General features: G+C 38.5%; 1 protein-coding gene across 1 annotated transcript; it reads right to left on the bottom strand.

Annotated features, from left to right (window-relative positions):
* Positions 1–52,554: 52,554 nt before the first annotated feature.
* On the bottom strand, positions 52,555–199,797 carry P3H2 (prolyl 3-hydroxylase 2). The gene is made up of 15 exons (XM_087439861.1): positions 199,209–199,797; positions 86,228–86,380; positions 84,823–85,012; positions 79,938–80,069; positions 78,153–78,295; positions 77,613–77,702; positions 75,948–75,988; positions 74,351–74,445; positions 67,996–68,123; positions 66,550–66,645; positions 65,839–65,989; positions 64,852–64,969; positions 62,524–62,599; positions 58,320–58,460; positions 52,555–53,583 (listed from the first exon to the last, which is right to left on the bottom strand). Exons 1-15 carry the CDS (start codon positions 199,659–199,661, stop codon positions 53,491–53,493), a joined length of 2,100 nt encoding a protein of 699 aa, XP_087295987.1. The 5' UTR covers positions 199,662–199,797; the 3' UTR covers positions 52,555–53,490.
* Between the last annotated feature and the right edge of the window lie 17,043 nt (positions 199,798–216,840).

The raw sequence follows: 216,840 nt of genomic DNA, 5'->3' as shown, positions 1-216,840 counted from the left end.
AATTGAGAGGAAAGTATAGAGATTTCCTATATACCCTCTGCCACCATCCATGCATAGCCTCCCTCATTATCAACATCCGCCACCAGAGTGGTGCATTTATTACAATTGAGGAACCTGCATTGACACATCATTATCACGCAAAGTCCATGGTTTATATTAGGGTTCACTTTGGTGTTGTACATTCTATAGGTTCAGACAAATATAAAATGACATGTATCCACAATTATAGTATCACACAGAATAATTTCACTGCCCTAAGAATCCTCTGTGCTCTGCCTATTCATCCCTCTCTCACAAAAACTCTTAGCAACCGCTTTTAGTGTCTGACAATCCTTTTACTGTCTTCATAGTTTTGCCTTTTCCAGAATGTCATATAGCTAGAATCATCCAGTATGTATGATTTTCAGATGGACTTCTCAGATGGACTTCTTTCACGTAGTAATATGCATTTAAGGTTCTTCCGTATCTTTCATGGCTTAATAGAGCTCATTTCTTTTTAGCACTGAATAATATTCCATTGTCTGGATGTATCAGTTTATCCATTCACCTACTGAAGGACATCTTAAGTTGCTTCCAAGTTTTGGCAATTATAAAGTTGCCAAAGTTTTGCGTGTGTGCAAGTTTTTGTGTGGACATAAGTTTTCAACTCCTTTAGGTAAATACCAGGGAGTGCAATTGCTGGATTGTATGGTAAGAATATCTTTAGTTTTATGAGAAACTGCCAAACTGTCTTCCAAAGTGGCTGTACCGTCTTGCATTCCCATCAGTAGTGAATGACAGTTTCTGTTGCTCCACATCCTCGCCAGCCTTTGATGTTGTCAGGGTTCTAGATTTTGGCCATTCTAACAGGTGTGTAGTGATATCTCGTTTTGATTGGCATTTCCCTGGTGACATACGTGGACCATATTTTTCATTTTTATTTTTCATCTGTATATCTTTTTTAGTGAGATGTCGTTCAGGTCTTTGGCCCATTTTTTAGTCAGCTTGTTTGTTCTCTTACTGTTGAGTTTTAAGAGTTCTAAAACTACTTTTTAAAAAAAGAATAGAACTTATTTCTGGCAATTATCATAGGGTCTGTTAGGCACTTTTATAAATCTAAGATGCAGTATGGAAAATTAGTGATTTTGTTTTTCCATATCCTGAAACGTTTTCTCTTTTTACCATTCTAGGAATTACTCGATCCTTATTTATCAATGAATTCCAATGAGCCAAAAAACTAAAGACTAAAATTTTAAAAAAGGAAGAATGACATAATTGTCCAAAACTGTGCCAATGTGGTAGTCACTAGCTAGCTACATGTGACTACTGAGCATTTGAAATGTGGCTATTCAAAATTGAGATGTACTATAAGTGCAAAATACACATTAGATTTCAGAGACTTCAAATAAAAATAAAGAATGTAAAATAGCTTGATAATTTTTATGTTGATTACATATCAAAAAATAATATTACAGATTAAATAAAATCTATCATTAAAATTAATTATACCTGTTTTTTTTTTTTATATTTTATGTGCCTACTAGAAAATTTAAAATTATGTAAGTGGCTTGCATTTTGGTTCTGTTGGAGAACTGGCCTAGAAAGATGATGCAATAAGAAGCCTAGAAGGGTGATGAAATGAATTTACTAGAGTATAATTACCCAGGTTTCTTACAGTGTTGCCCAAAAGTATTGCATCATTTTTCAAGAAGATGTAGAAATAACATGAGAGACATTTATCTTTGTAGTCTGCTTTTAGTTTTTCATAAGCATTCAGAATTTTTCATTTTCTCCCCATAATGGCAAAGAGATTAAAATTCACAGAGGAAGATGCTTCAAAATTATTAAATCAGAAAATGAATTAAAAGAGACAGTGCCACTTGGGACTCTAATGATGATGGTGAAATGGATTGTCTAAGTTAAATCTCATCCTGAATCTTCATGGGATGATATTCTAGATAAATTTTCTCAAACAAAATACTCAATGGTTGAGTGATACAGTTTTAAGGATGAAAAAGATATAGGGTACTCTTATATAGTTATTCAACAAGTAGAATTTTGCCATGCAAATTTTTGCGACAAGAACCTGGCCTTCCTATTTTTCTAAAAGGACGTGTGACAGTATTCTTTAGCTCTAACGACTTTTGGGCACCAAAACTTACCGAGTATGCTTCACAAGTGGACAAATGCTGAAGGTAGGTGTGTATCAAAGGTAACTGGAAGAAAATAGATGATGTAGACATTTAACTCATTGAATTGATCATTCTAATTGGTCTTTATAAATGTCAAAATAAAAATACTTTTCAATTTTGGAGCAAAGAACACAGTCATCCTCTCTTCAACAAAATCATGGGCCATCAAACGTTCCAAAATTTTTTTCAAGTATTGCATTTTGATGATACAAATGCAAGATGACAAATCAGAAGTAATGATAAGCTAGGAAGTACCAAAGATGTATTTGAGATCAGTATTTATAAGATGGTTATGTCATGCAACCAAGGTTGCATGGTAGTTCATGAGCAGTTAATTGCATTCAGAGGATATTTCCCATTTTGTGTCTATGAACCTCTCAAATCATGAAAATAAAGAAAAAAATATAGGTTTACTATACTTAAATTCTTATTAAAATTTCTGATGATGTTTTTCACTATCTCTTTATTCTTCTGTATTTCATTCAGGAAATTACTAAAATTTTTAGGGGCTGGCCCGGTGGTGTAGCGGTTAAATGTGCGTGCTCTGTTGCAGTGGCCCAGGGTTCGATTCCCAGGCACGCATGACACACCGCTTGTCAAGCCATGCTGTAGCGGCCTCCCATGTAAAGTGGAGGAAGATGGGCACAGATATTAGCCCAAGGCCAGTCTTCCTCAGCAAAAAGAGGAGGATTGGCAACAGATGTTAGTTCAGGGCTAATCTTCCTCACACACACAAAAAAAAAATTACTAAAATTTTTAAAGAATGATTAATTAGACCTAGAGATAATGGGTAATGACTTTTTTCCTGTTACATTGTTGGTTATTAGAATAACTTACCTAATATGAATAGTTACAAAACACCAAATACTTAATGTCGATTAAACGTGCTTGAATTATCTAAAATTTGCATAGGACATCTGAGATCCAGGGACCATATTTCTGCTTTTGGTTGCAGAGTCTGGATTATCTAGGAAAGTAACCCACAGATTCTAGTTGGTATACAACACACTCCTGATTGCAAAATAAAAATATAGAATAAAGGGCTGTGCATGAGTGGCAGGTACACATTTGGAGCCTTCCTGACCCAGGGAAGATACCCTTAATCTTGAGTCAAGGCACCCACAGACTGCCAGGAGGTGATGTTCATTCTCCTTTCAGCCAATCTTTCTTTTTCATATTCTACAGTTCTCTTACTAGGTAAGCTAAAACATAGGACACTTCCGGCTTTGAATATAGATTTCCCAGCATCCTCTTTATACTCATAAAAGCCTTAGTGTCCATTATTATTTTTCTGAACTTGATTGACACTGTTTTTCTTTCAGACTCATTCCAAAAATGGTTATGCAGAGGAAATACAAAAAGGTAGAGTGGAAACAACATCAGACTGAAAGAAGTCTGGCGACTGGGGCCAGATGCTTAACCCACTGTGCCTCAGTTTCAGCATCTGTGAAATGAGAGATTTGAGCACCTAAATAGTCAGTATTTCAGTAATATCCTTTAGGAGAGAGCTGAAGGATGGCATAAAACAACTCTGCCAATATAGATATGAGGTATAGTTTCAAGACAAATTACAGTCTCAAAGCTGTAATCTCCGTTAAATGCAGACCTAAAAGCATCTAGACACTTGCCCCTTCTCAAGAGAAACTTTTCATAGAGTGTGAAACATATATATATTTTTTTCAGATGAGTATTATCAATTTAAAGTGGTGTTTTAGAGCCAATGTTGGGTGTGTGCTTGGAATTTATGAGATTTGTAACTCCTCACACTAATCCTGAATCTACGTGCCAAGTGGGTGGCAAGTACTGGCAGGTGAATTTCTCTTTTGTGATTCTGATCGGAATTCTAGGCCTAGGACCTGGGAGGTACAGCATTTTGTAATTCAAACAAAAGTTAGATACAGAGGGACAAGAAATTTCTAGCAAAGAGAGCTTGGCATAGGGAACAGTGGATAGTAAATTAAGAATTTTATGGCACTTGAACTCATCCGACATTTGCTCTATAATTTTGGGAATACCACAATTTTATCTGGAAAGGAAATTATGATGATTTTAAATAATGGTTTTATATTCCTAAACTCTAGGTACTACCTTCTGTAAGTTGATCATTCAGTCCTACTATTTTTTAGCTAAGTTTGCATCAGCTGTACCCATTTTTTTCTTCAACTTACCAATACCTTCCTACTATTACTCTGCTCCATTAATGAGTAAAAGTTAAAGAAAGCACTTGAAAGCACTCATAATACTTTGGGTACAGAAAAGCTGGAATTTTAAATGAGAGTGATGGAAAAAAGAACACAAAGATCAACTCATTGTCAGATTCTGGGCTGTGAAATGAATGCAGAAAATTCTGCTGTCTCATTCCACAGGGCCTCCTGCCAAATGCATTTTGGATATGTTCAGGATGTTTGTTCTCAAGAATTCTGAAATTATTGTGGCATCGAGGTACTAGCATGTTTGGTATATTAGAACAAATCCTGGTATTCGTAAGTATCCAACAGAGAGGTTGTAAAAGAATGTTCTAGAAAATTCACAAATGTGAATCTCATCTAGGCAGGAGAAGCCCTAGGAAATATATTTCTAACACCTGGTGTTCAAAATGATTCTCAGGCCACTGGGAAGTGTGTGTGTGTGTGTATTTCTTTTTTCTTTTACTGTTTTTAGAATAGGGCCATCTCAATGTTCTTTTCCTTTTCCTTTTGCTTTTTCAGAGACCCTAAGGTGTTTCATCCTAAGTGATTTGCTTGTAAGTAGCACAAACTCTCAGCAAAACGTGAAAGTTTTTTTGGAAAATTCCCATTTTCTTGACTTTCCCTCCCTTCTTCTCTGCCCAAGACATGCACATTGTATTCCATCCTCCATTCAAACTTGACGTTCCTTGCCAAGTGGTAATTCCCTCTATGGTGGAAAGGGCACCAGAATTGTTTGTACTTTGCCAGGAGTTTCAAGCCATTCCTTTGAGGTAGTTACCTGCCACCTCATTCTTATTGACGGTCACACTCAGGCCCATGATACCTTCAAGACTCACATGCAGGGTGGAAAGTCATGTCTAAGTGTAGCCTCACCAAGTCATCATATTGTCCCATGGCTGGCTAGTATTCAATCCAGATTTGGAAATCAATAGGAGTTCTGTCTTCTTAGATACTGCCCTTCTTCTTCCCTCATATAATATCCTATTCATGAGAACGTAGCTTGGCTCCCTCTCCCCTCCGTCTTTCATCTCTTTAGCCTCATTACTTCTTGTCCTAGGGTACAATACCACAGTCTTTACTCATCTTCACAGCCTCTGTAACACTTCGACCTCCCTTGGTGAGGGTGGCAAGAGTGGTGAATGTCTGCCTCTCTCCCACGATTGTAATGCATTCTTTCCATCCCCGAGGAGAAGAACATCCCTGTCTCTTGGCTGAAAGATTATTTTCTTATGAAGCCCACTCCAAGTATTTCCATAGTACTCTTGTGTAAAACAAGGCTTTCCTCCTCATGTTGAATGGGTCAGTGCATTCATGGTGAGGAAACCAAAGGTGGTAAACTTTGGTAAGTTGTGAGCATCTGACGGGGCAGGCTGAGCTCAGCAAAGGTCTACACAAAGGTGGCACATGGACTTTGGTGCTATGAGGCTACCTGCTGTGCTTCCTGTCCAAAAGGTCGCTCAGCTTCCCTTGATACTCTCTGGTCTGTGCAAAGCACTATGGGAAATTCAGAGTTGAGAAAGACACAGCACTATGATCTCAGAAGTGCAGACCAAAAGGCAGTTAGGACTCATCTAGTCTAAGCTCCTTATTTTATGAAGTAGGAAACTGAGGTCCAGGCAGGAAATAGGACCGTTCAGCATCTCGCAGCAAGGTTCCATCCAACTAGCCAATAGCAAGGAAGAACCAGTTGGTCCAGATCTTCCTTTCCCACTTTTAGTGCAACACAACCCAACCTGTACTTAGCAGAGGTCTCTTTTCCATGCCACAGCAAGACCCTTGTTGTTGTTCTTGTTCTTGTTACTCTCTTCCTCAATGGGAATTGGCAATGAATACATTGAGTGCTGCTTACAAATAGATCTTTCTCTCCCTCTCTATTTGCTTTACTGTTTTTGCACCCCTATGTTGTTGTTTAGCCACAAACACCCCTGGCCTCAAGCATGCTATGGCATTCACCCAACAGGGTATTGGAACCAGTTATGGCTTTTGTGTTCTTGGTGCTATGCAAATCACCTCCTGCTGCCTCTGCCACTTGGTTTGATATTTTTGGCTTTATTATTTTGTTTTTGAATGCAAAAAAGGATGTTCATTGTGGTGCCTGGATTAACAACATCTCTGCCTACACAAATTTTTTTTTTAAGGAAAAAAAATAAATATATGTAGCCAATTCCATTGCCTATCAAAAATTCCTTTGGAAAACCTAGGGGTTCCTTGACATAAGAAAGACAATATTCTTGCTTTCAGCCTACCACCCCTTAGAGGCAGAGGGGCAAGTGTCTTTCCCAGCTCGACAATCTCCTGAAGCCAGAGAATGCCTGAGCCTAATGATTTTGTATCACATCCTGCATACTATAGGGAAGTGAGTGTTGTTGCATTTCAAGTGTGTATAGGAAATATTTATTCACTAAAAGGATGAATGGTAGCTTAGATTCTGCAATCTGACCCCTATATTCCCATCTCAACTTCACCACTCACCAGCTGATGACCTTGGAAAAGTTACTTAACTTTTCTTTGCCTAGTTTGCCTCACATGTAAAATAGGAATAGCTGTGGTGCCTCATAACTTTGTTGGGAAAACTAGATGAGTTAATACCTGCCAAGCATTTTTTAAAAGCCGAAAGCATAGTTAACGTCTCTAAGTGTCAATTTTATTTTATTTTATTTTTTTAAAGAGAAAATTTCTATATCTCTGTCATAGATGAATCCTGGGAACCCACTAGGTTAAAGCTCATAGTCTGAGTTTCAAAGTCTCGCAGAAGAACTTTCTCTGAGAAAGACCCTTCCACACTTTGGAAGAGAGACATTAGGCTTTCTCCATTTCGTGTTCAGAGGCAGCAGGGAATCTAAATCTGGGATAATGAGGAGATAATAGGGATAGAAACGAGAGGACTTGTACCACAAGGAGTGGGAGCGACACAAACTGGCGAGTCCAGAACCTGGGTTCTAATCCTCCCTCTGTTATGAACTCATATGAATCCTTGGACAAGACATAGAGGTCTCGAACTTTCCCCATCTCTAAGAGGAAAGAGAAGAGGGTAGAAGAGCTGCGAGTTTTCTTCTAGTGCTAGTATTCTAGAAACGTATAGTTCTGCATGAGGTGGCCCACCATTTGAGGAAGACAACAAGGACTTGGCTACATACTGACATAGCTAAAATTAAGATACCATAGGAATCAATACCATTTAGAGAAAAGCTGTGGGAGGTGCTGATGGGAATTACTAGTATAAAAGCAAAGACTTGTGCAACAGCTATAGGCGTTTTCCATGACAATATCCCTTCATACCATGCCTTTTCCAGTTGGGACATTCTCTTCTAATCTCTCAGGAATAGAAGAAACAATGTCAACACAAGGGAAAAGACATAGCAATTTTCTAGATTATTCATACAAAAAAAAAATACTACCAAGAAAAACAAAGCTAAAGAGAATCTGGTAAAAGGTCTTATGATTTAGATTGATTGCATAAATAAATATTAACTATTTATATTCTTCATATATACTGATTCACAGTTTTTAAGAAGTTTTATATAAATTATCTCTTTTGACTTCTACAACCCTGTGAAATAGGCACAGCAAATATTATCGACTATAATTTACAGGTGAGAAAGCTGAGCCCCTGGGAGGTTACATGCATGCTCAAGTTCACAAAGCTTGTTAGTGGTAAAATCAGGAGTCACACCCAGTCTTTCCATTCTGGTTCAGAGCTCTTTTTCATAGTACTACTATCTCCAAATCAACAAGTAATTTTTCAGTGGGTCATACCCCTTGGGCTGAACACATACACATCCAAAAAGCAGAAGCTTGTGGTCTTGTGCTAGGCAGTTCCAGAATTTGTCAGCCCCAGATTACATCCAATGCACCCAGGCCCCTTATTGAAGGGATAACCCTTCAATGGTTGGCCATTGCCAACGGGATGAAGCCCATCTGCAGCCTACGCTGATTTACTCTTTTTTTTTTTTGCTGAGGAAGATCCGCCCTGAGCTAACATCCACTGCTGATCTTCTTCTTTTTGTATGTGAGCTGCCACCACAGCATGGCCACTGACAGACAGTTAGTGTAGATCTGTGCCCGGGAACTTGAACCCAAGCCGCTGAAGTGGAGTGCGCCAAACTTAACCACTAGGCCACCAGGGCTGGCCCTGATTTATTCTTTAAGTCCAACCAATTCAGAGCACTCAACACTCCCTGCTAGAATGTAATCTTCACTAGGCAAGGTTCTTTGTGTATGCGGTTCACCGATGAATCCCAATGTAGTAGTCACTCACTCACTATTTGTAGAATGAACAAACAATCCTTGAATTTTCATGCTTCTGTGCATTTGCTATGCTGTCGTCTCCAACAGAATGCCTTGACCCCACCTTCACCTATATCAATCTACATCTGTCAGGGCTACCCGTCTTTCAAGAATTAACTCAAATGACACCTCCACAACAAAATTTCCTTGATTGTCCACCATGGGAATGACTCTATTGCACTTAGTAGTATTCCTGTTTCTATGATACAGTATAGATGACTTCTACCACTCAGTTCAATTTTTTTTTATTTTGGTTTTGTTTCTGAATGCTAACGAGCATTTTAATTGTTGTGTTGTAAAACATAAACAATACTTCCGTTACTCTCTAGGGGAAAAAAAGAAAAAATGAAAAAGAAAACAAAGCATATATCTGTTTTATACATATGTATATACTTATAATGTATATATATACATATCCTTCAGCTACCTCCAATTATACTGCCTATCTGTCAAAAATGCCCTTTAAAAAACTCATGTACTCCTTGACACAAGAAAGATCATTCTTGCTTCAGAACCCTAAACATTAATTTTTAGCACAGGCACCCATTCTGATTAGTCAATGTGTACATTCTGAGTGGTCTATGCCCATTCTGTATGGGTTGTTAAATAGTTTGAATATAGCCTCCGCTTCTATGGCTGTCACCACAATTCGCTTTGTCTTTTTTGTTTGGTGGTCATATATCTCTTGAAAGTTCCTCCTGCACAGTGGCCATTTAATATTCAGTTTTCTATCCCAACTCCTAAATAAACTGCTTAAGACATACTAAGTGTTTAACAAACATTGATGGATTATTTTTTTAAGTTATAACAAATACTGTGTAAACAGGAAGAATGGGTAATATGTTTTTCTTTCTCTGAATGGCTTTCAGTGTAAGGAAGTAAAACGTGAAGAGATACTAGACAGCGTATTCAAAATTTACCTACACACACATAAATCATTTTTTCCCTGAAGGTTTCCTTTTCAATCACATTATATGTGGCATCAGCTGTGGTTCAGCTCCTGTCTACTATAGAAGGGAAAGAGCTATGACAGTGGAGTATCTCCCAATTCCTAGCTGGGAAATAGCCCATCGGATTAGAGATCTGACCTACTCTTTCCATCTTCATCTGGATTTTCTCCAGGAGTCTGAAGCTCCACTAACATCTACTCCAGCTTCTCCCTGATTGGCCATTGGCTTGCCAGAGACATGCTTCCTATTGAGGAAAAAAGATTTAGTGTCAACAGAACATCTTAATCTCTATGACATGATTTGAAGATAGTGGAAGATACAGACGCATAAACAAATATCTGTAAGGCCTTTCAGAGTGAGATAGTGGTATGAACTACTTGGGAAAGCCTAGAGGAAGAAGAGGTGCTTTTGATTAGAGAGATCTGAGGCAATGTCAGAGAAGAAGCAGCATTTGGACTATCTCATGTGATGAACAACACAAGCAAAGCCGTAACAGCAGGACAACACGGGGAGCCAGTGAATAGGTGGCTTCATTAAACTAGGACATGAATGGGAACCTACAGTGTCACTTTAGTATATGACTAAAGGCCAGGAAAGAGAGGCCACTACATCTAATTTAGGGTTTTTTGACTTTGAAAGGACTACAGAATTTTAGAAAAAGTCTGTTTTCCTAATGCTCTACAACTCAGTTAAGCATTTAAAAATTGCTAGTGGGGCTAGCCACTCCTCAGAACATTCAGACAATTGCTCAGTTATTCTTGGAGTAACTTGCAAGTTTTACATTTTCCAAGATATGGAGGGAGGAACAGGAAAGCTTTAAAGCTTTGGGGCGAATGCCTATGGGGAGTTGCCCAGTCTTCTGAGCTGAGGCTAGCTAATACAGGAACAATTTGATGTCCTGGATCCTACTGAGAGAATGACAAAATCATAGAATACTAGCAAAAATGAGCCCATAAGGACCACTCATCCTAAAGATGGGCACACTTTGGTTCAGTAATTTGAGTCTGTCACCTAAGGTCACGCTGCTGGTTAGTGATTGATCTCAGGTGATTTCCCAGGTCTCTTCTTCATGTCTATTGTAATACTGTTTCCATTACTCCATGGTAATAACATTCCTCAATGCTTCTCTGACTTTCTTGTGCAAAGCAAACTCCAGTTTGGCTCGAGGCAAGCAATAGTACACTAGCAAGATCCTGAGTGTGAAAATTACTCCCTAGGATATTAGGTGAGGCCTGCAACCTGCCTTCACTGCTCAGGTCTTATGCCGGTAAAGAGGCAAATCTGTTCTTCCCTACACCTCCCTAGTGTTTGGGAACCACACCTAGACCTCAGAGGAGAGGGCCCGTCCCCATCATCCTCTGATGCAGTTAGCTTACGCCACTGCACCCATATACTGCTGTTCCTAGAAGATTTCTATTGCAGAGACAGAGATGACACAAGGGAAGGTGACTTCTGTGGGTCCAGTTGGAGAGATAGTCCCCTCAAAGCTAGAAAAGGCTTGCATTCTTTAAAGGTCTTAACTATCCATGCTGCTCCAATACAGCCAAAGGATGGCCTTGAAAGGAGACCAGAATGCTTTATTGAAGCAAAGGTAATTCCACTGAAAGCTTCTTCAATTAAAGCAAGCTCTAGGGGCCAAAAAATAGACAAACGCATTAAACCTTAGTGACTCAGTTCCTCCATCCTCCCTGCCCTTGTCTACCAGCCAGGAATGCATGGAGGAAATGAGTTAGGTCAAATTTATGCTTGAGCTCTGTGAAGCAAAGAACTAGAGTCTATACACACCCAAGGTGATTTTGCTACAAAATGCTATTCATTTACAGTAAGTCTTCCCTAGCACTTGGCTCCAGTTAGTAAGAATCTCACATTTACTAGTCCGGGAAGAATATGAATGAAGAGAAATTCATGGATGCCTATCAAAAGGCAGCTGAGGTGTGGCCATAGCTCTCATTTGCACTAACAGGGAACTGAAGCAAGGCAAAGATTAAGCAGAGTGATGGGGTGGGAGATGGAGGTCATTATTAGATATGATGGTCAAGGAATACCTCTTGGGGAAGATCAATGGAGCAGAGACCTGAATGAGTGTAAGGGGTGAGCCATGGACAGATCTGAGGAGTAGTGTTCTGGGAAGAGGTTATAGCAAGAGCAAAGGCTCTGGACAGGAATCTACTCGGCATGTTAAAGATTTAACAGGAAGCATCCAGTGTGGCTACAGTGGAGTGAAGCAGGCTAAGAATAATAGGAGATAAAGCCAGAGAGAGTGGCACCAACCAGACCAGATCACGTAGAGCCAAGTAACCCACGGTAAGGAGTGTGAATTTTATTTAATCTGGAAATCAGTAGGGAGTTTTGAGCAGATAGTGACAAATCTGAGATACACTTTAAAAGACTGCTCTTTTCTCCATATGTCCCCATAGGGCACAGGAGTATCTATGCAAATCACTTTCTAGGAACAGCTCTGAATCTCACTCAATGAGCAAACTAAACTCTAATAGTGAACATGGGGTTACTCACTCATTCACGTCGCTATATTGTCTTTCAGACAATAATAGTAATGGTCTCTAACATTTGCAAAGCAAGTCTACATAAGTAATCTATAATATAAAGATAAGGCTGCAGATGCACCATGTGCATATTTAGTTTCCCCTATTTTGTGGTTTTCAGTTTGTATCTTTAGTTTTTCCGCCTGTTTGGAGTACAGTCTCTCCTATCAAAGTAACTGCTTTAGGATGATCTTATGTAACAAGCCTGCCTGGTTTGCTAGAAGCAAAATTACCCTGTGGGGAACCAATTTTTTGTGTGCGTGCATGAGGAAGATCAGCCCTGAGTTAACATCCGTGCTAATCCTCCTCTTTTTGCTGAGGAAGACCAGCTCTGAGCTAACATCTATTGCCAATCCTCCTCCTTTTTTTTTTTTCCCCCAAAGCCCCAGTAGATAGTTGCATGTCATAGTTGCACATCCTTCTAGTTGCTGTATGTGGGACACGGCCTCAGCATGGCTGGAGAAGCGGTGCGTCGGTGCACGCCCGGGATCCGAACCCGGGCTGCCAGTAGCGGAGCACGTGCACTCAACCGCTAAGCCACAGGCCGGCCCCCCAATTTTTTTTTTAATGTGTTCAATTTCACAGACAGTTCCTCCGTTCACATACCTCTGATGGCTCCTCACTGACTACAGATTGAAGTTCAACATTTTAGCCGAGTGTTCCACACCTCTTCCTCCCTGGAGCAGGCAGACCTCTCCAATGCACCTTAACTAACTATGTTCTAACACAAGGGGATCACCTGCCCTCATACAATTAGTTTTCACTGTCTCTGAAACACACCATGGCAATTTTAGTGCCACACCATTGTTTATTTCTTTTATTTGCCTAAGTGTTACGCTTCTTTCAAGGCCAAGTTCAAGTCCCATCCCTATCGTGGGACTTTTCTTGACAACTAAACCTTCACTGATTATTCCCTCATCTGAACTACTTCTGCACTTGTTACACTTACCATATGATCCCCTGGATTATTACAGATCTATTAAAGAACACATTGATCTCTATAGGCCATCTGTGAACATCTGGAAGGTCAGGATCATATCTCACATGTCTTTGTATTCCAGGCACTCTGCGTATATCACCTGACTTTCTCATCAGACTCATCAACGTTCAATCATGCTGAGTTCACACCTCTGTCCACCCCCAGCACACCTACTCCTTTTTTTTCCTTTTGTAGCAGGTATGAATTTCAGCCCACAAACTTAAAAACTTGCATGTGAAATTTATCTTCCCTTATTTTTATTAAACTTTAACAATTTCTATTTCAATCTCCCTTTTTGCCAATATGGAAACAAGTCAATTCAGGCTTTTCCTTCTTTTGCCTGATGTTTAGTCTAAGTTCTGTTGGGGCTTAGGTCTATTCAGTCATCTGTCCACTCAGATATCTGCTAAGGATTCCATGATCACATCTGGTCCTTAGTCAACAACCCATGAGTGTCATTTCTGAGACATTTCTTTCTTCCATACCAAAGGCCATCCCAGACCTGCAGCTCTCTCCACGCTGCAGCGGCATTGTAACCTCTGAAACTGTTTAGGGCTCCACCTACCTAGATCCACACACAACTATGTCCATATTAATGTCTTGCTACTTTCCCAGGGCTCCGTTCTTAGAGCAGGAAGCATGGCTCTTCTCTCCAGTGTCCATCAATGCCTATATTCTCACCTCTTCTACATCACAGTTCTTCCTCTCTCAGTGAGGAAAACTTCCATGGCCTGGAGGAAGCCAATTCCCATCTTCTTTCAAATATTTTGTCTCTGCCCAAATTCTCTAAGTTACCCTTAGAGATTATAACCAAAATTCAGGAAAATATTAGCAAATAATTTTCTAAGCCTATCCTGAAACTTCTCTATCCTAAGGCAATAAGACTAGAACAACTATTGTTTTGATTAGGCAGGAGTATGGACATACAGATAAATTAACAGCAAAAAAGTAACAATCATGGGTTTAAAATGTTATTCTATCACAATTGTTTTAGTAAGCAGCATAAACTTTTACTTCTCGTTTACCTAATATAACAACTTTGGAGTCAATTTAGACTTCTTACCTATGTCCATTGGTCTTGTTGTGCATAAAACCAATACCAATGATAACTCCTTGGTCTAAAATTAAGCCCAATAGTAACATGAAGCCCTAGAAGATTCTGCTTGAGAAAAGTAGAATGAATAAGCTAATCCAAGAATTCAAAGTAGATAGGGATAAATTATAAGTGAAGAGGAGATAATGTATGCTAAATTTCAGATGAAGAAGAAATCAGTTCCACCTTATGGTCTCTTATCTTCCCTAAGGCTCATCCAACTGCCTACATATTCTAGATATTTAGTAAGCATTTGTTTTCGATGATGGTAATGATCATGGTGTCCATTTGCAGATCAAGTTGTAATTTTCTTTTTTTTCCTTAAAACAGGAATCTGGTGTTCTTTATAATACAGAGCATATTATCTTTGCAAAAGCTCAGTGCATGTTGTCATGCAGGTTGAGCACTAAACATAGGCACAGTATCTTAAGTTGTGACCTTTACCATAGACATCATATACTTGTTTATTTGTGACAACAGCTGTGGAGAGCTGAATAAAAGTGTTTTGTTCTTTTTTTTTTTTTTTTTAGGAAGATTGGCCCTGGGCTAACATCTATTGCCAATCTTCCTCATTTTTCCTTTTTTTTCTTCCCAGTAGATAGTTGTATGTCATAGTCGTACGTCTTTCTAGTTGCTCTATGTGGGATGCTGCCTCAGCATGGCCTGATGAGCGGTGCGTAGGTCCACGCCCAGGATCCGAACCGGCGAACCCCAGGCCACCGAAGTGGAGGACGCAAGCTTAACCACTATGCCACTGGGCTGGCCCCAAAAAGTGTTTTGTTCTGATAAAACCAGCATTATAATGACAAGTTTCCAACAGATAGAAGTAAAGGGTCTCGAGAAAATGGCAGCATTTTAGAATTTACAAAGTTGCCATATGGGCTAGCGGCCATTCTTAGTCCTCAGTATCAAAGAGCTGTCTAATTTGGCCCTCAAAGTTTTGCTTTTAAGAAATACCTGAGCTCTTGATTTCATTTATCCCAGTAGGCTATGGTAATACACTAAGGACCATCATTTAGTTGCACAGAAAAAAGGCAGACATCAGGGAACCCTAGGCCTCTTCTTTCCTTCCACAATCATATCTTAATGTACACAAAACACGGTATTAGGTACCTACGTGGGAGGAGCTGAAGTAATGTTATAGAAGTACACCAGACCTAGTTCTCACTCTCAGAAAGTTCACAATCAATTTTATGTAATAACGCAAAAACAAATAGAGTGCAATGCGATGAGAGGTATAACTATTACAAAGTGCTGAGGAAGTGCCAAGAAAGAAATGAATAACTCTGCCTTGGGGGATAGGAGAAAGCTTCAGTGAGGAAGTCGTATGTGACCTGAATATTGAGGAATGAGTGGGGACTTTCCAGGCAAAGAAGGGAGGGAATACTTCCCAGAAAAAGGAAACAGCACACGCTTGTTTCAGGGAAGTGAATGATTCTGCCACAAAGTATTAACTGAGGCTGGACCTTGGGGTGCGTGGGGCGTGGAGAAGAATGCTGAAAGGCAAATCTGGTGAGGCTGGTTGAAGTCTGGTAAGATCATGGAAACCCTGTCTGCCAGGACTTCAGATTTTAGCAGAGAAATGCAACCCTATAAAGGAGAAACTTCAGAAGCTGTTGGGGAAGAGTGAGGCACTCTCAGAGCTGAGTTTTAGGAACGTCTCCTTGGCAGCCCTGTGGAGATGGACTGGAGGAATGCAAAGGTCTTGTGACATTGCTACTCCAGGTAAGAGGACAAATCTAACTTCAGGAACCTCTGGCCTTGCAGGACATGATAGAAAAGCCCTAATCGTCTTGAGAACAAGAATCTAACTCTAAGACTCCTGCTCTGTTCATGGCACCAAGCAGCTCATAGCACCAATTCCCTGTGAGCCATCCACTCTGAGGCCCACAAAAAGCAGAGGTATTTATTTACATTCCCTTTATTACTGGCTCTCATAGAGTCATGCTTCTTTTTTCAGGGCATTTTTCTCATATTTGGAATTATGCTTTCATATGTGTGATTATTTAACAACTGTCTGATGGTCCTCACTAGACTCGAATCTCTGAAAGATCAGGAATTGTGCCTGTATTTTGTTCATCACTATCTCTGGAGGCTAGCAGAGTGCCTGGATTATAGTAGAAGCTCAATAGATGTTTGTTGAAGGAATGTTGGCTGAAATATTGAGAAACAGTTGAAGTGGTGGCCTTCTGCTTGGGAAAATGCTTGGTTTTTCTTGTTTTTCAGAATGGGAAACAAAATATTCAATCTGTGATTTAATTACTGTTTAATTGATTTATTTTTTTGCCTTTTATGTCCAAATTTTCTCTCCAACACTGCACATGAACACTAGCTCTGTACATTAAATTCTAGATCTGAAGTTCACTTGAAATGGGAAGCAAAGTTGACCAAATTATTTTATTCTCTGGTTTTTAAATTCCCAAAATAGCACCAACTGCTCAGTCTGGTTTTAATTATTAGTATTCCCTTTTCTTTCTTGTTTTTTTCTTTTATTTTCTTCTATAACTAAAGAGGACTTTTTTAACCTAAGGCAAACAATTTTTCAATCATGACTTTGAATTTGATGAGGTTCTGTTAAGAAACTTCATGCATGTCCTACTTTTAACAGGCATACACATAAAGAGACAGTCAAAGCACTTCATTAAAGGCAGGCAGAAAGATTAAGGCAAAAGATTACACAACAAAACCACCCACATTCAATTTTGCAAGTCTAACAGTCAGCCTGAATCATCACCCTAGAGCAGCCGGCATTCCGTTCCAACTCGTGGCTTCAGCTCACCATTCAAGACCCAAGAAAGTAAAATATTAGTGTTGGTGACCAAAAAGGCAGGTGTGTTTCTCTTTCCTTGGTTACTCTCAGCCCTAGAGGCAGCAATTATTTCTTGTTTTTTTACCAAGTAAATAGTATCTTGGGAGGTAATTAAAGGACGGGCACAAATCTTAAGATCACCAAAGAATAACCCTTGTTCCTATTTCTAGCAACAGAATCACTGGCTTAAGAATCTCAAAAACTAGTTTTTAAATCAGTTACCCATTCCTGGCTTACTCCCACAACGACATCCTCCACATTATTCATCCCATCCTTCTCCAAACTCTTCTCTCAAATACCCTATTTTTCTCCTCTTATGCCTTTATTCATGTTGTTTCTTAGCCTGAAGTAATGGCCCTCTCCTGGTAATCATACTTATTCTTCAAGTGTCCACTCAAATGCCACCCTCATGTTCTCCCTCATCATTTTAGGCAAACTGTATTATTTTTTTGTCTATATTTCTATAGCACGTGGTTTACACATCGCTACATAGTTTTTCCACTCTGTTCTACTCCAGTCCTTTGTTTGTCTGCTGTTCTCCTGTCATTAGATTGCAAACCCCTCTTAGTCAGGATTTGTAGAATTCATACCCATAGGCCTACTGAGAGCCTAATTTGGTGCCCCAAACAGTGTAGGCAACTGATAATAAGTGATGAGTGAATTAATTCTAAGAAGTATTTGAGAATCTTTACAGTAATAGATATAGGTGCAATAAGACAATTAAATTATAAATAAAAGAAATATATATTATAGGAATAAGAAATAAATATACGAAGCAAGGTCAATATAGTTATTGCATTTGAGCATTAAAAATAACATTAACTTCCTAGCAGCCAATGATAAAAAGAAAATTGATGGATTACATAACTCACATAACTTGGTTAGGAGTAAGGATAAACCGGAAATAGATCAGTCCTCACAAAGATTGAAACTAAACCTCAAATTATCACAATCCCTTATAAAATTGAGATGATTCTTATAGACTTGAGATAATCTGTAAGCTAAACAAAAATAAAATCCCTCCAAAAGAAAAAATACATACAGAGATGCAATAATTCTTATATACAATGTCAAATATTCAATCACAAAATACTAGTTAGGCCAGGAATAACATACAATGATGAAGAGTAAAAAAAAAACACCTATAAATTGCCCAATAGGTGAAACACATACAGAAAAAAAGAAAAGTACTTCCAAAACTGGCAAAAGAAATTAAACCACAGCTTCAAAAATCTTTATGTATCTTAGTCGGGATAAACACAAACAAAACCACTTTTAGATACATCAGGGGAAAATTACTTAAAAAACAAAAGCAGAAAGAAAAATTTTAAAACATCCAGTAAAACAGACACATTTTTTTTCAAAGAAGCAAAAGACTGATAGGATAGCTCTTCAAAGGAAATGATGAGAGCCACAAGACAAGAAAACAACATTGTTCAAGTATTGCAAAATAAAACTTATAATCTAAAATTATATACCAGGTAAAAATATCTTTCGAAAATAAACATAGAGCCAGCCCTGATGGCCTAGTGGTTGAAGTTTGGTGCTCTCACCACTTCGGCGCCCAGGGTTCGTTTCCCAGTCACGGAACCACACCACCCGTCTGTCAGTAGCCATGCTGTGGTGGCGGCTCACATAGAAGAACCAGAAGCACTTACAAATAAGATATACAATCACGCACTGGGGCTTTCAGAAGGAAAAAAAAAAGAGGAAGATTGGCAACAGATGTTGGCTTAGGGCGAATCTCTCCTTTCCAAAACATAAAATAAAGTAAAATAACATAAAATAAAGAAAATTTCAAATAAATAGTGAGGGAACTCATTGGCAGCAGACACACACTAAAAGATATACTAAAGGGTGTCCTTTGGGCAAAAAGAAAATGATCCTAAACGGAAATCCAAGAAGGAAATTATCCCAGACAGAAATGTAAATAGGAAAAAAAATCACTGGAAAGTTTAAATATGTAGATAAGTAGAAATGAATACTGATAGTATAAAATAATAATGGTAATATAACATTGAGTTTAAAATATATGTATCATTAAAATGCTCGACAATAATACCAAAAGAGGCTGAACGAGGAAAATGGAATTTGTGCCCTCAATTCCTTGCATTTTCTGAGAAATGAAAAAAATACTTACAGAAGGCACTAAAAATTCAAGGTCTCATTTGTTATCCCTAGGGTAAGCATTAAAAAAAGAGAAAAATACTTTATAACTAATAAGCTAATAGATGGAAAAATAGAATGATAATTTAAAAAAATGATTAATCAAAAGAAGGTAACAAAAGAGAGAAAAAAGAACAGGTGGGGAAAACAAAAAAAAAATAGCAAGATGGTAGATTTAAACTTAAAATATCAGTGATAAATTATCTGTAAACAGACTACATATTTCAGATTTGATAAAAATAAAAATGCACATTCAATTTGTGAGTCACACCTTAAACATAAATATGTAGAGAGGTTAAAAATAAAAGAATGAAAAAGATATACCATGCAAATAGTAACAAAAATTTACCTAGTGTTACTCTATTAATATCAGACAAAGCAGACTTTAAGGCAAAAAGCATTATTAGAAATAATAAGAAATAAAAATGGTAACAATTATAAATATCTCTACCTAATAACACAGTCTCATTACATAGAAAGTAAAATGTGACACAACTACAGTCAGGTGAGAGATTTAAAACTTTCTCTCAATAATTGATAGAATAAGCAGAAAAGGTTGGGAGAAATAGAGAAAATTTGAACTATGTAGTTAACAAACTTGGTCTGAGCGTTTAAAGTATTAAAATAACACAGAATGTGTTCACTAGAAAAATATACTACATAGTATACTTACAAAAATAATGTAAAAATCTCAAATGTTTGCATATTAACCAATATACTTCTAAAATAACTCATGAGCCAGTGAATAAATTACAATGTAAATCATAAAATATTTTGAATGGTATACAATAAACATGGCATAGTAAAACTTGTGGTATGCAGCTAAAACTGACATAAAAGAAAAACTTTTGGTTTTACAGGCGTGTACCGAAAAAGAAGAAAGGCTGTATATCGTGATTTAACTTTTCATCTTAAGACATTAGGAAAATAACATTAAAGTAAACACAGACACAAAAAAGAAAGAAAATGAGTAGAAATTAATGAGTAAAAGCCTGAAGTACAACAGAGAATGTTAGGAAGCCGAGAGTTGTTTTCTGAAAAAAATAACGAATGGATAAGCCTTTTAGCAAGATTGATTAAGAAAACAGAAAAGTACAAATTATCCGTATTAGGAAGAAAAAGGGGGCATCATTATTGATATAGATATTAGAAAGATAATAAGAGAATGTTAAGAGCAGTTTTGGACTAGTAAATTTCTAAATTAAATAAAATGAACAAAATCATGAGAATCATAATTTACTGAAACAGATGCAAAAGGAAGAGAAAATTTAAATAGTCCAACATTTGATTTTGAAAAATGAGTTTATAATTTTAAATCATCTCACAAAAATGTTTCCAGGCACAGATGACTTCAAAAGTAAATTTTTCCAAACATTTGTAGAAGGAGGAGCATCACAGAAGGAATAAATGAGGATAAAATAAAATCATTTCTTTTTCTTTTTCTTAATTAATCTAAAAGATAACTTTCTTTAGCATAATAATAATAATAACAACAACACGGGTAATTACAGCATACGGATAAGTGAAATGGATGACAACAATGTCATCAGGAATAGGAGGGAGGAATTGAGACTCCTCTGTTATAAGGGACCTGCACTACATGTTCAGTGATATAGTGTCATTTAGAAGATGAACTTGGACTAACTTGAAATGAATGTTGCAAACACTAGTGCAACCATTAAATAATTTAAAATAAGTATAATCGAGTTGCTGAGAGAGGAGATAAATCAATCATATAAAATAATTAATTAAAAGAAGTCAGAAAAAGAGGGAAAAAAGAAACAAAGAATACATGCAACAAATAGGAAACAGTCCAAAACAGGGTAGATTTCAATCCACCTGTATCGATAATCACATTAAATGTGAATGATCTAAATACACCGAGGAAGATAGAATGTCAGAATGAATAAAAACAAAGGCGACACGACTACAGGTTGTCTACAAGAAACCTATTTTAAATATAGACTCAGATAGGTTGAAAGTAAAGATATACTGTGCTAACTCTAATCAAAAGGAAGCTAGAGTAGCTATATTAATTTCAGACAAAGCAGTCTTCAGAACAAGGAAGAACAGAGCTGGGGGACTAGGATCAATGGAACAGAATAGAGAGGCCAGAAACAGACCCATACAAATATAGTTCACTGACAAAGGTACAAAGCCAATTCAGCAGCAAAAGAATAGCTTTTGGACTAATGGTGCTGGATGTCCACATGCAAAAAGAAAGAAAGAAAAATTAACCCAGACAGATTTTACATCTTTCACAAAAATTAAGTAAAAATTGATTGTAGACCAAATAGAATGCAAAACTATAAAACTTCTGGAAAAAAATAGGAGAAAATCCATGTGATGAGGTTTTAGATACAACACCCAATGCATAACCCATGAAATTTTAAAAAATTGATCAATTGGGCTTTATTAAAATTAAAAACATTTCTGTTGAAGATGATGAGAGAATGAAAATAGAAACCACAGACTTGAATGAAATATTTGCAAAACACATAACTGATAAAGGACTTGTTTCCAAAATGTACTAAAATCTCTTAAAAATTAACAATAAGGGGGCCAGCCCTGTGACGTAGCGGTTAAGCGTGTGCACTCCACTGCTGGCGGCCAGGTTCGGATCCCAGGCTTGCATCGATGCACCACCTGTCAGGCCATGCTGTGGCGGTGTCCCATATAAAAAAGTAAAGGAAACTGTATTGTGGTTACCAGGGGCAATGGGGGTAGGGGGTGGGCACAAGGGGTGAAGCAAGACATATATATGGTGATTTTTATAAAATAGGAGGGAAGACTTGCAAGACTTGCCTACTCCTTTTTTGAAGTCAGCATTACACTGATACCAAAACCAGACTAAAACATAAAAAAAAAAAGAATCTGAATGACCAATATTCTTCAGGAACACATATGCAAAAATTCTTATCAAAATATTAGCAACTTGAGCCAAACAATACATAAAAATGATAATACACCATACCAAATGGGATTTTTCCCAGGAATGCAAGATTGGTTGAAGATTAGACAGTTAATCAATGAAATTTATAATACAAACAGAATAAATAAGAAAAGATTATCATTTGAATAGATGCAGAGCTAGCATCTGACAAAATCCAACACCTATTCATGATAAAAACTCTCCTCAAATTAGGAATAGAAGGCAATTTCTTTAGCTTGATGAAGGACCTCCAATGGAAATAGAAGGTAATTTTATGCTTAATGGTAAAAGAGAAACTGACAAAACTGCACTGATTGTAAAAGAAGGTTTGAAGAAAACTAATTTTTTTTATTCCTGCTTATGAATTGACAACAATTAACTGCTGTTGCAGGTAAGGTCAAATGAGCACTTTATTCACTTCGATGGGAATACAAATTAGAGTAATCTTTCAGGAAATCAGCTGGGCAACATGTTCAAGGAGCTTTAAAATGATTATACCCTTTGACTTAGAATATTCATTTCTTGGAATCGACTAGAGAATCTTATCGAAGATGTGGGTAAATATTTATGTATTAGGAAGTTCACTGAATAATTTGTTTTTATTTGTAGAACCATGTAGTGAACTTGACCTTGAAAACTATAGTTAAGATTCCTTAATTTTCCTTTTAAAGTACACAATTTACCTCTAAAACTAGGAACTCAATCGGTCCCTCCTCCTCCCACAAAGAGAAAGGAAAAGCGTTCAACTATTCTGTTACTTCTCTTTAAACTAACAAAGAAAGGAGTTCCTTATGGGTGGCAAGACTGATATAGGGAGGCTCACAGCTCATAGGCAGATGAATAGAAAAAGGAAAAAAAAAAAGCTATGCTCCTCAAAGAGTATCATGGAGAACAATCTTCTGTGAAACTGCCCCATCTTGGAGTAGCTTGATCAAAGTTTTTATCCACTCAATTCAGTAGAGCATTGATGTGACAAGTGCTAACCAGAAGCTAACCTCTAGATTTTACCAGTTGGACTTTCTCTGTTAAGATTAGGGTTCTTTCTCTCCACACGTTCTTGGGATCATTCCACCTCTCTTTAGATTCTAGGCACTATCTCGACTTAATTGCTTACATTTTTAACTATTGCTTAGATTGTTTACAGAGATGCACAGTCTATTAACTAAAAATAACTCTATAATTTTATAATACCAAGAAACATATTATATTATATGTTTTACAGCATTGCTTATTGCCTAATATGAGTTATAGGCTCAATGGACCCGGAGAAGATCCGCTGAAGAGTGAAGATTTTTGCTGAGATCTCACCCTATAATAATAGCATCAACAAATGCTAGCAATCAAAATAGCTATTAAGGAGAGATCGGTCAAACAAATTATGATATGACTATATAATGGAATATTTTTCACCCAACAGTTATGTTTATGAGCAAAGACTGTGAGAAAATTTCACCATTATGTATAGTAGGTGCTCAAAAATATTTGTTGAATTAATTTTTATTTCAATATTGGCATAACACTCATGTACATATGTACATACTTATGTACATATACGTACAACTTATAGCCTGCTTCTTTCCTATTGATCACTGTGAGCATGTCTATAAACATTCTTTGAAAACATGACTTTTAAGTGACTACATAATATTTCACTGTATGTTAGTAAAAAAATCAGGACTAACTACAATAAAATATATCATGCTGGTCCCAGGATAAAATGTAGATAGTATTTTCCCCAGATTTATTCCATTGCACCATTTTTTTTTTTCCTCCCCAGAGCCCCAGTGCATGGTTGTATATCTTAGTTGTAAGTCACTGCAGTTCTTCTATGTGAGCTGCCGCCACAGCATGGCTACTGACAGATGGCTGGTATGGTTCCGTGACCCAGAAACAAACCCAGGCTGCTGAAGCAGTCATTGCACCATATCGATAAATATCATCAAAGGAATTTTCTCTTAAGATTTACACATCTTTCTCTACAGAAGAAAAAAAAAAAGGAGCCCACTGGGATGCAAGTCTCTAATTCTCCAAGGCTACCAAAGAAGACTCCACTGGGTCTCCCATGAAATTATTACATTTTTATAGAATTAATTAGTACAATGTTCTTTAATACTGAGTATATTATTTGAAACTTACAATAACCTTATTACATTAGCATGGCAGCCATTAATCCCATTTTAGAAATGCAAATGCTGAGATCAGAGAAGTAAAGTAACTTACCCTAAGTGACATGGATAATTAGTGAGGGAAACACAGCTCAACTCCTCTGACAATAAATTCAATCAATACTCTTTCCAATACATCTGTGGTCTCCCATGGTATTGTTTTGTAATAAATGAAAAACATCAATAATGGTTTTGCATTAGAAGAATAGGGTGTTTCTTGGCTATACATAACCTATACCTGTATATCAATATAAAAACTTATTTTGGTTTTGCTGCAGTTCTGGTTTTTACCAAGTTTGTCTGTCTGACTCTCAGACATATTGAAATTCTAGGAGGAATATGTTTAATGCCTCAACTACCAGATTTTGGGGAGGGTTCTACATTCTCACTTTGCAACAGAATTGGTAGAATGGGCTTCATAGGTTGCTAAATCTTATTCTAAATCCCAGTGCAAGGAATCACTAGAGTGACAGTGGGACAGTGGGCAGCACTGTTTGAAAACTGCACTGAACAGTGGTTATCTAGCTTCAGTGGACATAAGAGTCACCTTAGAGAGCTTTAAAATGCAGATTACCAAGTATCACCTCTGACTGACAATATCAGATCCTCTTGGGTTTGGGTTTAGAATCTGCATTTTATCAAGATCTCCAGGTGGATTTAATGCAAATACTCATTAGAAACAATTCTTTGCAGCCCTGTAGATTTTTTTTTTAATGTAGGATGTTTGACAAAAGAGTAAAAAGTCTTCAGAGTCCAAGTATTCCTCCACAAAGATTAACTTCACATAATCATATCCTTTTAAACATGAAGGCTTCTGCCTAACTGTTGTCCATTATTCAGCCCAAGGAGAATATTGGCTATTAAATAGAAGAAGGTATCAACTTAGAATCAGGATATTGGCTGCTGACTAGCTGTGCGACCTTGATACCTTCAATAAAATGGAGAGAATAATCTACCCTGACTAGTGCATACAATGGATATGGCAACAAAATCGGATAATAGAAGTGAGAAAGCATTGAAAACTAATTTCCACAGTAAAAGGGTATTTATTAGATTAATTATCAAACTCTGCTCCATATTAGAACCTGGGGATCTTTCAAAACTTCGAATTCCTAGGTATTAGTAATTTTTTAAAACTCCCCAGGAGGTTTTCAAGTGCAGCCAAATTCAAGAACAGTGGATTAGCTCAATCCTTGCATTTTTACCTTCTTGAATGGTTCAGTCTCATTAGAAATTACCAAGAATTGATAAATCACTACTGTGAAATTGATTCTTTGGATTCTCCAGGATCAACTCCACTCTTATCATAAATCAGTAATGTTTATGATGGGCATGAGCAGAGCTGCCAAACAGGCCATTTTCTTATTGTCCTTCAACATAGCTTTAGTACTAACTGGGCTTGGATTAAGGAAATTGGCAAGCAAATCAGGGAAGTCTCAGAAAATCATCTGCCATGCTGTACACTGCCACAGGGGAAAAGATCAAACCTTCATTTCTGGGAATGCTTAGTCACAAACCACCTGTCATCAGCCTTACCAACTGCTTAGTTCCATTTCCCTTCAGGTGAGACTGAGTCACTTTTCTAGAATGATGACAGCAATGGAAGATGGTGGAAAGAAGAGCTATGTTACCAACTAGGGGATAAAGATAGTTTATCTCACTTAATTTATTCAGCGTACATGCCTGTGGGTACAATTAGTTCAGAAAACCATTAAATTATTCAATCACCAGTCTAGATAAGGTCTTTTACCTCATCAAAGATTCATTTAGGTTTAAAGGAGGCAATGGTTTATTTCTGATAGACATCAACACATAATCCCCAATGCTGGCTTGAAATTAAGAAAAAGCACCATGTGACTGAGGGAGAATGTTGAACCCAAATGACCTGGCAAGAGAATTTATTTATCACACTCAGCCTTCTGATAGTTTCAAAGACATTTGGACCTGCATCATTGTTCCAAGTTCCTTCATATTTACCTGCATCAGAGCACCAGTCTTACAATTCACTCCCTTCACTATTTTGGCAACTTGAAATCATCTCCAACCCCACTCTACCACTACCCCCACCATTAATTCCCATCACAGTGTCACAAAATGGCAGCTTTCTTTTCCACATTCTCTTAAAATTCAGTTCCATACCGGGAATGTGAAGAGCTGTATTTGAGTGTAGCTTTAATTCAGCTACGTAACTGTTAGTAGTTTACATACTGCTTCTGACTGTCATTTTCCTTATCTGTAAAATGGAGGTAGTAATTCTGATTCAATAAGGTGTTGAGAGTTTTCAATGTCATGTTGAAGTGAAGACGACACTTTCTAAACTATAATACTGTTACAAATGAGATTATTATTATAATTATTCAGAGAGCTAGGTTACCCAAGAAGTTTTTCTCTTCATTCAGAATATTATTCTGTCATCCTGTCTCCTAAAAAGGTCCCAGGGTGTCAGGATCTGAAACAGAATGCCTCCTTGTATTTGGAACTCTATGGCCCCCTTTTGTGCAAGGTTAAGTGAATGTGTTGTAGTTTAATAGCTTTAGATAATGTCAGAAGACCTGTGGTTTATTCTCATCATCGCTATTAGTAATTTGAGTTTCCTGGATTCCTATTTTCTCACCTGTGAAAATGGGGATTAAAAGATCTATCTCAAAAGCTTGATTGATTTACTTGGGGAAATGTATGCGAAAGTGCTCATAAATAATTTTTAAAAACTATGCAAACATCAGACTATGATGAGGGGTAACGGTTCCTAAACATTACGATGCTGGTTAAGGATCAGACAAATCTCTGGGATAATCATCTTAACTATCTGGATATAGGTGATTACAATATTGGAGTTTTAGGATCCACCTGTGGGATGGTATAGAGTCAAAGTCAAGGGCTTTTGAATCATTCCAAGCCCACCTTCACACAGATTCATATTGCACATCTTTTACTGCACCAAGGGTCTAGGTTTCTACTTTTTCCCTTGCTTCCAAGACACACTCATCATTCTCCATCTTCCAGTTAATTTCTTCTTCCCTGACATTCTTTTTGTTCTCTAAAAGTGATTTTTAACACAAAGCTTTTTCTTTAACCTTTTTACCCTTTTTTTCTCCTTCCATACTTTTTTATTAGAGAAGCTCATCCAATTTCATAGTTTTGACTAACATGCATTTATTAGGAGTATAATATCAGCCAATCCTTGTGCTTTACACAGGTAACTTCTAAATCTATATCTTTAGAACTTTAATTTCTCTTCATTTCCACTTCCACAATTTCAATTCCCTGGTAGACATCTCCTAGAATTCCCATCAGAACTAAAATAATAATAATAATAATAATAATAATAATAATATAAAACCACTCGCATGGTGCCTAAACCCAAATCTTCGTCTCCTACACAAACATTTTTCACCTGCTCTTCTGTTACTGCGGCTACAATTTTCCTGTCTGTAAATACATCTTTAATTTAAGTAGTTGTCGAAATTTGACAATGTCTCCTCCATGATTTTTCTCACATATATTTTCTCCTCTGCATTCTTCCTAACAAAAACTAAATTTATACCTTCACTGCCTCCTAGATTATTGTGTAGGCACATGGTCAGATCTCTGTGCCTCCAGAATCTTTCTATCTTATTCAACCTAATCAGATGCTATGAGACCACTGATCTTAAAGTTCATCTCTAATCAATTTGTTTCCTCAGTTCCCTATTGCATTCTCTTCTTGCCCATCTCCAAGCTCCTACTACCATCTTCTGCGCACCTTGAATTCTTCTCCCTAACTCTGACAAATAAATTTTTCCCTTTTGCTTGGATAAGATTCCATTTAACTCTTGCCTTCTCCAGAATGCCTTCCAGATTCCTCTTACCTGGAAGTAACCTTAGTATTTTTAAGCTCTCAAGGATTAACCAATTTTAAGCTTTCGTGACTATATTTTGAGCTCTCTGGAAGGAGAATCATGCCTGATGCATCTCTGATTCCCTTACATATTTTAATTGTCCACAAAATTTTAGTTGAATGACATTTAATTCAATGGAAATTACAATGGTGGATCATCTCATCTGTAGAATTAAGACCATCTATCTCTAAGCAACTTCTCCTATAACAAAATTCCCAGCACACAGAGATGTTTTCAACATATTTTATGCTTCCTATTGCCCTTTATCTATCTCCACTGTCTACATATCTCAGAAGACATATCTTATGACCTACTGTTGTTTCATGGATTCCATAATATAAGGTGATGGTATTGATAATTTACTCTAATACCTGCATAAGACAATCATTCCAGTCAGAAAAATGCAACCCCTTACTTAGCAAAATAACCCAGATAATTATTTTTTTGGTGATTGGGGATGAATTTTATTTTATACATGATGATTTCCAAGAAATTTTAATTTATAATAACTTTTCATTTTCTCTTACATTTCTTATTGCATTTGTCATAGTAAAATTACTTCTCCCTTTTGTTAGCTCCCTTTAAAAAATTAATAGACTTTATTTTGGGGGTAGTTTTAGATTTATGAAAAAATTGAGTGGAAAATACGGAGAGTCCTTGTGTACCCCCTTATTTCCCACCCCTGGGTTTCCTCTATTATTAACACCTTGCATTACCATGGCACATTTGTTACACTTGATGAGTCAATACTGCATTAGTATTAAGTAAATAGTTACTTTAGAGTTCAGGCTTTGTGTTGTATATTCTTTGGGATTTTACAGTGTATAATAGCATGTATCCACCACTACAGTATCATACAGAATAGTTTCACTGCCTTTGAAAGCCTCTGTGCTCCATCTATTCATTTCTTCCTCTTCCCCAAAGCCCTGCCAACCACTGATCTTTTTACCGACTCCACAGTTCTGTTTTTTCCAGAATGTCGTAGAGCTAGATTCATACCATGTGTATCCTTTTCAGATTAGCTTCTTTCACTTGGCAAATGCATTTAAGATTCTTCTATGTCTTTTCATGGCTTGATAGTTCATTTCTTTTTAGTGCTAATAATATTCCGCTGTATAGATGTACCACAGTTTATTTATCCATTCACCTACTTTTTGGCAATTATGAATAAAAACATTTGCATGCAGGTGTTTGTGTGGACATATGTTTTCAATTTATTTGAATAAATACTAAGGAGAGTGACCGTTGGGTTATATGGAAAGAGTATATTTAGTTTTGTAAGAAACTGCCAAACTGTCTTCCAAAGCGGCTGTACTGTTTATTCCCAATAATAAATGACATCTCCTGTTGTTCCACATCCTCCGCAGCATTTAGTGTCATCAGTATTTTGCATTTTAGAGATTCAAATAGATGAGTAGTGGTATCTCATTATTGTTTCAATTTATAATTCCCTAAAGACATATGATGTCTAGCATCTTTTCACATGGTTATATGCCATCTGTAGATCTTCTTTGGTGAGGTGACTGTTTATATTTTGCCCATTTTTTAATTGAGTTGTTTGTTTCCCTATTGTTGAGTTTTTAAGAGTTCTTTGTGTATTTTGGATACCAGAGATTTATTAGGTATATCTTATGCAAATATTTTCTCCAAGTCTGTGGCTTGTCATTTTATTCTCTGGACAGTGTCTTTTACACAGCAGTTTTCAATTTTAGTGAAGTCCAATTTATCAGTTTTTTTCCTTCATGGATGTGCTTTTGGTATTGTACCTAAAAAATCATCGCCAAACCCAAGGTAACCTAGATTTTTTCCTATGTTATCTTTCAGGAGTTTTATAGTTTGCATTTTACATTTACATCTGTGATCCCTGGGGAATTAATTTTCATGAAAGATATAAGGTTTCTGTCTAGATTCATTTTTTTTTTAAGGTATATGTGGTTGTACAGTTGCTTCAGCACCATTTGTTGAGAGGACTATTTTTTCACATTGTTTTGCCTTTGCTCCTTTGTTAAAGATTTGTTGACTATATTCGTGTGGGTTCTTTTCTGGCCTTTTTGTTCTGTTCCGCTGATCTACTTGTCTATTCTTTCACTGATACCGCACTATCTTGATTACTGGAGCTTTATAGTGAGTCTTGAAGTTGGGTAGTATCTTCTCCAACTTTCTTCTTCTTCTTCAATAGTGTGTTAACTATTCTAGATCTTTTGCCTTTCCATACAAACTTTAGAATCAGCTTGTCAATATCCACAAATAACTTGCTGGGATTTTAATTGGAATTGCGTTGAATCTGTAAATCAAGTTGGGAAGAACTGATATTTTGACAACATTTAGTCTTTTATCCATGTACATGGAACTACTCTCCATTTCTTTAGATTTTTTATTTCTCTCATCAGAGTTTGGTAGTTTTTCTCATACAGATCGTATATATGTATATAATTCCTATTGTTCATTGCTGTTATATAAGAAAGCAATTGACTTCTATATATTAATCTTATATCCTGCAACCTTGCTGTAATTTCCCATTAGTTCCAGGAAGAGTTTTTTGTTATTGATTCTTTGGCATTCTCTACACAGACAATCATCTTATCTATGAAAAAGGCAGTTTTATTGTTTCCTTCTCAATCTTTATTTACCTTTTATTTCCTTTTCTTTTTTATTTCATTAGCTGCAACTAACAGTATAATGTTGAATAGGAGTGATGAAAGCAGATGTCCTTGTCTTATTTCTGATCTTAGCAGGAAAGCATCTAGTTTCTCACCATTAAGTATGATGTTAATTCCAGGTTTTTTAGATGTACTTTATCAAGTTGAAGAGGTTCTCCTCTATTCCTAGTTTGCTTAGAGTTTTTATCATGAATGAGTGGTGGATTTTGCCAAATGTTTTTTCTGCATTTATTGATATGATCATATATTTTTTTTTCTTTAATCTGTTGATGTGATGGATTACATTGATTAATTTTTTGAATGCTGAACCAGGTTTGCATACCTGGAATAAATCCCACTTTTTCCTGGTATATAATTTTCATTATACATTTTTGGATTTGATTTGCTAATATTTTCTTGAAGATTTTTGTACCTATGTTCAGGATTGTTAACTACATTTTGATTTGTAAATTTGAAAGTGTTGTTCCAACAAAATCATGAAACTATTTCCTATAATTTGCAACTTATTGTGGATATATTTATTCACTAGACTGTGAACAATGTAGGAGCAGTACTGTAATATTTGTTTTTGTATTATCCCAGAATGTAGCATGGCATATACCAATGCGTTAATAAATATTCATTCATTCAATTAATCAACTGAATGATTAATCATATTATAATTAAGTAGGTACATTTGGACCCTACTCTGTGCCTGGAACTGGGCTAATTAATGGGGACACAAAGGTGAATAAACCTGGACTCTGTCTTTATGTACATCACCAGGTATTACATGAGATGCAATAACTTAGAACTGTTATAAATATGATAATTTCTCTAAATTCAGAGCACCAGTAAACATGGGCCAAATAGAAGAATCCTGTGTTTGAAAGATAACTCTCCGTAGTAAAAAGCAAGTCTTCCAGTAGATATTCAGGGTATTCAAATAGCACAAATTGTAAGTGAAATATTTATGTACTATGCAAACAAAAGAGTTAGAAAGTACAGTTTGTGGGGACCCTGGATGTGGGATTTTCCCTTTTTCTTTACTCCTATAATCACTCAGTTTAATTTAATTCTTTCCTCCCCAATCACCTCCTTTCGCCACTAACACTTATCTGAACTCCATAGTAAACAATGAAATGGATATTTACAGTATAAATAAACAGTTAAAACATGTTTGCAGTAATAAAGGTAGGACAAATGTGTGTTCTTGGCTTTTCTATTCAAGGACAACACAGGAATCTGAAGAATAGAAGCAGAAAGAAAGTAATTTAAGAATTATTTAATTAACTTATTATTTATTAATTTAATTGATTGTTAATTTATTTAATTAAGTAACTTAAGTTACTTAAGAGTTAAAAGGAGATTGGATAGGGTTAGCTGTCTATAAAGATATTCCTTCATTCATGATGTCATTTACTAAGAAATGTTACCAAGTTCCCAGCATGTGCTGGATACATCAGAGATGTATGTTAAACACATCAGAGAAGAATAAATCATGGTCTCCATGCCTCGAAGGAACACACAGTCAGTAGGGAAAGATAGGGCGTGCACGTAGATAACTCTAGCACAGTGTCTAGCATAATGGAGGTGCTCTTTCAATAATTATTTATTGAGCATCTAATGCTTGCCAGACCCTGTTCTAGGTGCTTGGGATATAGCACTGAACCAAACAGAGAAAAGTTCCTGCCTCCAAGTTGCTTCTATTCTAACAGGGGAAGAATTTAATGGTACTGAGAGAGAGAGGCTCTAAGTGCCCTAGTGAGAAATACAGATAAAATGTTACTGGTAACACTGGATTGGGGAGAGTCAAGGAAGGTGAGCCATAAATTATAGTCCCATTTTGTTTTGCTTTCTTTTCTCTTTTGGAGATTCAAAAGAAATGCAATTCAAGCAGAAAAGAACAGGTGAGTCACAGTCACCAGTGAGGCAAGCAGTTGTGAGTGTACTGGATCCTCAAGCACTTTCTTGTGGCTGGGTGGGATGGATGTGTGGCTGGGAATACTAAGACATAAAGTTGGAGAGTTAGGTGAGAGTCTAGGGACTTTAAGTCCATAGCTATATAGCTTAGATTTTGCCTTAAAGGCAGAAGGAAGCTAACGAAGATTTTAAAACAGAAGGATGATGTTATCAGAGGGATATTTTCAGAAAGATGGATGTGGTAGTGTCACTAAGGATTAGAAAAAGGAAATGGAAGCAAAGGCATCTTTATGCTAATTTAAAACAGTGAGTAAATGTGGATGTGGACATGTTCTAGTCTAAGAACAGAAGCTGAAGTTTGTCTCATGGACTATGCATCAAAGTTTGTGATCTTGGAGAAGGGAAGGAACCAAGATACTTGAGAAGAATATTCTGGAAAGGCAAGGTCTCTCATTGGTCTGGAAAGGCATTGATCTCTCAATGCCTACCCTGAGATTTATAAAGCTCCTGAGGGGATTCTACTTTCTGTGAGGAATGAAATAACAGTTATTTAGGAGCATGAGTTCAATGTCCCCACCATCGGCTGAGTCATGGGTGGCAATGGGGTCCATGCTCAGAACAGTGTGTTAATATGATGACTCTAACTCTCTGCTCATATCTGCCTCCAGGAAAAGGAAGGGCATCTCGTCTCCCAAGTATCTAGCCCCTTTTTAACCTAGGAGTTGTTCTTGTACCTTATTTCTTATCACTTTAAGCTGAAAAAATAAGAAAGAAGCAGGGGGAATGAGCAGAAGATATCACAGCTTTGCTCACGATTATTATTTTTGCTTGTGGTTATTTAACTTTTGCTCATGATGATTATTCTCAGGAGAGGGAGAGCAATGGGGAATATCAATGGAACGGAGTCAAGGTAGTAACAGGCACATAACTGTCTCCCAAAGATGCCAAACAGGAAAGTTTATACCTCCTTACACACCCAAGGCCAGGGTAAGTTGGGAAATAAGAAAAATAAAAACAAAGCAAAAGATAAAACACGAGGAATAACAACGTTAAAAAAATACACGTACACACAGATGGCTGTTGGGTGGTTCTCAGCCATCCTCATGGAAAACTATATCAGATAACTAAGTTGGCAGATAAAGTGGAAGAATCACTCAGAGCCAGCTTAGGCTGGGCCTCTGACTGCTTCTAGGATGGAGCATCCTGGAGCCTTGAATGAAAGGACATGGGTTTTTCTTTCTTTTTTTGGAGGGTGCCTTAAATTGCTCAACTCCTACCTTTTTTCCTTTTCTCCCTCTCTTGATTCCCTGGATTACTTTGGGAATACCAATCTTCCTGTGGGTTTTAGGTACTGAGGTAAAACTTTCATGACAATTTTAGAGAATGGCATGGCTATGACGAACTATGGAATATTTAGGAAATAAAATTAACTTTCAAAAGCTGGATCATTTACTCTGCCTTCATTGTTCCTATTTGCTTAGTTATGCACATTTGTCCCTCTAACTGTGTGGCAAACCCCTAAGTCATTCTTTAAGACCCAACTCAGATTTAACCCCATGTGAAGCTTTCACTTTCCCTCTCAGCCTAAAGCTACTCCTGACTTTGTAACTCCATGATTTTTTGTAAGTATTTTTATTTATATAAATTATAAGGCATTTAATATTTTATGGTCTGTCTTTCCCTCTAACTAGACCTGAGGGCCAGGGCTATCTGATTCATCTTTGTTCCCACTATAGCAAATAACACAGACCTTGATACACTAGGGGCACACAATATACACTAATAAAATAGACAAAGGAGTAAATAAGTTGGGTGACTTCTTCCCCTCTCTTCCTGACACTATAAGTGTAGCTAAGCACTTTCTCAAGCACTGAAGACCTGCCACTCCCAAGCACTATCTTTGTGGCTGGCCCCGTGGGAATTTGCCTGGCCTTTGCCGTGTAGGCCATCCCACTTTTTGGCTGGAGAGTGATCAGGCCTGGGTGTTGGAAGTCAGCTCCACCACTGAGTCACAGTGCCTCTGGGCGCTGTGGTTCCTCTCCCTGTGATAGGTCTCTCTGCAGCATTCTTGCAAGGTGAGTTTTCTAATTAGCTTTCCCTTATAAGGTGCCAGAGGGCTCAGTTGGTCAGCACTGGGGCCGACAGATGGGAAAACAGTGGCCAAGAGACTTTGCCTAAGGCTATTGGGTGGGCTGAAGCCTTACAATTAACATCTGGTGAGAATGCAATGACTCAGTGCTCTAGTCCCCACCCCAGGTTTCCTCACCCATCAGCTCTCCCCATTCTGCCAGGCCTGAACCTCAAAACCATGAAATAGAGTGATGTGATTCTATTGACTGAGCTACTGGCTACACTCTGCATTGGTGCAGAAACGAACAGGCTTAAGTGAATTTGTCTTTAAATGACTAAAAGAGGACAGACTGCTTCACTGAGTACCCTTTGAATCTAGGGTCTTGTTTGGGACTACTCTCCGGGAAATGAGTGCTGCAAGGCCTAACAATTTACAAAATGGTTGGGAGACTGAATAATAATTGCATAGCAATAACAATCACATGCGTTACACCTTTTGACTATTTAAAAGACTTGTATACAAATTTCACAATTTCGTAAGTCACCACATACAGCCTTATGAAATATGTAATTAAAAAATATTTCTTTGGGATAAAATAAATAAATTATTCTGGGTTAAAAGTTGAAAAATATGGGAAGAAAAACAAAAAAATAAGTTTACTTATAATATTACCATTTAGGAATAACTACTGTTCGTTTTAGATATTTCTACCTTATATTTTTTTTAACGTAGTTCCTCATACCATAGGAAAGGGATAATTATGATCTTCATTTTATGGTTGAGGAACCAAGACTATAAGGTGCCTGGAAGAGTAGTTAGGGAGCAGAAAGCTTCAATAGTCTGGTCATTTACTGTGTGATCTTGGCTATATCTTAAAATTTCTCCTGATCCCTAATTTCCCTCTCAAGAAGGTAAAAGAATTCAGAACCAATGTCAATACTAGCTCAAAACCCTGAGATGAAAGTTGATCTTTAAATTCCTAGTATTAGAGCGAGGAAAAGTTTATGTACATTTAATAGGCAAAGACACCACCTAAATTAACCTTTGGCTTCAGACACACTGCTAGGATTCCTATGAATTAAGACTCTGTCTTATGAGTTAATTATGTACCTGATCCATATCTTTTTTTCATTTAGCTCCAAATTTCAAGGTTTAAGAAGGGAAAGGGATAAGGTAGCTTAAAAGACAGTGAGATGAGAGGATCGCCTGCCATTTTGATCCAGGAAATAGCCAATGAGTGAATCATAGCATCAATCAGCCCTGCACTAGTAGTTAAGTTAGCTGTAGTGTAAAAGGTAGTTTTCTGCCTTCAAATGATCTCACATCTTAGGATTTGAACATACATGTTCTGTGGGCCTCACACCCTCTCATCTGATGCCCACACATCATGACAAGGGAACTCCCCATGAAATAGGCCAAGATTGAAGGAGACGGGAAAATGCCCAGTCTTGGTCAGAGGAATGGCTCCCACCTTCACTGCATACATCTCCAGACTGGGAAAGCTGCTGATGTAGGAAAAGTAAAGGATTCTGGATTTTCATTTTTGCATGTTGGTCTCTGATCTCTTGAGATTTTTTTTTACCATGCCTTTATTTGGGCTGGAAATTGCCTTCTATTTAGGAGGGAACTTTGATTCTGAGGGGCCAGAGGGACCAGGGTAGGATGTGGAAGACAAAGGCCAGAGCTGGCAGCATGGACTTAGTTCTGGGCTCTGGGTTCTGGGCTCTGGGCTCTGGGGTCTGGGTTCAGGGAGAGAGAGGACTTCAGGGAGAGAGAGGACCCTTCTATCTACTACTTGGTGTATAACCAAGTTTAAGGCGAAAAACAAGAGGCTCGCAGGGCCAAAGTTCCATTCAGGAATAAAGACCGGGCGTTAGCTGGAGCAGTCCTCATATTGTATCATATTATGGATTGGCAGCAAAAGGCAGAGAACATTTCAGGTATATAATTTACAAAAATGCCCAAACATTGTTGTTTAAACTCAACTCTGTTGAGTAATGGTGATGACGATGATGGGGGCAATTATAATTACTGCTATTGAGTGTGTTCTCTATGCCACTTGACATACATTATTCTCGCTACAGCCCTAGCCCTGTAAGATAGGTATTATTTATTCCATTGCACAGATGAGGAAGATTATGTTCATACAAAAGGTAAACAGCTCTTCCAAGATCACCCAGCTAGTGAGTAACTGGGCCAGACAGTGCGTTGTCACAGCCTGTGAACTTTCTTTCACTACTTGCTATCCCCAGTTATGTGTGGGAGCCTGGGGTTTGGTCCATTATCACTGCTACAGCCCCTCAGCAGAAAATGGAGGATGCAGAGGCTGGGGTCTCTGGAGACTCCTGCACCGAAGCTGTCACGGCTACCACCGTAAAAATCCCTCAGAGCAGATTCAACTCTTGGTTGGATCTTGGGTGGTAGAGCTAGATGGCATTTTGCAGCAAAGGTTGCAGCCTGAAAGGAAGGATCAGCCCTCATGAATGGCCAGTTATTTCCTAAGGTATCCTCTAAGGGAAGAAAAGCAGAGGGGTGGGGTCTCAGAATGATGTGGAGAAGGGCTGCAGTAGGGCCTGGGGTAGGTGCAGGAGGCCTATAGCTGTTTCCTGGTTCTGTCAGGGCTGATCACAGCTCATTTATCTTCCTTCAGCCCCAAACAAGCATATTTTTTTGTTTGACTTAAAAAAGAGATTTTCTTTAAACAAAAGTGGCACCGGTGTCCTGCCACCTTGTTTAAAAACAGGATGAAGATAAGATGATTTCTCTATCCCTCATGGCCCAGGAAGCCAATGCCTCCCAGGAAAATGGCCCTTTCCCAGCGGCAGCCCAGTGCTCAACTTTTGAAGCTGCCTCTAAACCTGTTTGCTTTTGGAGCTCCAGTAAGATCTGCGCTAACTGCCGCAGGCTGGCCCAGCAAGGCTGCTCATGCTGAGAGCGTGGCTGGCTTCCCAGGTGAAAAACCGCGACAGTTAATTACATCAACCCAATTAGCAGCAGCACCCTCCTTGTGCAAGCAAGGCTCACCCGCACTTTTACCCATGTCTGGAAAAGGGCCCCTGGGCCTTGGTGGGGAAGCTGGCGAATTGAGAGGCTAAATGTTTAGCAGTGACCTCCTCTCAGAACCCTCTTGTCTTGGAGATAAGTGAGGGAATTGGAAAAAGACCAATCTCTTACACCATACTCTGCTAAGCAGCCTGCAGATCATAATGGTTTTCCCATTATTCCATTGGGTAGGAACACAGCCTTCCCTCAGCACCTAGGGAATGATCAGAGTGGAGCTTTATCAGATTTTGCCTTCAGTGATGAGGCTGTGTTTGCCCTGCCTCTCGCAGAGCACTGACTAAGGATAGGACCCTCTCCATGGAAGGCGGGAGGTAGGCAAGGGAATGGGTCAGCTGTTTTCCTTGGCTCTACACTCCTGTTTTCCACCTTAACAGAGAATCAGACATCTGGGTTCAAATGCAAAAACGAATCACCCATTAGCTACTTACCTCGAGCAAATTGCTTAAACTCTTTGAGCTTTGGTTTTTTATTTAATAAAAGTATGATTATACAAACTATTGAGATGGAGAATAAACCAGTGATTGGCAGGGAGCTGGGTTGGGGAGGGAATGACTACAAAGGGTAGCGTGCTGGTGATGGAACAGTTCTGTGTCATGATTGTGGTGCTGGCCACACGGTTCTGTGCGTTTGTCACAACTCATACAACTGTACACTGAAAAGGGTGTGTAAATTTAAAAAATAAATAAATTTCAAAAGTATGATTAAAATAAGTTATCAAAGGTCAGTTATATGGCTAAAGATGATAAAAGGTTTGAAAGTACCTAGCACAATGAATGGCCCATAAACGTCCCAAATATGTATCAGGGTTTGTTTTTTTTTTTGCTTTCTTTCTGAGCCTGTTCTCCTCATCCATAAAAATGGGAATTAAAATATTGCTTCTTATAAGCATAAAAAGTCTTATCTTCTTCATAAGCAGGGTGCAATGATAATGAGTAATGTAATGTAAATACTGATGAATGTAAATGTATGTATGTAATGAATGTAAATACCTTATCAGCAGTCAGGATGTAGCAATTCATTCATTCATTCATTCTTTCATTCATTCACATTTTTGAATGCCTTTGTTGCGGTAGGCCCCGTATTAGGCCCTGCTGGATCTGCATAACAGAGCCAGCCCCTCCCCTAATGTAGCTCATGGCCTAGGGAGCCAGACAGAGATGAAAATATCAGTGTAGGGAAAGTACATGTGTGAAGTTCCAGTGGCTGAAGAAATGCATCTAGAGGGCATCTAATTCAGCCCCTTATCTAAATCTTTCTGAAATGAGACTGGAAGACAAGTCGAAGATGGGCCAAGAAGCAGCAGGGAAAGACGAAGGGTCTGCAGGCTGAGGGAACTATATGTAGAAAGATCTGGAAGTGAGGGAGACCAAGGCACATTCAGGAACAGCGGATCTTTCAGTCTGGTTGGGGTTGGGATGGTTCATTTTGAAGATTCAAGCCTTCAACAGGGAGCTGGACAAATGACTGTTAGGGAGCTTTCTAATCTCATGAGTATATAATTCTATGACCCGCTCCCCCCTTGGCTCCCTCTTTGTAGCCACTTGTAGGCAACCAGGGCCTCAGTCCTTTTCTACCTGTTGGATATCTGGATCAGAACCCAGGGGAAAGTCTCTCCCTTGGAAATGTGACCTTTTGGTTTTCTTGTATTTGCTTTTGCATAATCACCCAGCTTCCCACCCGAGGTTTTCACCACCAGTTGGGGGGTGGCAGGAGTCATGGAAGGTATTCAAATCCTCTAAGGCTGCTAGGTGATGTCAACCCAATTACCGGAGACAGCACTATCTACACGGAGCCGCCCCTCAGCTATCTGCACCTGTGTGGATCTGGGTGGAATTCTTTGATGTGACACTTGGCTGGCAGAAATTCTGCTCCTTCCTGCCTCTTTTTTTCCCCTCCTAAACAGGAAGCAACATCGCAGTAGGACAAAGCCCCAGTTACCTTAAAAGAGTTACAGCAATTACAAGGAAACCCTGCAACTTTGGATATTCTGCTGAATGAAGACTTAAAGGCTAGGACTGATATTCCACTATTATGCACCAGGATGGTTATACCAGTTATTAAATAACACCAGACTATTTATAAATAGCCATTTCCCCCAGCCCAGCTCCTTTACCCCAACCCTTGCTGCCCTAGCTACCTCAATCCCTCCTCTAGAAACCCTGGGACAGCCTCACAATCCAGCAACAGATGGGGTAAAGCCTACCATAGAAGGCCTCCCCTGCACCCTGCCCTAGTGCCTTATGTGTTCCGATTGGTTAGAATCTACTAGTTGTTATATATTGTAAATATCACTTCTCTGGAAGACAGAGGCCCCTGACCAACTGACTTCCCTGAGCAAATCATTTCTTCTTCTTGGGCTTCCATTGGTCAATAGAAATTAAAATTATTATCTTATTAGGTGCGTGGAACTTTTGGACTTGATTTCTCAGGTCTCTTCTACCTTTAACATTCTATGATTCTGTCAACTATGAAGAAATTCAGATTCCTATATCCGAGGTCTGGCTAGTTCCAGTACTCATCCATGGGAAGGAGCTGATAGTCTACATCTGATGTGAGTAGGAACTTCTCAGAATCATAGATCCATAGCACTTTAGAGCTGGGAGCAACTCAGAGTTCACCCAGCAGGGTTTTTAAGACATGTTCCCCACAGTTCTAGGGAGAACACAGAGGCAGATGAGGAGGGACAAGTGGATAGGACTCCGAAGTCCTGACTCCTGCTTCCACCCAAGCAGCCCTGATTTTTCCTGTTTTGTACAGTGGTATCCTTCCTAAGATTTTATTTAAGAAATGTTTCTGTGTCTGGGGAATAGATCCTAAAATCTTTAAATCCTGGCTTGGCAACTTGCTCTCACTAGGGCCTTGATCGGGTCACTTAACCTCTTTGAGCCTCAGTTTCCTTATCTGTAAAATGGAACCAATAGTACTAGCTCACAAGGTTTGAGAGCACAACAAAGCATTTGATACAATGTCTGGCATGAACTAGGGGTTTGATATCTATTATTTGGATCTAAACCCCATCCGCGGTTCCTTCCTTGAGGTGGAATCCAAATACCCAAAGCCACTCTGAAAAGACTGAGGAGGATGGTAAACACACACACAAACACACACACACCAGGAACTGCCAAGAGGACATTTCAACAGCAACAACTGCACTTGCAACACTTGCTATGGCTGTGTTACCAAACAAGGTGACAACAGCAAAATCCTATTCAACCACAACTGCAGAGAGAGATCACCCTGATAGTCACGGCAACACCACGGATTTGGTTACTGCAGAGTAACTCACCAACCTTCCTGGCCTCAAGTATGGATGCACACAGTAGCAATACGCGAGAAGTTGCATGACCGGTCTGGTCCCTCACACTCAGGGTGTGGCAGCTGTAGCACTTGATACATTTCTTTTAAATTCGCTAATCCGGCCCCTTCCACCCTCTCTCCAAGTACCCTCTCCAAGATAGTGGCCAATACGTTTCTCCCACCTGAGCAGCATAGCAATAGACAGAAAGTTGTGTGCATCTTGAGTTACTTCTCTTTTAGGAACTGATGACACTTTTCCAAATGGAACAACTAGAACAGCTTAGAATCTCTCTTCTGTTCAACCCTCTGTTCTCATATGACTAATTTGAGAATCCACCCACTCTGGGGGCCATTAGGCGGGTGTGAGGAAAGATTTCTAAGCAGTGTTCTAATCAGAAAATATATCAGTGCAGAGCTTTATAATCAGATGGGGCTTGGCCCGCCCTTGGTGTCATTTTCTAAGCTGCTAGGGCAATTTATCCCCAGGCTGAATTTGATCCCAGCCTTATAATGCATTGTCTGTGTCAGCTTGGCTCAGTCATCCACCTTCTTTGCACTTCCTCGTATGGAATCCTCATGCTCTTGGAACTTGCACTATGTTTCTCTTTCTCTTGTTAATGTTTTCTTGCTTGGGAGCCCTGTTTAATAACAAATTTGGATTCTGGTAAGTACCTATCACTGACTGGTGGACATTGAGAATACCACTGGTTGTAGCATCTTTACAGACCACTGAGTCTAATGCCTTCATTTTACAGTTGAAGAAAATAAGAACTAGAAGGAGAAAGTAATTTTGTCAAGGTCACCCAAACCCTGAGTGGCTGAGCTAAAACTTGTGATCTCAGTCGACTGCCCTTTCCACTGTTTGTTCACTCCTTCATTTAATCATGTATACATGCAGTCAATAAATATTTCCGAATTTGTATTCTGTGCCATGTACTGTTTTAAACTCTGGAAATATAGCAATACATAAAATCTTTGCTCTAGAAACCATATTCTGAATGAAGGGAGACAGGCAATAAACAAAATTAATTAGGTAAAATGTAAATAGAAAGTTAGATGTGATAAGTGCTGTGAAAAAATAAAGCAGAGAGGGGGTGGGAATGTCAGATGCAGGTGTTCAAGTGTAAAGAGAGGTCATGGAAGACCTCCCTAAGAAGGCAAGCTTTGATTTTGACTTGCTGGACGCAAGGAGTAAGCCACGTGGACACCTGAGGGAAGGATGGTTCAGGTGTAAACAACAGTAAATGCAAAGGCCCTGAGGCAGGAGAATGCTGGGTGTGTTCTAGAAACAGTAAAGAGACCAGTGCCACTGGAGCTGACAAATAAATGGGGAGTATATAAGAGGTATGAGCAGAGAGGTAAATGGCTCAGATCTTGTGGGCCCTTGTAATGATTTAGCCAGTGAGATGAAAACCAGTGAAAGATTTTGAGGAGAGGAGTGCCATGATCTGACTTATGTTTTAAAAGGATGACTGGCTTTTGTGTCGAGAATACTCTGAAAGTGGGCAAGGGTGGGAGCAAGGAGAGAAGTTAGGAGGCTATTGCAATAACTCAGCAGAGACCATGGTTGCTTGGAGCAGGGCGGGGAGAGTGGACCTGGCACAAAGACAGCTACTGTGGATAGCAGGGAAGGTGGAAGTAAACTCAGTAATTAGGAGAGTGAGAAGGGTTTAGTGGATCAGGGAAGGCTTCCTGGGGGAAGAGATAGCCAAGATGAAAATTGATGTAGGGTGACCAACTGTCCAGATTTGCCTGGGACTAGCCTGGTTTTAACACTCCTCAGTCTCCACAGTCCCACGGAAGCCTGGACGGTTGGCCACCTTACTGTGACAGTTTCCTGGTGAAACTGGAGAGGTGGTGGGAGGATGAAGGTGTTCTGGGCAGAGAGAACAGATTGTAAACATCTGAGAGGCAAGAGAGGGCAATGCTGGGGGCGGAGAGTAAAGGGCAGGAGAGTGGCAACTTGTAGGGCAGAGGAGGTAGATGGGGCTCCAACATGCAAAGTCCAGTAAGCCATAAGGATACTGGAATTTGTTCTGATGTCAGTGGAAGGATTTTAAGCAAGGAGTGGTAACACTAATAACTTGGCAGTTTTATCCCTCGCCTCAGTTTCCTTACTTGTAAAAAGTAAGGAAAAGTATAGCTCTTGTAAAAAGAGCTATAAACAACCCCCATCATTTATAAGTTTCAGATGAAAAGCGAAAAGCAAGAGATCAATAAACCAAGTACGGAATAAGTTTGCATCCAAACATTCCAGCTGAGTGTTCAGTCCCTACTTGGAAGTCCTCGTGTCCAATAAGGTGACCTTCCCTATGACACTAATTTATTTTTTTCCTCATTTCCCTATTAGCATTAATGACATCATTGTTTTCCTAGGCGCAAAATCTCAGATTCATCATTTTTATCTTCTTTTCTTGGTGATTCTGTCAGCCACCAGTTCCTTATTTCTTTTTGTTTCAAAATGTCTCTCCTTAGTTCTTTACTCTTATGTCTCACCACTGCCAGCCTGATTCAGGCTGTTCTCACATTGCGCCTTGCAGGGGAGGCTAAGCGGCGTGTGTTTTGGGGGGTGGTGGGGATGGGGAGTGGGATTAGACCTCCCTGGTGCAGGCAATAAGGGGGTGTGTTGTCGGTAGGGAATTTAAAACCAGTCAATTTGAAGTCTGTCTGCTTTGTACTATTTCTACGTGTCAGCAATTAACAGCAATGATAAAATCTCCTCCCCACTGGAGCAGACCATGCCCGCTTAGTTCCACCCCCAGCCTCAAATCCTGCAACGTTTTCTTCATTGTTCTCTCAGAAGATTCCTGTCATTTTTCTTCTGATCCCTCGTATGCCAACTTTGCTATGCAACTGCAGCATATAACCACCCATCTCCAGCTTCTCCAAACCTCAGAATCCTTTCTGAGGTTTACAGGATCAAGCCCCAATACCGCAGTCTAGCTTTGGTCAAGCCCTCAGTAACTTGAAGCCAGACTGACAGCTGAAACTTATCCTATTACTCTGCAATCCCAACCCCTCTTTGCTATGAGAATCTGTGTCACAAGAGCCGTGGTTTCCTGAAGCATTTGCTGGGAGGAAAATTGGTTTGAGATCCCAGCCTACCAGAGACTGCTTGTGTGACCTTGAGCAAGTCACTGTCCCTCTAAGGGTCTCAGTGTTCTCAGTAGCCAAATTAGAATAATAATACCTGTAGAGCTGAAGTCACAGGATTGCAGTCAGGGCCAAATGAGATCACAGTTGTGAAAGTGTCCACCCACCTGAGCCATGGTGATGATTATAAATAAGCAGTCTAGGGAATACTTGTCAGAGTGGTGGTGGTCACGGTTCCCATGTTGTTGTTCATGGCAATGTACGACTCTTGGCTTTTTCTGTCTATTTTACCTTTTATCCCTTTTCATCTTTGCCATTCTATATCCGACTCATCATTAAGGGACCGCTCTAGACTGACTCCCTGAAAAGTTCTTCTTTGCTATTTAAGCCTGCCTTGAACTCTGCTCTCTTTAAAAACCTCCGAAATATACATCCTTTGTGTTTACACAGGTACCATACATATCGTCTTATATCGTGCACTCTTCCTACCTGGACTGTAAATGCCACCTCTTATGTTTGTTCAGCATCTCTTTCAATGCTGAACACACAACTGACGTTCAATCAAGACTTGTCAAAACGAAGGAATGACTGAACGAGTAAATGCACACAGGCATCTCCTTTTTTACCCCTTAAAGCAAAATATGCTGATAGTGCCCCCTGCTGCTGAGCAATGATTCCATGATTTGTACACAGTGGAAAAGCAAGGGAGAGAATGCTTAGTACAAGGAATAGGTAAAAACTGTTGTGTCTCTCAAAGTGCTGGGACAGAAAGGACCAGGAGAAGCCTGGTGAAGGGAAGGCCAGGAAGTCAGAATGGCCAGACGAGACGGCCGCAAGAAAGCTGGGCATCTCTAGTCTGGCGATTGACAAACAGTTTGGAATTAAAATGTCCTTTCAATTTCGTATAACAAATTTCTCTTCCCCCGTGCTCCTGCCCCAGCAATAAGTGTCTTATTTATGGCCAGAGATGATTTTTAAATCTAATTTTCTGAAAATTAACTTTGAGGAGTCCAAGATGCTTCACGAGGGAACGCATTTAAAAAAAGTCATGAGAACTGGAAAAGCATTGCTAGAGAAATCATAGTCCTATTCATTTTCCTTCTTTCTAGCTGTCCTGATATAGTAAAAATAACAATTGGCTTTTTTTTTACATCTGTGCCACTCTTCCTCTATTTTGTATGTGGGTCACTGCTGAGCTGTGTAGGTCCACACCCGGGAACAGAATCTGGGCCACCCAAGTGGAGCGCGCTGAACTTAACCACTAGGCCACGGGGCTGGCCCCAACAATTGCCTTTAATGAGTGCCTAGTATATGTTTGGCATTTTCTTTCTATTGTCTCAATTAAATCTCATGATAACTCATCAGGTAGGTGTTACTAGCGTTTTTACAGACAAAGACATTGAATATGAGAGGATAAGAAATGTGTCCATAATGGGAGAGTAGAAGGCAGCAAGGGGTCCAGGTCTGGGTGGAACAAAGCCCGCCTTCTTCTCTGCCATTCTACCCTGACACCGTGATGGAGCTCTGGTCCAGGAGTCAGGTGGCCTGGGTTAAATCCAGATTCTACCAGTAACCTTTGTAGTAAAGTTGGGTAAATAAATCTCCTCTCTGGGCCTCACTTTTCCCAACTCTAAAATAAGAATTATAGGACCAGATGCTCTCTAAGGCCTCTTCCGATATGGAGTCTGTTATTTGCAGTGGCCTTCATTAGCTGAACTATAAATACTAAGCCTTATTGTGACTATGAGTCTCCTTAACCTTCTACCACGGCTTAATCTTCCCAGTCTAACCAGCTCTGTACAGTTCAGTGTTGACTTCAGATAAACAATGACCAAGATCACTCTATGCTGAGCTTTGAAGGCCATTTAAATAGGTTTCTATTTAATTTGTAAATCATTCTGCATGTAAATGATGCATTTTTTTCCCCCACAGATTTCAAAGCATGATGTATATTCTATAGTGATTCTGAAAGCAGCCTGGTTTGAAGTTTTCAGTACGCCAATTTGTCACATTTGAGATATGTGACAACTAGCCTTTGGTTGGTGAGTGCCTTGACGGGCAATATGTCCCAGGTTGATGGGCACACCTCGCTAGAGCAGGGTCCCCGGGGAACAGCATCTCCATGTGGTGCCGAGCCTTTGAAGTGGCTCAATGGTGCTTCAAAACAAAGTTCATGGTACAGGGAGCAACATCTGATGTACTTTTATTACCTTTAGAGATGAAAAATATTACTCAGAAGCCAAACGTCTGGAAGAAAAATCTGTACCTTGTGCTCAGCCCTGCGGCCTGGAAGTTCAGAGGAGGCCCAGAGTGCTCCCTGTGAGGAAACCAGAGCATGTTTGAACAGAGCTGCAATCAGACCTGGCACACTCAGAGCAGTGGTAGCAACCATCTTGCTGAAGACAGCACAGCAGACTCCTTTTGGATTTCCACTGGGGTGTGGAGGAGGGTTAGATAAGCTCATAGTAATTCCTCCTGCCTCCCAGCTATTCATAAGAAATGGTTAGAACCACAAAATGTCCTTAGAGAGTACCACCACTTATTTTGTACTCTGGAAAGTGACATCTACGGTGACTTTGATTTAAATCAAATGGTCCATTATGTGAATAATGGTCCAGTCTATGGGGATGTTGTGAAACGCTTAGTGACCACAATGCTAAACAATGAAAGAAAATGGAACATTCTCCCAGGAATCTTGACTCTGCCTAGTCAAGGAAGGCCCAATAATGCCTTCATGTTTGTTCTTCACTCGGTACTAAGTAGCTAAAGGTAGAATAAATTGCGAATAAGGACTATTCTCAACCCAATTGTGCTAAAAAATGTTGTTACACCTTTATCTTGGATATTTTGGGGAAAAAAACCCTAAACAGTTTTCATTTAATTACCAATATTAACTTCAAAGAAGTATAATTCTAATTCATATTATTTTGTGAGAAATACATATCTCCAAACTCTGAACTTCAAATACAATAAAAATATTGGTGTCTGTTTTAGTAAACATTGATAAACAGTGAAATATCATGAGAGCCCAGAATATTACTCTGAGACCAGAAGCCTTGAAGTTGGCTTCTAAGCCTCAGGGACTCTACAATGTATTCTAAATCTAAGCAGTATGATTGCCTAAGACCTTCAAAGCATTGCCAAATTTAACAAACTAAAAACAGGTACAGAGAATAAACACAATAAGTGTGATTGGACACATTGCACAATGTTCTGTTCGGCCCTTTGGTTTCAAATGAGGCCCAGGGACCCCGTTAACTCCTGTTGGAGATGGTTTGCTTCTAAGAGTTCCCAAAGCTTCTGAAACCCTGTTCCCTGTTTGATATTGCAAGAAATGTCCTTACCACAGCATAATATAGCTTTCTGATTTTACTAAAAGCTTGACTGATTTTACCAAATGCCTTAGGCTTTTCAGACAATACACCTCAATATCCTCAGGTGGGCTGGAATGTTCTCATTATTCCCATTTCTGAGACGAAAATGTAAGGATTTGAGTGAATAGGCCAGCTCCAGTGCATATGGGATAAACAGTTTCTTGGACTCACAGGCAGAGAGAAATACCCGGGGAGAGCTCCTTGACTTGAGTCTGAATGATGGGGTTCATCTCAGCTTTCTCTGGCACCAACGGCTCCTCTGCTTCTCTGTAAGAAGCATGGTCCTTGATGGCTTCACTCCACCCACTTAAATATACCTCCTTACAAGGGAATAAAATAAAACTTCCTTTTAAACCGGTATTTACTTGGATTTTCACAGCACTCCTTAAAGTGCTTTCCCAGGGCAATCTGCAGTAGAGATCCCATTCTACCCCACCTCTAAAACACCAACTTTAATATGAACTCTCACAACCTTTCTGAAAGCTTCATGTTTTAGAACCCAAGAAATCATCCATTCAAATTCAATACTTTTTCAGTTGAGAACGCTATGGTGAAATGAAAGGTCACTTGGCTCATTTCTGCTTTTTGGTGGCAGAACAGGCATTAAAGACTCAGCTTAACTGCCTCCTTCTCTGTAAAGCCCTCCCCATCCCCAACTGCTCCCTTCTCTGAATTCACATGGCCCTTTTTATACCTGCCTCTATCATAATTCTTCTGTCACTGCACTAAACTCATTTTATATTTTTCACTTGTTTACATCTATTTTTCTACTTTACTTTGAATTCCTTAAAGGAGGGGTTGAAATCTTATTCATTTTTGAATAACTCCCTAAACTCACCACTGAGTAGCCACCCAAAAACTGTCTGAGTTATAAATTCATGAATGACCAGATCTTCACTATACCACCTTCCCCATAACTGTTCATTTTCCCTGTTTACAAAATGAAGACTGCACTGATGTGTCTCTCAGGATAATTGTGTAGTTACGTATGACTGCCAAGTGCTTCAACCATAAAAAAGCTTTATAAATGCCAACCATGATTATAACCCTTTGAAACAATGGGATATATGATTTACAAGTAGAAAAAGATGAGACACAGCATGTAATGCTTCTTGCCTGCTCCCCATTTCTATCCCCACCCACCATCAGATAGTAATTCAGAGGTAAAAACATCAAGTGGGAAGAGGTAAGAGGGTTTAACTAGGGTCTAGATAGGATTTCCAGGGCCTATGCCATCACACTGCCATCAAGAGGGAAGGCACATAAACCTGACAAGAGGGGCCAAGGGCAAGAGTCCCAGATAGATGGATGACCCCCAATTCACCGTTGAAGTGGAGACTCAGGTGAAGAAGGGAGATGGTTGGCCCTTCCAGAGCAGATGACCTAGGAGAAGGACTGTTAAGGTGGAAAGGTTGTGAAACTCTGCTCTATCCTCGACCTCCTCTGTGGTGGCCTACCAAGGAAAGGGAGGGCAAGGCTTATCTTGTTCATCTTTTCTTCCCCCTCCCCCTAGGTGTATCATATAAAGGGGCCAGAAAAAGTGTGTTGTCTATTGAATGAATGGAGCATTCAGATTTTCCTCCCTACCAATGTGTGTCAGGAAGAGAGGGCAGGAACATTTTGTTTGGTTATTTTCCTTGTGGGTCCTTAACAAGAACTTTGAAGGCAGAGGTGATTCGCTAAGCCAACTTTTCACACGGCTGTTGCCATCCATTGTAGAGCAAGCCAGGATCCATGATCAGATTGTTCCAGACTTGACGTCATCTGGCCTCAGAGGTCAGCAGCGGGCACAGAATACATCGTGATGTACTGCGGGGAGGCGGGGAGGCGGAAGCTCTGACAGCATGAGGCTGCAGGTCCAACCCAGCAGTGAGCTCAGAGAGGGGTTGATGCTACTTGTCTCAATGTGTCTGAAGAAATCAACCAGGTCCCAAACAAAACGGGCCCTATGTCTTACGCTGGAAACATCAAATTATCTGTGAGTAGAGGATTTGTGGGTGGGTTGTGGGACTAGGTGGGGAGGTCGCATCACATCACAGGCTTCTTGGCAGGAGGTAGAGAGGGATTGTAACCCTGGGCCCAGTCTAACTTGTGGTTTGTAGTTTTTTCCCAAAAGTCTCCTGTTTCCCCGAAGAGTTCTGGATGTGGGAACAATTAAACTTTTTCCCACTTCTCAGCCATACCATTGTCAGTCACCTCAGAATGTTTAATTCTTTGGCATAAGGAACTGTGAGGGGCCCCCATTACCTCCTCTCTTGATGTCAGTGAGGGAGTGGTTCCCTGTGGCTGTCTTACGTGAAATAATTCAGCATTTGTACTTCAATGAAAATTCATAGGTATATATTATTAAATGGTACTGACTCATTCCATGGCTTCTCCTCAGCTGAAGAAGTGCCAAAAATTGCTATGGACGCAGTAATGATGAAGAATACATTAAAACTAAAATTGCTTTGTCAAATAATTTGCATTCAGTGCTCTGAAGAAAGTACCTCACACATCCAAGAATATCACTCTGTCCTGTGTCGGTGTTTTCTCAAGATTCTACCTCGGAGGGAGAGGAAAATGACATCTGACTAGAACCTTCTTCCCTTTTGTGAGCTTCATGAAAGCAGTGCCTGCACACAGTGTTTGCCCAAAAATGGGGCTGACTTCATTGAATTATGCAACCTATATTCAGTATACCTCAGAAGGGAGAAGGGGAAATATGCCTTCACACATCATTCAGCAGAAAAATAGGAGAAAAGGTTTAGATTTTATAAAAATCTAGCTTTTTTCTTCACATTAATGTATTATTTTATATTTAATATCCCCAGAAGCACGGCCGAGGGAGCAAACGACCCCAGCGCTTCTTACTCCTCTCCTGTTCAAAAGACTCTGCTTCTACCTCAGACATGACACTCTGAGCTCAGTGACCACAGGCTCTCACCTCCCTTCACTGCTCTCCATTTCCTCATCTGCAAATTGGGCATCATAAGCCGTGCCTAGAATACGTCCTGGGGTTCCTAGTGTGTGAACGTGCTCTGTGTTGTAAGCATGCAATGCAATAATACAGGTGAAAATAAAAGCTTTGTAAAACTGCAGGCCTGTTACACAAGGGTGGATAGTCCCCAAGACAAGTGGTATAGATGAGGAGTCCCAGACTTGAAGTCACGAACATTGGGCTTTTTAGCCCGGGCGGCCTCAAGCACACCCAGCACTTTTGAGTGAATTAGAAAAAGGCACCCCTTGTGGACAGACACAGTCGTGCAGGCCCAGAGATGGGCGAGCAAGTACCATCTCTGGCCAGATAGAGAAAGGCCCCTCTTCCTCTAGTGGACGCTCCCCTGTGCCGGGATTCCAGTGCCCATGTACCCCTGGCCAGGCATTCTTGCATAACTGAATTCAGCAGCCCCAGCTCTGCCTGCTCAAATTCTGTAACCGTAGAATCATCTTTCCTGCCTCTGAGCCTCAGTTTCCTCCCAGAAAGACGGAATTGAATTGTGATCAGTCCTTCACAATTCATCCTTCGACTCTAAAACTCTAAACTTCAACTCTGAAAGAGCCTCCTTCAGCTCCAAAAACTACAAAAATTCTAATAGGCTTTCCCCTCCTTCTACAGAAGAGACCATATAGCACACAGACTGCAATTTCTGAGCTCAATTTTTTGAAAGTCATCTGATGACACTCCCTAACTATTTGAATGAAATTATGTAAGGTTTGATGTGGAGCAGATTAAAAAATAAATACTTTAGTGTTATACATGATGTTCCAGGTATAAAACATGGATAACCTGCAAAGCAGGAATAACTACTCTCTGTTGTCAGCAACGGCACAAGATGTGCATCTAACACAACGATATCTATCGAGGCCTTCACTCGCCTTCCGTGGGGCTGAACATCAGAACCAGGGCTGAAGTCCCTGCCTCTCCCCGAGTGCCCACAGCACCCAGGAAGCAGGACCTGCGAGGAGCCGAAGACCAGTTTCCTTGTTGATGCCTGTTGCCAGAAAACAGAAATCAGATCCTCGCCCAGATCACCCTATCAGCAGATCTGAGTGCCAGCAAACGCTTCTCAGTGAGACTGCAAACAAAGAGCAATTGACCTTTTCAAAGCTCAGGAACTTTTAGCCCTAAAGCTAAATTAGGTTCAAAATTTAAAAATCACATGTACACATAATGAACCCATTCACAATTCTCAAAATGTTAGTAGAAGTAAATTTGGTTATATTTGTGAATATTTCTAAAATCAATTTTTGCTTTGTTTTGTATTTACAGCAAGAGGGAAGGCTTTTGGAAACAATGACAACTATGTCATTTTTGGAGAAGGTAAATGAAGCCCAGAAAGGGAAAGAGAGTAGCTCCAGGTCACACAGCAGGGCTGGGATTCTGATCTAGTGCTCTTTCTACTCTCCCATGATGAAAATGCAACCAGAAGCAGATGGCACATAAATCACTATGATTCAATTTTTCAGTCTCAAAGGATGAAAGTTCTTACCACTAAGCAAGATCAAAAAGGGCAGAAAGTAACTATGATTTTTAGAAAATGTTTTAATTTGCTGGTTTTCTTAATGGCTACTACCTCTCCCACTGCCCATCACTACAACCTCTCCCACTGCCCATCACAGAGGCAGGTGAGCCCGCTGGTTAGTGGAGTAGGCTCCCCTAGGCTAGAACCACCCCAGCCTCACCGCAACAATGTCTTTGCAATGTCTTCCTTAGAACTGGCGCCAAGGACCAGATGCTCTCTGGATTAACACCTCTGTTTGCTAACCATCTCTGTTTCGTCAAAAGCAATGCTACCACCTTCTTGGTGGCCCCCGAGCGTCTGCCAGCAAAACTAGTCATGCCCAATATTGCCCCTTGGTGGTCCCCAAAGCTCCTGTGGGACTATAAAACCATTACCTGGAGATAAACCAAACATTTGAGAGAAGAAAAATAAATGCAAGATATTAAAATAAGGCTCCCTTTATTTAAAAAATCAGACACAAGCAGGAATCGGTGTGCTAGACAGCAACAAAGAGGAGAGGCCACCAAAATATATGCAGATGAACACTGGAGTCAATCAGAAATCCATTTTTCTTGAGAAAAAATGCCCCTTCTCACCAGTGGACCCCACTCTCAGGCAATGTGGTAATGGTACCCTGGTTCAGGTGGGATTAAAGACTTCATTCCAAAGTCACTGGGGTGAAGAGCCTTTCTCCTTCAACACCTATACAACATTTTTAAAGACACAACTCATAGGGCAGTCCTTTCTGGAGCACCGTGGAGGGTGAATCAAAGCTTCCAGTGTAAGTTTGTTCTCTGGTGAAAATACCAGAGCCAAAAACTCCACCAAGGCCCTGGAAAGGCTGGGTCCCTCCATCTCATGCACAACTCATCAGAGCAGTTCCTTCTCAGCCTGGGGACCCTCAGGCCAATGATACGTGAGGCAGTTGTGGACCCTGCCAAGGGATCCTCAGATTCAAACTCATGGCTGTCAGCACTGTGAGAGGATGTGCTGAAAGGCACAGAGCCAGAAAGGCCTTCTGAGCCCAAATCACACACTAACTTTAGAACTGGAGCACACGTGAGAACCATAGTTTCGCCAAGAACGGACTTATTCTTTCTGCTTGAGTTTTTGGATCTGGAGCGAATGAATTGTGTGTGTGTGTGTGTGTGTGTGTGTGTGTGTGTGTCATGGGGAGTGGGTGACTGGGCTTTGAGAGATGAACTCATGGAAAACCAAGACAGACAGACCGAGTGAAGGAAAACAAACCTCCTTAGGAAGAGAAGGGAGATCTGGTGACCCCTATTAACCTGTTAATTTATACTATGGCTCTGTACAAAAATAAAAAGGTTCTCATAAGATTAACAATTTAAATAAATATCTCATAGAACATTCTTTCTCATCTTTATAGCTCATCTTTGGGGTTGATATTCAGTTCATGCTTCCCTTGCTGTTCTTGATCCAGGATTGCGATCACTTCATCGGCCTGTATTCGCTCCTGCAAAAAAGACAATTTACACATTTCTGTTACAAGCGTAATAATCAGCCCCAGAGGCAGATGCTTCCCAAATACTTCCAGGCATCCATCTGTACATGGATTGGCGCTAAATCCAGCTAAGGATTGACCTCATCTTCATCCCTACATGGTGCCTTCTCCTGACCTCCCTATATCCGAAGCAAGTACTTTCCAAGATTTCTGTCTTGCAAAGAAGTCTTGTATATTCAACTGCCCACCACCTTTCTTCTTTGTGGTCCCATAGGCATCTCCAACTCAGTTCCCTAATTCAGTGTTCAACCTGAATTCACCATATTCTTCCTGACAGACCTACTCTGTTCCTCTACACAAATTCTCTCTCTTGGTAAAGACCACGGCTGCTCACCCATTTGCCCTAAAAGCCTAACCATGGTTTCTTGCATCTGATAAATCACCTGGTCCTCTCTGTTCTATCTCCTGTTTCTGCCCCGTTATCTTCAGTGCACATTACTGTTGACTTCATTTAGGCCAGGGTTTCTCAACTTTGGCACTACAGACATTTTGCACCAAACAATTCTTTGCTGTGGGGGGGCTGTCCTGTGCATTGTAGGATGTTTCGCAGCATCCCTGGCCTCTACCTACTACTGGTAGCCAGGAGCACCTCCCCTCCAAGTTGTGACAAACAGAAACGTCTGCAGACATTGCCAAATGTGCCCTAGGAGGCAAAATTGCTCTCGCTTAAGAACCACTGGTTTAGGCACATGTGATCTCTTAACTCAATTGCTGCAGCAGCTTCCAAATTGGTTTCTCTGTTTCACACCCCACTCCCACATGCTTCTGAGGGACCCTCTGCACTTAAATCATGATCACATCACTTTCCTGCTCACTTCTCACAACCCTTGTGTGCGTTCCTATTGCGTGAAGTTCCAGGTCCAGTCTTCTTGGTGTGCTTATAAGGAGGTGTCTGAGTTAGACCTTTCTCTCTTCTTCAGCTCACCATGTCTTCTCTCTCTTCACCTTGCACATCTTCCTAAGACCCTTCAAGGTCTCTGAATACAGCACTCTCAGAAGAATTCCCTAGTCCTACTTAAATGTCCCTCTGGATGCTTCCATTATATCCTATGCTTTCTCTTACCCCTCACATCACTCCATCAGCAGCTCCAGTTGGTCTACCTCCCAATGGCATCTCAAGCCTTGCACATTTTTTCACTTTCTGTATTACTACTGTAGTCTACAACACGTTAGCTAAAGCCATCTTCCATATCCTATAACTGCCCAGGACTGGGGGAGATTGGGGGAGGGCACATGGCTTCCCACTACAGTTAGAATAGAATTCATATTTCTTAACCAGCTGTCTAGTCTGACCCCCGCCTCCTCTGTGTCCTCTTTTCAGGCTACTCTCCATCTTGCATACCACGTTCCAGCCACTCTGGCTCTCTCTGTTTCTTGACCACTCCAAGCTGCCTCTGCTCTCTGGGCCTTTGTAACTTGTTCTCAGCCTGGAATACTCTTCCCAAGGCCTCTATCACAGCTGGCTTCTTCTTGTCACTCAGGTGGCAACTCACTTGTCACTTGTCCGGAGAGCTCTCACAGTTTGCCAACCCCACTCCTTTATTCTTGAATCAGTTATCTAGTTCCCTTTTCCACACAGCATTGATCACTCTCTGAAAATCTCCCAGTTATTTATTTTCTTACTTATTTGTTGTCTGTCTTCTTCCACTAGAGGGAAGCTCCATAAAAGCAGGAAATCTTGTCTTTTTTGGTCACTGCTGTATTTCCAGTGACCAGAAAAGCTACTGATATTTGGCAAGGGTTCCATTATATCTGACGAATAAATACACAAGTGGATGAAGGGCTCTCTCTGTCTAAAATGTTTCTCTCTAAGGAAATCCTACTCATCCTTTAAGGCTCACTGACATCTTCTCAACAAAGCCTTTCCTGCTTTGCTCTTTAGATCCTCTAAACACCATGCATTTGCCTCTCATAATTCATACCAAAATTTGCCTTGTGTTTTAATTACTCAGATTCCTGTATTATCTCTCCACTTTGACTCCAAGCTCCTTAAAAATAGGGGTTATGTCTTACCCAGTATATGTATTCCCTACAGGTAGTCCCTAGCACAATGCCTAGCACAGTAAGTTATAAAAATAACTATACATTTTATGACTTGAAAACAAACCCCCTTTCATTCAAGAGCTTGTAATTGAAAATTATGTCGACATAAGGCAACTAAAAGAACCAAATATACTAAATTGCTGTCATGATGTCTAAATATGACATAATGAGTACCACATTATGAATATGGGGAGAACAATTCGCTGCTTAACAAACTGACATACAGATAAACTTTCGGATCTGACTGCCACAAGAGACTGTTGCAAATCGCGTCTCTGTTGAAAAGAAAGAAGTTCAAGAGCTGAAACTCTGTATACAAGGAACCGAAGCTTCTGATATCATGCATCCTTAAGAGTTTACAATGCTAAATATTCCTTGAGAATTGAGTGCCTTTAAAATAATCTATAACAAGGGCAGAAATCTGCCAGCTCTAACGACTTCTTCACAGGCAGGCTTTCTTTGCTGAGGGATTCAACCTGATAAAAGATGCCTAAATCAGGGACTCCCAAACTTTGCTGCACGTTAGAATCACCTGGGGAGCTTTTAAAACTTCTAATACCCAGATCACATCCCGTATCAATTAAACCAGAATTTCTGAGGGTGGGAGCCAGATGTTAGTAGTTTGTAAAGACCCCTAGGTAATTCCAATGCATAGCAAGGTCTGGGAATCACAGTGTAGGATAAATTTTGTGGTACTTGCGAAGAGGCTCTGGTCATTTTCTTCTGTGGCCACTAGATGCCGCTACTGCCTGGAGACTGGAGAAGTTTCCTACAACTTTCCCTTCAGAGGAAGGGGACATTAGCATTGATGTTTCCTGGTTAGAAAGGAGCAAAGAGAACTTACTTTATGTTAGTTTATTTTAGTAGAAAATATCTTGGAAGAGACGGTTGAGATACTGAATAATGAAATAGATTGTTTGCTGAATTGAACACCAAAGAGAGAAAATAGTGAGGCAATTTTTCAACAGCTTGTTGTCTTCATGGTCTGCTCCTTTACCCAGGTTCCTTAGTACAGAAGGAATGCTGTGGGGGAATGGTGACATTTTGGAGGTGAAGAAGCACAAGGAAGGAGAGGAATCACAGGTGAAGGAGATTGCTTAGTGCCCCTTGAAATTTCCAGACCTCCGTGTGCTCTGTTCACATTGTCAGGACCATTCTTCCCTCTTTCTATGCCTGGCTATCATTTCTCCTCTTTTAGGATTGAGCTTGTATATGTCTTCCTTGATTCCCCCTACAAAACACATACTGCTGTCTTTTCACTGTCTATTTCCTCATCCATCTCTCCAAGTTCCTTGTGCTCAAGGACCATTGTACCCCCACGGTCTACGTAGCAGAGTTTTCCAGGCACATAGTAGATCTTCTGTCAACATCTGTTAAATATATGAAAGAATGGCTAAAGAATGTGGCCTAAAAATTGCATGAGTTAGGCTTGATGGCAAAAAGTTTATGAGAAAGAGGAATTAATTTTAAACAGTTTCTGATGAAATTGGATTCAATTTAGGGATCTAAAGAGGAAAATTGGATAGAATGTCATTTTTTAAAGACTAGAATTTCATAGTTTCATCTATACTTGGGGCTGGAAGAGACTTTTAAGTCATCCATTTTAGCCCTTGCTATGAAGGTTCTGTGTCAATTTCAACCGAGGCTTTGATTAGAGCCATCCAGTGACAAGGAACTCACTCAGACAACTCTACTAAACTGCAGTGACGATTTGAAAGTTATTCCTTATGTTGAAACCAAATTTTCCTCCCAGGGGCTTCTACTCATTAGTCTTCATTCCTCCCTCTGCAGCTCCACAGATAGAGACCATAACTTCAGCCCAAAGGCATCCAGAAGGATGAGATCATGGTCTCTTACACAGGCCAAGTGTCCTCAGCTATTTCCAATACAATAATAATAATATTTTAATTTTTTTTTTCTGGTGAGGAAGATTGGCCTTGAGCTAACATCTCTGCCAGTCTTCCTCTATTTGGTATGTGGGATGCTGCCACAACATGGCTTGATGAGCGGTGTAGGTCTGTGCCTGGGATCCAAACCTGCAAACTCCAGGCCACCAAAGCAGAGCGCGTGAACTTAACCCCTATGCCACCAGGCCAGCCCCTTAATATTTAATTTAATAATAACAAATAACAATAAATTGTCAGGTTCTCTCGCCCTTTTCTACATATGTCTCATGAATTATTCAGTGCTCTTTTCAATGACATGTTGAGAAAACAAATCGGTCTTCCTGATGACCACTAGAAAGTGTTTCCTTTCTCCTGATGCTACAGTTTGTTAATAAGCTCAAGACTAATTAAAGATTGCCAAATATCACCGAGGTATCTATTTCAGCAAACATATTCACTTATTAGAATCATCTGATTAAGAATTGCCTCCACAGCCTCTCTTCTTTCTTGCAAACTCGCACTACAAATTCTAGATGTGTAATTGCTAGGTCATGGATCTGATTGGGAAAATTTGTTCTTGCTTAGAAAATAGAGCCAGGGTTGGAAACCAGAGAGAAAGGATTCTGTAACGATTTTTTTTCACGATCTCTAGGGTCCCTGAAAGGTTATGGAACAACTTAAAGGACTTTTCAGAAAAATCAGTTCATAAGCAGGTCTGGGAGGTGTCTAATTGGTATTCTGGATGGGTGAGACACTCACCAATTCTCTATAGAGTGGGTCCAAGGTAAACCACAGAGCCACAGCACACCTCTGGCCCTTGGTGACGGCCTTCACCCCATGCGGGTTCTCTCCTCCAGATGAGAAGCTGATCATACGCCCACACTTTGGTTTTATAGAGGCCTGAGAAAGAAAGTGAAAAATGGACTCTCAATTCCTATATCATGAACATCTCTACAACCCCCCTTCTCCCTCCTTCTATGGGATTATTTGGTTCAAGTTTTTAATCAAAGAATAATGGAATCCTGGGGTTGAAGAAGACATAGATTGTTTCAGTTTCCCCATCTGTAAAACAAAGATAAGGCCAAAATAACATCTAATTCAGAAAATAAAATTATTCAGGGAAAATCACTGGCAGAGTCCATGGCACACTGTAATTCCTCAATACATGCTCTGTTGATAGCTGGCAAATTCCCTGAAGGCCAAGGCTCTCTCTTTTAATGCACTTCTCTAACTTGAGCATTAGCACAGCATCTGGCATAAGGAAGATGTACATTTAATATCTGTGGAATGACAAAAACAAATCAAGGGGACATCTAGAGTGCCGGTGAATTTTTATTATTGATCTAGATAGTGGTTCCATGGGTACACCCTTTCTAATTCCTTAATTATATACTTATGCTTTGTGAACTTTTCACCATACAAAGATTTTAAAAAGTCAAGTCTAATCTCGTATACTTTAATTGCCATTACAATATTCCTGGTCTTCAGCCAATGCTTATGACTTCCAATGATGAGAACACACTCCCCCTTGCGGTGACCCATTCCGTGGCCTCCAGGGCTCTGAGAGGATTGACAGTCCTTCCGAGCTTGTGTATTGCTCAGGTGGAGCTGTCCACTAATGTTTAGGTAGAAGGAAACAACTGCCGGGGGCCCTGAGCCAGGGCAGTAGCTCAAATGAACAGGCTCTCCAAGGTGAGCGACCTTAAGTGACTAAATACTAGGGCCTTGCTTCCATGTTTAAAGAAGTGTCTGATGTAAGTAGAGCTCATTTTTCCTTTCTTGAGAAACACAGATCATTCATATTCATTCCATAGCAGAGCTTAGAAAAGGAAAGTAAAAGCAAAAGAGTGCTTTTTACCGGTCATTCCACTGTTTGATAGGCTGGGCCCGTGCTAACCAACTATTTTCTGAATTCACTAGAGTTGATACATGCCTGTTAGAAGAACCTTTGGTCTCCTTCACCACAAAATGGGATGGCTAAGTTTTTTCATTGCTGGATTCAGGAGGAATATTTGGAAAATTTCCTAAAGTCCTAGCTACCTCACATAGGTACTACCCAGACTGTGTGACCTACCTGTGGAAAGTCAAAGGTAGGTGGAGTCAAAAAGTCTGAGACTCAGGGAGGTGTGTGTGTGTGTGTGTGTGTGTTAAAGGGAAGAGCAGAGTAAAGCAGTCAGTTTCTGGTTACTCTTCTATTCACAATAACTAAGGAGTGATTTGTCTTTGCTAGAGAGTTTCCTTTCTTAAGCAGCTTTACAAAGGGACTTTTCTGCTATAAATCTAGAAATTTCACTAAGTATTGGTCCCCTCAGTATCAATCTGATTTCATTTTTCTGGAAAGGGAATTTGATGTACACTTCCACATGGAAACAGCAAAATAAATGTTCCTTGAAGCACAGGAAGAAGGATAGGAGAGCCTATACACTGCTTCAGGGTCCAGAGTTTCAAGTTTTCTGGGCTGCTCGTTCCCTGCTGCTGGTCAGGACTCACCCAACCACATGTGGTTGTCGTTGCTTCTATGTGGTTACCGAGTCTTGGCAACAACATCTTACAATACTAAAGAAAGGGTGTGAGGACAGTTTAATGTTTTCTCTCTGATGGAATTGGAAGAATTGAAAGTATTTCTACACATGAAGAACTTTGGCATAGTTTAGGAGAAGAAAACAGCAAGTGCCTGAAGCAGTTGGAATTGATTAGCGGTCTGTAGGTTCACAAAGATCTCAGGATTAATCTTATCAAACGGAGAGCATCGCCTGTTACACATCAGATACACAGAAGAACAAACAAGCTCCATTTATGACGTTGCTTTTAAAGGAAAATACGTTCTGAAGTTTAGATAAATGATTGTAAACATACTTTTGGAACACAGCTCCATTATAGTGAATTTAAGTTTTCGAGAAGCAAATGGAACTCATTAAATTTTATCATTTTCAAACTTGTGCAAAGAAACCAAAATCCCTAAATACCCATGTTTCACAAATAAATGCTGCTGTTGAGATAATACATGCATCTTCCAAATATGATAAAATTCTTGTTGCCTTCCATCTAAGTGATGATTAAAAGACAGAGAAGCCTTTGTGCTGTACTTATGTGGAATAAATGTAAATCTTCAGCCACCATTCAGTTAATCATACAATTCCAAGATTTTTCTAAAGTAAAGGACTTAGAAGACTTTTATTCCTTGTATATCCCCAAATTAGGCTATTTCTCTGCTCCGTTTGTCCCCCCCAGAGTCAGAGAAAGGAAAACTGTCCATTTCTCTGTGTTATTGGGACTGGTAGCTAAGAATTTTAATAATCTACAAAATGCTCTAAGAGCTCTACCATATGTATTAATCTGAAGTAGAACTAATTTTGCAAAATATATCTCTCAACTTGAATTAAAACATTGTTCAAGTCAGTTTTTCTTTTACTTTTTGGAGGAGAGGAGTGGTTAGATTCAGTACTTTTTAAAATAGTTACATTTTCCTCTTAAAAGTATAGATCTATTAAAGGAGAATATTATCTGCTTTCACATTTTTAAAAGGCAGAATTCCAGTTAACTTGCAATCAACAAATTAATAAATTACTGATTCATATATAGTATTCCAGGCATCACTTACTTTCAAACACTGAATTTGGCCACTAGATGGAGAAAAAGCAAAGAAGTCTTTTCAACCATCTGTCTGATTTTCTTTCCAATTGTGTGAGATGCAAACATTTTTGAACCTCAGTTTCAGTGTTAGCAGAGCTCAGAAATCAAATGCTTTCTGCACACAGCCTCTTCAAAAAATGAGAATTTTGTATAAGGATTTTAAACTCTAACCCCGATCATCAATCTTGATTTAATTTCCCCGATCATGGAGTATCAAAACACTCCCATGTTAAAGCTTTTTACAAAAATGTGTGAGGCATCATGATCTTTTAAATACATATTATTGTATTAAATTGCACAAATTATTATTTCTTAATTATGACAATGTTTTTGGACAATTTTAACCAGAATCTGCATAGGGTTTCCCTTTAAACCCAGTAATATATAATTTTTGAATATCACCTGCTTATACTCCAATGGTATGTCATGAATTATATATGGATGTTTCACTATTGAGACAATGCTGCAAAATATGAGGGGAAAACCAAAAAACTCAGAAGAAGTTGTGTAAATAGCTTATATAATACAAAATCCTTGAAGTTTATCACGTACATGCCTCAATTATTTGATTTTGTATGGAGGAAAGAGATATCCCATAATCTATTTATAATTTGGCTATCTCCTCAATTGGAGAACCTGCTCTTCTACCCTGGTATATGCTCTTTGCCTTAAAGACCAAAGGATGCTGTCTGTATGGTCTATAAGTGCTAAGTAGGGTGGTTTTCCAAAGGCATTGGTTTGCTTGGGAAGACGGTGGTTGAATTTAACTTTTGATTTTTACCTATAAAGATATATTTAGAAGCTCATCCAAAGCACATGCACACACACTTACACGCATTCACGCATATATACATACATACACACACATACATGCACACAGATTTAATAATTTTGATAACTAGGGGTCTGGAGGCCAATGCTCAATCAAGTACATAGAACACCAGGTTACTTAAGAGCCATTCTGTAGAATCATTTGACTTGTCCAAGGCTTGAGTGATTTAGGAATTGGTGTTATGTTTCCATCAGATTACTTGACAAAGAATCAGAAGACCTAGGCTCTGGTTCCAAGTTTAACTTAACTAGCCATATGATGATAAACAAATCCTTAATATCTCTATTCTTTAGTTTACCAATCTGTAAATTGGACTAGAAGATTTTATTGATATTTCTATTTCTAACATATTATGACCTATAAATTTACTAGGATTCCCTCCACCTCTTTCACTCTTGAGCTCAGAAATATTTGAAATCCAACAGCCTGTGAGTCCTTGGAAAATGGCAAGACTGAGATAAAAATGACAAACAAATTTGCAAGAATAGGTTTACTTACAGTCACAGTCTTGGCATCCATCTCAGTGAATATGAATTCTCCTCCTTCAAAGTCATCATTCATATATAGGAGAGCACTACATGAAGAAAAGGAAAACCATCTGCTTACAACATTACCACAGAATAATGAAGACTGGTGACAAACTGACCAACCTGATTAGCAAATTTCCTTTGAACTAGACATTGAAATAATTGACCCTCTTAACCCTCAAGAGTTAGACCAAATGTAGTTTGGGTCATAGCCCTGAAGTATTTATTTATTCCTCTATTGTTAAAATTTTAATTATATTTAAACCTCACCTCACGTTTCACTTCTTCCCAAGAAACCTAACTAGATTTAATCTAGCCCTTTGAACCTTCCCACACTACTTATAACTCTCTTCTTCCCGTTTATATTAGTAACTCTAAGGTCTGTATTTTTTTTTCCCCATAACTAGCTGGAGAGCTCCAAGGGGTGTAGCCTAACCCTGCAGATAGGGGGAGCTCAATAAATGTTTTTGTATAGAGCACAGTGTAGTAATAATTAACACGTTATTATATATATGGTGACTACAACTCCTGACTCTTCTCTTCACACACAAAAATATCTTTCAATAAGAGAAATCATTTTTTTTTCTCCTTAGTTTCTAGTTTCTTATTCATAATATGCAGACATAGCTAAGTGATGTGATGAGATCCTGATGTGTGTTGAGACGCCATCCCCTTGTGCTCTCAGACGGAGACACACATCCCACAAGGGATATGCCACGTATGCCCGTGAAAGCCACGTAATGAAAAAAAAGCCTATACACTTTACTTTTAAGGTTAAAACAAGCTGGACATTTTGTGGAAAGGATGCAACAAAATGTGCCTGGGTTTTTAAACTAAAAATACAAGATGATAAAGTTGCTTCTTGGTTGTGGCAGCTGCTTTAGGGGATTATTTGAGAATCACTGCTTCATAGAGATGAATACGATGACAAGCAACACAGGCCAGCTTTCTGGTTTCCAAGTCTTTTTTCTCATACATTCTTAAATGCATAACTCTTTATTTTAGTTTCCTTGTGAGCATAAGTTGACAGGAATAGTGATCCCCTACAGGAAAACTCCTGGACATTTCTTTTTTTTATTGAGGTAATATTGATTTATAACACTGTGTAAATTTCAGGTATACATCCTGATGCATTGCCATCCATCACCACATACATGTGCCTCTTTACTGCTTTCACCCTCCCCTCTCCTCTACTTCCCCCCTGGTAACCACCAATCTGTTCTCTGTATCTATGTGTTGTTTATCTTCCACATACGAGTTAAATCATACAGTAATTGTCCTTCTCTGTCTGGCTTATTTCACTTAGCATAATACCCTCAAGGTCCATCCATGTTGTCACAAATAGCAAGATTTCTTCTTTTTATGGCTGAGTAGTATTCCATTGTATACATATAACACATCTTCTTTATCCATTCATCTGTCAATGGGCACTTAGGTTGCTTCCAAGTCTTGGCTATTGTGAATAACGCTGAACGAAAGTAGAATGCTATCTTACACCATACACAAAAATCAACTCAAAATGGATTAAAGACTTGAATGTAAGACTTGAAAGTGTAAAACTCCTAGAAGAAAACATAGGCAGTATGTTTTCTTTGGCATCGGTCTTAGTATTATCTTTTTGAATACCATGTCTTCTCAGGCAATGAAAACAAAAGAAAAGTAAACAAATGGGACTACATCAAACTAAAAAGCTTCTGCAGAGAAAACCATCAACGAAACAAAAAGACAACCTACCAACTGGGAGAAGATATTTGCAAATCATATACTTGATAAAGGGTAAATATCCAAAATATGTCAAGAATTCATATAACTCAACAACAAAAAAAACACAACCCAATTAAAAAATGGGCAGAGGATACGAACAGACATTTTTCCAAAGAAGGTAAACAGATGGCCAACAAGCACGTGAAAAGATGTTCAACACCACTATTATTAGGGAAATGCAACTCTAAACCACAATGAGATAGCATCTCACATCTGTCAGAATGGCTATTATTAAAAAGATAAGAAATAATGTTGGAGGGGATGTGGAGAAAAGGGAACCCTCATATACTGCTTGTGGGAATGTAAACTGATGCAGCCACTATGGAAAACAGCATGGAGATTCCTCAAAAAATTAAAAATAGAACTACCGTATGACTAGCTATTCCACTTCTAGGTACTTATCTAAAGAACATGAAAACTCTGATTCAAAAGATATATGCACCTCTATGTTCATTGCAGCGTTATTCACAATATCCATGGGTTTTCTGATAGCTGTTGGGCAAAACCTTGGTTCTGAAGCAGGTGCTGGCTGTACCTATAGTCCCGGAATGTGTAAGCAGGAGGCTCCTTCCAGCATTCATTGGCCTCTGGATCCAACAGACAGTTGTCAGCATGGATAGGATGACTGAGGTCATTTCTTCTGTCCTGTTGACCTGCCAGAGAAGGGAAGAGGGAAGAATGAGAGATGGAGTGCAGTAACCTCCCACAGCAAAACTGACAGTCTGTCTTCTCCCATTGCTGGTGCCCCTGGACAAAGTGAGGAGACAGATGGCAGAGCAGAATAGATGAAAGAACGCTGGACGAGCAGTCAAGAGACTCTGGTCCTGCTTTGATATGATCTTGATGCAAAACCGCAGGCAAGTCACACCTGCCTCTTCAGCTATAAAAGTCCTCTGATATGAATATACATAGAGAAATCCCATGCATTTCATGGATTACATTTCATGTGGAGCAGTCAAAGGAAGAGGATGAAATGAAATGTAAAAAAAAAAAAAAGATTCGACTCAGCTGAAAGTTCACAAGTGGAAAAGTCTACTTCTGTGACATCTTCCCTCCCCTCCTCTTCAGGAATGTGTAGAAGAGAAGATCTAGAGAAGAAATCATGACAGCAGGGAGTCAGGAGGTTTCTGTTTTCTCAAGAACATTTCTTTCAATAATCCCTTCATCCTTTTGCTTCCACTCAATACTTGTGGACATAACGGGGACTATAATTCCCAGGTTCGTGAATGCTGGAAAAGCGAAACCTAGAGCAGAAAAGTATTTTTCTGCGTAACTTAAGCAAGCAGGAGAAATGAATTTGAAAGGGAAAACAGGCAGAGCAATGGTCTTCTGGAACTTTAGGGGACCAAAAATGAGAAAAGGAGGGAACAGCAAGATAAGAATTAATAAGTGTCTTTTGTTTTTGAAATTTAGAGCTCTTCTAAATCATTAGTCTCAAATGTAATAGAGCTTTGCTTTGCATTGTTTTCTTTCTCATTTCACTGTGGGTAGAAGGCAACAAGTTCAGACTCTGGAATCTCACCAATCAGGGCTGTTCGGCAGACCATGTGTGTATAGGAAAAATACAGGGTTGAATTCAGCATGAAATAGGATTCTACAATCTTTCGAGCCTTCTCGCTGATGTCATAAAACAGACGGGCACTCTTCAGTGGGACTCGGCCTTCATAACCAAACTGAAGAAAAAGAAGAACATTAGATAGCACTGGGTTGATTAGAGGGCTTGAGAAAAACAGACACTGGGTTTCAGTAAGCCAGAACAGAATGGTCATCTCTGCGTTGGCCAGTGGGAATATTACCGCATGCTTGTGGCTTTGAAGGAAAATGAGCCATTGAAATAAGTCCTTCCTAATCACAGAGGGAACATTTGAAGCTAATCGCTCCCTCTTCTCTTCTCTCTTGACACTTCTCTCATTCCTCTCTAACAACATTTCTTGCAGTTACGGAAGAATTACTTGTTCGGGTATGTTTCCACCACCATGAGCTCCTTGAGGACAGGGGGATTGTATATTATTTGTCAGATACAAATTTAGGAAATATAAAGTTTGATAAATTGATGGCTGAATGGAGGAACACAGGAATATTAAAAGCAATGAAAGTACCATTTCATACTTGCACCCTTCAACTGTCCTGATAGGTCTATATTCTAAACTCTTCTGTGTCCTGTATCTGCCAGTCACAGAAGGTCCTGAATTGACACTTAGGAACCCAAACCCCAAAGAAGTTCAGACTTTACTTTGAGTGCTTTCAGGACAGTTGCACCTTCAAACTTTTCATTGGGTGTGTGGGGTGAAGTTTTTCCTCTGTATCCATCACCAACAAGCATGATGCCCTGGAAGCAAAATATAAGAAGATGCTTTATTAATGACAACTATGAATGCATCTAGTCTCCCTTTCTGCCTTGACTGCCAGAGGGCTAAGAACCAAAGGCCACACTTAGAACCTCTGTCCAGTATTTTCGCCACTAGCATCTTTGCTGTAGACATCTTTGCCAAAAGCATTTTCACCGCAAACATTTTTGCTGCATAACTAGTTGGCTGTAAGGGAATTTTGCTGGAAAAGATAAAATAACTGGTTGACAGAATTGGGATTTTTTTTTTTTGTCATTTCATTTCTCCATTAATGAAGTTCTCGCAGTTACTCCCATTTATATATGATATAAATCTTAGCTAGCCCTCATACTGGTCTATATAGTGATGAGTAGACGTGGTAGTAGAGGTCTTAAAATAGTTAGCATTTCTTCCAGTTAGCGACGTTTTATTGATAGCTTCATTGAGCTGACAGCTGAAGATGATTTGCCCCCAAAATTGGTTTCTTATTTTGGAACATGCTATGTGGGAAGAGAAAGAGGACTGAGGGCCTCTTCTTTGAGGGCACAGAGTTGAACCCACATTTCCCACAGAATGATCAAAAGTGCTTAGTTAGGTGTAATACACACACACACACAGACACACACAAATCAGTTATTTGTGCAATATTGCCATGAATCTACATAAGCACATTTTAAATATATTCAAATACTTTGTATTTCGTTATAAAGTCTTTTTAATTTTGTTATTCATTTATTTATGTTTATTATTTCCCTTTTAATTACTGTCCCTCTTATTTTTCACGATTTTTTTTCTTTTACAGCAAAATTGCCTTACGGCCAATTAGTTATGCAGTGAAAACGTTTGCCACGAAAATGCCGACAGCAAAAGTGTGTGCAGTAAATATGCTTGCGGGAAAGCTACCTAGAACCATCAGGCCTTCCCCGTTTTGTTACAGGATCACCGTATCATTAAATTTTCCAATCAAAACAGATATCTTTATTTAACCTTCACCCTACATTTTCATTATAAAATATCACCACTTTTGTAGAAATAGGTAGAGTATAAATGATTAATACATGGGTTAATTACTGATTAAAATAAGTGGATTTTCCCAGAGACTTTATATAGTAGGCAGGGCACATGCTGGATGGCTATTGTCCTAGAAATTAAGCCACTAACTATTCCAGATCCACTAGCTATGTCCACTTCTGGACAAAACTACAAAAGTGCCTCCAAAAGTAATGTCCTTCTCCTAAAGAGAGTGACATTTCAGGCTCGGTTGCCTGGCTCCAAATGAGACCAGGACCAAAGCACTTCCAGCTCGCCCTAGGCCAGCACCGTCAGGCTCCCCTCCGTCTCCGGGTCCTCACACTGGCCACGCTGTGGAGCTCCCGGCACTGTTCTTCTGACAGGACGTTATCCAGGAGAACCCGTTGAGTCCCATTCAGCTGCTCTGAGTTATAGACGAACGTGATGTTCTCATAGAGGAGAGGGCCACCTGAAGGGGCAGAGCACATTGTCTCCTCTGTTATTGCCGTCCCCAAGGAGAGAAGCACAGAGCACCCAACACCTTTCAACGTGCACTTCAGGAGAGTCTTTTTCCTCACGAATTTTTAGGAATGCAAAGACAAATTACACATTTGGTTTCTCATAATGTCATTTGGTTTCTCAATAATGTCATAATAATATATTACATTTGTATAGTATTTGGGGTTTGATAAACTATCTTTTCACTTGAGTCCAGTGATGATCCTGAAAAGCATACTGGGAATCTCATAGGATTCTCCTCTGAGAAGCCTTTCCAGAATTCTCTCAGCAATTAGACCCATCCTTCTCCACAGCCCTTAGTTCCTACCTCTATTACAACATCATGTGCAATGACTTGATTACATGCTTGTGCCCCGGACATGACAAACACACCTCAGTATCACTGGTATGTAGAGCAACGTCTTCACCAGGAAACTCAGGTAGAAAATGCACCATCAGGACAGTCACACCCAAGTCACCCAACTCCTTCCCAGTCTTCTTCTCACCACCTACCTGATTCTAAATGGTCTTGCTTTTGGAATATTTATTTTTCTCTGCTCTCTGGGCAAAATATTTATATTATTTTTTTCACAGGAGGGTTTGTTGTAGGCACCTGCTGTTTCCCTAGAAAGAGCCCACAACTTCATAAAATTAGCCCCATACAGGCTTTTCAGAGGGTGCTGCTCAGGGGCTGTGTTTTGGTGGTGAAATTACAAAATCTAGACCTGACAAGGTCCAGTCCTCACAGAGAGTAGGACTGAAGGACAAGACCTCCGAGGGTGAGGAATCTTCAGATGGAGTAGAGTGCAACCATCTTGAACCAGAAAACAGAATGGAAAAGAAAAACACTGTTTTTCCACTCTTTATAATACTCCTAAGGGACCTGATATGTGTCTGTCAGTAACAACAGCTCCCCCTAGAGGGAGTGGTGGGGAGGGCACAACTCCCCTCATCTCTCGAGTAGATCAAAGGTCACCAACATACTAGTCTAAGACACATAGGTTGCAGAAGGAATAGATAGTTGAAATTGATGTCCACTCAATCTCTTTAAAATGTCAAACTAGGAGAGGAAGATGGGCACGGATGTTAGCCCAGGGCCAGTCTTCCTCAGCAAAAAAAGAGGAGGATTGGCATTGGATGTTAGCTCACGTCTTGTCCTCCTCACAAAAATAAATAAATAAATAAATAAATAAATAAATAAAAAATAAAATAAAATAAAATGTCAAACTAGGGAACAGCACTAACTGTTTATTAGCCCAGTTGAAATAAAAGAGTCACCATAGCCCACAATTAATAGAATATTAAAATGATGAGAGAGTGTTTCTCAATCTTGAGTAATGTATGGTTATGTTAAAGCATAAGATCCTTAAGGAACTCCAGTACTGACAAACTATGATACTGTGATTTTAATTCCATATTTGCAATCACAAAACTATGAGTACAGTATTTTTTAGTTTCCTGCGACTGTAATACCAATCCAATATACAAGATTAAATAAAAGCAAGACCATAAAACCAACTAAATTCAAATTAACAATATTAATGAAATGGTTCATGTTATTTTGTGGAAACTAAAAAGCTGCATTCCACGTGAATATTCTACTCACTGATCTGGCCCAGGTGATTTTGAGCCAGCATTCCTTACAGTGATCTTGGTGTGTAATGACTCAGTCATTCTACCACAACTTTTCTGTGTTGAAACTACTACAAAATCTCAGTGTACCACGATGAATTTTTGCCTTCATCTGGTCCTAATGCATTATTTATAAGTTCATCCTCCCTCATTTCTTGTTAGTCTTCAACCGTTGAAGTATTATTAACTGGTGCCAATGTGTCAGTATAACTGCACCCATACCCACTGAGGTACGAAATCTCATGGCAGTACTTGGCTATAAGGTGGTCATTCAGACGACACACTAGTTGCCCCTAATTTTTTAAAAATTCTCATTAAAATTCATAAATACAGAATTTCTTGGATTCCAGGAATAAACCCACAAGCTCCCAGTTTCACTACCAATCTTTTGGATGAATAAAAAAATATATATATTTTTCTACAATCCAGCATTTCTCAAACTTTGTTCTGCAGAAAAGTTTCTTGATCAAATGTGTTTGGGAAGTACTAGGTTAAGTAAAATTTAAGAGGACTTCTTGGAACTTTTAATATGTGAACAGGCATTATGAATAGCCTAAGTGTTGATACAATATGCAGCAATTCTCACCCTTAATTGAGTACTATACTTTTCTTCTCTTCCTCCCTGCCTCCCTTCCTTCCTTTCTTCCCTCCTTCCTTTGGCAGAGAGACTCTAAGATGGCCTCTAATGATCATTACTTCCTGGTATTCAGAGGCTTGTGTAATTTGCTTCCCTCAAGTGTGAGCAGGGCCTGGAACTTGTTTCTAACCAACAGAATATGGCAAAGGTGATGGGGTGTCATTTCTGTGATTGCATTACATAAGACTGCAACTTCTATCTTCCTAGCAGACTCATTCTATTGCCTTCTCAGCTTGCAATTTGCTGTATTGGACAGGCTCACTTGGCAAGGAATTGTGGGCATCCTCCAGCCAACAACCAAGTAGGAATTGAGGAACACAGTCCAATGAGCCTTTAGAAATTGAATTCTGTCATCTGAGCTTGGAAGAACACAGTGCCTCAGTCAAGCCTTAGAAGAGACCCCAGCCTTCATCAACAACTTGATGGAAGCCTTGCGGCAGACCCTGAAGCAGTGGACTCAGCTAAGCTATCCCGACTCCTGATCTACAGAAACTGTGAGATAGTAAATGTATGTTATTGTAAGCTGCTACATTTGTGCTAATTTTTTTCCACAGCAATAAAAACCAGTAGACTCCCCCACCCATGAAACCTCTTAACATAAAACACACGTAGTTTGGGACAGGTTCCTGTAATCTATATAGTTAATTAAGATTCATACCTAAATTGAGGCAGTCCCTCAAATATTTGGAAGAGCGAACTGCACATTCTACTCCCATTTAGAAATATAAAAACAAACATTCCTTCAACCAGAAAGACAAGATACTTGTAGATTCACTGAAAAGCACTTTCTAATACAAAACTCAAGGGTTTAGTGAACTAGGTTGGTTTGTGCTTTGCCATGTTTTTCTCATTTTCTATATTGAGAGTATATGACTTTAAATATAATTAGTTTATTTTCAAAATATGATTTTAAAAGTTACTAAAACTAAAATATTTGGAAAAAATCTTAAGCCTGTATAAGTATTTGCTATTACTATTATGATTATTATTGAATTAGTAAAGTATGCCTGGTATATTGTGTTAAGTTCTGCCAGAGACATCTTAATAAGCGTATAGCATAATGGAGTATATTTAAAAGGGGCCTACGTGGATATTGACAATTCCCCCAACTATAAGTAACATAAGTAACATGCCATAAGTAACATACAAAGATCAGGTGAAGGAACAGAGTGCAACATGGAGTCCTAAATACCTAAACCCTAATAGGTTCAGAAAGAATTTGTACTAGAAGTTCGCCTTTCATGTAGCTAACACAATCAGCATTAAGCAAAGAGTCTTATACAGAGGTTTCCCACACATACATTTAACAAAAAATAACCAACTACCTACAGTCTAACCAAAAAGGGAAAAAAAAAAAAGGAAAAATAAACCCTGCCATTCAAAAATGCAAGTCTACCAGCCTACAAACGACTAGTAGCACACCAGACAGAGAAAAACCTTAAAATAAAAATAAAAATGTAGTCCAATAAGTTGTGGTTCCTGGGGCCTGATTTGATGGCTTCAGCCAACTTTTAACCACAGCCCAAGGAGATTTAGTCAAACAACTTAATTCTTCTCTCATTCACAAAGTATGTGCCTGGCGCTGACTTTCCTGTTCAATAAAGAGGGATCATCTAGGAAAATACTCCTTTGTGCTCACTGCCTGTGGCTCACGGCAAGAAGAATCATTTTACCATCAATATCACAATGTCATACAAGTCAGGACAGGAGAGTGCTGACTCACAAGCCCTTATATGAGCACAGCCCTTTACAGTTTATAAAAGATTTTTCTCATTTATCCTCTCATAAAAGCTGTTATCGTTCTTTTACAGATGAGGATCATAGGGCCCAAGGAGATCGAGTCTCTAGTTATACATCACTGAAGAGCACATCCGACTAAGATAATTTTGGAAACTAGGCCTCCTGAATCCAAGTTCAAAATTATTTCTACTATACCCTCACTGACTCTGGAATTATTAACAAGCAGGACCTTTGGAAAACTGGTGGTTGAAAGGAGAATGGATAAGGCACTGATGTTTTTAGTAAGTTGACATGCATGTTCCATGGACTGCAGTCATCTTGGGATGGAATTCTTGGTCACTCCCATCTTAGTGCTTGGGAGCCATACAATATGAATACTACTAAATACCGTTAGGTAACTGGAATAGATGACAATCTTTTTGTGAGAGATGAGAAAAGCTGAAATATATTCTACTCTGTGAAGCATGCATCCTTTCTTGCCTCCCTGACATCTGCTTTCATCAAGACTAAGATATGAAAGTATTTTCTGGTTGAGAACTTTGTCTCTGTCTACTACTGTTCTTAATTTAGATCCTATTTAGATCTTTAGTGACTGTACAGAAGGCTTTTCGGTGGGTTCCCACAAAACATCCTAAGATCCATTAGCCCATTCAACTAAGCAAATTCTGCAGAAACGACAGAATTTGGTAACCCAGCTAATCATGATCTTTCTCCATCCTGTGTAGTCTTCTGTTCTATTCTTCCCATTAGCCTTCCTAGTCAGTTGCTAGACATGAGATTCCCTCGTAGGCAGAAAAAAAAAAATGCTTTGAAATTTGGCAACTGTCCTGGAGTTTCCCAAACCTTTACAGCAAAGTGCTGGCTTATTGGCATGTACTTCCTGGGTGATTTCTTGGCTTAAAAAGCAACATGAACTCGGGTTGACCATGAAGCTCTCTTGCACTTATAAAACAGCTTGGACTTTGTGACTACAAACTGAGGGTCTAGATCAGATTAGATGAGCCTATTATCCTGTTTACTGCCTTCAACTGACTTGGAAGCTAAGGAAGGAAAGGGCTGGGAAATGTGAGAGCTATAGAGAGCCAGAAGTTTTCAAATCAGCTAGAGGAATGTGCTGATAAGCTCTCTCGTTGGGGAAAGGAGTCCTGTCCTTCTCAATGCAGGTTTTTGAAAACCTCTTCTTATCTTGCAATTATTTAATCAATAGGGGATACATTCTGGATATCTAATAATTTCTATGTTTCATCATCAGGTGAAGAGAAAATGGGATTTAGATTCACAAGCCTGGGTTCAAATGCCTGTTCAACTTATCATAAGTTGCGAGACTTTGGACAAGTCACTAAATCTCTGCAAGCCTCAGTTTTCTTGCCTGTGAAATGGAGACACTTGTCTCACATGAGATGCTGCTGGTATTAACATGAATTGTGTGTAAATTTGCTTGAAAAATTATAAAACACATAGAAATAATAATAATTGTTAAGGATTACTACTGCTGTTAGTACTACTATTGCTAATAATTTGTTATTATAACAATGTTTGGCTCTATTTAAAAACTTCTTTTGGCAACACTACACGTATGTCTCCACTAATTTTGATCTGACATAAGTAGGCATATAATGTTCTGCTCTCTCCATCTCTGTGCCTTTGTTCCATTTTGTTTTGTCCACTACAATGGCTACCTCCACACCTCTGTCAATTCAACCTAAATTCTACTTATCTCTAAAAGTCCTGATCAGATATAGGTGCCTCAAACATCTTAGGTTAACTAATCTAACATCTCACGTGACCTGTCTCCTCAAGTTCCTCTGATATGCAGTCTATTGCACACTATCTAGCACTCACTCACTTACTATGTGACAGAAGTAAGCCCTGTAACCTCTCCAGGCCTCAAGGACTCAGCTGAGGATGGTGATAACCGTACAGTCCCTGCCTAGCTCCCAGGATTCCTATGGGAAACAGATGAGGGAATGAATTGGAAGCACTTTTGTTGAAAACCAAAGGTAATGGTATACAAGTCTGAGACATTCTTGTTTTTAAGCCTTGCTTTCAGAATTTTATGAACTGTAGTAGCTTAGCCTTATTCTTTATTTTCCAGAGAAAGTGGGTTCTGCTTTGAGCTGGATAAGCCCAGGTCAAGTCCCGTCTTCTCCTTTCCCTCCTTCTATGAGTAAAAGTGCACAGATACTTACCCTCTCTTAGGTCTCGGTCTATCTTGGGTGACGATTTTTTCCCCATTGACAATCCATGAACTTCTGCCCCCTCTACGTTCACTCCTGAAGGGACCCTGCCCATTCAAAAAAGTTGAAATGGCAATTTCTCATTGAATAAAGATGTTCAAAGGCAAAGGACACCTTACCCAGGTAGTCTATGACTCCATACTGTATATTTTTATTGTACACAAGTCCACTTATCTTTCAAGATCAAATTAAATGCAACTCACTGCCTCCATGAAGTTCTTCTCTATTCCCTCAATGAGTATGCTCTATTCCACTCATCTAAATCTTCTTAGCAGACTTTGTTACAGTTAATTGTATCTATAACTTAACCCCCTTGAGATTAGATTTTGAGTCCCAACAGAGCAGGAAAAAACAATCATGTGCATCTTTATAATGCACGGAGTGTTGTATTATAGGTCTTGAATATAGAGTACATCACAGAACAATGGTTGAATTGAAATAAATCATGTCCTAGTGTAGTGGTTCTCAACTATTCCAAGAAGGGAGACACATGTTTGTGTCAAACCTTGCAAGGACAGAAATGATAGCATGACGTCCTTTCAATATACACAGATTGAACAAATCCAAATGTGCATATACACTCTTGGATCTCTTGCCACCCAGAGGTTGAGACCTTGAAGCCTAGCAAAACACCACAATATTTTGAAGAAGAACATCTGGATCTGCCAGTCCCTTGTGGTGAGACTCTAAGAGAGTCCTTTGCCTCCTCAGGGCCTCAGTTTCTGAATTTGAAAAGTGATAGGCTAGACCATGTGATCTCAAACATGTAACTCCAACATTCTATGATTCCTTGAACTGATCATAACATGTAAATTGACTGTGTTTTTTTTTCCTGAGGAAGATACTTCCTGAGCTAACATCTGTTGCCAATCTTCCTCTTTTTGCTTGAGGGAGATTAGCTCTGAGCTAACACCTGTGCCAGTCTTCCTCTATTTTGTATGTGGATGGCACCACAGCATGGCTGACGAGGGGTATAGGTCTGTGCCCGGGATCTGAGCCTGCGAATCCAGGCCGCCGAAGCAGAGCGCGCCAAACTTAACCACTGTGCCACAGGGCTGGCCCCTGTAAATTGACTTTTGACTTCTATCATTTAAAAAAATGAGTTTTCTTCATTTCTGATTGAATTTGTGATACTTAATATTTTAGCCTGTAATAAAGCCTTCTGTGCTTCTTGCTTTCAAATAAATGCAGTAAGGCAATTCAGCATGAACAAGAAAATTACATAGTTTTATTCCATTAATAAATCAAAAACAGTATCCAATTTTCTCTGATTTAGAGTCACAGAATGCTTAGCCCTCAGAGATCACCTGATCCGACCCCTTAATTTGAGGAAAAACATGGGACCCAGAGAGGAAGATAAATTACTCAAGGTCACAGAGAAGTGGTGTGAAGAGCTGGGACCAGGATGCAGAGCTCCTAATTCCTAGTTCAGAACTCTTTTAATTATACCTTTTGCATATTTCATAGATGTAAGTTTCTTATAATAGGTATGACTAAGTATTTCTTCTCATTAAAAATAAACAGTTTGTGTTCTGAATGGAGAACTCACCGATTCTCATCCTGTCGTCCTCCATATCGGATCCAATAATTCTGTTCAAAATTAAAAAAAAAACTCAATAGTTTTCTCACTAAAACATTATTTACAGAAATAAAATAAAATATACACTTAAAGCATTTGAAAGACCTAAAATATTAGAAAACTTGCATATTATATAAAGATACAATATATTTTTTATTTTAAAAAATTTAATAAAAAGAAAGGCTAAGGTTGATGCCATTGTGGCAAAGAGAAAATGATGCACAAATGGATAAATAAAAATAGCGTGGAATTAGCCTGAGTATCTATCCTTTTGTCCAAGAAAGTGATTTAGAATTTGGTGGCAGGAAGATGCTTAAAAGATCATTCAGTCCAACTCCTTTATGTTTTATGAATAAAACAAAAAAGTCTAGCTTGATTAATCATCTGTGCAGGATCATAAAGTGAGTAAGTTGACTTTCTCTGGGGTCTCTTGGGATAACGCAATTTTCAAAAATAATAAGTAGGACCAAATATAAACATATTAGAAATAGCACCTTAAAATTATCCTAATTTCTAAAATGTACTGATAAAAACATAACTAAGATAGAAATGACAAATATGTTACAAATAGGATCTATTACAAATAGTGCTTTTTATAAACATACGATATGTATGTTATATAAAGAACTTATACAGTAACCAACAGATGAACTAACAAAAGTCATGTCCAGATAATTCAGATGAGAGGAAAAACAATAATAATCACATGTGAAAAGTTCATTTTTGCTGGCTGTCAAAGGAATACAAATTAAAATAACAATGATGTACCATTTTGTATATAATATATGAGTAATATTAATGATTTAAAAATGTTATTTCTCATTGTTGAGATGTTTGTGGTAAACTGTACTTTTATGCATTGCTAGGAGCAGTAAACGTGTCAGAAAACTCTCTTAGAAAAGTGATTTCAAGAACTTTAAAACTTCTCATATCCTTTGATGGCAGAGTAATCCCACTCTTAGGAGTTTATTTTAAGGATATAGTTCAAGAGAGAGAAAAATGCTTAATGCATTAAGTATGATAAAAAATCAGAAAATAAATGTTCAGCAGCAGGAGAAGAGTTATTTATTGAGCATCAACTCCACAGATACAGCTAAAAATAATTCCAAAAGCTATAAAAATATAGAAATTGCTTATGATACTTTAAATAAAAATCAGAACAGAAGTCTATCCAAACCATAGTACTCATTCTGCAAAAGGTATGTCTTCATGTGAAGAATGATTAAAAGACAACAGAGACAACTAGAGAAAAGTCACCGTGATGGGTAGTAAAACTGTGATTGATTTTGTTCTTTTTGAAGTCTTTTTAATGTTTGAAATGTTTAAGAGAAAATACAAAATGTTGCATCCAGCATTTAGGAAATAAAACAATCCTGAGGCAAATGTATCATGTATAAAATACTTCTCTTCTAGCCAAACGTATTTGCCCTTGACTTTGGACCTCAGTGATACGGAAATCGATTAAAGCCTTTTAAAGTTCATCACATATATAGAGTAAACATGTTCCCCCTTCCCGGGTTTTTGTTAACCCAAGGCAGGTGATTAGAATCTTCACAAATGGGGCTGGGGAATAAAATAAAAAATAAGAAGTCCATTGAATAGTTCTTTTGAAAAACATTTCCTCTTTCCTCTTACCGGCTCAGTGTATGAAAATCCCAGACCCTCTGCAGCTGATTTTATTAGTTCCGATTCCAGTTTATGACGCTTCACAAACATTGCCAAATCCTACAGAAAAAAAGGAAAGGAAATATATATTTAAATAACAGTTAAGAGATATGACAAATGTTCAAGTGGAAATATTTTTCATTAGGCCATAACAAATGAGCTTAAAAAAATTCAGAGCTGCAAAAAATGTCTCCATCTCACAAGAATTTCACAAGCTAGCCCATATGAGAAAAATATACTTCTGGCATTAATAATTAAAGTTGGAGAACATGAGAACATGATGTAATCCATGCAGAAACAGAAGTATAATGATGTACACCTGAAATTTATACAATGTTATAAACCAATGTTACCACAATAAGCAAACAAAAAATAATAAAGTTGGAAAGAACTGAGTTCTAGAACCTGTACTAAATTGTTATATAACTTTAAGAGACGTGTTGCATGTGTCTCTCTCTCCCCAGAGCACCTAGCAGAATGCAGAGTTTCTTCTCAGAACATTGGTCTCACCTCTCTGGCCTCAATGGATGCTGGGTCAAGGCTGTCATCCAACAGACTCTCATAGTAATCCACATTGACTAGGACATCCTCATCATCCGGATGGAGGAGAAGATAGGCCTTGGCGCACTCCAACGCTTTCACATATTCACCAACTGAAAGACCGAGGAGTTGCAACATTAGAGTCAGCCTAGGTCTGCCTAAAGGATTTTTAAGAGATATTTCAACATGTCTATGAGAGGTCAGCATTAAACATCAATAAGGGGCTGGCCCCGTGGCTTAGCGGTTAAGTGCGCATGCTCCGCTTCTGGTGGCCCGGGTTCGGATCCCTGGCGCGCACCGACGCACCGCTTCTCCGGCCATGCTGAGGCCACGTCCCACATACAGCAACTAGAAGGATGTGCAGCTATGACATACAACTATCTACTGGGGCTTTGGGGGAAAATAAATAAATAAATAAAAATTAAAAAAAAAAAGTCAATAAGAGGGAAGATAAGGTGAGCCGGAGCGGAGTAAGCAGAAATAGCTGCAGATAAAAGGAAGGGCACAATTTCAGGTATTTCAAAGGTACCACCTTTGGTCGGCTATGGTGCTAGGTGTTTTCAATAAATTATCAAAAGTTCCTACTTGAAGATGTTTGTTGATAACATAATATTTAATACAGATAAACAGAACAGAATTTTAGGATTTAATTTCTATTTCTGTACTGTATTTGACAACACGATGTCTAAGACCAATTTTAGCAATCCAAATTCTATTAATTGTTTTTAAACATAAGAAAAGATGCTCAATCTCTCTCTTTCTCAATAAGATAAATGGAAATTAAAACTATACGGAGATATCAGCTTTTACCTAATGGACTGGGGAATAAATTTGATAATATATTTTATTGATGAGCAATAAAAAATGTACTCCTTCTGGAGAAAAATTTGGCAACATGATAAACTACAAATGAATAAGCCACTTGACGCAGCAATTGTACTTCTAGAAATTCACCCTGTAGATATTTATGTACAGGTGTGAAAGGACATATATAAAATGCTATTCATTTGATCATTGATTGCAATAGCAAAAGATTACAAAACAAGACAATGCCCAATCAGTAAGGAGACACATGAAATAAATTATAGTACAAATGACAGGCAGATATAAAGAAAAATTAGTGAGGAAGAGCTCTATGTACTGATACAATTAGGTTGAACTATATAAAATTGCCAAAATTTGACCAATTCTGACATAAGCAAATGGTAATTTCATAGGCCAACCTACTAAAAAAAAATCTGATATGTGTTATTAAGTGAAGAAAACAATATAGAGAATAGTGTAAATAACATGTTATCTTATGTGTATAAGAGGGGGAAATAAGTCAGAGTTTGAGTGTGTGTTGTTTCTATATAAAAATTTGGAAGGATAAATAAGAAACTTGGTTGTGGGGAACGAAATTGGGTTGTGGGGAAGAGGAGGAGAGGGAGGTTTTTGTGATATTTGATCTTTGGACCTGTAGATCTATTACGTTTTAATATTAAGTTGAAAAAAATTAAATTTAAAAATCATATAAAATGTCAGTCTAGTGTAACGTTCAGGACATTATCACAGCATTTGCCCACTTGTAGTTTCATTTCTGCTCTTCTTATCCTGAGCTGAAGAGACGTGAGATGAGACAGAAAATGCATAAATCCCCATTGCTTCCATGGTAAACTGAGGAATACAGAGGATGAAATCACAAACATGCAATGTCTGTAATATCAAGCAACACCCGCCTCCCCTAATGGTCTTCAAGGATAATTCACGCTTTACCTCGATAGTAGGCAAACTGTAGGTAGTCATAATGCAGGGGAAGAAAGTTCTCAATCGGTGAGAGGCGGCCAGGGCGGGTGGCAAGTTCCCTCACGCATTCATGCTGACAAACCAGCACCTGCATGTAGTGATCTGGAAGACAAGAGCTGAGAAGTGGGCCCTTCCAGTCTGCCAAACGTCCAACCTTCAAGTCAGAGCCACGGTTACACAAGGCATTCCTCACCTCACCACAGTCTGAGAGCAATATCATTAATATCCTCACTTCATGACCAGAAAACCTTTTCACAAAGAAACAAAGTGACAAGCCAAGGCCTCCTAATCAGTGATCAGTAGAGTAATGAACAGTAGATGCCAAATCTTCTGGCTCCTGGTGTTTTCTCTGTACTGCACTCTTCCCTTCTGTGTATCCTTTGTTCTATCTTTCCTGAAAGTGACAACTCACCCTGCCCATGACCAGCTGAATAGGCGACTTTCTTATTTAACAACTTTGGGCCCCTCTTTGGATACTTTAGATGGCCGGAAGTGTCCTGGAGTCAGGATCAGAAGTTGAGGTCTGGTTCTGTTAAGGACCAGTGGAGAGAAAGGAACTGCCTGTACATGGGGAGTTCATGCGGAGAAGTAAAGCGAGAATGCTCTTTTTCCTTGTTAACATTTTCAAGCAACTTTTCCTAAAGGAGAAATAAAAACAATATTCCTTTACATCTATTGATCAGGAACCTATTCTACCCAGTTCCAAATTAGTCCATCACCTGGAGATTGTAAATCCTAGTACTGTGGGGACTGGTAAAATAGGAGAAGCATGAAAGTTAAAGAATGTGAATAAGCACTTTGCCTCTTTCTCTTTATTCCCTTTCTCTGCTCCCATTCTTCTCACTTGCAAACAGGCAAGGACCCTGAAGTGTAGGGGCTTTCATAATCTCTTTAGCTCTGGGCTCTATCTCATCCAAGCATGAGCCGAGGAAACACAAGTGGCTAATGTCCCAGAGAAGAAAACACTTCCTACATTTTGCCCCAACTTTGCTTTTTACAATGAAGATGGAGGTAGTCTTTTCCACAAAGAGAAGAGTTCATTTATGCTTGTATAGAGCAGGTTCTCTGAGAATGATGACAAAACCATCTGACTTCATGACTGTCCATTTTAATTTGCCACAACTGCCTCCTTTCAAAAGGTTCTCTGTTAGGCAGAGTTTGGCTCTTATCTCGATGACCTTGAAGAGGGACCCCCAAAACACAACAGGAAGGAAATGTACCTTTTCTCTTGTGTAGGAAAATGTGCCAGTTTTCGCATAAAGTGGCTAACTCGATCCAATATAGTACAGCTAATAGGATCCCTACAGTCCATTGGTTCTTAACTCCACTTGGAGGATGTGAAAGGAAGAATGGGTTCTGCTTATTTGATTGGCATGTTTAGAAATAAATAGCTAGCTGTTTTATTTCCTAAGAAAACAAGAAAGAACTCTCAACTGTTTTCTCCTAGTCAGCTGGCCATTTGCATTCCTCTTTACCTTCTAATGTACACTCCACCTAATTCCAAATGATAAGCAAAAGGAAAGGTGGGAAACACACCCAGTAAGAACCCAAAATCTGAATGAAAGTATTTTTCAAAGCAAGATATAAATAGCAGCAAAATAAGAGTGACAAAATGGTATCATGTAGGACTTTAACAAGCATGGCTGATAATAAATAGCTGCATTCAGAAGCCATTTGTATTTTTCTCCAATTTTTAATGTTCTTCCAACTCTGAAATTCAAATATTCTGGCTTTCTAAACACATTCCATATTTTAAAAGCCAGTTTTACTCCTAATTTAGGACAATATTGAACCAGACAAGAATTTACATACTTAGAGTTATAACATTACTTTTTATTAGCTGTATTCTCTGCCTCATTTCTATATTAAATGTTATTGCACAATTAATATGTTTTAATAAGTTGGAGATCCAAGACACTTGTGTAGGAATACTTTTTAAAATTTCCGTGTCATAATAAATTGGGTATGCTTCAAATTCCCAAGAAGATTTACCATATGTTTGTAATATATAATATTTGGTTGAACTTGAGGGATTATGACTTTTTTAATCACTTTTCTTAACTGGAAGTAGGGATGATGGTGGTGGTGGTTGTGTTAAGTATTAAGAGCCTGAGTTAGGAGACCTCTATTCTTTTCCAGCCACCAACATGCTGTGGTGACCTCAAGCAAATCACTAAATGTTAATCTCTGAGAATCTGTCAGTCAATTTTTCTAAACCAGATTTAGAACATCTGCCAAAGCTGGTAGAGGCAGGTGCAGAGGTAACGTGGGGGTAGAGGCAGGACACATACCCTTAGAAACCCACAGGATAGTAAACTATAATAAAGGAAAAGCCTGCCCATTCCCAAACAAAAGATTAAATGTAAAAAGATACTCAGCAATTGAAATGTGAAACACAGATAAAACTGACATTTAAATAAGCAGTGCTCACAAAAATGCAGGCAAATGGCTCTCGCAGAGGCTCAGCAAAACAAAACCTTTGGGGAAAAAATTTTCAATAGTTCAGATATTTATATTGATTTTAGGTAAACTGAGTTGATTTTGGATAATTGAGTGTGTGGCAAATAGGTCATATCACAAACTGATTTTCAGTCTACCTCCTAGTCTAAATTTTGATAGATATTCCTTAATTGTCCCCCTAAAAGACCTTAATAATTTATGACCTACATTTTTACAAACATGGAGTATTATTAACATTTTTAATCTCTGCAGTGTGATTGATGGATGCATTATCTCCTTCCTGCATTCATTCATCCAACTCATTCGTTTAACAACTATTTACTAAGCACCTACTATTGGCCAGTGACTATACTTAGGGCCTGAGGATTAACTCCGTAACAAGAGAGGGCATTAGCCAAGTGATAGAGGAGAACAACATTTTCATGGTCTGTAAGTGGAAATGAGCATGGCATATCCAAGGAATTAAAAGAAGACTGTTAGGAAGGAATCAAAGAGACAGAAAAAAGAGAGAGGATAAAAACATACATAAGTGCACAACCATGAAAGTCCTTGTTAGAACTGTTGGGTTTTATTCCAAGTGCAATGGAATCCATTGGGGGGTTTTCAGCATGTCTGTGAGCAGATTTTCATTTTTTTAGAAGACTGTTCTGTCTGCCTACGAGTAAAACCTGATCAGGACATGAGGACCAGCAAGGAGGCTATCACAGTGGTTAGTTAAAATATACTGTTGATTTGAACCAGGGTAGTAGCAAAAGGAGTGGAGACAACCAGGAAATCTTAAGTGCTGTTCGGAGGCAGCATCTGTCAAAGTCTGGTAGCAAATCAGAGGAGAATAGGAATTGAAGGAAATGTTGGATTGAAAGATAACTTCTTGGGATTTGGTTTGAGCCACTAGGTGAGTGATGCTTTTCATGGAGACAGAAAACATTGCAAGTTTGCGAGGGCAAATTGACTTCATTGATTTGCATTTCTATGAGTATATGTGAAGTTGAACATTGTTTTTCATATATTTATAACTTGGAACACAATATGCGCTCAACAAATACTTATTAACCACTTATTGAATAAATTACCCTTTGCCCAGTTTTCAATTGTGTAGACCTTAATAGTATGGGCCTACAACCTACAAGGAGTTGTTTAGAGAATTAAAAGAGATATAAATATGTAAAATGCTTTGTATATTGTAATTGCTAAATAAATTTTGCTTATTATTATTACTACCAATAAATAAGAAATAAATTACTACTAATAATAATAATTTACAGGTTCTGTTTAAATATTAAGGATATTAACTGTTTGCCTGTAAATACTTTGCTTTTCCACTTGTCATATGTAAATCAGCTTGATTTAGTGTGTCTTTTGCATTTACAAATCTTATGTAAAGCCTATCTTTTTTTTCATATTTCTTGTCTTTTGTCATGCTAAGAAGAGCTTTTCCTCTCCTACTATTATGTAAAAATTCTCTTGCATTTTCTTCTAACAGTTTTATTTTTCACTCTTATATTATTAAGTAAATAGAATTGATTTTTGTGTATTTTTTCATATGCAGCAGAGAACTCATTTTTGACCATAAATAGTTAATAGCCAATCTCCCCAATTAATGTACAATGCACATTATCTACTATTTCATTTTATTTTTAATTCTTTTTGCTGCGGAAGATTTGCCCTGAGCTCACATCTGTTGCCAATATTCCTCTATTTTGTATGTGAGCCATCACAGCATGGCCACTCATGGATGAGTGGTGTAGGTCCGTTCCTGGGAACCGAACCTGGGCCGCCGAAGCGGAGTGCACCAAACTTAACCACTAGGCAACAGGGGCTGGCACCCATTATCTACTATTTTAAATGCTGCTTTGTAATATATTAAATTCCCATATATAATAAAATGCTCTTGTAAGTAATTAAAGAAGACTATACAAAAGTATTTACTACTACATTTTTTATAATAAAAAATTGCAACTTCTTTAATTTTCATCAGTAAAGAACTGGTCAAATGAAGTATGCTTGCTCCATATAATGGAACATTACACAGCCATTAGATATAATAAGGTGGATATACGCATACTTACATGAGAAGTCCACAATATATAGTTAAGCATAAAATTTAAAAAAATGCTGAAAATCAGTATTTATAGTATTGTCTTATTTTTATAAAAACAAAATAATAATTATAAATAAATAGATAAATGTTTTCATATGCATCTGAAAAAGTTTGGGAGCATACTCACCAAAATTTAAACTAGGTAAATTTGTCTATTTGAGATAGGATGAGATAGAGACATGAGACTCTTTCACTTTTTACAATATATACTTCTATATTCTTGGAATATTTTTACAGATTGCATGTAGTATTTCTATAATCAGGAAATAAATAAAAGGAAAAAATAAACTTTACCTGCAATGGCTTCATAGAGACCAGCTTTATACCCTAAATACTCATACTCTTCAAATCTCTGAGGCCCCTCACACAGGACTCTGCACTCCATATCTTCACTGAAATATTCTCTTAAAGCTTGTTCAAAGTACTTGATAGCTAGCTCAAAATCATCAGCCTCATAATGTTTAACTCCTGCACTGTAACTCTCCTGCAAGGAAACAGAAAAAACATTGTTTTTTCAAAGAGCACTCCAGGGGCGCTTGAATAGCAGGATTTGGCAGGCTCAGGATCATTTAGGTAGGTGAGGTATTAGACTCTTGTGCTGTGGAAGGATAAAGAAGGATTGCTCTGGGAGATCAAGTGTAACTTCCCTGGCTTCAACTAATTGTAGATGAGAAGGGACTTACTGAGCAAGCCAACTGCTGCGGCATCAATTTCATTTTCTTCCTGAGCACACTCAAGACTGTTTTTTCAAACCCCTTTGAATGTAGGTAGGGCCATGCAACAAAGTGCAGGAAGGCTGATGCGGGTGGACGTGACATCCATTGCCAGTCCTGGCCCAATTGGAAAAAAAAAAAAAAAGCCTTCCATCTAAAATCTTCCTTTCTCATCCTTTTCTTAATCATCTTGGAGGCCACACATTGAGAATGGTGACATCTTGGGTTGAAAAAGAAGCCCCTTCAACATATTGTAATTTCAAGTAAGGCTTCATTTAAATGAATAATTACGTAGCTTTTAAAAATCAGAATTTGAAGGAGCCAGCCCAGTGGCGTAATGGTTAAGTTCGGCGTGCTCCACTTCGGCAGCCTGGGTTCGTGGGTTCAGATCCCAGGCATGGACCTACACCATTCACCAGCCATGCTGTGGTGGCGACCCATATATACAATAGTGGAAGACTGGCACAGATGTCAGCTCAGGGCTAATCTTCTTCCAGCAATAAAAGAAGGAAGATTGGCGGTGGATGTTAGCTCAGGGTGAATCTTCCTTAGCAAAAAATAAATAAATAAATAAAAATCAGAATGTGAAAAGTACAGGTACAGTGGAAAAATCAACCACTGGGCTGGGAGCTGGGAAACCACAGTCTGACCGTGAGCAATTCACATTGGCTTCAACTCCTGTGTGTAAAATTAAAGGGTGGGGATAGGCTGAGGCTTAGAAAGGGTTATACATATTTATATCATGTTCTATTTCTCACCATATCATGCTGATTTTCTAACTTAATTTTCATTTTCTCTCAATTTCAATTTTTTCAACCCTGATAATTACAGTATTTTATCTGAGAACTCTGAAAGTATAAAAATGTTATTGTATTGGAAATCAGGAATCAATTTGAGATATCTATTCACAGGAATCTGCTTTGACTCAAATTAAACTTAGCAGCACTTAGCTCCTTATGGTTGGGGCAAGGATTCCCAGAGCTCACCAGGTGTGATCTGGCTTCTCGATCAACCAATTGGAGTGCTTCAACGCTGGCCATGGTTCTGTAATTCTCAATGTTCTGCTGCATTTCCATGTGCTCAGGGTTGGCCATGAAAAATGTATGGGCTGCTTCCATGGCCTTTTCCATCTGGTTAAGCTATGGAGAAAAAAAAGGACCAAATGAAAGCAGTATTTCCAAACTAGGCTCAGTACTAGTCTTACAGGTCTTACAGCTTGAAAGTGGTAGGGCCGGATTCCAGGGCACATTCACTAAACTCAACCTCCATACTAACGGCCGGAAGGTTAATAGACAGTGCTCCTAAAATGCTATGCGGATATTTTGGCTTTGGTGGAAATGGATAAATGTACTTTGTTCCAAGTTTATTCTCTTTCCCCTCTTTTCTAAGCCATCTGTGTTTTCTGGGAAATTGAATCTATATGCTTCTGTTTGTTTTATGATTAATCAAAATAAAACCTGCCAATGCTGTGTCACCTCTAATTCACATTTTCAACATTTTTGTCTTTTATTTTCTCTTCATTTTGTTCCTTTGGCATTTAATCTGGACAATGGGACGATAAATAAACCTATGGTTTTCCAAACGATGTGATTGGATATACCTCCCACTCCACCAAATTTGTTATCAGGTTTTAGAATGTAAAGAAAACAAAGTTAAAAGGAGTAAATTATTCCAATGCATAAGACATGCTATATACAGCACATAAAATGGTCTACCATACTCCTTTGATTGAGGTATTTGATTCCAAACTTACAACTTTGATTTTCATTAATACGAAAGGAAGGATTTTTAATAACCACTACATAGACACCACTCCATTGATGGTGGAGGCACCATCAATCTCCTCCTAAACCACTTAATACACTGCTCTCCATGTAACATGCAACGATGCATTTTTTAACAAAATTGAATTAAATTTATTCAATTTAAGACATTTTTCCCTCTGCTTTAGTCATGGAAATGTCTAATAGACAGATCTATTTGCCCCATATCAGAAAAATGAATATTCATATTAGTAGTCTTTTTCATGGTGAAATCCAAATTATGTTTGATCTATTTTGAAGTATGAAGATATGAAAACTCATTGAACAAGTGAAAAATCATGAGATGGCATATGAGATTCAAGTGAGTCTGCTTTTGACTGTCTGGCCATTCAAGTATTAGTAAGAAATAGAAAGAAGTAGTAGGTTCCCAAGTCCTCAGTCACTGCCATCTCCTGGTATACAAAGAATCTTAGCTCTTACCACAGAAAACATAAACTGCCCTATTTTAGGACCTGACATCCTTAAATTTGTCTAATAATAGTAAAACTTTTCCTTTTTCCCTTTAATTTACATACTCTTAGCTACTGGCCTTCCTTCCATTAAATCTTGCCTGAAATCAGCTTTCCTCGCCTCTTTTATCTTTCTTAATTATGTGCTACCAGAATTATTTTGGCTATCATAATCACTAATTTTGGACCTTGTTTCTTTCTTAATTTAAATTTTCCCAATTTCTCACACACCAACACAGATAAATACAAATTGTACAGACATCTACATAGTGTCAAGTATTTAGGTATAGAGGAAAAAAGAAGAGGTTCTAAATTGGGTGTGTGTCTACACTTATTAGCCAAGTGGACCTGAAAAAAGTCATTTAGACGTGGGTCTCAGTTCTCTTTTAAGAAGAAATGCTCACAAAATCCCCATGCCACCATCTACCACATAGAGTTTTGGAAGGATTTAATTGTGTGATATACATGAATGTGCTTCAGAAATCACTAAAACCCTAAAAAGATAAACAATAGAATACAATTTATAAATGACCTGTCAGTTTCAAGGATGTAAATATGCTCTCATTAATGATGGGTACAGTCTACAACTCCCATGGACACATAATTTATGAGGACATAGTAAGATATGGTTGGAAGGAACTGCCTCCAGTTAAGAGTCAAACTATAAGCTATGAAAAAAACAGATTATCACTGAGATACTCTGGTTCTATAGCACCAGCCATTAAGATTGATGGAACATAAATAAATATTTATGTTTTTCACGTTCCTACCTTCTTGTTTTGCTCAGGTTGTGCCACTGACCTAAAGATCCTTTGTCTGTTGGATTTCTCTTACTGAAATCTAACATATCCTATAAGGCCAAGCTTAAATCCTGCCTTCTCTAAGAGATCCTTTCTCAACCTTATAGCTAGAGTCAAGTACTGCAATATTGCCTGATCTCTCTCCCTCTACTGGCACGTATCACTCTCTGCCATATGCATCCACCTGAGTATATTTGTTTTTCCTAGTAGAGCTCTCTGAGGAGAGGGACCACATGACTTATTTATCTTTTTGTTTTCCACCTACTTTACATAGAGGTGATGTCTATGATATGTCTAAGAAGAGAAAAAAAAAATCAGATAGGTAAATCTTTTACACACAAATCAAAAGGTACATTAAACCTGAGTGTGCTTCATAAGCTATAATATACTAAAAGAATGTAAGTTTAATAACAACATCTCCGAAGTCATCATTCACACTGAGAGCTTCCAATACTGAAATCACCAACGAATGTGGATTCAGTAGCTCTTCAACACTGCCAGCCAATGCTGATAAACTGGTTCCTTTTCTTAAATTGGACCACATTGGTTTTTTGCTTATTTGGTGCTTTCCCCATTTATAACCCAGTATTGAACATAATACTATCTTCACCAATATAAATATAAAGAAGATTCCATGACTTAAGGTTAAACCATACAACTTATTCATGAACTGGCCATGGCTTTTAAATGATTGTGAATCACTTCAGGAAACTAGAATGGGCTGCCATTATCTATAAAACAGGCCATTATTTTAACTGGAAGCTTGATATCTTTGTATTCCATTTTAGAAAGGAGATACACAGATCTGAGGTGGGAGGAAACGTCCAGGTGAACACGTGTGCTACATATAATGCCGGGTTGTTGGATGGAGATTACTAAGAGGCCTTGTAAGAACCAGGTTCCAGCTAAGGAAGGATCTATCCACTACTCCATTGAAACAAACAAAAAGCCAACTGCATTTATAGACTCCCAAGTGGACTTCCTTTAAGACCAAAATAAAACAAACCACAGGAGAGAGTAACTCTAATGTGAAGGTAACTCTATGCATTAGAAAAATAAATTGCAACATAAAGAACAACTGAGGAAAGGGGAATGATTTGACAACAAGATGGTATCAAACTTTTAAGGGAGCCCACTGCTCCACTGAGATATGGGAAATACTGGGAAGAAATGCCTTCAAGAAACACTGGATCATTTCATCTCAGGCTGTGAAGAACTAAGACAAACATTTTCTCCTGCCAGCCCAGAAGCACGACTGTATGTGGCAGTCATGCTGCATGGCAAACAAAATGAACACTGATTAAATCAGCACCCTGCTGACATTCAGAAGTTACTCTGTCCACTGGTGTGGACTCTTCTGACACACAAATGGTTCTCCACAGCTAGTAATAAAGGAGCATTTCAAAAGTATACATTGACTACTTAAAAATCTTCAGTAGCTAACCACTGACCACAAAAGAGATTCCAGAAGCTATGTACCATGACATTCAAGAAACTCCAGGATTTGGCCTGTGCTCTATCTTTCTAGCATAACTTCCTCCTATCTGCCATTATGCAAACTTTTCCCAGAAAAGTTCTAGAAGTTTTAAATTTACAATCTCTTTATTCAAGAAAACACACATAGGCCCAGTAGTCCAGTCACACTCAAATTCTTCATTTCACTCATTCACCTATTCAGCAAATATTTATTTTGCATCAAATTTGTGCCAGACATTGTGATAATCAATGAGAAGACCTACATGGCCAGCCCAAAGACCCTGCTTTCTAGATGCTTACGGTCTCATCGAAGGGGACAAGTCTCAAGTAAACAAATTATTAATGAAAAAAGTTTCAGAATGTGCTAAGTGCTATGAAGAGATATAAGAACAAACAACACTGTGGGAGCTATCTGGGGTTGGAGCGGAAGGAAGACTTATTTGGATAAATTAGTCAAGGAAAGTCTCTCTGCAACGGGATTTTTTTTTTTTCCCCTGCAGGGAAGGATTTACCCTGAGCTAACACCTGTTGCCAATCTTCCTCGTTTTTTTTTCTTCTCCCCAAAGCCCCAGTACACGGTTGTATATACAGTTGTAAATCCTCCTAGTTCTCTATGTAAGCTACTGCCAGAGCATGGCAACTGACAGACAGGTGGTGTGGTTCCAGGACCGGGAAATGAACCCAGGCCACGGGGGTTGAGTGCAATGGGATTTTTGAGCTGAGACCTAAATGTTGAGAAGCCAGTCATGAGCAGAACAGAAGGAAGAGTGTTCCAGGCAAAAGAAAGTCAAGTGAAAGGGTCCTGACGTGGAAACGTCTTGACATGTTTCAGAGTAGAGCAGAGACTAAGGAGAGAGAAGTGAGAAGTTGGAGAAGGACAGATCACTTGTAGGCTATGGTAAGGAGTTTGAATATTATTCTAAATGCAAGAGGAAACCATTAAAGAATTTTAAACAATATCTGATACACATTTTCAAATGATAACTCAGACTGGTATGTGGAGAATGGATCTTTTGTAGCAGGCTGGAGAACACTGCAGTAATCCAGGTCAGAGGTAATGCCTTTACTTTGCAAAATAAAAATAGGACAGCATAGGTCAGTCCCCCTCCCTTTTTTCCCCTCTCCCTACCATTCCTTTCTCTTCCTCTCCATTTTGCCCATCCTTGCTATAGCAACATTTCTCAATTCAGAAGGCGGACACATAGCACAAAGCAAATCAATTCTAAAATTTCCAAACATGTTTCAGGGAAAATATACAAGTTCCCTCTTTTTTGAATCAAGGGAAATATGAAGCTCAAATACTTTGAATATGAAATTTAGAACAGCTTGTAAGACACATGCAAGAAAGAAAAGGGACTAATTCTAAAGCACATTAAACCATGTAAACAACACTGTGTGCTTCTGAAATAGAAGATTTAGGATCACTTTCTATCTTTTGAAGCCTTTTTATACCACCAGAGTAAAACATCAAGCCCAAAATAAGTAACTTCCATTCTTCTATTCAAACTTCAACGTTTTCAATAAACAAGAGAATTCTTTCTCTACTTTCACCACCCTAACTTTGGGAATTAATCCAATATCATGCATTACATTTTAATGAAGTGCTATATTTTTTTTGCCTTGGCTCTTTACTTAAATTTCACAATACAGCAACTTTAGAAAATGTTTAACCCCATCTGAGGTTTCTTACCAACTGATAAGCATGTAAGTACACACTGAAGACATCCTGTTTCTAAGCCACTGCAGAATTTTTAAGTTCTAGTTAGCAGCATAAACACCCTAGCTGGAGAGAAAGGAAGTCACCAGATTACAGCATGTACATCATGCTAAACACTAACAATTCATGGGTTAAAGAGTTTATTCTTCCTTTTATGGAGGAGTAAGATTTTTTTTTTCCCTTAATAATGCTGACACCACACATTTTTGTAGATATTTCAGCACTTGCTAACATCTCTAAATTCACCTCAAATTTTTGCCAACCCAAAGATAATTTGCCTTCACAAAACCAAATAAGTAAATAAATTAATTAATTAATTAAAAAAATTGAAAAACGTAGTAAAAGAATACCCTTAAAATAAGGGTATTTGAGTCTTAAAAAAAGACTCATCAAATTTTGAAACAAAATTTGGAAGCAGTTTGTTTGAACTACTGAATTAAACTAAATCCTATAAATTACATTGTTTCAAATGTAAAGACCAGGCTGTTGAATGAGAATTCAATCTCTATTTTAGGAAATTCCTAAACATTTCCATATAATGGAGTCAGATTTTTAGGAAGTCAAAAAAATAGCCATATGAAAAACAACTTTGCATTCTTGTTTTACAATTTCTGGTGATGTTACCATTCTTTATCTTGTCAATATAACTTGTAAAAAGACCCATGTATTGAATTATTAATTTGATTATAGGAAACAACTGTTTATTTCTCCTGATAAATTTGTAAAATGAATTTTAACAGACATTGAGGACTATATACTATACTATGTTGTTCTTTTTGACTTGACTACTAGGAAGCTCAGAAATAAATTTTATTCTTATTTACAGTAACTGTTTTATGCTGAGTTTCTAGTATACCCAACTGAAGCTGGTAGAGTTCCATTTTTTTCTTTGAGTTTTTATTTTTGTTTCCATTTCAAAAAACTAATTATCCAAATAATTGCTTTAGCAAGGTAACTCAAAGTCCTTTTGGACACAGGAAAGGTACAATTTATTCAAAATATAAACTCCTGTGCTAAGGAAAATTTCTAGTAACTAAATTCTTTCCTACATCTCAATGTAGAAAATTTAGAAAATTTTTGGCTTTAAAGAACACGTTAATTAACGAGGTAGGTGTTCGTGTTAATGTAGAAAATGAATTTATCTTTGCACTTATGGAATGCTAGTCTAAAATGTAGTCATGGTTATAAATAAATATTTATAGCTTTCAAAATGCTATTTGGTAAGGATTCAATGGGAAATGATATTTCCAAAGAGTAACATTTTCTCTGTGGAGTAAGTTGGAAAGGAAGAGTATGTCTTTTTAAAGCACTTTCTTTTGCCAAATTGCTTATGCTCTTTCCTTCAATTACTTATGGTCCTACGCCTGATTAATAGACTCCTGCTCTTTCTAAACACTCTAGTGAGGTTTTAATCTGATGTTTACAACTTAATGTTAAACACGCGTGGTGAACAGCCACTGTCAAATAAGGTTACCCTTATGAGCTCGGTGCAACAACAGATTCTATCAGCTAAGTTTGCAAGAAGGTTTCTTATCTAAATAAAAACCATCTTTCAGGGTAAGGAAAACACAAAAGTGAAGAAGCAGAACTTTTAAACATGCTATTTCAGATTAGGGACTATTTAAAACAAAAAGTCCTTGAAGTTTTTGGGAAAAAAACATAAAACTCAAAGTATTAGCCAAAAAATAAGGATGTGCTCTATTGTAAAAAATCCCTCAAGCCATCTGTGTATTGTCTAACTTCCTAACAAGAGAACAGCCAAGACTTGGATGCTTGCTGGGTAGGGAGGAAAGAGTACTATCCTAGTGACGGAATATGGGTAAGTGGTATCTGCCCCGGATTGAATGAAATTAGTGTGTGAGGCTTATTGGTATGTGACTGTTGTTTTTGGTTCTAAACATTAGGATAGGGTAAGATTGAACAACTGGGCAGGCAGCTTAATCTCTGTGGTATTGTCCAGAAGTCTCCCTTGAAGTGTCAGAGGATGACTAATGGTTACCAAAAAGAAGGTTTGGGCCAAGACCTCTCTGACAGTTGTTTCCTGCTACTGTTTTTGGAAACACAGCTCTAATCCTCTTCAAAAATTTCTTTGGAAGGTAGACGTCATTCATTTCATACTCAAGTTTTGCCAACGTAACATGACTTCTGTAGTAGTCATCACTTTAATGTGTTTAAAAATCTTATTCATGTGTGATTTTGAAAAAGGAATAGATAGAAATCTAATGTCCCTCTCTGTGAGCTCAGAATTGTACTCCTCATCTTTGTGACCCCCATATTGGTGAGCACGATCTTGTTTGTGAAAATGTTAAGAATTTACTCTTGCATGTTGTTGTATAGTTTGCAAAGCACTTTACAATACTACTAACAAAAATAAAAGTAATAAAAATGATCATTTATTGAACGTCTACTTAATTCCTATTGTGAAATTCTTTAAAAAGCTGGAAGATGAACTATTACCTCGCCTCAGGCCCAGAGCAGTAGTGGACGTTATTCACAAGGACACATTATGATACAAGCAATGAGCTATAGCACCAAGTAGAAGCTAGTGCTGGGACAGACTGAATTGCCCTTAATGAACTTCATGGTAGAAAAACAAATTTTGTTATTCTAACTCATGCTTTACTCCTGCCTGGTTTTCATTATGATAAATGGAGATAAATGTTGTCTTTCCCTAGTGACCCATTTAAAAAGTTCTAGCTGGCCATCATTTCCCTGCAGCCAACAGTCAGCTCCCTAATTGCCAACTACCAGAGTAATGTCTCTGCAGCCATCAGCAGCCAGATCACATTTTCCCCCCAAACTGTACAAAGTTGCAATCATTTAAATTCATTTTTCAAACATGATTGCAAAATAGCAATTAACTGTGGACCTGGGCTTTCTGCTTCTAAGATATCCTTTAAAAATCAGCAATAAAATAGCTTCATTTAGACCTGGCACTGATTTTTTCTGCTCTTGAGAATATGAAAAAATTTTTCAAAATTTTTTTGCGTGCCTGCAACATTGTTTTGTGAAATAACAAAGTCACGGGCAAAAAATGTTTGTCATAGATGAGAAAGAGTGCGAGGTCCAAGGACTGAGAATCAAAGTTTGGATTTATTTCCTGTTTCTCTCATAAGCACCCATGTTTCCTAAGTGGACTGCATATGTAGGCAGGGAGGTCAGGGAAAAGAAGTAAGAAATTGGGCCTCATCTTGTTAAAAATTGTAACAGTGTTAGGATAACATTGGAGATAGCCAGGCAAAATTGATAACTGGGGGATGGCTTTAGGGTTTAGTAAGCATAGAGAAAAATGCTGTCATTACAATTTCTAACATCTCCCTTTCATTTTGGTCTCCCTTCCATTTATGTTTATGAAACGAATTTAACATTCCACCAAACCACCCCACTGTAAGAAATATAAGAAAAGCAAACAAGCAAATCAAAAGCTTTTCCACTTGTACCTTTTTGATATAAATATGCTACATTCCTCTGTGAAATACAAACTCTCTTTTGCTCCTATAAGGGTGGGGAGATTTACTTCAAAAAGTATTTCACAACATTCACTTCATCTAGTATAAAGTAATGCACCATGGCTGCAAGCCAAAGAGAGTTTCATTCCCGAGATCCCTCTTCAGGGGACTTCAAGAAGAGACTAAGGTCCGGTCAGGTAGTTAACCCATCAAGCTGACTAATGGATGCTCCTAACCTGACAGGCCACATAGTCTTGTTAAACAGGTGGTTTTGATGATAGAATTCTTTCAGTGTTTCATAAGCTCCTCTGGCATCACACCTGTACTTTTTAAAGTATTCAGCCACAGCAATAACCTTCAGGCTGTATTGTAAACGAAATATCCCTGCCATACACACAGGTTAAACATAAACTCAAACACGTTCTCTGTACCTCAGCCAACAGACTGTACTGGAAAGAAGTTCCAGTCCATCTGAATTTCTGAGGAGGTTAAAGCTTGGAGCAAATCCACTTACTTACCGAACATATCAGGTAGCATCAATTCTTCTGTTACTTTTGTGGCATTTGCATTGGTCTTATGAATACTAACTTCCATTAACCACAGATAAAAAGGGCTAGAAAGGTCCTTTAAATCATATAGTACCACTGCATCATTTGACAGGTGGCGAAAGTATTTGCACAGAAAATTAGTGGCAAGACGATGGTCAGAATCTACATCTTCTATTAAAACATTCACAACAAACATCTAGGATTTTGATCCCTATTATTTCAAAGTAGAGGTGAGTTCGTGCATATCTGGTCCGTGTAACAAGTGTTTGCTGATCACCTCTGCCATACAAAGAACTGTAATAGATATTCTCTGAGGATATAAGATTTTTTGGTCTGAGGACCATTTGCAATATGGTCCTTGACTTTTTGTTAAATACAGCCCAGGAGGGCAAGGAGATATACACAGACTATTAATATCACGAACTAAGGTTCTACAGGATTAGAATGCAGAGTAAATGGGTAATAGGCAGTACAGTGCTGTAGAAATTGAGAGAAATTTGAAATTACAGTAACCTGGAAGGTTCAGGGAAGGCCTCATTGAGAAAATGTGACTGAGGTGGGTCTTGAAAAACAGAAAACATGTGATGTCTCAGATGCAGAACAGGGTGACCATGGAGAAATAGGAATGACTCAGATGTTTTCATAGAATAGTAATTTGGCTGACCTGGCTCATGTGGAAGGTCTAGATTGCAGAGTAGAGGGAAACAAGAATGAACAAGGGCAGGATTATGGGGATCTTTGAACACTAAACTGAGGTGTTTTGATTTTTATTCTTGGAAAAAGAGAAACAGATGTATCTACATGTGCATATATGTGAGTGTAGTCGTGAAAAATTCCCCTGCCCCATTCCAAAAAAGATTTGAAAAATAAAAACTACAAATTTGAGGTAGCTATGGAAAAATTTAAGACTTTATTTTTGGGGAGCAATTTAGCTTCACAAAACTGAGAGGAAACAACAGAGATTTCTCATATATCCCTGCCCCCACACAGGCATAGCCTCCCCCATTATTAACATCCCCCAGCAGAGTGGTACATTTGCTACAAATGAGGAACCTATGTCAACACATCATAATCACCCAAAGTCCATACGGTTCACTTTTGGTGCTGTACGTTCTGTGGTTTGGAGAAATGTATAATAACATGTTTCTATCATTATAGTATCATACAGAGCATTTTTATTGCCCTAAAAATCCTATCTTCTCTGTCTATTCTTCTATCCCCATCTCAACCCCCAGAAATCACTGATCTTTTTACTCTCCATGGTTTTGCCTTTTCCAGAATGCCATATAGCTAGAATGATATATGTAGATCTTTGTATATTTTGGATAACAATTCTTTATCATTTATGTCTTTTACAAATATATTTTCCTAGGCTGTAGTTTGTCTTCTAATTTTCATGACATTGTCTTATGCAGAACATATGTAGCCTTCTAAGATTGGCTTCTTTCACTTAGTAATATGCATTTAAGGTTCCTCCATGTCTTTTCATGGCTTGCCAGCTCATTTCTTCTTGGCACTGAATAATATTCCATTGTCTAGATGTACCACAGTTTATTTATCCATTCACCTCCTGAAGGATGCCTTGGTTGCTTCCAAGTTTGGGAAGCACTTACAAATAAAGCTGCTATAAACATTCGTGTGCAGGTTATTGTGTGAATATAAGTTTTCCACTCCTTTGGCTAAATACCAATGAGCACGATGGCTGGATGGTACAGAAAGAGCAGTTTAGTTTTGTAACAAAATGCCAAACTGTCTTCAGTAGCCTCACCATTTTGTATTCCCATTAGCAATGAGTAAGAGTTCATGTTGCTCCACATCCTCACTAGCATTTAATGTTGTCAGTGTTCTGGATTTTGGCCATTCTAATAGGTGTGCAGTGGTATCTTATTGTTGTTTTAATTTGCATTTCCCTGATGACATATAATGTGGAATACCTTTTCATATGATTATTTGCTACATGTATATCTTCTTTGGTAAGGTGTCTGTTCAGGTTGGCCCATTTTTCAATTGGGTTGTTTGCTTTCTTATTGTTGAGTTTTAAGAGTTCTTTGTATATTTTGGATAACAATTCTTTATCATTTATGTCTTTTGCAAATATATTTTCCTAGGCTGTAGTTTGTCTTCTAATTTTCATGACATTGTCTTTTGCAGAACAGAAATTTTTAATTTTAATGAAGTACAGCTCATCAATTATTTCTTTCATAGATGGTGCCTTTGGTATTGCATCTAAAAAGCTATTGCATGTCCAAGGTCATCTATGCTATCTTCTAGAAGTTTCATAGTTTTACATTTAGGTCTACGATCAATATTGAGTTAATTTTTTTGGAGGGCGTAAGGTCTCTAAGTGGATTCATTTTTTTTTTTTTTTTTTTGGTGAGGAACATTGTCCCTGAGCTAACATCTGTTGCCAAACCTCCTCTTTTTGCTTGAGGAAGATTGTCCCTGAGCTAACAACTGTGCCAATCTTCCTCTATTTTGTATGTGGGATGCCACCACAGCATGGCTTGACAAGCGATGTGTAGGTCCACGCCCGGGATCCAAACTTGCGAACCCCGGGCCACCAAAGCAGAGTGCATGAACTTAACCACTAAGCCATGGGTCTGGCCCTCATGGATTCACTTTTTTGCGCGTGGATGTCCAATTGTTCCAATACCATTTGTTGAAAAGACTATCTTTGCTCCATTGTATTGCCTTTGCTCCTTTGTCAAATATGAGTTCCCTATATTTATGCGGGTCTATTTATGGGCTCTTTACTCTGTTCCATTAATCTATTTGTTTATTCTTTCACCAAAACCACACTGTCTTGAACACTGTACCTTTATAGTAAGTCTTGAGGTTAGGTAGTGTCAGTCCTCCAACATCGTTCTTTTCCACCAATATTGTGTTGGCCATTCTGGGTCTTTTGTCTCTCCATATAAATATTAGAATCAGTTTGTGGACATACATGAAATAAAATGCTGGGATTTTGATTGGGATTGCACTGAATCTAGAGATCAAGTTGGGAAGAACTGACATCTTGTCAATATTGATCTTCTTTTCCTATGAAAATGGATTATCTATTTAGTTCTTTGATTTCATTCTTCAGAGTTTTCTTCACATAGATCTTGTACATATTTTGTTAGATTTATAACAAAATATTTTATTTTGAGGACATGCAAATATAAATGGTATTGTGTTTTTAATTTCCAATTCCACTTATTCATTCCTGATATGTAGAAAAGTGATCAAATTTTGTATATTAACTTTGCATCCTACAACCTTGTGATAATTGCTTCTCTGCTTCAGGGAGTTTTCCGGTTAATTCTTTCAGATTTTCTACATAGACGATCATGTCATTCATGATCAGTTTTTTATTTCTTCCTTGCCAATCTTTGTACCTTTTATTTCCTTTTCTTGCCTTATTGCATTAGTATGAACTTCCAGTATGATGTTAAAAAGGAATGGTGAAAGGGGACATCTTTGCCCTGAACCTGATCTTAGTGGGAAAGCTTCAAGTTTGTCACCAATTAAGTATGTTTGCTGTAGTTTTTGGTACATATTCTTTATCAAGTTGCAGTATTTTATCATGAATAGGTGTTGGATTTTGCCAAATGTTTTTTCTGCATCTATTGATATGATCATGTGATTTTTCTTGTTTGGCCTGTTGATGTGATGGATTATATTAATTGATTTTTGATTGCTGACCCAGCCTTGCATACCTGGGATAAATCCCACTTGGTTATTGTGGATAATTCTTTTTACACATTGTTGGATTCAAGTTACTAATATTTTGTTGAGGATTTTTACAACTATGTTCATGAGAGAGATTGGCCTACAGATTGCTTTTCTTGTAATGTCTTGTCTGCTTATGGTAGTAGAGTAATGATGCCCTTATAGAATGAGTTAGAAAGTAGTCCCTCTGCTTCTATCCTCTAAAAGAGACTAAAGATTTGGCATAATTCTATCTTAAATGTTTGGTAGAATTCACCAGTGAATCTATCTGGGTCTGATGCTTTCTCTTTTGGAAGGTTATTAATTATTTCAATTTCTTTAATAGATATAGGCCTATTCAGATTGTCTATTTCTTCTTGTGTGCATCTTGCATGAGTTTTGGCAAATTGTGTTTTTCAAAGAATTGGTCAATTTCATCTAGCTTATCAAATTTGTGGGCACAGAGATGTTCACAGTATTGCTTTATTATCCTTTTAATGTCCCTGAGATCTGTGGTGATGTCCCTCCTTTCATTTCTGATATTGATAATTTGTGTCCTCTCTGTTTTTTCTTAGTTAGCATGGCTAGAGCTAATTATAGATTTTATTGATCTTTTCAAAAAACAAGCTTTTGGCTTTGTAGATTTTCTCCGTTGATTTCTTGCCTTCAGTTTCATTAATTTCTGCTTTAATTCTTAATATGTCTTTTCTTCTGCTTACTTTGGATTTTATTTGCTCTTTTCCTAATTTCTTAAGGTGGAAGCTTAGATTATTGATTTTAGATCTTTCTTCTTTTCTAATATATGCAATGAATGATATAAATTTCCCTCTAAATACTGCTTTCACTGCATCCCACAAGTTGCGTTTTCATTTTTATTTAGGTTGAAATATTTTTTAATTTGAGATTTCTTCTTTGACTCATGTATTATTTAGAAATGTGTTGTTTAATCTTCACTTATTTTGAGATTTTCCTGTTATCTTTGTGTTATTGATTTCTAGTTTAATCCCATTATGGTCTGAGAGCAGACATTGTATAATTTCCATTTTTTGTAAAGTTTGTTAAGGTGTGTTTTATGGCCTACAATGTGATCTATTGTGGTGACTCTTCCATAGGAACTTGTGAAAAAATGTGTATTCTGCTGTGTTGGATCAAGTAGTCTATAGATGTCCATTATATCTAGTTCATGGATGATGTTATTCAGTTTAACTCTGTCTTCACTGATTTTCTACCTGCTGCATCTGTCCATTTCTGATGGAGGGATGTTGAAGTATCCAACTATGATAGTGGATCCATCTATTTCTCCTTGTAGTTCTATCAATTTCGGGTTCATGAGTTTGATGCTTGGTTGTTAGGCACATACACATTAAGGATTGTTATGTCTTCTTGAACATACATTACCGTTATTTAATGCCCTTCTTTATCCCTGATAATTTTCCTTGCTTTGAAGTTTGCTCTGTCTGAAATTAATATAGCTACTCTTGCTTTCTTTTGATTAGTGTTAGCATGCTATACTTTTCTCTATCCATTTACTTTTAATCTATACGCACATTTATATTTAAAGTGGATTTCTTGTAGACAATATATAGTTGGATCTTCTTTTTTGATTCACTCTGTTGATCTGCCTTTTAATTGGTGCGTTTAGACCACTGAAGCTCAAAATGACTATTTATACAGGTTGATTAATATTTGTTAATGTTTTATATGTGTTGCTCTTGTTCTCTGGTCTTATTTTTGTTTTCCACTCTTTCTGCCTTTTGTGATTTTAATTGAACATTTTATATGATTCCATTGTCTCTTTTCTTAGCATATGTTATATTTCTTTTTTTATGTTTTTAGTGGTTGCCCTAGAGTTTGCAATATTCATTTATAACAAATCCAAGTCCACTTTCAAATAACACTGTATCACTATACAAAGAATGTGAGTATCTTATAATAGCAAAATAATCTAAAATCCTTCCTGACCCATGTATTATTGCTGTCACTCATTTCACTTATATATAAGCATTCATAAGCTATATACACACACACACACACACACACATAAGCATACATAATCGAACACATTGTTGCTATTGCTATTGGGAACAAACTGTTATCTGGTATATCAATTAAGAATATGAAAAAGTTTTTATTTTACCTTCACTTATTCCTTCTTCTATGCTCTTCCTTACTTCATGTAGATCTGAGTTTCTGACCTATATTTTCCTTCTCTCTAAAGAACGTCTTTTAACATTCTTGCAAGTCAGGTCTACTGGCAACAAATTCTCTCAATATTTGGTTTTCTGAAAAACTCTTTATTTCTCCTTCACTTTTGAAAGATAATTTTGCAGGGTACAGAATTTTAGGTTGGTAATTTTTATCTCTCAACACTTTAAATATTTTACTCCATTCTTTTCTTGCCTTCATGACTTCTGAGGAGATGTTGGATATATTCTCTTCTTTGTTCCTTTATAGGCAATGTGGCTTTTCTTTTCTGGATTCTGTCAAGGTTTTTTTCTTTATCTTTGATTTTCTACAGTTTGAAAAATGATATGCTTTGGTGTAGTTTTTTTGGGCATTTTTCCTTCTTGTTGTTCTCTGAGCTTCCTTGATCTGTGGTTTGGTGTCTGTCATTAATCTGAGGAGATTCTCTGTCATTATTGTTTCAAATATTTCTTCTGTTCCTTTCTCTGTTCTCCTTCTGGTGTTCCCATTACATGTACCTTCCATAGTGTCCCACAGTCCTTGGATATTCTTTTCTGTTTTTTTCACTCTTTGTTCTCTTTTCTTTCCACCTTTAGGAGTTTCTATTGAGATATCCTCAAGCTCAGGTATTCTTTCCTCAGCCATTTCCAGTCTACAAATACACCTATAAAGGCATTCTTCATTTCCGTTACAGTGTTTTTCATTTCTAACATTTCTTTTTCATTTTCTTAGGGTTTCTATGTCTCCGCTTACATTGCCCACCTGTTCTTCCATGCTATCTACTTTACCCATTAGAACTCTTAGCATATTAATCACAGTTGTTTTAAATCCCTGGTCTGATAGTTTCAGCATCCTTGCCATGTGTGTTTCAGTGCCATCTCTTCAAATTGTATTTTTTGCCTTTTGTTATGCCTTATAATTTTTTCTTGGTAATCAGATATTATGTACCAATTAAAAGGAACTGCTGTAAATAAGCTTTTAGTAATATGGTGGTGAGGTGTGAGGAGAGCGAAAACATTCTATAGTCCTCTGATTAGGTCCCAGTCTTTTATTGAGCCTATGCCTTTGGACTATGAACTTCACAAGTATTTCTCAGGGTTTTTTTTTTTTTCCTCTCCCCTCTTAAGTAGGAGAGAATGACTAGTGTGGGCTAGAACTGGATATTTTCCTTTTCCCACATGGAAGGCTAGAGCTAACTGGAGTTGGGAATTTCCCTCTCCCCGGTCAGTTAGGCTCTGGTAGTATTCTGACAGGTTAGGCACTGGCTAACTAGTTTCTCCTGAGAGAAAGCCTTGTTAAGAAGAATATAATGCCCTGGCATATTTCAAAATGGTCCCTTTTCCCCTCCCCTGCCAGAAGCATGAGGGGATTTTTCTCTGATATTTACTATGAGAACCTGGCCGCCTTCCTAGAGGTAAATCTCACAAAATTGAGGGGATCTCTATGACTGAGTCCCTCTGAGTTTTTAACTCTCAGAGTTGTACACACTGAGCCTCCAGCTATTTGTCAAATAGAGTTCATGTTTTCCTACCTTGGCACTGGTTCCCACAGTAGTTTCTGCTCATGAGTCTCTGCTCTGTAAGCCACGACTTCCTGTATTCACCTGTCTATCTCTCCAATCTTGAGGGCAGCAGTTTATACTGGGTCCTCACCTCTTTTACAGATCCTAAAAGAGCTGTTAAGTTTTCAGTCTGTTCATCTTTTTACTTGTTTCTAGGATGCAATGATGACATCCAAGCTCTTTACATGCAGACCTGAAAACCAGAAGCCTGGAAGACTTCTCAGCAGGGAGAAGGGTATGAGAATGGAGGCATATTATTAACTTGATGATATCCTCTCTCTTGTGGAAAGATCAGCCTGGTTATTGTAGGATAAACTGGGAGTAGGGGAAGACTGGAGAAGAAGCAAAGTTCTTGGGAAGCATTGTAATCCTTTCTCAGGTGAAGAAGAAGCAAGTTGATTGTCTTAGTCAGCTTGGGTGCCATAATGAAGTACCACTGATTGGGTGGCTTAAACAACAGATTTTTTTTTTTTCCTCACAGTTCTGGAGGCTGGATGTCTGAGATTAGGGTGCCAGCATGGTCAGGTTCTGGTAAGAACTCTTTTCCTGGTTTGCAAATGGCTGCCTTCTCACTGTGTCCTCACATGGCAGAGAGAGAGTGAGCCAGCTGTCTGGTGTCTCTTCTTATCAGGGCACTAACCCCATCATGAGGGCCTCACCCTAATGACCTCATCTAAACTTAACTACCTTTCAAAGACGCCATCTCCAAATACCATCACATCGATAGTTCAAGGTTCAACATATTAATTTAGGCGGGACACAATTCAGTCTATAGCATTAGTCAAAGGAAATGTAAAAGTAAGGACATCCTTCAAATTTCAAAGCTAGTCAATTAGGGATATGATGGAAACAGCAATGAATATCAACATTCTTTAGGTGATTCCAAATTTTGGTTGGGGGTTGGAGAAAATAATCATTTCATTTTGAACTAGGTTGTATTTGAAATTATGGGAAGGCATGCAAAGGAATACATCTTCTCAGTAGTATTGCTAAGATCGAATGATGGGCAAGGTATTCACTAGAGGCACAGTTGGGGTCTTTGATCCAAAGGAATTCAGAGAGAAGAGTTTCCAGAATGAGGGAACAATTATTATGCTCTGAGTCTATTATAAATGACTCAGAGCAACCCAGAAAGACAGGAAAAAAATGTCTTTAGGCTTGTGGTTAGCCCTTATCTTGCTAAGAAGTGTGTTCTCCTGAATGTTCATAAGACATAAAAAAATATTTTCATAGTTAATTAAGTGTAAGATAAACTGCATTAAAAACTAAACATATTATTTAGGGTAAGACTTTTAGAATCTTCAATATGCTACTGTGATAGTTAATTTCCATGAATGAGATATTATATTCTTCATTTTTCAAACTCTTAACCAAAGAACCATCCTTCCTGCTTCAGAGTGGCTCAAAAGCTTAAAAAGCTTTCTGAGACTCTATTTTGTTGGTATACACACACACACACACACACACAAATACACACACACACACATATATATCAACCTGTACTTTGGGTAAACTTCACTAACTTTGATGAAAGAATGGCTTTAATTGTAAAATCATCACTTAAGTGATCCCAGAGTCCCAAAATGCAAAGACTGAAATGGTCCTTAGAGATCATTTGGTGTAAATTTCTCTCCTCTACTGTACTTATATAAATAAGATAACTAATATATAGAGTGAGAAATTGTTCTCAGAGACAACTGGATCCTAATAGAAGTGCTGGACCCCAACCTGGTCTTCTAATTCTAAAGTTAATGATTTTTCTAGTATACCTCATTGTGTCTAAGATTAAGTGGCCAATCCTCCTTATTTAACAGGAAAACGAAGAATGTACCATTTTGAACAAGTGTATATAGTAAAGTTATACCCAAAATATATTCCTCCAAAAGTCAGAGAGAACTACCTTACTCCGTGCCACCAGAATAAGCCAAATTAAAATTGCAAAGTAACTGCTAATGAGTATAGAAGAGAATTATAGGATTGTGTTCAAATGAAGAGACTGGTTTGACTTGAACCACAGCCTAGAAAAATCATATCAAATAGCCTGTAAAATTATACTCAGTGTTTGAAAAAACTCAAGGTTTCTGATTTCGACTTTGCACATACTGTGGGTTTACATTGGCTTCCTTCCCCTTGAAATGTGATATTGTGGCAGAGTTTAGCAGCTGCATGTTTGGTCTGTACTAAGAAAAGATTGCCACTATGAACTTCCACATATGGAGTCCAATGTCCCCACTTTGTCTGCATAGGGCACTATAAGCCTTGTATTTCTAGGGGCTCTGAGGCTCAGTCTACTTTACTTCGATTCAACCTGACCAACATTTAATGAGGGTCCTGCACTGGGTATTGGGTGGGCAGGGACGGTGGGGAGAAAATTAAGATTATTCTTGCTTTTTAGTAATACTCTGGGAGATGGGGTAGAAAATCAGACAAATATCTATAATTCAGAGTTGAGTAAGGTACCATAAGAGAAATTAAAACAAATACTGTAAGGATTCAAAGTAGGAGAAAGCACTTCTGAATGGGTGGATTTGGATCTGGAAATTCTTCATAAAGATCTTATTATGAATATGGCATTTATAATGGACCCTGAAGGATGGATGGGATTTCAGCAGTCAGTAGTACCAGGAAGGGCATTTCACCATGGGTAAGACACTGAGGAAAAGTGTCATCCACGTGTGAGGATTAGTTTGTTGGGAGCAAGTGTTGAGAGTGGGATTTAGAGGAACAGAGAATGCTGAAAAAGCAAGCTGGTGCCAAAGTGGTGTGAGTTGGAAGCCAAGCACATATTGTGTTATATTTGGAGGAGCACATGGACATTTTAGCTCAAGAGAGTGACTTGAATCTTTTGAAACTCATTTCTAGAAACATCCCCATCTTATTGGAGAGGAGTAAGCCTAGGTTACTAGGTTAGACTACTAACATAGGATGGTCTCTAGTGAGACAGGCAGATTAGACCAATCCCAGTGAGCTCCAGGTGCCAGTACACCCTACCACCTCCCATCAGGGCTCTATCTGGCCTTGAACCTAAGCATCCGGGAATCAGGCCACATACTCATACTGCCAAAGTACAGTTAGTTGGGTATGCCAACAAAGAGCTAAATTGCCACATTTCCCATTTCTGGAAGACCTACTTTTTGTTAATCTTTTAATTTTTTTAGCCTTTTATATTTTAAAGACTCCATAGCAAGTCCAGTTTCAAACCAGAGAGAAATCCCAACCAAGTCATTAAGATGAACATAGTCTTCCATCTGGGAGTTGCCACCTCTGCTCTTTCTACCCAGAAGAACATGTGGTCTTATTACAAAATAATAATATAAGCAGCACTCATTGTTTTCATTTGAAAACACTCCCATGAAATACTAGAGGAATTCTCACTTACCTCTACTTGGAGAGGGTAAGGCAGAAAGATTCTGTTACACTTCCATTAATCTTTGCCCCATGGCCCCAAGTGAGCAAAGGAAGTCACTAAGGGAAAGGCTATATGAATTGGCAATTATGAAACTTGTGCTTTCCTGTTCAGGAAGTGAGGATGCTGAGACCTATAAGAATAAAAGGCAGCCTAAATCCTACTCTTCTTACTCTCAGCGCTAATGGAAAAGAAGCTAAGAATAAATGTCTGGATGCAATGTGCATATTTCCAAGAGGAAGAAAGCAGGTATGTATGTGTACACCTAAAACAAACAACAGTCTCCTACCACTTATTTTACAAAGAAATTTAACATAAATTATCTCAAGTCATCATCATACGTAGGCTTGGCAGATATTAATATCCCAATTTCACAATTAAAAAAATGAAGCACAGAGAGGCTAAATAATAATAGTTGCTACTATTATTGAGTGCATAACATGCCAGAGAACTGAAACAAATGTCTTACATATATTTCCATTTGTTATGGGCTGAATTGTATCCCCTAAAATTCATATGCTGAACGCCTAACCCCCAGTACCTCAGAATGTGACTGTATTTGGAGACAGGGCCTTTAAAGAGGTGATTAAGTAAAACAGAGGCCTTTAGAGTAGGCCCTAATCCAACCTGACTGGGACCTTTATAAGAAAAGGAGATTAGGACACAGAAAGGGACACCAGGAGCACTTGTGCACAGAGAAAAGACCTAGTGAGGAACCATTAAGAAGGGGGCCATCTGTAAGCCAAAGAGAGAGGCTTCAGAAGAAACCAACTCTGCCGACACATTGATCTTAAACTTCTAGCCTCTAGAACTGTGAGAAACTAAGTGCCTGTTGTTTAAGCCACCCAGTCTTGGGTATTTTGTTATGGCAGCCCTAGCAAACCAATACACTACATTTTAAAAATGGAAAATAACAGTCAAGTAGGAATCAATAATTTCCATTTACAACTGAGAAAACTAAAAACAGTAACTAATTCAGACTTTAAACCCAAGACTATCTTACACCAGAACTCAGGCAAGTAATCTCTCTGCTATGTTCTCCCATGGCATAAGCTGTTCAATGACAATGCTAGCAACTAAATTAAGACATTCTAACTTTGAATTCAGAGTTATTTCCACAAAAGAGTCAGAAAATTACCTTGGTAGACCCATTTTGACATTAAAACAGGTTAAGTAAAAAAAGAGTTCTAAATGAAAATTAAAATACCTGGTTTCCTTTATAATATCTCAGGATAAGACTAAGAAATTCAAGGCAAATTAATCTTCTCTTCTAGGAATTCTGGAGTGGTACAACTGTTTTTTTCTTTTTTTTAATGGTAGTTAAACCTCTCATTTTGATTTATTCTAAAAAAGAGTTTGATCAAGACTCTCTTCCTCTAAGCATCTCCTTTCATTTATTGTAAGTAAAACCTTTCTCTAATGCAGAAAATTCCCAAAAGGAAGATACTTTCCCGGAATTATTTTAATGAGCTGAAGTTCCTGAAAAATGCTGAAAACCCAAAATGCCAGAGAACAAGACAGAGAAGTCTGCCTGGGAAATGTCATTTTAATTTTCTGAAGCAGTCACTAAGACTCCGTATAAACTCTGGTCTGATCAAATTGAAACTGAAGTTTTTAACAACAGGGATGGACTAAATTACAGCACAATCATACGGTAGAATATTATACACCCACTGAGAATAATGAGACATGCAAAGATGCTCACGATGTAACTGCCCAAGGGTGTGGAGGGGGTGTCTTCTGCTCACCGCAAGACATGCCAATAGTCAAGAGGCGAGGTGGTAGGAAACAAAGGACTTTTTATTATAGCTTGCTAGCAAGAGGGAAGATGGCTGACTAATGTCCGAAAAAAACATCTCACAGAACAAAAGATTACAGGCCAGTTATATACGTGGCTGGTCTCTGGGTGGGGGAGTCAGCTGTTCTCCAGGTGGGGGCATCCATCTGACCTCCAGGTGGGGGCAGACATCCGGTCTTAGTTCCTGATAGTCTTTGGTTTTACTGGCTATGCACCAGAGACTGAAGGAACGCCCTATACTCTGATGTTTTACTTGTCCTTGATGATGGCTATCAGCATAGACTCTCTGTTCAGGGGTTGTCACATTCCTAAGGAACTCAAGAGAACAAAGTTATCAACTTATAGCAGCCAGGAGGGGCCATAAAATCCACAGAGCCTGTCTGGGCTAGTTAATCAGGGGTCATTCAAAGTTACAATAGGGTTTCTTTTCCACAATATGACTTCCCTTATGTCTATCTTGTTTTGAGCCGGTATCAATGATACACTCTTGAAAGAATAAAGTAGACTGTATAGTATGAATCCATTGATACAACATAAATCCATAAGAAAAATTTTATACACAAAATGTTAATAGTAACTGTGTTTGAATGAAGGCAGGGGATTTAATTGAGGACTTAATAATTAATCATTATTTTTTATCTTGTTTTCTCATTTTCAAAAAGAAACATGAGGTAAACATGGGTTTGAAGAAACAGAAATGGAAATAGAATGAGAAAGTAAGCAAAAGTCAAGGTTTGTCATGATTTCCTGAATAAAGAAATATTTCAAGCAAGAGAAGGCCTAGTCTTGGAAGAAGGTCTGTTAATGCCACCAGTAAACTTGATTTATGTACTTTAAATAAGACAAGTAAAATTCTGAAAAGCTGTGTGTGTGTGTAGGTGTATGTGTGTGTGTGCGCGCACTTAAAGGGCATAACATTTAAATGCACAAGGAAAATAACTGTGGGGAACTTTCTTGTGAATTCCTGCTCCCCTTAATCTATTTACCACACTGAAGCCAGAATGATCTTTCTAAAATGCAAATCTGATCTTATCCCTCCTTGATTTAAACTTTCAAAGGCTCCCCACTGGTCTGAGGATAAAGTTCAAATTCCTTAACATGACTCACAAGCTCCTGCCTGCCTGGTTCTGGTTTACCTGCCCACACTCACTTCTCACTCTTCTCTGTTGCTTTCTAAACTATGGTCCTGTTGAATTCTGTCTCAGTTCCATTCACTCTCTCCCCTCTGAGTTTATAGTGTTCCTTTTCTTGGAAAATTCTCTTTCCAAATCTTTGCCTGATTATTTGTTACTCGTCTTTAGTGGTTTGCTTAGATATCATTTTCTCTGCAGTGTCTGCCATGAGCGGCTGAATCCCGCATGCTCGAATAGACTCCCGAAATTCCCCTCATAATGCCTCCCTCAGAGTATTACAGTCATCCATGGACATGTCTGAGTTCTCCATTGGTTCTCTGGGGGCAGGGTTCTGAAGATGTTGTTTACCCGAATACAGAAGATTAAGAGATTTTGCAAGTTAAAAAATTAACTCATTTGTAGAAAAACAAAATAAAACTTTTTCCTTTTAATTTGAAGGTATACTCAGCTTACAAAAAGCTGTGTCTCTATGTGTCTCTGATTGACTGTTTATTCCTGGTGACTAACCCTCCTTGGCACATCTTGGGTTCTCAATAAGAACGTGATGAAAGGCTGTTCATATAGTTGCCCACTCCTCAGTTATTGAGAGCCTTTGATGTGCCACTGTGGGCTGGTCACCCATTACACCTAATAGGCACAGAGGAAACGAGACTGTCTTTCAGTATATATCAGTATCAATATAATAAGAGATTATAGCATTGTGAGGGCTACAGCATAGACCATGGTCAGATAGTGAGTTCAGTGCAAAGAAGAGTGATGTGGAACACACCAAAGGAACACAACTCAAAATGAGTAGCATTTATTGTATCACCAAGTTTTTAAAATTATGGTAGCTGGTTGAAAATTATAGCACTCTCCTGATAGCTGTTTTTCAAAAAGAGTTTGGTGAAACTAGAACTAGTAAGTCATTCTTAAGCATTTAAAAAAAATAAACAAATGATAATGTTGAGGATCTGTTAGCAAACTTTGGCTAACTGTAAGATATTTACTTAAATAGGCATAGACTTCAGCCAGCTACTGGATGATAGACTCATCCATGGAAAGACAAGCAGATCTGTCTTCTTGCCCCGTGGGGTGGGGCAAGGGTGAGACATGTAAGAAGAAAAAATTAGACAAATAAAATCTGTAAATTCCAAAGATAAAACAGATTTTCCTTGTAAATATTTCCCCTTAGGACTTCTGACATCCTTTAGGGAAATGATGATTTTAACAACACTGGCTTTGCATGCTGCTGGGTTTTCAAATATCTTTTCCAAAACCAGAGAGTAAATGGAATGATCCTGGCTGCCAAATGTTGATGGCTTAAAAATCCTCTACGAGAAAAAAAAATTAAGAGTCAATTAAATCATCACCTCATAATTTTTGCATATGAAATATTGCACTGAGACCAAGAATTTGGGGTGGGTAGGATATCAGTAAATCTCTGATTTGATCCCATTTTTTTTTAAATGTGAAAAAAATTGTATTATCTTTTCTTGTTATTTTTCCCCAAAAAAAATACTCCTCTGGGAATTTACTGTTTACTAAGGGAAAAAAAAACTTTCAGTGGCAAAAGCTAGGCAATAAATAGCTGATTTATGAGAAGCATGTATTACTTACAGGTAAAGAATTAGAGAAAGATTCATGAAGAATATAATACTTGTGCTGGTCTTTGAGGAAAAGATGTGATTTGGATATGAGGAGTGGGTGCTCATAAAGGTTTGCTAAACTAAAAGATCGAATGAATGAATGAATGAATTAATACCTATTTCAGGTCTTCATGAAATTGGAGAATTTCTTGTATTTGCTTGTCATTGAAATTACTTTCTCCAATTTTTATCTAAATAATTTTTATTCTTTCTGAGAGAAAAGTAGACAGAGGACCAACAGAAAGCCTATCATTGGGGAGAGAGAAGTAAGATGCTGTAAAGGAAGGGACACTCGAGATCAACCTTGACAGATGGATAGGGTTAGACAGCCAAAGATGGATAGATAAAGGTATTCTAGATGAAGTAACTATAGCTGACAAAAGCAGGGTACCCTAAAAGTACAGGCTATGTACTGAGAAAAGAGTTCCAATTGGCTGCAGCTGAGGCTGATGATTGGAAAGAGTGGGAAATGAGGCTGGAGGAGAGATTTACACTGTGAATGTACTCCAATGAACGCAGACACCAACCCGGAGCCCACAACATCTTCTGTGGCTCAAGTCAAAATGAGAGGCTTGCTGTCTTCTCTGCCATGGCTGGGGGTCTTGTGGCTCCTCCAGTGCCTTGGCCTTAGGGTGGGAGCCTTCTTTATCTATCATTCTGATCTATATCACTCTTCCCAATAGACAGCATCATGCTCTCCAGCTGACTTCTTCAGAGCTGCAGAAATTTCTTTACTAGACTTGTGAGGAAGGAGGTACTTGGGTAATGAGGAAAATGTGAGATCAGGACACGGAGACATGGATTCTAGTTCTGGCTCTGCAGGCAACTTGCTGAGAAATCTTAAGCAAGCGAATCAATATCTCTGAATCTGCTACTTCGTCTGTAAAATGAAGGGATTGGGCCAGATGATCTTTAAGATGACTTCAAGCTTGCTATGTTTACATATTTAGATTATATAAAAGTTCAAGAATGAAAGGCACAAATAGTAGAATCAACTCAATCCATTTTAGAAACCAAATTGTGAAAAATTTAAAGGAGTGCTTCAGTATATAACAAGCCTTATACAGAGACCCTTTTGCCCTCCCTACCTTGCTTCATTCACTGAAGAATAATTCACTCTCATGCCAGGATCTTCCTTCCATGCCAATAAGAGGCTGTGTTCAATAGTGGAAATAGCACTGATCTAGGAATCTGACATGAATTCTCCTTATCTATCCTACTTGTCCTCTTTTGACCAGCCTTGAACTACTCCTCAAGATAAAAAGATCTAGTTAAGAATGGGTCCAGCATTTCCAAAGTTTCCCAAGCTGGCACCGTTAGGATCTGGTTTAGCTCAGCATCATTGCACTCACCCTGGACTCATCCTACAGAGGACAGATTGGGGCCCTCACTACTTCAGTCTTTTGGGTATTCTCAAAATGAGCTAGGATTCATCCAGTACCTTTGGAGAACTGCTTTGGACAAGATCATAATTGCTATATTCTTGCCTGGCCTAAAACTCTGCCCCAAGGATAGGGTTGGAGATAAATGATCCAATGGAAGTTAGCAATTAGAGAAATTTGGATGGAGAAGTCTGTGTGTATGTGTGTGTGGTGGGTGGAGGGAGGCATTTGCATTCTGCTTCTTAACTGAATATTTTCCCTTCGAGTTCAGGCATGATGGTAGGTCTCTATTAAAATGCCCTTGCTCTTTAATCTGCTGTTCTGTCTCTCAATCCTCTATCTTAATCATCAGTCACTAGACCTCTGGCTCATTTATCCTGAAGGGAGAGAAATGTATAACACAGAGCATTGGTGGGATTTCCTATTCTGCTATTCTTAAGCAGAATTGGTATGTGATAAATCTTAATTTGCCTTAATTTAATTGCCTTATGCATATAATGGGAATAATAGTAATGTTTAACTTTTATTTATTTTATTTTTTAATCTAGAATGTTATTTGTAGAAAGAATAAGTTTGTATAACAAATTTAACATAAATTTACTATATTCCCACTTCTTTTTCCATTGAATCTCAGAGATCAAAAAGACCTTAGGAATCACGTGGTCAAAGCTTCAACGCTCTTCTGGTGTCTGAATCCTCTGCAAATCTCTGTCAATGGTCATGTAACTTCTTGAATACTCCCAGGGACAGGAAATTCTCGACCTTCCAAAGCAGCCCATTCCAGCATTGACAGTTTTGGCCATTCCAATGTCCTGTCATGCTGACTAGAGGCTGTCTTAGAATTTCTACCAACTGGTCTTCAATCCACCGGTCACAGCCATTCCAAACACATCTGAGTAGCCCTTTAAATGTGAGTACACTGAATCAATGAGTCCTTTCAGTAGAAAATGTTGCTCCTTTAACAATGTTTTTATCATGGGCTACCAACCGATATCTTAGATCTGAAGCCAGATAGGTGGCAGCACTCTCTCTCATGGAACTTGTCCCATCTTCTCTCTCCATATTCCCTTACATTTGTTTCTTAGCCCCTTTCCAGCGGTCCTGTCAGTCAAGAGTGGTCTCCCCATATCCTAAAGGATTTTGTTCAAGGAAGCAGTGTATCATATGACAATGTCATTTCTTTTTCCTTCATAAATCAGGCAGCTATGACTCGAGCAATGAAATTCTACTTAGTAGTATAAATTTAAGCCACCTCATCTGCTCTCTCAGGGAAGGAAAAAAACAACTATTTTACTGTTGGTTCTCCAGTTACAAAAGTTTGGGACTCACCCCAAAAAATATTTCAAAAAGAGATATTGTTCCCAGAGTCTAAATAGCACACTCATGGGATGCAGAAGATCTGTTGACTCTATGGAGCCAGCAACAGCATGGTAAATGTATCTGACTCCTGCCAATAACCAAAATAAGTCCCAAAGACAGCTTGGGTAGTGGAAATGGATTTAAAAAGAAATTCTCCTCTGGATTTCTCCTTAGCACATTCACCTCCAGCAGTACACAGTTATGTTTTTGCCATTGAGCCACACCCCTAAGCCACAATGCATTATACATGTGGTGTGAGATGTTGAGTGCTGCTGATGCTGTGGGCTTCATTAGTCTTAGAACAGGAGGCAAGCTCTGTTTGTGGTTCACAAGCAAACAAATGAACATTATATCTCTCTACAGTCTATTTCCTGAAAGGTTTCTCTCCTTGACTTGAATGATCTCGTCTTTGTGTTTAAGGCCAAATTACTCAGGACATTGGAATGGTGAAAATTGGCCCCAAGAGGGCAAAAAAGTGCTTTAACGCCAGAGAAAACTTGCTAATGCCAGGGACACATACATTCCCATATATACACACACATATTAACGTCAGTATAACAGATTTGAACAAGTCAGTGAAAATAAACGTGTTTAACTTATCTTTCCCATGAATTGTCAGCTGAGTGAAGATACGGTGAGCAATTCTATAGTTCTTTATATATTCATCCTCTTATTATGAAAGCTTTTACATGCAGCCACTCAAGAATTATATGAAACTTTATAAGGAAGTGTTGTTCTACTCAGCAAAGATAATTTCTAATAAGAGGACATCTACTTTATTTTCTCAGTCATTGTGGTCTGTCTTGCAAAACTAATTATTCACATTTTCTCACCAGTTCAATCTCCCTTGCATACAGATGCACATTTCTGCAAAGTAGTAATAATAGTTGCCATGTATTGTACCACTGTGCTAAGCCCTTTATTTATAAATACATTATCATGTTTAGTCTTCTTAACATCACTATAAGAAGGGTGTTAATAGTTCCATTTTACAGATGAGAAAACCAAGGCTTCGGTAAGTTAACTATTTCAGGTCTTTGTAACTCTATTACTTCATGCTGCTAGTTCATTGTTATACAGGCATAAGGAGGGAATGAACTATAAGCGGTTGTGGCTATAGTTCTGCCTGTATTCCCTGGGATTGTTGCACTTCTCCCTGTAAATTGTTCACTACTTTAGGACAGAGTAATATTTCTATCTTTCCCTCTAATATAGATGTCTGCAAACTCCTTATGTGGTAATGGGCCAAACTATTATGGAAATAGATGTGGAGAGCTTAGTGCTACTGTGACTGATGTAGGAAGAAACTCCTGGATTCTATACCACTCATCCCTATCCAAAACACACATGGGAGACTTGGAAAACAGTTTGACCAAGGCCTCCCTTGAGAAAGCTAAGAGAATTTCCATTCAATTCAATAACTGGGAAGATTCAATACAGTCACTTCTTTGACCTGGCACTGAAGGAAAGTCTTGTTAGACATACAGAGGAGAGGAAAACTCAAGGGTGACTGGACTGGTCCTCTCGGTGTCTGTGAAGACAAACTCCTCTCAGGCACTGGAGATTAATGCTACTGACGTTATTTTAACCACATTTTCCCCTAGAATAAATGCCTATTTTCATGCCAAAATGTAAGGTATTTCTTTCTAATCCAGAAGTACAATATGAGGGCTTCATATTCAGAATACCTGGAGAGGTTAAGCTTAGTTTCCAGAACTGAAAAATGGTCAAAATACTCAATGGTATTGGTTCAGTGACTTACTGGTTTATTCTTATGTGAGACTGTCCCTCTATCCCCACAACCATCTATGTCAGAATGCTCAACGTCGTTTCCAAGATGATTAATTTGGCACTTTTTAACAGTAAGCAGACAGATGACCTGGATCTGTCTTCCATTTGTGGAACTTGAGCCAAGTCCCTGCACCGCCCTCCTAGTTTCAATAGCCTCATTAATGAAATAGCAACAACAATCCCTGTTCGGTCTACATCAAGGAGTTGCTGTGAGAAACAAATGGAAAAATCTACATGACAAGACTTAGAACACAAAAAAATACATACACCCACAAACTTACAATTGATGTTGCCGTAATTATTTCTTTTTAAGTGTGTCTGCTCTCCCTTGTGATGACAAGAACTTGTCATATGTTTCTTGTCATCTTGAGTGTTTAAGGAGAGGCAATCAGTGGAAGTTAATGATAATGATGGGAATGAAATTTAACATGCCTTGCCCAGTGGACACAATTCTGCCAGTAGTCATGATCATTGGCAGGGTCTAGCACAAACCTGAGGACTTTCATTAGAAAGGTTCACAGTTGGTCTACTTCTGTAATAGAGTAGGAAGCTGTCAAATTAGTTCAAAATTTCTTCCATTAGCTGTGCTGGCTGCCACCTACAGAAAGGCTAAGGCATTCAACACCAAGTTTCTGGTGAAAACAAAGGTAGTGATTCAAGAGCCCTGTATCAGATATCTTGACAGCATGGACATGAAGTCAGTACACAAATGTGTCACCTTGATAATGTAAAAGTCAAAGAGATTTAGGAAAAAGCAAAATCAATTAAAATATTCCTTTTGGGGAAGACTGGGAAAACTTTCCTTATAACCAAGTTTGCCTCTTCCTTTCCATCTTAATCCAACCCTTCTTTTCCCCTTTCTTTTTTATTTAAGCAGCTTACTGGATCCCCAAATATAGTATCAGCAGTAACTTCAAAGACGCCACGATGAGTCCTTCAAGGGCTTTCCCTCATAAACATCTTTTTTATGGCTGAACAGGCTTGACCTCATCTTAAGGTCTCATCTTAAAAGTCAGAGCTTTCCCCTTTCATGAAAGCCTCCTATGTCTGATCCGTCCCAGATACGCAGCAAAGTTAAATAGGGTCACAACTAAGTGTGGGTCTCTAGTGTGAAGCCCATCCAGGGGTGGGGTGAATTTTCCTGTGCGTGGTCTGGCTGGGCGGCTGCCACAGACACATGTTGATTATTTTAAGCCTGTTGAAGTGCCTGAAGCCTAACTGGCCTTTCAGAAAAGCTTCCTAAGAAGTCATTTTCCAAGGAGGCGTGGACTCAGTCAAAAAAGTAAAACAAAAGGAAGCAATGTCTATAAAATCCCAGTTAAAAAGCTGGAGTGAAGATTGGCTGGTTATAGGACCGCAAGGAGCTTTTAGGCATACTTTAGTCCAAATCCCTCAATTTTATAAAGGAAGAAACTGAGATCTAGAAAGGGGGGATAATTTTCCCAAAGTCATTTGGGAAACCTCAGTCCCTCAGAAGTAAACCTAAGAAACCATCTTTGCCTTACACTAGGCTAGAGTCTTCCAGATGTTTAGTGCAAATAATACCAAACTACAGACATCTGGAAATCTATGTTTACCCAACACCCAACATAAAATATTTCCAAATAATCAGAAATTTGGATTGAAAAATTAATACCAACAAAAAACATTTGGGTGATTTCAGAGATATCATTTCATTTATGTAAATGTTTTAATTTGGTGGAGAAATAAACACAATCAAGAAGTGCAAAAGTGGTTCTCTTTCTTATGCATCATTGTAGCTCATTAAAATAATTTGCCTTTGTCTATGTTTATTTTTTGGTATTTCTTGAGCCTGGAAAAATGATGTTAAATTGGCCTGTTTCACTTTGTTTTCAAAGTCTTCCTTTTTTGATTTTTTGGTTTTATAACAACTAGATTTTCAACACTGTTATAATGCATAAGTCTAAACAAAACATATTTTTTTCTTTCATAATTTCCTTTTTTAAAAAAGTAACTTTCTCTTCTCTGCAAATATTTTATTTCTAGATAATGTAAACTCTTTCCCATCCAGCTTTTAAAAATAAAGTTCATACTTAAAGCTTAAATTGCACAAATTTGTAATAGTCATACCAACAGATGCCTACTCACCTGACTGTCCATCTGCCCAACCATCCATCTATCCATCCATCCACCCACCCATCCACCGATCCGACTATTCATTGACTTCCTTTTTGTTAGCCTAGTTAATTAAAAATGAGATTCTTGAGAATTCTTACAATGCCTTCCTCATAGTATTGTTATAATAATGAAACTGAAATGAGAAGACCTTTGTAAACGAAACATATTACATAGATGTTAGTTGTTCTATTATCTGGGTCCGCTATTTCAGTTATGAAATGCATGGTCCTTATCAGGAGCTGAACGAATATTTGCTGAGTATATGAAGCTATAAAATGAAAAAGTTGAGGCTAGGAGAGAATCTCTAAATTTTGTTTTAAACATCAGTACTTTCTACTGTTTTAGTTGATTTACAAGCATCAACGCATTTAATCCACATAACAATCTTATAAAGTAGGTAATACTGTCATTCTCATATATATATGAGAATGACATTTCCCTATATATATATATAGGGAAACTGGGACACTGAGAAGTAAAACGAACTTGCCCAAACTAATAGGGTTAGAAATAGCAGAGAACGTAACTGAAACCTGAGCAGTTTGGCTCTGAGGCATGTGCTTTTAAGCTGTGATGCCTAACTAAATCCTTGCCACTTAGCTCTGGAGAGAGAAACCCCCAAACAGATAATACCTTACTATGAAGTAGGGATGAAATAAACTTGTCTTGTGGTATTATGCTTTTGTGTTCCACCCATAAGGGCAAACAGAAAAGGGCGTCCCAAACAGCTAACTCCATCCCTAAGTAAAATACAGTAATCCATCCTTAACCGATGTGAGGGAGAGTGGCTGGGTACCTGAAAAGTCTTAGAATAAAAGAATTCACCCTGAGGAATTATGTCTTTATAATGAAAGATCAGGTTATAGAGAAGGAGGTCATTAGTTAACCTGCAAAAGTGCTTGTAAATATTAGTGATATTTTCACTAAAATAAAATAAGATAGATCTCTAAATAAAGTAGATACAGTTAATATTTAGTGAACCTTAAATGCATAAAGACTACACGTACTACTAATTTCCATTCACCATTCCCTGCTCAGGATTTCACTTTGTTGCTCTCCTCCTGCCTACATCACCCCCCATGCTGGTACATGTGCTCTGCACACAGGAGGTCCTCTGTGCTGGGTCTGAGCATCCACCCTCCTGTTTGCAATCACAGAGTCAGTTCTAAGACCAGGCTTCTGCCACCTTCTCAGCCTATATTGTTCCCTGAGCCGTCTGTACTCTATTCCTTCGTCTTTCATTTGAGGTGGCTTTTCTACTCCTGTCAACAAGTTCCCTCTATTTCCACACATTTCTAGAAGAGTGACTGATAATTCAAACAATTTCCATGATCTGGAACCCCAATTTACATACCATGTCCAATAAGAGACAAGTAATAAATGTTACCCCTACACTTAAAGGGATAATTACCATATTTAGCAAGAGAAAAGCCATCTCACCCAGGACGCCCCAAAGTGAAAACAGTTGATTGGTATCCCCTTTGACTCCTCATCTGACAGCATGCAAAGTCAGGATTTGGAGGTACAGGGAAATTTGTGTTTGAAGAGCTATTCCAGCCAAGCTCTGGAGTGCAGAAATCCTTCAATTCTTCTTTTCAGTTGACACTCTTGAAGGGAGATGTTCTTTGCTAGATGTTTCCACGTTGAGATGCTCTCACAGTGGTGCACTCAGATTAGCAACCACAGCTCAGATCAAAGGTCTTTTTGACCACAGGTGTCTTTGCTTAGTTCTTTGTCGTGCCCTGCATAGAGTCTGGTACTCAGTGAATGCTGCAGGAATTCACTGAAACTCTGTGATTCTTAGAACGGAGACCCTGTGTTCTATTGTGATTTTATTATTATTTTTATTTCTGTTTGGTTTTTCTCTTAATTTCCTTACAAAGTCTATTCTTTAAAAGCCCAAATGTATCTCTGCTGATATAAGAGAAGAAAACGATGATGACCCGGGCTAAGCAAGTCTAGGCAGAGGAGAGTGAGAGAAGCAAGGGAGAAATTTGCAGGAAGCCAAGATGGAGGTAGAAAGCCTGAAATTACCACTAACTCACAAAGTCATTTACAGGCCTTTTTGATTTATTTTAGGCTCTTGCCAGCTCCTAAAGTGCCGGTCTGTGTTTCTTAAGTAAATATTTGATTATCTCTTAAGAGCTAGACTGGGGGTGGTTAATATTTACTGAGGGTCTGTTGTGAATTTTGTATCCTGCTGGCATCTCATGTATATTATCTGATTCAATGGAGCTCTCGATATCCGACTAGGAGCTGGCGATCCCAGCAGCTGAGACCATCCATTAATTCACCACGAAGTCCTTATATCAGAGGCAGACCTCTTATTCAATCTCTTGCTGATAATCACAAGGAAGAAAGTCTTAGGTTATCGGAGAAATCCAGGGATTTCTTAAAACAGCATATCGCTGCCCATACTTATTCTTAAATATCCCCAACTTGACGATTTCTTTTGGTGAGAACTGTATATTCACATGTCAAGTTGTGGTCAGTCTCTCACAACTGATAATCCTCTAGAAATGCCAATAGGCAAAAGGAAATTGGTGACTTTCTTTTTTTTCTTTTTTCAGTAAAGTATCTGATCTGTGCCTTACATTCAACATAATTACTGACTCAAAATCTATACTTAAAATATTAGAGAAATCCGTATCCACAGTGTTATTTAACCCCATTCTAGAAATTCGAGTAATAAAACCAGATATGACCGAAAAAATTATTGAAAAAGAAGAGATAAAATTTATCATTATTTGAGGAAACCAAGAAAATTTGCTGAATTATTAGACTTAAGAGTTCAATTAAGTGGCTGTATAAAATAAATATATTAAAATGCTTAGCTTTCCTATATTCTTTTAATAAACAATTTAAATATATAATGGGAAAAATAACGTCTATAGATTAAATAGACAAAACTTTAAAACAATGATCTTTATATAAGTTATATGTTACACGAAGAAAACTATAAAATTTCACTAAGAGATAGAAAAGATCTAAATAATTAGAAAAACAATGAGATTCTCTAAGAACTTTACCAAATGATTCTGATGTTCACATTGGAAAATGAAAAGGCAAAAAAGATAGCATTTTGAAAATGAAAATAATGAGGGTGAATTTGCTATAATAAAGCCACAGTAATTAAAATAAGTTAGTAGTGAAATAAAAAATTGGACAGAAAATCAGTACAACAAATTAGATAGCCCACGAATAGATCTTAGAATAGAAAGGAACTTAATACAGGAAAAATAAGGCAATACCAATGAATGAGAATAGTACATGAAATCAACAAATGATGTCAGAAAAACTGGTTAATTATTTAGAAAACATCACTTTGATCTTAGCCTGATATCATAAACTACAGATGAATTAAAGAGTTATATGCACTAAAATGTTTTTTCAAATTATATATTAAAAAAAATAGAGTAAAATATATGGGAATATTTCTGATACCCGCATAAGGATGATTTCTTAAGTGACGGAAGACACCATGAGTAAACTATAAATCAATTAAAATACTAATGCTCTAAAATAACCAAAGTATAAAGCAACTAGAATAAAATATATGTGGATTTCTGATTTCTAGAGAATAGACAATTCCTTATGTTTAGAGTGATGGAAGACATTACAATGAAAACGTTTGTCAATGTAAACATACATAAACTAGGAAAAATAAAACCAAAATAAACCCTTATGTACATCAAATGACATAAGCATGTTGCGGGAAATATTTTTAAACAAATGTAATTTATGTTAATATCTTAATATATAAGGTTATAATATATAAGTTAATATGTAAGTTATATAATACATCTGTTATATATAATATATAAGTTAAAATATAATATATTTGTAACTTTTAAGCAAAATCACTAAAACTCTAATAGATGCAATCAGATAATTCACAAAGGAATAAATGCAGATTGGTAACAAACATTTAAAATTTCAGCTAAGATTTGTGACAAACATATTTTAAAAAGTACCACTAGAAATAACTGACCAGTACTCATTAAAAGTGTCAAGGTCACGAAAGACAAGTATTGATTGAGAAACTGGCTGTCACAGACTCAAGGAGACTAAGGGGTCACAACTAAATGCAACGTGGGATCCTGGACTGGATCTTGGGGCAGAAAAATGACAACAGTGGACAAGTTGGTGAAATTGCAATAAGTAGTTTAGTTAATAGTATGGCACCACATGTTAATTTCCTAGTTTCGACCATTGTACCATAGTTATGTAAGTTGATAACACAAGAGAAACTGGGTAGAAGGCATCCTATTTTTGCAAGATTTCTGTCCTATTTTTGCAAGATTTTCATAAGTCTAATATGTTTTCGAAAGTTAAAAAATTATATCACCATGTGACTAAAAGGAAAAAAAAGAAAGCACAATAAAATTGTTGTATATTATCAATAAAAATATGGGCCGGCCCCGTGGCACAAGTGGTTAAGTGTGCGCACTCCTCCGTGGTGGCCCGGGGTTTGACGGTTGGGATTCCGGGTCTGCACAGATGCACCACTTGTCAAGCCATGCGGTGGTAGCGTCCCATATAAAGTGGAGGAAGATTGGCATGGATGTTAGCCCAGGGCCAGTCCTCCTCAGCAAAAAGAGGAGGATTGGCAGATGTTAGCTCAGGGCTGATCTTCCTCACACACACAAAAAATAAAAAATAAATAAAAATAAAAATAAAATAAACTTCAGGGGTCAGCCCCGTGGCGCAAGCAGTTAAGCGCGAGCGCTCTGCTGCATCGGCCCGGGGTTCGCCGGTTCGGATCCCGGGTGCACACCAATGCACCGCCTGGCAAGCCATGCTGTGGCGGCGTCCCATATAAAGTAGAGGAAGATGGGCATGGATGTTAGCCCAGGGCAAGTCTTCCTCAGCAAAAAAAGAGGAGGATTGGCAAATGTTAGCTCAGGGCCGATCTTCCTCACATACAAAAAAATAAATAAATAAACTGCAATGTTTTTCTTGGGAAAAAAAGTAGCTCAATGACATAATCATCAAAGAATTATGAACTATACATGAATGCCTCAAAAACATGAACAAGGATTATCTGTTTTCTCATTTTTGTTTTAAAACAAAGAGCCAATATTATTTTTATAGTCAGGAAAAAAAGTGTTAATACATTTTTTAAGAGGAGGAGGAAGAGGTGCAAAATATTGGGAGAAACATTTTATAATTCTTCAAGGTATAAGGACAAATGCTAATTTTGAAACCCCAAGAAGTACTAATGCAAGCTTATTACTTTTCTAGAACAACATAAAAGTCTTCTATCAACAGTGTGCCAACATCGTGGGTCAAGAAGAGGATCCACTGTTTAATTAACAGAGGAAATTAATTTCATTGACTAGATCAAATATTAAAATGAAACGTTGACAGTTACAAAAAACATAAGAAAATTTTAACAAAATATAGAGGAATATTTCTTTAAAACTCTACTTTTGCAGATAAGAAAGCTCAGAACGTCAGTGGCTATGTGTTGAATCTCAGAGGGAGTTAGTGTGGTCAGACAGGAATTTAAGTATCTTGTGTTAACAGGCTGTTATAATAGATCACTTGCCATTCTTTCCCTTTCCTTTTCTTCTTTTTTTCATGTTTGTGCTTTTTCCTTGCTGTCTTTTCTCAGTTTGTTTAAAAACATTCACTGAGTGCCTATTAAATGCCAGACCTACGTCTACACCTGGGGATACAAGGATGGTTAAGACAAGGTCCTGGTCCTTGAGGAAATCACCAAGCCTTTAACTGACATTAGTTGATGTCCCAGAAACCTACATCCAAAGTGAGGAGAGATGTACTTCTTTCCCACATTCTATTCTGAAGTGGATTTTTAGAAATTGTTATCTCTTCAATTCCAGAAATGCTTATGGTAGAACTCCCTGATCCACGTTCTTCATTCTAAAGGATAAAACAATTCTGTCACGTCACTATAATCCTGTGGTGTGGTGTGAAAATGCTGATCGATCTGCTCAAGCACCTAATTTAATACACGGATTGCCTTAAGATTCTGAGAGATTCTAACTTCTTTATCCTAAAGCAACATGTGAAGATTTCAGTTCTATAATTCCAGTGATTTAGCCTCAAAAAATTCGGAATGTTAAAGTTTTGGTAACAACACAAAAGAGGGAAAAAAAGAAGGAAGGGAGGAAGGGAGGGAGGAAGAAAGGAAGAAGGGAAGGAAAGCAGGTTGGCTCAAACACATGGAAGTAAACGTTGAACCCTGACTCAGAAGCCAGGAGAAAAGAGTAGCATAACATTAACATTTGCCTGGTACATTTTGAGCCTTCCATTTGCAAGATCAGAATTTGAGGCTTCTTATTTCCTCCTAGAAACACCGTCTACAATTAGAGTAATTGTCACTAGATTACAGAGGACACCTAATCACCAAGATAGAATATTAAGTTTTGACTTTCTTTGTAAGTGTGATTTAACTGAGCTAGCAATATTGTGATGTTTGCCTTTTATTAATTAAAACAATCAGAATATAAATATTTATTAAAAAGTAATATTAAAAAATTATAAAGGCATAGAGAGGAATCTATTAAAGTAAACAAATATCTAGTCCAATTGGGTACTTTTTCATACTCCTTGACAGTAAATCATCTAGCTTTTTTTGTTTGTTTTTTTGTTTTTAACCTTTTTGCTATTTATGACTGCAAAGAGAAAATCTTAGATGCTTTCCTTCATTAGTTGCTGTGGTGCTTTTGGTACCTGTCTACCGCTTTACCTGCTCAGCACCCATCCTGTCCTGTTCCGGTATGAACATTTCAGTTTTCATCTGCAAGTCATCCCTCTGTCAGTCCATGCATGCCATTTGGATGTGGTTGATCCTACACACTTGGCTCTAACTCTAAAAGTTCCCGAGGAATAAAGACTATTCTTAGACAGTTACCTAGACTGTTTTCCTGTCTTTTAATCCTCATAGTTGAAGCAATTTACAAAAGACTGCAGAAGCCCATCTAGCCTGAAATCCCATGTTTTTGTTTGTTTTCCCAAGCAGAAGAGAGTAATGTTGATATTCTATCACTCAAGATGAAGAGGTTCTGCCCTTTTCAACAGTTTTGTTTGTTTATAGTCAAACATTCAATAAACAGAAATTTGCATACAATGCTTCCTTTGGCAACAAAGGAAGCTCATATTTTCTGCTTTTGGATATATATTTACTTTCCTAATATAGATCTTCTTACAATTTCAAGCTCATGTTACAAAATACTTTCTAAAGCAATATTTAAACTGAACACAATGTTCTAAAAAGATTTAATGTGGTTCCCTGAGTGGCAACATAAGATTTGGCATGATGTAACGGCATCTAAAAAATTTTGCATAGAGCTCTTTTATAAATAAAATTGTGCAGAGGGCTGATTAAAGAGGTAGTTGATTGCCTATCACATATCAATAATTATTCCTTATAATCTCAATCGAAAGTCATATTTAGTAATGATGGAGACGCTCAAAGAAAGTGACAGCCAGACTTCTATTTTTGGTGGTGGTATTCCTTTAGGCATATTACGTACAGTGTTTAAATGGCATAATCTGAATAATGATTTGCCTCAGAATTTGGACATAAGGTTTCACAATAAACATAGGAATCCAGCAGTTTCTACAAGATTGCACAGTTCCAAATATAAGTAAAAAAAATAGGGAAATAATCACATATTTTCCACGTGATTCCAAGTACTTACATAAAATATTTGAAAACAGAAAGAAGTCCCAAAAGGCTTCATACTGTTTAATTCCAATTACAGATATTCTAGAACTGGCAAAACTTGAGGAACGAAGAAGAGATGGATGGTTGTCAGGGACTGGGGGCAAGGAAGGGGTTGACTCTAAAAGGATAGCATGAGGATATTTTGGGGGTGATGGAACTGCTTTGTATCTTAATTTTGATGGTGGTGGTTACACGACTCTTTGCGTTTGTCAAAAGTAATAGTACTGTACACCAAAAGAGTAAATTTTATGGTATGCAAATTAAAAATAAATAAATACATTTTAAATATTTGAAATTATCTGGCTTGAAATGACTATTTTTATTCTTTCTCCTGTTTTTAATTTGCTTCTTTGGCAATTAGGAATAGTTGTTAAAACAAAGGACTTGGCATCAGAAGACCAGCATTTGGGCCTTGACTCCTACATTATTTGTTGCATGCCTTTAGAAAAACATTTTAGGGCCAGCCCCGTGGCTTAGCGGTTAAGTGCGCGCGCTCCGCTGCTGGTGGCCCGGGTTCGGATCCCGGGCGCGCACTGCCGCACCGCTTCTCCGGCCGTGCTGAGGCCGCATCCCACATACAGAAACTAGAAGGATGTGCAGCTATAACATACAACTATTTACTGGGGCTTTGGGGGGAAAAAAATAAAAAAATAAAATCTTTAAAAAAGAAAAACATTTTAACTTCTCTGGTTCATTATACATAAAACGGATGTGATAATTGAAATCCCGTACCCCATTGTATTTGGTAATTGAGTGAGTTAATCTATAACATCCTATTAAAATAATCAAATTTTATGTGAATATAAAGCTTATTAAAGAGATACAAAAAGTTTTAACTCCTTAAAGATTACTGTCTTAAATCCTTAAAGAACTTTTTCTTTGTTTTGAACACTTGATTCAATTTTTTGGGACAACATCTTTTTCGTTCCCTTTTGACCCACCAGCGATGATCTATATATCAATTCTCTGTTATCCATCAAGGATCTTATGGGTTTCCCTTTTACTTCTGCTATTTGATATTGTTATCATGCCCTTTGCCCTCATTCACACTAAAAGACACCAGGGTGGGAGTATTGCACTACTGATAACTCAAAGTTATTCCCATTTAAACAAAAGGCAAATGGCCAAGAACCATCTGTCAAGCTTGAAGGGATTTGGGGAATTGAAGCAAACCCAGATCTCATGTTGGAACGTCTTACTGAACTTTTTCCCTCAACATGTGCTGCTAATTAGCAGTGAGATTGGAGTGGGGGCATAGAACAAGAGGTACAAACAGGGTAGGTGCCCAACTGTTAAAAGTAGTTTAGTTTAAGTCATACATACTAAACTGCAGTGAAGAGTCCCCGGAAACTATCATTGGATGAGTATTTCCTAATTACTAATTACTTTATTCTATTGCAATCACTGTCTGTACTGTTCTATTTCTACTTGAGAAATAGAACAAGTGGGAAGTCTAATGGGAAGTCATTCTAATGGGAAGTCTTTCTAATGGGAAGTCATTTGGCTTCCCATTTTTCCACATTCAGAACAAAATTTACTTCTAAGTTGCCACCACCACCTCCTTCCTACCTCTGTTGTTCTCTAATATTAAGTGGTAGTTTCTGTCTTTTTCACCACCTAACTCTCCCTTTTCTTCCTAATTCTTTCTCACTTTTTATTTTGTCTCTGATTTCTCATTTGAGAAGTTTGCTCTTAACCAATGATGCATCCTACATACTCTGTGTCCCCAAACAAACAGTAAATAATATATACATACAGACTACATATATATATACATATTTGAATAAATAAAATACTGGTGAAATCCCATCAGAATGAACTCCAAGGGAGTGATCTAATTTATTTTGCACTTTGGAATTGTGTTGAAATTATTATTCCTTAATGACTAATAACATTTAAAGGAGTATATCACTTTATAGTTGACAAGCTGCCCCCTACAGAGAGAATTATTTCATGCTTAATATAGTCTTGTGAAATCATTGTTTTTTATCTCCATTTTAAAACCAGTAACATTGAGTCTCAGAAAGAATATGACTTACGACTGCATGGAAACAAGGCAGGGAATTCAACTCGGAATGTAAAATTACTTCATTTCTGTTCTTTTTATTTCTTCCTCAACCTCACTCACTCAACCTAACTTTGACCTTTCTCAAAAGAAAACAAAATTAGTTCTCGCAAGTTCCCTTTGTAGAGTCTGACACAGGCCAGGGATTCTCTGCTCTGTCCCAGAGCGGTGGTTCCTCTGCCCAACTCTCACTATGATGTTGACCAGGTAAAGGCCCTGGTGTGTTAGATACTTTCATTGATTCATTAAAAACAAAAGCCTCCAAAGGCATGGAAAAATCTATGAACTGAATAATCAATCTTTGAAAAACTAAGTTGACAACATCAGCAAGATAGGAAAGATATATTCACTTGGTAATGGGGTAAAATTTTCAACCAACAAAGAAAAGTATCAGGGATTGGCAGTTGCAGAAGCCCAAACAATTTAAGACAATTTTAATAATCCCTACATTTGCATAATAGATATCTTTAAGGATAATAAAATAGCTTTTATTGTTTATTCTGGCCAGTCACATAGCCAGTCTCATTTGACTCAGGAGGGAAGGGAGTATTCGCCCATTTTAGAGATAAAGATATTGTAATTGAGTAATTTCTCTGAGATCACACAGCTAGAAAGGACTATAATTTATGCCTTTGAACCTCAGTTCTAGGATTTTTCCACCAAAGACAATCTTCCCTAAAAGGAGAAGCAAATTATAAGTCAAAATCTGCGTTAGTGATTCTTAATATTACTGGATTATTACCTTTAGAATCTAGGATTAGCTTTAGATTCCTCCCCAGAAAGATGCTTATATACACAATTTTGCATACAATTTTATGGGCTTCATAGATTCCCGAGCCTCAACAAAAATATGGATTCCAAGGAAAAATCACTGTTCGGGAGAGAGGAAAAAATAATAAGATACTGTGATCTCAGATTTTAGCAGACTTTTTTACTCTCTGTCAATTCAATCTTCCCTCAGTCTCAATCTCCTACACCAATGCACCCTATTTGCATGATACTGCTTTCCTCATCTAGTTATTAATCAGCATGCTTTTTAAGGTTATTTTAAATTACCGATGCACATTAATCATTTGAAATATGAATGCTGATTCTACGGTAAGGCATTTTGATAAAATAAAATCATAAACAATTTAACTATGAATACTGTGTCTAAATTTTTTTTGCATCTCTTTCAGTGTAAAATACTGCAGACACAATATTTGTTAAATGAAATCATAATTAAAAAAAAAAGACAATGGATTATTCCCAGGACAGTGTAAAGTATCAAAATGTGGGTTCAAATAATATTAACTATAAGTTATTACCAACATTTACTTTCATAACAAAGCCATTTTCCACGCTGTGCTAAATTTATACGTCTTCAGTGACCTCAAAGATCTCCAAAATCTAAGAACACGCCTGAGAATAGCTGGTTTGCACTAGTGATGGAAACTCTTGTTTTGGGAAATAAGAAAAATAAAACTGAATCAGAGTTGGTATTGAAGTATATCTAAATCCAAGAGCAAATCTTTGTTGACACCCACTCCGTATTATGAACTTTAAAACTTCATATTTTCCTGCTGCCTCAATGTCCCCACAAAGAGGCACTCGCCAAGGTGGCCAGGTGCACCAGTGGGATAAGACTGCCCCTTGCCACAAGTTCCCCTCCTTGCCCTCCCCGACTATGATCTAGCGACATTCAAATACACCAATGAAATACTCTTGTGCCTTTTGCTTATGTACTCCACCCTGAACTCCCCAATAAAGGCACTTGCCTGTGGGTTCTGTCTCTCTCTCTCTCTCCTTCTCCCTCTCTCTCTCTCTCTGTCTCTTGGTGCTCCAACTGCTTGGTTGAGCTGGCTCCCTTGGCACTCCCACCACATGGCCCTCTCATTGTGTGTGGCGACTCTCTCTCTCTCAGACCTGTGAAATATAACAAACTTTGTTTTCCTGAACCTCTCCTGTGTCTACTCTTGTGGCTGCACCTGACTAACCATCTCATGAAAAAATACAAAACACACTCAAATGGTTTCACAAGATGCTCATCCTCTGCACTAATGATACAGCAAGTCAAGACTCGGCACTAACATGGAATCCATATTAGTTCTGAGTCCCCTGGAGGCTGTGAGTGAGCAACATAGTAAGACACAGAGAACCTGTTTGGCAGCAGAGCTGCTGAGGTCTCTCCTGGCCTCCTGAGCATCCACTCCACCTCCAAACCCTAGGCACAGCCCTGCATTATCTCAATCATCTCCGGTGTCCTCCTAGATAAAAGCCTAGATACGAAAAGAAGAAGAACTCACTCCTGAATGAAAAAATTATGTATGTGAAAGACACAAGCAGGAGGAGCAGAAGAAAAAAAAGTCATCGAAAATAAAAGCTGAATTTTTTCCCATTCGCATTCCATCAAAAATTCCAGGGATGAAATAAGGATAGAAACTGGCAGTGTAGCTTAAAGAAAGTTGTTCCTCTAGGATGTGTTAATCACTGAAACCAGAAATGGAAATGACTGAATAGGCCATTTATTTCTTCCCCAAGACAAGCCAGAAACATACCTTATAGTTTCCTTCCCGAAGTACATACAATATTTATTATACCCTGAGTAGAACCATATGCCATAATAATTCATATTTTATGGAGAAAACAGAGGTTAAAAGTTTTGAAGAATAAACTAGACTTAGTAGGCTTCATTAGAACCTACTTTTTAACTTTTTTTAACAATTGATAAGCATCATAAGGAAGGAAGATTGTATGGAACATATGCTGGTTGAGTTCTCCACTAATAGTAAGGCTCCTCAGATTCCTTCAAACATCATTGCCAACTCTAGTTAAATGGCAACTCACAGTTAAATGAAAGCATATATTCAATTTTAATAAGAGTGATTCTGTACATTGGTATAGTGCTTCACAGTTTGCAACATTTAATGCATCTAATTCTGATATCATCTATAAGATGTGGCATACAGTATCCTCACTTCCTCACTTACAGATGAGGAAACAGGACCAAGAGATACTAGATTTCTACCTCAAAGTCTTATAGATGGTCAGTGGCAAAACCATCAGATCCTTTGCTCATTCTAAAAATGTGTTAAGCTCCTAGTACATACTACAAACTACACTGGCAAGCCCGCTTTGGTGGAAAGGGACTTGTTATGAAAAACAGGGCACCCATTTCACATTTATGGCTCTGAAGCAATTTCAGGGACTGAGGAGAAGGACCAAATATTATGACAAAAGATGCTCCCACTGCTCTTATTATTCAGGAAATTCCAAAGGTTTTGGAAGCTGTGAGCCAGGAACCATGGACAAAGACCAAATACATAAGAAATATATTTTGGTAATCTGAAGGATCAAATGTATCTTTCTTATAAATCCCAATATCATACATGGACTCTAATATGAATTGTCATCTAAGGATATCCAATATATAGACTAAAAAAAATTCATATCCATCGCTTATGAAGGCAGTGTTTTCCTCTTCATGATCATGAATATGCAAAGTAGTATTTTTCCAGGAGTGGTGATGGTTTTGACTTAAGTCATCTCCATCTTTTAGTTTGCTGGCCTCATACAAAGTGACCTTGACTTAGGACAAATTGAATTATTATCTATGGAAAATTACTGGCCTTGCAGATAGACTGGATACATTTCTATTATACTACATGCAAAAACTGAGCTGACCAACACATGATTCATTCAACGAATATTTATTGAGCATCTACTGCAAAACAAGTATATAATAGTTATAAATTAAGTTCCATATGGTGGGTTGTGTGACCTTTAGGTAAGCACTAAAATTAGTATTCAACACAAGTTCTTCATTTATTATTTTCATATCCTGTTTCCTTTAAGCTTATTAAGAGTGCATTTTCACAAAGAGGGTGGGAGTGAAGAGAAGAAAACTTTCCTGCCTAATCAGCAAAATGTTTGAAATCTCAGTCCAATAAGGGGTCCTGAGAGGCTCACAGCTGGCTTCTACTTAGTGTAATTACAGAATGAAAACTCGCACTTTAGTCAGAGCCTGCTTAAAAGTTTCCATGCTTGACTTGCAAAAGGCTTAAAGGGAGCAATAGCTATTCTGCGACCTGAAAGGCTCCGAAGACCTCGGTCAAAAGCTCAACATCTGGTCTGGTCATTATTTGTCCTCCATTAACATTTTAAAACTTAATTAAATAATTTCTCTCAATTGCTTTTATATGGCTTTATATGTCCCCAAGGACAGGAAGAGAGACAATCTGCCTTTATTGGCCACAAGGACAATTTTTAATTGTTAAGTGGAAAGCAATGCTGTAAACAGAACTTAAAAATTCACGGTCATGGGAAGTTCAACTTTTTGAAATTTCTCAACATATAAGAAAGCAATTATTTCATTTTTCTTACCTAGTTTTTACAGTTTAGAATCACATACACACAAAAAATACATTCCCCAAAAGGAGATATCTTAAGGATTAAAGTCTATAATTGCTTCAATGTCATCTGGCAATTAGCTGCTTTAAATACCCTAACTGGCTCCTATTGTCTGAATGCAATGGTAGAGGAGTGGAGGGACCAGGAGGAAAAAGACATTTATTTTGTCGAAGACCTATCTGGAGTAGGATCCCCTGATGTGTAACTAATCTAATAGACACGAATAGGAATCTCAGATTCTGAACTGTGTAGGGGGGTAGGGATCATTGGTATATTTGATATTTTTTTAAAAACTAATCCTGTCCATAAAGTTTGTTCCAAGTGTCCATGAAATTGCAGTGTAGACAGCAGAAAGAGTACAGTATTAGGAATTAAATAATATGGCTCCAAAAAATTTTACTTGTTTACTCGGTGTGTCAGTGGTCAGGACATTTTACAAATGTCATTGTCTTATAAGATAAAAAATATATATATAACTATCCTGGCCATCTATCTCACAGAGTATTGTGGGATGTATAAAAGTATATCAAAGTAGACTACAAACTCTAAGGCTATATAGCAATGTAAGATATTATTTTATTTGGGAGGAAAGATTTTAAAAATGAATGTAGTATCTTCCCTCAGAAGAATCTATGGATAAAAATACCCTACTTTCTGTTTTGCATCTTTTCCAATCCCTACACTAAACCTTTGGCTTGAATTCAAAGGAATGGTTCCTATTTTACCTTGGCGTAGTTACTGTTCCCTTTTAAGGGTAAGTGGGATTCCATCATGCTGACTGTTCTTAGTAACAAGGGGCAGTGAAAATTTGTCCCCAGAGCTCCACATTCTGGAGAGAACTGGTGAGCATTTATGTTTGTTTTTCACTCAATTAAAAGAACACTTTGGTGTGAAGCCAGAGTAGGAAAGAAGACTGATGGATTCTAATGCTGAAAATGAAGGCAGATATCTTCATTTGAACTGTAACCATTAGAGATGGCCATTACATTTTTTTTCCTAAAACAATCTCCAGTAATAGAGTAGAGCTGGATGCATGGTCTCTGTGAGAAAGTAAGTACAGGAAAGTGCCGGAAACGTGATGGAATGAAACAGAATTCCAAAATCACTTTTATATTATGAGTGTTATAAAAGAATAGAGGTGTGTGTGTGTGTGTGTGTGCGCGCGTGTGTGTTAAGATGGAGCATTACATTTATCACATTTCTAGTTAATTATAGTAAGATCTCATATGAGGCTTTTTATATGCCTTCATGGAAATGCAGGCAATTTCAATCCTCTAAAAACCAAAACAACAAATGAAAACTAAGGAATCAGCATCTCTAACATCTAGAAGGCCACGTGAAGCCCACTGATGAATGGAGATGATGAGGCCACAGAATGATGAGTGGAAAGAGTACTGATTTGCTGTGGGTAATCCACAGCTCTCAGAATCTTCCTATTCTCCTTGAACTAGAACTTTATGCTTGTGGAAGGGAGGATGGCAAAATACAGGTAGCCTATGAGAGCTTGGCACAATTTCACTATATAAGAATTGATCTTATTAGGAAAATATAACACTTTTATCAAGCCCTTATACTATTCTTTTTTTTTTTTTTTTTAAGATTTTATTTATTCCCCCCAAAGCCCCAGTAGATAGTTGTATGTCATAGCTGAACATCCTTCTAGTTGCTGTATGTGGGACTCGGCCTCAGGATGGACGGAGAAGTGGTGCCTCGATGCGCACCCGGGATCCGAACCTGGGCCACCAGCATTGCGGCGCGCGCACTTAACCACCAAGCCACAGGGCCGGCCCCCTTATACTATTCTTGATCTCAACCAAGTGTTTATATACCATGATTAGAAATGATAATGAGAATAATGATAACCAGCCCTGGGCCAGCAAGTTCCACAAGTTCTCCGTTGTGTCCCCCAGAGTTAGGTGGAGGAGCCGGAGTTTCAGAGTGACACAGTGTCTGGGCTGAAAGGAAGCACAGAGGCCACCCAGTTTGACCTTCTGGTGGGGACACTGCAGTTCAGAGATGAATGGGGTGAGGGTGGGAGGCTTAGTCAAGCTTCTGGAGAGTCAATAGCAGAATCAGAGCTAAAACTCAGGTTTTCTGACCCTCAGTAAAATGTTCTTTCCACTGCACTCACAGTGTCTCTTGTAGTTCTCCAGCTACTGCAGGAAGAGGAAGGAGATAAGGAGATCCAATTAATTTGACTGCCAAGTCAGCAAGTTCATTTTGACAGAAGAGGAAAAAACAAAAATTTTTGTTGGTTTTACAACAAAATAAGCTTTGAAGCCAACAAGGCCTCACTTTGAATCCCAGTCTTATCAACTACTGGGGGAAATACTAAGCCTCTATGACCCTTAGGCTTATCTAAAGTTTAACTCAGATGTATACATATATTCCGTTCCTAGTTTCTAGGATGATATTTTGCATTTAGTAATACTCAGTAAATTGTAGCGCCCAACGGACGTGGGAAGGCTTAACACAAATTTGTGGCTTTATAAATACTCCAATCAAGTTCCTCATGTATGTTTGCATCTACCCTGCCACTGGACTGTCCAGGCTCCATGTGGAGAGCTCATTGGATTAGATTTGACTGTGTCTAGCTGTAACCCTGCAAAATCCTCCTATTTGTACTGGTTCCGACTTCTCAAGCCATTTCTAAGAAGGTTCCTCTCATTTCTACCTTACAATCATTCCAGAACTTGAAGATAGCTCGCAAATCCCCATGTTATCTTTCCTCCAAGTTAAACCTTCCTGTTTCTTAGAGCTAAGCGACCTCCCTGTCCTTTTTTTCATTGGCAACTACTATGACGTATTTAGTGTTCAGCGTAGTGCCAGGACATGCCACCAATGACACAAAGGCAATTCAGGATCCCATCTAACTACTGAGTCAGGACACTTGGAGGGTAGTCATTTGATCACAGTTTTTCATCTTGCCTGAATGTGATCCAAAAATTTGTATCAATAACATGCTGCAGTTTGAACCTCCATTTGCAACATTCCTCTCATTTACTATTTTAGGTTTACAACTACTAAACCAACTTCAGCTGGAGAGGATATTCCTTTTGTAATTTATGAACATTAACAAAGCTACTGACTATGGGTCAAGGTCAACCACTTAAATAGTAAGCATATGTAAATAAATCTGAGTTGCCTGCCTTTATCTATGCCAGTGAAATTTTCCAGAAAGAAACAAAATCCAGTCAACTGAATTATTTCATAAGTCAAATAATTCTGACAATGTAGGTGGTCTTAGTGCATTGAGATACACACAGAAAATTACATTCTTGCAAGAATAACTTCACTAAAGCAAATGACATTTGGGGAAACTTTCTCCCACTGAATCTAGAACACTCACATCTGCAGAAAAGCAATAATAAATCGCAAGTATTGCTTTTTGATAATCATGGAAAACATCATTATCTCTTTGGAATTCTATTATGCTTGGTATCTACTGCCTGTCATACATCCTTTTATGACTATCAGAATAGGAGTTGATGAAATTCTATGCAGCACATTTTCAATTCAGAAATGCTTAGAGAGGACATAATCATTAATCCGTTACCCAAAACTGCCCTAATAAGATCCTCATAACCTACATAAGCTCATGTCCCTCCTACTGGACAACAATATAGGTGATAGAGAAAATAGAATTTTCAACAACACTTTTCATAAAATATCTGCTAGCTATCATATTCAAACTCTGAAATTAGAATCTCCTCATAAAATGGTGCTATTTTTTGAACAAACTTTTTAAAAAAACTTTTCTAGCAAATCTGCCTTAAAATCAAGTCTTTGTTTATTTTACTAAAATAGGAATTTTGAAATGCTGTCTGGATGAATGTCAGGGAGAAATCAAATCAAAACTAACAACAGTAATATCTTGCTATACTGGGATTTCCCAGGTAATAATAAACACTTTGCAAAAAAGTATAAAATCAAAAAGAAAGTTGCTTACATTTTATTTTTAGCTGGCATTTTGCAATCTGTTAAACAAGTGTTTTTAAAAATAAAAACAAAACAAAAGCACAAACAAGGGAATGAATAGGTGCCCAACTTCATTCCTGAGAGAGTTTGAAAATCATCAGCCAATACTTCTACAGAACTCGTTAGAAGTGGAAGTTATTCCTCAGACACTCACCACTTTCTCACCACACTTCATAATCCTAACACATGACATATTCGTTTCGGCTGAACCAGATGCCAAATGGGAAAAATTTTACAGTACAGACAAGTCAGTGTGGTGGAATGATGCAGAAGATTTCAGCCAAGGCGCATTCCCTCGGCTCTCAATTTCCTTACAGTTGCCACATCTCTTCCTAGAATGCATCACACACAGCATACAGTTCTGACATTTGCCTCCCTCGTGTTCCCAATGGGAATTCTAAGACGTGATATATTATATTCTACTCAGGACTGGAGCACGAGACATCTCACCAGGAACATTTGATTAATTCCGCAAAAGCACACATTTGTCAATTGAGTATATACATACAACTTCCAAAAATAATATTGTACGGTAGCTTGTAATAAAAATGTATATAACAGGAAAATATAGTGTTAGAAGGAAGGACAAAGAAAAACCGTATAGGGAGGGGTGATTAGTTGTACCTGGAAAGTAAATGGGATGCATCCATTCATTCCATAAGTATGAAGTAAAGCTCTACTAAATGTCAGGTAAGGGTCTTGTCACTGTGATTATTGAAAAACAAAAAGATAGTCTCTGTTCTTAAAGATGCAGATAAAGTAGAGATATATAATAACTAAGAAAACTATTAAGTCACTAAAATTATAATAGATATAACTTTTTACTATCAAAATTAAAATTGGATGGTGGGAGAGAGTAATTCGGGAAGGCGGCGACTCCTTTAGATAGGGTGGCAGGAAGGCCTCTCTGAGGAGGTAACGTTTGAGCTGAGACCTCAATAAGAAGGCCAGGAGAGAGAAGACTTGGAGGAAGGTATTCAAGGCAAAGAGGAAAAGTGCAAAGGCTCTTCGGAGAAGATGCTCTTTAGCATCTTTGAGAAGGAGAAAGATACGCTAGTTTGTCTGGAACCTAATAATGTATGGAAAGGGTGGAAAAGCAAGCAAGGCCCAGATCATTTAACGCATTGTAGGCCAAGGTAAGGAGCTTGGATTTATTTCTAAATGATGAGACAATTCATGCAATTGAGCTTTACACTTAGAGCTGAGCTTCCCAATAGCTAAGATCTCTAAACTTGCTTCTCCTTCAGCAGGGAAAAATAGGGTTGCCATTGTAAGAAAAGACATATGGAAAAAAAAAAAGTCAACTCAAATTTTCTTCTTCCCATTATCTTGCTTTCCTGTTTACTGGATTTTACTCTTGCTCTTCTCTCCCCCCAGATTCCTTCATAAATCCCAGTTCTAATTATGGCAGAAAGAGAGAGAGAGAATGAGAACTAACTACAGAAGTGTGATGGTTAGTTTATGTGTCAACTTAGCTAGGCTACAGTTTCTAATCAAACACTCACCCAAGATGTTGCTGTGAAGGTATTTTGTAGATGTGATTAAAGTCCACGGTCAGTTTATTTTAAGTAAAGGAGATTATACTAGATAATCTGAGTTGGCCTGATTCAATTCAATCAGTTGAAAAGCCTCAAGAAGAGAATTTCTTCTTCCCTAAAGAAAAATAAATTCCTCTGTAGACAGCAGCTTCAGCTCATGGCCAAGAGTTCAAGTCTGCCCTTTCTGATGGCCTGTCCAATGGATTTCAGACTTGCTTAGCAAGTCCCCCAATTATGTAAGCCATTTCCTTGCAGTAAAAATCTTAATATACATCTGGTTCTATTTTTCTGGTTGAACCTGACTGCTACAAGATGTCACACTAATTTTGAAGTAATGTCTTAAAGATAACCTGTGCCAAACACCAAAGGAGTAAAGATCAACATAATTCCTTCACTTCTGCGACCACACAATATGGATTTAATTATGGGGAAGATGGAGAAACGAAGAAGAGTTGACTCATGTATAACGTGGCCAAATTCCATTGTTCTGGCCAAATGAACTCATGGTATATGATGATGAAGACAGGATCAGAGCTTCAGACCCTCACTCATTTTGGATGTGTGGGCCACTCTGGTCATGGATACAATTGGTGAAATAGTTTATCACAGTGACCAGTAATGGTAAGTAATTAAAAATAAATGTATCAACACAATAACCTCACAGATGAGAATTTACTTTGCAGAAACAATAAGATATGAATACAAAAATTGCCACAACAGGATTTTCCTCAATAAAATTTGTAATTGAATTAAAAGGATTAAATTAAGCAAATGCCCATCATTAGTGTGATTTAAAGAAATTTTTGGTAATTTATATCATGAAACCCTATTAGGTCATTCTAATTAGTGTTATAGAAGAATATTTAAGAATATTGAAAAGCTTTATGATATATTGGAGATAGAAAATATAGGTTACCAACAGTATTAGGAAAGTGATACCAGTTTTGAAACAAATACTCATAAGCATAGAAAAAAAAAAAAAGACACCTCATCATGTTATCAATGATTATCCTTGGGCATTGAGATTATCTAACGATTTTCATTCTCTTTTTTTTACTTATCTCTACCTTCTCATTTTTTTCTTTGTCAATGAATGCATATTATTTCTTAGAAGAATAAAAACTGTTCAAGTTATTTTAAGAAGTAGTCAAAAGATATGTTTTCCATTTTAAAACAAATATGCATTGTTTGAAGTTAAAAATCATTGTGGCTAAGAGTAAGTATTTATGTCCCTATCACATCATTCAGCCATGTTCTGACCCATCAGAACCATCAGGCTAAACCTGTGCCTTCCACATACCTTCTCACACCCACAGCATCATCAGTCTTCCCAACCTGCCACAGCTTCACCAGCTCAATGTCAATTAAGTATCCTCATCCCAACTGTATCTGTTCTTCATGTTCCCAGACTCCTTTAGCATGAATACAAATCTTCCTCCCATCATGTCTAACATGGCCACATCTTCATTCATGTTCCTTGCATATCAGTATATTTTGATTCCCAAATGCTTACCACATAATGGTGTTTCTGCCTGAGACATTCAAAAAGAACCCAAACCTGACTACAGTCACCTTTAAGGGTCTTCTCTGCTTCTTCTCTGACAAGGAGCTGTATCAGGCTACTCATCACCCCCCTAACATGCTATGAACTTCCATATCTCATACTCATTAGGTTCCCTCTGCTTTAGACTCATTTTTTTGACACAGCACAGAAATCGACTCAGATTCCAAGGAGGAACTCAATTATCACTTATTCCAGATCTCTCTAATACTTTTTTGTGTGTGTGTGAGGAGATCAGCCCTGTGCTAACATCTGCCAATCCTCCTCCTTTTTTGCTGAGGAAGACTGGCCCTGGGCTAACATCCATGCCCATCTCCCTCCACTTTATATGGGACACCACCACAGCATGGCTTGCCAAGCAGTGCGTCGGTGCACACCCGGGATCCAAACCGGCGAACTCCCGGGCCCCCGCAGCGGAGCGCTCGCACTTAACCGTTTGCGCCACCCAGCCGGCCCTGGATCTCTCTAATACTTTTAATCACAGTCAATCCCACTGAACTCTCATAGAATTGTGTCTCCACTCCGCTATGGTACTTAAGATAGCTTGCTTTTTATTCCAGATAATTGAATCCATCCTTCTCTTTAGAGCAAGATTTTACCTTATTCATTTTTTAATCTCATACATATTTTACTTAAAGTAGACACTCAATAAGTAGTCAACAGAATTAAAATGATCTAGATGTGAAAGAAAGAAATCATAGACATTAAGAATAAAACGATAGACTAGATTTTCCATCTTTGTTCCACCAGTATCCGCATCATGCTGGCAGTCAAAAATACTGAGTGGACGGGACTAAAGATGTAGTGAGTGTAAGATTCTATCTTTTTGTGGGGAGGAAGAAAAGTAACCTAGAGCAGTAGTTCCTAATCCTGCAGGCACAAAAGATTCACCTAGGGAGGTTTTATTAATTAACATTTAATTTTTTTAGATGCAGATGCCAGAGCCCAACATAAGACCTACCAATTCAGAGCCCTCAGGACTGTGAGCCAGAAACTTTTGTTTTAAAAAGCTCTAGGTGATCCTGAGGTAGTTCTGCATGGGAAATCTTTTTTTTTTTTTTTTAGTTTATTTATTTATTTATTTTTTTCCCCCAAAGCCCCAGTAGATAGTTGTATGTCATAGTTGCACATCCTTCTAGTTGCTGTATGTGGGACGTGGCCTCAGCATGGCCGGAGAAGTGGTGCGTCGGTGCGCTCCCGTGATCCGAACCTGGACCGCCAGCAGCGGAGCGCGCACTCAACCGTTAAGCCACGGGGCCGGCCCTGCATGGGAAATCTGACCCAAGAATATGTTTTTATGTTTCGAGGGTTTGGGATGCAATGACAATGAGAAAAACAAAATATATGCTGGCCATGTTATTCAAAAACAAGAGGTAATTTTTTTGGTTCTTGACCTAGATTTGCCTTATACTTCATCACAGAGAGCTCATTTTATCCTTCCTGATGCATACAGGTCTTCAGATTTCCCATATTCTAGAGCAGTGGTTGTCACATCGAGTTCCTGGAGGTACCTCAGAGGCATCTCAAGAACTATAGGACACAGAAGAGGCACAGTTTCACCAGCACAACTCTCTTCCTTTACTGCTATCTTTTCTTTTTTAAATCACAGTCATTCAAGAGCTTCATTTGAAAATTAGCTTCTGCTAATTTAAGAAAAATGGTTCAAAGATAAAGACACTAGATTTCGTTTCATTTATTAGAGCTTCTTTTTACCTAATAGGTTATTGCTAGACTCTGACGTTAATAAGTAAATATGTTAAAAAAAGAGAGAGAGAGTGTGAGAGATAGAGAAAACTAAAATTTAAGCTTGATATCATGTCTTTGGCCTATTTCAAAGCTATAACTTTCCATCTCTTTGTTAATTATATTGAGGTATGTAATATTTACATAAAATATTCACACAAATATTCTCCTGGAGCAGCTTATCAGATTTGAAGACTTTTAGTATGTGCTTGGATTAGAGGGACAACAGCTGGAGATCAGCTGCAACATATTCTGGAAGCAACATTTCTTCTTGATCAGTAACATGTCATTCACAAGTTTTAAAAAAAAGTTCTATAAGAGATAGGAAAGGGATTCTCCTTGATGCTTCCTATCTACATGTCCTCCCAGCCCTAGAATCTTTCAGAGGAACAAGAAAAATAGCTTTGCAGGTGTGTGCATATGTGTGTGGATTGCATTTCAAGAACTAAATGGCTGCCTGTCACAGCTGTGTTGGAATTTGGTTCAGATTCTGGCTTCAAATTACAGAAGACGTGAGTAAGGGCACATCTGTGACTCAGTCTTCAACCCTTGCCAAAGTAGTAGTTTTCTAGAAAGAAAACTACAGGAAAAGAAAAACAGAAAGTCAGAAAAGAGAAGAGGAAAAGAAACTGCTATGCAAGTTCATAAGCCCTGCTCATAACTAACTCTTGACAGTGTGATAAGGAGCACCCGATCAGAGCGTTTAGGAAAGAGAAATACACATACATAAGGCCTACGTAACTTTAAATACACATATGGTTATTTTCAATCATATTAATTAAGTTCTACACACGGTGCTTGCACATAAATAAAACCAGATGTTTAAGATGTGGTTCAACCCTAGACTCTCTCACATCTACTCCTGCGCTCCCTCCCTACTTTCAAGAAACTGGCTTTTTGCCTAAATGGCAGGGGAGGGAAGAGGGGAAGAAAAATAATAGTTCTGGGGTTATAGCCTTACTTTTCTGTTGATGAGCAGTTGATGATGTGTGGTGAATACATTTGGCTTTCCTGACCTCTCTGAGGGAAAGTTAAAAATTGTAGTTTTCTTGAGGCAGTTGGAATTTTTAAAGGAAATTTTAAATCATGCCATCGATTTATCAACCCTCACAAAAACTATGTTTCAAAATTGTCCATTATATATAAACATGCCTTAAAACCCACCCTCTAATACACAGACACACACACAGACATACACACATTAATTAACATGTAAATATGTTAATAAATATGGACAGAATGGTTTCATGGAATTCAATGGAATCCAAGTCATTGGGTCTGCCTCCTTCAATTTCATTTCTGAATGTGGGTTCTGAAGCATACTTGTTCCACAATATGTGGGGAATTTTTAGGGTTTATATAAATTTGAAAAATGCTAGGTTACACAAAGTTAAACAGGTTTCTTTATCGTGGGGCTTTCAGAGCCTCTAATATACTGATACACATTGTGAATATTCAACTGAGCAATATACTATATACTATCTCTCAAAGCTAGTTGACTCAGAGTCTTGTGGAATATCTTGTGAGGTAGTGATCTGCAGGGGAGATCTGTGAGAAATGCTCATCTAAATTAACCCAAGGTATCTGTCCAGTCTTTGGTTGAATTTTCCCTGTGTGAAGAAAATCACGACTTTCCAAAAATGTCTGTTCTGTCCTACAACAGATCTAAGTTAAATGTCATTTTTCTAACATTGAACCATAATCCACTTCCCTATAACGTCCACCACTGCTCCTGGTTTTGTACTTTGGAAGAACAAAAACAAGAGTAATGTAATCCCTTTTTCCTGTGATACTTCAGATATTTGAAGGCAACAATTAGAATCCCACACAGTCTTCTATTTTGCAGAAACAAAACCTCCAGTCCTTAAATGAATGTGTCAAAATTATATGCTCTAATCCTTTCTATTTGAATGTCTTCTTTAAAAGAAGGCACCTGGAAATGAATACAGAAATTCAGGCATGCTTCTATAGATGCAGTCCTAGATCTCACTAATATTTGTCTGGCAGACACATCTCATCATTGATTCCCATTAATTTACTAAAACTTCTGAGTCTTTCTCATAAGTTTTGCAGCTAAATGTGTGTGTACATATGAGTTTTTTGAGAAATGTTAGGAGAACACAAGTCCACAAGATTTCATTTGCCCTTCATCACAGAGATGCCTCTGTATAAGTTAGTTCTTTTTTTTCAGTTATCTTATAAAGTTATCTCAGTTTCATGCAAATTTTAAGAGAATGGAGTGTAGTACTCTGAAGCTTACTACTAGAGTCCTCCTTCCAGTTTAATACTAATTCATTATTTGACACCACGTAAATCCTTTCAAGCAGTTAAAAAGCCATATAAGATCAATCAGAAAACATTTCTCTAGCTGGTCATGTATATTAGAACAATAAAAGACATTGCCAAATGTCTTCTGACATTAAGATATTAACCTGTAGCAGTTTCCTGATCTGCAAACTCAAGTAGCCAGTCTCACAGTTGTAGATAATATAGTTCTTATTAATTCACCATCTATGACATCAATAATAGTATCGTCACATAATTTGATACGTTATGAATGTTGTGGGAATAGGATAGTGTTAATCGCAATCGAAGTAGCTGCAGGTTAGGATCTGAAGGAAGTAGGCTGTCAACAGATGAGAGGTTATTTTGAATGACTTCTTTGAATGAGGAGGCAACTGAAGAAAAAAAATCACCATAGTCATGATGATAGGCAACAAGTACACAGCAAGGTTTTTGTTTTTTCTCTGTAAAAAAATGGTAAAAGGAACAGAGGTGACACAGAATTTTATGGCATTAAAATAAACAATGTCATTTCAGTCTTTGCTCAAGCAATGCAATTTAACATGAAAAAGGTTAAATAATTTGCCCAACTTTCTGTACCACTAGACTCCTCAGTTAAAAAAAAAATAGATACAAATCCTGAGTATTTAGTAGCTGCAATAATAAGATTTTACTTGAAGAAGAGCTGATTTTGAAAGTTATAGCTTAGTCTACTTTCTTTTAAAATATTAAAAGAAGCAAAAGAAATCTGCCATTTAGCAAATCCAAGTGTCATCTTGTCGCTTATCTGCAAAATCTCCAACAATTTAATTGGAACAAAGAAAACAATAAAAATCTGCAATACTTGTTTGTCATTTTAAGAACAAATATTACTTTCAAATAACTTTTCCTCCCCAAGATTTAATCTGCCAGGGTTCAGCCCACAGTGAATTCTTGCAGCTGGGTTAGGATCCCCCAAGAAAGGGCGTTCAAAACAGAAATGCTGAGGGAGGCCTTTCAGCTGTGGAGGAGGATGGAAAGTTTTTGAGCACAAAGTTTTCCCCTCTGGGGCCTGGAAATGTCATTTTGAAAGGCTTCTTCACCCATTTATTCTATTCATGCTTCCACAAGAGTCAGATCTTGCAACCAAAAAAAAAAAAAAATCTCTAGAAAATAGTTCTTGAGGGAACACAATTTCAATCTTGGTAACAGATACTCTCAAAAATAAAGAAAAAACAGGGAGGCAGAATAAACAAATTAATAAGGTTTAAAATGAAGTGAACTATTACCACAAGGTAATAACTTTAGCTAACGTTTATTGAGACCTTACTTTGTGCTCAATAGTGTTGTTCTCCTCGGGGGAAGTATTAGATCACCATTTTACACAAATACAAATTGAAGGCAGAAAGGTTATTAATTTGACTAAGAACATATGGCTGTGTGTATGTAAGTATATGTCTATGTGTGTATACACATACATGTGAGTATCTGTATATATGTGTGTGTGTCTACATGTGTGTGCATGCATGCACATACATACATATACAGTCATGCATTGCTTAGCAATGGGGATATGTTCTGAGAAATGTGTTGTTAGGCAATTTTGTCATTGTGCGAGCATCATGGAGTGTACTTACACAAACCTAGATAGTATAGCCTACTACACACCTAGGTTATGTGGCACTTATCTTACAAGACCACTGTCATATATGTTGTCCATCATTGACCTAAACGTCGTTATGTAGCGCAAGACTGTATATAATCTTTACTGCATTATAATTGATGACCAATAAACTGCACATATTAAAGAATACAACTTGATGAATTTTAACACACATATTTGCCCATGAAAGCATATTATAATCAAGATAATATATCCATCGCCCCTAAAAGTTTTCTTGCACCTCTTTGTAATCCATCTCTTTTCCTTTGTTCATTCTGAGGCAACTACTGATCTGCTTTCTATCCTATAGGTTGGTTTGTATTTTTAAAGAATTTTATAAAAAAAGGAATTATACAGCATATACTTTTTTATTTGGCTTCTTTCACTCAGCAAAAACAGTTTGAGATTCAATCGTGTTGTTGCAGATATCAATAGTTTATTCCTTTTCATTGCTAAGTAGTATTCCATTGTATGGCAATACCACAGTTTGTTTCACCATATGCTCATTGATGGACATTTGTTTCCAATTTTTAACAATTACAAATAAAGCTGCTAAAAACGTTCAGGTACAAGTCTTCAATTTCTCTCCTGATGTTGAGCATGTTTTCAAGTACTTTATTCACCATCTATTTGTCATCTTGGGGGAAGTATCTGTTCAAATTTTGTCCTGTTTTTAAAATTGGGTTGTCTTATTATTATTGAGTTGTAAGGGTTCATCATATATTCTAGATACATGTCCTTCGTCAGATACATATTTTGCAAATATTTTCCCGCAGTCCCTGGTTGCCTTTTCATTTTTGTAACAGTGTCTTTTGAAGAGCAGTCCTTCTAAATTTTGATGGGGTCTAATTTCTTGATTTTTTTGTTTTATAGTTTGTGCATTTCATTCCCTATTTAAGAAATAATCACCAAATCCAAGGTACTAAGATTTTTCTCCTGTTTTCTTATAAAATTTGTACACTTATAATTCTTATACTTAGGTCTATAATCCATTAGAGTTAATTTTTATATACAGTGTGGGAGAAGGATGGAGGTTCATTTTTTTGCACATGGCTATCCAATTTTTCCATCACCATTTGCTGAAAAACTTATTCTTCATTGAATTGCCATGGTATCTTAGTTGAAAATCAATTGACTATATACGTGGGGATCTAGAACTGGACTCTATTCTCTTATGTTCCTAACCACTACACTGCATTACACTGAGGCCACTAGTGCAACGGTGAGGTCACCAAAGTAATGCCTAATAAGAGCCCCCACCGCCACCCATACTTTATTTTCTAAATGCCTAATTTATCACCAATAAAGCAATTTAGGCAATGACAGTATCTGGCTTATATAATTATGGTGTTCAAAAGATTGTAGTCTGAGGAGCCTTCATTTTGAATTATCTACAGACGAACTCACCTGGTCTCTGAGGCTCTGGTAAAGTCATCACCCACTACTCAGACTGACTGACCTGAGAGCTCACATCAGAAAGGACATCTGGCTTTGTCTTATTTTGGGGCATGTGTGTGTTGGGGAGCAGGGGAAGATCATAGAATCTCAGCACTAGGAGAGATACTACTGGATTTATAGTTCAGCTGTTTGACACTAGGATTATCTTTATCATGCATAATATCTTTACTTAGTTATGGAGTTTTGATTGGACTCCTACAGAAAGGCCAACATCTCTCCCTCCCCTACCCAAGGCAGCCCATTCATCTATGGACAGTCCTCTTTCTCACATCACACAACTTCTATGATTCTGAAATTTTCGCCTATTAATCCAAGTTTTGTAGCTCCACATGGAATCTACTTGTCTGGCCATCAGGCATATGAAGACATTTTCAGGTACTGCCCTAATCTTCCCACCTAGTATTGTGGGTGGAAACTAAGGGAAATAAGCTTAATATTCCCCTTTCTTCACATAATAGAGTTGTATGCCCCCTTACCGTGTTAAATAGCTCTTCTTTTACAACGTCCTTCTTAAATGGTTAGCCTAAAACTGAACACAATTCTCCAAAAATGGTCCCACAAGAAGTACAGAAAGTCAACTACCAAGTTCTTTGGTCTTTCCCAAGCCCTTTCCCCTACCTCAGTAGTCAGAGTGGGATACACACTTCTTGCTCCCTGAAGGAGGGGCCTCAGTTAATCAGGAGACTTCCCTATGTTCCCCAATAGAAACAGGGATGTGTAACATGGGCATCACATGGTAAGGAGAACACTGACCTCTGTGCTCATAAACAAGCTATAACAGTGCATTTTAGAGTTAAGAATAATAACAAGGTGCACATAATATATGGTCTCATGTTCAGTAGTCTCCTTCTTACTTCTCCGAGTTTTTTTGGTTTGCATAAAAACTAAAAATTTTTCAAGTTAATTTTTCTTCTGCCAAAGAGTGATGTAATATTTAATTTGAAAAACTAAGTTTGAAAAATTGAAATTCACATTAATGTGTTTTTAATTACACCTCTTTTACTTGAATAGCAACCACAATAACAAAAAAAGTTTTCAATTCACGTAACAAAGATCTTTAGATGCTAAACAAAATGTAAGCAAAATTCTGGGATAGGAACTCTTGCCAGATACGAAGTGTTATTTTTCTCCCTTTCTCTAGTTTCACTAAATATCCAAAGGCCCAGTACTTAGATATGTAAGGCATCTACGAATTATATTTCAAGAGCCAGGCAATGGTCACAGTTGAGTTTCACAAAATGATCATATTCTCTTAAAGGAAGGCAAAGATTATTGTGTGGGCATTGAAGCAAGTATGAATAAAATAGATTCTTGGTTCCAAAAAGGGAACACAGAATACAACATCAGTCTCAATTTTAATCTCCTGGCTTTACTGATTTATATTCTTGGTGAATAATAAAAGTAATCTTTATAAAGCAATTCCACGGAACATAGTTTTAAAAAGAGCCTCTATCTTCCTCCTTCTTGGCATGTACCACACTTTGTAATTAGGTATTATTTGTGTGTTTACTTGTGCTGTGGACTGAATGTTTATGTCTTCCCCCCCCAAAAAATTCATATGTTGAAGCCCTAACCCCAGTGTGGCTATATTTGGAGATAGGGCCTCTAAGAAAGTAACTAAGATTAAGTAAGGTCATGTGGATGGGGCCCTGATCCACAGGATTAGTGTCCTTATAAGAAGAGACATCAGAGGGCAAGCACCCTCTCTCTGTCCCCCACCTCCTTCTCTTTTTCTCTCCCTCTAGCTCTCTCCCTGTGTTCTCACACCAAGGAAAGCCCACGACGTGAGGACAGTGAGAAGGCAGTTGTTTGCAAGGCAGGAAAAGAGTTCTCACCAGAAACTGAATTAGCTGGAACCTTGATCTTGGACTTCTACCTTCCAGAACTGTGAGAAAGCAAATGTCTGTTGTTTAAGCCCCCCAGTCTGTGGTTATTGTTATGGCAGCTCCTCCTCCCCCCACCCCCACCCAGTGGACTAACACAACTTGTTAAGTGCTGTCCCCCACACCTAGACTGTAAGCAGTCTCCTGAGGGCGGCTTCCACCTCCAATTGGTTCATAGCTGTAATCCAAAGTACTCAACACAGGGACTCCACATAGCAGGTGCTTAATAAATCTCTCTGAAAAAATATGCAATTTTGACTACAATCTTTTCAAATGAATTTTGAGAAATCTTTAATCATTCTGATTTTATTCAGAATATTTGATATTGGGACTCTCCCTGAAAGGCCATATCTATAGGGAACATAATTTCAAGGTGCAGATAACAATCTGGCTTAATTCATCCTTCTTTAAGAGTCTTCAACTCTCACTAAGCTTCTAGGTACCAAAAGAGATGAGAGAGACTTTTTCCTAGCTACACTCCACTGGGATGCCTTAAACATTCCAGCACTGTCTATTTCCATAAATCCAGGAGCCTGGATTAAAAAGACAAACAGCTGCTCGGGCCTCCCCACTTCCTTTGCCTGGGGAATGTCCTCAAATCCACGCTCGGCCCGGACTCTGCTCTGTCTGACACAGGCACACTTCCCAGGCCTCAACTGCTCAGACAGACCCTCCCCCTTCACCACAGACTAGAAACAAGTCTTTGGAAAATGTGACCTCATCCCAGGGTAACTTGGATTCATTTACAGCAGAGAGGACTGATGAAGCCACTGCTAACCTTCAGACAAGGGAGGAGGGGGAAGCAGGGAACTGGAAGAAAAAGAGATGGAATTTAGCACTACCTATAAATCAATTTTGAAAAATCTGGAAAGTTAAACTTGAAGCATCTTCCTATCCTGCTTCCTTTTACGTAGTGATGGGTAGTTTAGCGTCTTGTTACTCAAAATGTGATCCTCAGACCGGAAACAAAGGCATCACGTGGAAACTTGTTAGAAATGCTAATCTCAGGCTCTACCCCAGACCTACTAAATTGAAACCACATTTTAATAAAATCGCCCAAGTGATTTGTATGCACATAAAAGTTTGAGAAGCACTGGTTTTCAGGGTTAGAGGCAAGAGCCAGAGGAAGCTAAGTGCTCAGGGAAATATCCGAAACCCAGTCAGGCCCTAGTCAGGCCCTGGTGAACTCTTTGCTCCCTGTCACAGCTCTCTCCCGAGGCCCCCCTTCATCAGCGCTATTCCTTTCTCTTGGCCCCTGGGAACAGAAGCCTGCGTCACACTTCCATCTGAAGCAAGCACTTGGGCCTTTAGGGGTTCCTGTAGGTGTGCATCTAGGTTAACGACGTGGGTGCTGAGAAGGAAGAAAGAAGCTGCCACACTTTACCTTCACTGGATCCTCCTGTAGGCATGAAATTCAGACAAAGTTGTTGAAGGGTGGGGCACATAGAGATGGTGTGGTGTGAGGTTTTTGCCTTAGGCAGGATTTTAAATTCATCAGCATTTCAGTAAAAAAATAAACTTTGGCTATTAAGAGCATCTTTCCACAGAAACATGAGAATGAAGAGAAAGATGAAGGAATGGGAAAAGTATTTGGTGGAACAAACCTACTTTCAGAGTGTAAAGATGAGGCAGGTCACCATTAGGGGCTCCTCTCCTCTCCTCCCTTCTCTTTCTCAGTCACTCCCAACACTAACGCATAGTTGACCTTCAGCCTGAAATAGCCGGAAATGAAAAATAATTTGGGAACAGGCTGTGGAAGATGGTGGTAGCAGAGACAGAAAAGCAGCTGGGGTAGATCAAAAGCAGGATGAAAGGCTGTCCCCTCAGACTCCCTCCCCCGCCCAAAAAAAGAGTGCAAGAGACAGCATGGAAAGTCCCAAGATCACCTCAGCAGCTCCTGACTTCACGTACTCTGGAAGAGTGCATACTCTTCTACACATACACTTAAGGGGCCAGCACAACAACCTGCAGAGAGAAGATTTTAGTCCATGTCTGTTATTTGGCTTGTTGAAGACCTGGTCCTTTTCCAATAAGATGGCGATAAGCTACACTCTACTGTGTACAAGTAAGTAGCATTTATCAAATCTCTTATGGATCAATTTTTTAACCTCCCAGTGAAGATAATGGGTACTGATGACCCCCCCCCCACAGAGGTAAGTGTACGCCCTGAAACAAGGCAAATAACTATTGGGATCCATAGGAACTGCAAGAGACATATGCTTGGAGTTTCAAACATAGGTCAAAGTTCTGAGAAGGAATGGGGAGTACATGATCCCAGGAATGCGAGAAACAACTTGGTAACAGAGTAGGAGTGATGGGAAGAAGGGGAATGACCAAAAATGGAAAAGATGACATGTTTTTATCAACTTAAAAGAGCAAAAGAGACTGAATTGCCTTGACAGGTTCAACAACGTGCTGGAAGCTGGGGGAAGAAGGGCCCCCTGCTTTGCTGATGCCGACAGCAAGTTATATGGAGGATGCGAGAAGGTCAGCAAAATTCAACCTTGCTCTGAGCTACTGCTGTTATTTTAACCCTGTGCAAAGGATCACAGTGTTCTGTCCCTGACAATAAAAAGATGCTGGGAAAAGACTAGAGAAGGCGCACATACAAAGGAAACTCACCAAACGAAGGCCAGATTTTGTTCAGAAATCAACGAGCTTTTGCCAGATAGCCTTTGTCGTGACAAACTGTGGCTTCCTTCTTCCCCTGCTGTCCTATTAGCTTGACGGATTGGGGAAGGAGGGCTTTCCTATTAGCTACCAACAACACAGATCCAGTTGTGGAAGTTTAGAGGTTCCTAAAATGACTGGAGGTTAAGGGAAAGAAGTCACTATTAGAAAAATACAATGTCTACCACTACTAATAAAGTATATGGCTAAATCCTAACTATTTTTAAATTAGGCTAAGATTTGTAAGGAAGTTCATATCTAACTCGTAACTCATTCAACAGCCAAAGCTGCCAAGTTTCTGAAAGTTAATAGTGAACACAAAATCTATTCAAGCTCACATATTAATTTTGTGGAAATTAGAGGGACCATCACTGCCAAATCAGACTTAAGAGAAAAATTTCCTGGATATTTTAAACAGTCGGTGACCCACGGAAGTATTTCCCTCTCACTTGCTCTAATTCCAACTGGTTATATATGTTTTTTCAGAAGTTGTCCGTGCTTTTGATCAAGTCATCACTTCTCTGTTTTTAAGTCACTGAATGATATACTGCATCTTAGTCACAATAGCCTAACTTAGACTATGACCTCTACTTCCTGAGATGAAGTATATCCCCAAGGGACAAAACAAAGATTTCACATCAAGCTATAATTTGGTGCTATTTTGTTCCACTGCCTCATAAACGGGTGAATCTGATTATAAAAACTTCAGAGAAATAAGAGTCGATTGTAAACCAAAATCTACTATTAACGTGCTAGAAATGTAGGAAAAGGGAGAGTAGAAATGACTACGTGCTTTGCTTTATCTTGATTACCCTTCTAGAACACAAAGAGCCTGCTTCATTCCTGATCTTTGTTCTTTTAGCACAGTCAATGCCATTGTTTCTGACTATGGGGCATTTATAAAGACTGAGCTGGAATCAAAAACAAAACTAAAACATCTTCTCTCCCTGCTCTCCTTTCTTCTTACTTCCCCTACAATTGCCTGAGAATCCCTCCTCCAGTTTCTTTCCCCTGGGCCTCAGGACAGCATTCACAGAGTGCCCTGTGTTTGGAATTTACAGGGTACTAATCTCAACTGAGGGAGAACCGATGTCCCGTAAGAACACACACTCCATTAAAAGGTGGATGCCAGGAGCTTATAGCTTGATTTTATTTAGTGCAATATGGTTCTGTGTTTTTAATGAAAAACTCTAGTGAAAAGGAGGAAGTGAGGACAAAGGCTCAAGGAAAGGTCAGGAATTACATAGATCAGCAGCAGGATGATGGGAATGAATATGAGTTTAACCCAAAATTCAGAGACAGAAATAGGTCCCCTAGTTTGTGTTTACCAAGCCCCTCCTTCTACACTGCTGCAAAATCTAAATAATACTAAACCTTGCAGAGTTGAATTCCATAATGTCCTGTAGACCATTTCTTATTCTCCATTCCCCTGCCAATGCCCTGCTTGAGGCTACCAGTACCTCTTAGTCTCGCCTCCTTCCTACTCATGAGCCAAATTGGTGCCAGTTATCATGTATTCTCCTAAGAAATCTTTAAGCGTTCTTCATTGCCTTCAGAAAAAACAGAGCATGATGGAAAGGAAAGAACATATGTTAGGATCCATGCAAGCTTGGATTCAAATCCTAGCATATTTCCACTTGACCTTGGGCAAGTTCCTTAGTCTGTCTAGGCTTCAGTTTTTTCTGTGGTAGAACACAGAAAACAACAACTATTTGCAGTTCTGAGAATTGCATGAGAGAAAGCATGTAAAATACCTGGCATATATCAGGTACTTGGTAAATGACAGATGGGCTTTCTTTCTTCTCAAGGTCCTCCATGATATGCCAACTTCCTTCTCCAATCTCAGCATACCTCTACTCCTCAATGTGCAACAAACAGAGTTATACTCTTTCCTCCAAAATTCTCCCCCAGCTGCCTGCAATGTCCTTCATCCCTCATCACAGGCATCCTATATCAATTGTGTTCAAATGCCACCCATCCTTCAAAATTCAACAGGAATACCATCTCTTTGCTCCATATCCCCTTCAACTTTCATCTTTCCTTGTGAAACTCATAGCTCCTTCTGTTTACCTGTCTTTTGGCATTTCCTAATTCTGTGCTCTATGTCACAAAGAGATGTATATGTCATAACATATCCCCTCTTGCCACAATCCTTGACGCAAAGATCATTTTATTTGACTCTCTAGTCTCAAAGTGCCTTGCATGGAATAGCCCCACTTAACAAATTCAAACTGAATAAATAAATAAAATAACTTCTCACTCTCAAGAACCAGCTCTAATAACTGAAACCCTGGGGACCACACATTACCCACTGCTCTATCACTGAACGCAGAGTATGTATACTTGTATATCATGGGCTTAACAGGTTTCTAATCAATACATATTGATTAATAATAACCCTGGCACTATTATCATCTATCAGCATTGCATTTTAACAGCAAAGCTAGACTGCCTGTGTTAAAATCCCAGCTCTTCTACTTACTAGCTATGTGATCTTGGGCAAGTTACTTAGTCTCTTTGTGCCCCTGGTTTTATCATCTGTAAAATGGGGCTAGTAATAACATCTTGCTTCAAAGTAAGTGCTTTCTTCCCCCATCGACACAAATATTGCTTATATCTGCATCAATCATCACCAAGGACTTCAACAGGGAGCAAATTTCTGAAGTAGTGAACTGATGAGAAGAGAATACCAGAGATAATACCAGAATTGGGACCAAGAATAAGAGTGTGGAGGCAGGCAGTAGTTGGGAGGCATGTACAAACCCTATTGGACAACTTGGTTTATGTTTAGTTCTGAGCTTCCATTTCCAAGATCTTTACTTATTTAAAGAAGTTATGTCAAGCTATTCTTTTATCAAGCCAGTGTATTGGGCCCAAACCAAATTCTCCAATAAATGGTTCCTGAGATGTTTCATTTTAAAGTTAAGAGTTCTACCTTTACAAATTGCTTCATAATCCAAGAAAAATGGGCCACATGTGGAATGCAGCTACTGGGAAAGGAGAGGCTGCCTCTAGTTAGTCAGTGATGAATAGTCTGCAGATAGCATGACCTGGGGATTATTAAAAGGTAAACAGTAAGTTTGACACGGAGAGACTCGGAATTAATCACTTCCATGCCTGAGCACAGAATCCTAGTTCCCAGGAGGCCAAAGGCAAAAGCAAATGTTCTTCCGCCAAAGGCATTTCACTACTGCTCTGGTCAATGTGTTGGTGATTATATTAGGGACAGATTGCAGGACTAAGGGTTCTCTTTAAATCGGACAACCGCACCAGACACTGCTTCGTAAAAAAATTATTTTTAAAAATCATACCTGCAGTTGTCTCCAGACTGCTGTTTTGCATGTTTAAATTTGAAAGGCTCTATTTGCATATTTAATGTTTTAATAAGTACCAGGTATGTGCTTTGTCAGAGATTCAAACACAAATGGTCCAATTAAGTTTCCACTCTTGGTATTCAGTGACATAAGAATGTGTCCAAATCTCCTCCCACTCATCGTCACTGTTGTTGATACTGTAGTTAATATTATTCTTGGAGTGAAGCCTGTGTGGTGACGAGTAGAGACTCTCTGAGCTGCCTCTGGAACTCAAGCTGTCACCCAAGATCTTCAGAGAAAGAACTGGGAAGACAGAGGCAGAGGCCTTAAAGGGAGCAGCTAATTTCTTAACTATTTTCCACAAGGAAGGAAATAGAGGAGCCTCCATTCTCTTTTTGTGATGAGTTAGATTTGAGACTTTACATTTAACTAAATATATATTTAAACAGTTAAATTTAAATCAACTCTAAATAAAAAATTAAGATAATTTTAGGATAAGCATTCCCAATAACAAAATTCTAGGATGCAATTAGGTCATTTTGGTTCTGATCCTTTCTGAGGAGTGAGTCAGGAGACAGGGCAATGCTGGATGGGCAAGTGAATCTCATCAGCATGTGAACATTGAGAGAGTGGAGCAGAGAGGGTCAAGCAGGGGGATATTTTGTAACCTTGATATAAATGCGATTAACATGTCATATGCATTTCCAGCCTTTGCGCATTCATATATGTATTTATTTATTTAACCTATTTTTATTTAGACTCATGGTGTGCTAGGCACTCTGATGGGAACAGGGAATTGGTGCAGAGCAATAACTGACACAGCCCCAGCCTTCACTGAGGTGACCAACTAAATGTGTATATTTATAAAAAACAAAGATTCCCACATTTTAAAATGATAAAATTTGATCCTTCTGTACAGTTTTGTAAATCCTCTCTAAATTAACATAGTGTCTTGAGCATGTTGCTGGCAGGGGGAAGTAACAGGATGACCTATCAGAGGACACAAGGTAAGACTTCCTGGTCTTTTTCTTTTTGGTGAGGAAAATTGGCCCTGAGCTAACATCTGTTGCCAATCCTCCCCTTTTTGCTTGAGGAAGATTGTCCCTGAGCTAACATCCATGCCAATCTTCCTCTATTTCGTATGTGGGATGCTGCCACAGCATGGCTTGACAAGCCGTGCGCAGGTCCACGCCTGGGATCTGAACCCGCAAACCCTGGGCTGCCGAAGCAGAGTGCACAACCCTAACCACAACACCACTGAGCTGGCCCCAAGCCTTCCTGTTTTGTGCCAGCCAGGCTTCAGATACAGAAAAAAGGCTTCAGATGTAGAACACATCCAAAACGTTATGCAGGCTCATTAGGCACAAACAGAAGACTGGGCTGTTCAGCTAATTCCATCTTCAAGGTCAAGCCTGCTTTTGTATAGATAGTCTGGGCTCTTGGTTTCTGGTAGGCTGACTGCCTGGGATTGGAGGATTCCCTGCCTGAAAACCCCTTGTGCCAGAGTGCAAGATGTCCCAGGTCTCCAGGAGAGCACAGTCCCCACTGAGGAATCAAGTCTCTCCCAGGATCAGTGCAGGCAATGTCAGTGTTTCAGAGACTGTCTGGTTGTTCAGTGAACTTGCTTCCCTTTCATCCTGGGCACAGAACTAGAGCATATTTCCCAGCCCCTATGCATTAATTATGGCTGCAAGACTGAGTTAGACAATAGAATATGGAGGCCAGTGATACATGCCATTTCAAGGCGTGGCCCATAAAAACCTCCCATGTAATCCTGCACTCACTCTCTCTTCCCTTGTCTACCAGTAGGCTGACCAATGTTAATACTCAGGATGACCTTGGAAGCCATTTGCTGAAGATGGCAGAGGAGCACTACTCCCTACCACCACCCACCACCACTTGGACTTTATGTGAGAAACACATTTTATTGTTTTATTGTGATTTAGCAGTTTCTCTTTTACAACAGCCAGAGTTATATTAATCAAGAGTCCAGATATGTTGACCCCAAAGGTCACTCTGTAGATCCCTCAATGGTCTGGCCACATAGGGGTGTGCTCAGCCCACTGGACGCATATAGATGTTGGTAGGAAGTTAGTTACTCCCCCTTTCTATTTGTATCGCAAAAGTTCCTGGGTCTTAAAAATGCCATATTTGGTAAACTGGGTTCACTCTAAACCCTAAGTGATGTCAAAACTGAACAGTTTCCTATTTTTCAACATTCCTAAGGACCTTAGAGGAATACTATGTAGAAGATTAGTTTTCTTTGGAAAACCACTGCTCACTCAATTTACCAATGCAATATTCCTGAAGGAAGATGCAGGCACAGACAGGGCAGTTTTATAAAAGCCAAAGTCTCAATTTCCTGAGTGAAAAGTCTTATCACTTACAAGGCTCACCTATTTTGCTCAGTGGAAAGACTGATACTTGTTAATCTACATAATGTATATTTTCCTCTTTAGCAGTAATTTTCAGTTCTCCTACATATTGATGCTTTTGCATCCAGAAAGTTGAAATTAAAGTATAATTTCTAAGACTTTTATAAAAAAATTTTGTAAATATTAAAAAAAAAGAACAACCAGATTTAATCCCCTATTATGACTCTCTAAACTCTTGCTCTATATCCCACCCCATGCCCAGTGGTATCCTGAGAAACCATGGAAAAAATTACTTCATATTAATGAGGTCAGTATTTTCATAGTTGGCACTTTACTTAGTTCCAACAAAAATTTTATTCTCTGGTATATTTATCCAAGACAGCCTCGCCCATCAGTGCCTTCCACATAGTAGAAGCTCAATAAATATTTTGGGATTTAAGGAATGAATGTTAGCCTCCATGTGGTTTGGCTCCAGACTCTAAAGTACCCTTTGGAGAAAGCACACCAAGAAGAACAAGAAAGTCTATGGTGACACCCTCTTGGTTTCTCTTCTGGGACATTGCTAAAATGTTGGTTTCCAATAAAGGAAATTGCTACCTCCAATATGAAGCCTAATTAGCTTACCAACCTCACTGACTCCTTTGACTTTTCACCAATTTCAGGACTAGAAAAAATTGAGGGTTCACAATCCCTAGAAATCTTTCCTAGTCTCAGAGTAAATAATATATATTTGATAGGACATTTTAAGCTCCTTCCATAAATAAATCTCCTCTTCATCTATCCTAAGCTCCAGCCAAACAGAACTTCTCTGTAAAATTTATAACATATTCACTTTCCTTCCTTTCCCAGTCCTCTTCACAGTCTTTATCCCTGTATATTAAAATTCTCCCTCTCTCTTCAGGGAGTGAAATGTCCAGGCACTCCAACATTCAGAGGTCCAGTAGAGGAAGAAGAACCAACAAGGAGATAGAAAACAGCCAGTTACATAGAAGAAATTCTAGCAAGAATGAGGGAAAGAAAGCCTAGAGAAGGAAGGGTTCAAAAATACAATGTCATGAGAGTGGCATACTGTTGAGAGGTCAAGAAAGCTGAAGACAGATAACTGATCATTGGCTCAAGCAAGATGTAGACCACTAGGGACATTCACGAGTGTCATTTCAGTGCCGTGGGGTAGATGGAAATCCAGTTAGTATGAGTTGTAGAGAAAATGGAGGGAGAGGAGTAGAGACACCAAGTACAGATAAGTTTTTAAAGTTGTGATAATGGAGGAAAAGTGAGGTCAAAGGTGGCTTATTTGTTTTAAGATGGATGCAGTAAGGTAGGTTTGTGAGCTGATGACAATTATCCAGTAGCTATACAGAAACTGATGATGCAGGAGAAAAAAGGATAATTGCAAGCATGAAGTTATTTGGAAAGCTAGAGGAAACAGGCTAGATCCAGTCAAAAATCTTGATCTCATATTGATCTTGTATAGAGAGATATTTTATTTTATGTAATAATAATAATGTTATCATTGAGATAGGAGAGAAAGCACCAGACTCTAGCTACCTACAGAAGCTAGTGGGTTGGAATTGATGGTAAGAAAATGAGATTGTTCTCATCTGATAACATCTATCTCATTTTCTTAGAAGTCATAGTGCATTAAAAGATGTAGAAGGAGTTCTAGGAAGCATCTGGTTCAACTTTCTCGTTTTGCATTTGGGTTAATTGAGTTCTAGGAATGGCAAGTGTGTTCCTGAAGTTATAAAAATGGATTGTGTCTTCTGAAAGAGTATCCAGGGACTTCTCTTAGTCATGCTGCCTCCTCTTTTCTTCTCCAGAAAAATCAAGAGCTGTAATCAAGAATACCCCATCCAGGGCTGGCCCCATGGCGTAGTGGTTAAGTGCGTGCGCTCTGCTGCTGGCGGCCCCGGGTTCGGATCCCAGGCACGCACTGACGCACCACTTGTCAGGCCATGCTGTGGCGCTGTGGCGGTGTCCCACATAAAGTGGAGGAAGATGGGCACAGATGTTAGCCCAGGGCCAGTCTTCCTCAGCAAAAAGAGGAGGATTGGCATAGATGTTAGCTCAGGGCTGATCTTCCTCATAAATAAATAAATAAATAAATAAATAAATAAATAAGGAATAAATAAATAAATAAATAAATAAATAAATAAATAAGGAATACCCCATCCAAGGAAGGAGCGCTCACAGTTACAGGAAGGAAGCAAGAGCTTATAGGACGATAAATCTCAACTATCTATATAGCCATTTCCCCTTCCCACCTTAAACACTCTTAGTACTAACAATCCATATTAATGGCCAGTCTTCTCAAAAAGCTATCTTTAGTAAAAACACATTGTCTGCCTGAAGCAGGAATTTCCATTACCTCAAACTGGCCTCAAATTCCAGCCTCTTGCTACAGCTTCATGTTTCACGCTTATGTGTTGCTCTCACTTCATTAACTCCTGTTACTTGAGTCCAAAATGTTCATCTTTAAGCTGACCAGAGCAGAACATCATAATCATACCACGCATAAACTTTTTAAAGGATTTAAAAGGTCTTTTTAAATGATTTAAAAGCAGGATAAATTAAATCATGGAAAATAATTTATTAGAGAAATTTTAGAAAGTAAGATAATGTTGGCTCCAATTCTGGTTTCTAAAACATTTTTCCACTAGCTTCCAAGAGATCCATCAAATTTGAAGTACCTAATTTTCTCAATAAATACCATCATGTTCCAGGATGACATATTTGCACTGAAATTGATGAACCACGCAAAGTACCGTGACATGGTTTGTTTTAAGCATTTAGACAGTATCTAAATGTTTACTAGATGATTGCTGAAATAAGTATCTTTTGAAGAGCCTACATTAATTTGGAAATCTCCTATTACAACCACAATAAACAAGCTTTTCAGTACTGGTCCCTAAAAGGAACATATCATCTAGAATAAACATTGAATTAAACTTAAAATAGTCAATAAATTCTTTCCGGGAAGACCAGTTAGATCTGCTTGTAGCTCTAGGGGATGTATAAATCTAGTCTACTTCTATAATTCCTAACTAATTCTGCATTACATTAATCAATAAGCAAGTATTGGTAGATAGCACTATGAATTTTATTGGAAAAGTTAAAAATAGGATAATTTCATTTATTCCATATTATCCCAGTGAGAATTTCAAAAGCACTAGTGGGCTATTTCACTACTTTGCATTCCAGGAAAGATCATAGTCACCATCTTGTAAGATTCGTGGGTCTTTCTAGGCATACACATGTTGAAATCAAAAAGAAAAAGTTGCAAATGTGAGAGTCATTTGAGAGCGATGAGAAAGAGAATTTACTTTTCTAGTACTTAGGATTTATTTCAAATCAGTTCAGGATAAATCTGCTGATCGCAGGTCTGGGTTTGGATGATAATTCAAGGGACAATGATGAACCAGGAAAAAATATGTGCAACATTAATATCCTTAGCCATAAAATAAATCCTATATAGCAACAAAAAATATCTCAGTAAAATGGACAAAAGATGTGAGGAATGATCAATAAACATACTTTAAAATATTTCTAATATTGATAATCAAAACTTCATATTAAGGTAAGATGAATTTTTTATCCATCAAATTGTCATTGTTTCCTTTTTTTAAGTATAATCTAGAAAGTTGGCAGTGGTTCTAGGAAACAGATTCTCAGCCACTACTGTTTAGAGTATTAAGTGGTATCCACTTTCTAAGGAATGATTTGGCAATATATATCAAATGTCTTCAAGTGAACATACTATTCGATCCAGCAATTCTATTCCTAGGAATATACTTTAAGGAAATGATGAGAAATAAGCATTTAAATACAATAATGAGCATCAAGCAATATTTATGAGAATGCCACACTGTACACAGCTCAAATAACTAGAGCAGGTATTTGTTAAATAGATTACAAGATATCCATAGAATAGTTACACTACCACCATTTAATAACGTAAGAGGTTTCATTTTATATATTTTTAATTTAAAAAGTTACAGAACAACATGCACAATATGATCCAAATTTTGTTTAAGTATTTATGTACATGTGGCATATATGTATCTGAAATGGTATACATTAAACTGTCATGAATGGTTAGGTCTGGTGGTGATGTTGAGTAACTACTGATTACTTAGATTTCTTATTTGTACTTTGCTTCTCTGTACTTGCAAATTATCTACAATGGACAAGTACTATTCCAGAAAAAGTAAATATTATTCTTAAACCACTACTGTAACAATCTCATATCAGAGTTATCTTCCCATACTATTTTTAAACTGCATTTATATCACTCCGCAAATAGCAAAAACAAAATCACGTGATACATACAGAGACAATATAAACAGTAGCTTGTGATCAACCTTGTGAAAACACTGATGATCAGAATTTGGCACTAATGAACAGATATACCTAATTTGGAGTTTTGAATGGACGGCAGGTGATAGTAAATGGTCTTCGTTAAATGGATGCATATTTTATGACTTACAAGCTATGCACTTTTCTGTATACACTTTTCCGTATGTACGCTAAACTTCAGTTAAAAAGATTAAAAATAACTCCAGCCATTGACCCCTGGTCTGTTTATTATAGATTCGCAGCAGAGCTAGAAGGAAATCCGAGAAGTCATTTACTCCAAGCTCTCATCTGACTTCTTCAGTGCTACAGATAAGAAATACCACAATGGCTTGGACGTCATTCCACTGTTGGGCAGCCCCAATAAAACCTTGTTTCTCACAACGAACCACAAATAATCTGCCTCTTTTAACTTTCAGGCAAGTCTGAGCTAATCAGCTACAAGCATGCTTCAGCACAGATGGTATGAGGATCATCAACCAAGAAGGCCTAGAATGCATTCTGTCATGTGGCCTGGAAACTGCGGCTGCCACAGCAGCTCTGGTGGGCATGACTGAAGGACGATGACAGCAGTGTGCCCAGAAACTGCAGTGTGGTCAATGAAAGCAGGAAAGTAGGACGAGTACAAACAGGGCCAGCATTTCTAAGGCTCGGCTGATGGCAAACTGAATTTCTTTTTCAAAACCAGTGCTGCAGTAGTGTATGGAGACCCAGTAAATGTGTGCTGAAGGACAAGATGCTTGCAATAATGGAAACAGATAGTTCAAGTGCAACCAAAGACTTTTGCTCTTTTTGAACTAAGGCCATACCTCAGTGAACTACAAATAAGATTGTTTGGTGAATCATGTCTGCAGCTGTACGTACTTTGCCTGAATTTTTAAAATGATAAACAAGACTTAGGAAGAATGCTTTTTAGGGCAGTTCACTTTTTCGCGGAAGGATCAGCTATGGAAGCAGATCATGCAGCAAATGATTTATCATTAGATTAAGCAATACTCTCGCACAAAAAAAACGGGACATTTAATCTACAAGTCAGGACACCTGCATTTCACTCTTGAGGCTTCGTGAAAAAGCTATGTGACTCTAAACCATTTGATCTTGTACTGTTTCAATTTAATCATTAGTAAAGTGTAATTAGACCACTTAATCTTAAAATCTCATTTATCCCAATGAATCTGAATCTAAATCTAAGACACTATGTTTCTGAATTTATAATCTCACACTAAAGGCTTCTCTGTAAAGAGATCTCCTAATTTTTCAAAATACAATGTAATTCCTACATTTACAAAAGCTGTATTTGTATGAATGTTATAAAACCAATTCCATCTCAGTATCACCACAAGAGGAAGGATAAAAAGAGAGAGAAGGTGTGTGCACAAATGAAGGCAAGCCCATTGTCTCCTTAACCAATATCTCTTTTGATTGTCAACTCTTTGTTTCATGTCTTTTTATCTCACTTCCTCATGCATTCTCTTAGCGCCCTTTAATACATTATCTAAATAAAATTAAGAAAGGAAAGATCTGAAAGTACAATGGACAGAAGAATATACACAGCAAGTCAAACTCTTGGACAAATAGAACAGCTCTGTGTATAGTCACTTCTTTTAAAACCTTCCCTCTGGGTTAGAGGGGATTTGTCCTCCATTTGCACAGTGCCACTCTCCACTCACCCTGAAGGAGGACACCTGACAAATCACCTCCTTCAGATTCATCCCCTCCACTGTCCCTTATTAGTATGTAATGTGGGTGATGCTTTGACTAATACAAAGATAAAACAGACAGGGACACTGTTCTCAAGGAGCTCATGGCCTAGTAGTGAGGGGAAAACTAGAATTTGAAACAAGTAGCTGTCATGCAAGGTAAAAAACAACAAATGCACTAAGAGGGGTGCACGTAAAACCTCAGAGGATTTCTGGGAAGGGAAAGCATTCTTCCAAGCCACAGGGGTCAGAGAGAGCTTCCTGAAAGACGCAGTATTGGAGAAGGGCTTTGAAAAAAGGGTAAGATGAAGGGGAGAGGTGGAGATGTGGCCATGTGGAGATGAAGGGGAGAGGTACCAAGGAAGAGAGAAGTAGGAGAGAGATTTGATTGGAACTTATGGTACCCAGAAAGGATTAGAGGACGAGCAGGCTGAAAGATAAGATAGGTCAGATCCTAAAAGCCTTGAATTCCAGGCTAAGGCAGTCAGACTCTTTAGCCTATATAGGAATCAATACAGATTTTATATTAGAGAATATGACGGTATCTGTACTTTAGAACGATTCATAAACTTCCCTAAACTAAAGTATTTCTTCTGAAGATGTATCAGCTAACTCTCCAGGACACGCCTCCAGGGAAATTTAAACACAGCTCTGTGTTCATCTATTCAGTTCATATTTCTGGGACAACTCTGGGTTTGTTTTTTCCCGGGCTCAACCTTCACTGTCAGCCGTGGTGGCTTCCAGCCATTTCAAGATGTGAAATTATACATATATATTAAAACCGACACAATTAAGGACAAGTAATTTTGAGATATTTATTTGCTTTGGCAGGAACACACTCTGGATTTCAAGAGCCAAGTGCTCCCTGCTTCCTGGAATCTTGACAACAGAGAGAATGTACTTGACCATAAACTATTCGAAAGCCAGAAAATTCCCTGAAATTCTTTCCTGGCTCTAGGAAATGGAATGCTGGGCAATTCTTAAATACAGTGAGGTGCTACCTTAATCATACAAACATGAGGCAGCTATCATTACAGCTCCAGCAAAGGGAGAGTGCCGGCTTACTGATGCGCAGGGTCTCTCTCTCCAAGTTTACCTTGTGACCCAGGCTGACGAGTATAAGTTGATCCAGGCTGATGACACCTGTCTGTGGTCGTGGAATCAAATAAAGCTGATTGTAACCCACAATTCTGGCTTCACTTATCTGAGAAAAAGGAAACCCACAGAGAAAAAATGACATGCCCAAGGCTGCACCAGCTGCTTGGTGCAAGTGCAGAGATCAGTAACGAGGTCTTTGGAGGCCAGGTAAGGACGCACCACGCTGTCATCTCTTGTAAACAGTGCAAAGAATCTTGACTTTAACTCAGTCGTGATGATTCATTTGATCAATAATTTCGACTCTCTCAAAGGAACTCTGAAGCAAGTTAAAACTCCCCTTGGGTTTACTATTTTTAGAGAAAGCGTTTCTCATTCTGAACAGTTGTTTAAAACCATCTACCTCAGGGTGGTACTAAAAATTTCTAAGCATCCCGTATCCGCCACTGAATCCTTAATTAGGAGTTTGTATCCAAAAAAAATTAAAAATAAAAAAAGAGGTAAAAACAAAACAGAGGTAGGAAAACTTTCTTGACTGTTTTTAGCTCTGTTTGATTCTGACTCAGTCCCACTGGCATGCCTGATTCAACGGTTTGTGTCAAACACAAATTCCAGCCCAGTGCCCTCCATCCGACATGTTCTCATTCCTGAGTCTGACAGCAGAACTGGTCTCCTAGCAACGCTGAACATTTTCTCTGCCTAGTCATCTGTAGCAATTGGCTCTTTTTCATGGTTGTCCTGCTCTCATCCTCTGTCCAGACAAACCAAAAACCTTTTATGCCATCCAAGTGGTCTGAGATCTGGAGATCTGCAGGCCCTCTGCTGGGAAGTGCAGGAGGGTGAGAAGACTGTTTGCGTGGAGGCCGAATGCACAGTGGTTGGGGCAGGGGCTCTGGAGCCCGAATGCCCACCATGCTCCAGTCCTAGCTCAGTCACTCACTAGCTATGTGACCGTGGACATCAACTTTTTTTTTATTATAATTTTTAGTTTATTGCAGTAACATTGGTTTATAACATTGTATCAATTTCAGGTGTACATCATTATACTTCTATTTCTGCATAGATTACATCATGTTCACCACCCAAATACTAATTACAACCCATCACCACACACATGTGCCTAATTATCCCTTTCGCCCTCCTCCCTCCCCCCTTCCCCTCTGGTAACCACCAATCCAATCTCTGTCTCTGTGTGTTTGTTTTTTGTTGTTAGTATCTACTACTTAATGAGTGAGATCATATGGTATTTGACCTTCTCCCTCTGACATTTCACTTTGCATAATACCCTCGATGGCATGGACATCAACTTAACCTCTCAGTGCCTCAACAATCCACATTTGTAAAGTGGGGACATAATAGTACCTACCACAATGGACTATTGTGAGAATTGAGTTAATACATGTAAGCACAAATGAGCAATAAATAAATTTAAATTTTATTTCTAGGAGGAAATGATTTGGCAGCATCCTTTTAGATATACGCCCATAGCTCATAACACCTTATTTCCTTAACAACTGACCTTCCTGGGACTGAGAATCCACTAATGTCCCAAAGACACTGAAAGACACTGCCCAGTTTGCATCACACTTTCCACCTTCTTACCTGAGTATCCAACACCACACATAGACCTAGGAACTCGTATGCAGAAATGATTAAGACATCAAACTTCCCCTTTCTTCATTCACTGACTTGAGGCAGTATGTTTTAATGGTAAAAAGCCTTGATTTTAAAGCGGACAGATCTGAATTTAAACTATTGTCTGTCATTTACTAACTGTGTGACCTAGACAGCCAACCTACTAGTGCCCCGTTTTCTTATCTTTAGGTGGGGGAGGGTCTCAATAGCAATTTCAGAGATTTAAAATAGATCATTTAAATAATGTATGAAAAATGATTAGGACAGTGCTTAGACTATAAAACTATTCAATAAATAACTTCATTGTTATTATACTATAGTAGGGAAAGGCAGCTTATATATTACACTTAGAGCAAAGGCAGAAAAAACAAATAGTGAGAATTCAAAGGCATGGACGGGTTAGGGAAGTGTCTACACAACCTCAAAAATCAGTTCAGGGGGTGGCGTTAGGGTCGGACAGGCAAAAAGAAGAGCATGGATAAAATCACAGATACGTGAGTGAGCATGATGAATTCAGGCAATGCCAATATTTTGATTGGAGCTGGAGAAAAAGTTATGGGCAAAGCTACATTGTGTGAAGGACCTTGGTGTCATGACAGGAGTTGTAGTCTGTGTCTCATTGTCCCCAGATGATCTTGTTGGCTAAGCTGGAAAAGAATGAGATTTGAGCAATTTTTCTAACCCCCACTATCAGTGGTCTCTGTAAAACTTGAGGGGAAAATGATTCAAAACAAAAAAGAAAAAAAAACTCACTTATCCAGGCAATTTCTGTGATGAAAAAATAAGGGAGAATGAAATACAAATAATGGCCTTCCATCTGTTGAATACATAGACACCTTCTAGAACCTCTTAATTAAATAAAAAGAAACATGCTGATGTTTCATTCCTACACAGACAATAATTTACTTCAAAAGAAGTTCAGGGTTTAGATTACCATGCTTACAGCTCTGGCTAACATTCACACCCAGTTAAACTATCTAATGCTTACAGTGACTCCAAGCAAACAATTGGCACTTCTGTGCCTCAATCTCTCCACTTGCATAATAGGAAAAGCATAAATATTCCTATTTTTTCATGGAGCTATAGAAATTTTTGAATAGTATGATAAATAACAATCAATCTGTAAACTATAAAGCCTTTATATGTTTTATGACATCATTTATTATTATTGTAAGTTCACCTATGTAATGTATTTTGACACATAAAAGGCTAGAAATAAACAGAGATTATAGTAAGTAATATATATTTAAATAGAAGTCTTTAAAATTTTCTTATCTGACTTACTTTTCCTACTTTAGTATATAATTAACATGTAAAAAATATAGCTTCATGTTACCATTGACCCCAAAATAAGTGGCTATAGCATAAGGGCTTCCTACATTGAGTTGTATGTTACACCTTTACAAAACTGAAACTGAATATAAATGGAAAGAAAAGGAGTGATTTGAAAAAGGGGAAAGGGCCTTCAAATTTTTTCAGGGAAATGAGTCTGATTCCTAAAGCAAACTACCATGCAGTTTGACCGTTTTCTCCTCTTCAGGTCTAAGAGAACAAAGGATGTTTTCTAAGCCCATCATTTTAGTCTGCAAGAGAGGCACTATGATAGACCCGCCGGCATTGTTTCTATGTCTGCCCCGGGTATCATCACTTTCCATTGCATTATTTTCCTCAAAATCTTCAAATGACAAATTTACTTTAAACCAACTCAACTTTAGAACATAAACTAAGTTATAATATGAAATGCAGAAAAGTTGAAGTGACTCAGAGAGTCAATGATAGATAGGATTGGGGCAGTAGGAAGAACACTATGACAATATTCAGTTACTCATTCTAAGAAAGTTACAGATCATAGGTACAAAAATGTTCTGAATTTCTGGGGCCGGCCTGGTGGCACAAGCGGTTAAGTGCGCACGCTCCACTGCGGTGGCCCAGGGTTCACCGGTCCGGATCCCGGGCGTGCACCGTCGCACTGCTTGGCAAGCCATGCTGTGGCGGTGTCCCATATAAAGTGGAGGAAGATGGGCACGGATGTTAGCCCAGGGCCAGTCTCCCTCAGCAAAAACAGAAGAGGATTGGCAGATGTTACCATAGGGTTGATCTCCTCGCAAAAAAAGAAATAATAATAATAATAATAATTTCTAAGGCTTTCGGAGACATGAAACTAAAGGCATTCAGCTGAGGAAGATAAAGAAATTAATAGCTAAAACACTGATCTTGTGAGACGAACCTGGATGCAAGCGCTAAATTTGCCTTCTAATTGCATGAATATGCACAAGGTAGTCTTGTTTTCCTCATCTATAAGAAGAGAATAATAATGATAATAATGCCTATCTCAGGATTCTTATGAGGAATAAATGAGTTTATGAACGAGATGTGCTTAGCAGAATGCTTTGCATAGAGTAAATGCTCAAGAATGATTAATTACCACTACTCACATCAATAATAAGGGAAAATGGAAAATCACTTTTAGGAAGAGATTATACACACAACCATTTTTTTTTTTTAATTTTATTTATTTATTTTTTTCCCCCTAAGCCCCAGTAGATAGTTGTATGTCATAGCTGCACATCCTTCTAGTTGCTGTATGTGGGACGCAGCCTCAGCATGGCCGGAGAAGCGGTGCATCGGTGCGCGCCCAGGATCCGAACCCGGGCCGCCAGCAGCGGAGCGTGCGCACTTAACCGCTAAGCCACAGGCCGGCCCAACACACACATATTTTTTAACGAAAATTAAAATTTTATTGTAATCATATTTTCACTAAAGAACATAATACTCCAAGTTTAAATCAGTGAATGTGTATATATAATCAGAATCCCATAATACAGAGAAATCATGGAATTTATCTGCATTCACTTGAAGTCATCAAAACCGAGCAGCTAATGAGGGTGTCCAGCTCTTTCTCTTATGATAAAATTTATTTTCTGAAGTTTTGAAAACTCAATTATGAAAATAATTTGCAGCCTTCCTTCTTCAGCATAACATACCCAGGATCACATTTGGCCTGAGAAAGGCAAAACATCTTATATATTTTAAGGGAAAGACAGGGAAAAGGATGGGAAGCTCCTGATAAACTCCGAACGGCAAGAAAGACTAGTCGTCAGAAGTGTTAGGGAGGAGGCATGCCTGATCCACATCAAAGGAAGAAACCTGCGCCCCTTCTATTTTGGATAAGGAAAAGGACTTAACTCCCTGGTGTGTTCTTTTCTATTAAAAACTACAGCCTACACAAATCTTCTCAAAACTGAAAAAAATATTCATGTGCAAAAAGAATCCAACCATGTTCAAAGGATTTTGAAATGGTAATCTTTCAACTGGGGAAAAATGAGGGGGTAGAAATTACATCTGTCATCAAGAGATCCTCCCTTCTAAAAATGTGTAATTGCGGTGTAGCCTGCCCCATCACAGGCATAAAAGTGGCTCTAAATAAAAGTTGTTTCCAAAATTAACTGAGTATAAAAAATCCCTAGGCACCCATAGACATCTAATCCATTCTCAAATCATGGATAGCCTTTCAGAAACATTTCAGATTAAAATCAAACCTTTTTTCCCCTTTGCCAATTGTACCCAAGAGCAATCCTGGGCTCCATACAAGAGAACCCTGCCTTGTGGCTCCCACTGGGCCTGTAGCTGTGTTCAGCCAAAGTAACCAGCTTGTTCAAAAATGAACAAATAAACAATAATCACAAACTTGGTTGGATTTTTTAAATGGGAACTTGGATGTTTTCATTATAGCAACAATTAATAGCTTAAGAGCCTATTTAATGTGCTCCATACTCATTATTTTGGAAAAAAAAAATTGTCTCAAATTCAAAAGATATTTGTCAAAGCAACTTGAGTTGTCAATGAGAAGGTGATTTAAAGAGTAGTATGTTCCCTCAGAGACTCAGCTCAGGTCAAACAGCTATCAAAGGGCAGAATCAGGATTTGAATCAACCCATGAGAAGGTTAGGACTCAAATGAGTTCCTTGTGCATACTGTGTATACTGTATGCACAGCTAGAATTCTTGAACAACTCCTCGCCATTCACTTCCTTTATTCTTTACCTGCACCAAAACCTCCTCCTCAATGTGTTTGCAGCTAACAAGCTTCAGAATAGGAAGATGACATAAATAAGAGGTCTCCGCTTACAAAGGGAATATGGATGGCAATGAATCAGATGACTTTTCTTAACCAGCCTTTGCCATCATTTAAAACAGCATTTAAACAGCATTTTACATCATTTAAACATAAATAGCAATTTTGTGTCTAAATTATTCAGAAAGTTGTCTTAATTTTCTTCATCTCTTGCCCAGAAAACATACCTTTAGTATTAGTTCACGTTATTTACAAGTCCTAAAAGCATACTGGGCAGGGAGAGAAGCCCAACCATGAAGACTCTATAAAAGCCAAATGCCAATTAAATAAATGAATAATTATAGAGGCTAAAAGTAAAATTGTGATTCTCACCAACGGTCTTCCAGTTTTAAAATTTTATTAAATGTTAAAAAAAATAATATATAAAAGTATGCCAACTCTATGAAATGCCTTTATTCCACTTTTTTATTTTTCCTTTAATGAGACAATATGAAACAATGCAAAATACACAAGCTTTGGGGTCAGACAAACCTCAGCTCCAATCTTCTCTCAATTGAACTTTTTGAGCTGTAGCCTCCTCAGTCCTAGAAAAGACTTAATACCACTCTCACAGCTTTTACTGAGATTTAAAAGTAAAACAAAAAAACTATGCAATTTTTGGAGAAAAAATTAGGATTATGTTAATCCCAAATGTTGAATTAGAAAGTGTACGCAGGCATGGCTTAAGGATCTTTGTTTGGGGAGTAGCTATGGATGATTCTTATGTTGCTCCTGGTAAAACTCTCTCATTTCACAGATGTAAAAACTGAGGCCCAGAGAAGAATTATGACTTTATCAGGGTCACAGTAAGTTAGGGGGAGGAGAAGGAGCTAGAACCCAGTGCTTTGTCTGCTGCACAGCATTGTCTAATGATGCAGTCATTTGTGATGTCTGCTGTTTTTATTGAGGGTTTTTAGTGTAAGCACGATGTTAACCAAGAAGGCCAAGATGATGACATACGTCGATACAGACATACTTAAAGATAGCTAACTCCCTTGAGATGCTACACATCTGTGGATATATGTGGTTAAATATACAGTTTTTTGAATGGAGAACAGAAGTGTTGCCACAGCAAGAAAATAAATGATTTCTCAACTGCTAGATAAGTACCTGCACAAAATTGCCTAATCATTTGCATCTCTGCACAGTCTAATAGATTAAACACACTCCTTGTAAATGAACGACTTTTTAGAATTGTTACTCTTACTGGAGGTGACTATATTTCTCCCTGTTGTAGTATATTTTTCATTGTTCAATAGCAATTACTTTTAACCCTTTGTTTGAAACAGATTAGAAAACTCAGACAGAGAAAACACTAATATTTATGTACAAAATTGACTTTTGAATTGTTGGTATATTTAATACATTCATGAATGTCCCCCTCCACTCATTAACATAGAGCATGAAATGTGGTGTACTTTAACTTTGTTGATAACGTCCTCCTTACCTTACTTAGGTCTCAAATTTGAAAATCTACATTTTCATATATTCCTAGTAATTACAAAATTAATAATATGTAATGGTCTGATTCTTAAATTTCCAGGATAACACATTTCACTGGACAGGCAAAAAGAGATGAGAATGTTCTATTGAGTACAGCAAAATAGACTAAAATGATTTAAATGAAATTAATTCTTCATTACTGTTGAAGACTGAATGTTTGTATACCCTCCCAAAAAAATTCATACATTGAAACCTAATCCTCAATATGATTGTATTAGGAGGTGGGGGCCTTTGGGAGTTGATTAGGTTCTAAGGGGGCGCCCTGATGAATGGGATTAGTGCCGTTATAAAAGAGATACCAAAGAACTCCCTCACTCCTTCCACCATGTAAGGACACAGCAAAAAGACAGCCACCTAAGAACCAGGAAACAGGCTCTCACCAGACTCAGCATCTGCCAGTGCCTTGATCTTGGACTTCCCAGCCTCCAAATCTGTGAGACATATATTTCTGTTGTTTATAAGCCAATCAGTCTATGGTATTCTGTTATAGTGGCTTGAATGGACTAAGACAATTATCAAAACTAGCCTCACTAAACTCATTCCCAAACTCATGACTCTATACCATTTATTTTGACTGATGGCCTCACTAACCATGATCCAAGCAACAAATGTTGAAGTCATCTTCAACTACACATGCCCCAATTCAAACTAAATCTGTTTGACTCTAATCTTCCGAATGTATCTTGAACTCACTGTCTCCTCTTATTCCTCAAAGTCACTGTCTGATTTTAGCACCTCGTTATCTCTCACATAGAGTCTCCTAATTGGTGTCACTGAATAGTCTCTCCCTAGATGAGCAAAGAGGATGGACAGCAGGAGTGGAACCTTTGGAGAAAGAACTAGATATCTATGAAAGAACCTAAGTAGCACAGCATGAGGTATTGGCTTCCCGGGGTGTCTCCTGGGGGCACTGCTGGCCTCCAGATGCCTAGTTCTTCTTTTTACCTCCCAACCTGCAGCGGTCCTCTTGGTTTCCTCTGCCTGCGTACAGCCTAAAGGGAATGCAGTACTTCTGCTTACACAGGAGAAACTTCAGAATTGATATAATCGTGGTTGTGCAGAGGTCTGAGGTCATGCAAGGAGACTGCAGTGTGTAAAGATTTCACAGTTTCATAAATGGTTAGGAATAGGGAAACCATGAATCTGAATTCTTCTCTCCAAAAGGTCAAGTGGACTAGCTGCATCTCAGTGAATGTGAATTCAGGGGCCAGATCCAGACGACTCCATGAGGATCTGGACAAATCTCCCCTGCTAGCAAGAAGTCACATAAACCCTCTCAAATATCCAGAAAGAAATTCTGTTATCCTGGAAAGGAGTATGAGGGAAAGAGAAGAAATCTGAAAGACTGAGAATTTTCCCAAAAAGATGGAGCCATTCAAAACAGACAAAACCAGAAGGAGATGAGACATCATTAACTGGCAAGTTAAAGTCCCTCTCCACAGCCCAGTCCCTGGCCCACTACTCAGCAGGATAGAAGTTTGTGAGGGAAGTTAGATCTGTTATGGATCATAAGCTTTAACTTATTTGCACATGTGAGTAGTAGTAAGTAAATCTGCAACCCCTATATGATAATCCATGTTATTGACTCTGTCTTAAAAACCCTGTCAACTCTTACCCATCTTCCCAGACCCAGTTAAGGTCACCTCCTCTTATAAGGTTACAGCCTTATAAATGCCACCAAGTAGAATCAATTCCTTCCTATGTATATTCTACAATACTCTGCATTTACCTCTATAAAAATATTTTTCAACAACAGAAAGAAAAGACAACCTACTGAATGGAAGAAAACATTTTCAAATCATGCATCTGATAAGGAGTTAATATCCAAAATATATAAATAACTCATACAACTCAATAGCAAAAAAACCCAAACAATCTGATTAAGAAATGGGCAGAGGATCTGAATAGACGTTTTTCCAAAGAAGATATACAGATGGCCAAAGGTATGTGAAAAGATGCTCAAAACCACTAATCATCAAGGAAATGCAAATCAAAACCACAATGAGATATCACCTCACATCTGTTAGAATGGGTATTATCAAAAGACAAGAAACAACGAGTGTTGGAGAGGATGTGGAGCAAAATGTTAGTGGAAATGTAAATTGATGCAGCCGTTATGGAAAATAGTATGGACATTCCTCAAAAAATTAAAAATTGAACTACTCAGTGATCCAGCAATTCCACTTCTGACTATTTATCTGAAGAAAATGAAAATACTAATTCGATATATGCACTCCCATGTTCATTGCAGCATTATTTACAATAGCCAAGATATGGAAACAACCTAAGTGTCCATTGATGGATGAATGGATAAAGAAGATGTGATACATACACACACACACACACACACACACACACAGAGGAATACTATTTAGCCATAAAAAAGAACGAAATCTTGCCATTTGAGACAACATGGATGGACCCTGAGGGCATTAGGCGAAGAGAAATAAGTCAGACAAAGAAGGACAAATACTATATGATACCAATCTACCCTGTTCTTCAATATAAATTAAAGATCTTAGTACACTGTAGGAACTCAATATTTGATGAAGAATAAATTAATGCTCCCACTTTTAGTTTTGTTTTTGACGATGATTCTTGGGTAGGGAATGAGTGAGAAGGGCAGAAAGGTGGAGGAAAGAAGACAAAGACAAACATTGTCTGGATTACTGTAAAGTAAAGCCACAGCTTCACAGATAGCTAATCTGCAAGATGCTTTATTATATTTCATACATAAAAAAATATTATAAATAAAGACTTTAGTCCAAGCTTTTAACAAGTTCTTAAAAGTGATTGCCTTCTGACTCTTCAACACATGAATTATACCGTGAAAGTTTTTCTTATCAAAACTTACGTGCTTGATTTTCAATTTGACTTTACTCAAGGTAGGTGTAACAGAGACCACATGGAACACACGGAAATAATCTTTATTTTAATAGATCTGAAATCTCAATTGGTAATAAGCATAAAAGTTAAAGCTATTTTTAAAGGAGTTCTTTCTTAGGTCCTTAAAATGAGTATTCCCTTTAAAATATCTTTGAATCACAAATAATGTTATTTCCTCGGACTACTAATACACCTAATACTGCATTTGGATAATCATGCTGTGGGGTAAAATCCCTTGGCAATACGGAGTGAAATAACTGTACTGGACTACATTAGCATTTCTAAGATGCCTTGGGAGCGAGGGAGAGAAAGCAGATTATTTATCAAGCTCAAAAGTTCCATGTTTCTTTGTTGACCTCAAAAGTGGTAAGTGTGCACAAGGTCTGTGCTTCTTTCCACGCTGCTGATGCGGAAAGAAAACGTGGGTCTCTCTTGTGACTGGACTGATTGTCAACAAAGTGGGGATGGAAGGATAACAACTGTGTCTAATATCATACCTTTCTCTTGACTCATACTCAATAACTGCAGTATCAGGGTGAAAATTAACACAACATATGAGACTAGATCCGAAGGGTACATGAAAATTGGTTTTACTTCCCTGAGAAACAGCTACAGACTTGTGAGAATGTCAAAAACTGAAAAGAAAGATCCCTGTGCTTGAATATTTTCTCACTTTTTAAAAAATAAAAAACTAAAAAAAAAAAAAGATACTTTATTAATGAAATTCATTTTTATTAAAATGAAAAATTTTAGATAGAATTTTTACATATATGACTGCCATGAAAACAGTTCCTGTAATATTTGGAAATGTTCAGGAATGAATCTCCTTCCACCCATGGAATGTGCAGTGTTTGACCCTTACCTATATGACCCTTCAATTCCCCCACACTTACACCATCCAAGTACTCTGAGTGTATGACAGCAGAGGGAACAAGAACTAGACTTGGTTTTGTTAGAAGTCTTCCCGGAGGTCCCTACAGTGTCCCCAGGCAAATGTTGCAAGCTCCACAATCACACTACATGCTCTAGCCCATTGTCTCCTAGGACTCCTGCCGCCAACTTTCATACAAAAGGACCAAGGAAGATTCCAGTTGAGTAAATCAAATGTTGAAGTTAATTAAAAATTCCAAAATAGTATCTGAAATAACAGCAAGACAGGATGGGCCCCCATATCCTGAGGCCAGATTATCAAGAACTGCTTAATCTCTCCTTCTTGTGACCTTCTGCTCCTACCCTCCAAATCAGAGGCAGGACCAGGTGGATGGTCTCTCCTGACTCTAGAGGGTGGTCACAAATGCTTCCCTTAGGCCCCATCCTCCACCTCCCCTCTTTCTGTATCTTCTCAGTGCAGGGATGCAGCATTCATAGGAATGAGCCATGGAGGCCTTTGAGACACATGAGGCGAAGCACGTCAGAAACTGGGAGACAAGTGCTGGTTGTCATGCCGGGGTTTCCCAGCCCAATGGAGTCATAATAATCTGGACAGGACAAGATGGGTGTCCAATTTGTGAGGTCTGTTAAAAAAGACTTGGATACCACAAAGCTACCACCCTAGTGCAATTGGGGTTTTCAATCCCATATTTAGCTCTAGTATAGCCTGCTACCACATCACATTTCAATCACAGAGTGAAGAAATGATGAATGGGGGCCTTTGTGGGGAAAGCTTTCTGGGCCTGGCAAAGTCTCAGTGGTTGGTGAGGTAAAGGACTTGTGGTCTGGTGTCTGTGCCATAAAGTGGAAAGAATATGAAGTGAATGAATCCTCTCTGTAGGTAGATTTTTCTAGGGCCTTGTGAGTAAGTCTTCAGAACTGCTCCCTCCTTTGTGCCCCAACAGCATCTTTCCATTTCTCATTATGCATCAGCTCAAACATGTTTCTTACCTAAATAAATAAATAAGCATGGCTATGTCCTCAAATAATTGGTAACTTCTTTAGAAGATAGTATTCGTTTCCTTTTCATTTATTTTTCCTTCTGGAGTCGACTAGATCATAAGCGCTAAATAAATATGTTGAGTAAAATGTCTACTGAAAACAAAATATTCATCTGGTAAATAAAAAAACATTTTATAGATATAATTTTTGCAGTTCCCACCGCGAATTAGATTACAAGCTCAAAAAATCATTACTACCTATTACCTTAGAAAACGGACTGTATGCTCTGTAGAATTCCTCATCCAACACTTAAGCACCTCAAGTCTTAATACAAGTTACTCCTCTTATCTAGAGGGCCCAACCCTGTTTCCTCTGTCTGGCAACCTCTCACTCATTTTAAAGGCATAACTCCAATGTCAACTTCCCAGGGAAGTTTTCCTTGACTCACTCCAGAGTTATCTGTTCCCTAATCAGCACTTTCATAGTCCTTCTCACATACTATTTTTAATACTGAGACATCTGTCTGCCTGCCCCCTCCCAAAACTATGAGACAGGGATTCTGTCGTGATTAGTATTATAATGCTTATTATATAAATGAATTAAATATTAAAGCTAGTTTTTTATTGTACCAATGAAGAGGAATATCACCCACACAACAAGAAGATAAGCCAAAAATTATGTGTGTTGGCTTTAGAATTAACTCTGATTTGAGGAGACAAATTTACCCTCTAGGTAATATTTGTCAAGGGACATTAAACTCATATTTGCTGAATGACTTCTGATTGATGTAAAGCATTCAGATTGATATAAATGGTTCTAAAAATCACATTTGCCATGTGGAAACACAAAGTGGACACATTTGTCACCTTAACAGTAACTTAATTTAATGAATACATACTCTTAACTTCATGTGTCTCCCAAGTTCATAGTTAATGAAACAATATAATAGGCTGTCCCAGGCTATTTACTAGTGTAACTAAGAAAAGAAAAGAGGTGTTATTACAACATATGTGCAGCACAAATGACAATTTAGGTTAGGAAAAGATGCACCTCAATGTCTGCAAATGGGTATTTGGCACTGTTATATATACCTATGTCAGAGAGTTTTTTAAAAATACCAACCTATAAGTTTAAAAGAAAAGATGGCAGAAGCCAGACACCTAACAAAAAGACTTGAATAACTGTGAAAAGAATGATGCCAAATGAACTTTTTAAAGACTACATAACCTGGTAGAGAAAAATAGCATTCCGACAGTAAGAGAGCAAAAAAATGTTGGAAACTCACTATCTGTTTCTTATGTTGTGACATTCTCTGTGAGGTGGGGAAGGTGGGATACAAAGAGGCTGGGATCTTAAAGAAAATGCTATAGATAAGGAAAGAGAGAACTTAACCTGAGCTTTATGGTAGGAACAACCTGGATCCCAGGTTCTACTAACGTGTCACTAAAGATGTGTGGCCATGTTTTGGACTGAAAATATTTTCCAGTAGGTCTTAGCCACACTATATTTCTACCAATGAGGAAATGTTTCAGCTGAAATAGTATACAAGGGCCACGTAGATATTCAGCGCAAGTTGCTACTAAAATAACCCCCATGCCATGTGTCACTTCCTCACCAACTCCGTCAATCTTTGATTTGCAAAACCCTCTGAGCAGACAGTTGACTTCATAAAATAGGTGATGCTTAAGGCAAGACATAAAATCTAGAAAATATTCCCATTAAGAGCCACATCTCACTTACATGGATATTTTTGAAAATAAGAGAAAGGGCAACGGACTTAACGACATTTTTCCAAAGCCAGAATGCTGTCCTAGTTATATAACATTAGAGAGCCTGACTTATTAAGAGGATTATTCTTTCTGGAAGCCAGGACCTGAACTCTTTTTAGTCTTTCTGGTATGTGCCCTTTTATTTTGAAAGCTTGTTCATTTCAAGCAATAAATTTTTCTGTTTTATTTAAGGTAATTAAGAATAAATAATTAGACTTTAAAAAAGGGCAAAGAGGAACAGAAGTGGCAAGGGAAAATCACATCCTTCCTCCCCACTCTACTTTTTTTCCTGTATTTTTTTTTTGTTTCACGGAATCACAATCCATCAGTCACCCAGTCTCCAAATCTCTGGGTCAATTCTGATCCCCTTCTTTTTGCTTTTACCTTCCTATCCATAAAAAGATAGAAATCCCTATTAATTTCACCTTCTTAGTGTCTCACATACATGCCCCATCTTCACCTTTCCCAGCACACCACCCTCAATTCTGTCCCTTATTGCTTCTTGCTTGCCTTAGTAATGTGGGAGATAGAGTTAAGCAGAGAATGAAGGATTACAGATTTGGGGACTATAAGTGATTCTGAACTTCAACTCTGAGAAAAAATATTGAGCAACAACAGCAGAAAACTACTAAACAACACTAAAACCCTAGCTGTTTGCACGCAGTGACAATAAGTGGTAGATCTCAAAGGCATGGCTGTGTGACATTTGTCTGCAGTATTCAGTGAATGGGAGTTGAGCATGGCAAATCTTGACAAGATGGAAAGTTAAGGGAAAGGGTGATTGTACTCTTTATTGCAATGCAAATGCTCATATGCCTCTATACAAGGGAATAGGTAAGGAGGCTGGCCATGGGGTTGGTTTGGACAGAAAGATAAATAAAGATGGTAGCAAAGAGCATCAAGGGAAGTTCTGAAATACTAGATAGCTAGTATTGGCAAAATCAGAAAAAAACTTGAGAATATTAAAGGAAAACTCTCCAAGTAATGTCCTCATGGTTGTTGAATTCACAGAGGTTGGCAGCTGGACAAAAGGAAAGACTATACTGAAACCACAAATCAGAAGCTGAAGTCATCAAGGAAGATGTCCAGGGGGACAGGAGGGGGATCAGTAGATGGCACTCATGAGAATCTGACAGGCCATGGGAATTAAAACAAGTGACCGTACAAAAACAATGTTTGTCTGTTTTGTTTTGTTTCGGTTTAATATCACTGTCACCAGGATTAGCAGTAGATATATTGGAAATAATTGAAAAACTATTGGCTTTTTTTTTAAGTTTTGCAAAACTTACCACATTAATCTTTCATGAAAATTCCATGAAGATTGAATGCTGTAAGTTTATACTGTTCACTGAAATATTCTAGTCAAGTTATTTAGGTTTTCTTTTAGATGATGAAAAAGTAACATCCTTTCTCCATTACTCCATTATCACCTCTACTTCCAAGAAAAAAAAATGGGGCTGGGTAAATAAAACCAAAGTAATTTAGATTAATTCTGAGAATTTCACAAACATTGGTACAGAGCAATGACTAATCATCTGATACACCGTATAACGAGAATTGAGAATGAGCTGATCTGGCAAATTAATCTCTGTTCTATTGCCTGCAACTGTGGAGCTACATACATTGCAAAAGCGATCATCAGCAATCTAATGCTGATGCTATTCCTTCCACCGGGGAAAGTAAAACCTTTGACCACATGTCCCATCTACATTCACATCCGTTTTGAGTTACAGGCAGGAAATCTCAAGCCTGGAGCTACATTTCCTATTTAGCTTTCCTCAGCACTGCAACAAGCATTGGGATTCTTGCAGAAGACATTACTTTAGGAAGTTATTTTCCATGTCTGTTGCATATCTGATGTCCTTCAATTCTATGACCCTGGTTGCTGGTAGCAACAAGAACCATTCTTGACAGATTTGTCTTAATTTATGAAACAGTGAACTAAATTTAGCAGCCAAGTAAAACAGCTCACTGATTCACATTTTCCCTGCAATTTCCACTGAACCCAGGCATGGTTCCATAAGCACTGGGACAATGGTGGCCTTGGAAAGGCTGATTCAAGGTTAACAGCCCTAATGTAACAGTTTGGTTGTGCTTCAGTACAATATACCAACAACAGTAGGGCACTGGGTTCCTTTGACATGCTGCCCAACCCAAAATAGGAATTGATAAAGCTGGGATGATAAGAAGCTACATGTAGATAGTACTTTGTAATTTACAAAGTACTTATACAGTCAATATAAAGAAATACCCTCCTATAATCCTATAAAGTAAGGAGACCAAGTATAAGTATGCCATTTTTCTTCACCATAAGAAAAACGTCAGACGTAAAGATGTAAAATAATTTGTCCCAAGTCATACAGCTAGAAAGGGAATGATGAGGATAATTATCCAGACTTCCTGACTGATCACCCACGATGGTTCAGTTTTATCAAGATAATTCTGCCATAGCCAAGCCAAACCTAATCAATATCAGGAGTTTGAAAACTTATTAAAAGAATAGAATCAATATTTCCCAAAGTGTAATCCATTCGTTTTAATAGAAAAGTTAACTTGTTTCATGCTTATGACTTGCCAGGCATATCTATGCACTATATACCAATTAGCTCATTTAATCCTCATAATACTTCTTGGAGTTGCTCATTCTACAGACAGGAAAAGTGAGACATTATTATGCTCATTTTCCAGGTGACAAAACTATTTTTAGAGATATTAAATAACTTGTACAAAGTTACAAAACTATATGCAGGAGCTTGAAGTTGAACTCTCAAAGCCAAACTCTCTCAAAGTCTATAAAACATGAAGAATTACCCCTCAAAATGACAGTGTTCAATATTTTGTTTATAATTCCCCAATGTGGAAGAACAACACATCCCATCCAAAAATTTAAGAGCAGAGATTTAGTTGAAATTTCTCTTGGGTCATGTAGTACACAACAACAAGAGAAGGCTAAGTCCATGAAGATATGTCACCTAAGGGGAAAACTAAAAAACAAAAACAAGTTGTAATTCTAAGTCACTGCAATTTAAGGGCAAGACATGTAAACATAACATAAAAGGCAAAAACAAAAACAAGGCAACAAAAACACGTGTAATTGGAATCCATCTCTTTCAATGTACTCTCTTAGATTAGGAAAATCATGCAGTCCTTTAGCTAATTAAAGAATGAAATCCAGCACTTACATTAGCATTTAGACAGAGCACAAATAGGATGTTTACAAATGGAACAGAAACACACACCATGAACTGGACAAATAATCTAGGTCCATACGACTGTCATTCCCTTTATGTGAAATGGACAATTGGGAGTAGTACCCCAAGGGCTCAAGAAAGAGGGGGCTATGGATTCCAACTCAGATGGAAAAAGCTTTTGGATGATCCCACATTCAGCTGTGTCTTTGTGCTAGCTGCTGGCTGGAAACAGGATTCTCACAGCCAGCCCCTCCCACGCTGTCATAGACCAGTGAGCACAGACACCCAATGGGGCCCAAAGCTCCCATATATTAAAGAGAGGGGCATATGACTGAATTATAATCTCTTTAGCTTGGAAATACCACATATCAGAAAAGATAAAGACACAGAAGAATGCATCATGACAGCCTTGCAGTGGAAACTTACTAGAATTGATAGCTCTGTGACTACAAAGAACTCTTCAAATCTGAACAGAGAGCAGCTATGACATGTTGGCAAGAAGATTGGCCTTGGAGCCAGAAAACTTCCACTGAGACACAGCTCTGCCATTCTCTCGGTGACCGACTGGACGAGCCATTGAACCTCAGCTTTCTCACAGGACTCTCATGAGGAAGTGAGGACGCATGTGAACATACTTCGCAAATTTCAGAGCATGATGCAACCGTGAGAGGTGATAATCTTCATTCCCATTGTAATTCTCACCACTCAAAAGCAAAGAGAACCAGTTCAGGAAGCTGAGTGCTGGGACATATTACGCATGTTCTGACTCTGTCACTGATATGGTGCATGACTTAAAGGAAGGAACTGTTCCGATTTTCCCAACATTGATTCTTGCCATACATTTGAATATCAAACATAATGGTGCTGGCTTCTCATGTACAGTTCAATAAAGAAGTTAGTAAGAGACTGACTCATAAAACAAATAAGCTACTGATAAAAAAAAAAAAAAAAAACCCTAAGAAGGCAGAGCACTGACATACTTCAGCTCTATAATCATTCCTGTTATGACTTGAAAAGTAATGAGACCTCCACTTACTATCCTATGGGACCAACTCAGACCTCCCTCACATGTGGAAATTTCCCTCATTTCATTCTGCCTCATATATCATATCTAGAAAGTTTTACTTGAAGGCCCAATTTTTATTGCTGCTAGATTTCCCACAAATTGCCAGATAATATTTGGGAGCTGATGTTATCGTAGGAATTCAAAACAAGAAGCTGCAAATATTCTAACCATTGGCCTTATCAAACACTTCCTGCTCCAAGTGTTGTTTTAAGCAACAGCTTCCACTCCCCACCCCCCAGGGATAAAGGCATGCCTGGGTCTGGAATGTATTAAAGGAAGTCAGAGGCCTTAAAACTTTCAAGAACAAAAAGAAATCTCTACATATGCTCTCATGTATACACTACCCGTATTTGATGTATGTAAGCTCGAAAGCATTTGGAAAAATATTTTTAGGTTATATTATTGAACTTTACGGCCAGTATGGATATTATCATTGTTCAAGCAAAAGTGAGCAATTTAATGTGATGGAAAATAAAAAGAAAATTTTTATTTTATTTTATAAGGTAAAACAATTTTATAAACTACATATTCTTATATGAATAAGAAATAACGTTGCTTTCACATTACATTTGTATAGAACTTGAACACTTTTGAAATACTTTCCTTAATCCTTATGGTAAACTGGTTCTACAGATAGAGTCAATATTAGTAGTAGTCCCCTTTTACAGTAAGGCGAACAGTTTCAAAGGAGTTAAAGACCTTTCCAGGGATCTGTGGAATGTGTCTACTGTTTTGTAATCAGACTGTATACCATTTAGGTTTCAAATGACACTATGGTAGAGTTAATTTCATGCTACAAAATTAAAATTGAGAGATGAAGTCTGAAAATGACAATTGTCACAATTCTTCTTAGGTCAAATAAGAAAGACGTGATGTGGAATAACAGACGACAGTTAACACACTAGAGAAATAATAATGATAATAATATAGCATCAGCAACATTACTATTTACTGAGTGCTTATACTATGAGCCAGGTGTTATTCTACATGCCTGACAAGTATTCACTAATAAAATCCTCACAACACTCCTGTGACTTAACCCCGCTTCACAGAGACTAGGTAATTTTCAAAAGGTCATAAAACCATCTCATTTACTTTCTAGAAAAGTGTTTCTTAAAATATATAGATCATTCATGGCTTATTACATGCACTGCCAACAGTTTCAGATTTAAAAGTGATTTGGTTCAGGTATAATTCACTAATTTGAAATGTAGGTTTAATTATGATTTTCATAGAAATCTCATTATGGTCTTATTAATTACGACATTCTTAAGGTCATACAAGCTCTTTGCTGGACTACACTGGGTATTGCCTGTCAGCTACCATTCAGTTATCAAGATGCATTTAATCTTGCTTACTTTACATCATTTACATGATGTTGTTTACCATCATTAAATTTGCAATTTTATGATCAGTGCTATGTTTTGATATAGTTCCATTTTACAAAAAAAAAAGAAACATAGTTCTTAGTGATTCACTGAAGCCTAATGGTAGAGATAAAATCAATAACAAACACTAGAACTAAAAATAATGCAACTGGTAAAAAAAAAAGGCATTATGCAAAGTTATACCTCTTATAGCAAAAATAATTACATTAAATACTATTGCCTAGAAGCTCACAAAAAGAGTCTCAAAATTAATAACATATATTATGACTGGAAGGAAAGAAGAATGAGCTTCTGGCAAAGTTCCATTTTCAAATGACTGCAAGATATCACATAATATAATACAATACATACAATGGGAAAGGACAATTACTATCACATGTCTAGATATAATAATACTTTGCTTTATAGTTGGATAATCCATTAGAGAAGAATCATATCTGGAGAAATGGTACACATGCGAGGAAGAAGTGGAGAATAACTTCTTATTTACGTATCACTAAATGTCCATGCATCATGGAAAGGCTTTGATGCTATGGTTTAATTCATGATATTGTGCGAATCAGAACATAGGTGTGTTGGAACAAGATGTGTTGAAATCAAAATGGATGACAGAGCACTGATTTTTTTGTGCAGCAAAACAATTGCATTTCAAATAAGAGGTCTTGCCTGAATGCCAATACATAACTGCTTTCTTCATAGAGAACTGTTGGTGTTAACAATTTATATCCTGGTCTTATCTAGCACTACAGGAAACAGTGAAAATTTTGAATAAAATTGAATCTTAATTGTTAGCTTACAAAATTTCAGAGGGGGGTCTGCAGAACCATGTAGTAAATATAACACTTTTTCTAAGACTAAAGTCAGAGAAGAGAGATACAGTTTCTGAACTGAGTAATGAGATCAAAATATTTCTTCAGGACACTGAAACCACTACAAAAGACTGTTTCTACATTTGTGAAGGGTTTGCCCATTTGACTTTCCTCTCCAATATGTTCAATATTTTATCTTGCCTAAGCCTACCATATTAGTATCTAAATATCAAAATTTTTAATGTTAAAGGTATGATACTAGGATTTATTGAGATCAAATTGAGGAGCAAATACCCAACTCTTGCTGAGAGTTTCACAGTTTAGTAACACTTAATGACTTCATTTACCTGAGGAAACATTTTGCCAGACATTAGAATATACTAAAGCTAGTAGAGACTTTCAAGATTATATAGTCCAATCACCTCGTTTTATAAATGAAGAAACTGAGGCCAAGAAGGGGAAGTTCATCATCATAAAGCCGTTAGAGTTAGTGCCTTGGCTATAATTAGAGCCACAAGTTTCTAACTCCTTTCTCTAATACTGTTTCCAATGTACCACATGCAACTTCATGTTATTAATCTTTAACCTATAAAGTTGGTACCCCCATGAAATAGCTCTCTTAAAAAATTATGATCAAGTGCACAGAATAGCATTTTTAAATGCTTAATTATGAGAAGAATCAGAGACAAACCCATGTCCTAGGAGAACTGACAATTCAAATTCGACAAACACATATTGAGTTCCTAAGTGCAAAGATTCTAACAGTGATGTCAGCCATGTGTGAATGTGTAGGTCAAAGACTCACATGTAATAATCTGGAATTTAGGAGGTATTGATAATGGGACTGTCATATTTATTCTGGTTCAATGGAAAAGAGAAAAAGGAATCATTACTTAGGAGCAATTTTTTTTATTCTAAATACTAAATAAGTTGGTTTTCCACATATAACATAGCAAGTAAATCTTTGTTAAGTATCCTAAAATGAACTAAAATGATCACCTATTCATTTGTGAAGAGTTAAATCACAGTGTTCCGGAGAGGTCTCCTCTATGGACCTATAAATAAGTGATAGAGCAGGCTGGTGGCAACTCAGCAAAAGGGCTGGGAATTTTTACACCTCTTAAAGCAGGAGTAGGAAAGAATACTCAACAACTTGACATGAACCATAGCACAGTCCAGTTGATCTACTTAAGTTTGATTTAGTGGTGCTGAGAGAAAGTCGACTTGAGATTTTTCTTAGAGATCAGAAAGGCTTTTCTGTAGCTTTCTGCAGTAAAGCATTGGTAACAAAGCTAATCAGAGTTTTGAAATCAAGTCCACTCAAATTGTATTCATCATCATCATTATAATTTAAATATCATTTAAAGAGTCTGCATAGAGATTTCTGGTTCTGTACAAGATGGAGTAGACTCATCTCTCCTTAGACCTTCCCTTAAGTACACCTAAAAATCTGGACAAACTACAACAGGCAAGCACAGGAAGACTCTGAAAGGTGGCCAGAAGGTGGACTGGCTAGGGACCTGGCACTTCAACGGAGTGGTGAATTTCCTAGATTTTCTTTTTGTCCCCTATATATCCGAGATTGGACTCTGGAGAAGCCTGCAACCTGAACATGCCAATATGAGTAGAAAAAAAAGAGGCCCTCCAAAAACATGCTCTGTCTAGCTGAAAGACTAGAAAAGTTAAGCATAGCAGAATAGAAACATTTGTGATAATACCACCCCCCCTCCTGGCTTGGTCAGCTGGTAGAACATGGAGCCTGGACTTCCACTACCCTCCTCCCCAGGGGTAGCAGACAATCCTCCCCCTTCCATCTAGACAGTAAGGCAGGAATTGCAGAGATGAGGAAGCCAGATAAAGGGATTCTTTAATATTCTTTAGGAATATTTAATATCCTTTAAATATTCTTAAATATGAAGTCCTGGACAGACCCCCTAAAAACCCACATGTGAAACTGACCAGAACTAACACTGGCAAAAGGTTTGAGAACTGACTGAACTACAGTGTGGAACGCGGCCAGGGTTTCTTTCAGCCTCTGGATAGCACACAAATGAAGCAATTTAGAATAGCACAGCAAAGGCTCTGTGAATGAAATTGGGTTTTCTGAGCATATCGTGGGGTACTTGCTAAGATAGGTGTACCCATTTTCAATTCCTAAGCATGGATGTTCTGATCAGTTGTTATACACTTAAAACTCGCATTGGTACTCTGTAACTGCAACTAAATCCTTTTCAGATGTCATCTCAGAGACACTTGAGCCAGAAATCAGAGGACCGATGCAGATCATACATGTGGATATTGTTACTGCTAAATATTCCATGAGTGTGTGTTCCCCTATGGTTTCAAGACCTTGGCATTGTTTTTTTCTCTTCCCTTTTTTGCATTACATAAGTTATTTATAGGGAGTGTGCTGGTGCCTCTGGTCGAAGACTACATTAACCAGAATCAAGAAGCAGAATAGAGAGCTGTAGGGTTTTTCCAATGAAAAAATCTTTAATGATCCATTATCTGTGGGTATAAGACAAATTTTCATTTCATAAGATCATGGAGTCTTATTAACTCTGGATCAGAAAATATGTTAAATCTTATCTATTTCAACATCACTTAAGTTCTTGAACCTGAAATGCAACCTCTCTATTAAGCATTTGTCCAACTCGTGTTCGAATACCTTCTTCTGGGGCTCCTCCTTATATCTGAACAGCTGCTAGTGTTAGGAAAGTCTTTCATATTTGAGCCAAGATCTTGTTCTCTGTAACTTCTCTTACTTGGTCCTAGTTCTTCAATTCCTTTGGTGCCATAAAGATCAAGAATAACTGTCTCAGATGATGATCTTTGTAAAATGTCTTTTTTTGTTCAGTCTATACATCCCTATTTCAACTGTTTCTCATAAAGTTTTGAATCTGTTAACGATCTTTTTGTCTTTCCCGAACATGCCCTAGTTTACCTTGTACCTCTTAAAGGACCACCAAATTAAATCCTAGAGTGACCTTCTGGCAAGTTTTACTTTAAAGTGATTGACTGTCCAAAGATGAGGACTAGCATCAGCCACACTGGGAGAACCTCCTTTCCCGCGACCTGTCAAACTCCTTTTATTTCCATTCTACTTTGTATTCTATTACATTATTATCTCATCATTTTTCTTTTCCATAGGTAGATTGTTGGCTCTCTGCGTCAGTCCACTAAAGTATTTTAGAATCTCAGGTTGGCAGAGGTAGAAGGCCTCTTGTAAACCATGTGGTCCAATGCTGCCCTTGTCCAAACAGAGACCTCAAGGCCTAAAGAGAAACATTAGTAACAGAAATGGGGATGGAGTCTAAATTGCTTGATTCTTAGACTCATAACTCTCTACATTTTTATTTGAGCTACTGTCCCATTTACCTGACTGTTGTAGACAAGGAGCAGTCTCATGTTTGGTATCTGTGATGAAGAGATGTTTGTTGATTCTCAAACCTAGGCTGTCTCCCAGGGGTACTCAAGATAGGGGTGGGGAAGAGGCTTAAAGGAGTTTAAAATTCCCAAGATGTGTTGGTGTGTGGGAAGAGATTCTATCTATTAAAGGAAAAAGAGAAAGATTGGAATGTGTTTGAACAGAGTCCATTTTTTGAAAAATATAAAGAAGAGGCCACAGTCTCAAGGAAACTGTGAAATCAGAGGGTCAGAGAATGTAGCAGGGAAGAGACCAAAAGGACTTTTCTCACCACCCCCAAAAAACAGTGTCAAGTTCTCATTAAGAGGATGATTTCTGTTTTAGCCTGATAGTGCAAGGAGGCTGGTAAGTCTCTGCTCCAGTGTATAGAGAATTGAACTTGAAGCCAGTAGCTCAAACTGAGTAGGTCAAGTTCTTGTTTCGTGTGTCCTCAAGTTTTCTGTACCTACTATATAAGTAATTATCTCCTCAGTTTATCAAGATATTTTTGCTTATTCTTTTAGCTTTCATCTTCCCTCACAAGTTTGCCCTCTGCCTAGAAGCTATGAGGCAAAGAACAAGTACTTCTGTGTCAGTGCAGACCTAGGTGAGCCCACAATCTTTTTTTTATTAACTTCTCATAAGAACCCAGTGAAGCAGGTATGATTACCCCCATTTTCCAGATAGGAAACTCAGGTTCATATAAGCGAGCTTTCCCAGTGTCATACGACTAATAAAAGGCAGGACTTTTTTGAATATAGATCTGTTTGATGTTAAAACCCAAGCTGTGAAAAGTAAATAAGAACTCAGGTTTTGTCATCAGAAAAGCCTGGATTCAAATTCTAATTGTGTTACCTACCAGCTGTGTGATCTGACATATTACTCAACCTTTCAAGCTTCAGTGTCCCTACCGCAAAACGAAGATCATACTAAGATCTCTATCTTAGGGTTGTTATGAGAATTTGATCGGAAAAATTATGTGAAGCTTTTAACACAATACTTGACACATGGTAATGGTCAATAAACAATATCTGTTATTACCAATAATTACAGTTATAAATATACTCCCTAAAAGCTAAGTCCAATGACTTCTTGAGTCTGTCAAGGGAAATGTCATTTTGCCATTTCAGGTTTCTTTCTAATCTGTTTTGCAAACAAAACGTATCAAAAAGGTACATGATACTGTTTTTAAATTTTAACTAACAATTGCCCTCTTTGGGTGTTTATTTTCGTCTGATTCTTCATGCGCACACACAATAGATTCTTTTTATTAGTTTAATGATTCCCTTGATGCTTTTACCTTTTGGGCTAAAAATAATTCAATAAGTTATTTTGATAAAGTAAGAAAATTCCTTAACACAGTTCAGCTGTGTGACGTGATGAATGATTTTCTCCTTGTTGCTCGTTCATAGCGTTGTTGTGTACATGATTTAGTCTTCTATTAGGATTTTAATTCCTCCTCTTCCCCAGTCCTCATCTTTTATGTATGCTTCTCCCTCGTAAATGACTTTCACAAATATGTTCTCATTTTATCCTTACATCGCCCCTGTGAGTTAGGCAATTTTATTACTATCTTTTCACAGAGATAGAAACTGAGACACAAAGAAGGTGAGTAATTGGCAAAGTAAAAAAATGGGAGGTTCAACTACACCGAGGATTTCAAAGAAACGTGAAATGGCAAAATGACATTTCCCTTAACAAGCTTAAAAAGTCACTGAAACCACAATTCACTTGGACTTAGCTTTGAGGCAGTATATTTTAACTATATGTAAAATTTCCTAAAAGGTATCATTTCATATATTACCATATAGTATCTATTTTTTCAAGCCTCAGAATAGTACACATTCTTAAGTTTATTCTTAAAATAACCTGTACTCTTGGTTAAATTAATTCTCTAAATTTTCCATTATCTTTGCCTGCAATAGTTTTTCTGTTTTAGTCCTTTTGTCCTGTCTAAAAGTTAAAAATTACCAGCATTTTCTAAACGGCATTTCTCATCTACCATAAATCTTTAAGCTATGCCCTTTCCAAGTCTACTTCCATTGCTTGAATACAGAACAACCCTGAACTGCCACCACGTAATCACACAGAAGTATACAGTTATTCTTTTGTTTCTCATGTGAAGGATTAACATTATAATTATATACACAGTTTTTCTCAATGGACTATGATTGACTTGCAGGTAAAGGAAGTGTTTTATCATCTTCATATCCCCAGGGCCTAAAAGAGAATGTTACCTCTATAAGGGCTCAGTAAATTCTTTAATTGTTGATTGCGAAAGCAATATAATTTAATGCAAATTAATAGTGAACGTTTTTATTAGGAATCTCTTTCTTTTTTGTTTGGGTTCCTGTGCCATTCATTCATTCATTCGAGGGGAATCATATCATTTAGCAAATATTCAGTGCTGTGCATGTGGAATCTCACCCAAAGGATTCCTTCTTTCTCCGTTTCACCAAGGAAACTGATCGGCTTTGCTACCCTGGGCTTTATCAAGTCAGAAACGTCACAACAGACTACGTGCTTGTGGTGTTACAGGAGTGAAGAAAGACAATGTCTGCTTTGGAATTATTGGTTTTACTACAGTGACATGGATATCAGAGTGCACAACACCCACATTTAGTTTGTGCAGCCTCCTTTCATGCATGAAATCCTGCCTGGACTTTGATTTCATTGCTTTTGCTTTCCTTTACTTCATTTTTGCTATCATCTCTCCATCCTGTTCCCTCTACTTCTGTATCTCCCTCTTTGATGGTTTGAATGTTTGTGTCACCCCCAAAATTCATTTGTTGAAACCTAGCTCCCAAGGTGATGGTATTAGGAGGTAGGGCCTTTGGGAAGTGATTATATCATGAAGGCAGAGGAATGAAATTAGTGCCCTTAAAAAAGAGGCCCCAGAGAGCTTCCTGCCATGTGAAGCTTCCTTCCGCCACGTGAAGTTATAGTGAAAATACGGCTATCTAGGAAGCTAGCCTTGACCAGACACAAATCTGCCAGCACCATGATCCTGGCCTCCTATCCTCCAGAACTGTGAGAAAAAAATGCTTGTTGTTTACAAGCCACCCAGTCTGTGGTGTTCTGTTAGAGCAGCCTGAAGGACTGAGACACTCTCTGACTCTCTCTCTCAATCTCTATGTCATTTCCTCTTTCCTCCGACCCCCTCTTACTTTCTCCACTTTCCAGCCTTCTATAAGTTGACATTTTGTGTTTGAGTCAAGCCATTTTCCACGAATACATGTGACACAGAGCTAACTCTAAGAAAGCTATGAGTTGCAGTGGATTACTTTTAAATGATTGGGTTTGGGTACTTTCCAAGTTGAATGAGAAATATATTAATTCTGGAGTTTGGAGTTCAACAACTGAAAGGTGTTAATTTTTTGTTTTGTTTTTTTCTTGAGGTAACATTGGTTTATAACATCATATAAATTTCAGATGTACATCACTATATTTCGATTTCTGTGTAGATTACATCATGTTCACCAAAGACTAATTACCATCCATCACCACACACATGCCTAATCATCCCTGAAAGCTGTTAGTTTGTATTGCTAAAGCAACCTGTCCTGTCATGTTGGAACAACACGTAGAGAGAAGCTGGATCCTCTGGTCTTTCTTACAAGCTGATCTAGTGCAGCCACAAGGGAGGACCAACTATGGTATATAAGTCCAGCGATTTGCATCTTGGAGGGAGACGCTCTATTTCCAATGGATTTCCCCCCATAAAAGGTGTCAAGCTATAGCCAAACTTTTTCATAAATATCATGATTCATCAGTGGGCACATTGTCATCTAGCATATATTGTCAAAAACTTGATTTGCACTTGTCTAACCTTAATGTCCAGTTATCTTAAATGTGGGTAAATGCTTAAATCAGTGGTTCTCAATATGGGGTGATTTTGACCCCCAAGAGACATTTGGCAATGTGTGGAGACATTTTTTGTTGTTACAGCTCAGAGGGGGGTGGAGTATGTTGCTACTGCTATCTAGTAGGTAAAGGTCAAGATGCTGCTAACCATCCTTTAATGCACAGAACAGCCCATCACAACAAAGAATTACTCATCCCCAATATCAATAAGCCAGGGTTGCGAAACTCCAGTTTAAATGTCTACTCACCTGAAAACCTGCTGAGTCCACTGTATAATTGAGCTCCTGGTAATCTTACAGAAACAATGATCGACTGTGCAAGTCCCTCTCTCTGGTGGCATTTCTCTATGTCATGTGCTAGAATCAAATACTGACTGTTGATCCTGGATTCAATCTGAAAAATATTCTTAAGAAATATCTCTTGCTTCAGTGGGGAAATAATTAGTACGGTCGTCTGGATTAGTCTTTGATGCTATAATTTGATATCTTTTTTTTTTTTCCGCTGAGGAAGATTTGCCCAGAGCTAACATCTGTGCCAATCTTCCTCTATTTTGTATATGGGTCACTGCCACAGCATGGCCACCAATGAGTGGTGTAGGTCAACGCCCAGGAACTGAACCTGGGCCACCAAAACGGAACCCACCAAACTTAACCACTAGGCCATGGGGCTGGCCCCTTAAGACCATTTTTAAAAACAGCCACATCTTATTTTAAGGTAATTCACTGTGTCTGGAATCCTAATTATGTGTTGATTTCTTCATGCAAGCCTATTGATCTTGGCAAAGTGAAAGCTAAAAATTTAACATTCAAGCAAGAAGAATATATCAAAATTGGCTCAATTAACTTGCGATTCAGGGTTTATTAACAGTTTCTCTGTTTTGGTTTGTTTTGGATTCATTTATTTTATTATATCTTTTGCTTTTCTCCATTCCTTTCCAGAGTTCCAGTATAATTACATTGCAATCTTCAGCAGTGTCCTGTTACTTGCACAAAAACTGAATCTATTATTCACAGATAATGAATTCCAGCAGGATCAGTCTGATAGCCCTGAACTTCTGGAAAATCTGACATGTTGGATCTGCCTCATTTCTGGCTCTTATTCCTTCATTTCCCTTCCAAAGAAGACTCTTCGCCTCATTCATTTTCATTAGGCTTTTTGGAGAACAGCATTAACCCAGGTTCTTGTTTCTGAATTTTTTCCAGAAGTGGACAGAATAGTAGTGCAGAAAGTAACACTGCATAAGGTAGCTTTTATTTTCAGGGTCTATCCCATTTAGTAAATAATGTAAGTGGCATGCTATGCATTTCGTTTTAATTTTGTTGAGTTTGTGTTTTCAATGTGGGTCTTACAAATAATGGTCACTGGCAATGTCACAGAGGTGGGACTCAGAGTTCTTGGATTCTAATCTTGGCTTTTCCATTAAACTGCTGAATAAATTTGGACAACTTGATTTTCTTTTGGGCTTTATTTTCCCATCTGTAAAATGGGATGGTTGGAACACTAATGTCCCATGAATATGACAGGGAGCAGTTGCAGAAAGATGGGGAGCTGAGAGGGGAGGACAGCATCTTTCCCAACACATGCCCAACTCTTGCACAAAACATATGGGGAAAGGGACAGAAAGAGTTTCATAGAAGTAGATGCCTACGTCTGTGCATCAGATTAAATAAGAGGCTCTATGCCTTCATTGTCTTAGAGCCAGAAACCTGACATTGTCTCTACCGTGACCTGCTTTTCTCTTCCCTCTATTGATCCCCTCAACCCTTTCCTTTTCAGATGTAATTTCACTGTGTAGACCACCAAGAGGACAAGGAACGGAGAGGAGAGGAAGGAAGAGAGAAAAATGTATAGAAAACAAGGTAAGGAAGAAAGGGGTGTGGTCAAGTGACATCAGCTTCTTCTGACAATAGCCAGCAGCCCTCTTCAGTTCTAAACACCGAAAATCATACCCGCAGCATCAAAGCAGACAACTGTGAGGGCTGACTCCAAATCATTTTTTTAAAGATGTGTTTGGGGCATTTGGCAAATGAGGGCCAGGTCTCATGGAAATTACATAGCTAGGAAGTCAGACAGAAGGAAAGGAGGGATGAATACATGGACAGAAAAAGAATTATAGAAGAAAAACTGAATGGAAAAAAAGACAAGAGAAATTATTTTTCCTAATGAGAAATGAAAAATTTTCCACCAGACGACTGTGACTCTTGGATGAGTGACCTATGTATCATGTGAATGAAAATGCAGGGTGGGCGAGGCAGTCTAGGAAGGTCTGCCTTGTGTCTGCTCTGTCTCTGAAGGCAACAGGCCCCAGTGGCACCGCTGATTCACCAGACTGCCCCTCAGGAGGTAGCCATGCCCATTACATAAAGACTGGAAACTGAGCTGGACTATAAACTAGAATATCTACATTCTGGACCCAGCTCCACTTGCTGACCCTCCCTGATTTGTCATGGAACCTCTGAGGCCAGCATCATTGACTATTAAGTGACAGGGACAGACTTCTTCATGATCTCCATGGGCCCCTCAAGCTGTAGCATTTTTATAGTTCCAATAATCATCACTCCTCACCCTTGCCAGACCACATTTCTTGAGCAAATACTTACCCCGCCCCTCTCACCTCTACTTCACCACCCAAAAGCAATAATTTTACTTGAAGAGAGAGTTGAACAAGATGCTCTCTTGGAGCACCTTCTAGCTCCAAGATCTATGATTCTACGAAATCCACAGTTGACTCAATTACTTAGCAATATAAAAGAACCATTATTATACCAAATCTGATAAGTTTTAATTTTAGGTGAACCCATCCACCTTTCAGAATTTATCAAGCCCTACCCATGAAGCAAGCTGACATTTTATCAAACATTCCCAAAAGAATTCCACACCGCTATCCCTTTGGAGTTTATCAGGGAGCAAATGATATTAGTGACAGAACACATTTGATTCTCAGAGATGGGATCTGTGAAGAGAGACAAGCAGTTTATTACTTTCCTTTATTAAAACTTGTAAAGGGATCCCTGATTCACCAGACTGAGACAGGAGAAAACTTGTAAGTAGTTGTTATCCTCACCTAATTGAACTTTAAGCCTCTGTGGCACTTACTCTTGGTAATCGCAACGGATGACTGATAAAGAGAGCTGACAGAGCCTTCAAATGGACAACTCCCTAGGAAGAAACAATTGAGATTCTAACTCCTAAGCACACTACCTAAGAGCTGGCTAGACAAAGAATCTCCCAGGTTTCCTTCCTAAGAAGTGAGACAGAAAAATAGTGACCAGTGGATTTTGTTGATTCAAGCACAAAAAAAGGCCCAATTGTGAGAAGAAAAAAAAAAAAAAAGCCTCATCCTCTGAGGAAATAACCAGTAGGACAATTTCAGAGCAACTATTCCAAGACATAAAATCAACTTCTTATGTGAAATAATTTGAGGACAAAATGTACATAGTCTACATATAGGTAAAAAGAGATTTAAACAAAGGATTCGGGAAAGGTTTTTATTTGGAACTAACAGGATCTCTGTCACGCAGTTGTGGCCTATGGTTTCAATTTTATTTTTGTTCAGGCATTCATTCTAGAAAGAGAAGGAAGTTGACAAAGCAGACTACGAGTGAGAAAATTTCTTGAGCTTACACTTTTTCTTTTCTAGAAACCACTAATAAAATAGATTACAGTCAAGAAAAAGGGAGTTTAGGGAGCTGACTCTAGAGGGGAGATAGAATGGCCTAACTTAATTGCATTTCCGTTTTTTCTCCTTTAATCCTAGGAAGAAAAACAAAGATCAAATGGCACAAAGCACCAACTCAGAAACAAAACACACAGGGTCAAGCTTGTTTTAAGGAAAAAAAATAAACAGCACTAGTTTTTGTTTTTGTTTTTTTCTTAAATGGCTGGGAACAGTGGGACAAAAACAGACGCTGTCAAAGTATTCCTGATTATTTAAACCCACAGATAAGAAAAAAAAAGTCCCTTAGATTTGTTTAAATTCAACAAATGTACAGAAAGCAGGCACACTGTGTCAAGGATTTTCCAAAACATAGTTTAAATAATAAGAATTAAATTAGGAAAAAAGATGGAGAGGAGGTTTGCAACATGAGCCAGAACTTGCAAGTAGAAAAGAGTGAGAAGTCAAGCAATCAACATTCCTTCCGCAACTTTCTCCTCCAAATGACTAGCCAGGAAACCAAATAACTAACTTGAGAAACCTCCTGTTGCCACACACAAATCTTTCTCAACAATATTTCATACCCAAGGAACCAAGCTATTATTCATTCAACAAACATATACTGAGCATTTACTGCTACTGTCCCCTGTTTTAGGTATTTGGGGGGAATATAGAAGCTGAGGACCCAACTCAGACCTAGCGAACCTAAATCTCTAATTTTCAATCATATTTTTTAATGCACCAGATGATTACTACTAAAACGTCCAGGGGCCAGCCCCGTGGCGTAGTGGTTAAGTTCAGTGTGCTCTGCTTTGGCAGCCTGAGGTTCACAGGTTTGGATCCTGGGGCGGACCTGCACCACTCCTCAGCCTTGATGTGGCGGCAACCCACATACAAAATAGAGGAGGACTGGCACAGATGTTAGCTCAGGGCAAATCTTCCTCAACAACAAAAAAAATACTCATCCATCTAATAATCATCCAGATCTGGAAAATCCTGCTTTAGGAGATGCAAAAATTGCTAAGTTCTGGATCTCAAAGAGTTCACATAAGTGACAAGTAAATATACGAATTTTTCCAAAACAAGGTTAAAAATGAAACATGGTATGTGAGGAACAAATTCCTTGCTATGGACATTCAGAGGAGGGAGAAATAATGGACTGTTGGGAGTCGCAGAGGGAGTGAAAGAGAGCCTCACAGAAATACTTGTGTATTTGTGTTAGTATAGTTACCATTTGAATGTGTACAGAAGGAGGAGGAAAAATCTACTATTATGACTAATAGTAAGAAGAAACACGTCTCCAGTGTTCATAGGGCCTGTCCTGGGCACTTTACATAAAGGCTCTCTTGAACCTAATCTAAACCATTATTTCCCCATTTTGCAGATGGGGAAACTAAAGCTCAGAAAGTGTACATAATTTGCTCACAGTCACGCAGCTAGAGATCGAGGAGCTGAAGTTCAATCTCAGATCTACCCCATTCCAGAGCCTACATGCCTCCCAAAGAAGAATAAACAAAGCCCAGATGTGCAGAAGTGTCAGCCACATAAGACCAAGCATCCATTGTTCCCTCTGGCTTCAGGCTGGCAGAGCGGGGGGAGATAGGGTGGGAAGGTTAAGAGGGAGCCAGGCTGTGGATGCTGCCTTAAACTATGTGGGCTTTATATGGTAGCAAGGGGAAACCACTTAAGGTTTCTGAGCAGAGAATACTCTGATAAAAACTCTATCTTAGGTTTTAGGCTGTGAATCATGAGTTATATCTTACAATCTGAAATGACAAAAATCAAAGTTTGAAGAGTCTCGCCCTGCCTTTAAAGAAAAAAGTGTGGCTAGGAGCCAGGTGGAATACTGCCTCATAGCTGTCCAGACAAATTCCGAACATGCCAGTCCTTAAGGAAGATTCTACAGGGCAGAGCGTAAGATAAATGTAGTGAGTGTCTGTTACCCACAGGACAAGGACCTACTCATCCCTGGAACTGTCCAAATCTGGCATAAGGATAGCCCTGGGGACTGCAGCCTTCCCTGGGACCTGAGGCAACCCCATGGGGCAGTGGGCACACACAGGCATGGGCATCTGTTATTGGCAGAGCCCGGACTCCTGACTCCCAGTCCTGTGCTCATTTTATCTAATCATATTGGTTCTGCCGCTAAATATGTGACACTGGGAAAGCCCCTTTCCCTCTCTGGATGTCCCTTTCCTCATCTCTGAAATGAGAAATTGAACTCAACAGGACTCAGATTTCACAATTCTCAGTCCTTTTTCCCCTCAAACACACCAACATAAAGGATCCGCTGCGTCAGTGGCTCACTAACCAGGATTCAGCGGAGGAGCAGCATCTCCCGGGAGTGTCTGTGGTTTGTAAACCCTGAGCTGAGAATGACTGTACCTCCTTATCTCTAGAAAGCCCGCTAGTGCTGATCATATTATAGGATTCACAATTCCCACATCATGGCTGCAAAGTCCTCATTGAATTCCATCTGGCCCAGGATTACCCTTGTTAAGTGCAAACTGGATCACTGATGTCAAAAGTAATTCAACAACACAAGGAACCAAATCACATCCAGGCACATGCAGGGAACTCCTCATTCCAGCATGAGGAAATAAACACTATTGGATAAACACCTGTCAGAGCCAGAGGATGCTTTGTTATTATTTCAGAGTTTTGCTTTCCTCTCAAAGGATGGAGTCTCCATGCATGTGTGTTGTGTGTGTGTGTTTATGACTAAAATTCCCAGGAAGCCAAGCAGAGGATAAAATTGCGGAGTTCTTGGGAAAGAGGAGGGAGGAACCGTGACGCACCTTATCAGATGTTCACAAAGACACTCCTGCCAACTCCAGCCACCAAAAACGAATTTCCAAAGGGATAACAATACTTTCTTCTTAAGAGATTATCAATTATGTAGCTCTAAGAAACTTTGCTTATTGCAGTAGAGGTGAATAGGGAGAAGATGCAAGACTTGTTCTGCTCTCAGAAACACTGCTGGTAAAACAGAAGTTAGCATCTGAATTCACATATTTTTGAAAGGACTTTTTAAACGTCATTGGTTCATCAGACCACACCCAGTAGTTCACCCACAGAGGTGCCCATGAGTGAGTAATTCCTGTAATCAATTCACTGCAAAAATTTGAGGCATGTTAAACCGACAGCCTCGCCTTCTTTGACCTCCAACCAGGGGACAGGAGCAGGAGAATGACTAATAAATGTTAACATTGACACTGAAGCAAGCTTAGTCACACAACCAAAGAAACCCAGATTTTGAGAGTTACCTCACGGTTATTTATTTTTATAGGACTGAACATGAATATGTATTCCTTCTCCAGACCTGAGAAAGGAAAATCTGCCCAAGACGTTTGACGGAACTATCAAAGGGACTGCCAACCTCGCATCTGAGAGTCCTGGGAAGACGGTGCTACAGGGACCAAACTCGACCACCCACATTCTCCTCTGGGAACCAGCTTAGGACGTCTTCAGCTGTCAGTTACTCAAGGTCCCCTCTCTGCCTACTATTGACTGATTTCTGTGCCACTCATTTAAAAGAAAGGAGATTTATACTTAATACACGCCTTAGCAAATCCATCAGGAGGCACAAGCAAGTAGAAGACAAATTGTGGAAAGGATTCAGGCTTTCTCCTTATTTCTTGCCCAAGATACTAGTCTAGTGAACTCCAGCACCTTAGCCACAGCACTGGGAGTTAAGAGTTAGTCTCAGTTGTGATTTCCTGAACTCTACAGACAACCACAAACCTCCAGAGAGCCCTATCACCTGTGATGGCAGAGACCTTGTGAGATGAGCTGCAAAAGGCATCTGGATATCTGCACATCGTGTGTATTTTTGCCGTTCCAGAAATACAGCCTGGTCTGCTAGCTGGCACGACCAAACCAACTGCCAAAGCGGCTACTTCTCCAACAGCTGTAGAAGAGACATTGATACATTGGCACAGAAGGGCAGAAGGGGAGGGATAGTGTAAGTTTAGAGCAATATGGATAAGTGAGAGTGGGGGAGGTTAAGGAACACTGGCTAAATTCTCTCTGCTGAGGCATCCAGATAGATCAGATTGTGGAAGTGGGGAAAAGGCCAATATACACTGTAACTCTCCTGACACTAACTTCAGGCAAGTTGAATACACACACGAAACAAAACCAAAAGGCGAGTACTGGGCATCTGAAGTCAAATAACCCAGTCTAATGCTTACCTCCAGAAACTGGATGCCTTCTATCAAAGGAGCAAAAGTCAGCACTTTGGGTAGATACTTTTAGTGAGACTGCCTCGCACGGATTCAACTCTTCCACACATACCTTCTCTTTAACCTTTGCTCTTTACTTTTTCGCAGGTAGGGTATAGGAAGGATGGAGGAGTGAAGACGGAAGAGAAATGGGAGTGAGGCTAGACCAAGAAATGAAGCGACAGAAGATGTTTTACTGTACCCAGCTCTGCCAAGGTCTCAGAAATTATTGCTGAATGGGTACTTTAAACATCATCTTATCGGTACAGTCCTCTTTTTGAGAGAGAAGTTGATGCCGAAAGAGCTAATGGCTTTCCTAGGTTCATCTAGTGTTGGTTGCAGAGCTCGGGCCACCAGATATCTAGACCCATAAACACGAGGCAGACAAGTTAAAGGAGACCCAATCTGAAAAGCTAATGAGCAGAACGACGGCAAGGAGACAGGAGCAGTGGGGAGGGCTCCAGAGAGCATCCTGGGGCCGCAGGGAGCGTTAGGTGTGCGCTCTGGGTACCTTGATGTAGGCCCGCTGCAGGTAGTTGTAGGGCACTCTGCGCTGGAAGTCGCTGCGCACATCCTCGCTGGCGCGGTGGCGGGACGCGGGTCCCCCGAGGCGCTGGGTCTCGCAGCTGCGGTAGCAGCGCGCCCGCTCCAGCACCGCGCGGAAGAAGGGCAGCTCGGCCCCGGGACCGACGCCTGGGGGCGCGAGCGGGCGGCGCGCCGCGCAGTGGCGGGCGCAGCGCGCGCGGATCTCCCGCAGGCGCCGGTGGCTGCGCAGCGCCGCTTCCAAGTCGCGCACGGCTAGCTCGAAGTCCCCGCTGTAGTAGGCGGCCACGCCGCTGGCGTAGAGCAGGTCGAAGGGCTGCAGAGGCCCGGGCTCCAGCTCCGGGGAGCCGCCCCACAGCGGCGGCGGTAGCAGCAGCAGCGGCAGTAGCAGCGGCAGCGGCGCCCAGATGCGCTCCCGCATCCTCCGCCGCGGAGAGGCGCGGGACGGCCGCCGGTCTCAGTCGGCTCCCAGTCGGCTCCGGGCACCTGGCGTCCGGGCCCCGTCTCCCACCTCGGTGGGCGAGAGAGCCGGCCCCGCCGCTATCTGGCTGCCCTGCGAGCCTCAGGTGACCGCCGCGCTCCGCGCACTGAGAGGCGGAGGCCGGGTCGGCCGGCCACTCTTAAGGGGACGCCCACAGCTCACACGCTCCTCCTGCTGCCCGAGCCTCAGCGACCCGCTCGCTGGCGCTCAGCGCACGCCCTGCAGGCTCCAGCCCGCAGCCGCCGGGATGCCAAGGGCTGCACACCCAAGTGCTGCACACCCAAGTGCCAGGCAGAGAGGGAACGCCGATTGAGGCCAACGGGGGGCGTAAAGCTTTACACGTGGGGTCTCTTCTAGGTTGCGGAATGGATATGATTACTCTCTTTTTAGGGAGGAAGAAAATTCGGCTTAGTGAAGTTAGGGCTCTAATCATTTTCTGGAATTGGTACATGACCTCGCACTTTGCAGAGTCCTTCACCTTCAGATGAAGCACTGAAGCTCAGGCTGTGAGGAAGGCACCAGAGGGCCAATTGGCCCAGTTGGGGAGGCTTGAGGAGAAAAGTGATTAGTCCAACTTTATAGAACTGCGAAAAGGCGAAGGAAGGACTCGACCCCGAGCCTTTGGAATCAAAGCTTACTGCTCCTTCCCGTGGGGAGGGTCCCTCCCTTGCCTTCTCATCCTGCTTTGTATGGGTGTGCGTCCGTGCATTGGAACAGGAGGTAGGGACAAGCAAGGAGCAATAAATAGCCCACCTTTCTGTGCAGACAGTGGTACTACGGAACCCGAGAACTGTTCGAGGAAGGAGCGGCTCTCCTTACATTCTGCCTCTGTCAGTTTACCAACGTGTGACCTTGCCCAACTGAGACTCAGTTTCCTCATCTACACCGACGGAATGTTCCAACACGTCAAATGGTTTTTCAGATATAAATTCTTATTGTAAGAGTTGAACAAAGAGGCAGTTTAATAAATCCAGTACCCCCAGGACTTAAGCAAGAGCATCAATCTAGGAATGGGAAAGCTGACAGAAATGGCTGCCAGACTCCAAAGAACTAGCTGGAGGCTTTCCTGTTCCTCTGTTTCTCCTCTCTCATAAATACCTTCTGAGCCAAGGTGTTGCCTCTTCGCTGTTCCTGGCTCCACACCCTCACAGGGATTCCTGAGAGCTTATGCACTGGACCCTTTACTCCAGCCTGCCTCCTGGATTCCTGTGGTCTCCTAGTGCCTGGGGCAGTTTTCACCAAAGCCTCCCTGGCACTGAGATGGTGAGCGAGAAGAAAGGGGAATTGGGAAGAACTACATGTATCATCTGGTTGATATGAATTTCCCAATGAAGGCTTTTGTGTAGAATCACTACTGTGTCGAGGAGGCTGCCAGAGTTTCCCTCTTGTCTCTTCATTCATTTTGTTGAGTATGACCACTCTGACCATGAACAGGCCTGGCTGTTCTCTAAGGGACACCAAAGTATCATGCTCTTATTTTTCTTCACCAAACCTCACTCAGTTGGCTCATTCCACTGATGGAAAAGCTCCAGTTTAGAGCTGACTGTGTACTGAATGCCTTGGATGTTCAGTGTTCCAGAACTTGCACTTTGGGTCTCTGCCCAGATTTTTTCTCTAGGGATTGTCTCTGTTTTCAGATCAAGACTTTGGGGTCCAGAGTTATTAATCCACTCATGGAAGGTTTTGAAGCATACCAGGCTAGGAAGTCTTGCTATGGGACTGAGGACAAAGTGCCAAGATGCTGTGCTATATTCTGTGACATTTCCACATCATTTAATATATGTCAATTAAATTCTTATCTTTGGATGCTTACTCTCAAAGTAGGTATTCTTGGGGAAAGGGAAGATGAATAAGTTAGGGTCCTTATCCCCGGGATCTCACAATGTTGTATAGGAGAAAAACATGATGTACAGACTATAATACGAGGTAGAATGTGGTACATGTTAGACTAGATTCAAAATGCTATAGAAATCCAGAGCCTGCAAAGATGGCTTTCAGTGGAAGGATCTTGAAAACAGGGGAAGAATTGGCATTGACACAGAGTCATAGCTTACAGGCTGTAGCCACTCCAAACTTCCTACTGATCCCCAAACTGGCCATGTGCTTTCAAACCTTCTGCGTGTCCTACTACCTTATTTCCCTCTGTACAAACTCTACCTTCCTTTATAGAAAGCATTCAGTTGACACCTCAAATTTGCTTGAACATTGGAATCATCTAAAAAGGCAAAAATACTGATATCTGGCTCTCATGCAGAGAGATTCTGATTTAATTGGTCTGGGGTATGGCCTGAGCATTGAGATTTTTTAAAGTTCTCTAAGTGATTCTAATATAAAGCCAAGGTTGAGAACCACTGGTGTAGAGTCAATGCCATAGCCCAAAGGATAAGTCTATGAGTCAGGGCTCCAGGTGCTATGGCGGATTCATGAATCAGGTGTGCCATCCCTCAGATCTCCCCTCCCCAAGAAGGGCAACCTGATCTGCTGTTTAAGGCTGGATCAGAACAAAAGTTTGTCACCACATTATGATAAGAGCCATGCAGGGTGGAGAAGTTGATTTCAGGCAATGCTCTGCCCAATGGTATCAACTCTGTGTTGAGAGAGACAGTCCTCCATGGGTCTCTCATACTCCTGAACGTCTTGCTGGGTGTGCCAAAAATGCACTTCTTCTTTACCTGGGCCATTTCTTAGACAACTGGATCCCAGCTCAGAGTTTCTGATTCACTAAGTCTGGGGTGGAGCCCCAAAATGTGCATTTCTAACAAGTTCCTCGGTGACGCTGAGGCACTTGGTGCAAGAATCATACTTTGAGAACCACTTCATCAATACAATTCCTTATAAACAATGGTTCTCAAACTTTATTGTGTATCAAAAAACTAATAAAAACACAGAGGCCCTGGCTTTTGAAGTAGGATCAAGTCAAGGCCTTTATGTTTTTATCAAGTTCTCCTAGGGATTCTGATACTCACCAAAGTTTAAGAACCACTGCTTTAGTTAGTGGCTTCCCCAATGCCGAGAGACACCTGACAATGCCTAGAGACATTGTTGATTGTCATAACTGGAAGAGGGGAGTACAGACGTTCTCCTGGTATCTAATAGGTAGAAGCCAGGGATGGTGTCAGTCATCCCTCAGTGCACAGGTCAGCCTCCCACAACAAAGAATTATCCAGCCTAAAGTATCAACAGCCCCCAAGTTGAGGAACCTTGCCATAGAACATAGTTTGAGCACTGCAAGTCTTGTGCAATTCCCTTATTTTACAAATGAGGAAATTTAGGCCCACAGCTCACATAGATAGGCAGTGGCAGGAATAGTATACTTAATGTTATACATCAAAATATAAAGCATGTGTGCTAAATATCATGGAGCACTGGGTGATAGTAGCTTTGTGAATTCTTTTAAAAGAGAAAGAAAACAAAAATGCATGAAAGTAGGGAAGAAAGAAATGATGATTAGAGAGAAGAAGACATTGGAAGCAATGTCTTCATTGCTTCCAATTCAAAGATGTTGAAATGTCTGCTAAGATAGGTATGAAGTGGGAGCCTGCAATTTCGCTTTTGTTCTCCATTCCTTACAAATACAGAGAACAGCCAAAGCACAAGAGAATCCAAAAGTTTTAAAAGACATTCAATCCCTTCTTTTTTTGTTATATTTGGAATGAATCATAACAGAAGCTTGAATTTCCTTTTGACTTCTGTTTACAAGTCAACAGCATCATTGTACCCACTTGCCTTAGGGAACGTCCAGCAGGAAAGAATTCAGAGAAGAGAAGATCTTCAAATGCTGCTTATTTTCGCCAAATCAGCTTAGTTTTTTTTAAAGGTGACTACTCTCTTTCCTGCAAAATCCTTATGGAACAATAAAAAGGGTACTCAGACTTCAGCTGTAGACTTAATCGACACTTTTCATCAGCAAATCTACTGTTAGTTTATTTTGATTATGTGTATCCAGGGCTCTTGCTTGCCCCAGACAGCTTTGATTCCTTTGAAATGAAAGGAATAATTCTCACTGTGCAACAGCCCAACCCTGTTCAGCTGCTGTTGATGCTGGCGACAAGGGAGCTGTTTTGAAGCCTTTTTTTGTTACGCAAATAGGATCATCTGAAGACTTTTTTTCCTCCCAATAAATTAGTGTGAAAGGCAAGCCATCAACAATCTGTCAACATAAGAGAGAGAGAGAAAAAGGACTCCCTGGAGGAAGAGGGTTTTTTTAGAAAAATTAATATTTAACTTACATTTAAAATAAAACAGGAGCTGCCACATTCCAGAGCTGTCTGCTCCTTTCCAATTTCCTTAATAGCTCTGCCCTTGTGCTTACCTTAATTCCTTATTGAGCTTTCAAATTCCAAATCAAACAAAACTCTGCAAACACTCTGTCCCCACACCCCTGTCATGGAGGCATGCTAACGTCATTCTTTGGGAGACTCACATTTTAGCTGAACAAGAAAAAAGTGAAATAAAAATAATGCTATTTATTTCCGAAATAATTTAAGCTAAAAACACTATTCAGATTGAAATCCAGAGAAGTGAGGATATCTTATGTGCTGGGTATTAGGCCAGCTTTTTTTTTTTATAAACATTTAGTTATTTAACTTGCAAGGGTGTCTTTGAGAAAAGTGTTAGTATTGTAATTTCACCAGTGAGAAAGCCAAGGCTTATAAAAGAGAAATGACTTGCCAAAGTCCAGTTAGCAAATTACAGGGCCAGGACTGAAGCCTATTTTGATCTTTCCCCATTGCACTAGACCACCTCTTCTAGGCTTACACTGTCTTCATAGCTCCTATCAAAATTCTGCTTTGGTTAAATATATACAGACCACATTTTTTCTTTAGTCACTGACTTTGTTTTATGTCCCTCATTCTGCCAGAGTCACAGACTCATAAAAATTTTTTGCAGAATAAATATGGTCAAGGTGTGTGTGTGTGTGTATGTGTGTGTAAAACCATATGTATTGAGCAGAGTCTAATATGACTGTGAACTCAACTTGATAGGTGACGTAATGCATGTAGAAATAGTCATGATCATGAGAGTAGATAGGTCTTAATTCCTTCCTACATAAGAGATGCCAGATCACTGTGGATGGATGCAAAGAAAAACCTTACCTATCAGAAATTCTGGGAGAGGAAATTTCTCTGTATGCATGGATGATCCATCATTCTGAGATTACCCTCATGCTCTGCTTATATTTGAAACCCCCTTCCCATCTCCATCCCTGAGTTCTTCATGGCAGGGGCTAGCCAACTCCACGTTTCAGGGTCAGCCCTGCTGCAGGCTCTCAAGACTAGGTCTGGCCCTAATCACCCAGTAGTTCAAAGAGGCTTTCTCCCATGGCAAAGTCGGCTCCACTGTTCTCCTATTGGCCTGTTCTGCCCTTGAACTCTGGTTTAGAAACTGAACCCTTGTCTTCTCTTGTTTGGGGATGTTAGAGTTGATAATTAATCACTTCTCTTTTTCCAACTTCAATTTCGGAACCACTTGAGTAGACCCAGAAATGGCAGCAATAAATACCCAAATATTACCTTTATTGCTGAAAAGCAGGTTTGGAGAATATGAGTTTTAATATGCAGTAAATGGTCTTTCTATTAGTGTTTCTGCCACCCACACTCTCAAATCAAACTTACCTGCCTACTCTCAGGCCAAGCTAGGGAACTTCTGCAGCATTAGTCTAGAAGGTCCCTCATCAAGACAGATAAGGAAAACAGGAGCTCCCCTCCAACATTCTATTTATCTAAGTAGAATAATTATCACCCCACTTCTTCTGAAGTAGGACCCCTACCTTGCTGCTGTTTGCTCTAACTGTGATTGTCCTTAATCTAAGCCCCTGTTTCTAGCTGGCAGACATCACTAACATCAGTAGCCCACCTGAACCAGCACCTAGTTCTTGCTGACAGAATCCTTGGGAAGGAGCTTCATCTCTCTGCTGTGGCACCCTCTGTCTCATCTTACAGCCACCCCTGATCCCGACTGCTTTGCTATTGGATACCTGGCTGAATTTCATTCTGTTGCTTGCTGACACCGTGTCCATTAGTTTGGCCCGCCAAAGTGTTTCTGACCAGTTGTCTGGACCTTCCTTCTGGATCTGGTCTACCTGCTTCTGACTGGCCCCCAAACTGACACTCTGCACTGGGGCCTGCCCAGGCTGCAACAGAGCTGTTGGTGATCTCATCTCTCTGGCCTCAGCTTCATGGGGAAATGATGAAGAAGACCACCTCAAAATGAATCTTATCTTCTACTCATTTCCAGCAAAAACATAGGCTGCTGCAGTTTCCACATTTTGTTGGGGACCTAGATAGAAAGCCAAATGTAGAAAGCACAGGAAGAAATATGAAGATATTACTTGGCTGGTGGAGAATTTACCTTAAACTTCCTCATAGCATTAAACTTTCATCTTTGTTCAGGTTCAACTAATACTAATTGAAGATTCTGAGCTGGAAACATTTTATGATTTTATTTGATCCTTGGGATTGGGAATTGGGGAGAAATTAAGGATATATTATTATACAAAATTTACAAATAAAGAAATTTGGGTAGAAAAGTTAAAAAAAAAATGTTCACCGAGCAAAGAAAACTCTGGACTTGAATCTGAGTCCAGAGCCCACTTTACTGAAGATCTCTTCCTTCTCCTGTTAGGATCTCCAGACAGGAATTCCTTTTAGCACCTACCAACACAGGCTTTGTTCTAGCCAACTTCTCCAGCCTTCAGGTAGCCTCCAGATTCATCTTCTGATGAGATCACAGGGAAATCAAAAGAGCCAAATATTAGGGCGATAAAGCCTTAGTCTTAGTAACTGAATTCTAGTGCTGGGTGCCTGCTTCTCTCATTATTCTAGTCTGTTTTGCCCACACTTAGTACCATTTCCCTCTTTTGGACATCTCCGACAACATCCACATCATGAATGATCCGACCTGTGGTACCCTGTATGCTGGCATTCCCACTTCTCTAGATAACATCCAGATGTGCCTCTGCCAGGACTGTTGAGCCTCCTCTCCTGTTCTATTCTCTAGTGTCTGATAGGTACTAACAGCCCACCCAACCTGCTGGAGGATAAGGTCCCTTCAAGTCTCAAGGAGATGTATGGTCTTTCCCCACTCTAACCCCAGAAATATCACCATCTCATTAATTAACAGCCTTGTCTGTGGCAAAGCTAGGATAAATTGCTTTAGAGGTAATAAAATGATATAATATATAATTTTTATTTTAAATATATATGAGACACCAGTGTCTCATCTTTTACTAAAATCTGATTTGTAGGCACAAAGATTAACAACCCATATGATTTACTATCAATTGTAAAATAAAAGGAAATTAGATAAAGAGGCAATTGCATCTGTGTCTTTATACAAGAGAGAAAGGTTGGTAGGAAAGAGAAACAGTTTTGCTTTCCTTTTGAACAAAGAAAAATGTCTTCCGCAGAAATTTTAAAACTGTTCAATAAACCTTAATGATCAAAATAAAATTATCAAAGCTAAAATACCAAAAAATATATGTCTTTAAAATTATTTTGTTTATCATAGTGATTTTAAGAAATTCCTTCAAACAAAAATATTGGCAGAACCCATAAAACTCACCAGTGTGGCTCTGCTGGAGAACTTGTCACTCGTCACACCTGGGTACTTTGGATTCTGACTTCACTACTCATTTTGTCTCCCCTGAAAATCGATTCCAGCTTCCTGATGATTACCTGACCACCTGTTCCTCAGCAGCATGGCAGGGTGCTTGCCTGTGGTTTCTTTAACCATGCTGCCCCACACACCAGCCCACTCCTGCTGCGTTCACTTCCAAATTACCTTTCATTAACAGCACTTGACCATGTGCAGATTGCTTAAATGGAAACTTATTCAAAGAGGTAACCTAATGATCATCATCCTCTTAACCTCTTAGGCAGAAAGAGATTTACTAGATCTCAACACTGTATCTGTGTTCTAGAAAATGCTATTTGGATGAGTGAATGAAATGAATTTGTATTTCAAAAGAAATGTGCACATAAAATAACCCTGGACAGGAAATCAGAATACCTCAGATCTGCTTCTGGCTCTGTCCAACTAGTTGTAATACCTTAGGCAAATCATTTCCTTCTGAGCCTTTTTTATTCTCATGATAAGGCAAGTGTGGAACTAGAGTTCTGAGATCCCCTGCAGCTCTAAGTATCCCCTGATTCTTTCATTTTAACAATATAATGTTATCAAATTCCTAGTGGTCCTCCAAAGCATTATTCCCCCTCTTGCTACATCTATCTCTGGGATTAAGTTAAACTTTGGTTCTCAAGCAAACTTTCAAGCTCCCTCTGGGGTCATTAACAGTCTCAGCTTACTCAGAGCTTGTTGGTTTTGCCTAGAAATATCAGCCAGCCTCAGCCAGTAGAGCTGGAGACTGTTATTATTGTTTTGAGGCAATCCGCAGCATAGAAACAATTCCAGGCACTGCAGAATTGATCCATATGCCCCCGTTCCCTGGGGAATCTCCCTGCTTCAGACTGTCCAGCATGTGTATTCTCCTTCTGTCTCTGCCTTTACCCATGGGAAAGAATCATGAAGAGAATCCAGGGTTTAGGGAAAATAATGAATAAAATGACAGCTATCCTACTTTCCCATCCCACTTGATGAATGCAGAAGGTGAGACCCAAACGCAGTGAAGAAGTGGCTCAATTGAAAAAACTACCTAAATAATCGGCCAAACCAATATCTTAACTCCTCTTTTCCATTGAATCTGAGCCCCTTACCACCTTACCCCTTGGAAGAGTTCAGAATGTAAGTAGTAAACTGACTTGAGCCAATTTACATTTGGGGGATGGCACAATTTATATTTAAAAATTAACTTAATATCTCCAAATCACTTTCAAACTTTAAATCATTACTTTTAAAGTACCATAAAAATATACATATGTATGCTTAAAAACCTTTTAGACAACTCCTTCCCTTTACTTTCATGAGAAAGTAAGTTGCAAGTCATATAAATAAAATCTTATGCAAGTTGCATAAATAAATCTCCACTTTTTCCCACTTCACTCCCAATATACCCACAAGAAAACATGGGTCACTAACTTGACATTCTGCATCTGAAATAATGCCAGACCTCGGGTTCTACCACACAAAACGTAATCATAAGTTGATTTGTTAAAATAAACATAGAAGAAATTGTATAGTCAATTTCCTTCAAAGTAGACACCCTGGCAGACCATATGCTGATCCCATTTGTGATACCCATGCTTTGGGAAGGACTTGTGGAGAAATTTTTCATATTATTTTATAATCAAAAGTAAATTTTTACCAAAAAAGGATCTTCCTTAACTTATTTTCCAGAATCAACTTCAGGTGATATTTAGATGTTTCCTGGAGTCAAGTGCACTTTCAAAAGATAAAGAATAACTCTCATTAAAAATATTGCAGTGACTGAAGCCAATCTTCTAAGGAGTCAGAGGCTTCCCTTTTGATTCATGAACAATCATTTCATATGTAATAATAATCACTGTTTTTTAAAAATAACATCACTTTAATTTTTGTAGTACTTGATCATTTTCAAAGCCCTTCCACACATATAAAAAGATAGATGCTATCTCCCCAGCTGGTCTGGTCTCCTGGGCATTCCCTATGCAAGGGCTTTGAGTTATACTGTAAAGCAAAGGAAATTCAAAAATCTTGCTCACCCCCGGCACTGCTTTTAGCAAACCAAAGACAATCTGGTCACCCATACCCAAGGACTGGATACCCCAAAATAATAGGTCCCTCCTCTTTTTCTACAACCCCATCAAAAAGCTCAATATTGGAAACTTTAGCTAGGAGAGAAACAATTTTATTAAAGCCAATATACTTAACTTTCTGGAGACATTGCTACACTTTGAGAGAGAAACTTAACCAAACTGATTCTCAAATTTTGAGATATGAGTTACAGTTGAATGTCCCTTTCATCTGTTGTTTTTCCCACGTCATTCCTGATATACCCACAAGAAAACAAAGCCAGCTCTCTGCATCTGAAAGACTGCCATACCTCAGATTATATCACACAAAATTTGAAATTCTCTAGGGATCTGCTTCTGTATTTTTGAAGGATAACCGAAAAGAACAGATGAAAACAGGAGCTTATCCTTGTATTACACTTGCTGCCTCATTTTCATTGGCAAAACATAACACTTTTCTTGGAAGATTTGCCATAATTGATGAAGGTCTTCTGATAAGCCTTAAGGACATTAAAAGCCAGAGATAAAATTTTTAATTTATTTATTTTTCTTCATGACATTCCTCTTAAGAGGGTCTCTCATCTGACATTTTAAGGACAGAACAATGAGGCCAAATTATGTATTTATTCATAATCTCTGTTCTTTTTCCCATGAGTATAGATCATAACTTCTCAAATTTTCTTGATAATGAGACAGATCACAACCCAAGGATTTACCTTATCCTTAATCCCACAGTAGTCCAGAACTAAATCAATGAATGAGACTCAGTAACTAGCTTTCTGATGGTGGTTAGCCAACTCACACAGCCTCCTACCACAGTGCTTATCCAAACTTCCCACTACCTTCCCTTCCCCCTACAACCATTGGCTTGCATTTCAAAGGAAAGTTGAAGAGTTTATCATGAGCATGAATCTTCTCAACAGAGACAAGCTTGAATCCTTACACTCGAAGGATGTTCCAGGATGAGAGAACCTTTTAAGATCATCTAGTGCAGATCCTTGATTCAGCTGATGACCTCCAGGCCTAGTTTGGAAAGCGGCTTTTTAACATACAAGCATACAGTCATTGGGTGACTGAACTAGCATGAAAATCATGCTTTTGTAGACAAGGCTTCTTTCTTAGGAGAATGACTTTATCAAGATGGAGTTTTGAACTCTTCCTTGCTGATTTCCTTAAAATTATTGTTAGACTACAATTTGTGAGATTCTTAGAGGTGCCTTAGAGTCCCTGAGGCCTTTTAGAATCCTGCTCCCACTTTAGCCAGAGCTCTTGCATTTTATTTGCACGTAATGCAATAGAAAAAAAAAATGCAGCTTTGAAACTTTGAAAAACCCTCATTTCAAATATGCCACACTTCCAACCAACACATCATCATAAAAGTCAAGGCAGAATCTGGACAGAAGACATTCCTGAGGACAAAGAAAACATGGAAAATTTCTCAAGGGTCCAACTTGCGTACATCAATATTGTTCAACTGCACAAGACTTCATAAGTTGCTTTTGCTTTTATTTTCCATTGCATTTGTGGCGTGCTCAGATTTCCATGGAAGAGGATATTAATTACTTCTAGGCTACAGGTCAAGATGACCAAGAAAACTAGCAAAGCTACTCTGATCAGCAGATCTGAATCTGAATCCGACAGATGTGAAGAGTCTAAAAACGGATCTAAAAACAGTGGAAATTCAACAAGGGATCAGGTATGGACTCTGAACAATAATTTTACATCCAAAAGGCAAGTTGAAAAAACTTGAGACAACAAAGACAGAGCCACTAGCTATACGCAACCAAATTGCTCTTGGAACACTAGAGACATGAGGAAGGGTCTCTTTATCTCGAGTCTCTCCCCTCAGTCTCATTTGCCCTTTTCTAGTCTTTCCCACATCATTAAATCCATCAACATCCACCTAGTTGCTCAAACCAAAAAACTTAAAATTATTCTTGAGATCTACTTTTCCTCGTACTCAATACCTACTCTCTCAGCCTTGTCGATTCAAAGTCAAAAATATATCTCTAATCCCTCTCCTTTCTCTCTAAACCAGGCTACCACTCTAGAGCAAACCAGCATAATCTCTCACTTGGTAAACTGCAATAGCCTTCTTTCTGGTCTTCCAGCTTCCATTCTTGCCCCCTCCAATTTGTTCTCTATACAACAGCCAAAATTATTATTAATTACACTATTAAAATAATGTAAATATGATCATGTCATTCCCCAGCTTAATATTCTTCAGTGATTTCCCACTGCAGTAGAGATAAAATACAAAATCCTTAATTTTTCAACAAGGTAATGCATGATCTAGCCAATGCTAAACTCAGCCTTATCCCTTGAAAATTTCTTCTTACTTACTACTCTTTATTTTTACTGGACACCTTTCATTTACTGAAACTTGCCCTGATCTTTCATACCTCAGATCTTTTCTACATGATACTCTCTCTTTTTGGAATTCTCACCCATCCTTCAAGTATCAACCTAAATGTTACTTTCTCAGATGGATTTGTCTTACCCTGTTAATACTAAATCCCTATAATAATCTATTGCAGAGTACACTGTCATTTTTCTTCATGGCACTGACTACAATGTATGCAATTACTTGTGTTTGGATTTTGTCTCTCTCCTTCAATAAATCATAGGCCCCATTAAGGCAGGAATCAGGTATTTTGTTTACCACTGTGTACCCAGCAACCGGAACAGTGCTTGACATGTATTAATACTGCCAATTGACTAATTAATTGAAAGACTCAATGAATGAGTAAATGAAGTAAGCAGAAAGGTAACAAATATTTGGCTGATATAAACACTGAAAAACTCAGAGAAAGCCTCTTTTTCAATTTTCATGGCCCCTGCAACTTCCATCAATTTGTTTTCATCATCCCCTGTGAAAACAATAAAAAAGTTAAATCTATTCACTTGACATCTCAGATATTTGAAAACAACTCTTGTCATTTCTGAATTCTTTTTCTAATTAAGATTCATAATAATTACATGGATTTAATACACATATCTATGTGTTTGTTCTGTGCAAGGGACTTGCTTAATTCAATGAAGCATGCAAGAATAGATAACAAACTGTCCTCAAAGAGAACAATCTAAAGGACACAGAAACAAGCAAACAATCTAGGGGACATAAAAGAAACAGAATTCAAAGTAAAAGGTGAACTTGCGTTGTAAGAAATTTCAAAAGAACATGTTACTTCTAGCTTGCAAGTGGCCAGAGAACTTCACAGAAGAGGTGGTATCCGAGCTGAACTTTGTAGGATAGATAGGATTTCAATAAAGTGATATGGCGGTTATCAGATCGATAGATAACAGCATTCCAGGGAGAGAAAAGAGTATGACGGGATGCATGTGTTTGGAAAACACGGTGCATGTTTTGGAAACAGAAAGGGGCCCAGTTTTGCTGGAGCCTATGTTATGAAAAGCAGCAAGATAGAGTTGAAAAGGAGGAATGACAGCAATTTTTGGAGACCATTGATTCCCAAGGTTTAGATTCTGTTTACAGAATTATATGACAATCTATTGAGGCTTTTCTGTACGACAGTTGTACATTTAAAAGGTTAGACTGGGACATGAAAAACAATTGTATTAGGTAGGGAGACCCTGGACCCCTGGACAAGGGGATATCAGTGAGACGGCTGCTGCTATTGTCTCAAAAAATGGTACTGCAGACCAAAACTAGGATGTGGAGGGGGGACTGGAGAGAGGAGCAAAGTTAGCCCTTGGTTGTGATAAAAATAAAAAGATATGCTCTACGTTCTGTGAGATTTCTCTGGTGGAATTGAGCCCCAATTGCCCACAGCAGTAATATGCTCCACAGCACATTCTTTACTTGGCTTCCTTCCCTTTTCTGTTTCCCTTCTCTTCCCTTCCAGTTCGTCCTGGAATCACCTCCCAAAGACGCTACTTGCACTCACATCCTTGATTCAGAGTGTGTTTCTGGGAAAACTCAACCTAAGTCAGATGATATTATTAATAATAGAAAACACAAAAATTAGTGCAAGTTGAGAGTAAGAGTTGGAAGGAAAGGTTCAACGTTGATTTTTGACATTTTGAGTAGAGTTGGAATTTTTATTATATCCAAACTTAGCTGAATCAAATCCATGCAACACATAAAGTATAATATGAATTAATACGGTAAACACATATTTGTAATTGATCTCAAATTGTGAGAATTATAAGTCTGTAAATATTTTACATCTGCATATTCAAATTTTATCAAACACTTTTTCCATCAAACTATTAAAAATCAAAGCACTTGAGGGCTGTGGTTTACACACATGCCAATACTGCCCCAGACTGAATTCCAAAGATCTTCTGAAATGTCTGCATTTTTAACAGAGAAAACAGGAAAATAAAATTCCTTGCTTTTATTAAACATATATCAAATAAAATTTCAACAGAATCAAAGTAAAATGTAAAATCTGTAATCATAGGGGAACAGAAAAGTAAAAGTCAGTATTTGATCTATGAGTGGGGGAGGAATTCCTAAAACAAAAAAACAAACAACTAAGTTACAAAGTAAGGGATTAATAAATGTAACTGCATAGATATTTTTAAATATTAAAATTAAATATAAATAATCAACTGTGAAAGAATTTCAACATATATTACATACAAAGGATTATTATCTTTAATATAAAGAGTTCTTATAAATAAATAAGATAAACTGCTTCAACTGTAAAAGAGCAAAAGACATAATAGGGAATACCAAAAGAAAGAAAACACAAATGAATAACATATAAAAAAGTGTTAAAATTTTTGAAATATTCCTTTTTCACTTAACAAATTGGTAAAATTTAAAAATAGTAGTGCCTGAAAATTCTGTGAATTACTATTCTCATCCACTCTGGAAAGGAGTACACATTGGTAGGGACTGGCAATCCCTTATCCACAGTTCTAAAGTTCACAGGTTTTTTTTGTGTGTGTGTGAGGAAGATCGGCCCTGAGCTAACATCTGCTAATCCTCCTCTTTTTGCTGAGGAATACTGGCCATGGGCTAACATCCGTGCCCATCTTCCTCCACTTTATATGGGACGCCGCCACAGCATGGCTTGCCAAGCAGTGCGTCAGTGCGTGCCTGGGATCCAAACTGGTGAACCCCAGGCTGCCGCAGCAGAGCGCATGCACTTAACCGCTTGCGCCATCAGGCCGGCGCCAAAAGTTCACAGGTTTTACATAGCTTATTGGTGGCAAAACCAGACTCGAACTGATATGAGGCTGCTCATAGTTTTTATTTATTCTACTTAGAATATTAATATACTCTGCTAAGGAAATTTTAATGTGTTTCATTGGATGTGTTTCCCTATACCTAAAGAAGGATGTTACCTAATATATGGTAAATGCAGCATATTATCTTTGTAAAACTCAAGATTTTCCAAACTCCAAACATACATGACTCTGAGGATAAAGGATTATGGACTTGGACTTTAATTTTGGGAAGGAAGGTAATTAGTCAATATATATCTAGTGTCTTAGAAAGTTTCTACTTTTGATCTAATGATAATACATTTAGGAACTTACTCTAAGGAAAAGTAGTCATTAACGTGCAAACATATTTATAAGGAAGGATATCCGTCAGAGTGTTATACCTAATAGTAAGAAATTGACAATAACCTGTATGTTCATCAATAGAAGAATATAAGATAAACAATGGTGTCAACATAGGTTGGAATACCATCAAGGAAATTGGATGACAGGTGCCAGAGATGACGTAAGAGCAAACCACATAAGCATTCATGAAGCAAGAATACCAACTATATATTTACATAAAAAATACTTGAAGGAAATGATTTTCTCTGGAAAGTAAAATTATGGGTTGTTTCAATTTTTTAAAACTCACTCTTATGTTTTATAAATCTTCCACAAATCACATATTATTATTATAAACAAAAAACGTGCATGCTATTTAATTTTAAAATTTGAGATCCTTTCAATTATTTTAGCTCAGAAAAGAGCTGTTGAAAATAGACGCCCATGCTTCGAAATTTGGACTAATATTTACACGGCCCAGACTCCCGGACTTGATTAAATCACAGACCATTTGTTAGCCTTTGTAATTAAATATTTTTCATCCAGCAATTGTGGACTCACTCAAGCATATATTTCATGGTATTTGTTATTATTTGTCATTTATTATAATGGAATGTAAAAATAGCCTTAGACACTGTTTAAACCTCAAAATTAAAGGTTACAATATGTTTGGAACATTATCTTAGGTTTATATAGCTTTTTACAGTTTGCCCAGCATTGTCATATCTTTTTTTAATTTGCCCTTTATGTGTGTATCAGCATTTCTGGATTTTATAAAAATAAAGTCTCAAAGAAATGCAAAAAAGTACAAAGAATAACATAACTTTCTGAGTTTTCACAACCTGGTATTAATAACTGTTAACATTTTGCCATTTTTATAAAAAGAAAATAAACATCCTCTGGCTAAAATTGAAGTCCTCTTTGACCATTTCCCCCACTTACATTCACACATGTGTCTCAACTGTATTTACATATATGTGTATACACATATCTCTTCGGGAATAATATATAGTATTTGTTTGTATCGTGTGTGGGGATTATTTTAAATTCTATATAACTTTATACTGTACATATTGTTCTGTCTCTTATTTTTTTATTCAATATTATATTTTAAATTCTATCCATATTGGTATATATGTGCACACGCGCACACATACACACATGCCCCATTCCCTTGTGTAAACTACCAAATTTCATTGTCATTTGCTCTTCAAAACAACCCTATAAGGTAGGCAAGGCAGGGGATTTTTATCCTACTTCACAGATGAGAGTTGAGTTACCAAGACGTATGACAAGAGGCTTAACTGACATTGTTCTAATCCTAGTTTAGTGTTCAGTATTTCTTTTCTAATAAAAAGCACTTTTAGATAGAAGAGCCAGACTTACAGAAACATGGAAATTCATTAGTTAACATTTAATGTTGCCCTAGAGAACACCTGGAGATTTGTCTCTTTTTGAGGGACCAGGAGAGTTGGCAAAATGACTTTAATTTCTACTAGTATATGTTGAACACGTGACATGAATGAACTATAATTGTATGTGTGTCTCCCATGGTCCTTTAAATTTTAATGGGTGGAGGTAAGTCTTCTCAGGCCCCGGATGACACATCTACAGGCCCTGTGGCTTCAATTCTTAGGTTACAGTCTTTTGGTTACTTTAAGTCTAAACACAGTCTGAATTTAGACACTATTATGTTTGGTGCAAGATACTAGCCAAATTCCTGAACCTGACATAGCAGTTAATTTCTCCCCTGGCCAAGTTTGGGTCTACTTTAGCCTGGAGGCCTGCAGTGGGGAAGGGAGTGGGCTGAGGGTGGCAAGGTCCTTCTGCTCTCTGCTCCCTGCCTGCTTTCTTTTTCGCCCACTCACTAGCTGCTTTCTCTCCCAGAGTCTAAGCAGGAAAAGAAGGAAAGATAAAGGGTAAAACAT

Source organism: Ceratotherium simum, chromosome 15 (assembly GCF_057802395.1).
Source record: "Ceratotherium simum simum isolate JZ-2026a chromosome 15, ASM5780239v1, whole genome shotgun sequence".
NCBI lineage: Eukaryota > Metazoa > Chordata > Mammalia > Perissodactyla > Rhinocerotidae > Ceratotherium > Ceratotherium simum.
The sequence above is the reverse complement of the archived record's forward strand: the minus strand, read 5'-3'. Positions and strand labels throughout refer to the sequence as shown.

Coding starts and splice junctions, on each gene's coding strand:
- P3H2 (XM_087439861.1), bottom strand. CDS start 199,661: ATGCGGGAGCGCATCTGGGCGCCGCTGCCGCTGCTACTGCCGCTGCTG. Junction 80,070..84,822: donor TCTCTATGAAGCCATTGCAG/GTAAAGTTTATT, acceptor CTTGTCTTCCAG/ATCACTACATGCAGGTGCTG. Junction 53,584..58,319: donor ACCCACTCTATAGAGAATTG/GTGAGTGTCTCA, acceptor TCTTTTTTGCAG/GAGCGAATACAGGCCGATGA.